The sequence below is a fragment of the Balaenoptera physalus genome (assembly GCF_965194825.1).
Source record: "Balaenoptera physalus genome assembly, chromosome: 6".
NCBI classification, from domain to species: Eukaryota; Metazoa; Chordata; class Mammalia; order Artiodactyla; family Balaenopteridae; genus Balaenoptera; species Balaenoptera physalus.
The window spans coordinates 126,871,287-127,159,644 of NC_138885.1; the positions used below are offsets into that span (position 1 = coordinate 126,871,287).

Below are 288,358 nucleotides of genomic sequence, written 5' to 3' on the forward strand. Positions count from 1 at the left end.
GTGGCATTGATGAGAATACAAGCTTTGCCATCAAGCAGTCCACGGTTGAGAGGCTGCTCCATCCCACAGTATCCCTTGACCATAGTCATGCCCCTTCTCTCTTCGCTTGCCTGTCTGGGGAATAGAGAAATGATAGATGATAGTATCTACCTCTGGGTTGCTGAAAGGATAAAATGAGATAACCGCTGTACATCCTGGTGGCTAATCTAGAATAAATGCAGAATAAATGCTGCTATTGTTTATAATAGAATCCGTGAGGTAATTACAAATTCTCCTGGCCTGTTCATTCTTGCAGGCATTTTATTGACACTTTACTTGCCATAGTTTGTTTCTGTATATGTGTAAAGGTAATAAGACAATTATGCTATAAATTGCACCATTAATTCACTCCAACTAGACTTCCCTCAAATTGATACTAATTAGTGATGTTTACTTGTAATTTCAATAGAAGTTAGAGTGATGTTTGCTTTGCAATACCACTAGCAGGGAAAAAATCAGTTTTTTGTTTTTGTTTTTTTAAAGAATAAATGGAGAAAGCTAATATAAAGTGAAGATGAAATAATGACTTCAAGCATTTATTCCATCATGTTGCATGCTGCTTCTTAACAATAAAAATTTCATTTACTATGCGTGCCAGGCAGAAGGAAGACTCCTCTGGCCTGGTGCACCAAATAAGGATAGAAAAGACAGAAAACTCAGTCTTGTTACTCTCATGGAGCGCCATGCTCGTTAAAAGTAAATAAATTTAAAAAATTAATCTTGAATCTGCTTCCAAAATGTTCAATAATTTGAGTCTACCCTAACAACATAAGACACGCCAATCATCTATTTAAATTGTTTAAGCAAGAAAGCTCAATTTGGGAGGAGTGGGGGAGTTGGCTGTTTGTATATTGGCAACATGGTTTATTATTTTCAAAAACCATTGGTGTTCTATCCATTCTAGTGGTGAAACAATCCAAAAGGCTCCCTTTGTACAGAAATCAGGATTTTCCAGACGTGCCAACCACAAGAGTCACCTGTTTAGACATACTTTCCCAGACAGCTCCAGGGAATCAGCATGTCGAGTAAGTGGCTCTAGTCATCAGACAAGTTTGGGCAACACTTCCCTGCAGCAGTTCTCAGCCCTGACCTGTACTGGAGTCTCCTGGAGAAGATAAAAAGCAGCCGCAGCAGCAACTGACGCCTAGCCCCCATCCCAGACAAAGTAAATCAGCATCTCTGGAGTTGGCCTGGCCATTGATGAAAATTTTTCAAATGCTACCCAGATGATCCTAACCATCTCAGACCCCGTCCCGAGGTCCCCTCCAAGGCAACCTGCATCAGAACAAGAGCTTCATTGAAGGTTGACAAGGCTGTTCTAGTGCCTCTCAACAGAACACATACCTTTCCACCCCAGGGAGGATAGATTTTTGCTCCCGTCTCTCTCTTCCCATCACACCACCACCAACAAAAGCAACTCACAATCTTTTCGGAGGTCTTTTCTTTATATTCTTGGCCATTGGAAGCCAAGTGAAGAGGGACAGGGTGAGGTAAACCTATCCATTCCAAAATCATTTATTAAAGTATGTTAAACAGTGTCACACTGCTCTTACCCAATCAAATGCCGCAGAAAACTTTAATTGGCAGTTTCTGTTTCATGTCCCATAATCAAAAACATGAAGGATCAGTAGCATTCACATCCGTGAATTCATTTAGACAGTTTTCTTTAATTAACGATGAAGACACTACAGTTCTAAGTACCAGACAGAATCAGGGGGGAAAAAAAAAAACTGAAAATAAGCATAACACTATAAAGAAAACTTGGAAAAAGTGAATCTAAATAAAAATATATACCTGGCCTGGTATCCATTACATATATACATAATACATATGTTATACACATATATACAATAAATGTTTTGGTAGCAATACAGACCATGCATTGGTCCTTTTGAACACAGATGAAGTAGCACCATAAGCAGCACCACCATCTTAAGATGATAAACCAAACTGCACATACATTAAATGAAAAAATATATATGTATTTAATTTGGCCCACCCTGTAGCCAAGACGTGTAAGGAAAGAACTTTGTAAGAAAAATGGTTCCGGGAACTACATTCTTAAGCCAATAACAAAGTTCTGAAAAGAAAAAAAAAAAAAAGCACTAAAGATGTCTATACAAATACAGACAAGTTTTCCTGTTTACTGAATTTGTCCTATCATGTGGCATATTGGTTAACACTGGGGAAATCAACAACAAAAACAAAGAGAGAGATTTAAATGCCAGGTGAATAGCCAAAGTCTACAATACCAGATCTCTTGGTGTATACATCGCAGATGCCATAATCAATGAACTAGGAAAGGAAGACAACTCTCCAGCTATGCCCTATGTTTTTCTAATCGTATTAGCTAATTCTAAGCTCTTGATTACTGATCAATTTCATTAAGAGTAGGGTCAAACACCTCCAACATCATTCCACCACTTCCCAGCACCTAATTTGATGCTCTGGTTACAAGTAGGGAAGGAATCCAGTATGCCATCTGACCCACACCTTCTCTATCCATCCTTAGGAGACTGATTTACAGAGCTATAGAAGGACCCTCATGATCTTCTCTGACTTGGCTTTGGAAATGACCAATGGCACCAAGTGTTTAACCCCTTGATGGTCTACTGACCACAAGGCTCTATTTGCCCTCCATGACCAAGCTCACAGAGTGGAGGTCGTTCTCTTACATCTGGCAAGGTCATATTTCCTCACATCCCTAGAAGTGTATGCTTCTTCCTTTCGAATTTCTCAGCAGCCTATATAAATGCAGCATTCATACTGCAACTAACATACATGAGGTCCTAGGAACACTTACTCCCCTGTCAAGTCCTTGCAAAGGAGCAAGTTTCTATCTGGTCTCTATCCATTCTCCTACCCATGCCTTCCAGAGTGTCCTGTCTCTCCCCAGTCAAGGTCTTAATTCCTGCAGTGTTTCTGGTTTCCGTGCCTCGTTGTGTGACGGACTGACCTACAGAGCCCTGACAAAGCAGTTGGAACATTGCACATTAATCTCATTTTTCGTGGCTCTGTTATCAGTGGACGATGAGCTCCCCTCCCCCATTTTGAAACCATCCGCGGTGAGTAAAAATGAAAGTTTTCAACTACGCGGTGTATTGCATTCAGGATGCAAGATTGAACAAAACAGGGCCTCAGTATTGTCAAATACTGTTTCCTATAGTTTAGTAAAGCTGTTTAATACTTTAAATGTCTCAGATTTAAAAGACAGCCAGGAGGCAAGCGTCAGCGAAAGAAAAGTTAAAAATCTCTACTTCTGGCTAGATGATTTTTAGAAAATCCATTTTTGCAGTCAACGTAGATTAGTCAAGAGAGTCCCTGACCTTTGAAAGTTAGCAAGAAACAGCCACAAATGTAACATCAGTACTGAATTGTCCTTATTGACTCAGGTGGTTGATCATTAATGGATTCTCTTCACTTTTAGCTGGTTCTAGGACTTTTATTTTCTTTTGCTCAGAATAAAGATATCATCAAAGTCATGGAACATATTTGTTCTTTCCACAAAGGAGAATTTTAAAACTCTGCCTAAGTCTCTAAGAAAGAACACTGTAAAAGGTTGGTCTCATGAAGAAAAGCCACTAACTTACAGGTTAACCAGAGGCCACTAGAAGTCCCATTAATGTAAGCCTTTGGCTGGCCTACAAATACTTTGAAATGGATAAAAGCCAAGTCTCCTGAATAGGAACTGAACACAAGGACTTAGCAGCTAAAGGTCAACCCCTCATGTAGACAGAGTAAGAGTTTTTGCCTTAAATACCAGCAACTTCCAGTTTTAAATGGGTGAAGTTTGATACCACCAGAAAACCCAGCTCGGGGACCACTAGAAGCAGCTTAAATAAGAATGCCTACCTTGATACTGTTTGACCCAACAAAACGTCAGTGAAACAGAAACCAAGAGATGGCTTTTTCCAGTCTGGTTCATTTCTTGTTCTCACCCAGAATATGTTGATAACCCCACATGCAGAGGTATCTTGGTAATACATAGTCAAAGTTTAGGTTCCTTTGGCAATAATAACTACCTTTACAGGAAAATGGGTGGGGCTGACTTCGTTCATTGATTTCTCTTTAATTATTTATGTCTTCAACAGAAGAGAGTGGACAGCTTGTCTCCTTCCTACACAAGCAAGAGTAAGAGTCAAAATACTTGAAAAATGAAAGTTTGACTAAGAAAGTCTTTTTTATAAAGAGTAAAAAAAAAAAAAAACTTTCATATCAAATTTTTAAAATCGGTAGTGTTCTCTCTTAATAGGAAATGATGTCATTCAGTAAGTTCCTTGAAAACAATGGATTCTTATGACTACAGACCTATTTATCTTAGAAACTGAAGAGCATGCAAACGATTAGAATCTGCAACAATGAACATTGTACAGGAGTCTGCGAGGTACATGCCGTCCGGCTGCGTTAACAGTAGCACAGGTCTCAGCAGGGTGAGGGGTTCCATTGATCTCCACTCCCTTTTGAGTAGAACAGGGGGTACCTGACCCATTGATGAGCAGCCACTGCAATGGCCCCCAACCCTGGCCCCTTCCTGGCAGCCCCTCTCCCACCCAGGGAGATCAACCCTTCAGTGAAAGAAAATGTTGCTTCTCTCAATAGCAGGGCTGGGACTTCCTGATAGAGAGTTTACATGGACTCCGGGCGAGTCTGATACTAGCTTTAATTTCACTGAACCTTTAGGAAGTTTCCTGGTCAAAGATTCAAAACCCTGTAGGCAATTGCTTGAAGTAGGTCCATTGCCGTTTCTTTTTCACAAGGAAAAATTCCAAGATGTGTGTACCTTCCGAACAAGAAAAGGATTAACATTTTCACTGCTGGCTAGATGTTTCCATAGCAGGTCATTATGCTTTGATGTGCTCTCTGTGCCCTGGGTTTTATTAACTAATCACGCATAGGCCAGTAGCCACCAGGGCAAATGGACCAAATTACATTCAGTTAAATAATGTAACACTGGACATTCTCAGAAAACATGAGATAAGAGTCTTAAGGAAAGTGACATGTAGCCCTGGTCATGATAAAAAAACACGTTCTGGAATTTTAATTTCTGGTTAGAAATGAAAGACAAGTATTCACTTGTCTTACATCTTTCTAGAGACAGTGCAGGAAATGAAAGATCCTAACGTGTGCAACAGAAAAAAAAAAATGGTGGCAATGGAACAGGAAGCTTACAGAAGTGGGGGAGGGGAGAAGAAAAGATCAACAGTCTCTAGTTTATTATGAATAGAAAGAAATTTCCAGAATTTACAAACACCCACATTGTTCATTCCAAAGAGAGCTTTTGATTCCAAGGGACCACCCATGTCGCCTCCTCTTTACAGTATATACAATGGAAGACACTGATGGCCTTTTCTTGTAATTTTGCTTCCATTCAATTGCCAATTTTAAGCTGATACTTGAAACTACCCAGTAGAATATATCCTTCTTCAGTTTAATTAACATGGCCTATTGCCTTACAGAAAAAAAAAAATACAAAATTAAGATCAATTCTTGTAAGGATCTCAGCTCAACATCAGGGCTATATTACAAGAGATAGTATCAGCAAATAGAACTATACAATTGAGAACCATCTATGGCACTATGATTCTTATTATATTACTTTTCTGAATTACAATCTTAAAACAAGGATCGTACCCTATTCTAGTCTTGTTAGCCTTGTTTTAAGCATTTGCTCCACTCTTTACAACAGAACATTGTATACCTCAGTTCCACATCCCAAAAAAAGATGTGCTGTAAGAAAAGCTACATTTTAATTAAAAAAATTACACTTATAAATCAAAAACCTATGTTAAATAATTAATACTCTCTCCACCCAAAGCAAACAGTTCCGTATGAAATAATTTACAATGATGCTCTGTCGTACACGGTTTCAGCAGCAGATGAAATGTGTCTTGTAAATGCAATGAGCGTAAACCCATTCTCTCGTGGCACGGTGGGGGGCACATCAGCTCATGTGGCCAGCTAAGTCCTTAAGGTTGAAGATGAAGTTTATGCAGACTCATTGTTCTGGTGTCACAGTGCTTTTTTCTTGGCACGGTATAGAACGTGCAGTTCAGTCAACAAACTCCTGAGGATTGTGTAAAGTAAACAAACTGAAATGGGTGCATCGTACCATCTACTGAGGAGGAAGATGTGAGGTCCTGGTTGTGAATCATGAAATATTTAGAGTCTGGGGAGCCATGAGTTAAAGGAGGATTTGCTGAGGTCATTTAGGTCTTCATTCTGAAAAGGAAAACGAAAGAATTCGTCACCATGGGCATCTCAAAATGCACGTTTGATAGCTTTTTAGGGTTCTTCTTTTAAAAGGGGCAGCACCAGATAAACTGAAGTTACAGGCACAAGCAGTACTGAGTACTTCAGTACAATCAACAAACTGTACTTAACTTCTTTCTTTCAAAATGCAAGAGTCTAAAGCAATCACAAACTCAAAATAGTCAATATTAAGTCAGTAAACCAATCGATGTGATTTGGAGGTTTCAGAAGTTTAGCAATACAAAAATGCAAAACACTTTGATGTTCTTATGATCCAAACAAAAATGTCCACTGCAGATTTTGTGTAAAACAACTACAAAATATGGTAAGCAGCTTACAGTCAGGCTAGGCTTAATCTTCTTTTGGTTAAAAGTCAACTACAGATTTTAGAATTTGAAGTTGCAGGGCTTAACATTACAAAATCTGAAATCGGTTTTTAACCTGACATTGGTTGACAGGAGAATTTTAGATGCAAAAGGAGATCCAGGCAAAAGAGACCTAGTTAATCATTAACTAAAGAAAGGGGTTCCGATTTAGGTCTAACAGAAATAAGTTATTCTGGCAGAAATACAACATTTCTTCTATGCAATTTAAAAAGTCAAACCTCAAGGGGTGTTACCCATTCCCTTCCAGAGAGGAGACACCTTTTCAACCACATAAAGCCTCTTTTGCTCTCAAGTCTTAACATTAGATAATCCTTCTGAGGTCCCTATTTTTCGTGCATCCAAAAGGTATCTATAAATATCAATATTTATAGAATGTCCTGAGCAGTAGATGGCACAGAGTAGCTAATCAATATACCTGTTGAATGAGTAAATGGTTGCATTAAGTACTATGTAGGATACAAAGGTGGATTCTGCTATAGGCTCTGCTTTCTAGAAATTCTAGCAAGGAAGGTAAGCTTCACTCACAGATAGACGGAATGCAAAGTAGAAACGGGGTGAATACCATGATAGATGCACATAAGCAAAAAGCTCTGGAGGTACGGAGGTGGGAAGAACACTTCTAGCTAGAAGAGTAAAGGAAGCACCTCGTTGACACACTTGGCTTGGTTTGGAAGAAATGGAATAGTTTGGGGATGTGGAAACAGGGATGGTGTTTCAGTGTTGCATCTCCAGAACCCAGCACAAGGGCTGGTACATAGCAGGAACTCACTAAATATGAGCAGAATGAATGAAAGGGACAAGGCACACTTCCCATCGGGGGCACAGGACAAAACGAGGCCCGGTGGGATGAGAGCCCAGCCCTGGACAGGCCAAGTGAGGGATGTGGTTTTGTCAGAGCACAAGATATCTGCAAAGGGGTAGGAGGAGTGATGTCTACAAACGCAGGTTGGGGTGGATGGTGAGGAACCTTGAAGGACAGGCCAAGACCTCTTTAAATAAGTGAAGGGACCACAAGGACGTGCTTTGTGATATGATCAACCTGCAAGCAGTAATGATCCAGGTCAGTCACAAGGACAGCGATAGACTAGAAAATCCACACAAGGTAAATGTTGACCGACGTTAACTTTTTCTTTTCTCTGTCTCTCCTCTTTGAAGGAGAGTATGGCTGGGACCAGCCAGCATTCACCATCTACAGAATGGCTTTCAGGGAAGTTGAATTTACCAGATGAGGACTCAGTTTTACCAGGAGCTTTCTGTTCATTTCACAGTCTTAACCCCGCCCCTAAATGACAGAGAAAGTCTATTTTTCTACTTACAAATAAAGCCTTGACATGGAGACACCAAGGTAAAAAAAACAAACAAAAAAAGCACTCCAGGCTTATCTCTTTAATTGCCAGAGAAACAGGATTTACTGTGAAAGCTACAAGTGAAAGAAAACCTGGCCTTTCAAAAACCCCAGAGATCTTACTTACTTTCAAGTTTCTCCTGAATTCATATTGCAACCTACCAAAATGTTCCCACCAGGATATCTACATACAGCTTAACACAGCTTCATACATCCGGGCCTAAAATTAAGTAGGAAGGCCATACTTTATTACAAAGGCTTGAGACAAACCAACAAACTGCCAATTTATGTAAATGGGGGAAAAGTTAAGGATGCACAATGTGCTTTTCATTTTACATCTGGCTCTCATCCAGAACAGCTGAATGAACAGCTTAGCACAGGAACAAACTATATCCAGTTGTGTCATCACATGTGCCAACCTGCATGGATGCAGAAGGGCAGAAATTGGGGGCCCTTCGAGGAGAGAGAAAAAAAAATATGGCTTCGCCAGATGCTGAAATCTATTGCTTTGGCCCACTCGGAAACCATCCCTGTAATTTTCCACAAGTAGTATGTTCAAAGAGCAGGAAATAAAAGGATATAACAATTCCTTCATATACCTTCCACTCCAAAATCTCGGCATGCTACTTTTCAAAGCCTTTGTCGTAAATCCTGATCAACGTATGTCTCAGCCGCTAATGCTACCTACCAGCACCATCAACTTAGGAGTCTAGAAAAAAGTTAAAGTGGGAAAGTGGTAGGCAAGGCTGACACAGAGGAAATGGGAACAGAAGCTATAAACAGACGATAGAGGCCTGGAAAAATTTAAAGAGAGAGTCTGAAGTTCACAACTGTTTATCTTTGTGCAAGGGTGTGTGTGTGTGTGTGTGTCTGTGTCGGTACATAAAGTTTAGCTACTGAGTAAACGACAAAGATTTTTAACAGACAGACATCCTCAGTGAGGACTCTTCCTTCCTGCAGCCACCTTGGGGTCTGCATACTTATTCCAGTCATGCAGCCATTGTTCGAAGCATTTTTGGAATGCCTTCTTCAAGTCCCATTTCCTTCTTGCAACTGCCTTCTCAGCCTTGGGCATATTCTTTTGAATGGTCTCTATAGCAGCCAGTTTGGCCGTGTGAGGGCACATTTGATCTCTGGAGACAGCCAAAAAGCTTTGAGAGCCAAATATGGTGAGTAAAAAGAGCTGATTAAGCTGGATAATGGTTCCCAGCGAGGTATTATCGAAAGCCAAAGAACTCCAAAAACGAAAGTTCCAAAACCATAGCTGTTTACCATTGCTGTAATGAGTTCTTGTCGGAAAGGAACTCTCCTAACATTACACACAGCCCTTAGCAGACGCCTCATGGGACTTCAGTTCATCTGTCTACATGCCTGCCTCCACACACTTGCAATCAAGAAGGGCTGCGCTTGAATAAAGCAACTTACTTGAAGAAGGGCAACCGTGTATATTTGTTTGCGTGCAATATAATCTATATTCATACATCTTTGTAACTTGGGAATATGTAAAAAAAAAAAAACAAAAAGCAATACTAGCCTCCCACAGTCGTTAAATGCAATAAACATCTGTTGAGTGACAAATTAAAAAAAATACAATGATAAAGGCTGTAACGCACGTGCTGAAAAAGAAGACATGGGTAATGTGTGTTTAATGCACTTTATATATACAACTCCAATCGACTCACAACCAACCATATCAGGCAAATATTGCTACGATGTTTTACAAAAACTCATTTGTAGCTCTCATAAACTGGAAACGGAAAAAGCAAAACATATCCTTGGAGAAGAGCTGTGCAAATATCAAATGGTGATGTTCCCGTTATACATTCTCTCTAGTTACATCACTGGGGAATAACTTCTGAACCCAGAAATACGATGCACCTGTCACAAGATTTAGTAGCAGGAAATTACATTTTGACAAAATTTCATCACCACATCAGCATCTACGGTCCGCATGTGTCTTCTCACAGGATAAAACCCACCTAATCCTGCTGCTAGTAATGAAAAATGTAATTTTTAAAGCATTATCAAATAAGTCAACACTTGGGCAATGCTACTTGAGACCTATGGATTATTGCATTATTGTATCCAGTAGGAATTTACATCTTCTGGACTCGACCCACTTAAACTATGCCGGCTAGAGCTGAAAAACAAATAAAGCTTCCGCTTCCTTTCACACTATCTCAGCCTGCTGATTAGTCTCCACTGAGTAAGCAGCTGAAAACAGCATAAGGTTATGATATAAGTACAAGAGGAGGACCCGCACCCTTTCAGCAATGCATTTTTAGTCAAACCCATTGGCTAAAAGTTTTTATCTTGTATTTAAATGCCTTGAAACTTCCTACCAATTTGTTAAGCGCAACATACTTAAAATACCTGGTTAGAGCATTACTAGCGGTTTCTGCTTTTACTAAGGAGACAGGAGTATAATATTGTAAGTTGCTTGGCTGTTGTCATGTACTAAAATGTAGCCAGAAAGAAACTCTTCCTTATCCAACTATGCTTGAAAAAAAAAGTAACTATAGTAATGACTTTTCTTCAATGGAGATCATTGTTTGAGATCTTATATTGTAGATTCAACTAGAAAAATTCATATAAAAAAATTCCTCCACTTGAAGAAATGTGTCAAAACTGCACATTTCTCTTTCCCTTAACATAAACAGCTGTGACTTAAAAAAAAAAAAAATCTTGAGCGTAATATAGAAAATTTATGAGACAGTAAATGTAAAGAAGGAATAAACATATAATTCATTATAAACATTGTAATTCCTGTCACCCAAGGAAAACCACTATTCAGCTATGGTTCTGATTTCATTATTTACTTAAAGGATTTGAACTTTTAGTATTCCATATTTAATGTCAAAAATATTTTAAGTAGCGAGGAAATAATGCTTTAATCACATTTAGATCTTTCCCATTCTGAAAAACCTGTGATGAGAAGATAAAATGTTAACCAACATTTTAAACCTTCTTGGTATTCTACCCCTTTCCCATCCTCCCAATTCATTGTGTATGGGGAGAAGTATGACAATTTGAAAGCAGAAAAAAAACCCTCTGGCTTCCTGGGTTTGGCTTCCAAAAGCCTAAGTCCTTAAGGGAACGGCACAGGCAAAGTATTCAGAAGAACCAGGAGGAGGGTGGGGGGAGACTACTCTCAGAGGAGAAAAAGGTTACCTTTGGCTGGGATCAGAGGGAGAAAAAAGGTGGAAGGGATGTGAGAGCAGAGAGGTCGGTAGGGAGCTCTGTACCTTGCAGGATGCTGAACACAGCACCTGTGACATCTTCCTATATCCTGTCTTCCCAGGTCTGTTGATTTCTTATTTCGCACAATTATATTCAACTGCGCACCACTAACCATGACCACAGTTCATTTCTTCAGCTACCTCATTGATGCTAATGTAGTTAATTCATGGTACCGCTAATTTAGAGCTGATCAAGTCTTCCAGAATGCTTACCTATAACACCTTATAACACACTGCAAAAGTACTCTGTTTTTAAGCATACCTGAAACCTGAAAAACAGGCCCAGTAATTTTTTTTTAAATCATCAGTATCGAATACATTTATAGTCCTGGTAGTGTGTAGGTGTTCCTTATTTTACCATTCACCATGCAATCTCCGATAGATAAATGAAAGCACGGATCCATCTGATGGAATGTGAAACCCCTTATGAAAGGAATTTCCTGACTTAGTGCTTGGGTTCTACCATGTGAGTTTGATGGTAGCATCTAGGGAGGAAGCAGCATTACCAGCCCAGCTCTGTTAGCTACGGTAATCACCCAAAGAAAAGAAAGTTAAATCCAGAGAGCTTGAAGTTTGGGCCAAGGGGAACATTTCTCTGCTCTTCACAAGGTACGGCTGGGAGGTATGGGGGCAAGCTGAGACTTTGGGAAAGGACAGATCTAATTAGTGAAAAAGCCTTCTGTTTTAAAGCCTTCAGACCATAATCACCAAAAAGAAAAAAGAAAAAAATCAAGCTAGGATTGAACTAAAGAAGTCAAGTTAGAGGTAAGACCCAAGATGTTTGCTACTTTATGTTGAAAGGAGAAAGCCGTTTTAGCTAAAGGAAGGAAACCAACATCTTAGGCCAGAATTGAGCTGGAAAAGACTTGGTTTCATGGTCTTAAATGGCAAAGGGTAACCAACAGGCCAAGCCAGGGCTTTTTAATGGAGCTGCTTAAATAGCAGTTTTGCCTGTTGCGAGTCACATGGGGGAGGGCTGGTGAAAATAACAAGGTTGCTGGCCAGCCCTTCCAGAGCGCAGAGTTGCCAAGGAAGGATATTCGGGGACAGTTGCCAACATGTGAGAGGCCATCTCGCTCCAGTTCCCCTTTTGTCCCAGGGAAAGACCTTCTGGCAGGGCTGGTGACTGCAGGAGACCACCAATGAAGAAAGGCACACATATTACGCAAAGGAAAGAAGAGAGGGAGGGCCCAAGGAGCCGACCGTCACGCCTGTGGGCTCCCGATGTGGTCCAGCGGGGGGAAGGCTGTCAGCGCCGTGGATTTCTCCTTCCCCGACAACAAAGGGCAGAGGGAGGAGGGTCTGGAAACTTTTCCAGAGAGTTAGGGATTTATGCAGAAGATAGATTTAAACAACAACAACATATGGTTCTCAACAATGAAAAGTATTCCGTCAACGATCTATTAAGGAAATCTGAATAAACATTCAGAAATCTTTTAAGCCAAAGAATATACACTTCAGTTATTGCCCATTCTTTTTAGTAAAGACAGAGCATGCTGATAAAGCAAAAGGTAATTAAAAGATAAAGCAAGTGGGGGTCAATACCATAACGGTCTCCCCCCAAAATGTAAATCCAAATGTCTCAGATCTCTCTTCTGCCAAAATTCTAACAAGTCCCCACATACATGATCGTCAAGGTAGAGGAACTCAGAAAAACAATCCCTCTAACATTTCACGTCAGACCACATGTGCTGGGAGACAGGAAGCTTTCATTTTAACAGAGCTCAACCAAAATAAACCTGTTGCTTGAAGACATGAAAATAACAGGACATCATCTTCCCTACCTGAGGAGGCAAGTCATAAAAGTCGCTCTTTCTCCTGCCTTCGTGGGAGCTAATTCTGCAGTTTATTCCTGCCTCCCAGGAAGTACAATCCCAGCTCTGAGGTTTATATTGTAATTTTTTTTTTTTTTTTTTGGTGATGTTCAGATATACAGGACATAGGTTTTATTTGTCTGGCTCTGATAACAAACTAGTAGACTTAAATGAAAATCACGGCTTCGTTTACAACATGGTGTTTGCAATACCGTTTCCGTAATTAGGCAAAAGGAAAAGCAAGCAGACCTAGTCCCCTTGCCTTTACTTTTTCTGTTAAATACTTCATAGAGGTCACATTCTTTGCCCACTCCCCGGAGTCATCTCATAAATTGAAGGAAGCAAGTGCCCGACTTTACCTTCGAGTAATTGTCCGGCTGCTCAATTGTTTCTCATCTACCATCATCAGCTTTTCTGTAACAGCCCAGGAACCAGAGCACAGAACAAGTGTTCTCACAGACAGCCCTACGTCTGCAGAGGGCAGAGGCAAGGATCATTAAGGCCACTGACGTCACTTTTGGCAGCCGGAGAAAAGGGAAAACCCGTGTTTAATCTATTTCCTACTTACTGCAAGTTTTACTCAGAGTCCCCGATAATACAGGTTGTGGTTGACTTTATGGAAGAACTTGGTAATGCAAGAAAAATGTACTGAACTGAACAAGCATCTTTCAAAGGAACCACGAGGTACCTCAGCCATGTGGCCCTGATCTCCTTCCTGTAGGTGTTTTGGTCATTAAACTGGCCTAACACAGGACAGGGCCATTCCCAGCTGTTCATAAGAAGGTGAAGCTCAGAAGAAAACTTTCCCTACTACATACCTCTAATTAACATCTCCTTAAACGCATCATCATAAATCACAAACAAAAAGGTTTTAGCCTTTGTCTTCCTTCTTGTTTTGAGTATACCAAGGGGGAAAGCTGGGAAGAATTTCATCTGGGATTCTTTGAAGTTAAGTGAGCTGTCCCCATTTTTTTTTCTTCTTTTTTCTTAAGCAGTCTAAATAATGAAAGAATGCTCTCTGAAACCAATTGAAACAGATCATAAATATATAAGTATATGGCAGCGTATTTCAAATGTATTCAACCTACAATTCTCATTCATTTTACCTTAAGAATTCTTGTTAAAGACATGCAAGGCATAAAGATCTCTGGGCTATGAGAGCAATAATTAAACAAAAGTCAATGTGAGGGAGGATGGAAAACTGTACCATCCACCTTAGACTACAGAAGGCCAGAGGTTCTAAAATAATTGGGTTACTTTAAAGATGAGCATCGTGTTGCTTACAATAAAGTAACAGAATAAATGTGTTTCCCTTGGGTTGCCACTACCTGAGTGTTACGTGAGTAACCTGTAAGCAATTTTGAATTCTAAAATGTAATTTAGGAAACCCCGTCCAGGCAGGTTATTTTGAGAATGAAGACAGAGCCATTACATGGCTGTTAATGCTTTTTAAAGACTGATCAATTTTAACTCAGGACTTATTTCCAAGTTAAAAATTTTTTTAACTAATTAATTAATTTATTTATATTTTTGGCTGTGTTGGGTCTTCGTTTCTGTGCGAGGACTTTCTCTAGTTGCAGCAAGCGGGGACCACTCTTCATTGCGGTGCGCGGGCCTCTCACTATCGCGGCCTCTCATTGCGGAGCACAGGCTCCAGACGCACAGGCTCAGTAGTTGTGGCTCACGGGCCTAGTTGCTCCGCGGCATGTGGGAACTTCCCAGACCTGGGCTCGAACCCGTGTCCCCTGCATTGGCAGGCAGATTCTCAACCACGGCGCCACCAGGGAAGCCCCCCAAGTTAAAATTTAAAAAAAGACTGACAATGTACATTATCTCTACTCTCGTTACCCTTCTCTCTGTAATTTTGGGAAAGTTACCAACCCTCCTGAATCGTAATATTTTCACCTGTAACATGGGGCTAACAGTGCCCATTCCATAGGGTTATCACTGAGGTTCAATGAGATAATACATGAAAAGGTCTCATCATTGTGTTTCACATATAATAAGCCCTCAATCATTAAATCTTACTGGAACCACTGTCATGAAGAACTAGAAATCCTTAGATCTCATATCCTCTCCGGATACCTGAATACACACCAGCCAAAAACGCCCTGGTGGGAAAAGCAAGCAACAATGAATCCACAGACCAGATGGCAGCCAAGGACCAAAGGTAGAGCCAAGGTTAGGATGTATCTTGGGAAGAGAGACAAAGTTATTTCAGAAAGGAGGTGGGTACGGGGGCAAGGCCAGAACAAAATGTAAAAGTAGTAAAAGTAGTAGTAGTAAAGCTAAAAATATGACCCTGTGACACGATTTTAGACAAAAGACCTGCTTACCTACAATGGGCACAGCTCCAGTTAAATATCGGGACGGAGAGCGTTAGCAGATCTTTGAGCAGTTCTTCAGTGAATGCCATCCACATAAATGTCACAGAAAGGCCACTTCTTCTGTTGCTTTCCCGGAAGAAATTAGAAGCTTGAAGTCCCCCCACCCTTTCGAAGTCGGCTAATGAAAGACTTATAATGCTACAGGAAAGAATTTACAAAGAATTCTCATGAATAGGCTTAAATGGATGTTCAATGAGGTTCTTATGCACGATTTCCAGGTGCCAAAGCATGTTTCTAATTGTCGGGGAAGGAATTGGGCGGCTTTTGTTTCCGAATTCTTTTCCCCAATCTCTCATCTGAAGGAATCGAACAGGAGAGTGGCACAGCCAGCCAATGCTGCCTGAGTAACTTGACGAAAAACTGAAATTGCTGCCAGATGCACGCATCTAATCGTTGGCAGCTGGAAAAGGAGGGGAAGAAATCGGAAAGATAATCTGAAATAATTGATAATGTATACATCGCTCGCATCTCTAAGGTCTTTGAAGCAGACAATGGTGCAGATTTCTAACTAACTGCAAACACTTCTTTTTTGTCTCAGATAAGGAGGCAAATTCTTCCAGTTGACGAAGAGGGGCCGACGTTTCACCCACTGACCCCAAGCTCCTGGTCCTTTGCTTTCACCTTTCAAGTCTCACTTCCGCTGTGCCCTGTTCCTCCCTCTTTTCTCCATTATCTGACATCTCGGTCTTGTCCTTTTTGACTTGGACAAATGGCATTTGCTAAAAAGTTCCCTACCAGCATGCTGAACTAAGCGCGTCATGTTAGTGTGGTACTGAGCTGGCTGCCTGGATGAGCCAGAAGCAGCCTGGGGACAGTTGGGCCAAAATCCTCATGAAGAGCTGGTGACAACTCCTAACTAAGGAGCCCTTATGAAGAATATTGATCAGTGACTCTGAGGGGACCACAGTCCCAAGTGAGGTAAACGGGGTCTGTGAAGGCGACCCCCAGGCCCGCTGGAGTGCCAGGCAGGAGTCATCTGGACTTCAGCTGAAATGTGCTCGTGGGGCTAAACCCACTTCTCATAAAAGAGACCCTCTGGCCTCCAAGCATTCCACAGAGTCTCTAGAGCAATAGTTCTCTGTTTGAGGGGGTGGGGATAATTCCTCCTTTCGATGGGCCCTTAGCAGTGCCTGGAAGCACTTTTGGTTGTCACACATCTGGGGTCGGGGGTAAGGTGAGAGAGATGCTGTTGGCATTCAGTAGGTAGAGGCTAGGAATGCTACCAAACGTCCCACAGTGCACACGGTGGCCGCCTACAGCAAAGAATTACCAAAAGGTCAGTAGTGCTGAGGCTGAGAAACCATGTTCCGGAGCTATTGCCTGTAGCTGAGAAAATGGAGGAAGCCATGCACACAGCTGTGTCTGGAGTTCACATCAGTTCTAGGGAAGAGTAGGAGGGAAGAAGTGCTCCTGTTCCGAGGCTTGCTTTATTGCTGAATGTCACACCATGACCTCAGAGTCCCAGTGGGTGCCTCCCAATTTACCACGGATGGAAAGTTACCTCTACTGCATCCCCCTCCCTCGTGACCTTTTTACTAGAAGATAGCTGGTTAATCTGATTAACCAGTCCTGCCCCATGTTTTCATATGTCCCTGCTCCAAAGGAAAACAGGAACCTTCTGGATGCAATGCAAAACACTGACTGAAGCGGGGAGAATATCAGGATTACTGAGGCCAAAGCAACAGAATTTGGGGAAGACTAGCAGGGTGTGATGCTTCTCCCCCTATTCTGACCACAGAAAAGAGATCAACCCCACAAGGAAATACATCTGATCACCCCCAGCTCTGTATCTCTGCCCAGCTTAGCCAGGACCTTCTGGATGGTCTTGGACCAGGCATTTGACCTCATTTTGCTTCCACAATGTAATAAAGTGAAGAAAATACCTTGCCCTCACGATCATTTGCAAAACTCAATGAGACAACAAGAGAAGGACACTGTGAACCAGAAGACACCTTCCTTATGTTACTTGTTACTATTAGTCCCGCTCATTGCCCTTCAAATGTCTGGGAGTTAAAACAAACAAACAAAAAAATTAAGGATTAGGTCCCCTCGGTTCCAGAGTTAGTTGACTTTTTAAAATAAATCCACTGACTTTGTTTTCTAAGAGGCTACTCCTAAGTCACAGAACTGTTTCCCACATTTTTTTTTTTCATTTGATGAAATAAATACCCATCTTGGAAGATGACTTATTACAAAAAAAAATAGTCAAAGTACAAGACTGAGATAGAAACAGCAACTGGAATTTCTAAATATAAGATGTGTTCCCAGGAAGACACTTTTAGGTCTGTTTTCCCTAAACTTAAACTTGAAGAAAAATAGCAGGGTCGGGGTGGGGGGTTGTGGTGCAGGGCACTGCACTTGCACCATCATCGATGAGAGGATACAGTGTTCGAAAGCCTAAAATCTAGACAATGAACAGAGAGAACAAGTTCATTTCCAGGTAGTTAGATATGAAGTTTTTCTGAATGAATCCTAAGGTAATGGTGATAAGAACAGATCCTCTTTCAATATAGGCCACAGAAGCTGCTGTGGTCCTAAGGTACACAAAGAAAACAACAGCTTCTCTTCTTTCTAGACTGTAGCCTGAGCCGCTGACAAAATGTCTTCAAAATAAAACCGAACCACACAATTTCAATATTACTACCCACCAGCGACAGGCTATAATTAACACTTAATTAACAGCTCTATGATGAGCTTTGCTTAATTCTGCTCAAAAACTGCCTTACATTTTTTTCTGTAAAACCGTGTCACCAATGGACAATGGCCGACCTGTTTGCTTGGTTTCTCCATGCTTTTTTTTCCTTAACAAGTTAAGGAAGAATGTGACTAGGTCAAGGTCCAGGCCAAGACAGAGTCTTCAGAGATGCTCCTTTCTTCCTGTCTTTCCACTCTCAGCTCTCCTCACTCCCAACCATTACAGTTCCTAACAGGGCCTCTAAACACAGCCACTGACTTACCACACAACATTTCTTCTTGGAGCCTCCCTAGAGAACTTCCAGTAGAAATAAAGGCTCTCCCAGAGTCTTTCAACAGAGGTGCAAGTCTTGAGAGCAACCAGATCCTTGCTAATTTCCCATACTAATGCACAGCTAGAGAAAGTCAATAGGAAGGTGACTTGAGAACCATTGGACATGAGTAAATAAGCTGGGACCCTTCCCCATGGTGGCCTTCTGCCCCTGCCTTTGACCATTTAGTGGTTTAGTAGCACTTCTTCCAGGGATAGAGCCAAGATATAGAAGGAAAACTCAACAAAAATTCAACTAATATGATATCACTTATATGTGGAATCTAAAGTATGATACAAATGAACTTATTTACAAAACAGAAAGAGACTCACAGACATAGAAAACAAATTTATGGTTACCAAAGGGAAAAGGGGGGATAAATTAGGAGTTTGGAATTAGCAGATACACACTACTATATATAAAATAAACAAGGTCCTACTGTATAGCACAGGGAACTATATTCAATATCCTGTAATAAACGATAATGGAAAAGAATATATATATATATATATATATGTATGTATTTGAATCACTTTACTGTATACCAGAAACTAACACAATATTGTAAATCAACTATACTTCAATTAAAAAAAAAAAAAAATCAACTTAGCAAGTTTTTCCCACCTGACAGTTCTATCAAAGTGGTAAGGAGGTTCGTACAATGACTAACCAAAATACACATCTGGATAACAATTATCCCAATTTTTGTTTTAGATGCCCCATTCCTATTTGTATAGGCAACTTCCACTCCATGACCAAGTCACTGTATAAAGGGTTCGTGGATTAATAGCAACAGAACAATCAAAGCAGTCCCAGGCCTAGTATTATCAGGACTTTCTTGATCGTGTGGTTAGAGAAGAGTTAAAATCATCATTAAATGAGTTGCCCAAGCTCATGAAACTGGTTAGTGGCAGCATGGGGGTGAGACCTGGAGTTTCCCCACCCCCAAAGTAGCATTCTTTCTAACCATGAGTCATTAAAATCTCAAGAGCCCAACTCTTTAGAAAAACAAAATGATCCCAATAGAAGAAGAAGACAGGGTGGTATTCAGTATAAGTGCAAAGCAAGATTCCTGGCAGCCAAGTCACTCAACTACAGTGAGGGGTTTCTTTAGTTGATGGATGTCAAGACACAGCAGAAAAGGACCTCCCCCAAAGTCTCTGAAGACTACACATTTATTGTAACTGAAGATTACACACCAATTTAGTTCAAAATATTTTAACATCTAGTTCAAAATATTTAAATATTTTAACAACATCAGTTCAAAATATTCACGGGAATTGAGATAGACAAACACTTGCTAAAAATATTTCCACTCTTGTAGTATTGATACCATGTCTGACTTTGGCCTCCACTGTTAAGGCGCACTAGAGAAAAGCACAGAGAAAATAATAACCAAATTACGAAGAGATAAAATAAAGTGGTGCCTGTCGCACTTTAATGTGCTTAGGGTCTCCTGAAGATTTGGTTAAAATGCAGATTTTGATTCTCTAGGTTTGGGGTGGGACCCAAGATTCTGCATTTCTAACCAGCTCCCAGGTAACACCAGGGCTGCTGATCTGAGACCACACTTTGAGTAGCAAAGGAGTAAAGAACCTAAAAGAGAAAACATACCATTTAATTGATAGAAAAGAGTAATAAGAGGGCTTAGCTGGGGAGTTATAAGGAGGACGACCCTGTAAGCCATCTCTTCTCCATCTCCATAGGGCAAATGGGCTCAAATTGCAAAAACAGCTTTGAATTGAAACACGAAGGAAAATTCCCAGGTGGAAAAGGTTCTAGAAGAGTTAACTGGAGAAGAATAAGAAAGCTCCGCCTCCAGGGCCCTGGAACAACACAGAGGATCTGGCTGATTGCAGAGAGGACACTGGGGAAGATAACAAGAGTTATTGTAGACGTCCTTAAGAGACTCCACATTGATGGGTTCGTACCCTGTCTAGTGTTCAGGCCATCGGAGACTGAGACTTTTGGATTGGGAAAAGGGGGATGGAAACTGTGACCCAATACATTCCTATCTCTTTCAAAAATGAATGCTGATTACTTTGATGTCTGGCAGTTTTGGTCAAGAGGAACTGAGGAGGGCCATGTGTATTAGCTCACAGATGACAGACCCAAAATAAACGGGCATTCCCCCAACTCAATGAAATGTATTCATCCTGCCCTCTGCCGTCTTTTACCAAATAAACCACAAGGCATAAATCAGAGGTTAATTCCCAACATTGCATCTTTATTATTTGAGTGGACCCGCAGGTGGTAAAAGCCACCAAATTGCCTACTCAGATTTTATCTCAAATAAATGAGCAGAATCAACATAACAATTCAATGACTATAACAATCTACGGCACCTTTAACTTTGAAATATCAAAAGTACTGATATCAAAATATGCTTCCCATGAGTATTAATTCATCCTCTAAACTCTTTCTTAAGAACAAGGATGATTCCACGTGCAGATATCTCACCCCAGAACCATCAATGTGTGCAGAGGAAGATCTGGAAGCAGCACATTGGGTAGTAACAGGGGAAGCAGCAGAGCCATCATGACTTAAAGGTATCAAAATTTGGAAAAGACTGAAAAATAAGCACAAAAAAGATAGTCTATGGGTGCTAATAATTTCCATTCAGGTCAACAGGCGGTAGCAAACTGGTCCCAATCTCTAAAGGAAGGCAAACAGCCCCAAGTCAAGAGCGTGCCCATCAGTCTGACTTATCAGGAAGTCAGTTTACAACATTCTATTTCCCCATCAATAAAGTTTCACAGGAGTGCAAAGGCCTTCATTATTAGATGGTAATTTCATTCACTGGGCAGGACCCTGTGCCCTGACCAGGAGGTACAAGTTTTTGGGTGTGGAACAGAAGCCCAGGCAAGACAAGCATACATTTCTAATGGCTTTAGGAAACAGCAGGAAAATGATGAGGTGGCCAGAGATACTTCCCAAAAGCTAATTCCGAAATCACCGCCTGGGCAGTGCAATTCACACGCCGTGCCGTTCACATGAGTTGTTACCCTACCCAGTTGGGACAGAGTGAGAACACATTTCACCAAGATCTCTGGGATACAACAGGAAGTGAAACTGCCTGCAGGAAACTCGCTGTTGGACCCACGTGGGCACCGCACAGTGGTAAGACCTGAGCTCCCCCAGTGCCACTTACTGGGACTCAGGCACTTGATCAACCTCAATGAGCTGCAGTTCCTGGTAAAATGGCATTAAAAGTGCCTAACTCACTGGCCTGTATCAAGGATTAAAAGAGATGGTGACTGTAAGACACATGGCACAGACCCTGACAATTGAGCCAACGTAGAGCAATTCATTCATTCTACCCAGCAGCTAGAAGCCACCAGAAACCATAACGGGAAGGGGACAGAAGAGGAATGAAAGGGGAAGGAAGGTACTTGACATTGAAGCTCTCTGCTCTCAGTCATGCCGTGGACACGTTTGCAGAGGGGAGTACCTCAAAAAATGTTGTCAAGGACCACCTAGAGTGCTGGGATAGGGAGGGTGGGAGGGAGGGAGACGCAAGAGGGAAGAGATATGGGGACATATGTATACGTATAACTGATTCACTTTGTTGTAAAGCAGAAACTAACACACCATTGTAAAGCAGTTATACTCCAATAAAGATGTTAAAAAAAAAATGTTGTCAAGGAAACACCAGCAATTACACCCATCGTATGACACCACTGGTCTCAAATAAGGAATAGTGACCGAGTTACAATTGTTTTAACATGGGGTATGAAGGCGCTTCCTATTTTGCTTTGAACTTACAATTTTAAAAGTTGATCCATTATTAAAATGGATTGTCCTTAGCAAGTATAAAGCACCCCTAACTCTTATAACCTGAAGGTTTATACTTCACTAGCTGAAAGGAAAAACTATATCTAGGCATGGTAGAATCATACCATACTCCACGTATGCCATGAAGTTTAATTTTCTGAGACTGTGAAAAGTTCCACTTCATTAATATCCTTTTCCCAATAGTTCTTGAGGTTTCTTCTCTGCAACTCTCTACTTGATTTATCAGTGTTTGGTACATAATTGGCTCTCAATAACTGTACTGTCTTAAAAAGTATCTACAGAAAATCATATGTACTCATACACATATTCTAAGGTCCGTAAGACTTAATTAAGGGTAATTTCAGCCAAAGAAAAACTGGGCTCTTAAGTTTTTGTGAGGTTTCCCTCACATTTGGCAGTGAGTAAAGCAGGGGTTTGTTAACCCTTTAAAAGTGTTATCCCCTTTTGCTAAAAAAAAAAAAAACTCAACCAATTTTTTAATGCTACAAGTTAAGTATGACTAAGAAAATACAGAAATTTTACTATTGATTATAACTGTTTTCAAACAATACAAACAATACAAACTCTTGTATTCTCCTCCCTCCCTAAATATTTCAGTAAACCATTCCTGGGGTGACGGTGTGGTGTATAAACTTACCAAACCCACTAACACATAACAGTCATTTAGCGTCTCCATCAACAACATAGCCAACATTTGTTCCATGTCAGGCACTGTATTAGGGGTTTTAATTATGCATTATTTCATTTAGTCCTCACGACCATCCTGAGATTGTATTACTATCCCTGTTTAAAAACAAAGAAATTGAGGTTCAAAAAGGACGAGCAAATTCCTCCAGATTTCAAAGCTAGTAAGTGGGGCAGTTGGGATTCAAAGCCATGCTCTTGACCACAAATGTATAGACAATGCTATACAAAGCATGGGTGGAAGTGTTGTCAAGCCTCTCATCTAAGTAGAGTCCACTGGAATATACAAAGTTGTTTTTATGAAAGGAAATGGGGGGTAACCTTCGTGTTTACAAAGGGTATTGAGAAATTACACAGTAAATGCCATTCTGATAAGTCTAAACGGAATCAGCTAAAACAACATTTCACATAATAGGCACCTGGATATCAGAAATGCATTCACTTTGGGAAAATAGTTTGCAAAAGAGATTGCCATCATAAAAGCATCTTTTTATCCTTTAATTCGCGCCCTCCTGTAAAAACACTAAATATGAAATCTCTCATTCCTTGAAGACTCTAGACAGTGGTAGACACAAGCAACTGGGTGTGACTAATAGATTCTGATAAACAACACAAACAGAGCCCTAAGGTAAAGAGCAAGGCCTGACATTTATTGTCCCTATAAAATAGAAACACTTTTTACTCTAGGACTGTAGCTCTTCTGGCCCAATGCTTGTAGCTCAAGATCTAGTAGATGCAGGGCTATTTTTATCTGACAACTTTTCCTTCAGTCCTTCCGTCCTTTATTTAGAAAGGCAAAATAAAAACCAGAAAAAGTATACTTCCAGAGCCATAAGCCATACACTAGAATAGGTAAAGAGAAGTCCTTTGACATTAGGAGCCACGAGAGAACAGAAGATTAAAAAGTAAATCATAAACAGCTGCATCTCCCCTCCCAATTGTTTACATTCTTAGACATCCACTTTTAAAAAATATTCCCTATGTAGATCAAAACAGCCTGTACTTTGAGAAGGGGCAAACAATGACGTTAGCTTTAAGATATTACACAGTTTACATATAAACAGACCTGAGTTTATGCGCATTATTCTGGTTGGAGAGAACAGATCTGAAGGGCTCACATGGAGAGCTATCATTGCGTTAATTATCTGTCTACAGAAAACTCTAAAATATATATGTGACCTTTAAAATGCTATCTAGCTTGAGTGTATGTTCCCCATTGTATGGTATAGGATACTACTGGTTTCACTAATCAAGATAATCCAAAAAGCTTTTTCAAGTTGAACTTGGATGGCGCAAGGTCTGGATGACACTGGATGCAGTTATTGGGGGCACTCTGTCCCTTCATCCTCTACACTTCCCTCCCTCCTCCTCCCAACACTTTTTTCCCCCTTTCCCCTAACACCTTCTCCCTATCACTCAGTGCCATCCATAAAGACTTGTCAGCATTGCTACTGATACTCATCGCTGTGGATACTATTGCCCCATACCAATAACCATTGTTTCAATTCTTGCCTCTGAGCATTACAACACTAATGCATCGATAAAGGAACCTTAAGAGCATGGATCTCCCCCTCCCATCATCATGTATGTACCCAGGAGAGAAGAAGGAGGAGTCGAATCTCTAAAATTCTAGTTAGTTACATTTCAAGACATCAGCAGTGGACAAAACGGCTTTACAACACCACGTCCATTCACAGACCTCATGGCATTTACTTTCAGCTGTCCGTATCAAGAGAGAGACTTCACATTCTGGTTTTAACTTAACATAAGCCCCCTTCCATCAGAAGCAGCCAATTAACATCAATGGTAAGAGAGCCAATAAACTCAGGGAGATAAAAGATTTGGCCGCCCTGAACTATCATTAAGAAATCATTTATCCTACACCCACGTGTCTGAGGTGCAAGCCAAGGTGAATCACCAGCTTCATCCTTCTGAGAAAGTGCTGATGTTAAAATCTGGCATCGATGACCTCGCTGAAATCAAAACATATGCTCCATGGAAGGTGGTGAAACAGCCCTGGATATCCCTGTCATTCACCACTGGCATCCCTGTGGTGAATCACTGTTGCCCAAAAGTTTCCAAGGACTGTTTGTAAACATTAACCCTACAAGAGGTCAATGTCTTGACATCCAAAAAGGTGGCACTGAGTGTTTCACACCCAAAGGTTTAATGATGAAACAATATATTCTACCTTTAGAATATTAATAGGAAAGGTAGTTTCGAAATCAGATGACTCACTGATCAATTATATCCTTATCAATGCATTACAATAGCAATGTGAATTCAGACTCAATGGTCCAAACCACAACTCAGATAGAATTATAGGGAAGCACTGAATTGTCTCCTTTAAGATATGATGGTTCCGAGAAGGCTTTTTATTCATCTTTGCTGCCCAGGTTCATTATTAAAAGGGTTGGTTTACGTATGTAAGTTTGCTAGGGAGGGAAGCGAAAACATCTGCAGAACCATGCAATGCCCTGGAATGAAATTCTTCTAATAAAAGATTTATCATTTAAAAAAAAAAAAAAAAGATATAATGGTTCCTCTCCTTAATAGCCTTCAGAGAAGGCAGCCCCAAGTAGCCAAAGAGAGGTCTAGATGCTTGTATGCTTGCGTTCAATGATGCAAGGCAGGTGTAAGAAGTACAAGTTTGATTATTTATAAAGTGCTGCAATTAATGGGTCATGACAATGACTCCAAGTCATATGACATTTGGGGGACCTATAATATACAGAGTAAGAAGCAGTAGTACAGGATGGCTGGAGCCACTTCTGCAGACGCAGTCCTGGGCATGCACTAAGCCCGCAGTTCCAAGATGTGTTCTACAGAACAGGAGCTCCAGGAGAAAGAAGGTTCTGTGGCCAATGACATTTAGACAATATCTCCCTCTTGACATTAGAGCCTTCACATTTTGTTTAACCATGTGTTTCCTAAACTTCTGATCAGAAAATATGTAGATTTTATTTCATACTAACGACCCTTAACATCCTGTGAAACACACTTTGGAAAAGACTGTGTTAAAAATTTTCCCCCCAAAAAGCATTTTCCCCTGAACTCTGCTATTCAAAAAGTATCTGATAAAATATTAGACAAAATAATATATAGGCATAAACAAAAGAAACATATTTTTGGATGGAAAAGTTGATCAAAATTCACTGAACACAAAAAATATACTTTGCAAATACTGTATTTGTTTTTTATTCCTAAAGTTCTAATATGATTTGCAGTCAATAATGCATCCATCCTTATAATTTGGCATACCATATGTTTAAAGTATTATTTGCTGCTTTGATTTTGAAAGAAAAAAAATATATAGAGAGAGATAAAATGAATTGAAGAGTGGAGAGAGCAAACTTCCTTCCCTAATTATTCATAGACTTGATTTGACTTCAGAAAACCATCCTTCAGTTTTCATGGCTCATGTATGAAAGGTGCTTTATATTTACCTTCACGGCATTGCTGGATGAATGTCATATAAATGAAATGGTTTATTACTGCACAAATAATTCTAAATAACATTTGAAGAAATACAGACAAAAGTAAAAATATTTTATATTGCTAGAAAAACCAATTCTACCATTAATCTACCACTATGACCAAACACACATGATGAGTACTTTCATAAAAAACATCATAAATGAAAAACACCATACTTTTTTTCAAAATACTAAACAGAATATTGTATTATTTTAGCCTAAATATTTTCTCAGTATATACAGTTGTATATATTGGAAAAATGTGAAGTTTGAATGTCTGTGAATATTTAGACTTGGGCAGAAATTATACCTTATGGGGTTAAATTTTGATTAATATAGCAATAATTACAATGAATCAGACTATTACTTTGATCCCTTTCTTGGCCTCCAAAGGGCTGTGATGATATGCATATTTTCTAAGATATTTTATGTGTACAAATTATATACTCCCAGAAATATGGAAATGAAACAGAAAGAGCATAGTGCTTTTTTGTTTTATATTTTATTTATTTATTTATTTTTCATCTTTATTGGAGTATAATTGCTTTACAATGTTGTGTCAGTTTCTGCTGTATAACAAAGTGAATCAGCTATATGTATACATTTATCCCCGTATCCCCTCCCTGTTGCATCTCCCTCCCACCCTCCCTATCCCTCCCCTCTAGGTCCTCACAGAGCATGGAGCTGATCTCCCTGTGGGGCATAGTGTTTTACAGGAGTAAAGCAAAGAGGAAATGGTGGCAGGGGAGGGAAAGTTAAATTACCATATGCAAATGGTAACAACCCCACAATTAGCCAGATAGGACACAGTCCAGTCTAAGATGCCTAAAATGTCCAAGGAAGTGGAATTTTTGAAACTCTTCAGATAGACACAGGGATTATCTTGAAGACGTTTTTGTAAATTCCTTTAGCAAAAATGCTCAGTGCATATTACAAATTATTGTACCCAATAATTGTGGAATAAGAGAGGCTGTGCAATTATATATTTGCTTCTGTTTGTGCCCAGAAGATGACTCACAGAGGCCCAATGGGGGATCATGAAAAAAATAAGCCCTAATATTCCAAAACTGCCTGCTTCATCAGGGGAAAAAAAATATCACACAACGCTCAAGGCACAAATAAAAGTCACAACTAGCAAGTAATATTCATTAGGCAACCATGTGGTTTTGAAAGCCAAATCCAAACGCTTATTCATAAACATGAGATAAATAATTGCTGTATTTTTACAATGCAATGCTGGTAAATGGAAAAGTTCTTTCCACAAAGCAAAACACCTTGTCCAGAGCAAACTTTTACGGAGGTCTGGAACAAATGAACTTCTAAACATGGTACCTGCATTTAATAAAGGGGAAAATAAGTACTGGGTTCTTGAGTCTGAAGTTACAAAGGTTTTGACATCGCCAGCAAACCATGGCAGCTGGCAAACATCCTGAACCATTAACCACCAAACAGCAGCTGAAGCAAAGTCACATTCCAAAACTCAGCAGCATTTCCTATAATGTAACAAAACGTTGATGCACAGGGAAATTTATTTCCTTCACTAAGGCTGAATGAAGATCATGTGAGCAGAGAAGAGCTCATTATGATCAAAGCAGATAGAAATTTTCAAATGTACTTAAAAAGTGAATGAAAAACAACACGGCAACTTATTATTTTCAAAATTCATGCAAAGGCAAATAAAAATCATTTTCTTAATATAATTTAAAACACGCCACTTTCTTTACGCTAGAGAAAACTCGAGAGAATCAAATGTCACGATAAAATGTAAATATGTCACAAATCAGGAAAACACATTGAAATGTTTTGTCTCCTAGAACTCTGTTAGAACATGTACACAGGCTTAGACGAGAGAAAAGTCACTTGCAGAATAAGCTCACCCTCCAAACAAAAAGTCTCTTAATTTATGTGCATAAATTAAATTCGGGGTTGGTTTTGTTTGGGTGTTTTTTTTTTTTTTTGCATTGTTTGTTTTGTTGTCTTTTGCCCTAAGACAAGATTAAAAGTTAACTTTAAAACCAAGATTTGATAAGTGGCTTTACTAAAAGGTTATCTGAAATATTAATTCAACAAAAGGTAGCATTAAGAATCTCCTCTCTATTCCTTGGAGCGAGTTGAAATACCCAGTTAGTTTATAAAATGTCAATAGAAGAGGATCTCATGAACAGTAAATCTAATGGTGTCTGGTCCACACTTCCCTACTAAGATAAGCAGTCATCCTTTTTCTTTGCCCTCTTAATCTGCTGCGGCTCCATTAGTAAGCCCCTAAAAATGTAACCTGGCATTTACACTCTTGTCCATCTGGAATGTCCCTACGTCAGAGGAAAACCCTCACCCCCCCTGAAGAAGATGAACAAGTACACAGCTGGCAGAGATCTGGGCACGTAGGAAGGAACCCACTTAAGTGCGTACATCCACATGGCTCAACAGTTAATCCCTCCTGCACCCTCTTCTTTCCACTTTTGGATGAAGCTAGCGAGGAAATGAGTGTTTTTATCACTGAATTCTGTACTATTATCAGACACCAAACAATTCCTTGTCGAAAAGGTATTGCAAGAACAAAGCTTGAAAACTCGCCATCAAAGCTGTCTGAAGTCCAAGGTGCTGTCTTTTACCGTCACTAGAAGCCTTGGAAGCAAATGCGCACAAGGCTGAGGCCAGTCTTGTGAAAGTAGCATTGTGAAATCTAACCCTGCACCTCTGCCCTCGTCCCAGCGACAGACTCACATATGTGCATTGCAGTGGAGATTCGGGAATTGCTGAGGTTTTCCATGCCACTTCCATGAAAACCAACACTTCTAGGTTTCACTGCTGGCTCGTGATGTGAAGCTAAACTTAGAAATAAAGCTGGGCTCTATATCAAGCTACATCACCTCACTAGCTGTGGGCAGGAATGTGAACATACAGACAATTCCAATCCTAAACTATTGGTTTTAATGAGCGAAGGGCAATCAAACCCAACTCTCCAGATAATTTAACTACAACAACAGCGTAATTGCTTTGGAATGCTTTTGGTATTAAATTTGGCTTTTGTTGAAACTGAGGTTTTGACATTGCAACCACGGGGGGTGCTATTTACACCATCATCTGTAGGAAACAGTCCTGAGTTGTGCTCAGGTGGTTGTGAGTTTTATTAAGTCTACCAAGAGCTATACCAGAAAGAGTTGGAAATTATCCATTTTATCTCTGATACTTCTTATATAATACACATACTTCTTATGTGACTTGCTCCATGCTGGTCAACTGTCATTCACAGTGACAAAGTTTTGCTTCTTATCGAAATTTACACTGAATAAAGAATGGTTGAGGTTTCAAAGAGCTTCCTTCTTTCCACAAAGAATCCTAAATTGCAAATGATACAGGTTCTAAAATTTGAACAGAACTAAGATTTTATAGGTACTTCAATAAATCTGAAATTCTCCAAAGCCAAGGAATCTGCCCAAGGAAGAGGTGTTTGACCTAGTGAAGCTCCAAACTGTCAGCCTCAAAACTTAAATGACTGTTTTGTTAATGTAATTTGGAAATCATGACACAGCCATAAGCATGGTCACGAATAACAGAGGTTGCCAAGTGACATTGCTTTCCTTCGTAAACTAAAGAAATATTAAAGTTTCTCATTATTTTTAGCAAACACCCCTAGTTACTGGCTTGTACAGGCACTTCATTCTGATTATCCAAAAAGCATGTAAGGCAGGGCAAAAATGACTAATCTATACAAAGGGCTGATCTGTAGCCCTACATCAATACTATATAATCCTTGCTTACTATAGAAGCACTCTCAACACAAATCAGAAGGCTCCCTAAGGCTCACTTTCTTCCAGCAACTGGCAATCATTATTTTCCAGAACACCACAGATTTGATTTTGGTTTGATTCATTAATTCAGTGAAGGTTTTAAAACCCTTGCTCTTTGTGAATATAAAAATGCACTATCACCATCTGAATGTGCCATCCTGACTCAGAATCAATGAATTCTTTGGGAAGCCGTTACATATTTCATATTGCACTAACAATTAAAGACACATAACTCATGCCTGCTGTGATATAACCATCCAAACTGCCATGAGACCATAGAAATGTGAAAAAGAGATAAGGCGCAAAAAATCACAATATAAGTTTTACCTACCATATCTACCTACAACCTCTGTTGCAAGAACTCTACTTTGCTGTTATAGCCAGAAAGCAGCCACAGATAGTACATAAGGAAATGGGTATAGCTGTGCCCCCCCCCCAAAACTACAGAAACAGGTGATGGCCAGATTTTGGCCAATAAGGCTAATTTGTTGACTCCTGATCTAGTGTAAAGTCAGCAAAACCACATATTCCACTGTAAATCAGCAATAAGAATACAGGGACCCTGGTGGTCCAGTGGTTAAGACTCCATTCTTCCACTGCAGCGGCTACGGATTTGGTCCCTGGTCAGGGAAGATCCCACATGCCGCGGGGTGTAACCAAAAAATAAAAAAATTAAAAATTAAAAAAAAATTTTTTTTAAAGTAATAAGAATACAAAGGGACTGCACATAGAAACCAAATCAGGGGTGGGGTGATGGGGGAGGGATGGATTCGGAGTTTGGGATTAGTAGATGTAAACTATTATATACAGAATGGATAAACAACAAGGTCCTGCTGTATAGCATGGGAACTATATTCAATATCCTGTGATAAACCATAATGGAAAAGAATATAAAAAAGAATGTATATATATGTATATATATACTGAATCACTTTGCTATACAGTAGAAATTAACACAGCACTGTCAATCAACTATTCTTCAATAAAATAAATTAAAAAAGAAAAACAAATCAGCTCGGAGTAACAACCTTACAAACAGAAAACAGCTTTCTAATGCAAGGAATCAGGTAAGGAAAATAGCTAAAAAGAGGCCTGCCCAAGTATAAATAGGTATTTGCTATTCTTACAAAATACTGTAATACTATTTTGATCACCCAGAAGAGAACAAGGCTACTTTCAGAACATTCTGTGCCTTAATCTTCCTTTAAATGCTTTTGTAGTAAAGAAGACACAGAAATTTTCTGAATGGAAAGATAAAAGGAGAAAAGAGACAATACTTTGAAAGGCAAGGGAAGAAGATAATTAGCATGAGGAATAAAGGACCTGCAGAGACTGCATGGCTGAGGGGCTTACACTGGAGGGTCTTGTTAGTTTTAAATTCACCATTCCCTAAACATTCCCCATACCATCCTATTTTCGGCTTCTTTTTATTCAAATTACTACATTTTTGGGGTTTTTCCTTTTATACCATATTGTGGTTTCTTCAGTCCTCAAATTATGCAAGGTTCTGTATTAAGACTCTCTGGGAAGGCTACTATGCACATTTATGACAAAAATATTACAAACAAAATCCACAAAAAGTGCCATAGATGCCACATCTCAGATCCTGGTGGTTTCCCCCCTTTGAATGCCAACAGGACAATGAAATGAGCCATTCAGAGAGCATGACTTTCAAAAGATGCCATCTGCTTTCCAAAGGCAAAACAGCAGTAGAAATAGTTCTCTCCTTCTCTAGCACCAGCAATCCAAAACATTAGATCATAGTGCATTTGATTTCCAATGGCCAAGGTATCAACATTTTTGTGGTCTTTCTTGGTTTCTATAAGTTTTATCTCATCTGGAATTATTCATTATTCTCACAATAAGTCCGAATCAACTTTAAATGCCGTTAAAAAAAAAGATCCTACACAAATCCTGCATTCACAAAAAAACTTTGACTTCTGAATTGAAGTTCTCTTTAGCAATACCCAAGCTACTCTTTTCTTCATTAGCAATACCAAAAATGAACCTCAGGGTATTAACATATCCTACTTATATCCTACTTAATATGATAATCTTTGGGCCAGTCACTTAGTAGTCAGGGCTTCAGAGCTCATTTGTATCAATGTTGTACGGTAAATGAACTCCAAATACTAATACTAAAATGAAAATCCCTAGACATAACTCTGTAGAGGGAGCATGGGTAACCTTTAACAGCACACAATCCAGTATCATTTCTACTCCATTTGAAAATGAGTTTTATGATTTCTCCCCATACCAGATTTTCTAAATAATATTTTGCTTTTGCTTTTACCGCACTAATAAAAGTGTGTGCTCCTTTAGCAATAACAAGGGATCACTAAAGCAATGTGACAAAATAATCAGATTTTAAAATACGGAGTTTTTAAATTGCTATGGAAAGTATTCCATAAACCTGACACATGAAGACCAGGAAAAAAGAGAGAGAATGAATGAGGATAATGTTATGAATCCAGAAAGATGTTGAGGCAGATCACGGTGGTGGCATCACAGCATCATCTCTGTACAAGAATGACCTACAGTCTAACTTTGGTGTTGGAGTTGTCAAGGTCTTATGCTCATCTATATGTGAGCAGATCAGAACTGGGTCAACTGCCTAACTGGTTTTCTTACAAGATTACATCCCACACGCCACGAATGAAGTGCTCCCTAAAAATCTAAAAAATACAACAAACTAGTGAATATAACAAAAACGAAGCAAACTCACAGATCTAGAGAACAAACTAGTGGTTACCAGTGGGGAGGGGGGAGGGACAATACAGGGGTAGGGGAGTAAGAGGTACAAACTATTAGGTAGAAAATAAGCTACAAGGATATATTATACCACATGGAGAATATAGCCAATATTTTATAATAACTATAAATGGAGTATAACCTTTAAAAGTTATGAGTCACGGGACTTCCCTGGTGGTCCAGCGGTTAAGAATCCGCCTTCCAATGCATAGGATGGGGGTTCGATCCCTGGTCCGGGAACTAAGATCCCACATGCCGTGGGGCAACTAAGCCCACGCACCACAACTACAGAGAAGCCCGAGCACCGCAACGAAACATCCCATATGCCGCAACTAAGACCTTGACACAGCCAAAAATAAAAAATAAGTAAATATTAAAAAAAATTTTTTTAAATGTAAAAGTTATGAGTCACTATATTGTATATCTATAACATATAATATTATATAGCAACTATACTTCAACAAAAATAATTAATTAAAAAAATAAAGACCTAACAGTGCACAATCACACTGATATCGTGGTTACAGAAATGCCATCGGTATAGTACTCAGAACTCTATTGCCCAAACTTTGTTTCTTGGTAATTCTCTTCAAAGCCAAGAACATCTGCTTCTATTTCCATTTCCTTCCTCTTGGATTATATCCCTATCTATCCCAATCTCACACTAGCACTTCATCAATTCATATTTCTTTCTTAGAAAAAAAATCTGCTCAAACTCACCTCCTTCAGGAAACACAGTGGAGCTGACATGGGAATTAGACACGAGATAATCCCCTTAAAATCTAAAATGTTATTGACTAGCAAGTAGCAAGCCCTTTATGAATAGCTATTTGTTGTCAGACAAACTTCTTTGGAGGGTCCTCTTGATGCAGTTGTCTTCAGAACTGGTCCATATCCAGTTCTAAGGGCCAGGAAGAATTTTTATGGGGGTCCTGTGAGGAATCGATATCTTATTTGTGTTTACTACAAAGTTGGCTAGCATCACTCTGTTCCAGTGAGTTCTTGAAAACAACCCATGAGCACTAATGGTCTTTCTTGGGTTCACAGGAGTGAAATATCCCTGGAGCTTTGCCACCTGCCTGTTTAACAACTGGCCTCAAAGCTCTGGAACAATGAGAAACTCCAATTTCTACTTAGCAAAATTTGGGGAGCAAAAGAAAAGGGCTTCCCGTGACTGTCTGCTGCCACATCTCTAAAAGAAATATGCAGGATGCCTTTATTGGCTGAACATAACTGGTAGCAGAAAAAGGTCATTTTAAAAAGTAAAGTCTAGGGACTTCCCTGGCAGTCCAGTGGTTAGGACTCCGCGCTTCCACTGCAGGGGGCGCAGGTTCAATCCCCGGTTGGGGAACTAAGATCCGCATGCCACACAGAGCAGCCAAAAAAAAAAGAGAAAAATACAAAAATAAAAAGTAAAGTCTATTTAACACAGGTACCTGATTTTCATAGTGAAAAAAAAGGGGGGGGGGCTTGAATGGAATTTTATACTGGAAAACTAAAATGTTGGACATATTGAAACTAAAATATATGGGGAAAAGCTCTTTCACCCTATTTTAGCAAAAAAGTCTCAGTTGCATCTACTGGCAAAGTCTCAGAATGAACAGAGTGTGATTGAGTGTTCATTTTTTGGATTATTTTTCCATCATGTTTCATCTTTGACTTCTTGTTTGGTTTTTATAGAACAATCACATAAAGGATCATTTCTATAGAAATATTCAAAGGCTTTACCAATTTCCCCAAGGGCCTCTCTTAATCCTATATTTTTACCATGTGCATTAGAAGTACTAAGAGAGTCATTATCTTTGATTTGTTTCTTCAACAGGTGACTCCTCTAATTCTGCTAGACCTTTACTTGTCATTGACTACTTGTGAATCCCAGACCTTCTTTGACATCACTTTCATTGACTTTGTGAAATCCTGCATCTTTTGCAAAATGCATATTTTCAAGGTCGAATTAAACCGATGGAGGCATAGTCCTTGGTATTAAGGATAGTATGATAATAAGCAAGGAGAGAGTTTTAAAGTGGTTCATTCATTAGTGAGTATTTTTACAGCTTCTACTTCCCAGCTAAATCCTTCTAATTGCAGGAACTCAGATCATGAAGATCACTCTCCCACCACCAGCCACCCCAGCCACCCCCCTATTTAGGGTTTCATCAACCCACTAGCATGTCCCCATGAAATCACTAGAGCTGGCTGTCCAAAACAAGAATGGTCACAGAATTAACACCTTAAAGCACATGGCATATCCAAACATCATGAAAGTTAACTCGGCCAACATTTTCCAGGAAGTAGGTAAAATCCAGTTTAAAAAAAGCAATAAAAGTCCAAGCTAACTCACTCTACCTGACTGATGCCATATGTTTCCATGATGGGTTTTAAATGTCACAGAAAGAATGCTCTGAAATGTAGGTGTTGGAGCAGACCAGCATCTAGCATACAGAAGATTAAAGGATTAAAATGAACTAATACTGTACTTCCTAAAACATACAGACTTCCACTCAGTCAACTGGCAGCCAAGTGATATCAGCAAGTCTAAATTTGGATCTCATAACCTAAAAACCAGTTAAGATACAAAGAGCGCTGAAATAAGTACAAGTAGTAATAGGGCCAATATGTGAACAGGTCATGTCAGGTAACATGGATTCCAAAACAAAAACGACCGAATCAAGGTATATAAACACAGGGTTAAATTATTTACAGTTAGTAAGCTTAAATCAATGCTCTTACCCCAGAAGGAAGGGCCTTTGCCATTCTTTACAAGAACTGGGATCTGGCTTTAAAGAAACCAGATTAGGTGTGTCTTGCAAGGAATGTGTTAACGATCACCAGGTAGGTGGCCAAGCATCCAGACAGGCCTGGAACTAGGACCAAACTGTAGTCATAATATTCACAGGGCCCAGTTTGGCCAATGGGCATCCCAGGGGCCTGAGCAGGAGGCTGCTGTGGCAAGACTAAAGAGGAAATCTCCTGAATGCACCCCTGGGTGATGCTGGGAACACATCTAGGAAAATCTAGGTCACAGGTGGCTTTAGTTCATATCTAAGAGGTCCCAGCTGATTGGCTCAATCAAAAGAAGAACTCCATACAGAAGAACTCCATGTCTCTCCAATAGGAAACTTGGTAGGCATGTTGGGTGGTCCTGGCACATATGCTAACCTTCTTCATGGGCTTCCCATCACACTTAGAATGAAGCCAAATGACTCATCATGGTCTATCAAGCCCTCCAGGACCTGGCCCTAACCTACTATTCCAGTCACATCCCCCGCCCCTCTCTCTGCTGCTACGGATGTGTGGGAACATGCTGGAATTGTTCCCAGTGTAGGACTCCATCTGCTGCTGCCTTTCCTGAGAACAGTCTTCACCAGCAAACACTTGCCATAACTTTCTCCTTCACCTTATTCGGGTGTTTGCTCAAACACTGCCTACTTTTCTGACTACCCTTATCAAAATCAGCCCACGCTACCTTTCATCTCTATCACTTTACACTACTTGATATTCTCTGTAATGCTTACTTCCTGAAATTATATTACTTTTGTTTGCTTGCTTATCAATTGTCTCTTCCACTGCAATAATATATACTCCATGAGGACAAAAACCTATTACTCTGCCTGAGTCACTAGAGAATCTCCATTTTCCAAAAACATGTCTGGGCACAGAGTAGGGACTCAACAAGTAATTGGACATATACTTGTTGCATTGATATAAATACATTTTATGAAATAATAATGAAAATAAGCAAATAATCAACCAGAGGGCAGACAGCTGAAGCAAGAAGAACTAAAATTTTGCAGCCTGTGGAAGGAAAACCACATTCACAGAAAGACAGACAAAATGAAAAGGCAGAGGACTATGTACCAGATGAAGGAACAAGATAAAACCCCAGAAAAACAACTAAAGGAAGTGGAGATAGGCAACCTTCCAGAAAAAGAATTCAAAATAATGATAGCGAAGACGATCCAGGACCTCGGAAGAAGAATGGAGGCAAAGATCGAGAAGACGCAAGAAATGTTTAACAAAGACCCAGAAGAATTAAAGAAAAAACACCTAGAAGAATTAAAGAACAAACAAACAGAGATGAACAATACAATAACTGAAATGAAAAATGCACTAGAAGGAATCAATAGCAGAGTAACTGAGGCAGAAGAACAGATAAGTGACCTGGAAGACAGAATGGTGGAATTCACTGCCGTGGAACATAATAAAGAAAAAAGAATGAAAAGAAATGAAGACAGCCTAAAAGACCTCTGGGACAACACTAACCGCAACAACATTCGCATTATAGGGGTCCCAGAAGGAGAAGAGAGAGAGAAAGGACCCAAGAAAATATTTGAAGAGATCATAGATGAAAACTTCCCTAACATGGGAAAGGAAATAGGCACCCAAGTCCAGGAAGCACAGAGAGTCCCAGGCAGGATAAACCCAAGGAGAAACACACCAAGACACATAGTAATCAAATTGACAAAAATTAAAGACAAAGAAGAATTATTGAAAGCAACAAGGGAAAAAAGACAAATAACATACAAGGATACAAGGGAACTCCCATAAGGTTAGCAGCTGATTTCTCAGCAGAAACTCTACAAGCCAGAGGGAGTGGCACAATATATTTAAACTGATGAAAGGTTAGAACCTACAACCAAGATTACTCTACCTAGCAAGGATCTCATTCAGATTCAATGGAATAATCAAAAGCTTTACAGACAAGCAAAAGCTAAGAGAATTCAGCACCACCAAACCAGCTCTACAACAAATGCTAAAGGAACTTCTCTAAGTGAGAAATACAGGAGAAGAAAAGGACCTACAGAAACAAACCCATAACAATTAAGAAAATGGTAATAGGAACATACATATCGATAAGTCCCTTAAACGTGAATGGATTAAATGTTCCAACCAAAAGACACAGGCTTGCTGAATGGATACAAAAACAAGACCCATCTATATGCTGTCTACAAGACACCCACTTCAGACCTAGGGACACATACAGACTGAAAGTGAGGGGATGGAAAAAGATAATCCATGCAATGGAAATCAAAAGAAAGCTGGAGTAGCAATACTCATAAAGATAAAATCGACTTTAAAATAAAGAATGTTATAAGAGACAAGGAAGGACACTACATAATGATCAAGGGATCAATCCAAGAAGAAGATTTAACAATTATAAATATATATGCAGCCAACAAAGGAGCACCTCAATACATAAGGCAAATGCTAACAGCTATAAAAGAGGAAATTGACAGTAACACAATAATAGTGGGGGACTTTAACACCTCACTTACACCAATGGACAGACCATCCAGACAGAAAATTAATAAGGAAACACAACCTTTAAATGACACAATAGACCAGATAGATTTAATTGATATTTATAGGACATTCCATCTGAAAACAGCAGATTACACTTTCTTCTCAAGTGCACACGGAACATTCTCCAGGATAGATCACATCTTGGGTCACAAATCAAGCCTCTGTAAATTTAAGAAAATTGAAATCATATCAAGTATCTTTTCCGACCACAAAGCTATGAGATTAGAAATGAATTACGGGGGAAAAATCGTAAAAAACACAAACACATGGAGGCTAAACAATATGTTACTAAATAACCAAGAGATCACTGAAGAAATCAAAGAGGAAATCAAAAAATACCTAGAGACAAATGACAACCAAACACCCAACGATCCAAAACCTACGGGATGCAGCAAAAGCAGTTCTAAGAGGGAAGTTTATAGCAATAAAATCCTACCTCAAGGAACAAGAAAAATCTCAAATAAAAACTCTAACCTTACACCTAAAGGAACCAGAGAAAGAAGAACAAACAAAACCTGAAGTTAGTAGAAGGAAAGAAGTCAAAAAGATCAGAGCAGAAATAAATGAAATAGAAACAAAACAATAGCAAAGATCAATAAAACTAAAAGCTGGTTCTTTGAGAAGATAAACAAAATTGATAAACCTTTAGCCAGACTCATCAAGGAAAAGAGGGAGAGGATTCATTTCAAAATTAGAAATTCAAAAGGAGAAGTTACAACAGACACTGCAGAAATACAAAGGCATCATAAGAGACTACTACAAGCAACTCTATGCCAATAAAATGGACAACCTGGAAGAAATGGACAAATTCCTGGAAAGGTATAACCTTCCAAGAGTGAACCAGGAAGAAATAGAAAATATGAACAGAGCAATCACAAGTAATGAAATTGAAACTGTGATTAAGTCTTCCAACAAACAAAAGTCCAGGACCAGATGGCTTCACAGGTGAATTCTATCAAACATTTAGAGAAGAGCTAACACCCATCCTTCTCAAACTCTTGCAAGATATTGCAGAGGAAGAAACATTCCCAAACTCCTTCTACGAGGCCACCATCACCCTGATAACAAAACCAGACAAAGATACTACAAAAGAAGAAAATTACAGACCAATATCACTGATGAACATAGATGCAAAAATCCTCAGCAAAATACTAGCAAACAGAATCCAACAACACACTAAAAGGATCATACACTGTGATCAAGTGGGATTTATCCCAGGGATGCAAGGATTCTTCAGTATACACAAATCAATCAATGTGATACATCATATTAACAAATTGAAGAATAAAAACCGTATGATCATCTCAATAGATGCAGAAAAAGCTTTTGACAAAATTCAACACCCATTTATGATAAAAACTCTCCAGAAAGTGGGCATAGAGGGAACCTACCTCAACATAATAAAGGCCGTGTACGACAAACCCACGGCAAACATCATTCTCAATGGTGAAGAACTGAAAGCATTTCCTCTAAGATCAGGAACAAAACAAGGATGTCCACTCTCACCACTATTATTCAACATAGTTTTGGAAGTCCTAGTCATAGCAGTCAGAGAAGGAAAAGAAAGAAAAGGAATACAAATTGGAAAAGAAGAAGTAAAACTGTCATGGTTTGCAGATGACATGATATTATACATAGAAAATCCTAAAGATGCCACCAGAAAACTACTAGAGCTAATCAATGAATTTGGTAAAGTTGAAGGATAACAAAATTAATGCACACAAATCTCTTGCATTCCTATACGCTAACAACGAAAGATCAGAAAGAGAAATTAAGGAAACAATCCCATTCACCATTGCAACAAAAAGAATAAAATACCTAGGAATAAACCTACCTAAGGAGGTAAAAGACCTGTACTCAGAAAACTATAAGACACTGATGAAAGAAATCAAAGATGACACAAACAGATGGAGAGATATACCATGTTTTTGGATTGGAAGAATCAATACTGTGACAATGACTATACTACCCAAAGCAATCTACAGATTCAATGCAATCCTTATCAAACTACCACTAGCATTTTTCACAGAAATAGAACAAAAAATTTCACCATTTGTATGGAAACACAAAAGACCCCAAACAGCCAAAGCAATCTTGAGAAAGAAAAACGGAGCTGGAGGAATCAGGCTCCCTGACTTCACACTATACTACAAAGCTACAGTAATCAAGACAGTATGGTACTGGCAGAAAAACAGAAATATAGATCAATGGAACAGGATAGAAAGCCCAGAGGTAAACCCACACACCTATGGTCACCTAATCTATGACAGAGGAGGCAAGAATACACAATGGAGAAAAGACAGTCTCTTCAATAAGTGGTGCTGGGAAAACTGGACAGCTATGTGTAAAAGAATGAAATTGGAACACTCCCTAACACCATACACAAAAATAAACTCAAAATGGATTAAAGACCTAAATGTAAGACTGGACACTATAAAACTCTTAGAGGATAACATAGGAAACATAGGAAGAACACTCTCTGACATAAATCACAGCAAGATCTTTTATGACCCATCCCCTAGAGTAATGGAAATAAAAATTTCCATTATATTAATAAAAATAAAAAATAAAAATTTCCAATAAAAATTGTTTATTTTTGTAAACAAATGGGACCTAATGAAACTTCAAAGCTTTTGCACAGCAAAGGAAACTACAAACAAGACGAAAAGACAACCCTCAGAATGGGAGAAAATATTTGCAAACGAATCAATGGACAAAGGATTAATCTCCAAAATATATAAACAGCTCATGCAGTTCAATATTAAAAAAACAAACAACCCAATCCAAAAATGGGCAGAAGACCTAAATAGACATCTCTCTAAAGAAGACATACAGATTGCCAAGAGGCACTTGAAAAGCTGCTCAACATCACTACTTATTAGAGAAATGCAAATCAAAACTACAATGAGGCATCACCTCACACTGGTTAGAATGGGCATCATCAGAAAATCTACAAACAACAAATGCTGAAGGGGGTGTGGAGAAAAGGAAACCCTCTTGCACTGTTGGTGGGAATGTAAACTGATACAGCCACTATGGAGAACAGTATGGAGGTTCCTTAAAAAACTAACAATAGAATTACCATATGACCCAGCAATCCCACTACTGGGCATACACCCAGAGAAAACCATAATTCAAAAAGACACATGGACCCCAATGTTCATTGCAGCACTATTTACAATAGCCAGGTCATGGAAGCAACCTAAATGCCCATCAACAGACAAATGGATAAAGAAGATGTGGTACATATATACAATGGAGTATTAGCCACAAAAAGGAACAAAATTGGGTCATTTGTAGAGATGTGGATGGACCTAGAGACTGTCATACAGTGTGAAGTAAGTCAGAAAGAGAAAAACAAATATTCTATACTAACGCATATATGTGGGATCTAGAAAAATGGTACAGGTGAGCCAATTTGCAAGGCAGAAATAGAGACACAGATGCAGAGAACAAATGAATGGACACCAAGGGGGCAAAGCCAGGGGAAGTGGTGGTGGTGGTGGTGGGATGAATTGGGAGATTGGGATTGACATACATACACTAATATGTATAAAATAGATAACTAATAAGAACCTGCTGTATAAAAAATAAATAAAATTAAATTTTTAAAAAAACTGAAGAAAAAAAAGCAAATAATCATTGATAAGATGAAAACAAACCGAACCACAGCCAAAGGGCTAATCAACGGCATAAGTGTTTGTGTACTACATAATATGCCAAGAGTTGATTGGCAAAACTGTCTTGAGCACTCTTCTGTATTTGCTGACCTTAACATCCATTGGAAACTAGACCTTGGCTATGACCAGTTTGTTTTTTTACTTATTTTTTAATTTTTTCTTTTTATTCAAGTATTGTTGATTTACAATCTTGTACCAATCTCTGCTGTGCAGCAAAGTGACTCAGTTACACACACATAGACATTCTTTTTTTTACATTCTTTTCCATTATGGTTTATCACAGGATATTGAATATAGTTCCCTGTGCTATACAGTAAGGCCTTGTTATTTGGCTATTACCATTTTGGATGCCCTCAGAAGTTCACTAAGATCTTGGTTCTTCTTGAAAGTCATCAGAGCTGCCGGAGGCAGGACAGCTGGCACCTTCTGTGACCCATTCTCCAACAGCGTTGTAATAGTTGTTTGCATAACAGGACCACTCATATTCTACGTATTTTATGAAACTCTATTCTATACATTTCAAAACTGTTTATGCAACTGAAGAGATGATCAGAACCTAGAAACTGGTACTAGAATTCTCCTAATCCAAGGCTGCCAAATCGCTCTATGACCGCAAGAATGCTCTTACAGCATTGACGACGTGCCAAAGATTGCAGTAAACTGTGTACAGAGTCAGAAAAGAGTTATGAACAAACAATGAAACTGAAGACAACTGAGGACACCAGCCCTTGCCCAGCCAAGGATGGACACTGGCAATGCAGAACATGGACCTTAAAATCAGGCCAGTTCAGGTTCATATGATCAGTGACTAACAAGGAAAAGGAAGCTCAATCAAGACTGTCCAGGGTGTCTTCAGGAAGTTCAAACATTAGACCAAAGCACTGCAGGCCTCCAGCACCCCATGGAACCACAGAGCCACTTCTGGGCCTGGCCATCCAGCCAACCAGTCAATGCACGGAAGACCTAGACACGCAGGACGTGTCATTTCAGGCTTCCTAAGAGTTTCACAGGAAGCTAGAGACTTACCTTCCATTTGAAGAGCAACAACTTATCAATCTATCATTGTAACATCAAAGTACTTTAATAAAGTGATCCTTTTATTGGAAAAGGGGGAGATAATAGGGAGGGATTCTTGGTTATTCTCTCTAGAAAACTTTGCATCTATGACTCTGGGAAAACAGGTGCATAAAAAAAGTCATAAGCCAATGAAATAGTCTTCCAACTTTTCTGAATGAACTCCGGGTTACACTGATAACAAGCATACATTTATCTTAGTTAAGACATATCATCCATTGATTGCCTTACTATTACGTAAGATATACCCCTTCAAGTTGTGTAAAATATAGCCTCACAGTTTTCACTGCTCTTCTATATGAGAAGCATAGGCACTAGGAAACATATTCCTCTCCCAGCAAGGAAACAGGAGGTTGAAAAAAAGAGCACTAATAAAATCCTAGTAGTCATAAATGCATTTTTAAAACTTTATGGTAACGGTTGACTAAATCATAGATACAGGCAGTTAATTACCAGTGTTCATAAATTATTTTCAAGCAGGGCTAATAATCAAACACTCTGCATATAAAAGAGGAAACTTCATTTAACGAGCAATCTTTTAAATCCTTTAATTATTCTCATAAATTACAATTTTTTCCCAACATATCTTTGAAACTTTGAATGCTTCCTGCCCAAAAGAATTTTTCAAAACAACCCTCAAAGATAATAAATTAAAACTAAATCTGAGTGTGGTCCACTTAGCTTCTTTGATAAATTCATGATCATATACTTCGCCCACCAACTCCTCTACTCTGCTTGGTGTTTTCCTAAGAGTACTTACCACTATTTGAAATAACTTTATCTGTTTGTCCCACTAGAATATAAACTCCATGAGGACAGAAACTAAATCTTATTCCCCAGCAATATTCCCAGAACCCAAAACAGTGCCTGGCATTAAAAATATGTGAGGAACAAATGAACGAACAATTAAATCTGTAATACACACACACACACGGAGCCTACATATAAAGGTGAATATGTAACATATGCGTAACATATTTTATATGTATGTAAATTAAAATAGACAAAGCATTATACACACGCACATCTGTATGTAGTATAGCATGGGGAAAAGCATCAAGCTGGAGAGGATACATTGGAGTTCTTGGCTGATGCTACCACAAAACAGCTGTGTCATCTTGAGCAAGTTACTCACCTTTTCTGGGCCTGAGTTTATCTATAAAATGAACATTTTCAGCTTTATCATCTTTAAGTTCACTTAACAGCCCTAATATTTTTCTTAATAAATTCTAGAGACTCACACAACAGTTTACATAATCCACTCTACATAGAAAACAAAATAGCAAAATAACTAAAATTCTAACTCCTGACCCCTGGTTAGTTATAAATCATTAACTAACTATGGCCAATGACTAGCTCCAAAAGTGTCATACAATTTTACATCTCCTCCAACTTACCCCTTTGTTCTCATTTTTTCTCTATTTACTTTTTCCTTGACCAATGGAGCCACATGCTCTGAATTTTGGACTACAAATGCGCCTACTGAGCCCCTGAAATTATCGTTCTGGATAGCTAACTAATGCTTTGCACTTGAGCATTGGAAAGGACACCCTGCTGGAAACTCCTCTACAGCTACGTGTACCCTATCGCCATTATCCCTCCACAAAACCCGTGACCTTGACAAAAGCAAGTCAGGACCGAGAATGAGCTCACACCTGAATACCCACTCTCCCCTGTGGCAGGGGTTGGGGGGAAGGGGGTACTTTCAAAATCACAACACAGCCAACACCACCAAAGCCATTTTATCCCACCAAGAGTAAAATAGCACTCTTTCAGCTATTGGAGCTTTCATTCTCCAAAGCTTCCTTTCTTTAGCACTGGTAAACTGTACCATTGAGATTCTAGGACCAACCTTCAAGAGCTAATCTAGTTCCTTCACTAAGTGGGTGAGTCATTCTTTCCTTTCCCTGTCACTTCAAGATGACAGGGAAAGGAAAGGAACAGCACAGCAAGGAACACCAGGTCTCTCTGGCAAAGGGTGCTGAGACTCCAGAGTAGAGATATTTATCAACAAGAATTTTGTGGAAGAAAACATTCATCACCACCCAGTAATACTTTTATTTTCCATATTTAGTATATAATTAAATCCACAGGAACTATAAAATGCATAAAATGCATGCACATACCTCCTTTTAAAATTTAATAAATACATTTCCGTCTTTAATCCTGATTTATACTTTCAGCTTATAAAATAATTTAGCCCACGTGTAGAACTTTATTTTTTCTATGCCCAGCTAATAAATGCAACCCAGTTTCCTAGAATTTCACTGTACAACACATTCAAGCTTCATGAAACAAATAGAACTAGAGAGTCAGAGTCGATGCATCTTTTCAGGCACTCAATCACAATATACCCGTCCAGCCAAGATGTCTAAGAAGCTCACTGAATTTGAAAAATATTCTTAATAAGGAAAGAACATAAACCAAAAGCACCCTTGTGTTCTAAGGGCGAAAGAGGAGTGGTGGGATTTAAACTCAAACCACTGCAAACCTTAGGCTCGAAAGGCAATTCATAGTTTACGACTGCACTTTTACTTGATCGAAACAAAACTGTAAGATAGATTGGGGAAATTATCACTGCATCCCATTTTATGGACCAGAAAATTAGGTCAAAGAATGCTGGATCCCAGGAAGTGGCCGAATCAGGAATAAAATTTACATCTCCTCTTTTCCTGCCCATGCTGGTTCTGTCACATCATTCAACCTTTCACGTATGATAGGCAACCTAGCCTTGCATTACAATATATACAGAAGCAATCCTATAGGCATAAACACAGTACATGAGCCAATGGGATGAGTGAACCACAGTACACGGTTTTTCTTTCAGCAGAGTAAATACCATTGAGTGGTAGGAAATGAAAGAGTCTTATCAAGACAGGAAAAATGATGCTGGTAAATTCTCTCCGGACCCCTGAACCACCCCCCCCCTCTTTAATCCTCTTATAGAAGCTGATTACAGGAAAAGAAATCAGGAAAGCAGAACTGAAACCAAAAGCTTATCAGACTGATAAGGATACTTATACAGGATGCAGTAAATTACCATTGCTTCCTGTTTTAAGTATTCTTATCTGTAGGACACTAAATTTTTTTTCACCACAGAACCTCACATTTAGGACACGTCCCAAAATAGAATCTTCTGATCTTCAGCTGTCAGCTGAAGTTGTTTCATAAATAGCCCAGCATATGTACTCTGGAGGCTTGCTAACACTCTAAATGCAAATATAGTCCAGTCACACCAATTCCTCTTAGGCTTTGGTGGCAATCGAGAACGTGCAAAATCCAGCAGCCCCAGGAATTCCATGGAGGATCCCATGAATGTCCCTAGTCAATGACCTATGGCACTCCATTTGGATATTTCTGGAAATTTTGAAACAAAAGCCATTAGCAGATATAGATCCCTATTTTTAATATATAGTTCACAAAAGAACATAAGATTTATTTCAGGTCAGTTAATTTTTAAACAGTCTTAAAAATAGCTTTTGTTCAGAGAGTCATTTTGGTGAAAAGGATGTGTTTCAAGAAACCCCTAGGTCTTTTAAACAACTCTTCCAGGGGCTTTCATAGTCAACAAGTACAGACAACAAAACTGATTATACAGGAATGTGTTTGAAAAATTACTCATGTAACCCAAGGATAAAATACATGGAGACACACACATGCACACAGGTATAAAAGACACCTAGCTATAATCTTTATGATCTAGTATGTCAGGAATTCTATTGCCAGAATCACACAACAAGCTGAGACCATTTCAGAGAAAAGAGAGAAAAAAAATCAACGTCTGTGTTTTTAAAGAAAAAAAAAAAAAAAAAGACTATGTGGAATGGGACTATGGCACAGAACATAAACGATAAACGGCCTGGGATTTTATGGTATTTGAACAAAACATCTGTGCCTTTATGGCCCTCTTATCACTCCCTCCTCTAGTTACCTGCCCCAGAGCACATCCACCCCAGCTGGGTAAGAAGGGGTTTTACGTTGGTCAATGGAAGTCACCCTAGGAGAGTAGCCTTAAGGTTGACTTCACCTTGAATTATTAGTAAATGCTCAAAAATTTTTGTTAAGTGGTGAAAGATTCTATAAATAGGCTCTTCATGCCCCTTTTAGCCAATTGCTAAGTAGCTGCCTTTTTTCACACCAGGGTGATAAGCACAGATTCTCACAGAGTGGCCCCTTTATGAGCCAGGAACAATTCTGTAGTCCAGGAAGGAAAGCCCTGTCCCCAGACTACAAGTCCAGACAGGGATGAACCTAGTGGTTGCCTTGTGTGAACCACCCAGAACCCAGATCAGACGGGAATGCCTGGCCAGTTCCAGATTCCTACTGGATGTCCAGAATCCATGATGACCAAGCTCACATGAAGTGGATTAACTTGATCCCCTGAGACCTGGGAAACAATTACTGTAAGAGAAAAATGGATTTTGTAAATATCTATAGTGAGGCAATATTATAAAATATTTTTTAAAAGACTACTAGTAGAAGGATTCATGTAATTGTTTAAAAAAATCCAACTAGCTAGGTCCTTGAAGCAAGAGAGCTTAAGAAGGTGATCACAGTGGCTCCAACGTGATACAAAAATCTAAAACGTTCTGCTGCCATTGAACAAATAAACACTGACACAAGCAGATTAAAATGGGGGAGAACTGGAGAAATCAGAAAGCAAATCTCCAACTGTAGCCTGGGTTGGTCTGAAACACTCTACTCCAGAATGTTGGCCAATTCTGCGCAGGAAAAAGATGCAGAATATTTTGCAGGTTTTGGAAAGAACCACAAAACTGACTGAAGGTTTGAGAAATCCGAACGCCAACTAAAACTTAATAATGGTGAATATGAAGGGAAAACTGAGAGATGACTTCACAAAGGTCTTCAAACACATGTAGGAAAACATCTCATAAAAGGTCAATGGTCTGGATAAACAAACTGTGGTACATCCATACAATGGAATATTATTCCCCAATAAAAAGAAATGAAACTGTCAAGCCATAAAAAAGGACATGGATGAATCTTAAGAGCATACTGCTACGTATAAGAAGCCAGTCTGGTAAATGTACGTACTGTGTGATTCCAATTATATAACATTCTGGAAGAGGCAAAACTACAGAGAATGATAAACAGATCAGTGGTTTATCCCCAGAGGCTGGGGAGAGGGAGGAGGTTTAAACAGGGAAGCACAGGTAATTTTTAGGATAGTGAAACTATTCTGCATGATACTGTAATGGTAAACACAAGACATTAAGCATTTGTCAAAACTCAGAACTTGATAGCAAAAAGAGTAAGCCTTAAGTGTATGCAAAATTTTTTTTTTTAATTTGAGAGATCAGTGATTACGGGTGGAATGTAGAATGTGACCGAAGCATCTAGATGTATTACAGATGCATGAAGCAACCTCACTGAAGCATGTGGAGATTATCAGGTGCTGACCTAGGTAACTGGAAACGAGGCAAATCTACAAAACTAAAGGCAAAAGAAACTGCACTCTAGTTGATCAAGTCATTTCCTATAGGGCATGGGTTGACAATTCTGACACTTCTTTGTACATATATGTAGCGGAATTGAACAAATAAGTAAATGGATGAAGGATGGTGACAGCCAGGTTTCTCACTTTTGGGGTGGGAGGTGCAGATAAGCAAGGAAAGGAGGCTAGAATAATCCATACAGAAATTTATTAGAGTTTATACATTAGTATGAACTCATGCTTAGCTTAGTATAGTTACAGACGGTTACATGCAGAAATTTTTATAGATGTGTGTATATATACATGGGTTAGTAATACACACGTACATTTCCTTACTCTGACAGCTGAGAGGGCAAAAAAGAAATAACATCCCAGTAGGAACAAACACATCTAGTGCCAAGATCTTGGTTTCTAATACAATTCTCCAATAAAAGGAATCAGGGCTCCTTGGAGAAACCGATGATTCTAGGACTGGGGCAGGAAACAAATAAGATGATCATGGAGTATCTTATAGTAACAGAAAGTAAGGAAATGCTTAAAAAAAATACTACTGAGTTAAAAATGAGCAATAAAACAAGTTTAGTTAGCTATAAAAATATTCATGTATTCTGCTCTCTAAATGGTTTTCAAACACCTTTAAATTTCCTGGCCACTTTAAAGAACCCCAAATTGTAAACTGTATTTGATATAATTATTGATTTTTTTATAGAAAAGTTGGATGATGCAAAATTTCTTTCAGAGGCAACTGGCTCTACAATTAAATTCCAGCAATTAAATATTGATATATATTATATTTGAAACCCAGAAAGTCATATTCAGTTTCATGAGCATTGTCCAATCACTTATGAAATATTTTATGTTTATGGCCTATTTTCTTCTATGAATTTCTGTTTAAATTCATTTCCAGTCTTACTTCCTCTTTTAGCAAACTGATTAATAACAGTACCAATGTTGTTATGATTTCTTGTTTTATCTTCTGCACGTTTAAATGTATTCATTGTTTTATCTTTAATTTGTTTTTAGAACCTTATTGTACCTTACAGAAGTTTTTTTTTACTACATAAAGTTAAATCTCCTGATAAAAATATAATTTATATAGTCAATTTACAAAAAAAAAAGGACAACGGTCATCACTTGTCACCACAACTAAAATCAGAATGAGGGAAATAATCTCAGATTTCGTCACCGTAAAAGCTGGTAACCACTAGAAAAGTCACCTCAAAATGGTGGAATTTACTCTCGTGATGTATGGATGTAACAGGAACATACCTGAAGATCCTTATTAGTAAATTACACAGTAATATCAAAATAAAAGCATTTTTTAAAGAGTAGTTTCAAGATATTGGTCTTTCCTCACATTTTGTATAAGGAATAAATGTAGAGAAAAGCAAACATATTAAATAATTGTCCAACAGAATTTTCAACCAAAACTTCAGAAAAGAATTGGTATGACAAATTACCAGTTTTGCATAATAGTCTTCAAAAGGAACCTCTTAATACGCAGTGAAAACTATCAATACTACCATCCAAAACTACGACATAAGCTGTGGTTCATGACACCAGCACACACATGTGGCCCAACACACAGTGGTGGCCACAGCTGTGGCCAGTCTTTTCCAGGGCCTCCTGGAGACATCACACACCCCGCACACCCTTCCCATGGTGTCATCTGTTCTAGATCTTGCCTTTCACATAAGACAATCTTCTCTCAAGCAGACACACACCAATTTCAAGTCTTACTTCCCTCTCTTTCAAATCCTGCCCTTTGACGTCAGGAAAATCTGACTTTGCTTCATTTGTGAGTCACAAGGCAACCTTACTCATGACTGAAAAACCACAAGGAGTACAAATGACGTACTTAGATCCAGGCAAAAGGACATGATGAGTTTTAAAGTAAAAGTACATGAACAAATCAATGTCAATCCCTCAAGTCCAGAAAAAGGCCCAGTAGTCCCTATTCCTTCTCTCAGTGGATGTTATTTGTCCCCCAAGAAGGCTGATCCTTTCTAGCCTCTCCCTCAACCAGTCCTCATGAAAAAAAGCTCTATGAGGGTCTGAATTTTCATGTGTTTTCTTTACAGTTGTAACTCAAAAACTTAGGGATACGCCTGACACTCAGTAGTATCTCACTAACTCCTTGTTGCATTAATTAACCAGAACTACAAACATTTGAGTCTTTGGCGATTCCCCACAACTATCTTCAAGACCAGTTATGATTTCTTCAAACTTCCAGGTTCAGTAATTACAACAGTTTAATTATGGAATGAATGGAAACATGTAAGACAAGAAGTACCACCAAGTGTCAGACAGTGGTAATGTAGCTAAGAAAAACTCTCTGTCCTCCTGAATAGAATAGGATTCTGCTCTCCAGATAAATGAGGTGTTGGCACCTTTCCCATACTGTGGTTTAAAAACATATGGTCCCACATTCATTCATTCAGTATCTACAACAAACAGTGTCAACCAAATGCCAGACACATTGCACTAAGCATGTAAACCCAGTTAACCACCCTGGCAGAGAGAGAAATAGCCTAGCTCAATACCCGACACATACCCGCTGGAAACACTTTCAAGTTTTAGAAAGTAGCCTGAATGCCAATGTGACTGTGCAAGATCAAGAAAACTGAAGTCCTATTTAAAATAAAATAGAACACATTTATGATACAGATCCTGGGGACTTGTGGAGTTTTATGTGAAAGGATGACAAATGTTTTGCTATATGTAAAATTGCTTGGATGCTAATTATTAGCGTAATACTTAAAATTTCAAGCAATGTTTAAGAAGAATTGTTATAATAGCTGAATAGCTAGTTTAGAACATACATTCTACTCCTTTGGTCATCAAACTAGCCCAGCCTTCATCAAGAGCTGAAACAGGGGAAAAGTCTCGTATCTTGGCAATTAGGGTCAACTGCTGAGACCAAGATAACTTTTTAGCAGAGTAGTAAGAAGTACCACACTTGCAAAATGGACTTGTTTAAATTTAATTCCTTTTCCCAGACCTTACCTATATTTTAGTAGAAGGGCTAATTAGCAACAATATACTCGAGAGGAAGAAAAAGAACGAGCATAGGGACAAATTAGAAGGCTACTCTATGAATCAAATACTTAACAACTGGCCTCTTTTTAAAAATAGAGGTAACTATGATACAATAATTATTTTTCAAATACTTTTCTCATTGCTTTTGATATCTTAAACCTCAGTGAAAATGCTATGCTCTGACCTAGATCAGTAGGCTACAATTAACATCAGAAGAACTCTATTAGCAGAATAAAAGTTGATGAACTACTGTTGGAAGCAAAGAAATAAATCTTGTCAAAACAAAGCAAAGTTTCCGTCAATCTTTAAAAGAATGGTTTGGGGGAACAGAGGAAGTTTCCAAGGATTTCAGACACAGCAATGAGGCAGCTGTAATTAATTTTCCCCAAGTTTTCATATCCGGTCATATCAGATTGCAAAGACTCCTGTAATTTTGCTTGACTATTTTTTTAAATATATTGTTAAATCTGAATATGATTTTTAAAATATTTGGCAAATGAAATGGCTTGAGGTACTCAAAATATATCCACAGTATTGTTTTTGTTTGGGATTTTTCTAAAGCCGTCTTCTCCTTCCTTCAACAACTCTCTCCAGAACTGTTTGTTGATATACAAATTTTTAAGTCGGCAAGCATTTGTGTGCGCCTCCACAGATACTGGAGTCATGAAACAATTAGTGACACTACTCTCAAACAGCTTACAATTTTTAGTAGGAAGGAGTAGCATTAAACCAGTAATTAGAGCCAGGACAGGGGTTTTCAGCATCTCTCAGGAAGGGGTAAGCTTTCTAAAAGAAAGGAAAGAGACTGGGTGCTAGGTACACTGGAACCCAGCAAATCGAATACTCTAAATGTTTTCTTTGATCCTTTAAATGTATTGATTTTACATTGCAAATGCAATTTTACAGATGGTGAAATCCATTCTGAACTCATCAGAGCTAAGAACTCTTTATTTATGTCCCTAAATACCTCCTGCCACTACTTTTTAAAATAATATTCCCCAAGCCAAAAAAAAGCCTGAAGTTTCTTTATCTCATGAGTAACCATAAATCATCTCAGTTGGGGTGGTGAGGAAGCCATAGAATGGGGTTCTATTCTTAGAGAAGAGACATTCATTTAAAATCCACCAAAAAGTAGCTAATGAATTAGATCTAATTGGGTGGCATGGGTTTTTGTTTTTGTTTTTGTTTTCACACACACACACACACACACACACACACACACACTGTATTTTATTTTTACAAGAGATAAATTAACTGACACCAAGCATTGTAAATGGATGACCACAACAAAAGCAACAATGATTGCAATTACCAAACACGAAACACACTCATACTATGTCATAATATTAACATTCAGTCCAGTATGTGGCATGGGTTTTTGTTGAGGACTTCATCCTGCAAAGATGCTTTCCAAGAGGCCAGGTGGTTGGAAAGCAGGCTGTGAAGGGACAATAACATTCCTCCAGCGAGTTTCAAGCTGGAGGCTGAAAGCACCAATCAATCATTCATTTTTCCGTCTTGAGATACATTCCTCACCCGGTTCAAAGGCCCGAGAAACAACAAGCCGCCACACTTTCTGAAGGTCGTCCCTTGCAGGGACTCGCGAGGGACCAAGGCTCAGGCTGCAAGATACTTTTAAAGACCTAGTTTTAGGAACAGAACCCTTTTTACTGGACTGTAGTTTCCATATCCTAACCCTCTGGCCCACCTCCCCACTTCCCCCCCCACACACACACATGCGCACACACACACACGCAGTAAAGTTTAGGCAAAAGGGAAAGTTTTAACTATAATCCCAATGATGTCCAGGGTACCCTACTAGTGGAGGTAAAATATTTTCAGAAATTAAGTCATTACCCATTCTTTAAAAAAGAATGTAATATTTACATTCCTTAATCTAACCAGAGGGATGGGATCAACTTTGAAAGAAAATTATTGTTTAGCTGTGGTTTAAAGCAGGCACTGGAATTGGGAAAGGGGGCAAAAACAGCAGTCAAGGGAGGAGTTGAGCGGGGTAGGTAGGAGTTGCCAAGACTAGGCTATAAATACCCTCACTCAGCCAGCCCCTCAAAACACTTTAGGGATCTCCCTCCCCTCCCTCTACCATGACATACTTTATACAGTGGCCCCATTTTGCTTTGTTCCGTAACCTCAGGAACATTTAAGACATTGGGGATTCTGGTAAAAGAAAAAAGTAAATACGGCCCAGTAGAAGATCTGGGGCAAAGAGTTAAAAGTCCTGCTTTGGCTTTGAGTGGGATGTTGCCAACCCTTTGGGTTTGCTTTCCAATAATTAGCAACTCTGCATTACCCAGATCTGGGCTTGTGCTCAGGTGGGAAAACCTCTTTCAACCCATTTAAAAGTCTTTGACTCCATTTCAGTCATTGCTCCCCATCTCTCCCCACTCAAGTTTAAGTTCTCATCCGGTCCAGCTTCCTGTGTCCATGGGAAAAGGGCAGTCCTGGTGAAGAGGCAGAGGGAGGATGGTTCAAGATGCCTCATGTCCTCGGGCTCTGGGTGCCTTTCCAGGACAACATTTCATTTCCAGTCCCGTGTGAGCCGCCTGAGGACTGTTAGAAAGTATAATTCTCTACTCTAGGAAAATAGCATGAATATTTGCACCAACCACCAATGGCATTAAGAATATAGACAACAGCCTCTGGTACTAGAAGCTCCAAGCAGTCACTTTTTATGTTTTTCTCAGAGGTGAACTTCTAGCTCTCAGTCATCCAGCAAGAGGCATTAATTCATTTGAACTCTCAAAACTATGAGACCCTAGTGTCCAGAAAGTCTTCACAAAGATCCTTAACCTTTATACTTAATCCTACTAATACAGTATATTAAGAACTAGTTATTCATTCAGTCTTGGGGTGGGGGGCTAAGGGGGTTGGGTGCCGAATGCTTGAGTAATACCATGAAAATCTGAAAATTTAGACACCTTCCCCTTCTCCATCCATCAGCACAAACACCTCAAAGTTAGAAAAGGTGACCATTTCTTAACTAATGCTTTTCCTCCTTTGTGGGTTATGTACTTCTTTTAACCTGAGTATTCAAAAGAGGCATGGAAAATAAAGAGTACTCTTCTCTTTCCCTTTAACAAAAACAAAGCAGTGAGTCTATTGTAAGAGGTATATCGTCCGCTGTGATCCTTTCGTGCAGAAATGTGGGGTCTGAGTGTGCTCTTCCATGGAAGAGCTGCTGGGCATTTACCCAACTTTCTGTTACTAAGCTTCAAATTTTATGAGCAGCTCAGCTCTGGAAAGATAAACAAAAAACGAGCATTGGTGGTGGCCTCTGAGAAGAGAAGCTGGGGAACTGGAGTCATTTTCACGCTATACCTTTAAAAAAATGTTTAAACCACTTGAAACTTACAGCACATGCATGCGTTGCCTATACCAAAATATTAAAGAAAAAAATAGTGTGAATAGATACAGCAAACTATCATAAAACTTGGTGGTCTTTAAAAAAATGCTTTTTAATGTTTCTGGAAGAAACTACCATAAGCTTAAAAACAAGTATGACTGCACACCATCAAAACAAATAGAGAGAGAGAGAGAGAGAGAGAAAGCTTAAAAAAGAGAAATGACAAAATCTCAAAGAAGATTATACTTCCCGCCAGAAGCAAGCACAGGAACCAGAGGTCAGAGGCTTAGAGGTTTTCACTACTAAAAATAAAAACCACCTACCCAAAGGGGGAGAAAAAGTCCTTGAATAATAATGCTTCTAAGACCAAAAGAAAAGATTTTACAATTTCTTTTGCAGCCCTCATCTTCACCCCATGTTTCCTAACACTGACCAACCCGTGACAAGTACTCACAAAACTCCTGCACATTTAACACCTGGACCCCTCTCCTGGCTGCTTCACTTAGACCAAAGATATCTTTTTCTTGCTTCTTGTAAATATTATGTTTGCTAGCAGAATGGACGAAAATGCACCATTCTCCCAAAGGAGAGTTTCAACAGCCTTATAAACTATTTAAGTATGCTTGTGTTATGGTGAGGCGGGAAGCCATGGTTAGATGGCTGCAAAACTTTAAGACACATGGGCACTTTAGCCCTGTAAGTATAGGAAAAATGCAGATTTTCATGGACTGCACCTTCTGAATCTCAATTTTTCCCCCAAGTAAGCTGCGCCATAAGAAACTTGGTACTTACTTGGATGAATCCTCCTCGCTCCCATTTTTGTGCCCGTTTCCATGTCTTCATCCCCATCCTCTTAACAAAATACGTGCTATTTGGAATACCACAGGTGCTCAGTGGTGTTTATTGAGGCAAAGTGGGGGAGGGGAATCATAGTTTAGGGCCTGTCTGGCCAAAGGCAGATCAGTTATTTGGGGGTTGGGAGGTGGGTGGCCTCCATTATTGTAATGGAGATGGAAAGTTCTTCTGATTATTCCCACAATCCCTAAAATTCAAGGCTAAGTATGATTATGTTTCATATCCCATAGAGCCCTTTTAATAATCTTTAAAAGAACAGGGAAATCATCATTGGAGAATATTGAATAGTAGTTAAATACATAGTAATTACTGAATATTTCAGAGACCTTCAACTGCTCTATTTTTAGCAAATGTCTTTTTTTTTTAAATTTTGCCTGTCTCATTTAGATCATAACCTTCCTAAAAGAATCACGACTTTCTGTGTAAAATATAACTTGTTTGCCACACTAGATATATATGAAGGAAAACAACAACAACCAAAAGAATGCCTCTTTGATCATTTCAACAAACATAACACAACTATCAATTTCTCAAGATTAACTGATACTGTTCAGTACCATGACCTAAATATGTCAGGGAGGATCAGAGAACTCACATCAAAGTACTTTTTGGTCAACAGAAAAAAAAGGGGGGAGGGAAGTTTATCAACGTCTTTTTTCTTTACTACAACTTGGGTTATACTGGCATCTTCTTCAGCCCGACCAATTAGCAACCAGTGTATATGGGTTTGGCTCCAACAGGGTCAGGGGTGATGATGGACAGTGTGACACAGACTGGAAAACAGCAACAACAAAAAACAAGGAATGGCAAAGGAAGACAATGAAGGTAACACAGCTTAATAAAATATTCAAGGTAGGGTAATAAAACCACAAAAATCTCCTCTCTGCTTGAAGATAAATACAATTAAAATTATAGTCTCACCCACGTATTTAATTCCACCGCTATCATTCATGAAAATGCAGAAAGGGGGTTGAAAAAGAAAAGCAGCCTTTTCAACATAAACACATCATTTGTAAAAGCTCTGTTATTCAAAGATCACTGACTCGTTGAAGAAGCACAAATAACATTTATCCAACCAAATTTGTTTTAACAAATAGATTATGGTAGAGCCTGCAGCAAGATTATTAAAATGGAAAACTTTCCTCTTCCCATAGATGACAGTACCTTATGTTTATCTGATCTATCTTCCGCCTATCCCCATAAATTAAGAATGGGAGAAAATACTACCATTTCTAAACTGGAAGATAAGAATAGAACCAAAAAGATGATATTTACTAGTCTATCATTTTAAAAAGCTTTACAACAACTTTTTTTGGCAACATTTCACAATAGTTTGAAATGAGTATACAATTATACCATACCAACATCAAAATTTAATTCTGTTAAGTTAAAATTCAATGTGATTACAACTTCTGAGCCTGTTTCAATAACATTTTTAAAAGAACTTTTAAAGTTTGCCATATAGCTATGGACTCACAAGGTAATGAAATAATAAGTCAATTACATAATTATAAATGTGGTAGAGTATCTATTATTTTAAACGCAAGAAAAGTATTAGGGGACTTCCCTGGTGGCGCAGTGGTTAAGAATCCACCTGCCAATGCAGGGGAAACAGGTTCGATCCCTAGTCCGGGAAGATCCCACATGCCGCGGAGCAGCTAAGCCTGTGCGCCACAACTACTGAGCCTGAGTTCTAGAACCCATGAGCCACAACTAGTGAAGTCCGCGTGCCTAGAGCCCGTGCTCCGCAACAAGAGAAGCCACTGCAATGAGAAGCCCGCGCACCGCAACGAAGAGTAGCCCCCGCTCATCACAACTAGAGAAAGCCCATGCACAGCAAGGAAGACCCAACGCAGCCAAAAAAAAAAAAAAAGTATTAGTATGAAAAAAAGTTACAGAATCTTTAGTGTGAAACTGACTTCAAACTAATCCACAAGAAGCTATTTTCCTTGAATACAATTTCCAGTAACTCCGTAACATGAGGAAATAATTGAGGAAATGGTTTTCTTTAAAACAAAGCAAAACAAAACCTTAAAATTGTGAAATGTTCCATTATACTAAAACTACCAACCCACCAAAATAAAAGGAACCATTCATATACTATACAGCTAAGAAATATATATGATTATAGCAGGAGGATTGGAAAAGCATTAGGTCAAAGAAGTTTTGATTGAAAGAGTCAATAAACTATTCTAATGATTTATGAAATCCACACGGAGGTGCCCAAAGGGTAGGAACCTCTGAATACATTGGCAACTGGACAGTCAGGATTACACTGGGTCAGCAAAGCACTGTACAGCTCAAACAACCAATCAAAAATCCTGAAGCACAAAGTCGGACAACACTGATTTCTGCCAGCAAGAACTTTTTCACACATCTAACAGAGAAAAATAAAACTAAACAAAAAATTGTGCACGAATTCCTATAGTTCCCAATTGCCCTCTCAGATTTCCTCTCCATTCACTCAAGTGGATACCTCACTGAAGGATTCTGATGGAACAAAAGAGAAACATTGTCCATAAACAGACCACCAGCGCAAGAAGAGGTGATTTCCAACATAATAAACAGAGTAATGTCATAGACATGGATTGGTTAAAGCCTGACCTATACTGTCAGGTGGGGAGGGATGCTTCCAACAGGTGACCTTAGGGAGGAGGGAGAGGAACCGAATCCAGTCTAGAGAAGGTTCCAAAAATTTAGACTGGTGTAGTCAGGAAGGTTTGTCTTAAGGTCTGTTAAAACCTGAAAATGCCCCCTCCAAACAAGAAAGGTTAAAAATCAGTCCTGAATCAAACCATAAAGAGAGATCCAGAAGTTAGAACAGGACAGAACAGTATATTCTAATGCACTTCATTACAACCCCATCAATAGCTTCTTCAGAAAGAATCCTCATGACAACTGACCCATTAAAGAATATCAGTCATTTTCTCCAAAATATCCCTACGTTTAGAGCTGCAAAGGAAGTTAGAATAATTTAGAACAAAATTCTCCAGTTACTGATGAGGAAATATGTACAGAGAAATTAAGTGACTTTCTCAAGGTCGCTCAGCTTAGTCAAGGGCACAGGCTGTGCTACAACCCAAGATCTCTGGCTCCCAGAAGCTGTTTTTTCCATTGTATCATTCAAGATAGCATTAAACTACTTTCCGGGAATTCTGATAAACAAACAAAAAAAAAAAAAAAAAAGGAGGGGGGAGGGAAGTATGCCCTTTTGGATTCCAAGTCTCTTACTTGTAAGACAATCTTGGAGATAGTGTGTTTATCTGGGGGGCAATCAGATAAATGACTCTAATATACGAAATTTTTTATGGATTTATTTTTAACACAAAAAGCTACCCAAACAATGGCAGAAATTAAGAAGATTGTTAGATGATCAAGGTTTTCTGGAACAGCAGAGAAGCTCACTCCCACCGGCTCAGAAGCAGTATTGGGGCATAGAATTACTCAGGGGCATAGAATTACTTCCTTACATTTTCACCTGTGATGTTTCAATCAACACCTAAGGAAAAATGCTGCCTTTGGGGCTTATGATTCAGTGATTGCAACAGGGATTGCTGGCTGGTGAGAAATGCTTATTTGAGAGGGATGGGGAGAAGAAAATACTTCCATGGTATTTCTCTTTGTTATTTCCCCTCTTTCTTGTACAAAAGACAAATCTGAACAAATTTCCGATCTCATTTGGTACTACACTTCACACAATTTGGGTTATGTGAGGAAGCACAAAACAAATCTAGCAAGCTTTCAAAATCAGTTCGCCCAGCCTGCCCTGATGAGCTGCCACTAGGGCTGTCACTGGTCAAAAGACAAATCTGTTTCTGAGAAGCAAGCAGCATTACCTCCAAGCTCAGTAAGGAGCCCTACCCAAGCCCTTGTAACGAATTTCTAGATTCTCACGATTTGCAAGCAAGCTACATCAGACGTTTTCATTTCTCAGTGAGCTCCCATGGGCCGAGGATGGTCAGTTTTTGTTGATCTTATCTAGCTTGGTGCTTTGCAAACTGCAAGCACTCAGTAAAGGGTTGACCCTAACGTAATTTCAAGCCAAATGTGTTTTCCGAGTGATCCCCACACGGTGCCAGCCACAGCACTTGTATTTCCTACTCCGTTTTTTTCTCTCCTCCCTCCCAGTAGTAAGAGAAGTAAATGTAAAAATCTTGAGCCAACCCAATCAATCCTACAACCACGTGTTGTAGAGCTCCCTCCTGCTTGCAGATTTCAAGACAGGAAGGTGAAGGAACAGGAATGTGGCGTAGTAGTAAACCGTAGTAAAGAGAGGAGGGAAACAAAATGGGGCACGTCACATGGTCACGGCCTGGATTTTTCTCAATTAAATATAAGAGGAAGCGTGTGTTTCCGGCCTCTGTCAGTGGGCTGGTTGGACTTTCTCATTCTTAGGATTCTGGTCTAGATGGACAAGAATAAGGCCGAGTGCATAACATCCTCTGGGAGGGGGGTGGAGGGGGCGTGTACTTGGCTCAGTTCTGTGGGCTCCAGAGGGAAGGGGTGGAGGGAGAAGGGTGAGCGACGGATGCCCGGCCCGCCGCCACCCCCAGACTCCGGACCAAGGCCCCCTATCAACCCTCGCCCGAGGCCCCTCCCCACCCCTGCTGCGGCTCGGCCTACGCTCGCGCTGATTGGCTCCGGCGGGGCCAATCAGAGCCCGGCCGCCCCGCCCGCTCAGGGCCAGACTCTGTACTGCCCTGCAGGGGCCGCGGCTCGCCCGCCACCGCCGTCAGCCACCGCCGCCACCTCACACCACGCCGCCACCTCACACCACGCGCCGGGGAAGGGACCCGGCCGCCCCCGCGCCCCCAGGCGATCGGAGGAGGGCCGGGCTAGAGTCTTCTTAGGGTGTCCTCAGCCTCGCTGCAGATCCCCCGACCCCAGGCCAAAGGGGGCTTGCAGGAGGCAGGGGGAGCCAAGCCCCAAATAAATAGGGAGGAATGCAGGAAGCAGAGGTGACCGAGGAAACGGGAAAGTGCCAGAGCCCAGAGGGTGTGCGCCAGACAAAAAGGCCACACAGAGAGGGGACAGGAGGGAGGGAGAGGGAAGGAGAGATGGGAGGTAGTCGTGGAGGTAGGCATCCTGGAAATCACAACTAGGAAATGCAGTGAAAGGAAGAAAAATGGCCCATTTTGTTTTTCAAGGGGATGGAACAAAATGACCAAAAAAAAAAAAGGAACCTTAAAGCAATGGCTGGAGTCTGTGCCTTTGCCAAAGCCTGCTCTATCTGCCCAGCTGCAGTTACAAAACTAACACACAAATTTGCGGTAAATGTTGGTTGAAGATAGCTGGGCTGCCATGGCCTTTCTGCCCTCTCTTTTGGACTCTCAATGTACTCTCTGCGGAGAGTAGGCCACAAGTACTGCGAAATTATGAAATGGAGCCAAAAAGAAAAAAAAAGACAATGGCAGGAACATGAAATAAGAGGTGGGAAACAAGGGGCATTAGGAGAGGGGGATAAAACAATCCAGTAGGTCAGAACCCAGAGGAGACACGGACGGACAAGAGAGAGAAGAGAAACAGAAAAGGTGGTCAGACAGAAGGTGAATCAAGGGCAACCAGCAGTCCTGGGGCACCTGCACTAAATGCCTCAGAAATGTTCCAGTGAAAAATATTCAACAAGCAGAGCTGTTTAAAATGAGGGGTTAGGAGAAAGAGCACACATCTCTGAGCCCCTCATTCCTTTCCTATTTCAGGTTTTACCTGAGAAACAGGAAAGACAGGCAAAGATAGCAATTGCTGAGGAAGTTAGGAAAACAAGGTTTTCACAAACTAACACACTCATTCCCAGGCAAAGTGGTTTGCCACAGACAGGTTTGATTTCTTTTTGTTTCAGGTGATAGTTGCCTATCGTATCACATCTTTAAACTCAACAGGGCAAAGGCAGACAAGCAGAATTCAGGATGTAAATGTGCCAAGTAGCATTTGGTACCTCAATTAAAACACACACATACACACACACACCCTCAACTCTCTCCATTTACATCTTACAAATACACATTTTAGAATTTTTATTGCATGGTGCTATCAAAGCATGGTCTATTGCTACTCCAGGATTATTAAGGATATGCTTATATGGTTGTTCCAGAATATTCTATCTTCCCTCAGAAAGCTAAGAATAGAAGATTGTTTTGTTTTGGTTGGTTCGTTTTTAGTGGATCCTCCAAATGAGGAGGATTTTATTTTAAAGCCCTTTTGAAAAACAAAAACTTTATTTGGTCATCAATTTCCTTCAGAACAAAATAGTACTTATTCTACTCTCTTGAAAAACAAAACCTGTTCAAATTAAGAAAACAGGTGAGGAAAACTTATTGTTTGTTAGCCTCATCTTTCATCTCCTTTAAAAGCAAAATCTTAGTTCTGCTGGGGTTTTTTTCCCTTCAAATTCTCATTCTTTTATAAATGAAACACTTTGCAACACAAACAGTTAAAGTGTTAGAGAGATTCACATTTCCAAAAACATCATTTGAAATAACCAAAATTTTTACTGTTGAGGTACACAATTAAATCTCTCTTCTAGAGAACGAATCATGAAAATAAATCTTGAATACTAATCAAATAAATGCTTTGTGTAATATATCAGCTAAAATCTTAGTTTGAATGTCTGTATACCTGTACCTTGTTCTACGAAACAGAAAATGATATGGGTCAAATATTAGAAACTGTTAGAATCAAGGAGACTGTGACCACATAATAAAAAAATACCTATCAATAGGAACCCAATACACACATGAATTTCTTATGAATGGACACACATTAGGAAGAAAAATGCTTTTAAAAGCTCATTCGGTGAAGCATATATAAAAAGACTATCACAAGATTATCAGTTTGTCAGAATAAAGTGTTTCCAAATGCTGGAAATTTCTACATTGCCAACTCATCTCATTATTTGCAAACTATACTCCTCTCCTCCTCCCACAATCATGACCCCCAGAAAACAGTCTCAACAGAACCAAGGGCAGGCTAATTTCCTATTACAAATGTTTTTCGTTTTCAGTACAGCCTTAGCCGCAGACCACCTGAAGCCAACTTTCAACAGTTACTGAGGCATCTACTCTAGAACTTAAAAGGCAAACAATAAATATCCTACAAACGAAGAGTACAAGGGTTAGCCCTTACATTCAGTGCAGATGAAAACCAAACTCTTCCATTTCCCTGACTTAATATTCCTTCTCTTCAGTGTAAAAATGTTAGGTAACTTTACAGAAGATGTACAGTAGCCCCAATATGATCTGTGTGGTGTCTCTGTGCGGGCCTTTGCAAGAAAAGACAATTGTAAGGCACACAAGCTGAGATGAATTTTCGTAACTCTTAACTCAGTAATGGGTCCCAGACGGACGCAGCCTTAACTGTACAAAAGCAGCCACGCCTGTGAGGTTGTGGGTCGGTGTGTGAGTAATATTTCATAAATCTTCATGCAGGAACAAAAACAAATGTCACCAATAATTACGTTCTAAAGAGAGTCATAGACAGGTATTTCTTTAAATACGTAAGCCTAAGCAAGCTCTTACTTCTGAATCTTTTTAGGGCAACAGGAATAAAAATTGATGCTTCCCACTGCTATTTATGTTGCCTTGGTATTGTGAAATCACAGAACCAAAGTACACAGAGCAACTTGATAAAATCACCCTTAAGAGCTCTGAGAAATTACCTTTACATGAAGGGCTTAGCCCCTGTAGTAATAAATATTTTTATAGAACTGTCCCTTCCAGAGACTGACCTAATTGTACAGTCAAAAGAAAACTTCGATAAAGAGATCAAGGTTCTTATATATGAACTTCACAAACCTCAGAACTGGTATTGTAGGATATATGTCTTGGAAAAACCAAAGTACTTCGCTTGGGAACCTCAAAGGAAAAAGCCCTCCTGTAGCTGCTCCTACAGATTTATCGGGCCATCAGCCAGGTGTCATCTCCTGTGCCCTGACCCCTCCCTCCTAGGAGTGCACTCCCTAAAGAAGCCGTGGGGAGGAGAGGGAAGAAGGGGCGGGGGCAGGGGAACCGAATTCGAGCACAAGGTTAAAAGTAATTTTGTCTTCTGACTTTTGTCACCATGAAACGCACCTGCTGTGATGTCCAGTTGAGCTACTGGAGGTCCTCTGGCGGCTTCTGGAAACTGATGCTGGCATAGGCGCTTAAATCCTCGCTGGAGTGGCTGGTGGAGCCGCTCTCGCTGCGTCCCAGAGACTGATGAGGGGGCGGGGAAGGAGGAGGCTGCGGCTGAGCGGGGCGCTCTTGAGGGCTCTGTTTGAAGTCCTTGACCAAATCCAGGTCTATGTAGTTAAGCCCATTCTCCAAACCCCCGGCGGCCCCGCACACTTGGGCCAGCTCCTTGGGGGCTCCCCCGAGCTCCCCAGGCCGCAGCCACACGTTCTCAAAGGAAGCAGAGCTGTGGCGTTTCACATCCTCCGTGCTGCTGCTGCCACCACCGCCGCCCCCGGCTGCAGCCCCACCTCCGAAGGGCACCGTGTTGCCTGCCCGGGTGGCACTGGGCGTCGAGGAGAAGGTCTCGGAGCTGTGCCGCCTCCTGCACCCTTGCGGGTCGGCACGGATCACTTTGGCACTCTGGTTGCGGTTGGGACTGAGGTTCACCCGTGTGAAGGCACTCGGGCCCCCTGGTCCCTGCGGGCCCCCCAGCAGGGAAGAGCGGGCCGCCAGCTCCTCTGCTCCTTGAGGCGCAGCGGGGGAAGCAGAGGCCGTCGAGGATGAGGAGGGCGTGGCCGCGGCGGCCCCAGGCAGGCTGGCCTCCTCCACGACGACGCCGGTCCGCATGTCCGCATAGCTGATGGGGGCGACCGGCGAGGTGTCCACGTAGCTCTGCCGGGGACAGCCCATCTGCATGGTCATGTAGTCACCCCGGCTGCTGGGCACTGCCCTGGTGGGCCTGCACACGCTAGCAGCTCCAGGGGGCGCCGGGCCCATGCTGCCCGGCTGGACCCCAGCGCTCTCCCGCCAGGCAGCCCTCCGGCCCGGCCCCAGGTCCATGTTCATGTACTCTTCCGCGCCCGTCTCCTCCTCTCTGGGAGCCGGCTGGAGCTGGGATGGACACCGGACAGAAGGCGAGCTGTGGGACGCCCCCGGGCCTGATAAGTAGCCCGGCTGATCGCTCCCAAATTCTATATTCACATACTCCCCTGGGCTCTTGGGCTCCGGAGGGGGCAGCAGGGGCGGCGGCGGCGGCGGCTGTGGCTGCGGCTGCTCTCGGGCCCGAGGTAAGGTGCTGGCCTTGGGATCCCCCAGGGACAGCCTCGTGGGCCGAGCCAGGCGGCTGTTGGTCTGGGCAGCTGTGTCCACCTTTCGAGGCAGATGGGGCTGCAGGACCTGATGGTGGAGATGCGGCAGGCCGGGCTCGGGCCTAGCCGCGCAGTATCCCCCGCCCAGGCTGTCGCTGCTGGTGGACGAGGAGGAATCTTCCAGGGCCGCAGCATAGAGGAGTCGACCCGAGCTGGAGGAAAGGCGGAGGTGCTGGCGCCGGGCGCCCTCCTCCAGCTCCCCCGGACGCTGGGTGTGCTTAAAGGACCTTGGCAATGAGTAGTAGGAGAGGACCGGCTTGTGCTGGAGGTCCTCGGGGCCATAGTAGCAGTCGGAAGGGCTGCTGGTGTTGGAGTCCCCCACTGGCGACATGTTCATGTAGTCACCCGTACAAGACAACAGCTTGCCGCTACTGCTCTCCACAGGGAGTTTGGGGTGTGGCAGGGCGTGAGAGTGGTGGCCCCCTACCCCATTCGTCCAGAGCTTGCCATAGCTGCTCCCAGAAGGGGCGGCACCGCTGCTGCCGCCGCTGCTGGGCCCACCTCCAATGTCAGGAGAGCAGCTGCCGCTTGGGGACATCATCATGTAGCCATTGGGGTCCACTCTCTGGGGATGGCGTCTGATGGGGTTGATGATCTGCTGAGGGGCAGACACGCTCTTCGGGCTCATGGGCATGTAGTCCCCACTGCCCTTTCGGCTCCCGGGCACTGGGGCCACCCCTGGGGACATGGGCATGTAGCCGTCATCGGTGTGGAGGTTGGAGGTGTCTGGGCGGTGGTGGCCCACACGCCGCTCCAAGGGGTGCATTTCCAGACCCTCCTCTGGGTAGGAGTGGGTGGGCACGAAGGCGGAGTGCCGGTAGCTGGGCACTCGGCCTCCACTGCCACCTCCTGGTGGGTAGGCAGGCATCATCTCGGTATATTCCTCAATGGAGGCCACAGAGGACTGGGATGGGGTCTTCTGGTGGGAAATGGTAGGCGACGTGCCAGCAGAGTGAGTCCGCTTTCGGAACCGATTATCCAGATCTGCAGCACTGGCTGCTTCATCCCCTGTCAGGGCTGGGCTCGTGCCCAAGCCAGCTGCCGGGATGTAGCGGTGACCGTTGCCACTCCGAGGCAAAATGTAGTGACCATTGGGGGCCGTGAGGGTGGAGGCCCCCTTGCCTCCCATGCAGATGTAGTTGCTCAGCTCCTCCTCACCGCGGGCCGGCGGGGTGTGGCCCAGGGAATCCGGGGTGACGCTGCGGAAGGAACTTCGGAAATCGCAGGGACTGGAGCCATACTCATCAGAGGAGATGAAACCGCCATCACTGGGGGAACCGGACACGGAAGCACTAGACCGCCGCGGGAAGAGACAGTCCGAGGTGGAGCCGTGGCCACTGGTGCTACTGGACGACAGACTGACCGGGCTGGTGGCGGAAGGCGAGCAGCGAGAAGAAGGCATGGGGATGGAGCGGCTGTGGTTGAGAGGCGGGTGCAGCCGGGAACTGCCTCGATGCCGGTGGGCATGGGTCCTATTGGTGCTGGGACTCACAGGACTGCCGTCCACAGAGGCAGGGCGAGACATGGTGCCTTCGCCATCACTAGAGGCACGGACCCGGAAGGAGCCCTGCTTCCCGCCCACCAAGCTGGCCGGGGAGGTGGCAGTGATGCTCTCTGTGCGCGAGCGGCGGGTCAGCCCCACCTGGCTGGGCGGAGGGTTGTTGAGGTGGTGCCTGCGCAGGGGGACGCTGATGGGGTTGGAGCAGTTGGAGGAGGACTGGCTCTTGCTTCGAGGCCGGAACTCATCGCTCATGGCCCGCATGGCCTCCAGGATTGTCTCGTGCATGTTCTGGGCCACCACAGAGTCATCCACCTGCATCCAGAACTCCCCGGGTCCCGTCACTGCGGAACGGCCCACTTCGATGAAGAAGAAGTTCTCTGAGTGGCCACAGCGCCTGATGTTCATCAGCTGCAGCACCACCGCGGCAGCCTCCGAGTTCAGCTTCACGAAGCTGATGGTCTTGCTGGTCAGGCAGAGGCGGTAGATGCCAATCAGGTTCTTTGTCTGACCCAGGCCCTTGGGTTTCAGGATCACCTGCCAGACTTCCTTGAAGGCGGGTCCTGGGGGCACGTCCCCGTAGCTCAAGTCCTCCCCAGCCTCGCCAAGGCCGGAGCTGCCACTGCAGCTGCCCCCGCCGCCTCCCGCCCCGGGGGCCGCGGCCCCGTCGTGGTGGCCCTTGGCACGGTTGTGCAGCTGCAGGAGGGCCTGGTACCAGCTGTCCTGCTCGGCCTCGCTGTCCGCCGCGATGGCAAAGTGCTCGTCCCGGGTATAGAGGGCCACCAGGTGCTTGTTCTTGGAGTCGGCCCGCTTGTTGATGTTGAAGCAGCTCTCGAGGGGGATCGAGCGTTTGGGGGCGCTCGACTTGTGCCGCCACTTCTTCTCGTTCTCGTAGTACTCGAGGCGCGCCGGGCCCCCAGCCTCGCTGGCCGCCCGCAGCACGAAGAATCGCTTGTGCATGCTCTTGGGCTTGCGCAGGTAGCCCACCTTGCGCACGTCGGAGAAGCCGTCCGTCTCGGGAGGGCTCGCCATGCTGCCGCCGCCGCCGCCACCGCGCGGAGGGAGGCGCCGAAAAACAACCGGGCGGGGGGCGGAGGCTCCTCGCCGCGGCCCCGCACATGCAAACAGGGCTGGAGGCGGCAGAAACCCTGACTCCGAAATCCACGCCGCCCTCCGCGCCGGGGAGGGGCAGTAGAGGAGGACGCAGCAGCTGCGCCAAGGAGATAGCCCCGACCGGAGTTTACTGGCGTTTCATGCCCTGCGGGGAGGTTGCGCGTCCGGCGCGAGTGCAGCCCGGATACCCCGAGAGCCAAGTCTCCTCTCAGCCGCCGCGGCCGGGAAGAAGCATCTCTCGCCGCCGGGGCCAGAGTCCGGCGCAGGCAGGCGGCGGCCGGGGGTCCTGGCGTTGCCCCTCCAGACGCGCGCGCCTTCCCTCTTGAGTTCCCCTCTGGAAGTAACGATTCCCGAGGCAAATTAAATATCCTTGGGCAGGGGGAGGCGAGCTGCCAAGTCCCAACGTTGCACGGGGTTCTCCCTCCTCCTCCTCCTTCGCCTCTTCCTCCGCCTCCTCCCACCCCCACCCCCCCAACCGTCCCCGCCGCCACCAGCCGCCCAAATACCAGCTCAATCGCAGAGACCGCGGCGCTGCGGCCGTTGCTGCTGCTGCTGCTGCCGCCGCCCGCGGACGCGTCCTCTGCAGCCCCCGTTCGGGCCCATCTCGGCAGGCGGAGAAAGTGGCTTTTCCACGCGAAACGCTACTAGGCAGCCTGGGGAGCTGGGGACGCGCCAGAGGGACAGGCTCATCCCTGCCCCTCGCTCCAGTCGGCAGGGGAGGAGGGGGGAGGACGAGGGCGGGAGGCGAAACGGGGGGAGGTTGGGGAAGGAGTCGGGGAAGACGTATCTTCCCCGGGAGGCGCTGCCGCTGCAGTTACTTCTCCCCTCCTCCCTCCTCCTCGGAGAGTTGCCGAGAGCCCCAACCAAAACAAGCGGCGGCGTCTGGCTCTGCGCGCCGGCCCCCTCCGACCGCGCCGCCGTCTCACTCGGAGGAGAAAAACACGTGACGGAGCCTCTGCGCTCCGCAGCCTGGCCGCCGCCGCCGCCGCCGCCGGGAGGCTCCCGCCCGGGTCTCTACATTCCCGGCCGAGCCCGCCCCGCGCCCGCCCCTCTCCGCCCCGCGGCTGTGCCGCAGCGGCGCCCGCGCCCGGCCTCTGCGCAGCGCTCGGGCAGCGCCCCTATGCGGCCGCCCGCCCTGGCGCAGAGCCTTCCTCCTCGCGCGCCACCCAGGGCGCCCCCGGCCCGCAGGAATCCCCGCCGCGGGCGCAGGCGGGGGTGTTTGGGTGGCTACCCGAAAGCACGAGGGGAGTCTGGGAAAACGCGGGGGGGCGAACTCGGGAAGACGCAGGAGCGAGGGTGGGGGACGACGGGGGGGCACTGCGGCTTCAGAGCCCAGCGTAGGAGGGCCCGGGGAGGAGGGGGCGCGAGAGCTGGGCTGGATCTTACCTAACAGGTAAGATCAGCCCCTCCGGAGGGAGGTTTCTAGTCAAGGCTTTTTCTCCCTGGAAATATAAAGGCTGGATTTCAGTTTCAGGGTGATAGGCCATGGTGAGATCTGTATTTTGTGTGAGGTTTTCTAAAGGACTTCTGGGCCAGTCTTCCACCTTGGAATCCCCGCATTTGCTGCAGTGAAGTACCACGAAAAAGCTGAGGGACGCCCAAGGGCAGTGATTGGGGGGTTTATGGTCACTCCAAAACAAGAAGAGGGATCCCTGGGAAGCGTCGTATGTCTGGCGCGGTGGGGTTAGCTGCTGAGGAACTGAGGGAGAAAATGTCAATATCACTGCTTCTTCCCCCGCCCCATCCTAGAGAGAGGGCGGGGATTCACACCTTGGGATGAAGGCTTGGGGAGAAAGTGAGACGCCCGCCCCTTATCATATTCTGAAATCTAGTTGTGATTTTAAAAAGATGTTAGGGACCTACAGAGGGTTCATAAGGCCAGAACTCTACTGTGTAAATATTGGCTGAAGTGTTTGTTTCACACACAGCTTCCACACCCATTGAACCACCCCATAAAATTTTTACCCTTGACCACAAGGATAATCGGGAGAAAACAAGGATGGTGCCAGCTCAACTGTACAGGAAAAGGCTCTACTTCATGAGTAGAACAGGTCAGCAGCTCGGGTCTACTTGCAGAGACTCTTACACTGTTAGCTTGCGGTATCAGTCTCACCACAAGCAAATGCTCCCCAAAGTTTTTGTTTGTTTGTTTGTTAAACTGACTTGTAAACAAGCAGTTTGTCCCCTGCTGGTCCAGGTGGCATTAAGGACCCTTAATAAAATGACGCTTCTCACTCTTTTTAACGCTATCTTATTTTCCCACCCCATTGCTGGCCCGTTTTGGGGTCGCCAGCTCTCAAGCACTGCAAGACGCTCGCCGGGAAACGCAGCAGCGGAGGCGCCGGGCATGCTCAGTGACGGGACCCACTGGGCAACCGAGGAGCGCGCCTGGGCCTAATACCGGGCTGAGGGGCGGGGGGAGTTTCTTGGGGAAGCCTGCTGATTGGTGGGGCTGCCTGTCTTTCAAGCCTTGCATTGCAGGAGGGAGGTGGGGAGAGAGGGTGAGGGTACCAAGGTAGGTTGCAAAGCGTAGTTAAAAAAGAAGAAGAAGAAGAACCAAAGGCGCCATTCAGCAGCGTGGGAAACGTGAAGTGGGGGAGCCGGTATCTGTAAGGCGCCTACTCCCCACCGAAGCCTGGAAGCTTCTCATTTCTTCCCTCATCTTCTTATTCCGTGCCATCGTGCAGCCTCATCTCAACCTGGTTAATCTATAATTTGTGTACGCGCTGTTGAATTGAAAGCCCGCCCTTCTCCACCTCTGACAGCTTGGTGATGTGGGCACACGTGCCCACTACAGCAAAGCTATAAATAGCAGATATGATCTGGTAACAAGGCGGCAATAACAGTGACCGGGATTCTGGGGGAAGAGCGTGCTTTACGGGGAGCAGAGGAGGGAGAAGCGAAGCAGGGAAGTCTGAAGTTAGTAGTAAAGTAATTGTGGGGTTTTACCCTTGGAGAGGAAAAAAAATAAAAGGTAAAAGTGTTGTTTCCTAGTAACAATGTAATCTAAGGCCAAAGGGCTTTTTAGAGGTTGGATGTTTAGCGCGGGGCGGGGATGGAGAATATTTCAAATTTTGTGGGAAAAACAATCCCAATCCATTTACTTTTGAAATGATTCCCCCCCCCCCAAAAGCTAAATAAAAGAAATACACCTGTATGAAAAACAAAATACTCTTTTCTAGAAGAAAGAGTCGTCTGGAAGATCAACTTAATTTGCAAATATTCTAGAATAATCTTCACAGAAAAGTTAGAATTGTGATCATATAAAACTAATTGTTATTATAAAAGCTTTAAAAAAAAAACTCAGCGGGAAAGGATTTCTGCTTTAAAAACACAACTTCAGTGGCTAATATATTCATTAGAAATCATGAAATAAGCCAGATTGCTGTGACATTTTGTTCCAAACCAATGGATTTCACGTGGTAGATAATCACTGATCATCGGATGTTCTTGTCCTTTCTTCCTACTTGCTGATGTTTTACTACCAACGTTAAAGGTGGTTAATATTTAATTATAATTATACTATAGCAATTTCATATTTTCTCTACTTTTTTATTAATGGGTTGAGATAACTCTGGAAATCTGGTTCATATACAGAATAAAAAGAGATGCTTTTGTGGAAACTAACTGAAGTAACTTTGAGCAGGTACACGTATTACCTTGCCACCGTATGCTAAATTAGTCTTGAGGTGTACTGTAATGAAATATGCTGTATGAAAAATTCACTCCCAACTGAAAATTCACAGAAACCAAAAAATCAATCTTACCAAATATATTGCTCAATGCTGCCATCTATAGGACAGTTAGAGATGATTTACGTAACAGGCTGAAGTGCGTTTTAAAACTACAAGAGCTGAAATAATGATACATCAAATCACTGGGACAGCTATGTTGATGTTGACAAATGCAGTGATGATTCCAGGAGTTAAAACTTTACATGCCATGGGTGCACTATGGGGCAATATGTCTGCAATTAGCTTTAAAACGGAAATATCCGTCTGTGTGTGACACTCTCAGGGACATCATACAAACTTTATAAATTAATACATAATTTCCCTAAAGTGATCTCTAGCTATAAATTTATTTTAGTTATGAATTAATCTGTTATAAATTAAACATTTTATATATGCTCAACATAGAGAAGTATAAGTTACTGGCATAAATAACAGAAATGAGAATTGAGTTGGCTGAAGGGACAACCAACCATTTGAAAATTAGAAAGTATTTCTTGTATCAAAGTACATGTTTTACTTAAGTTAAATAGGTCAAAACTGGAGGAGCTGTTTAAATATTGTCAACTCTAGAATTAATTTTGACAATTTAGAATGATGCTTGAAGGAAAATCAAAACTTGTAGATTTTCTAACTTTAGCGGTTTTTTAAAATTTTAAGAGAGCTCTCAATAGTAAGCAATATTTGAATGCCTATTCTGCAAGGCAGTATGAAAAGTATAAAAAGAAGCAGCTTCTTACACCTTTGGTAGGCTAATAAGAGAGAGAGAAAATAAAGATAATTGATAACTAAAGTCGTGTGTGTGTTAAATGTCAAATAAGTGGTATTTACTTAGAGCAGGTGGATGGTAGGTGAAATAACCGAAGAAATCTTCTGGAGGAAAGGAGCCTTAAGCTTGAACTTGAAGAGTGGATATAACTCGTAAGCAACTGGCAATTTTTTCCCAGCCAGGCGTTTTGGAGCACCTCCTTGCATTAGGCATTAGCCACTGAAGATATAAATATCTCAGACATTATCCTGCCCACAGGAAACTTACAGTGAAGATGAGAGACGAATACAATTACAAGGTACTGTGATCTTAGAGCACTGTGATCTACAGAGCACTGTGATCTCAGATACCATAAAAACCAACTGCCTTCTGATTTAAAAGTCATCAATCACAGACATAATTTGGGACCCTCCTGATGTCTCTCTCCTTAATAACCTTATTTTCTCTTGTAATTAAAATCTTTCATCCTTTTGGATTGAAAATGTGAAGTAGTGAAATTAAAATAGTGAGCTGAAAAGTCACATTTAGCTGGAGAGTCTGCTAGATCAATGCATCTCAAACCTAAGGATCTTGTTAAAATGCAGGTTCTGATTTAGAAGGTCTAGGGCAGGCTGAGGTCTGCATTTTTATCACGCTCCAGGGGACGCTGATTCTGCTGGGTGGGTGGGTGTGGGCACCACCCTTTCAGTAGCACAGTTGTAGGTGACTGATGATTGGTTTAAAGGCACAGTAATATGGTTCTGTGAAAGGCAAGGGGGATACTTACATTTTAAGACTGTATACATACCAAGAACTACAGCAGTAAAAACTCTACTTAACTGAGACATTATGGCATTGAGGTTTCTCTCTTTTCAATCACAAGTATTAAATTTTCTGACAAGTGTGAATGAAGAGTTATTCTCTCTCAAACATTTGTGTTAGTGTTTTCCAAAGTGTGATGAAAAATGCAGAGTTCTGGCTATATCCAAATCCTATTGAACCAGGATCTCTCAGAGAACGCTGGACCCCCCCCCCCACCAAATGCATTCTAAGAAGTATTACAGGAGAATGTTATTTATGCTAAAATTTAAGAATCACTGGTTTAGGCACACAGGAAAATTAAATACTTTCGAAACAGGATTTCAGAAAGACACTAATACTTTCAAAAGACAATTTCAAAACAGTTGTTGGTTTTGGTTAAATAAAGCATGAAATAAACAGATGGATGAGGTTGAAGGAGAGGGAGAAGGTGAAAACTCTATGCCACTATTTAATTTTTCCATTCCAGAAATTTTACTGATTGGTGATTTTTTTAGATTAGTCCCTAATAACTGACACTTATCTAAGAGACTTGCTTTTTCTTTTTAAAAATTTTCTTGATTTCTTTAATTATTCTATTTTCATTTTCTTTTGCATTCTTTGATGAGGATTGGGGGTTTGTCAGTCAAGTTAACTGAGACATTACTGCATTGAGGTTTCTCTCTTTTCAATCACAAGTGTCAAATCTTTCTGACAGGTGTGAAGAGTTATTCCCTCTCAAATATTTGTGTTAGTGTTTTCAGTGGTGATCTGCCTGCTCCCCTAGGTGACCTTGCTTATGCATGTGGACATTTGCATAGATGACAATACTTCCCACAGATTTGCTTACTCTCTTTCAGTTTGGCCAAGGTTAATTGTGGTTTCTTTGATAGTAACAAAATTGACAAAACAAAAATATCTTCTTTCTCCCTAACAGCTTCTTCAATTTCTCTACTCCCTAATTCCCCTCCTATCACATTTCAGCTGACTCTAAAAGGGAGCACTGTTCAGGACCACCAACGGGTGGTTCAGGACCACGGAGAGCGTGAGGAAGGGGCACTTCCAAAATATTCTAGTCATGCAGGTGGGAGAAAAGATGACCCTGGAATTGTTGCTGGACAACCTTCACTTAAAGAATAGCAGTGGAATTCTGATTTCTGATATTTGAGAGGAATTATTTTTCGGAACATTAAAATGTTCCATCAGTGTTTTCTCAACTTCTTTATCGAATTCTATCTAATGACAGATGAGAAGACACCAAGAGTAGGCAGAGCTAGAAGCTGCCAGTGCAAAACGTCTTTTGAAGTTTCATGTTTATGATGTGCTACCTTTTGTGTAAATTTTCACATTTTTTCAGTTCTGAGACCCACCCGTCTACCACAGAAGAGAATGGAAATCATTCAGAGATACATGAAGTTGGAAACGGATAATTAGAGGAGTGTGTGAGGGCTCCAGTCCTAGGTTTCTAGAACTGCCCTGGGAACTTGCAGCTCATCTTTCAGTTCTGTGAACTACCTAGAATCCTTTCAGTAGTTTTCCTCCCCTCTACTTTTAATTTTACTTAAGCTACTTTCATTTGAGTTCTGTTACTTGCAACTGAGTGTGTCCTACTAATGCAGATAGGTAGGATTTAGATAGACAAATGAGAAGAAAGGTAATTCTAAGCTAGCAGCAAAACAAGATCACAGACAAGGAGGCAGGAGTGTAACTTGGGGTTTTCTGGGACAGTGAGAAAATTGGCTTAAGAAAATTGGAGTGGTTTATAAGGAATATATTTAAATAACTTCTCTGTACTACAACTGAGTAGGAATATAAATTCTTTCAGCCTCTTCAGAAGGCAGTTGAACAAGAGCTATAAAAATTTCAAATGCATATGCCATTTGACCCAGCAATTCCACTTACAGAAATGAATTTTATGGAAATCATCATACAAGGATTCATTGAAATTTATTTTGTAATAGAAAATGACTGAAAGCAACATACATGTCCATCAATAGAGAACTTATTAAATAAGTTATTCCATATTTACTTGTTGAAATACTGCATGGTCATTAAAAATAACTTAGTAAACTTATTTGTGTCACTGTGGAACAATCCTTACAGGAAAAAAAAGGCAAAGTCCAAAACTGTATTAAAAGTGCTATCATTTATGTTTTTTTTTAAAAAGCACAAGTATATTTTTAAATACATAGAAAAAAATCTAGAAGGGCAAATAAGAAATCTTAGCAATGGTTTTCTCTGGGAAAGGGATTCTTTTTTCCCATATTATAGTGCTTGTTTGTTTTTTCAACTACATTCCTGTACTACTACTTGAATTAAACTACTATAATTATATATAACAAGTACAGAACAATGAAACCTTTAATGATGTGTAATAGCTATCACTTGCTTAGGAATTTCTATGTAGCCATTGTTTTAAACCCTTTTATATATTGGGTTGGCCAAAAACTTCGTTCGGTTTTAAGTAAAAATAAAAGACATTTTTCATTTTCACAAAGAACTTTACTGAACAATGTATTCACTAACCGAACCAACTTTTTGGCTAACCCAATATTTTCTCATTCAGTCCTCACAGCAGCCCTATGAAAAAGATGTTATCCTCAAATTGCACTTGAGGCTGCTGCAAATAAGGCTCGAAGAGTCAGTGTCATAATTCCCAACTCTGACTCCAAAGCTTCTGTCTTTAACCATTCCACCCTTTTGACTCCATGAGTTGCTCCTGACTTTGCTGTGATACCACCAAGGACAGATTTCTGTGGATAAAAACTAAATTTCCTTGTAGACAATCAATGACATCCAATAAGGATTCTCTTCTTCATAATGGCTAACAAAACAAAACAAACTTGCCCTTCTGTACCAGGTGCTTAGATTTGGTGCAGCGGTTTTCTTAAACTGACAGTTAAGGTACACACCACCTTGTCAATTTCATTAGCAAGCAATGAATAATAATAGTTTCTCTCTCCAGCAGTGAGAGCCATTAAATTGTTTAATCAGGATAACGACAAAGTTGGCCTTTCATGTTGGAGAAATCAGTCTTGGAGTTTTGGAGAACGGATTTAGAAGACAGAAGGTTGGAGGCAGAGAGGTAATCGACATGGAAATTCACTGGGCATCTACCCAGCACTCACCTTCTCCATCTTTTCCCCAGAGCACCCTGATACCCTGTGGATTAACTCATCAAAGGTGACTAACTTAGGCCTTAGAACTGAATCGTCTTGGTTCAATGGGCTCTGCCGCTTACCATCATTGTAAATGTTGATGACTTATCTAACCCACCTCATGTCTCAAGTATTAATAACATGGGAATAGTGATAGTATCTCACTGGATCATTGTGAGATTTTAAACAGATAGTTCTTGTGTTATCAGTGCTCAATAAATATTAGTCATCATCATTATTGTTGTTGTCTTTAACCACGTGTCTTGAATGGGATTAGTCCCACCACTCCTCATCTCTCCCACCTTCAATCCCTCACCCCAAGCAGAACAGGGCCTACGATGTAGTGGTGAGGTCACAGAAATCTTATTGTTAAAGAAGTGGCAAGAGTTTGCCAGGTTGACTCTCGCCTTAACTTACTTTATTTTTTCTTAAGTATCACCAGTTATATGTGTTAAATATATCACCAGACAAATATGTGTTAAATAAAGATGGCTGAAAGAAGCACTCCAGGTATGGGACTCTCTGAACAATGGTGGGAAAGTCGTGAAGAAAAGCAGGCATCCTGTGCGGGCTGGAAGAAAAGGAACACACGGCCTGTCTATAAATGCGATCACGCATGTAAGGGATTAAGCACCTGGTAACCATCATGGTTCCATTATAAGAAGTGGAGACTACAAACTCTTTGAGGAGTCCTCTTCATCTGAGAATCATTCATAGCAGGCACTCAATACTCCATTGTAGAATTGAAAGTTATTACATTAACCTCGAGGGTCCACACGGATGACTTTGAATGCAGATCAAAGAGCTTGGAATTATCTGGCAAATAATAAGGAGCACTTGGTATGATAAACAGGAGAAGTAACATGAGCAGATCTGAAAAATAGAATAAAATGGAAATCTTGCGCAGGGCAGGCTAGTTAGAAGCCTGTTTCAAAAGACCAAATGAGATAATGAGGGTCTGGGTTAGGTTTGTGGTGGTGGAAATGAGGAGGAAGGAACATGTGTAAGAGAAAATTCAGAGGTGGGGACGACGGGCTTTGAAAACAGATTGACTGGGACAATCATAAGAGAGAAGTCAAAGATGACTGGGATTTTAATCCTGAGCAATTGGGAGGATGGTGGGACATCTGACCACCTTTTTTTTTTTTTCAAGAAATGAAAGAGTATATTATGCACAGAAATAGTAGTCAGAAGTCAGCATGTTTGTGCCAGTTTCCAATCCCCCTAAGTCCACCACGGTGACACAGTTGGTCGATACGAATTTGCACAGAGAGTGGAGAGGAGTTCAGGACCACAGGCCTCACAAGCAGCAAACAAGCCACCCTCCAGCCTTGCCATCCCCCAGGATGTGGGCAGTTATCGGCAGTCACACCGTGTGCACCTTGACCTATTTGGTTGCCTATATGACTAGTTACAGAAACTGCTCTGCCTCAGAAGACAGATCCACCTACAGGCTGGCCACTCAGCAAGAATTTTCAAGACTGCTTTGGACCCACTGAGGTCCTTGCCCCTCCCAACACCATTTTTTTGAAGTGCACGCATATGATCAATTTTAGTTTTATCTTTTTGAATTGTATTTTATTTATTTTTTATACAGCAGGTTCTTATTAGTTATTTCATACATATTAGTGTATGTATGTCAATCCCAATCTCCCAGTTCATCACACCACCCACCCTCACCCCCAGCTTTCCCCTCTTGGTGTCCGTACGTTTTTTCTCTACATCTGTGTCTCTATTTTTGCCTTGCAAATCGGCTCATCTGTACCATTTTTCTAGATTCCACATATATGCATTAATATAGGATATTTGTTTTTCTCTTTCTGACTTACTTCAATCTGTATGACAGTCTCTAGGTCCATCCACGTCTCTACAAATGACCCAGTTTCGTTCCTTTTTATGGCTGGGTAATACTCCGTTGTATATATGTACCACTTCTTCTTTATCCATTCGTCTGTCGATAGGCATTTAGGTTGCTTCCATGACCTGGCTATTGTAAACAGTGCTGCAATGAACATTGGGGTGCATGTGTCTTTTTGAATTATGGTTTTCTCTGGGTATATGCCCAGTAGTGGGATTGCTGGGTCATATGGTAATTCTATTTTTAGTTTTTTAAGGAACCTCCATACTGTTCTCCATAGTGACTGTATCAATTTGCATTCCCACAACAGTGCAAGAGAGTTTCCTTTTCTCCACACCCTCTCCAGCATTTGTTGTTTGTACATTTTCTGATGATGCCCATTCTAACTGGTGTGAGGTGATAATTCATTGTAGTTTTGATTTGTATTTCTCTAAAAATTAATGATGTTGAGCAGCTTTTCACGTGCCTCTTGGCCATCTGTATGTCTTCTTTGGAGAAATGTCTATTTAGGTCTTCTGCCCATTTTTTTGATTGGATTGTTTGTTTTTAAATATTGAGCTTAATGAGCTGTTTATATATTTTGGAGATTAATCCTTTGTCCATTGATTCATTTGCAAATATTTTCTCCCATTCTGAGGGCCGTCTTTTCATCTTGTTTATGGTTTCCTTTGCTGTGCAAAAGATTTTAAGTTTCATTAGGTCCCAATTGTTTATTTTTGTTTTTATTTCCATTACTCTAGGAGGTAAGCCAGAAAAGATCTTGCTGTGATTTATGTCAAAGAATGTTCTTCCTGTTTTCCTCCAAGAGTTTTATAGTGTCCCGTCTTACATTTAGATCTTTAATCCATTTTCAGCTTATTTTTGTGTATAGTGTTAGGGAGTGTTCTAATTTCATTCTTTTACATGTAGTGGTCCAGTTTTGCCAGCACCACTTATTGAAGAGACTGTCTTTTCTCCATTGTATATTCTTGCCTCCTCTGTCATAGATTAGTTGACCATAGTGCGTGGGTTTATCTCTGGGCTTTCTATCCTGTTCCATTGATCTATATTTCTGTTTTTCTGCCAGTACCATATTGTCTTGATTACTGTAGCTTTGTAGTATAGTCTGAAGTCAGGGAGTCTGATTCCTCCAGTTCAGTTTTCTTCCCTCAGTACTGCTTTGGCTATTCGGGGTCTTTTGTGTCTCCATAGAAATTTGAAGATTTTTTGTTCTAGCTCTGTAAAAAATGTCACTGGTAATTTGATAGGGATTGCATTCAGTCTGTAGATTGCTTTGGGTAGTATAGTCATTTTCACAATATTGATTCTTCCAGTCCAAGAACATGGTATATCTCTCCATCTGTTTGTGTCATCTTTGATTTCTTTCATTAGTGTCTTATTATAGTTTTCTGAGTACAGGTCTTTTACCTCCTTAGGTAGGTTTATTCCTAGGTATTTTATTCTTTTTGTTGCAATGGTGAATGGGATTGTTTCCTTAATTTCTCTTTCTGATGTTTTGTTGTTAGTGTATAGGAATGCAAGAGATTTCTGTGCATTAATTTTGTATCCTGCAACTTTACCAAATTCATTGATTAGCTCTAGTAGTTTTCTGGTGGCATCTTTAGGATTTTCTGTTTATAGTATTATGTCAGCTGCAAACAGTGAAAGTTTTACTTCTTCTTTTCCAGTTTGTATTCTTTTATTTCTTTTCCTTCTCTGATTGCCGTGGCTAGGACTTCCAAAACTATGTTGAATAATAGTGGTGAGAGTGGACATCCTTGTCTTCTTCCTTATCTTAGAGGAAATGCTTTCAGTTCTTCACCATTGAGAATTATGTTTGCTGTGGGTTTGTCATACACGGCCTTTATTATGTTGAGGTAGATTCCCTCTATGCCCACTTTCTGGAGAGATTTTTTTATCATAAACGGGTGTTGAATTTTGTCAAAAGCTTTTTCTGCATCTATTGAGATGATCATATGGTTTTTCTTCTTCAATTTGTAAATATGGTGTATCACATTGATTGATTTGTGTATACTGAAGAATCCTTGCATCCCTGGGATAAATCCCACTTGATCATGGTGCATGATCCTTTTAATGTGTTGTTGGATTCCGTTTGCTAGTATATTGTTGAGGATTTTTGCATCTATATTCATCAGTAATATTGGTCTGTAATTTTCTTTTTTTGTAGTATCTTTGTCTGGTTTTGGTATCAGAGTGATGGTGGCCTCAGAGAAGGAGTTTGGAGTGTTTCTTCCTCTGCAATTTTTTGGAAGAGTTTGAGAAGCATGGGTGTTAGCTCTTCTCTAAATGTTTGATAGAATTCACCTGTGAAGCCATCTGGTCCTGGACTTTTGTTTGTTGGAAGATTTTTAATCACAGTTTCAATTTCATTACTTGTGATTGGTCTGTTCATGTTTTCTATTTCTTCCTGGTTCAGGCTTGGAAGGTTATACCTTTCTAAGAATTTGTCCATTTCTTCCAGGTTGTCCATTTTATTGGCATAGAGTTGCCTGTAGTAGTCTCTTATGATGCTTTGTATTTCTGCAGTGTCCGTTGTAACTTCTCCTTTTTCATTTCTAATTTTATTGATTTGAGTCCTCTCCCTCTTTTTTTGTGATGAGTCTGGCTAAAGGTTTATCAATTTTGCTTATCCTCTCAAAGAACCAGCTTTTAGTTTTATTGATATTTGCTATTGTTTTCTTTGTTTCTATTTCATTTATTTCTGCTCTGATTTTTATGATTTCTTTCCTTCTACTAACTTCGGGTTTTGTTTGTCCTTCTTTCTCTGGTTCTTTTAGGTGTAAGGTTAGAGTTTTTATTTGAGACTTGTTTTATTCCTTGAGGTAGGATTTTATTGCTATAAACTTCCCTCTTAGAACTGCTTTTGCTGCATCCCGTAGGTTTTGGATCGTTCGGTTTTTGGTTGTCATTTGTCTCTAGGCATTTTTTGATTTCCTCTTTGATTTCTTCAGTGATCTCTTGGTTATTTAGTAACATATGGTTTAGCCTCCATGTGTTTGTGTTTTTTTATGATTTTTTTCCCTGTAATTTATTTCTAATCTCATAGCGTTGTGGTCAGAAAAGATACTTGATATCATTTCAAATTTCTTAAATTTACCGAGGCTTGATTTGTAACCCAAGATGTGATCTATCCTGGAGAATGTTCCATGTGCACTTGAGAAGAAAGTGTAACCTGCTGCTTTCAGATGGAATGTCCTATAAATATCAATTAAATCCATCTGGTCTATTGTGTCATTTAAAGCTGTGTTTCCTTATTAATTTTCTGCCTGGATGATCTGTCCATTGGTGTAAGCGAGGTGTTAAAGTCCCCCACTATTATTGTGTTACTGTCAATTTTCTCTTTTATAGCTGTTAGCATTTGCCTTATGTATTGAGGTGCTCCTATGTTGGATGCATAAATATTTACAATTGTTGTATCTTCTTCTTGGATTGATCCCTTGATCATTATGTAGTGTCCTTCTTTGTCTCTTGTAATAGTCTTTATCTTAAAGTCTCTTTTGTCTAATATGAGAATTGCTACTCCAGCTTTCTTTTGATTTCCATTTGCATGGATTACCTTTTTCCATCCCCTCACTTTCAGTCTGTATGTGTCCCTAGGTCTGAAGAGGGTCTCTTGTAGACAGCATATAAGTGGGTCCTGTTTTTGTATCCATTCAACAAGCCTGTGTCTTTTGGCTGGAACATTTAATCCATTCACGTTTAATTATCGATAAGGTAATTATCGATATGTATGTTCCTATTACCATTTTCTTAATTGTTATGGGTTTGTTTCTGTAGGTCCTTTTCTTCTCTTGTGTTTCGCACTTAGAGATGTTCCTTTAGCATTTGTTGTAGCGCTGGTTTGGTGGTGCTGAATTCTCTTAGCTTCTGATTGTCTGCAAAGCTTTTGATTTCTCCGTTAAATCTGAATGAGATCCTTGCTGGGTAGAAAATCTTGGTTGTAGGTTCTTCCCTTTCATCACATTAAATATATCATGCCTCTCCCTTTTGGCATGTAGAATTTCTGCTGAGAAATTAGTGGTTAACCTTATGTGAGTTCCCTTGTATGTTATTTGTCATTTTTCCCTTGTTACTTTTTTTGTTTGTTTTTGTTTATTTATTTATTTATTTTTATTTATGGCTGTGTTGGGTCTTCGTTTCTGTGTGAGGGCTTTCTTTAGTTGCGGCAAGTGGGGGCCACTCTTCATCGTGGTGCGCGGGCCTCTCATTATCGCGGCCTCTCTTGTTGCGGAGCACAGGCTCCAGACGCGCAGGCTCAGTAGTTGTGGCTCACGGGCCTAGTTGCTCCGTGGCATGTGGGATCTTCCCAGATCAGGGCTCAAACCCGTGTCCCCTGCATTGGCAGGCAGATTCCCAACCACTGCGCCACCAGGGAAGCCCTCCCTTGTTACTTTTAATAATTTTTCTTAGTCTTTAATTTTTGTCAATTTGATTACTATGTGTCTCAGCGTGTTTCTCCTTGGGTTTATCCTGCCTGGGACTCTCTGAGCTTCCTGGACTAGGGTGGCTATTTCCTTTCCCATGTTAGGGAAGTTTTGGACTATAATCTCTTCAAATATTTTCTCGGGTCCTTTCTCTCTGTCTTCTCCTTTTGGGACCCTTATACTGTGAACGTTGTTGCATTTAATGTTGTCCCAGAGGTCTTTCAGGCTGTCTTCATTTCTTTTCATTCTTTTTTCTTTATTCTGTTCCATGGCAGTGAATTCCACCATTCTGTCTTCCAGGTCATTTATCCGTTCTTCTGCCTCAGTTACTCTGCTTTTGATTCCTTCTAGTGCATTTTTCATTTCAGTTATTGTATTGTTCATCTCTGCTTGTTTGTTTTTTAATTCTTCTAGGTGTTTGTTCTTTAATTTTTCTAGGTCTTTGTTAAACACTTCTTGCATTTTCTCAATCTTTGCCTCCATTCTTTTTCTGAGGTCCTGGATCATCTTCGCTATCATTACTCTGAATTCTTTTTCTGGAAGGTTGCCTACCTCCACGTCATTTAGTTGTTTTCCTGGGGTTTTATTTTTTCCTTCATGTGGTACATAATCCTCTGCCTTTTCATTTTGTCTGTCTTTCTGTGAATGTGGTTTTCCTTCCACAGGCTCCAGGATTGTAGTTCTTCTTGCTTCCTGGTAAATTTTAGGTATAACTAGCTTGAAGTTGTTTTCTTTTCTTTGCCCAAACCTAACCTTATTAAGTTTTCTTCTCTTAATCCTTATTCATTAACTCTGTTGGTAACTGACATTGATTGTCGCCATGAAATTTCCCATCAGTAATTATATAAGCTAATTTCTGCAATAAGCATAGTTGAAATTATTTTTCTAAGTTCTAAAATAATATTTCATCATAAATGATTCCTTAGAGTCTGCCTTTTGGAATCCCTCGTCTCATCTAGTTTGTAGATTCGTTTCTAAAATAGGGATCATGAGTTATTTGTAGTGAGGTGGATGGACCTAGAAACTGTCATACACAGTGAAGTCAGAAAGAGAAAAACAAATACCGTATGCTAACATGTATATATGGAATCTAAAAAAAAATGTTTCTGAAGAACCTAGGGGCAGGACAGGTATGAAGACGCAGACGTAGAGAATGGACTTGAGGACATGGGGAGGGGGAAGGGTAAGTTGGGACGAAGTGAGAGAGTGGCATGGACATATATAAACTACCAAATGTAAAATAGATAGCTAGTGGGAAGCAGCCGCATAGCACAGGGAGATCAGCTCAGTGTTTTGTGACCACCTAGAGGGGTGGGATAGGGAGGGTGCGAGGGAGACGCAAGAGGGAGGGGATATGGGGATATATGTCTATATATAGCTGATTCACTTTGTTATAAAGCAGAAACTAACACACCATTGTAAAGCAATCATATTCCAATAAAGATGTTAAAAAAATAAAAATTAAAAAAATAAAAATTAAACCATGCCCACAGTTGCTTGAGAAAAAAGATAAATAAATTAAATTAAATAGGGATCAGCACATCAGATAATACAGTTACTATACATTTCATCCAAGCTTTAAAAATGCATTGAATAGGATAGAGAAGATGTGATACATATATACAATGGAATATTACTCAGCCATAAAAAGGAACACAATTGGATCATTTGTAGAGACGTGGATGGACCTAGAGACTGTCATACGGAGTGAAGTAAGTCAGAAAGAGAAAAAGAAATATTGTATATTAACACATATATGTGGGATCTAGAAAAATGACAGATGATCTTATTTGCAAAGCAGAAATAGAGACACAAACATAGAGAACAAACATGTGGATACCACGGGGGAAAGGGGGGGTGGTGGTGGGATGAATTGGGAGATTGGGATTGACATGTATACACTATTGATACTATGTATAAAGTAGATAACTAATGAGAACCTACTGTATAGCTCAGGGAACTCTACTCAGTGCTCTGTGGTGACCTAAATGGGAAGGAAATCCAAAAAAGAGGGGATATATGTATACATATAGCTGATTCACTTTGCTGTACAGTTGAAATTAACACAACAGTGTAAAGCAACTATACTCCAATAAAAATTAATTTTAAAAAATTCATTGAATATTTTACTGCTTAAATCCTCTAGGTAATATAGAAATCTTTGGGGAATTTTTATATTGTATTAATTGAAGTATATCAAGGTCGATTGATTCTAAACACCATGAATTCTACCTACATAACAGGAGGCAAAAGTAAAAATTGGTAATTGCAATTTCTATTCCACTTCATTAATTCTAGTTTAAGCTACTTTTGGTGTGTTCTATGGAGGAAAAGGGTTATTTGAAGAGTTGTCACTATATTTGTCTCTAGCAAAACTAAAGTTTGTTCATTTGTTTTTTTTCATTCTAGTTGCTCACCAATTGGAAGACTGAGTTTTCCAGGAATTCTTCAAAGTATAATTTTCAGGACTCTGGCTACCAAAGGCTAATTCTTATCGTTCTCTAAGTTATAATACATTCATGGGTTCTTCAGACATTAAAATAAACGTCAACCCTTTAGGGTGAAGGGAGTAGAAAATAAAAGAGGCCATTTATAGCTTTAAGTTCTTTCTTTATAAAAAGAACTGCTCTGTGTGCCTGGCTTGTGAGGTGATGCTGACGGCCCATCTCTCAGCGGGCAGGTGGGGCCACCTTTGTCACCGTGTCTGGCTTCAGCTAGGACGTGGATTCAATAACATTATGCTGACTCGCAGGCTACAAAGCCTCTGACGCAGGGTCATCACATCTAAAGCTTGATTTTATGTCAGTAGCTGACCTTCTTTTCACCTTCTTCCCCATGGACTTCTTAAGTTAGTATTTCTAAAGATATTATACAGTGCCACCTTGCTGACTTAGACGAGGCAGTGACAAATTTAATGTTACTTCACCTCTGCGAGGGAGAATTTAAGACCCATCACTGTGTCCAGAACCCAAGTAGCATATTTGAATATTCTGAACTGCAAAACTGGTTGCATTAACTAGACTGGAATGGAAATGATGAAAAAAGACAAGCTGTGCAAGGAATTATCAGTTTATCTTCTGGAGAAGGTTATCTCAGAGGTCAAACATTTCTTTTGTCTAACAATGCTTGGAATAAAGAAACATCCTTACTTATAGTCAAGGCTAAGGGATGAATAATCTCTTAAACTGTGCCCCATATCCAAGATGCTGTTATTTACAGGGTGTGAGCACAAGACAGAAAACACAGGTCTAATGCCTTTTCCTGATCTCAATGTTTTTAAAAGGCAATTTGCATTTTGGTTCACTTTTCACTGAAGCAAAATGACAATTTACATTTCAATTGTGGTTTTCCCTAGGCACGGTGTAGTTCACTGAACATGTCAGTCTATCAGCATTTTCTACAGCTAATGTTTCAGTGTCTAAAATGGTGTGACGATACCACTTTCATGATACTATTTTTCTCCTGTGTAAGAGTGCATAATGAGTTATATACCCCTAATAATATGTTTGCCCCCTGAATGTAAAAGCAGGCAAGGTCAGAAGTTACATTAATCATTTGGCGATGGGCTCATTTGGTCAAATGTCATCAAATAATTTTCTGAGAGCGAAAAATTAGTCAAATTATTGGCTTAACTAAAATGCCTATTGGGTTAAAGTAAATGATTATTCAGTTCAGTTACAGACAGTTGATCTGGTAGGCCTAGTTGATGATGTTCTAATTAATGCATTATAATATCAATCAAAAATTACTTACTGGGCACCGATCAGGTACATTACACTGCTATTCAGTAGGGAGCCACGAGGAAATAACCCACTAAGACATTAGCTAAATGAAGACATATACTGAGCAACCATAAACTGCAAGCTAATGGGGTAGACATGTGTCATTATGAAGTATCAACCTGTAACTATGGGATTGAATGACCTGAAAGCACAGATGTGCTCTGGATCACCCAACCAAGCAGGGGTCCAAAGGATCCAAAACTTAACCCTCTTTAAATCACAGTTGTCTCTGCCTGGGAGAATAGAGAAGATACAGAAGTTAAGGCTGGCAGTAAAATGACCACAGAGCCTGCAAATTCTCAAAGGGAGGAACTCCATAAATAACTATTAGAATCATCTGGGGATCGGGGTGTTTGTACAAAGTCAGACTGCTAGAAGCCACCTGAGACCTAATTAATGAAAATCCAGCATGCACATTTTAAATAAGTTCTTTAGTTAATTGTAAAGTAGGTGGTGTAGAGTTCACATATTGACAAATACACTTTATGGTTTCACATAGAACCCTAGGTCTATACCATCGTTCCCGTTTGTTTTGGGAAGGTACAACTTAAGTGTATTTTTAATGTATATAAAGTCTAGTGTACGGGTATAAGAATTCAGAACCATGATAACATTTTCAGGTATTATTTCTATTACTATTTGTCTTATTTCCTTAAATCTGAATTTGTGAACTGGTAGCCTACTGGCCAGATGTGGTCCATAGGTAGTTTTTTAAATTGGCCCAAATAGCATTTTTAAAATTAATTTTCAACATTACAGATTAGAAGATGATACATCAAAATTTGAAATTCTAATTTCTCTTTAAAAATCAGACGATCTGAGAGCATTGGCCCTCGATTCCCAAATGGCCTCAGTCAGCCAAAACTGAAAAGCAGCTGCCCCTTTTGATGGCCAGTCTGCCATAATCCCATGGCTCCAGATCATCTCCCTGACACCATGGCCAAGTGTCAGGTGCCATTTGTCACCACGATATTTCAGATGCTGTCTTCCACCCCGCCCACTTGACTCATTTATATCACCTGCCTACCTCCTCAAGGCACTGGAGTTTGTGACCCTGTCTTAAGGGTACTTCAAAACCAATTGCTTTTCAACAGTATTTGATGATGAAGACAGATATTCCATGTTCAGACTTGTTCGACTGTATACCCCTGGGATGCCCGTACTATGCTCCTAGACAGAATCTGGGCTAATTCGTTTAAAGAATGCCCATTAATCAAAAGAAGGTCCAATCTAACTCAAGCCTTTCTAAGAGGCTACACAATTTGCCATGTCTAATTGATGTGCATATTTTATTTTGTGAGTTTTCTTTTTTTTTTTACAGCAAAAGGAAAGATACTGCTATACAGACTGTTGTTTTACAGAAAACACAGTTGGTTACAGTATTTTACCAAAAATAAAAATAAATAATGTTTTTTAAAAAACACTCTAAAAACTCACTTTAAATCAATCACATGTGATTAATAGCCCAAGAATATTCAATGGGCAATTCACGTCCTAAATTTCCTTCATTCCATAAAAAAATATAGTTAAAATATTTTATATTATTTCTCAGCAGGACCTTGAAAATCAAACATGTTGCCTTTTCCCAAGACCAAATATAACCTGGCAATGGAAAAATAAGCATTTTCCTTCATTATTTTTATTCCCTTGATTATGTTCACTGACAATAAATCTCAAGAAAATTCAAGGTAAAAATCTGTTAATGAAATATTGCCTGGGTTTAAGTTTGAAAACTACATGTCATGATATTATTTCTCTCCTGCAGTTCAGGTCTCCCATTTACCTAGGGCAGCAGAAGCTCTGTGGATTAATTCATGGTGATTTAGGTTTGGGTTCCAAGTCTCTCATTTTTTGTCTCTGTGAACTTAATACTAGTTATTTTGCTTCTGTAAAATGCGATAATAATCCTACTTCATAGACTCATTAGGAGGATAAATGTACTTTCATTAATAAAATACATGGCATAGGTTCAATAAGTGATAGCCTTATTTTAATCAGTGAGGGTGACTCTTTTTCTGATACTGACTAAAGAATATTTTATAGGACCTAAGAAAAACTCCTGAAAAAGTAAGTAGTAAACCCTTGTTTCAATTTTCCTTTTAAAGAGATTTGTTCACCCAACAAAAGAAAAGGCAAATGAATATGTTATTCATGACAAAGCACTGTTTAGGCTAATAGCTAGTCATCACTCCTACCTAAGACTCTTTCTCAGTCTCTCAAAATTAAAGTCTACAGAAAAGTAAATGTTTCTTTTAAAAATTAACTTTTATTTTTGAAAATAAGATCAGAAGAGCTATTAACACAGATCCAAAAGGGAGTTACCAGCAAGTCAGCTGGTCTTCCAAAGAATCGCGCTGAAGAAATGGGGCCTCTTAACTGGTCCAGGAAGGTGGGCAAGCAGCACCCCCAGAGCATCAGTCAGACCTTTTCTGCTCTTCCTCTAGATCTCTGGTACCCCCATCCTCTTTTATCCCTGCTACTCAAGCTCTTGTTTTTCCTCCTCAAACCGGAAGATCGAATATGAATGATGGAAAGGTTGATATGACAGTTAACATCTTTTTGAACCCTTACTATACGTCATTCACTAAGATACACATTTTATATGTATATATCAATCAATCCTGACAAGAAGCCACAGAGGAAGGAATTATTACTCCATTTAAGAGGTTGGCCAGATCACACAGTCTCTGGGTTGGCCTGGGACCCAAGCCTGGTATGCCTGAATTCAAGCCAGTTATAAATGCAATAATGATTAGTAGTGTTTTCTATATATTTTTTAAAAGCAGTGAATTAATATTTATATGTTTTTCTATTAAATTTAAAATAAGCAACTTATCCTTTGCTTGAGTTTGTTCCAGATTTGCTGACTTTGTTTAGTTATATTTTTTCTTTATTTTTTTCCTATGACTTACTGGCTCTCAGTAGGTAGAAAGTTTTAAACTTAAATTGTTTTTTGAGTCATGCATTATTTTATAATTTAGGAATTTTCTTTGTATAAAGCTATAATTGCCTCTCATGGACATCACAGCACAAGACATATTTATTAAGTAATTGTCAGCTATATTTAGTTTATTGACTACTTCTTGATTCTATTTTCTTCATTCCAAAATATAACAAAACTCTATATTCTCTCCATTTTTCTATACCATCAAAGTTTTACTTCAACTTAAGTGAATTTTTAAATGTTAAAAATTATGGTGATTCTTTATATCTCAAAACTTTGTCTCCCCTTTGGCTCAGCAACTCTTCTAGTCACATTTTAATATCTTATTGTCTTCAGTTTTTTTCTAATGTGCCATTTATTTTCTTCTTCTAGATCTTGGAATCTTAAAATGCTTAAGCTGAAGGAGACCTTGGAAATAATTTCATGTGATTCTCTCATCTTACATTTGAGAAAATTAAGTTTCGGAGCGTTTGAATGGCTTACTCAAGACCACATAGCTAGTGCTACAGCTGAAAATCACATTCTGTGCACTTTCCAAGTCTCCTATGCTTTCCTGCTCATTGTAAGTAAAAAACATTAGAAACGAAAACCTCTCTTAGCCTCCACAAATAGCTTGAAAGTTCTGTGTAACAATAATTTCTACCATAGTCTATTAGACCCATACTCCCATCCTGACCTTGCCTCTTCGGTATCTTCTTCTTTTATAGCTTACATTATTTTATTCAATCAATTAATTTTAAGGTTCTGGGCTATTATTTAGTCAAATGAATTTAATTTCGTTGGGATGCTTGTTCTTTGGTGCACATGAAGAGAGAAATATTTAAGAGTCATGTTAGCAGTTCAGCTCAATGGGTCATTTGCATTTTATTTTTTTAAAACAAGTTTGTGCTCTACTTAATATTTGGATGTATGCTCTTGAATAGATGTCAACATTTTCTCACAGCTGAGCCCAATGGCACTTGGATGTCAGCAACTTAAAATGGGTAGAATAGTGTACTAGATTTACCCTGGAAATTGTGAAATAAAATTCATATTTTATGGCAAGACAAAAAAACTTAAACATAAACAATTTTCTCTGCCCTTTGGCCTCCTCTCTCCCCTCTACTGTGTATCATATATCTGCATTAGGCACCAACCAAACCTCCCCTATTGGGAGAAATACCTGCTCAACCATAAAGAGCAACATTCTCCTAGCACCAAGACAACTCCTTAAAAGATAACATTCCTTCTTGACTTTGTAAGGGGTCACAATGGCCCATCACCTTGCACTTACAGATCTGGATTGTGCAAACTGTCTATGTCACTTAATGTACAGCTCTCTGTCTCAAAAACCTATGTAACTATGCTTTGATCTCTAACAGACAGAATAGTTCTTGGAGCTTTCTGAGAGGCTATTCCTGAGTTAAAATCCGCAATTTGGCATGAATACAATTTTCCATTTCTTTCTTAGATTGACTGATTAATTTTTTGTGGACAAAATTTAAGGTTAATAACCTTTTCCTTAAAAAACATTTTTTTTGTTCTTTTAGGAAATGCATACTGAAGCTCAACACCCATCAAGAGGCAACCCCAGTTTTTGGGTAACAACACCATCCTGTTACCTCACCACTGACCAGAGGAAGGTCACACACCCTACAGACCGTCCTCCCCTCCCCCTGAAATTTTGCCTATAAAAACGTTTCCCTGAAAACCATCAGGGAGTTGGAGTCTTTTGAGCATGAGCCACCTATCCTCTTTGCATGGCCCTTGCAATAAACTTTTCTCTGCTCCAGACTCTGATGTTTCGGTTTGTTTGGCCTCACTGTGCATCAGGCACACAAACTTGGGTTTGACAACAATATGATTCAGAAAAATGGTGTATGTATATATATATAATATATATCAATTAATATATTAATATTAATATAACATACATATATAGAGAAAGGGAGAGAGAAAGAGAAACAAATGTTAACATTTAGGATATTTTGTGAATATGCAGAAATTCTCTGTACTATTTTTGCAACTTTTCTATAAAGTCTACAATTATTTCAAAATAAATTAAAAACATAATTGGCAGCATGAAAACTTGTATGATATGCCATTCACTTAAGACTGGCATTCTGATAACTTAAGAAAAATAAACAGTGAACTGTAAAAAACCTCTTTCACTTATATATACTTAACATTCTCAGATAAATGGCAGCCTTTACTTATATAGTTAGCTCTTGGATAACAAATCCCCTGGGAAAGGGATGCTGTTGTTAGAAGTCAGGTGTGTTAAATTAAAACAGAAAAAGAAAAATCTAAATTATGTGAAGTGGAGCTATCTGTGATTATAGTTGATGTCAAAAATTCCCACCTCTTCTGCTCTGCCCATAGCTTCTACTTTTCCTAGTCCTATTGTAGTAAACTGGGCAAAACCTTAGCAATAATTCTGCAAATTTTTCTACTGTGTCTTTTGTCCCAGTTTCTCTCCCTCCAATCAAGATCCCTCTGCCTCTGGTTCCCTCTAGTCAGGACTGCCACATGCTGGGAGACAGGTGGATTCATTGACCTTTAATAAATTCATTCTCTCCTAAGTGTTCCCTCAACAGTCCTACATTTTAAACATGTTATGTCTAATTGTGGATGGAAGGGCATTTTTGAAGAGATTTTAACTATTAGCAAACAGTGGTGGAGATACAGCTGTGTGTATGCGTGTGTGGATATGCTCCCATGAGCCCAAAGAAGGTCTTAAAATCACCGTGGACCACCTGCAGACAGGAAAGGTAGCCAGAATGCCTGCAGCATCTACTGCTACTGTCATCGCAGCCTCATTTCCCATATTTTGATGCAAGTTCCTTTTTGATTATTTTTTCCTAGCAAGAACATCCACAGATCTTCCTTTGCTAAGCATTCATGATCTGAATTGTTTTTTCATAAAGGACACATACAGTCTTCATGATACATTCCGCCAGATGTGAGGAGATGTGGTTTAGGAAGGCTCCTATGAGGTCTCATACAGCACATAGAAAATGTGACGTGGCAGTTTGGAGTGAAATTATTCATTGTAGTCATAGAAGCATCAGAATTTTAGTTGATATGAAAACAGAAGTGGCAGTCACAGATGTAAAAGAAAAATGCTGTTAAAGGATGATTATTAAAATAAGCTGCTTATTTAGGATTTATTATTTGAAAGAAAAAGGAACTCTCACACAATATTCTACTATTATCCTGTAAACGTAAGGACAATGGGATATCTGTAAACCCAATTTAATTTTTAGATCATAATCATGATGAGTCAAAATAAGATTAAGGAAGATTTATCCAAAACACTCAATAGGAAAAAATACTTCCTAAAATAGAAAAATGTAGAAAATTGAAAGACACACAATCGTTCAAAATAATTCTGAAATGGATAGTAAGTTGTCATTTTCACTTTTTATAGTTTAATGAATGAAACAATGAAAACTTTATGTAAACATGTACGTGAATAAAAACAAAATTACCTCTTATGTGGACAGTGATGCATCCAGTGACAAGCAGTGCTAGACACTTAACATTCAGAAGCAGAAATAGTGGGGACTTCCCTGGTGGTCCAGTTGCTGAGACTCTGTGCTTCTGATGCAGGGGGGCCATCAGAAGGGGGGATTTGATCCCTGGCCAGGGAACTAGGATCCCACATGCTGTGAGGCCAAAAACAAAACAAAACAAAACTAAGAAGTAGAAATAGTGTATTAGAAAGTTTGAACCATTAATCCCTCTGTCCACTAGCTTTGTGAGCTTTGGTAAATTACTTAGACTCTCTGACCCCATTTCCTCATTTACAAAATGGAGGTGAAGTGCCTGGCACATAGTAGACACTCAACAAATGGTGGCTAATAGTAGTTATAGAAACAGTTGATTTGTACTGAGTGTTTATTGTGTGCCAGGCACTTTGATAAGAGGTCTCAATGCGTTACCTTACTTATCAAGTAGAGGTCACAGTAGTGGTAATAGTGAGATCTTACAGGATGTTAGAGGACTGAGAAAACAATTTTAAAATTTACTAAAATGATACTGAGTTGTAAGCAAATAAAATCTGTATCTGAAGGTCTTAGCAGTAGAGAGTCAAGGGTTATGTTAAAGTTCATGTAATCCTGAGATGGTCAAGCTAACACCCTTCCCTTCTATAAGAGCTTTGAGAGGTACTCAGCCTCCAGCTCTCCCACTGAAGCACCGTCATTTCTGATGCTGAGATAACTATGGCCTCACCTTCTCCAGATCCTCCCAAGAATCCAAGTCCCAAGAGAGAGCCTTTGACTGACAGCTTCCTACTTATATTTCTGCTCCATTAGATTGACTGAGAGTTGATTAGTGACAATTGATATGCAATTATAATAATGGCCATAATAATGTCAGGATAATTAACCATCACAGGTCTACTGCAAGTGCATTGCTCCTATTTGTAGTTTTAGTAATACCTTATTATTTCCAGGACTTCTATTGGCTGTAGAAGGAACTCAATCATGATAGATTCTTAATTCTATATTCTTCATTTAAACCAATGAAAAGCCACTGAAGTTCTAAAGCACACATTTCCATATAAAGACTCAAAGACAAGATCATTGGAAGAATTTCTAAAACATGTTAATTGATTGCATTTTTATTATTAATTTTTTTCATGTGGTATTTAGTATTCTCCGTATTTTACATCCATAATCTACGGCTAAGCTTACCCACTATTCTTCTAAAACTTTTTCCCATTCCTTTTCGTCCAGTATCTACATTATAATGCTCATACACCAAGAATATTGGACATAATGGCATACCCTTTTCACTCCTTATTCTTGATCAAAATAATAACTGTTCACATGCTACACAAAACATAAATCACCCTAATGATTGATTCCTCATAATACTGTTCTCACTTCACTATTTTTTTGGTTTTTGGTTTTTTTGGTCTGGAATTCTCTTCCATTCACCTCAGTAGGTCCAATCCCACTTATACCTCAAGTAAACTATTCAAATTTCAACTCCACAAAGCATTCACTCATGTCTCCAGTTCCGGTCAATATTATCTTCCTTTAAAGTCTCAAGTTCATTTAACTAAAACTCATTAGAGCAGTTAGCTCTTTCTATCTGGTTTCACTGAAATTTATGTAGATCCCTCCACTCCAATACAAGACTAGAAGTTCCTAGAGTATGGCATCCATAAACAACTTTGAGGTGGAATTTACATGCCATAAAGTTCACCCAATGTCTGTGTATACTGTGTCTTTGTGATTTTTAATAAATGTATAGAGTTGGGTAACCATCTTCACAAACCAGTTTTAAACATTTCTATCAGCCCCAAAAGTTTTCTCATGTCCATTTACAGTTAACTCGGCTTTCACCCCCAGTTCCAAGCAAACACTGATCTGTTTTCTGCCTCTATAGATCTGCGTTTCCTGGACGCTTCATATGATTGGAATTATGCAACATGAAGTCTTTTGGGTCTGGTTTCTCTCAATTAGCATACTGTTTTTGAGGTTCATCCATGTCGTAGGATTAATCAGTAGCTTGTGTCTTTCTTATTGATTTATCTATTCAACACTTGATAAGCATTTGGATTGTTTGCAGTTTGGGGCTATTATAAATAATACTGCTTTGAAATTGGCACACAAGTCTTTTATGGATATGTGTTTTATTTTTCTTGGGTAGATTCCTAAGAGTGGAATTGCTGGGTTGTATCATATGTTTAACTTTTTTAAAAAGCCACCTATTTTCCAAAGTGGCCACACCATTTTACATCTCCACCAGTAATTCCAGTTTCTCCACATTCTTGCCATTACTCAGTGTTTTTTTTTTATTATAGTCACTGGGCGGGGGAGGGGTGTTGTGTATCTCATTTTGGTTTTAATTGGCACCTTCCTAGTGACTAATGATGTTGGTGATATTTTAAATATGTTTATTAGTTATTCATGTATCTTCTTTGGTGAAGTTTCTATTCAACTCTTTTGCCCACTTTTTAATTGAATAGTTTATCTTTTTCTTGAGTTGTAAGAGTACTTTAAATATCCCAGATACAAATCCTATATCAAATATAAAATTTGCAAATATTTTCTTCCAATCTGTGGCTTGATTTTCATTTCCTTAGTGATGTTTTTAAAAAAGCAAATGTTTTTTTAATTTTGAGAAGGTCCAATTTATCATTTTTCTTTTGTGCCACAGCTAAGAAGACTTGGCCTAATCTGACAAAGATTTTCTCTTGTGTCTTCTAGAAGTTTTATAGCTTTAGCTGTTATATTTAGGCCTATGTTCCATTTGGAGTTAATTTTTGTGTATTGTGTGCAGTATGAGTCCAAATTAATAGTCTTTTTTCATATAGATGTCCAATTTTCCCAGCATTATTTGTTGAAAAGACTATCTTTTGCTTTGGCAATTTTGTTGAAAATCAACTGACCATATATAGGTTTAATTAAATTCCATTCCATTGATCTCTACGCCTACTCTCACACCAATAATTACCTGTCTTGATTTTTGTAACTTTATAGTACTTTTGAAATTGAGTAGTGTCATTCCTCCAATTTTATTCTTTTTCAAAATTGTTTTGGCTATTATAGACCTTTTATTCTAAGTTACAAAAATCAGCTTGTCAATTTCTATCAAAAAAACTCCTGCTGAGATTTTGAGAGAGACTGTGCTGAATCCATAGATCAACTTAGGAGAACTGCCGTCTTAGCAACATTGAGCCTTCCAGTCCACGAACATGGAGGGTCAGTTTCTCTCGGCCATTTTAAATAGTTTTCAGTGTATGAGTCTTGCACCTCTTTTATTACATTTATTTCCAGGCATTTCACCCTTTGTGATGCCATTTGGAATGAAAATATATTCTTAATGCTATTTTTGGAGTTTTAATTTGTAGTATATAGAGATACATTTTTAAAATTTGGATCTTGTACTCAAAGACTGTGCTACCTCATTTATTAATTCTGGTAGTGTTTGTGTGTGTGTTTTCTTCAAGATTTTTACACACAGCATCAGGTCATCTGTGAATAAAAACCATCTTACTTCTTCATATTCAATTTGATGCCTTTTATTTCTTTTGTTTCCTTTACTGCACTGGCTAAAACTTTGAGTAACATTTTTTTTTTTTTTTTTTTTGGTCTGAGTTGGGTCTTCATTGCTGTGCATGGGCTTCCTCTAGTTGTGGCAAGCGGGGGCTACTCCTCATTCCGGTGCACAGGCTTCTCATTGCCGTGGCTTCTCTTGTTGCAGAGCACGGGCTCTAGGCGTGCAGGCTTCAGCAGTCGTGGCTCACGGGCTTAGTTGCTCCACAGCATGTGGGATCTTCCCAGACCAGGGCTCGAACCCGTGTCCCCTGCATTGGCAGGCGGACTCTTAACCATGGCGCCACCAGGGAAGTCCCACTTCTATAGTTTTTAATATATTCACAGAGTTGTGCAACCATCACCACAATAAATTTTAGAATATAAGTGGTGAGGACATCCTTCTCTTGCTCTTGATCTTAAGGGGAAAGCATTCACTGTTTTACCACTAAGTATGATGTCAGCTGTAGGTTTTTTACAGATACCCTTTATTAGGAAGGAAGTTCTTTTTTTTTTTTTTTTTTATTTTTTTATTTTTGGCTGTGTTGGGTCTTCGTTTCTGTGTGAGGGCTTTCTCTAGTTGCGGCAAGCGGGGACCACTCTTCATCGCGGTGCGCGGGCCTCTCACTATCGCGGCCTCTCTTGTTGCAGAGCACAGGCTCCAGACGCGCAGGCTCAGTAGCTGTGGCTCACGGGCCTAGTTGCTCCGCGGCATGTGGGATCTTCCCAGACCAGGGCTCGAACCCGTGTGCCCTGCATTGGCAGGCAGATTCTCAACCACTGCGCCACCAGGGAAGCCCCAAGTTCTTTTTTAATCCTACTTTTTTGAGAGTTTTTAATCATAAATGTGTTTCATTTTATCAAATTCTTTTCTGTATCTACTGAGCTGATATACGGTTTTTGTCCTTTAATCCAGAGGTCCCCAACCCCCAGGCCGGTACCAGTCCGCGGCCTGTCAGGAAGCGGGCCGCACAGCAGGAGGTGAGTGGCCGGTGAGTGAGTGAAGCTTCATCTGCTGCTCCCCATCGCTTGCATTACCGCCTGAACTATCCTCACCCCCTGCCCCCCGATGCCGTCTGTGGAAAAATTTGTCTTCCACAAAACCGGTCCCTGGTGCCCAAAAGGCTGGGGATTGCTGCTCTAGTCTATTAATATGGTGTTTTACTTTTTTTTCCCCATGTTAAACCAACCTTGCATTCATGTTATATAGTCCTTCTTATGCACTGCTAGATTTGGTTTGCTAACCCTTTTTAGGAAATTTTTTTTACATTCATGATACTAATCTTTAGCTTTCTTTTCTTGTAATGTCATCTGATTTAATATCTTCAGTGAATGAGTTGAGAAGTCTTCTCTATTTTACAAAGAGTTTGAGAATGATTTTATCATTTCTCCTTTAAATATTTGATTGAATTCACCAGTGAATCCATCTGGGCCTGGGCTTTTCTTTGCGGGAATATTTGAAAGTATTAACTTAATTTCTTTACTTGTTATAGGACTGTTATGGGTTGAATAGTATCACCCAAAAAGATATGTTGAAGTCCTAACCCCCAGTACCTCAGACTGTGTTCTTTAGAAATAGGGTCATTGCAGATGTAATTAGTCTAGATGAGGTCATACTGGATTAGGCTGGGCTCTTAGTCCTCTATGACTGGTGTCCTAAGAAGAAGAGGCAGACACATGACGGGAGAAAACCATGTCATGACAAAGGCAGAGACTGAAGTTGATGCAGCTGCAAGCCAAAGAAGGATTGCTGACAAACCACCAGAAGTTAGAAAAGGTTAAGGAAGGATCCTCTAGGTCCTGCCAACACCTTGATCTTGTACTTCTAGCCTCCAGAACTGTGAGATATAAATTTCTATTGTTTTTAGCCACTCAGTTTGTGGTACTTTGTTATGGTTGCCCTAGGAAATGAACACAAACTCTTCAGATTTTCTGTTGTGTTGATTCAGTTTTGGCAATTTGTGTCTTTCTAGGAATTTGTCCAACTCATCTACATTGCCTAATCTGTTGGCATAAACTTATTCATAGCCCCTGTTAATTTTGGTAGGGTGGGTAGTGATATCCTGCTTTCCTGATTTTAGTAATTTGTGTCTTTTTTTTTGGTCAGCCTAATAAAGGCTCATCAACTTTACTGAACTTTTCAAAGAACCAACTTTTATTTTCATTGACTTTATTTTTTCTCTTATCTATTTCATTAGTTTCCAGTATGACTGCTATTTCCTCCCTTTTGCTTGCTTAGGTTTAAGTTACTCTTATTTTTCTAGTTTTTAAAAGTGGAAGCCTAGAATATTACAACCCTTTTTCTTTTCTAATGTAAGTGTTTAAAGCAGCAAATACCCTTCAGTTCACTCTTTTAGTTGCAACCTATAAATTTCAGTCTTTTCACTTTCATGCAGTTCAAAATATTTTCTGATTTCCTTTGTTACTTCCTTCAGACCATGAGTAATTTAATTTGCAAATATTTGGGTGATTTCCCAAATTTCTTTCTATTATCTATTCCTAATGTAATTCCATTGTAACCAGAGAACATAATTTGCATGGTGCCAATACTCTTAAAATTTATTGAGGCTTGTTTTATGGCCTAGCATATAAACTATCCTGGAGAATGTACTTCTTAAAAAGAATATAAATTCTGCTGTCACTAAGGACAGTGGTCTATACATATCTGTTAGGTTGATACTGTTGTTCAAGCTGTCTATAGTCTTAGCAGTTTTCTGTCTAGTTGTTCTACCCATTACTGAGAATGTGATATTAAAATATCAAATTATTGTCTATTTCTACACTCACATCTATCAACTTTTGCTTCATGTATTTAGGACTGTTTTGGGTGCACGTACATTTCTAATTATTATAGCTCCTTGATGTATTGACCTTTTTATTACAAAATGTCTGTTTCTAGAAATATGTCTTAAAGTCCGTTTTGTCTGACATCATTATTGCCACTGCAAATCTCTTACGTTTGCCATTTGCATGGTCTATCACTGTTAAGTACTATTAGTCTTTTCATCATCATAATACAAAATGCAACTTTGTACTTACTTTTATAGTCGTTCTTGTATTAATTTGCAAGTTTTTTCGTAACAATAAAGCTATAAATTCTTTGATGAGTTTCACACATCTTTCTGTACAGTGTTGGGTATAATAAATACTTGCTTCATTACAAGGAATTAGATACCAAACAAGCTCCTCTTTAAAATAATAATCCAGTTGTGTTATTTGCTCATGGTGTTGTTGACTCATGTTTTCCCACCTTCAGTCCAGGTTTTGAAAGCTGTGAATGATACTCACCTGCCTTTCTGCCAGTTCCAATCCTAGATTTATGAAATGTACAAAGGTTTTTACCACAACTCCTCTGTACTCAAGAATCACATTTTAGGAACACTCACTTAAATCAGATGGCTTAATCTCAGGTATTTTTGCTCTCCTGCGAAACTCTGATAAAAATAGAAAATTGTCCAGACCATTACACAGGTCTCAAATATCATACATCATGGGCATAATCCTGCTTTTTCTCACAATAAAGATATGAGTACTTTTGAGCTTTTAGGAATCATTATCTTACAAGATAATTTAATAATTGCATAACTTTTGTGTTAAAGGACTTCTTCAGGCATTTTTTTTTTTAGTATTTTGAAGCCTTGCCTCAGTAAAAGGATCTTGCTGATTGCCACATATGTTAATGTTTAAGATATACAATTATTATCCAAGTGATCTGTTTGTCAATTTAAATGGGGATTGAGTATGATACATGTTGATTTCAATAGGCTTAAAAAAATTCTTGTCTGATCAATGAATCATATAGGACAAAAAAGGTCATTTTTTAAAACCTAGACTTTTTCTTTCCTCTTAGATGGCTATGAAATTTTTCACTGATGTCTGAAATTGAACAAAATTGCTTAAGTATCATCTTAATCCCCATATATAGACATTTTTATGAGATTACTGTACTGAGACTTCTTGATTTGTGGCTCCCTTAAAATCACGTCTGTATTTGATATATTCATATAAGGACAAGAAAAATGATGCAGTTATAGAAAGGTGTAAATGGTGTTATAGAATGGAAGATAAAGATTAGCATTAATTAAACTGATGCGTAGTATCATGGATCAGGATAAAAGGGAATCCCTTCTTTTTGAAAAATTACTTTTATTTTTTCTAGAGAAATACACAAAATACTTCTATTGGCAATTCACCTCCACCCTTCAGCTGAATTTCTGTTTCCAGAAATGCAGTTTCTCATTGTCAGCCAAACTTTCTTATCAGCATATTGTTTTTAGAAGAAAGGGATAACTTGTAAGGCTCAAGGAACATAGTTGCAAATTGCTAAAATTCTTCTTTATCACTTGAACGTCTGTTACATACCCTGCACGTGAGCCAAATCTTCATTTAAATTCCAAACTCCAAAATAAACATTTCCATGAAGAATTCTTGCAATACACAATAACAAAAGATAGTCAAAACTCTTCTGATTTAGGCAGTTTTTGTTTAAGTAGACTATCTAAACACAGCTGCCACACTTCCAATAAATACAGAGCAGCATAAAACCACCTGCACTTGGTTTCGTCCTCGGAAAAGACGCATCTTCCCCCTAGTTATTAGAAAATTCCGTACCAAATAAGATCGTTTTCTCATATTGTATGAAATACAGCATTTAACTTAACCTGATTCCTACAACCCAACATAAAACCTGTTCCAGAGCAGAAACAGACCCATAATTAAAATTGCATCAAATGATACGTTAACAAAAAAACTTAACACCTAAAGCCTTACATGGACAAACAGACACAGAAATGCAGCCTCAGACTGAGGCTTTAGGTTGTGAAATGTACACCCACGACCTTGTTTTGCTGGTCTGCTTTGTAACCGCGGGTTCCGCCCTGAGATAGGTGATGGGCCGCTCTCCAGCCGTCTGATAACTCATGAAGATTTCTGTCTATTCCGCCATCCACTTCACAGGTAGTATGTGACTCCTCCACGCAGCAGGTCCTGAGCCTGCGGCAGGGCTGGGGCCCGGTAGGGCAGCTTCTCAGTCGCCACATCTCCATCCTGCGTCCGGTCCCTCGAATGTAGGCCAGGCCGTTCGGTTGCTTTACCCGTGGTGGGCAGCCAATAGTTACTTATGGCATAAAGAATATTATTATCTACATGTCACTTGGAGGCTGGAGGACGAGTAGAAAGTACAAGCCCTCCACACCGCGCTCGGCCACGGTCCTTTCCCCGTCGAGCCTCCTCCAAGCCACCGCCACCGCACGCGGTCCTGAGGGCCAGCCCACGGGGAAAAAAGAGCGCGGACGTGCGCAACTGAGCATGCGCCGCTGCCCGCCCGCCCCGCTTTACGGCCCTCCCCACCCCCCCACGGGGGCCGTGGGACCTGCGTCGCGAAATCAACCACGCTCTCTCCCCGCCCCTCAGGCCGCTGGGACCTGGAGCTTCCGGGAGCGGGCGCCCGTGCGTGATGACGCACGTGGTCGCGAAGACGTGGGGACGCAGGTGGGCCGTAGAGAGCGTGAGTTTCCGCGTCTGTTCGGCGCCGCTCCCGTCGTCCGTTGTGCGCCGCGTCTCTCGCCTTTTCCCAGGGCCGCGGGCGCTGGCGGCGGCGGCGGCGGCGGCGGCGGCGGCGGCGGCGGCGGCGGCGGGGGCGGGGGTGGCGGCGGGGGCTGCTGGAGGCCGTGGGCTTCCCTGGGGCCCGGCGGGGGCGGGGTTGGAGGCGCAGTCTCCGCTTCGTGGGAGCTCTCAACAGGTCCGAGAACGGGGAGGGAGTTTCCCGGAGCGAGTCTAGCGGGGGTCCCTTCATCACTCCCGTCTCTGCTGGAGGCTGATCGCACAGGGAATGACGTGCCCAGGCCCTGGGTGGATGGCGTTGGCTCTGGGGGGCGCGGGGGGTGGTTTAAAGGGACGTTGCATCAGCGACAGCTTGCAGTTTCAGTTTCTCTTGGAAGAGTAACTCTGTTCCTCAGAACAAGTGTGTGGCAAACACAATCCTAATCCTAATCCAAGTAGTGGTATTTCTCCTAATACGGGACAGGAAATACACTAAGTGTATTTAATCCTTTTCTGTCCAGGCCTTAAAAACATTTTCAAAAACGGATCACATGCTTATATGATTTTCCAAACCGAGCATAAACTCAGTGTTACTGTCAAAATAAATTATTGCATAGTCATGGTTGAGTCATCGAGGTGGGTTGGTCCCTTTGCAGTGACAGCTGGACTTTGCTCTTCTTTTTTTCTTCGGAATTGCTCCTTAAAAATCTGTCTTATGAAAAAAAAAAAATCTGTCTTATGTCTCACATTTATATGCCACTTTTTGCTGTTCTAATAACCTTTAAATCTAAAAACTTCTAATTTGCTGCTGGTGTGGCAGGGGTTGGGAAAGCAAATGATCTTAGAAGAAGGCAGTGCATTGGGTTCCCAAATTGTTCCAGGACTACCAGTATCAACGTCAGCGGGGAACTTGTTGGAAATGCAAATTTAGGAGTCTTACCCCAGATTTAGTGAATCAGAAATCTATTTTAACAAGACTTCGAATTGATCCCAAGGCACCTGTGTGCTAAAGCTTGGGAATTACTGGCCATAGTGATAAAGAACAGCCATTGTGAAGTCACAGAATGGAATTTGAATCCAGGTGAAGCCTTTCTTAGGTGTAGGACCTGGGACAAGTGAGTTAAAGGTTACTTCATAGGGCTGAAAGTATTCAGTGTAAAAATGCAGGAAAAGAGTTTAATACAGGCGGAAAACACTCAAAGATGAGATGTTATTAAGGAACTTGTTAGAACTGTCTAAAATAAGTACATAGATTGTGCTGAAAGGATTCTTCCTTGATTTAGATGTGAGTTGTGCACAAATATTGTGCCTCTTCTGCTGCTTAGAGGGCAGTTTATTTTTATGGATTCTCATTATATTGTATACGATTGAGGTTGTCGAATGTAGGATATTCAGTTAATACCAATGCTGTAGTATTTTTAAGAACCACATTAGTAATTGTGTTAAAGAGCAGTTTTTAATTCTTTGGCCTTTTGGTTTTTTCAGCTTCATTGTACCTTCTTCTGACCCAGAATTTGGTAAAGAAAGTAGAGTGGTTAACTGATCAGAGATCAGCCTTAGCCTTAGAGTTGAGAAGTATTATAGAGCAGTGAATTGGAAACGAGAGACAAGACTGAAGATGTTTCCGTCCTTTTTTCCCCATGTGTCATACAGCTCCACGATAGCAAAGAAGTTCTCATCATATCCACTTACCTCTGTTTTCTGGAAGCATCACAGTAATTAAGTTAGATGTGCCCTCCGTCTGCTGTTTTTACAGAATGTCAGCTGCAGTGTTACAGCTTTTTCCTTCCCCTTTTCAAGGGGTCAGTGTTGGGGGGATAAAGAGAAATATTCGGGATTTGAAGCAGCTGACCTAAAGCCTAGGCTCATTGTGATGTTGAGAAGAGTCTGTAGCCCCGTGGCTGAAACAGCAGGTCACTTTGATTAGAGCCCACTGCTCCTGAGGCCACACCGTGGCTTCTGGGTATTGTGGGTGAGTTTTCAGATGACTGTGAGTCAGTTTGGATATCAGCCCCTATAAATAATTTTGTTAATGCTAAATTAACACTGTCCCATCATGAAGTATTCACTTTTCAAAGGCCCCATTTTTCTTGTTCTCTGTGTCAGAGAGACTGATCTTTAGCGGTGGTTTTGGGTCAGGCAGACCCTGCTTTGAACCCCACCTCTGCTACATACTGATCGTGTCCAGTAGACAAGTTCACATCCTCCCAGCCTGAATTTCCTCTCCTATAGAGTAGGACTTATGTTGTGTGACTACCTCAGGACAGTGAATAAAATGAAATCAAGTGGAAAGCATGTCTGTTACGCCGAGAGGCTCAGTAACTGGTACATGTTGGACAGGGGAGAAAAGGTAGTTATCACCTCAAACCTAGCTTGATCTCATTTCCTCATAATATTTTTATAAATGAGGTAATTTTATTAATTACTTGACTGCGCTGCTTTTCTTTTTAAGCAAAATGCTGAAGAGCTTTCACAGTATTGTGAATGAGAGAAAGCAAACACTTCGGAGAAAGTTAAAACTCTAAACCTGGTAGCAAGACAGCATTTTCAGTTCTATCACCATAACAGAGCAACTTTCATAAATTGTTTTGAGTGTTTACTGGAAGGTCAAGGTCAGCGGGTGATTACTATTTAAGTATCTACAGTTAGTTAATGGGGACAGTCAGCCACAGAAGGGGGCACTTTGTTACAGGAGATGAGACTTCCCTGAAGACATGCACCAAAGAATAAGAAAATGCTATTATAGCTCTGAAATCATTATTTTTCAATATGGATGCTTAATGATAGGAAAGTGAAGTGTTTTATGTTGCATTTTAAAAAATGATAAAAAAATCTCATGTATTTCTGTATATAATGCATATGAATATGTGAGCATGGAAACTACTTGAAAGGTGTCATACTAGGTCATAATTTCGTTCACTTGGCAATGTATTATACTAGGTCATAATTTCGTTCACTTGGCAATGTATTATAATATGGAGGTAGGGACAAATAATCTATACATTTAAGTAAAATTAGGTAAATGCATGTGTATGTAAAAATTCTTTTAAAAAACCATTACAAAGATAGAAATGCCTTAGAAAGATAGATTGCCTTTTATGCTGTAGCTCTAGTCATCTAAGCAGGGGCCCTCAGATTTTTTAGCAGGGGACCCTCTTTAGCAGCATCTTACCTGTAAAGCTCAGGAGCTGAGAGGTTTTAAGAGAAGAGGGGTTGAAGGGCATAGGCCCCGCCTGCTGGTGCTCATCCTGGGCCTCCTGCAGTGACACTCCAAGGAGTCTGTGTGACGGGGTGTGAAACCCTTCATCTGGGGGGTAGAAATCCTCAGGAGATGAGCGGTACCGAAAAAGTCAGGGTGTTGAGAGTTCCTGAGCAGGAGCCACGAACTTGTTCTGAAGACAACTCCCAGGGTTATCAGCAATGTCAGACATATGTATGTATAGCTTCTCATGTAGAGAAGTGAGAGATTATTTAAAAAAAAAAAAATCCAACCTTCAATCCAACCCATATTATATAAAAATAGGGAGGAATCTACGCACATTTTTTGAGAAATCATCTAAGTTTTTTTTTTTTTAAATCCCTCTAAGCTGTGACAGCTGTTACCACGGTGGTTAAAACTTTAATATTTTAACTGGCTGTTGTTCAGCATTACAAATGACTCAAGGAAAAAGAAACAAGGAGTCAATGGAAATATATTACTTGTGTTTACTGTCCTTTAGTATTTTGTTGTATGAAAGCAGCTGGTTTGCATTTATATGGTAAAGGGTTTTTCTTAAAGAGTTAATTTTTAGTTAATAGTGAGCTTTCATAAGAAAAACAATTTCAAATGCTAAGTATTTGTTAGATTGTTTTTAATAGCGATAGTAGTAATATCACATTGTCCTTTTTCACACATTGAGGAGGGTTTCCTGGTGACAGCTGGAGTGTGGGGGAGGGGGAGTCACTTTCAATCAACCAGCTGCTCTGTGCAACATCATGATGGTGATATTTCAAAGCCTGTGGATAATCCTGGCTGCATTCAGAAGAGAAAATGTATCAGATTTCTGGGAAGCAATAGATAGTGTGCAAGAGCCCTTTGGGATCTAGCTGGTAGCCAACTAACAATGTGTACATTCAGGTTTGCATGTTGGTATTATTTACCATCTCGTTTCTTGGACCTTGTTACATGCGCATCATAATTATAAAGCAGTAAAGTCTGGTTCCGTGGGGGCAAAAGGCTCATTAGTTTATGGAGAGGAAGGGAGAATGGAAAACAAACTTTGGGGATGTGCTGTGTGCTTTTACATAATATGCTATTTCATTTCTTCTTCCCGATGACTCCAGGAAGTAAGTGGAGTTCTCATCATCCATGGATAAGGAAACCGAAGCTCAGCAGGATTGATTATGTGATTTGCCCAAGGCCATGTGCTAGTAAGCAATGGCATCCAGACTCGACCCCGTATCTAGCTTCAGATCCAGGAATGTTGTCATTACACCAACAGCTGTTTCTCCACAGTGTTCACTTGCTTATGCATTTTTAATCCAAAGTCACAATATCAGGATAGTATGAATGAAATTTAGATACATATTACAATGACTTCAGTTTTATATAAATAATATATAAGGGTGTGTGTGTGTGTGTGTGTGTGTGTGTGTTGGCAGCCACTTCTAATTTTGTAATTTTTTCCCTTGAGGAAAGTCCCTTGGGCAACACTGTTAAAGAAATTTTGCTATTTTTTTTATATTACAGATACCAGAAATTTTCAGGGATGTGTATTTTAATGAGTCAGTTGTGATGCTGAGTTTGAACAGATGTAGGAATAAATATTGTGCATGCTGCCCATGTAGTAGAAGTTCCTTCACACGGAAGTATTCAGGGCTTCCTCTTTCTCTTTCCAAGGAATGTTAATTTTGTATTAATAAGGGACCTTTATGCTTTCTAGATGTTCAGCCTGTGGCAGACCTTTGAGATGCTGTTTGTATACCCTCCACATTTTGGTTCTCCTATCAGCTAGAGTGTTGTATGTACTCTGAAAAATGAGAGTTGTTGATGCTTGAAATAAACTAGGATCTGCTGCCAGCCCTTGGCAAATTCCCTAGTATCTGTGTAGGGTTCTTTGACTACAAACAACAGAGATTAAGTTAACTAAGTTATCCAGATAACTTATTCAAGAACAAGAGGATTATTGGAAGTATATGGATAAGCTCAGAAAATCTACAGAAAAACCAAGCCACAGGACTGCAGCTAGATGAATTCTTGAGGCTTGGGTAGACTTTGATAGATCAGGAAAATTCTTTAAGTTAATGTTCTGAGTATCAGATCCAGATCAGATTGTTGGTCTTAGTGTCTTAGTGTCTTAGTGTCAAAAGTGTTAGGTTCCAGGAAGAGAGTTATTATTCCAGTCTTGGTCACTGTTACCCTTGAATCAGTGTAGGAAAGGCATCCTGGATTTCTGGTCCCCCCCCAGGACTACATCCAATGGGGGTGAGAGGCATCTCTTACCTGTTACTGAAAGAATGAGGTGTTAATGCTGGGCAGAGAAAAAGAAGGAAAACAAACCCGAAGCTGTCCCCACCACCTGGTAATTAGTGGACGTCCTGTGTGCTTGTGGAATGTGAACATCTCTGAAGTCTGGCATGCTTCTCCCCTCTTGGCTAGTTCTTGTGTTGTGAGGATTTCAGTTACATAAATAATTCACTAACATTTCTTACATGAGTTAATTTAAATGGGGTTATGGCTATCACTTTTTCATTGACTTTAGGTAGACAAACAAAGAAATCTGGTGTGGAGCGAACCTGAGGATAGAATTACTTAAATCCTCTTGAAGGCGGTGATGGTGGGATGCTGGCATTGCTGCTCCCTGTGTGCCTCCTGGTTTAAGGACCTACGTCTGCAGGGCTGTCAGTCGGAGAACTTTAATGAGCCCTCATTAAACTAAAACTTGTAGTCCGTGAGAGAAGGAACCAGCTTATGATTGATATTGGAAATCATAAGCGGTGATGGATCAGAATTGGAGTTGGCACTAATTCACCTCACTGTGGAGCAAAAGTCAAGATTATATACAAAATCCAGTATTTCATTTTTCACGTATAAAGATAATCTAATCATTTCTGTTAAGACTATAACCCTTTAAAAAGGAGGGAAAAATAAAAAATTTTGCCATCTGACATATAGAGTTTTTTTAATCCTAAAATGGAGGCTCATTAAATTCTCAAATGTAATGGTAATTTAAAGATAATGTTGACAAAAACTCTGGTTTGAGATTTTATTACAAAACTTATCTTAGTTAAAAAAATCGTTTCTATTTTCATGTGCCTTCCACACACCCCATCATACTGTTTTTTATTTTTTAAAAATGTATGTGTAATTGAATCACATGATGCAGTTTAAAAATGTAGGATCATAGCCCAGAAAAATGCTAATTGGTTACTAAGTTATAAAGATACTTTAAAGCTATTTAAAATTTTTAATCTTAAGCCTTATTTTAATTTATGTGTTGATGTGCATTAAAAACAGTATCATTTCCCAATTTATGATTTTATACATATAATGTCATTTAATCCTCACAACACCAAATATGGCTGCATTATCGCCTTGTACAGGTGAGGAACCAGTAGTTAAATAACTTTCCTAAGGTTACATGGCTGGCGTATTGTGGAGCTCTTACCAAAGTCCATGACCTTAACTACTGTCCTCTACCGCAAACGTTAATATTGCTACTAGCCCTGTGTATCATTTTGACAAAAAGCACTGTGATGTTTCTTTTTCCAGAATCTGTCTGTTTACCCCAAGTTCCCTGACAACTTCTTTATGTTTGGAAACTGTTCAAATGTGTTGTGTTATCCATCATCTTGTGCTTCTGTTTGCTGTGAGTATGGCAATAGCTCTTATATTGCACAGTGTGCCCTGTGAAGCCTTTTGTCCTTTATGTCTTAGAGCAGTCTGACAGCCTCTCATGTTGAATTCAGCCAGGTTGCTTTGCATTTAACAAAGCTAAGTGTTGCTTTCTAGGTGAAAAATAATTAAATGCTTTTAAAGATGTATTTGATTAACAGGAGGCTGATCTGTGTAAATTAATTATAGCTGTAATGATGTCATAGCCATGTCTTTTGTTATTAACCAGGTAATTGACGAGAAGTTTGGAAGCTTATTGTAACTGACAGCGGTTTGACCTTGTATGCTGTCTAGAAGTGAAACATGCCCAATGCATGTAAATGCAGTTGGTTCATTGAGCTTCATGTATTGTCAGAGCATGTGATCTTGGGTTCTTACTTCACTCTTCCCTTACTTCTTTGCTGAAATTGTTACTCTCGAACTGAATATTGTACTGATATCTCTTACTAAAAGCATCTGGCCAAACACAGATGTTGTCTGTGTCCTTGAATAACTATAATCAGACACGAAACCTTGGCACATTTAGGACATACAGTCAAGTAAACAAACGCCAAAATTAAATGAACCTTGGTTTTAAATTCCATGTGAAGGAAAGTAAAACAACTTTTGGTAGAGAAGACATAAAGGGAAAAATAGTGGGCCTATTTGCTAGGTTGAAAGAGAATTTTTCCCTTTTATTCTAATTTACCCAAGGAAGTTCAGAGTATGTGGTGTTCAAATACTTGAGTGATGAGAGCCTCTAACTTGGGTGATCTTGGTTAAAGGATGGGATGGTAGGAATAAAGCACAGAGTGGATGTGGGATAACAATGGCTAACGAGCAGCAGTCCCCAGGTGCAGGCTGTCCTCCCTCCCACGTGCTTTAGACTAGGGAAGCGTCAGCTCTGCCAGAAGTGACGTAGGCATTCCTAAAACCACCATACTATGCGAAATCAAGCAATAAAAGCCACAGAGCTTATGGTGCAAAGGGTGTTAGGAGCAAAACACTCAAAAATGTTGTCAGTGGCACATTACAAAAAAAACCGATAGGAACCTAATAAAATGGCAGCACGATTTTACACCTGTTAAATGATTAAGAAATGCAGAAGTACATAAGAAATATGGCACTTTACCTTCAAAAAGTCCTGAACTTTGCTTTCAGAAGCGATTGTCAAAAGGATTGCAGCTTGTGAATTATTGTCAGGTGGTGGAAGAAGGGTTATCTGGATTGGATGTCAAGTCATAATTGCAGATGTGGTTGGGTGTAACTCATAAAATACTCAGCGAACTGAGGTAGCTGGTAGATGTTTGAGGTGTGCAAATGTGTACATTTGGTGAATTTCTATGCAGCTGACTTTAGTTGGGTGCAGTTTCCTGCCTTCACCTAGGGCTTCTTGCTGATGAAATTGTGCACAATCAGATGCAAAATTTGCATTGTGCTCAAATTGTTCCTTGATATATATTGATTGCATTTGAACAGATTTGCTTGTTTCAAAACAAGAACTATAGCAGAACTGACCGGCCTAATGAACTTAAACTTCCCTAAGCATATTTCACATATTTCCTGTCTCTGTGCTAGCAGCACATGCATGCTATTTCCTCTCTTTAAAATACGTTTCCTCCTTTTATTCAAAGTCTGGTGCAGGTGAGGAAGCTTCTCTGAGGTATTCTGTGAATTGAATTAACTTAACATTTTTTATATTGGCACATATTTGTACATTATTTGCCCATTTCCAGGTAGTGTCGGTTCTAGAAATGACTTAAGACAGAAGTTAGTAGTAAAGGGGGAAAAATTAGCAACCAAGTGGCTGAGTAGCTCTCAGCAGAAGAAAGCATACGTGTTTATTAGGTGAAATTAAGTTTTTCTAGCGCTGATGGGATTTTGCACAAGGAACAGTAAGTCGGAACAGTGTTTTACAACAATATGAAAATGATTACTCTGTGGCAGTCCCTTGGGTGAGTGAGACTTATGTCAAGGCCTCAAATAATATGAAGGTGCATTTCTGCAAAAGTCATTCTTCAAAGGCAAAGTGACGTGATCTGACCGTGCAGCATTTGGAGATTTGGCAAAACGCAGGGCTAAAAGTTGGGAAAGTGTTCCTTTATACCAGTAATTCTTAAAAGGTAGAAAAGATGTTTCTGCCTCTCTGTGGCTTCCTTCTCAGATTGAACCTTACCTTGCAGGATAGGGCCTGGGGGTGAAAGCATGCCAAGCAGGGCACACTTCACATCCCCCCGCCCATCCCTTTCTTTCCAGAGTTCTTGCCAGGCAGATGCCTGATCCTGGTGGGAAAAAGTCAGAGAAGGCACAGGGGCTTTTGTTCCTCAGCTTCTCTATTTGTATAGAGTATATCCCCAAATGAGAAAAGTGACTTTGGATTATTTTTACTTTTTTTGTTTTTAATTTGATTTTAAAAACAGATTTTTGTTGTTGTTTTTTAAGCTATGACTGTGATAACAATTACCAAAAGAAGCTGGGTATTTGAACATTACTTTGTACTACTCTCTTAAATATAGATCTACAAGTTAAGTTGTATCAAGAAACAATTACATTTGGTAGAGTAAAAGTTTTATGTTCTCAGATTTTCTACATTTGAAATATTTCAAAATGCATATACATTTTGGTGTGTTTAATGGAAGTCACCAACTGCACTTTCTTAGGAAAGACAATTTTTTTTTTTTAATTTATTATTATTATTATTATTTTAAATTAATTTATTTAATTATTTTTGGCTGTGTTGGGTCTTCGTTTCTGTGCGAGGGCTTTCTCCAGTTGCGGCAAGCGGGGGCCACTCTTCATCGCGGTGCGCGGGCCTCTCACTATCGCGGCCTCTCTTGTTGTGGAGCACAGGCTCCAGACGTGCAGGCTCAGTAGTTGTGGCTCACGGGCCTAGTTGCTCTGCGGCATGTGGGATCTTCCCAGACCAGGGCTTGAACCTGTGTCCCCTGCGTTAGCAGGCAGATTCTCAACCACTGCACCACCAGGGAAGCCCCAAGACAATTCTTTATGCTCAAATAATGTCTTTCCTAATTCTTCTGGTGGTTGAAGTGTCATATCTCTTATTAAAAGACCGTAGGAGTGACTTCCTGTTTCACCTCTGACATGTAAAGAGCTTGGAGGTCATCACCCCTGTCCTCACAACAAGAAGAACCCTGAACAAACTGAAAAATCATTGACTTTTCTTAGATCCATCAGAGAGTTGAGGTCACAGGGCAAGCTGTCACGCCCAAATCTGGAGATACAGGCTCATTTTGAGAATCACAGCCCAAGATTGTGCACGCAGTTGCACACAGTGGCAGTGCCCAGTGATGAGTAACTCAAAGAGATGGTTAGAACTTGGGCTTATATAGCATCTTAACAAAAGAACAATACTTTTTTTTTTTTTTTTTTTTTTTGGCTGCGCTGGGTCTTCGTTGCTGCACACAGGCTTTCTCTAGTTGTGGTGAGCGGGGGCTGCTCTTCATTGCAGTGCGTGGGCTTCTCATTGCGGTGGCTTCTCTTGTTTTGGAGCACAGGCTCTAGGTGCATGGGCTTCAGCAGTTGTGGCACACAGGCTCAGTAGTTGTGGCTTGCAGGCTCTAGAGCATGGGCTCTAGAGTGCAGGCTCAGTAGTTGTGGCGCATGGGCTTAGCTGCTCCATGGCATGTGGGATATTCCTGGACCAGGGCTCGAACCCATGTCCCCTGCATTGGCAGGCAGATTCTTAACCACTGAGCCACCAGGGAAGCCCGAACAATACATGTTTAGAGAAGTGACAAGGCAAAGGAAAAGGACTTTGAGTTTCTAGGGCAGCAAATGGTAGGAAGGCAAATAGGTGGGGGAACTAATGGAAGATTAGGGCTAGTTAGTAAAGTTTGTTGTGTAGATTTTTTTTGGAGCCAGTTGTAAGGTTGTCTCTGGTGATTAACTTTGGTCATACCTGGTAGAGTGGGGGAGGGGGGAACACCTTCACAAATTCATGTCCTGCTTTTAAGCAGATGGGGGGAAGCAGAGAGCTTTAGTTGTATCTGCTTTTTCTTAATTGCATTCAGCTCAAGATAATCCTTATGCCAAGTGGCATATTTGGTGTTGCACATTCTGCTACCCTACAATCAGCTTAGCTGGAACTGAACCACTGACGGCAGTAACTCGTTGGAACACTTTAACAGTAGTTTTGACAAACTGTTGGAGTATGAGTGTAGGCTATCTTGAGAGTAGAAAACTCACAGCTTTTCTGCAGACAGACCTGACTCACAACTTCATTTTAAGAACAAGGACTCTGGAGCCAGATCATCTTGGTTAAAGTCCCCACTCATCTGTAAAATGAGGAAATAATACCTGCCTCATAAAGTCCAGAGGATTGAATGGGATATGCCAGATGACAAAACTAAAACGATTTAGTAATGAGTTTGATATCCTTTATTCAAAGGAAAGCAGTCCATAGATTGGGGGAGTAGAGCACCTCACAAGCAGTGGAGCATTCTTCCCAGGGGGTTCTGGGCTAGAGTGAGTTTTATAGAATGTTAGAAAAGGCAACGAAAAAAACAGGGTGTGGTTGGCTAGGGGGTCGGGGGGTTTCCTTTTGAGGCCAGCAGGTCCTGCTTTCCAGGGTAAGGCGAGCTGGCTGAAGCTGCGCTGGAGGATGGTGATTGGCGTTAGCTTTCCTGGATAGTGAGGCGGTTCCCGTAAAGGCGGGCTGACTTAGGTTTAGACTTGCGACATGGGCTGGACCACTGGGACGGCCTTCATTCTGTGGGTCCCAGTATATGCATTAACTTTGTCAGGTAATGGCACACGTGTAAAGTTTGAGAACAGTACTACCAAAGATGAACTAGTACTATATACGTGTGTAACTTTAGCCAATGATTTGACTTTTTTATTTCACCTGTATTGAGGAAAACTTTAAATCAGTAGCGAATGAGTATTTCTGTTTCATTAAAACAATAGTGAGATTTAATGTGTTTACTGTGTGCTTGGCATTATTCTAAGCACTTGGTGTTTTTTGTTTGTTTTTTTAAATTTTATTTATTTATTTTTTGGCTGTGTTGGGTCTTCGTTACTGTGTGTGGGCTTTCTCTAGTTGCAGCGAGTAGGGGCTACTCTTTGTTGTGGTGCACGGACTTCTCATTGCCGTGGCTTCTCTTGTTGCGGAGCACGGGCTCTAGGCACGCGGGCTTCAGTAGTTGTGGCTTGCAGGCTCTAGAGCACAGGCTCAGTAGTTGTGGCGCACGGGCTTAGTTGCTCCATGACGTGTGGGATCTTCCCAGACCAGGGCTCGAACCCGTGTCCCCTGCATTGGCAGGTTGATTCTTAACCACTGCGCCACCAGGGAAGCCCCTCACTTGGTGTTTTAAGTCATTTAATCCTTACAAGAATTCTAGGATCAGATTTAGCTATTATTACTATTCCATTTTCATAGCAGGAAACTGATGCTTAGGTTAAGTGACTTGCACAAGTTAACACAGCTCTTAACGCTAAAGCCAGTCATTGGGACCAGTTTAGACTCCAGAGTATGTGCTCTCAAACCCCAAGGTACCCTGAAAACACAGTTTGGTAGAGATGATAAAAGGCCTCTGGTGACATTCGGTTGGCACTGGTGGACAGTACACGTGGAAGGCACTGTGGAGGTTGGTGAGCAGTGACGTGGTCAGGGAACCCGGCATTAAGGATGCAAGTCAGGAGCTGGGCTTTGAAGGTTGGGGAGAAATTGCATGGGTTGGGAGGACTAGCAGGGAGTGTGTCTCGGGTCAGGGAGTGACGCTGGCAGTGCTGTCAGGACCCTGCCCACATCCGCACGCCCTTAGTGTACGCTGATGGGCTCCCAGCCTCCAGCCCCTGCAGTTCTTCACCTGCGTGTTTTCTCTGACCCCCTGAGGCCCACTTTTCCTGCTGTGGCAAGTCACAGGTGACAGGGAGTTAAGGCAGACCCCTAGCCCTTTGGCAGTTAATACTGAGGCATATCTAGGCTAGCTCCCAGAGTTCCCAGTGAGATTAAGCCTGTCTCCCATAGAGATAGCTCACTTGATAATGCATGCATTTTAGTGGCTCTCTTTATTGCCAAAAGCAATACCTAACTTAAAATGTGTGGCTCTACCTTATCTCTTTGGTAAGATCTTATTTTTCATAAAAGGAAGCCTTTCTAAATGAAAAGGGTTGAAATCATCACGATTTTAATCACTTTTTTTCTCATGTTATTACTTAAAATAGTTCTAATTAAATTTTACACCATATAAGTAGAAGTTGAACTAAAAATGAAACATTGTTTCAGTCTTTTTTTAGTACTAAAAAAAATTCTCTTAAACTTGAGTTTACCCACCAAGAAGCAGTTTTGTGAAAGAAAACTAGCTGACATCTTGTTTAAGGGTTTCTACTGAGTTAAAAAGGATTGGCTGTGAAGCAGAAGTTTGAACTATTTCCTGGTCTGCCTCTAGATCACAGCCTAGAATTTCAAAAGATTTTTATTTAACTCCTTATAGACAATCAAGGAATTTGTTATGTGCTGTGGAAGTGTGGACGTTCGCTTCTTGAGTGATGGGCAGGCAGGGCCATGGAGGCCTCTCAATGGTATAGACAGTAGCAGCAAGGCTTGCATTTGTGAGAGGCAGAAGGTTGAAGGGCTTGCTAGAGAAGCAGCACCGTCTGGTGGGAAGAGCTGGCTTGAGTCCTGATAGTCCAGTTTAAGAGCATTGTCATCTTGGGTTCTTTTTTAAATAAATTTATTTATTTATTTATTTATTTGTCTTTGGCTGTGTTGGGTCTTCGTTTCTATGCGAGGGCTTTCTCTAGTTGCGGCAAGCGGGGGCCACTCTTCATCGCGGTGCGCGGGCCTCTCACTATCGCGGCCTCTCTTGTTGCAGAGCACAGGCTCCAGACGCGCAGGCTCAGTAGCTGTGGCTCACGGGCCTAGTTGCTCCGCGGCATGTGGGATCTTCCCAGACCAGGGCTCGAACCCTTGTGCCCTGCATTGGCAGGCAGATTCTCAACCACTGTGCCACCAGGGAAGCCCATCTTGGGTTCTTTATATCAGAAAGAAATGGAATTTCTATCTCTCTTTGATGGTTTCACACCAAAATTGCTGAAAGGATTTCCATTAAATTGGGCGGTTATGTTTGGAATGGTCAGACTTAAAATAAAAGCTATGGGATGCATGTGAAATTCACTTTGGTGACCTCTGGTGGTGAGAGAGCCCCATGGGACTGCCCATCTGTGGAGATAGCCACACTTATTTAGCACCTTGGACAGAGAAGTTTAACATCCCCAGAAAGTCTCAGGTCTTCACTGAGCTCCTTCTTATCCGGACAGCTCTACAGAGCAGGCTTCAGAATGGCTAAAAGGACAGTAAAGTGATTTTTTTGGTAAGTGCTGGGTAGACCAGCTAGTAGGTAACATGGAACTAACTTTGTCTTCACCAGATTGTGAGAATTAAGTGAAGTGAAGCAAGTATACTTAACTACTTTGTAAACTATAAATAATTGTATAAATATTAGTTATTATTGGGAAAGGCATATAAATATTACAAGACTAAAGTATAGGCTGAAATGCTTGAAGTTGATCAGATGATGATTTTATTTCAGCTAATACCTATGAAGTCCTTATTATGTTTCAGGCATTCTTCTATGTGTTTTACATACACTATCTCATCAACAACTCTATGAGGCAGGTCTTATTATTGTTAGTGTCTGTTTTATAAGTGCGGAAACTTAGGTAAGCTTACATTGATTAAGAAATTGCCCAAGGTCATTCAGTTCCAAGCAGTTGAGCCAGGATTTGAACCCAAGCCATTAGGCTTTGAAGTCCGTTCTGTTAACTGTGATACTATTCAATCTTACAATGATGAAGTACAGAAGGCTGATCTAGGTAAGAAAGCATGGTGGATTGGGGGTGGGGATAACATGATGAGATTGGATTTTAAGCAAACCAAGTCAGGCATTATATAAGTAAGACTGGGTGAAATGTGTCAGGTGATAAGGGTCTGACCTTTGGTTAGGTCTGCCACCACATAACATATGACCTTATTGATGGCTGCTTACTTGTCTGGAACGTTCTTTAACTTCTTAGGTTGTTTTAGTGGTCTTAAATCCTAACTCCCTAGAGGTCAGGTATTTTGCCCTCCACGTGGATGGCATTGATACTTAAGACAGGCCTTGTAAAAGACAGTCGGACATTGTTCCACTAAGGTATGGGAAATTTTGTATTTGTTTTCATTTTGAGAGATGGTATATGAGGGGAAAAAAGGAAGGAGGAGCTCTTGTGTGTTAAAAGCTAGGTCTTGTGTGTTTAAGCTAGGTCTGGTAGCTTAAAATCAGAAAGATTTGGGGCTTCCCTGGTGGTGCAGTGGTTGAGAGTCTGCCTGCCAATGCAGGGGACGCGGGTTCGGGCCCTGGTCTGGGAAGATCCCACATGCCGCGGAGCAGCTGGGCCCGTGAGCCACAATTGCTGAGCCTGCGCGTCTGGAGCCTGTGCTCCGCATCAACAGAGGCCGCGATGGTGAGAGGCCTGCGCGCCGCGATGAGGAGTGGCCCCCGCTTGCCGCAGCTGGGGAAAGCCCTCGCACAGAAACGAAGACCCAACACAGCCATAAATAAATAAAATAAAATAAAATAAAAATTAAAAAAAAAATCAGAAAGATTTAGCCCATTGGTATTTGAGAGAGAATTTAATGGTTGTCTCTAGCTGGGTAAGACGATTTCTTATATGGTTATGATGATGGCGTCTATGAGGTTGGAGAACTGTCGTATAAATGGAGATCTCAGCAGCCTTCAAAAGGGGGAAGTGCTCTCAATTCCCAATTTCTTCTGGAACAGAGTCCAAGTTGTAGATATTTCCATGAATAGATACTGGAATGTAATTACTGAGTGTGACAATATTCATGAGGACTAGATTCCCATTAGCTTCTTAATATAATTTGATTCCGGTTTTCATTTTTTATTCATGAAGTCAGTTTTCATTCGATTGACCTCATTTCTTTGTATCTCTCTGCCTTTAATGTGAAATAAGAAAACAGAATCCTACGCTGATTCTCTTTGATTTTTATCATTAATGTAGCTCATGAAGCCATGTAACAGATTTCAATGGACAGAAAAAATTTGTCATTTATGTGCAACTTGTCATTAAATGATGATGGTGCTCTGACGCAGATTTCATACTGGACCCCCGGAGCTCCCCATTTACTAATCAACTGAGGTAGATGATGCATTCTGGTGAATTGAACAGAGTGCAGTGGTGTGAAGCCAGACCATCTGCTATTACATTTAATATTTAAATACTAAGTTTTAAAAGTATAATTCATGTTATTGATATAACTGTGTATTGCATTTAACAACTGTGATCACATTGAAGCTATGTAAGCTTTTTGAAATGCATTCATATATTTGAAAAGAGGAACAAATTACTTCACAAGCATTCAGTTAGTAAATTCTTGTTTTCCACTAAATGCAAATACATATTATACTGTACCATTTTCTTATTTTCAAAAATATCTTGAAAATCTGCATTTTGTAATTGGGTTTTCTTGGGGCCTAAGGAAGCTAATACCTTTTAGGAAAAATAAAATTGTGCTAAGATATGTTATTGGAAGAACAAAGGATTTTATTACTGTGCTAGACTAAAGTGTTCTCATCTATTGGCCCTATAGTAACAGGTGGTGAAAACAGTCTCTTATGTTTGGATTAGAAAAGCCATGAATGAAAAGATTCCTGAGAGAGTTATGGGAGTGAGAAGAAATGATCCAGTTCATTTCATTCCTAAAGAAGGTAGACTGTACTAAAACAGTAAGAGAGAGAAAAAAATGCATCTAGTTGTTTTGTGAATATTTTGCCCAAGTCAATGTGGTATTTATGATGCTCTAATTTGTTGCTCAGCTCTTGTAATTTAAAAAGCAGAGGAAGTTTTCATGTTTAGCATATCCAATCTGCTCTTTCCATAGCTTTTTTGCTTTGTTTGAAGCGATAAATCATATTAACCCTCTGCGTCTTTCAAAAAGATTTTACAGGGTTTAGAGTCAAATGTGTTGGCCTAAGCCCTGCCCCTGCTACTGAAGTACGTTCACACTCACTTTTAACCCATCACACTGCAGGGGGATGGTAGTGCTAAAATCCTGGCAGTTTAACCTGGGTGATCTCTTCATGGTTTCATCTTTCTTTCTGAAGCTTTCTTCTGAAGAGCTTGTTAAACTATTTCTTGGAAGGGGATGGCATGGGGGGAGGTTGGGAGAAGGGACATGTTTGTCTTTATGGTTACGTGTACCTATGAACATGCATATTTATACTTTAAGCACTGAAAATTTAAGCATTTGCTCAACATCATTAGTCACTAGGGAAATGCAAATCAGTACCGCTTCACACCCATTAAGATGTTTATAATAAAAAAGATGGATAAAAGCAAGTATTGTTGAGTTTTTATGAGTGTGGAGAAATTGAAACCCTCATACACTGCTGAAGGGAATGAAAAATGGACAAAAATTTGGAAAACAGTTTAGTAGTTCCTCACAAAGTTAAGCATAGAGTTACCGTATGACCCAGCAGTTCTATTCCTAGGTATATGTCCAAGAGAACTGAAAACATATGCTTCTACAAAGAAATTGTACGTGAATGTTCATAGCAGCATTATTCATTATAGCCAAAAAAGTGGGAACAACCCAAGTGTCCATCAACTGATAAATGTATAAAAACAGTGTGGTGTATCTATATAATAAAATATTATTGGACCATAAAAAGGAACTAAGTATGGATACTACCTACGATGTGGATGAACCTTGAAAAACAATATTAAGTGAATGAAGCCAGACACAAAAAGCCACATGTTGTATGATTCCATTTAGATGAAATGTTCAGAATAGGCAAATTCGTTGAGATGAAAAGTAGATTGGTGGTTGCCAGGCATTGGGTGGGATGGGGAGATAAGTGGGGAGAGTTTCATTTGGGGGTAATGAAAATGTTCTGGAATTAGATGGTGGTGCTGATTGTGCAGCCTTGTGAATATACAAAAACCACCGAATTGTGGAGTTTAAGACAGTGAGTTTTATGGTGTGTGAATTATATCTCAATTTTAAAAAATCAATGCTTAAGCATCTGGAAAGTCAGGCATTAGCAAAACATTCAACCTGAGTGATAGCAGGCCTCTGATAAATACTTGCCAGGTGACTTGAACAAACCTACATTCTCCTCTATGATTCTTTTTTTTAAGAGAATATGCTTAAAATATATGGAACCTAAATGAAATTTTCCAAAGGCATGAAAATAGTAATAATGACATATCATTAATCTACCTCATATAAGTATTGATAAACCTTTTCTTGATTCTTAACTAAAAATCTCACACAATTTTAAAAGATCTCAATGAATAATTTTAAGATTTGTTGCACTTTTAGTGACCTGGAAGGCTGTTTTCAGAAAAGCGTTCGATTACTCCTATTAAGACTGTAGTTTCTTTCTTTCATGTGAAATTAATTTGGTTACTGTCAGATGCCGGACTGGGAATATAATTTATAACTGGTACATATTCTTGCAGTTTAATGGCCTGAGTTCTTCTTGAACATTTAAACTGAAAATTGATATATAATGTCACCATGGTAAATGATAATGATGAAATATTTCCTGCTTTGTAAGTAGAACTGAGAATCATCATAGTAAGTTTCTTTTCCCTTTTGGTAAAATTCCTTTCTTTACCCCATGAGACATGTTGGTTTCCCAAGTTATGAATTCAGTTTCTTTTGTTTGTTCTAGCCACTTAGTTTTTCTTATTACAACCTGTTTAATTTTTAATTTCTCATTAAAAGTAAATATGGCTAATTTTCCTATCCATATTTCAAGAGGTCTTCCATTTCTCTCTGTCACAACCTTGATATAGCACTGTCTGGTGTGTATTACTACATAATTAAAATGCCATGTTGTTTTTGTTTTGTTTTGGTTTTTTTCCTCATAAACAGAGCACTTCCAGGACAAGGTAACTGTTTAACAAACCACTACAGTACGAATTTAAAGAAGTTTGGTTTCTTGCTTTTTCTCATCACCCTGCCCCTCCCTCTGTTTTACTTGCTCTCTCCACGTTTTCAGAAGAGCAGTCTTTGGTAAAGATTTTAACCGACAGCAGATCTTCTAGGTAGTTCTAATCCTTGTGGCTCGCACTGGAGGTAGCACTGAAACTTGTAAATTGTCTTGAACCTTGTAATGTTCATGGAACCTACTGACACCAGAGTGACAACGCCGTGGAAGCTCTTATCAACAGAGCCCTTGCGGAAGTAGAAGTCAAAACAGCTGTCCGGTCAGGGTTAAAATGCCATGTTTTTTTAATCAAATAGTTCTGGCAAAGCCACCTATTAATACGTTTTAAATGGATCAGAGGTTTATTCCTGTAAAGTTGAGATAAATGTCACAACACTCTTCTGGAACTAACTGATAAGTGGTATAATATGTACAGTGCTATGGGGAAGGTTGCTGCAATTGTAGGAAAAATGCTTAGGGATGAATGTATCATAGACCTTTTCAGTCAGTCTTGTTTATTTTATAATGTAGATACATTTAACATGCTCATCTTGAGTCATTGGACAAACACTTATTAAGCACTGACTGTATATGAGTCACTGTGCTAGGCTCTGGGTATTCAGTGGTGATCAAAGTAGATAGTTCTGCCCTCAGCACTTATGCTGTAATCGTGGAGCTCCCGGTGTGGGAGCACCGGGGTGGTTGGCTCATAGTGACCAAGGCAGAGACCAGTGTGAGGTGAGTCCAGAGGGGTAGGCAGGACAGTGGTAATCACGAGTGTGTAGTTACGGCCAAGAGTTTGGACTTCATTCCAACTGTAACGATAAGCCATTGAAGGCTTACTGCAGGGGAATCCAACTTTAGTTTTATAAAAATTACCCGGAACAGTAGTGAATAATGGTTGTTGGGTACAAGAGGAGAAGCAGAGTTTGTTGTAATCCAGGCAAGTTACAATGGTGGCTTAGACTAGAGTAGTGGCTCTAGAGCTAGAAAGAGGTAGATGATACAGATAGTTTGGAAGAGTTCGCAAAGTGTGGTGGATGGGATTTGGGGGAAGCAGAGTGAAGAGGGAGAAGGTCGTGTCGAGGATGTTGTCTGTATCTCCAACCTGAACAACTGGGTAGCTGGAGATTCTGTGTCCTGAGATCTGGCACATGGGAGGAGGGGTGGACTTGGAAGGGACTGTCCAGTGTTCAGTTTGGGGCATGTTGAGTGTGAGGGGGAGGATATGTGTATAAGGCGGGGGGGTGGGGGTGGAGTGCAAGGACCAGCCTGCCCTTCCTTGCGCCGGTGTAACTGGTTATGGGCTGAGTACAGGTTAGAATAAACAAGTCACTTTCAAAACCAAACACATTGCACTGGTTTCCAGCTTATGAATCATGCCTCTATGTTCTCTGCTACAGCTCAGCTCTCTAAAAATATCTATGTAATTATGGGCAGGATGAAACAATATTCATCTTACAGTAAGATGTGTGCCTGCCTGGCCCACAAAGTCAGGTTACAGATTTGATCTCCACATGAACCAGTTAGATTTTCTGTTATCTTGTTACAAACAGGCTACATCCCTCACCTTGGATGGCTGACTTGATTACTTATTAGGAAGGAAACTGGGCCATAGAGCTGGTTTGAAATAGTGTCGATTTATCTTCGCTACTTAAAACTGCGGTCTAGTGGCCTTTTGGAAAACAGAGCCCAACATATATTATGCACTTCTCACGTTGGTTATGGCTCTATCTGCCTTTACATTAAGCATACCACATCATTGTATTCATCTTGTGATTTTCTGCAGCCAGTATTTTTATTTCCTTCAACAAATAGAAATGATAGAAATGGGCCATTTAGGGGCCGGGATTGCAAGTGTTTGGGTCTTTGCTGTACCTCTAATGCCTGGCACAGGGACTGGCATGCATTTGGCACTTGATATTTATTTTAAAAACTGAGTGATTGAGGAATGGCTGCATAGTCATTCTGTAAGAAGGAGGGCTAATTCAGTTTTGGGAAATCAAGAGATCAGGTGGACTCTATTCTTCCTACAAGGTTATGTCCCTGAAATCTGAGAAGTCAAAGCTGTAAAATATAAATTTGGGAACCATCCTGATAAAAAGAATTATAGAGAAACCATGAGAGTGGAATTCCATAAGTGTATGCAAAATAGTGTAGAATAAGAATAGAGCGAAACTGAAAAGCAGAGGAAGGGGAGTTGGGAGGAGGCAGGAACCTGCGGGAGAGCACAGCGTCCCAGGGAAGAAGGAGCAGTCAGCAGTGGGGAGATAGAGCCCAGAGGTGAGAAGGGATGCGAACGAAAAGGGGCCTTTGGGTTTGGGCAGAAGTCAAGCAAGTTAATGTGAGCCTGGGTGCACAGTGTGAGACAAGCTTGGGGAAATTCCACTATCCTTTTGTTTATACTCTCCACCACTAATGATTCCAATCAAGAGGGGACTTTTTCTTAAGCAAAGACATAATTATTTTTGATTTTCTGCTGTGCGTAGCCTGGCATCATAGGACACTGTACTGATATTGAAGGGTTTATTTTGTGATTTCTTATAAGCTGGTTACTTAATGATCAGGACCATATTTTTCCATTGCTCCTGTTACAGGTAATGATGTTTGATATATATAATTATTTAGGGGAATTGAAAACATGTCACCGTAGTTGAAGACTTGAAAATCAACCTGAACATCAATGTGAAAAATATAGACTATTTCTCCAAAATTATCTGGGAGCTTTTCAGTTGAAATTTTATTAAATTCTCTAGTTCATGAGAATGCTACAAAGTTATAATAATAAGCCCTGGCAATAAAGAAACTTGGGGTTGTGCTAATAATGGGGGTATACCCATAACACATACGTATATATAATTTTTTCTTGGGCATTTCTTTTGGGTGTGAAGTTGGTAAGAATCCCTGTGTGGAGAGGGATGGGGAGTACATTTGAGTCTCATTATTAGGATGCTACCGTTGCAAAGACTTTTTCTCCTAAGTGAGATTACTTTATAGTAATGAAAAAAGTAGCTACCATTTATTCAGTACCTACTTTGTTCCAGACATGTAACAGTAATCCTGAGAAGGAGGTATTATTTCTAATTTAAAGTGAAGAAATTGAAGTTTAAGAAATTTACCATAGATCTCAGGGCTAGTAAGTAGGAATCTAGCCGTTTTTTACTCTAAAGCCCATGCACTTTCCAATGTGCTGTCTGAATGAGAACCTTTAGGGTATCAGAGTGCGTTAAATATTTGATTGGAGCCAAGATAGCTCCACAGGGAAATCAGAAAACCATTAGATAAGAACTTTTTCAGCATCCTGTCCCCTCATCTGCCTATTTACCCATATCTGCACCTGAAATTCTTCTTCTTCCTTCCTGTTATGATGGACAAGGCTATTCCCTCTAAGGACTTGATTCTTTTTATCTTTTTCATCTTTAGTCTGTGTCTCTTTCTTTACTAGCTTCTTCCCATAAGCATAACCTAGACCTTTTCTGAAGCAAATACCTTCTGTAGTGGTTCGTAATTGCTGTATAACAAACCACTCCAAAATTTGGTGAAGTTCATTTAAAATATCATTTATTTAGCTCACTGTTCTGTGGGTCAACAAATCAGTCTGGGCTCAGCTGGATTTACTTACGCAGCTGTGGTCAGCTGCTGGTCAGCTAGACCGCTTTGCTTCTGAGGCGTTAGCTGGTCAGTGGCCAGGGCCATCTGGGTGACTAGAGCATGTGTCTTCCATCACCCAGTAGGCCAGCCCGCACTTGTCCACATGGTTGCCTGGGAGGGTTTCAAGAGAGAGCAGAAGCCCGCAAATCATCTTGAGGCCTAGATTCGGAACTAGTGTCGCGTGCTTTTCATTCTGTCAACCAAAGCAGGTCACAAGGCCAGCGCAAGGCATGGAGAAGTAGACCCGTGAACATGGCACTCTTCCTCGTGGGTAAATCCAGTCTACCCTTCAAGACCACCTCAGCCTGAGTTGTGTGCCTTGGGTCTGGGCTTCCTCTGTCCCTGCATTTAGAACATTGTGTGGCAGTTGTTGGTTTACTTCTTAGTAGAAAATGAGCTCCTTAAAGACAGCGACTGTGTTTTAATCCAGGATTTGGCTCATAGTAGGTAACTTTTAAAAGTGGAAATTTTTCTGAAAATAAAGCAGTCTAGCAGTTGACATCTGGCAATATGGAACAGAAGATAATATATGCTTGCATTTTAAGACTTGCTTGCTAATGTTGAAGAACTTTGGAGCAGACTCTATCTAATATATCAAAATCAAAAATTTTTTTAATTAATTAATTTATTTAATTTATTTATTTTTGGCTGCATTGGGTCTTCGTTGCTGTGCGCAGGCTTTCTCTAGTTGCAGCGAGCGGGGGCTACTCTTCGTTGTGGTGCGCGGGCTTCTCATTGCGGTGGCTTCTCTTGTTGTGGAGCACGGGCTCTTGGCACGCGGTCTCAGTAGTTGTGGCGCACGGGCTTAGTTGCTCCGTGGCATGTGGGATCTTCCCACGCCAGGGATCGAACCCGTGTCCCCTGCATTGGCAGGCGGATTCTTAACCACTGCGCCACCAGGGAAGCCCAAATATTTCTTTAAAAAAGTGAAGGGGGTGAAGAATTCTCTCCAGCATTCTGAGAAGGAATAATTATTAAATATTTGTGCACTGTCTTTGTATGTTTTTTTGTTAGGTTATAAGTTTGTTTATAAGGAAGACAAGTTACATTTTCCTGGCATATTTGTCAGAAAAAGCATACCCATCCATTAAGTGGTCCACTGGGATCTGGGATGACGTTTCTCATTTAGGATGTAAAATGAGGAGGGACATTAGCCAGTGTCCTGGGCGTTACTCTGGAAGACAGAAAATAATGCTTCTGTTAGATGGGAGGTGAGATATACATAATGTAAGCCCATCTTTAAGTGAGGACGTCTTGTCACTGTCCTAATTCTTAATTGATGGATTTTCATGTACATTTTATTTTACATCTTAGGCTCAGCTGCCTCTGTATCTTCCCAGATTCCTCGCGTCTGACCACATTTTCCCGTTACAGGCTTGATATCTAACCATGCAGCGGAGGTCAAGAGGAATTAATATTGGGCTGCTTCTGCTCCTTTCTCAAATCTTCCACGTTGGGATCAGCAATATTCCACCTGTCACCCTAGCAACTTTGGCTCTCAACATCTGGTTCTTCTTGAATCCTCTGAAGCCGCTGCTTAGCTCCTGCCTTAGCGTGGAGAAGTGTTACCAGCAAAAAGACTGGCAGCGCTTACTGCTTTCCCCTCTTCACCATGTGGATGATTGGCACTTGTATTTCAATATGGCATCCATGCTCTGGAAAGGAATTCATCTGGAAGGAAGACTAGGAAGTAGATGGTTTGCCTACGTCATCACCACGTTCTCCCTACTCACTGGGGTGGTGTACCTCTTCTTGGAATTTGCTCTGGCAGAACTTATGGATGAACCTGACTTCAGAAGGAACTGTGCTGTAGGTTTCTCAGGTAAGGCAGATGCATTTCTAAGGTAGCCTGCATGAAAACAGTAAGGGAGGTGCAGCTGTTGTCATTTTTTGAAGCAGGGGTCCCAGTTGGTGAGGGAACTGAATTCTGAGTGGCTAAGCGCTGCTGGGGCTCGGATTTTGGTGAATAGGCTGATTGGAGCACAGGAGAGACATAGATTTTGCTATTTCCCATTATGCCACATCATTCACTCTCGGACAATTGAGACTAGGGTCTGCCCAAAGGTAGTTTTGTAGGAGATGTGGTCCTGGAAATATGCACTGGCTCCATTATGGTGGGACGAGGGAGAGAGGCATTGGTGTACTTGTGGGAGTTCCCTAAAAAGATGGGTATGCATCTCAATAACGCCATTAAAATAAATGCACCACACCCTACAATGGCATGCTCACTGTGTTTTCAGAGCCATGATAGTCTTTATACATAATTCATGCTGTTTAATTAATGTAACAGGTCCTTAGGGAGGTGGCCTTGTCTTGATTCTGTAGATGAGGAAGCTAAGGCCCAGAGAAGTCAGGTAACTTGCTCAAGGTTACACACCTCATGAGTGATGGAGCTGGGATTTGAACCCAGACTTCATGACTTTAAACACGTATTACGTTGCCTCTCACTGTCCCCCTCACTAGTTCTTTTTTTACATTTTTCTCATAGGACTAAATTGCCATCAGGACTTAAAATAGGTATTCTAAAAATTATCATGTGAAGGGTAGGAGGGAAATAGTCCTGAAACCGAAGGAGATCAAACCCTTGCCTCTATTTTCCCTGCCATCCTTACCCCTTCCCTCTAAGATGCATCCTCATGCATCTGATTGTGTGAGAAGAAAGGAAATAAGCCCTGCCTTCAATATGTCTTTCCATAGGAGTTAGAAAAATGCACATTAATAATATTTTTTTAATTGAGTTAAAAATCACATAAAATGAACGATTTTGAAGTTTACAGTTCAGTGGCATTTAGTATTGCACCATTGCAGGTGTCTTATTCCCATTTTATGTGTTATATATTTAGTAGCATACTCAAAGTCAGTATGAACTTCCGTGTTAAGAAACATCAAAGGAATGATTGCCTTGAAGACTGTCTTTCTACCAAATGCTGGGTTGACTTGTTGTAAGGAATAGAGTATGTTTCGAAGCAAAAAGTTGGATGTAATGGAATAATAATTTTCACTTTCAGTTAGTTTTCTTTGTAAATGTTGATCATCTCCACATTTGGATTGTTGATATTTGTATGCTCTTTATCCTCTTTTAGGAGTTTTGTTTGCTTTGAAAGTTCTTAACAACCATTATTGCCCTGGAGGCTTTGTCAACGTTTTGGGCTTTCCTGTACCCAACAAATTTGCTTGTTGGGCAGAACTTTTGGCTATTCATTTCATCTCGCCAGGGTAAGTGTTTGCTCTTAGAGAATACAAATGAAGAACCTGATATTCCATAGAGAAAGAATTATAGTCATAATGAGGTAATCAATTGTCTTTTACAGTGAAATTTGTTCTTTAACTGTAAGGACAGAATCCAGCTTAATGGTTTTAATGTCAGATATTCCTGTGTTTGAATCTCGTCAGCTACTGAGCTGAGTGATTTTGATGTATTTGTCTTATCTGAGTTTCCATTTCCTCACCTTTTAAGTTGAACCTGATACACAGATTTGGGGATTTATATTAACCAGCCTGTCAATTAATTAATTCTAATAACAATAATCCAAAGAGGCACACAGAAACCACATAATCAGAAAGATACAAAATCAAAAGGTATGTTGGTCCAACGCTTTTAAGCCATTTTAGTTGTGAATTTTCTTGGTGGTAGACTCTTTAAACAAAAGACTTTCCTCACAATTTTGATATAGAAAATGGATCAACTCTGAACTGTTTTGGGTGGAGAGGAAGCATAGGGCTCCACTCCCTTTGCCTTACCCCTGTGTCACTGGCTGCCTTAGAGGCACCTCCGCAGAACCCTAGAGCTCCAGGGAACACAGTTTGGGAATCACTGATGTCTGCGAATTTCCTTTACAGACGAGGACAAGGAAATTCAGAAGGTTTAGGGACTCATCAAGCAGTGTCGTGGTAGACACTAGACTAGTTAGGATTCAGGCCTCTGGACTCCTGGCCTGGGTGTTCTCGGGGGGGATGGGGGTGAGATGGGGCATGCTTTTCCACTTTGGTTCTTTTCTCTACTTTCTGTTCAGAAAAAAAGAGAGTGAATTGTGTTATTTTCCCACCTCTTCCACCAGCTGCACTTCTCTTAATCTGTATAATGCACCTGGAAGCCCATGGTTTGCTCATTTATTTTTACTTCGGGGACCTGGACGCTGTTTGGAGAAGGGGGAGATTCAGGAAGATTCAGAAAGAAGTAAGGAGGGTATTTTTTTGCTGCTGTTCTTTTCAGACAGGAGCTTTTTTTCTCAGCTTTCGATTTGTGTGACCGCGTTGGGTGTCGTACTTTATTTGAGAGTATTCTCCTTGGGCTGCGTGTCAGCCCAGTAACCTTGAGTCCTTCTTTAATGCTAATTTCCCATCGTGGGCAGCCATTGCCAGCTGGTCTGTAAAAGGCAGTGATGTGGCCACTGAACGCCACTCATTTGCAACTGTATTGTTATCTTGTGACAGTTCCACGAAGAAAGCCTAACAAAATCTTCAAAGTTTTCTTTGAAAAAAGGGTCCAGTAATGTCTGTCCCTTATCTGAACAGCCCTCTCTATACCTTGTCACTCACAGCTCCCTGACTTGCTTGATGTGACTTGGTTTTCTGTGTAGACCAGAGACTCTTGTGTGTGAGGGCAACACCCAACATTCATATGAAAATCACTCTCTCTGGTACTTGAACTTTTATTCTATAATGAATCCATTGAACAGCAGTGCCTTTAATAGTCTCATGCAACTATTTCTGAAGACTCCATCGTGCATTTTATTTTTTTAGGGCCCCGCCCCTTTACATAGAAAAAGGATGGTTGCATTTTTATGTAATATGCTTATTCTGCGTGGAGGGACCTGATATTCTGAGCTTGGGAATTAAATGGAATTTCCTTTGAAGTTTGAAAGACTAAATCTTTTGGTTTTTAAGATTTGACTACTTTGAATGATAAACTTCTGATATCCAGGCATCTACTTATGCATGTGTCCGTTAAAGACGGAGCTGAACACTGGTCCAGGAAACCTAAGAGGGGCGTGCTTTTTGAGATGGATCTTGGAAGAACGGGGGGAACCAGAGCTCTCTCCGCTCTGCATTGTTATCCTCCTGGTGGTTGTCAATTAGAGTTTTCATTGGGAAAACACTGTAAATCTTTACAACAAAGCCTGCTTTATCGACGGACTTAATGAGCTGCCCTTTGGGAGAAAAAAAAACCTGCCAAGCAAACATTTGGTGGACCTCTGTGTTTTATGAAAGCCACAGAATTAGTAATTTCCCCAGTTAGGGAGTTTTATGGAGGGAAGCCACTCCAAACAGCCAGCCGTTCGTTCAGCCAGCACTGTGAGAGGTATGGACTTGACCAGCAGAGTGAAGTAATCGCACTCCTTTGCTGGGGCTTTTGCTTTCACAGTTCTCGTGTGTCCCTTGTTTCAGTGACGTCTTTGCCTCACATGGCCTTTTACTTTCCCTGCATGTCGTGGGGCCCTGGTAGGTGGTTGTGTTTAAAGAAGTGACCCTGCTCCCGAGGTGGCACAGTGGGGAGGTGATTCCGAAATTCTCACTTTCACCTTAAAGCTCAAATTTTATCGTTGACAATAAATATCACTAGGTGTTTTTTTTTGAAGGCTCGCATTGTTCATTTTTGAGAAAACGTGTGCCGTTTTCCGTTTATTTAACCATGGTCTGTCAGTTTTTCTTTCAAGCAGGCATGGCGGGGGAGGGTCCACGAAAAGTGGCCAGTTCATCTCACAGCTCAAACAAGCACACTAGCGCTTCGGCTGGAGACGAGCATCTCACTTGGATATGGAGTTGAGGTGCTTTATGCAAATTTCCCGTTTTGTATACAGCATATGAAAAAGATGTATACTACTATTGATATTTTAAACATTAAAATTTTACTGTTTATCAAGATATTCTTAAGTAGAACTTTCTTTTTTCTTTTTAAATGTGAATGTGTGGCTGTGAAAAATACAGCGACTACTGGTACTGTTTGGAGTCACCGCCTTGATTCATTTGAGTCGAGCAGCCAAGGCACAAGCAGTTGGACCCACCGTTGCTTTTATACCACTGGTGCAATCGTCAACACGTGGAAAAGGGCACATGATACCTCAGTATTATTATGAAAATAGTTCTGACTTCGTGAACTGCTGGAAGGGCCTCTGGGACCTCCAGTGGCCCATGGAGCACACTTTGAGAATCGCTGCTCCCAGCTCTCATGCTGCCTCTCTAGCACTACTCTTGACCGTTTCTTAGCTTGTATGAAAGGAAAGATGGGGAGCTTCATGCAGTCAGGGATGGCAGAGAAAGGGAAGCAGTGAAGTATGTGAGAACATATATTGTATAACCACTGAAATTGCTAATTAACAGTTGCTAATTAGCATGAACTGTTAACACTTTGTCTGAAGGAGAATGGCCACTTGTCACTCTCATTACAGGGACTGACTATAAGATCTGCCTGTGTTCCACGCAGGACAGAATTCCTTAGATGCAGGGAACTCCCGTCCTACTTTCAGTTCTCTCCTTGCGTCTGCTTACATTTTGTGCTAAGGTGCTTCTGGCATATTCATCTAAAATGCAACATACAGTTCTTTCTTCCCCAGTAGTACTGAGATAGGGAATATAAAAGGAAAGTGCATTCGGCTGGCATACACTGTGTTTGAGTGTCAGTTGACACCCCTATGGATCTAGCTACGTAGTAGTCTATTGGATTTTTGCCTTGGGAATTAGAACTGAGGTTGGGGAATAACAATTTGGAAGATGACGGTAACACCATCTCCTGTTCCACATGTTCTTTTAGAACTTTGCCACTCTACCTAGAGGTGGGGTCCGGTGCATCTCCCCCTGAATTGGGTGGATTTGTGACTCAGTGTAATCAGTAGATGGCAGCAAAAGTGCCATGTTAATTCTGAGGCAAGAAGTTTCTTGCCTTGTGAGCTGAAACACTTGCCCGTGGAGCCCATGTTCCCTGATTCCACCATGCTACGAGGAAGTGGCGCGTGACAGGTGAGTGAGTGGCCATTAGATACAGCCATGAGTCCCCTCAGCCTCAACATTGTGGAGCAGAGACCCGTCACCCCCTGTGCTTTCTGAATTCCTGACCCACAGAATCTGTGAGTGGAAGAAAACAAGTGTTGTTTTATGTCACTACGTTCATTTGGGGAGATTTGTTCTACGTAATGTCAACGAGTTGAATGAAGATAAAGGGAGGGAAACTAGAATGAAAAGCAGAGGAGTACAAAGGGCAGTGTTTGTGCAGTGGGGGGAGAGCGGAGGGAAAGCGGAAGGGAGCCGAGGATGGAGGCCTGGGGAGGAATCCATGCTGAGATGCTGTGGTACCGCGAGTCATAACACCACCACCCATCGAGTAGCAGGGCTTTAAAGCAGTGGTTGGCAACTGTGGGTTCTAATCCTTTAAAACGTTCTGAAATCAATGTAGTGGGTCACAACCAGCGTTTGAAAGAAAGAGAAAGAGGGAGGGAGGGACGGGTGGAGGGAGGAAGGAAGGAAGGAAGGAAGGAAGAGAGGGGAGTGGGAGGGAGGGAAGGAAAGAGAAAGATGGATTAGTGTTGAATGTGGTAAGGGTATTATTTCAAGGAACTTTTGTTTTAGCTATATGTGTGTGTGTGCTATATTTCTAAAAATGTATTTTTATTGTGGGACACAGTACAAAAATTTTGGGAGGTGCTGCTTTAAAGCAGCTACTAGTTGCTTAAACTAGAGTTAAATACATTTATGGGATCAGAGACATTTATTGCCTTCAGCGAAAGAGGGTTAGATTGCCAGGTCTTTGGTGGCAATGAGACGAACAGGCTGTGACTCCAGATTTCTACTAATTCATTGTCTTTCATTAGAATAAGTGTTAGTTTACAAGGCTTATCAATGACCGAGTGAGCTCTCAAGATAGCTGTCTGTATATTGGAGATGTATGCTAACAGATTTAGACTTCACCTAAACCAGAAATGCTAGTAACGGTTGTTCAGTTATAAACAAAGTTATTCGTAAAAATCCTTTGAGAATTCAAGAGCAAGGGGTTATCTAGAGCAAAGGAGACAATGAAGTGTAAAAGTTAACACATTTTCGCAAAAAGTATAATATTCCTCTCCAAGCCTTTTAAATGTAGACGTATTCAATAACTTAGAAAATAAAACAAAACCTGAATGGATATAGGGTTAAAATATACATTGGCAGTTTGTGTAAGCAAGCAAGTGGCAAATAGATAAATCCAATGATACTTAATTGTGCTTTGGAGAGAATGATCCTTTGACAAAAATGGCCTGATGGATGAGAGCTAAGCAGGAACTGTGGTCTTCTCAGGGCTGGGGCCGTGTTATGGCAGCCCATGGAGAGGAGAGAGGGCTGCTGTCTGAGATTCCTGTATTCAAGGCCAGGTTAAGTTGTTTTTCAAGAAGTTATATTACACAATTACATCTTTTGTTTTGTACCTACTGGGACAGTTGCATTTTTCTACTAAACTTGGATGACAAATGTTGCATATATAGAATTGATACTCACCTCTGTTTTCTTTCACGGAAACATGTTTTCACAGCCTGTTAAAGACTTCAGTTTGAATCAACATCCCAGGACTCTCTTGAGCAGATTTTTCTTCTGCATTCCTTGGATGTCCATTGATATATTTCCTCCCTTTTCCCTTTACAGACTCCTGTAAAGAAAGGTTATATGAGTTATATAAAAGAGTTAGTTAATTTGTCTGTCTCCAGGAGGGCTTCCAGTTGAACAGAACTCAAGGTGAGAGCAGTACTTAACCAAAGCAATGATTCCCTTGAGTTAGGTTTTACGAGATGAGAATGAGAAATTCCGAGGCAGAGAACTTTCCCTCCCACTAGAATTGGAACTCTTCGAGGGAAAGGGAGTGTGTAAATCATCTCTCTAGCTCTGGAGTCCAAGTTTGTGGCAAGAGAGAAGACCCAGCCTTGTCCTAAGCAGCTGGCCCATCCCTGACCACCGTAGGAAGAGCTTCAAGCTAAATAGGAGGTGCATTAAGAACAGAAAAGAATTGTACCTGACTACTAAGTTTTCTTCTTTCTTTTATAAGAGGTTTAGTGTAACAGTTTCTTTTAACAACTGGTTTTATGACGTAAAGAATTAAACTGAAAAGAAAGCAGTAGCTAAATGAGAGTGTAACCTAATTTCTCAGCTCCTAATTGAGAGAACAATATATTCATTGTAGAAAAGTTGAAAATATATAAAGTATGATAAGGAAAACAAATTGACCATCTTCTCCTTCCCAGAGAAAACTACTTTTAGCATTCTGCCATCACACACCCCTTCCCTTATACGCAATTATATTTCCTATTTTCTCATTTAATGTGTTATAAGCAACGGCTCTTCCAAAGCCTCAGTTTTAACGGCTGTAAAATGATTCCTGTTGCGGTTCCTTTATTTTCCTATTCACTAATTTTACATGCTAATGTTATTACCTAATCGTCCAAATTATAAGTGAGGATGTCTCTCAAAGCATTATTTGCTAGTCTTGGCTCCCAGATCTGACTATGTCCTCAGAGTAGATTTCCAGAATTAGAATAATGGATTTGAACTATTTTCATGGCACTTTTATACATTTTACCAACTTGCTTTCTATAAGTTTGTTCTAGTTTATAGCCTACCAGCAGCATATGAAAGTGTCTGCTTCCCCACTTTCTTGGCCAGCCTGAATATTTGCTGTAAGGTTTTTGGAAATATGATATGTAACAAAAATTATTCTCTTGCTGTTATTTACACATCTTTTGTTAGTGAAATGGGACAACTTTTTATTTCCTTTTTAGTAAGTTATATTTCCTTGTCTGTGATTTGTCTTTGTGTCCTCTGCATATTTTCAGGATGCTGTAATTGTTCATTGTTAGAGTGATGATACTGAATTTCAAGGGGTTCTTATTAGAGTACATATACTAAGAAACCTTAAGTACACAGTACAATTTTAAGTTCTATAAATAATAACTTAGACAATGTCTATGGGGTTTTTTTTGGCTGATATGAATGGATAAAGATTTATTCTAAACTATAGGTAAGAACAGAAACTCTTTTACACTGAAAATAAAGAAATGATCTGATAGGTTGTTTTGGGAGTAGATTGAAGACAGGTTTTATTTATTTATATGTTTTAAATAAATTTTATTTTTTAGAATGGCTTTAGATTTACAGAAAAATTATTGAAGAGGTACAGAAAGCTCCCACATAACCTGCACCCAGTTTCACCTAATTTTGACATCTTAACATTAGTATGGTATATTTGTTACAGTTGATAAGCCAATATGACACATTATTGTTAACTAAACTCCATACTTTATTCAGATTTCCCTAGTTTTTATGTGATGTCCTTTTTCTGTTCTAGGTTCTTATCTGGAATACCACATGACATTTCATGTATCCTTAGGCTCCTGTGTTAGTCAGCTTGGGCTGCCATAACAAAATACCATAGATTGGGTGGCTGAAACAACAGAATTTTATTTTCTCACAGTTCTAGAGGCTAGAAGTCCAAGATTAAGGTGCCAACATGGTTGGAGTCTGGCAAGGACTCTCTTCCTGGCTTGTAGATGGATGCCTTCTTACTGTGTCTTCACATGACAGGGGGAGAGACAGAGAGAGACAGAGAGAGAGAGACAGAGAGAGAGAGAGAGAGTGCATGAGAGCATGCCATCATAAGAATCCCACCCTCATGACCTCATCTAAACCTGATTATCTCCCAAAGGCCCCATCTCCAAATATCATCACGTTGGGAGTTAGGGCTTCAACATATGAATTTGGGTGGAGACAAAATTCAATCCATAGCAGCTCCTCTTGGTGGTGACAATTGGTTTTATTTTTAATGAAGAGTTATAAGATATCACTCCTGAATGTCCATGTGTATAAGCATTAACTTCCTTTTATTTGCCCTCTTGTAACCCAGAAGCAGTGTTCAGTTAGCCATGTAGCATGGTTTCTAAGCAAGTTTTAATTTAGGTGTATGAACACATCTTGTCTTCTCTTAAATGGAACTGCTGTGGCTCCACTGTAAAATGTGCACGTCATACACAGAGGTAGATATAAGAAATTTCCATCCCAACTAGAGCACACCAGCATGGAGGACTCCTGCTGTCTGTAAATTACTCAGACCTTGTTTCAGGCCTGCTTCACCCAATTGGCTGGCTCAGAACAGCAGAGAAGAACAGTAGGTAGAAATAAGGAAGCAGCTGTTTTTCCAGTTGAACACAGAGTTGTCTGGAATAAGGTTCACTACTCAGGTTGAAACTAATTGGCCATCATGCTGTGATGTAATTGTGGGTGTGTGGATGATAGCACTTAGCCAATCTGTACTTAACTAACTAGGCTTGTTAATGATCAATTCTGGTGACTTAGTGACAGGTGCAAGACTTGGATTTACTGTACTGGATGTCTCAGGTAATGACGACTGGAGGTTATTTTTAAAAGATAGAATTTTTTAAAAATAAAAAAAAAAGTCATATGCTCTAAGTTAAAAGGTGATATCAGTAAGTACATCTTATTAAATTAAAGAGCTCTGTATAATGTGTGTTACAGGAAAAGGGTGTTTTTTAATCTGAGAAGTTAATTACCAATTGTAGCGATTATTTTGAGTTGACTTTTTTTCTTACTAATATTTTTTTTAATTAAAGAAAAAGAACCCTGTGAAGCACATTTATTTCCCTTTGGAGTATTTAGAATATGCACTTTGGTCTGTTTGGAATTTTTTTTTTCCAGGAGACACTATTGGAGATAAATGTTACACTACTTTCACTCTCAATAAGATGATAAATCACATCTCTGGAACTTTCTGATGTATATTCTTAATTCTTCCCATTTCAGTGTAAGGAGGAATGCTTTTAAATAGAAAGTTCTTTATATTTGCTAATTTCCCCCTTCCTCTTCTGCAGTATTAAGTGATTTTTAGTTAAAAGTCTTGGGAGTTAAATAGTCAAGAGGACTGTTTTCCATTTACATTCAGGTTTGGTTCAAATTATACAAAATGAAGACAGTCGGTGCTATGAATTGAAATCATTAGTACATCAATTATCCTGTGATAACCAGCTGAGAACAGGCTGTAGACTACTTGAATGCTCCTTCCATTTAAAGTTGGCTTCTCATTAGCTTATATGAGAGATGAAATAATTTGATTCTAATTTATCTCTCTTTAAATGAACATTGTTCCCCTCTGAATTCAAGAGGAGAACATTTTAATTTTGTAGTCATTTATAACACACAGGTCAAATAAATAACAAGTTTTATTTCTAGCAATATATCTCTTCTATTATTTATATTACTACAGTTCCTTGATTCTAAGACACACTTTTTTCCCCTACATCTTTTTAGGGCAAAATAGGCCACAAACATAATAAAGATAACATCATAAATCAGTGGGGGAAAATAAGGGTTATTTAGCAAATGGTACTTGAAGAATAGTTTAACCATTTGGAAGAAATTAAACTTATAGATTTAACTCACTGTACTCCAAAACAAATTTCGTATAGATTATGTTTAGAAGATTTAAAAAACAGCATCTGAAAAATGTCTAGGAGTGTGTGAGGGTAATTTTTCAGTTCTTGAGTTGGGAGGACATTTCTAAACCTAAAAACAATGAATATAACCTCAAATGAAGTCAAAAGCAACACCTTTTTTCCAGGTCCAAATACATTATACATTAAAATGAAAGGCAAAAAAGTTAGCAATATATGTGGAAAAAGAGGATCATATCTTTGTGATGAACAGTACTAACTGCAAGAAAGAAGTCCGTCAATAGACAATGTACAGAAAAAAATTAATCGGTGACTAATAAATGTAAAACATAAAAATTCATTGTTGACCAAATACAGAAAATTAAAATAGTAAGCTATTTTACTTATTAAACCAACAAGATTAGAAAATTATTACTGTTGTTAAGAGTTTGGTGAAATGGGAGTTTACATAAACTTCTGATGGGACTGTATCTTGGTACAGACTTTCTGAAAAGTAATTTGATGATCTGTATGAAGAGCTGTAAAAAGTTTATACCCTTTAGTTTGGTAATTACCTTTCTAGGAAATTGTCCAAATTATAACTGTAAATACAAAAAAAAATTTTTTTGACGCAAGTATATTTATTGTCATGAAGTATTGGAAAATTGGAAAATTGGAAACCACTTAAATATCTAGTAGTAGGTAAGTGGTTTAATAAATCATGTTGTAATAGAATATTATATAGCCATTAAAATGCTATTTTCAGAGATTATTTTAATGGAATTGGAAGATCATCAAGATAAGGATAGAGGGAGTTCCCTGGCAGTCCAGTGGTTAGGACTCCATGCTTTCACTGCCGTGGGCCTGAGTTCAATCCCTGGTCAAGGAATTAAGATCCTGCAAGCTGAGCACAGCAAGCCAAAAAACAAAAAAAACAAAAAAAGCAAAAGATAAGGGTAGAAAGTAGAATACAGAGTATTACATATGATGTGGTTTCAGTTTTTTTCCAAAGTAAGAATAGTCACCAAAAGGACTAAGAAAAGCACATAAAAATATTATTAGTTGTTAACGTTATGGAATTATTTATTGTTTTTATTTAACTTTTTTTGGCCAAATCCTCTATGGTGAGCATGCATTATTTACAGTGGAAAAATTGAGTTATTAAAATATTAACAGTAGCATATTTTCATGAGTCTTAACTTACCTGTACCTCCCAAGTTCCAGGAGGGCAGAGCTATAGTCTCTTCTGTTTGCTGTGTATTCCCAGTGTCTAAAACTGTGCTTGGCCCATCACACTTACTCAAAAGTGTATGTTTGTTGAATAAAGACAGTTTGGGGTGGCTGGCCCAACTAAAGATGATAGGCAAAGTGTAAATTGTTGAGTTACTGACCCGAGTTAAGAAGTCTAGAGAGGAAAGAAGTCAGATGCAAAACCTGAGTGCTGAGTTAGAAGGCAAAGTCAAATGGGTAAAAAAGAAAACAACATTCAGGAGGCCTGAGAGGCAGCTCAACAAGGGGGCTAGAATGGTTGAAGTGCCCCTCGGTGCCCATCAGTGCCTGGCCCCGTCGGCCCAGCCTCATCCTACACAGAGACCACACATTCCTACATGAGGTAATATAAACAGGGACTGTATACCAGGCTACAAAGGCAGCTTCAATCACCTCTAAAAATAGAGATTTTATAGGCCATATTCTCTGATCACAAAGTAATAATAAAGACTTTAAAAACTGAATATGAGTAAAAGGAAAAAAAAAACCAATTCCAATAATCATTCATAATCACTTGGAAATTTAAATAACTCCATGATTAAGAGGGAATAAAAAAAAAAACCTTTAGAAATGAACAATGAGAGCACTCCATGTCAAACTCTTCAGTGCTTTTTATAATATAACAAGGAATTTAAAAAGTAAATAGATGAAGTCCTCAATTTAAGAAGCTAGAAAAGGAATAAATACAAGATTAGAGGATGAAGAGATTGATAATGATAAAAGCAAAATTTAATAAAAAGGAAAAAAATGATAGAAAATTGGAGGGCCATATCTTTAAAAAGACAAATCAAATGGGCAAGTCTATGGCAGGTTTAATTAAGAAAACTAGAAGGAAAACTTGAAACAGTAGATATGAAAAAGCAGATGTAAGTAGGTATGGAGGAAGCTAAATCAACTTCTAAAAGGATATATATTTTCATAAAGAATTTTTTTCTGGGGCTTCCCTGGTGGCACAGTGATTAAGAATCCACCTGCCAATGCAGGGGACACGGGTTCGAGCCCTGGTCCGGGAAGATCCCACATGCCGCGGAGCAACTAAGCCCGTGCGCCACAACTACTGAGACTGCGCTCTAGTGCCCGCGAGCCACAACTACTGAGCCCGCGCGCCACAACTACTGAAGCCCGTGCGCCGCAACAAGAGAAGCCACTGCAATGAGAAGTTTGTGCCCCGCAGCAGAGTAGCCCCCGCTCGCCGCAACTAGAGAAACCCCGCGCACAGCAACAAAGACCCAACGCAGCCAAAAGTAAATAAATAAATTTATTAAAATAAATTTTTTTTCTGTTTTAAGAGATCACTCTTTTTTTTATAATTAAAGTTTTGGACTAATATTGTTAAACCCAAAAATTCTTTTTAAAAGAAAACATTATAGAAATTTTATGATCCAAACAATATTGATATATAATCTTTAAAAGGTCTTTGAGTTGCTAAGGTGTATTCCAACATCAGTATTGCATCCAAAGTTGTAGAATTTATTTGATGAGATCTTACTGAGTCAGTTTGTGAGGGCTTAGATCCTGTAACTTTTGAGGGAAGATGTCCCAGTGTAACTGACATTGTGCAGATTTTGATGAAGCAGTTAATTTTACTTTGAGGGTGATATAAATTAATTGTATTATATAAACCAAGTAACTTGAACTCTGAACAAAGGCTCACATTACTTCCTATTCCTCTGAAGTGATTTTGTGAAGTGTGATGCACCAGTGGGTAAAAATACTTCAGGACTTGCTAATGAAAGACAGAGTGTACAGAATCTGCTTTTCTAGCACATATTTTTATAGATGTTGAAAACGGTGTTGTCAAATGATATTTTAAAAACTGTCAGGTGTGTGTGTTTTTCAAATGAGTTTTAAATAATTCAGTACCATGCAGGCGGCAGAAAAATGGCCTTATAAACTTGCAATGCTCTTTTGTACTGAATATACAAGTAGAGTCTATGAATTAGAAATGAACACTATCCGATACATCTTTTTACTAATAACCAGTATGGTGTTGATGGAAATTTTCTGTTACTAATGTTTCTTTTTTTGTTTGTTTTTTTGCATTTTCCCATTAGAGAATTGCCTTAAAGTCATTTCAACACAGGTACCACATGTGTACTTATGGTAGGTTTCTAATAGGAGCCGTGTCTGGTTTATCTAACCTGATGACTGACTTATGGCAGCCTCCTCCCCTTTTCTTCCCTCTTGTGTGCTGCTGAGTGAGGGATGAGGGGAGAGTCCACGTGGAAGACAGTTCACTTTGAATAAGTGTGAGGTTCCTAAGAGCTTGCCTACCTGGATAGGTGGTGGCCAAGTGACCTTGTGGAATATTAAGTCTCCTCCTTAATTCAGGAGTCTAATTGGGAGTGAAAAAGTAAGGATCATAGGTTATTATGAATCTTCGCCACGTTTCTCATTGACTCATTGCTCCTCTTGTATTTCTCCTGATCTTATCCAGGAAAACTTATTTATGGGGAAAAGCTAAGTGGCATGTGTGGTCCTCTGTACAGTTCTTCCTCCTGCCAATAAAGAATTGTGGTTTTTCTGAAAGCGGAAGAATTTTTTCCTTCATCATGGTCATTATTATGGTTCGTATTTGGTTTTGTTTTCCCCAGGTATTTTACACTAATAACAGCAGTCTTAGTCATGTTCTGGAGTTATCAGATCTCTAATCTGAGAATCTCAGAGTTAGGCATTAAATGGCTTTCATGGCAAAAGATTTAAGGTGTGTTTGCAGGGATTGAGAAATGGCTCAAGTCACAACCACAGTGATTGGAGGGTTATAGCTAGACACAGGAAGGTTGAAAACACCTGTCTTTAAGCTTTTTGCATTGTAGCAGTAATTTTAAAGATCTGCCCTAAGAAATAGGAAAAGTTCATTTAAAATTCATAAATTCCACTCCCGTGTCTCTCTGAGTACACCACATATGATTGCTATCAGTGTCTTGAGCATACTGATTATACACTATTTAACGCACATTGTTTGTAACGATGTTTCAAATGATACAGGATTGACTCATTCTGAGTACCGTAGGCCCCCCTTCTCCTCCGAGGATATGTTCCAAGACCCCCAGTGGATGCCTGAAGTCATGGATAGTGCTGAACCCTATATATATGTTTTTCCTCTACATACATACCTATGATAAAGCTTAATTTATAAATTAGGTACAGAAAAAATGAACAACAACAATCATAAGATAGAACAATTATAACAATATACTATAATAAAAGTTATGTGAATGTGGTCTCTCTCTCAAAATATCTTATTGTACAAATTTAATACCTTTTTCATCTTAACTAAGCGCTTATCATACGTTATGATAGCCGAACTTTTGCAGTTTGAGGTGTGACAGCAATACTAGCACAAATTTCTTTTTCCTTCTTCACAATTTCATGGATAGAAGATTCATTCTTATCGTAGATTTTAGCAACCTCATTGTACAGTTTTTCCTCTTTATTAAGTTGAGAACTGTCACCTTTTCACTTAAAGGAAGCACTTAATGGCTTCCCTTTGGCAGATCCAAATTGCCAGCATCACTACCCTTGCGCTTTGGGGCCATTGTTAAGTAAAATAAGGGTGACTTGAACACAAGCCCTGTGATACCGTGACAGTCGATCTGAACCCAGATGGCTACTCAGTGTCTAACAGGCATATATGCTGGACAAAGGGATGATTCACACCCCGGGCATGACAGAACAGGACAGTGACAGGTTTCATCATGCTACTCAGAACAGCACACAATTTAAAACTTATGAATTGTTTATTTCTGGAATTTTCCATTTAACAATTTTGGACCACGGTTGACCTTGGGTAACTGAAACCTTGGAATGCAAAATCATGGACCAGGGGGCACTGCTGTATTCAGTCTGAAAAGACTTATGACAGCTGTTGTTCCCTGTCCGGTAGAGGTGGACTGCCCAACTAATGAGAGAGGTGTTCTTCCTGTGGTCCATGTTATTCTAAGATCCTCCTCAGAGGTCTTCGTTTTTAATGATGGCTTGAGGTCCCCTTTTGATCTGGGTTTCATAGATTTTTGCATGTCAGTTTCAGTTGAGTTTTCTTAAGGTTCAGTGCAGAATCGACAATAAAAAAAAAAAAAGATTGGATGGGGAACAGGCGGCAGAAGTTCTTAGAAAATAGTAAAGAAGATTAAAACCACCTGGTGGAACAAATCTTTCAGTAGATTTGAAAAAGGCACACATTGTTTCTTGAAAATGTTTGTTGAGAGGTGCAAATTAGAAATCAGAGTAGATTAATTCATTTTTTGGAAGTGTTTTGTGGGTAAAACATGATCCATTATATTGTTAGACTTGTGTTACGTGAACAATTATATGGCTCCTGGTTATATATGTGGAGTCTTGTTCTCATGTTCCTCATTGCAGATTATACATCCTACTTATGCTCTCCTAGACGCACAGAAGCTGAGCAAAGGCAGGCAGAAGGTGTATCCATCAGTGAGGGGGTACTGGGGATGGATCCATTACTCAATTCTCCTTTCAACACACACTTATTGAGTGCCAATTCTACTGTTCCTCATCAGTTAAGTGGGGCCAGTAATAGTACCCGTCTCATGGGTTTGTTGGGAGGACTAAAATTACAACACAGGAAGGTCCTGAAATCAGTGTCTGGCTCCTTGGAAGAGCTGCCACCACTTCAGTGCCCCTGAGCTGTCTTCTGTGGGTACGAGAAGAAGGGTTGATGAAGCTCACACAAGTCTGAGCGCATCAGAGTCCCTGAGAATAACACCTTACTGGATAAAAGTATCTATGGATTTCAAAGAGCTCTTGAGTAGAGACAGTAAATGAGTAATTACAAATAGTGTTTTTCAGTTTAAAAAAGTGAGGTGGGTGATTTTGACTCACAATTTTGTTTAATACCTACAATGTATTAGACATTATATGGGACACTTTTATCTGTATTTTCTCCTTTAATTCTTGCAATATTATTTTTATTTCTCCCACACATGACGAATGGAGCTGTATCTAGTTCAAGGGTGTAGGTTCTGGAAATTCATAGTGACTTGAACATCTGGGTTAATATTTCTTTAGTGTGGTAACATCCTTTCTGACAGTTTTATTAGAATATTCAAGCCCTCCATTCCACCTGGAGTCTTGGCCAGCATGGGAACTGAAATAGTGTAGAGCAGAATTCTCTTTGAGACTTTGAGATCTGTTGGTTCTACATTGCCTCTGTCATCTTTGGACACCTTAATCGAGGTTCTTTTAGTTACAGTTTAAAGAAACCCAGCTCAAACTAACTTGATCAAAGAAAAGGACCTCTATTGGCTTACATAGTTAAAATTTCCAATGGTGCATTTTAGGGTTTCAGAGACATCAGATGTGCTGGGATTCAGCTCAAGCAATGTCGTCAGGATTCTATCTCTATCTTCTGGCTCTGTTTTTTGTTTTTTCCTGTGTTGGCTTCTGTATTAGTTATCTATTGCCATGTAACAAGTTATAGTAAACGTAGTGGCTTAAAACACACATTTATTATCTCATGGTGTGTGTGGGTCAGGAGGCTGGGCATGGCTTATCTGGGTCTTTCGCTCCAGGTTTTCTCACGAGACTGCAACAGAGGTGTCAGTCAGCACTGAGGTCTCATCTGAAGGCTTGACTGAGGAAGGATCTGCTTCCAAGCTTATGTAGATTTTGAAAGAACTCAGTTCCTTGTGGGTTGTTGGACTGAGAGGCTTGCTGTCTGCTGTCAGCCAGAGTCTCAGTTCCTTGACACTTGAATCTCTCCATAGGGCAGCTTCCTTCATCAAAGCCAGCAAGGAAGAGTCTGCTAGCAAGGCAGAAATTACAGTCTTATGTAACATAATCATGGAAGTGGCATGCTCTGTTCTATTGGTTAGAAACAAGTTGTAGTCCCATCCATGCTCAGGGAGAAAGGATTTATGAAGGGCAAGAATACTAGGAATCAGGGATCACCAGGCCCATCTTAGAATTTGTACACCACAGCTTCATTCTCAGGAAAGCTCTCTCCACATGGTGACGGAGTTGACCAACAGCTCCAGTCTTACATCAACGTAAGGCTAGCAGTTCTGGAGAAGATAGAGCCACATATCTCCTCGGCATCCATATATGTACCTGTTCCTTACCAGTCAGGATTCTTGATTGAAAACAGAAATTAACTTGCATATTTAACCACAAAAGGACTTATTAGAAGGATACCAAGCAAATTCTAGAGTTGTTGAGAATTCTGAAGTTTTGGGCTGGAAAAAAACCTGTGAGAACTGGATGGACACTTGTGCCATTGCCACTGCTTCCTTGGACTCTCATCACCGTATTCTCAAGATTAGGAATGAGGTGTATCTCACTGGCCAAGTATCAGTCCCACGGTTGTGCTCTAGCTGACAGGAAAGGAGATGAGGGAACACCTGCCCTGCTTGGGCCTCCATCAGAGGTGGAACTGTGTATCTTTAACTGTGACAGTGTTCCTCAGATGAGCCCATATGGGTCTTGTGGCTTCACCGGGGTTACTTTGTCTATAGATGTTCAGCATAGCATGTTGTCTTGCATAAACAAATTCTACTCTGGTACGGGTGGTTTTCAGAACTTTGCAGCTGGTGGTTCTGTGCTCTTGTTCAACATTAACTGTGCCTTACAGGCATACCAATAAAGCTGCTACAGGAGCAGTATGTGATATGCATGGCATGCCCAGGTCTCTTGAGTCATATAATAGGTGGGGCATTCATAGTTAGAATTTTGATTCAGACCAGATTTAACCACAAGTAGTATTTACCTTTTCTGAAATTGTAGGCTAGCTTTATGATCCAGTTTTGTTTCCCAGTCTTTCTGTTGGATTTAGGGATTGAGGGGTTACCTTAGCTCTTTACTGTCTTCATCTTTGACTGTGTGTATATGACTGTCTTGAATATGTGGGTACATTAGCTAAATTATCATGTTTTTATAAGAACAAAGAACTTGTAAATCCTTTGAAATAAGTTCATATGTTTCCTTGCATGCATTTTCAAAGCTATACCTACTTCTCTTGCAGCATTTCAGAATATATTAAGACCAACTTCCCAAGGAGGGAAACAGATGTCACTTCTGTGGGGTACTTTGTAGGGTGAAGAGTCTTGCCAATACTCAAAATGTTTTTCTTATTGGCCTACTATGCCAGCCGAAATCTCATTAGAATTTGAATTTTGGCTTAAGATCAATGGTCCTCAACCTCAACACATGAAAATCACCTGGGGAATTAAAAACAGCATAATCAAAAAGTAACCCAACCAACACAACAGTGTCAGGGTCCCACTCGAGAGCAGTTCTGCAGAACTTCTGGGAGTGGAGTCCAAGGAGCTGTAACTTGGAGCATCTCTTGAAGAGATTCTGTTGTGTAGCCAGGACTGAGAGCCAGTGGATTAAGATCACCGCCTGCAAGGGCATCCCTTCCATTTGTGTTCTGGTGTGTACTAGCACAGTGTAGTAGTTACTGCCACAGCTCACAGTCAAGACTGTTCCTTGCCATCCTCTCTTCCTTGTGTACCCCATGATGAACTCGCATTAATCGGGGTCACCTGAGCCAGTCTCTTCCTGCAACCTCAAAGAGCCCAGCTACCATAGGGCCATAGGATTTCCAGTTATGACACGGCTTCTGAAAATACCTCCAAAAGGCCGATTTGTGTCATAACAGTAGCATATGTTAAAATCAGGCTATAAACAATCCAACTTCTCTTTCATTTTACATTTACTTTCTGGAGGTGATGTGCACATAATCATTCATGTGGTATCCAGAAATATTTTCATCTGTAGTAATAGCAGATGGCAGAGTGGTTTCACGTGCCAAGCTGCATTTATTCTGCCACAGCGCAGTGTGGAAGTGATCACGGCCTCTTCCAAACAGTCTCACTCCCCACGTGCGTGTCAGTTGTGGTGGGAAGTTTTCTTGCGTATCAGTTCAATATGTTGTAAATTTACTTGGAATCCTTGGAATTTGTGCATGATGTGGTCACATGAGACGTACTTCGAAAAGAAATATTTTTGGGGCCTAATGATTAAAGGTCATCAATTCCACAAACATTTAATAAGCATTTGCTGTGTGCTAAGCTAGTGGTTTTCCACTGGGATAGGTCATATTGTCCCCAGGAAGGATCTTGGACATTTACAGGGCTGTTTGTAGGTGTCACGATGATTAGTGGAGGTGCTACTGGCACTTGGTGTGTGAGGACCAGAGGTTCTAGCTGCCCTGCAGCACGCAGGACCATCCCCTTCAACAACAATGTCCTGCACACCGCACACCCCAGTCTGTTGAAAGGACTTTTCTGTAGGTAAAAAACCTGTTCATGATTATCTGAGCCTAAAACCTGATTGTGTTTTTCATATAAACACAAAGATTTTTTTTCTTTGGCATAGATTTAATATACCGTGACTTTTCCAGGAAAATTGTAAATTGAATTGTAAATGTAACTGAAGGGAAAATTGTGTTATACTTTGCTTTATTTGGAGTCAAAAGTTAGTTACCCTCACGTAAGATCACGTGACCAGTGGAACCCTGCCTGTGGTGTTTGAGTCACAGAAAGCCCATCTGTACCTCCCTGCATTTCTTAACCTCACCTTCGTGCAGATTCCGTACATAGGGGCAAGCAAAGGACGACTTTATATGTCTTCTGATGGTGTTCTGCCTCAACGTTTATAAATCATAGTATTTTACTATGTGAATTAAAATTTTCTTTCTTAATTTTTACAACTGGGGCATTGTGTTGAGTTGAGATTGCATGTGTTTGTTTTGTCTGTGTTTTTAAAAGTATGTGTGTAGGTAAGTTATTTATAAATTCCATTACAAGAAAATAGAAAGAGCATTAAAGAATATTTGGGTTTAAGGGGACATTGGGTGTGATAGGGTTGGTAGCCAGTAGCTTAAGCAGCAGGGCAACGGCAGAAAAATCAGCAGACAGGGAAGGTCCTTAAATGCTAGAGGAACTCAGACTATACTGCAGGAGCCCAGAAGCAGCCCCTGCCTTGTCCTGAGGGAAGGCGGACCAGGAAGGCTGTTTTGCTAGGGCTTAGCTGGGCAAAGGGAATAGTGCATACAAAGTTTCGAAGAGTGGAAGCATGGCTTTTGCAAATGGCTCAAGCTTGTGGTGGGGCAGGACTGGGCGGGGGGCGGTGCAGAGCAGATGGGGAGATTTTGGGCAATTGGAATCTACTCAGCAGTGATATGGAAGATACAGGAAAGGGGACTCTAGGAGGTGTCTAGTTATGGGAAGAGTTTGGTGAGGAAAAGAACACCGGCCTCACGTACGGAATTACACTGACTCTTTAACGTCTGTCCTCCAATTAAGTGTACTGGGTTATTCCTTTATTTTGCATGTAATTTCACTTACTTGTTTCTTTCATTTAATTGGGCACAACTTCTCATTTTGCTTTGAAGGAGATTGGAATAACAACACAGTTTCTAAAGAAACTTATTAATACCACAAAGCTAGTGATCATGATTTTCATCTGGAGTTCGGTTTAAAAGCACTAGCACGTGCCACATGGGGGAGAGCTTTCTTGACGATTTACCCCAACAGCAACGAAAATGTTTAGATTTATCCGCCACAACGATGAGAGAAATATTGTCTTTCAAATGGGAGCCTTGCTCAGTTACTGTTCCCTTTATATTTCAAAAAAAAAAAATAATGAAATCACTAAAGCACTATTACAAGAAATTAGGAACAAAAAAAGGGGGATGTATTTTCCCCATATTATCTGTTGCTGTTTTTATGTATTTCCTTTAAATCTTGTTTTTAGATATTATACATATAATTGCGTGTGTATAATGCATTATATGTCATATACTTAAAGATACAATATCATGGTCCTATTGTATACAAATGGTCTAGGAGTCAAATAAAATGAAATATGTGAGCAATATTTTGAATCATTCTTCCTCTCAGTTTCCAACTTGGTATCCAGCTACCTACTGAACACTCCCCTAGATATTGCCATTTAATTGTCCTGCAGGCATCTCGGAGTAAACACAACAAAACTGAGCACTTGGGCTCTCCCCGCACCCTCCCCCTTTTCTCCCATCTTCCCCATCTCAGTAAGTGGTTCCCTCGTGCATCTCCTTGCACAAGCCAAAAGCCTAGCTTTCTCCCTTTCCCTCAACCCAACACTGAATCCGTCAACAAGTTCTTTTATCTCTGCCACCAAAACAGACCCCAAGCCATTCACTGCTCCCCACTCTTACTGCTGCCACCCTCTCCCAAGCGCCACCGTTTCTCACCTGAGCTACACCAGCCTCCTTACTGATCTGCTTACACTGGCCATTCTTGCCTCTCTAGAGTCTGCTCTCTCAGCAGACAGGATAGATCACTCTTAAGAATTCTCCTGTTTTAAGCTTCTCCAGTGGCCTCCCAATGTGCTTATCAAACCACCCAAATTCCTCCGCATGGCACATAAGGCCTATAGGACCTGACTTTTCCCTGTTTTTCTAAATTCATCGCATGCTGTACCCCATGTCCTTACACCGCCTCGCTATATTCAGCCGCCTCATAGCCATCTCAGTGTTTTCAAAACACCAACTTCTTCCCTGCCTCACAGCTCTTCCATATGTGCTTTTCCCTGCCAGAAGCACCCATCCTCACCTTGTGACCTGCCAGCTCCAAATCCTGTGGGTGTCACTTTAAATGCCACTTACGGAGCCATCCCAGACCACTCTAGGGAAAGTAGACTCACTTTCCTACACTTCCCACAATTTTCAGTTATTGTGTGTGTGTCTGTCTGTGTCTGTTACTCCCGCAAATCGTTAAGATCTGTGAGGCAGTGACTGTGTTTGTCTTATTTATGTAGTAGTCAGTCAATAAATATTGGATGGATGGATGGATGAATGAATGAATGAATGCTACTTCCTTGAACCAGCTCATGGAATTCTCTTCCTGCCCGGCTGAGAGACATGGGCTTGAGAGCCAAGGAATTGCTGGGCATCATCTATTATACTGGAAGCTCTTTGGTAAAAGAGGCTTCTCCCACCTTTGTAATGCTTGTTTTTGTCCAGGTCATGTTTGTCTGGGACTGAAGTAAATGTCAGCAGTCAGCTCCCAGCCCTATGTCTGAGGTTGGAGCCATGTTTATTAAACCAGCAAGAGTAGTAGAGGTTGCATTGCCTTTGGGAGGATGTAATATTGGAAGGTGACTAGTTTTTACTTCTGAAGCCAAAGGTGGCTGGGTGGGGCGGGACGGGGGCGGAATGAGGGAGGTATGGTAAGAGAAACAAAGAGGACATACAGACCAAGTCTCTCCCAGATTGCCGTTGCCAAAGACACAGGCTGGTGTGGTTGAAGACAGCATCACGGATAGAAACAGATGGCTTAAGAATAGTTTATCTTGGGAAGAAACAATACGATCAAGATTTTTTGTAGTGGCATTCATTAAACCTGAAAAAATTCTTGCTACATCTTGTTGCTCTAATGCCAATCTGGGACCTTTTATTAAGATCCCCAAACCCCAGAGCTTCTGATCAGCTCAGTCCCTATCTGGTAATAGTAACTGCTTTTACAGGAGGAAATTCTGGAACGTACAGTACAAGAGGCCACTTCTAGCTGACTGCCTTTTACCTTGCCTTACTATCTTACCTCGTCCAACCCTGTGTCTCCATGAAGTTACGTCCTCAGTGAGGTCATTTGCTCTGCATACACGGGAGATTATGTCTTAGAGTAATTCATTTTCTGCTTTCTGAGCTGTGCCTGAGAGGGCAGCCTCTTCAACTGTGGGAAGAAGTTGCCATTTAACAGAGGACCTGTATAGCTTATCCCAGATTTCAATCATAGCTTTAGTTTTTGAGTCTTCAGCAGTGCACATGACAGCAGGAACATTTGCATAAGCACATAAGGTAGCTCAGCCTTACAAATAGCCTGTTTAAGGAGTGAGGATCGGCCAATGCTGGCATCGTAGGAAAGAACACTGTGTGCTGTTGTTAATAATATCCGCATATAGTTTGTGTAACTAAAATCCACAATAATATCTTTTTTTCAGCTTTATTGAGATATAACTGACATGTAATCCACAAGAGTATCTTAATCTTACTTTTGCTCCCAAATTATCTTTCCACCGTCACTGTCCCTTATAAGTAATATGTAGCAACATTGATTTGATATTTGCTTTTTTTTTTTTTTTTTTTTTAAAGATTACTGGTGACCTTTTTTGGTGTTTTGTTTTTTTTTTTTAGTTTTATTTATTTATTTATTTATGGCTGTGTTGAGTCTTCATTTCTGTGCGAGGGCTTTCTCTAGTTGTGGCAAGCGGGGGCCACTCTTCATCACGGTGCGCGGGCCTCACTATCGCGGCCTCTCTTGTTGCGGAGCACAGGCTCCAGACGCGCAGGCTCAGTAATTGTGGCTCACGGGCCCAGCTGCTCTGCGGCACGTGGGATCTTCCCAGACCAGGGCTCGAACCCGTGTCCCCTGCATTGGCAGGCAGATTCTTAACCACTGTGCCACCAGGGAAGCCCCCTGATATTTGCTTTTCATCTTTTTTTTCTTTTATCTTTTTTTTTTTATAGTTTTTTCTATAAACATGTATTGAGCTCCCACTCTGAGTCAGGAAATACACAAGTGCTGCATATCTAGAGGTCCATAGGACAAAAAACAATGGCTGAAGATTTTTCAGAATTACAGAAAGACACGAGACCTCAGATTGAAAAAACACAGCAAATCTCAAGGAGGGTAAATTAAACAAATCTACACCTGGAATGATTGTTCTATAATGATAGTAAATCCAACACAAAGGGAAAACCTCAAAGGCTGAGAGAAAAGACATTACCTGCAGAAGAATGACTGTCCAACTGACAGTGCATTTCATAGCAGCAGTAGTAGATCACTACACGTATCAACAAAAAAGGATGCAGAAATACGGACCTTCTCGAACATACAAAGACTAGCAGAATTTTTTAGTCTCAGACTTTAACCGAAAGAATTACTGAAAGTTGGATTTTAGAAAGAAATAAATTGAACCCAGATGTAGGTTCCACCATTAGAGAGCAATGGGCCAATAAAGAAATTGGACATGTTCATAAACTTAAGTAATCTAAGTAAATGGCTGCCTCTGTGTTAGGATTTGAGTATAAACAAAATGTTTTTCCAATTGAGTATATAACTGCTTAGACTTGGTGCTGATGTTCGAAATTCTTCTGTTTGTGATGAAATGTTTTTAGGCAAGGATTTTTAGTGAGAGGTCCTGGATAGGACGCAAGCTATCTATGAACTTCTTAAAATTATAAGTGACATATTTTGTGTATGTTTAGTCTTTCTGCAGACAGGATTCATGGCTTTTATCAGCTATTTAAAGGGGTTTAGAACCTGGACAAGTTTAAGAACTACTGGATTATGGTATTGTCCCCTATTAAGGTGAAATTATATCAGTACTTAACTTGCTCTGACGTTGAGATAGAATGATATGAATTTGAATACTGGATCTGTCTGTTACTTTGTGGAACTGTTGAGACCCTGGACAGATGATTTGCCTTCTCACAGTAGTGTGTGCAGTGTACGACCTGTGTAACCACACACAGAAGCAGTGTATCTGGCTCTTGTGACCTCTTCGCACCATCACAATCAGTGTTTGATTATAGCTGTTATGATTTTCTAAAGAGAGTCACTACTGAGCTATCAGAAGAAGTAAAGCTTCTAAGGGATCAATTTTAAGCTATAATAATAGGCTTAGTGCTGTTGTTCTGTTAATTGAGCACATGTTTTGTGTAATACCTTGTCCAAGTGTGCACAGGGGAGGGAGGGGAGGGTGTGCTGTGTTCAATCGTTAGTTCTCCCAGTGAAATTTGATACAAAAACAGCTATTAACTGGTGACCGGTGTGACTTGTGTTTTTAGAATACAGTTGTAATATACGTTAATATGTGCGTTTTATGTGTTATTTTAATTCCACTTCTCCACTCATTCAGTAGTTGTTTACTGAGTGTTAGTGTCAGGCCATTTACTGTACCAGGTGTGATCATGGATGTAGCATTGAATATGGTGGTTCTGTTTCTGAGGAATTACCTTAAATTAGGATGTGGGGAGGCAGGTCATCACCAAATCCTCAGTCCCAGCCTAAGACCTGCTTAGGTCAAGAATAAGCTGTTCCTAAGAGCAGGGTTTTCCCAGCCTGCCCCTTGGGGTGTCAGCCTGAAGGTATAACTAAGAACAGAGGAGAGTGCGTGCCTTCCAGGAGGGCTTCTGTGGAGCCACGGGTATGCTCAGACACCACAAATGTTGAACCGTGTTTAGCATGTATAACTATGATCATAATAACACAGTGTGTTTCTAAAGCTGTTACATTTGAAGGTAGTTCCCAGCCACTGATCAGCACCCAGATGTGTCTTCTTTCCCCGAAGCCCAGGGCCTCCTTGTGGCTTCACAGCACCCCCCAGGGGTGGGGATAAAGCGCCCTAATCCTAGGACTGGGGTGCCCCATCCTGCTGGGGAGAAGGTAGTTCCCAGCTCCATCTCCTGTCTGCAGGTCTGTTTCCTCTCTCAGGACATGGGTATCTCTTAGAGGGCCAAGAGAGGTAGTTGGTCGCATGGTTACCTACGGCGTGGAGCAAGTTAACATACCTCTTGAAACAAGCATGTGATTCCTTTTTTCATTGATGGTATCCTCCTCTTTGTTTGTGTAATGTTGAGAGGTTCTCAGTTTTGACTGAATAAGATCATTATCTCTTCTCGTTTTTTATTTTAAAAGAAGCACACTAATACAGAGCTTGAAGAAAATGATAAGGACAGCAAGAGCGTCGAGTTGGGACTTTTGTGGAAAATGCTGAATGTTGGCAGATAATGCTGTGTGGTCTCTGGTCTGCCAGCCTCCCTTTCCTAGTTATTTGCAGTTAGATTATAACTCAGACTTCTACAAACCCATTTAGAGAGAGAAAAAATTCATTTAACTATACTAGACTCTAACTTGTAAATGAGATTCAAGGTTGATTGTTTAATAGGTTGGGATTTAAAATTGAAAATTTTCTTCCTTGTCATTTTATATCTATATGATTCACCATAAAGATTGGCTTAATAAGTTTCAAAAATATTGATGTATTTTATTCTTTTCAGTTAAATTGAGGTTACTGTTTTTAAAAAACTGATTCTGGCCTCTTCTTTGTTTCCCTCAAACTACCACTTTCTTTGCCATTCCTAGAACTAGTTGGAGAGTTTATTTAGCCTAAAAATAGAATAAAATAAGTACAATTTTGGTTTTTTTTTGGAAAAGCTAAAGGAAAGCACAGTTGATACTATTCTTCCCTGAAAATGGGAAAACTGAGTATCTGATCCCATGTTTTTATTATCAGGTTAAACATACTGTGAGGTAGATACATTTGATGAAAATAATAGCTGTCCTGAAGGGATAATTGTGTGTGTGTGTGCACGCACGCACAAATGGTGTGACTTTCGGTGTGTGTAGATGTACGCAGGACCTTATTTGGGCAATAGTGTGATCGACTTGGCTGTTGGGAACAAGAGGCAGTGCCGTCCTGTCTACAGAAAGCTTCCTTTAGTCTTTTTCTCTGAAGTGTTCCCTTGCCTCTTCCTTTCCTGAGAACCAGCAAGTCTTTCCCTGGCTCTGAGATAATGACAGTCACTTGTGGCTGCCTTGCTTGTGGCATTTAGGGCCTCTTTCCCCTGTCCCCTGTGGCCGTGGTCACAAGGTGTATTGCATTTGATTCTAGGTTTTGCGTGGGTGACAACGTCAGCGCCACGGTTCGGTCACTGCCATGGCACAGCCAGCACTCTGAGGTTCAAGATGCAGTGGTTTTAACTTGCCTCCTGGTGCTCTTGGTGAAACCATCCTGGGACACTGGAATCATGCATTCAACACATATTTGAGTGTCTGTCCTGTGCCAGGCACAGTCCTCGGTATATGAAATACATATGTGAAAACCACAGAAGTCACTGTTCTCTTGGAGTTCACATCCGGCTCCTTGGTAACTTTCAGTTGCCAGGCAGCAGAAGGAAAGAGCAACTCTTCAACCGGGATGTGATTTTTTACCAGAGGGGTGCTGTTCCTCCTAGCCTTGTGGTCACCAGTGAGCACGTGGGGGGCTCTGGCAGTGGGCTGTGGGGATGGGTTTAGCAGGAGGTGAGGGTGGAAGGAGGAGTTGGGCAAGGCCAGGTGTTGGGAGGCCTTGACTGCAGGCTAGAGCGTTCTGTCAACGGAGAAGACGGTGATCCCCACAGGATGGCAGTGACATACACGACCTCACCTCTGTTCTGGGAGAATAACTGATGGGAGGGTGTGGGCTGCATTGAGAGGAAGAGCTGGGGGGCGGCAGAGAGCCCTGTTGGATGATCTTCTTTCATTTACTCTTTTACTCATTCAGCATATACTTAGCTGAGGCTTGCCTTGTATTTGTATTTAGAAGTGATTGCCAATCTTAGATGCTATTTTAAGAAGAGTGGAACCAACTTAATGCTCTATCTCATCTTTCAAGCTTGAAGTTTACATTTTTGGGTTTTCTTGGCTGAGCGACTGAAAGATGCATATTTGTAGTGGGGCTAGGGGGGCCCAGTGTGGACATCTCTTCTGCCGAGTTTCTCTTGCTCTCCGCCTCACTAGTCAGGGGTGGGTAAAAACGTAGCGGTCTGCTCTGCGGTGAACACAGATAGCTCCCGTCCCTCACAGTGGCTAGCTAATTCAAGATTTAATTCAGAGAAAATACGTTTCGTTTATGTTTTGTGATAAGAGCTACAGAGAAAAAACTGGAAGAAGTGTAATGGGTTGTCTTAACAAAACGCCTCTGCTACTCTGAAGGAGCCAGCCCACTTTTCTTGGTCAAGGAGGGATATTGCCTTTTAAACATGTCACGGTTGTTATTCACTGTACGTTTTTTTTGGTAAGATAGGAAATGTTGTTCTTGGGACTAAGTTAAATGCTGCTCAGCGTGAAACACGTGATGTATAAGAGAGCCTGCAGACTGTGACTAATTGACGCGCCCCGGGCTGATGAGAAGACGGTCTCTAGTACGCAGCAGAGCAAACACTCACGAAGGCTTTCCTTCTCCCCTAGGACTTCCTTCGCCGGGCATCTGGCCGGGATCCTTGTTGGACTAATGTACGTCTGCGGACCTCTGAGGAAGATCATGGAAACGTGCTCAGGTACAGGACAGAACATTTTTGGCCTGACAGGTTGGAAGTTCATTTTAACGGGAACAGAAGCATCTTCGTTTTAACGGGAATCTTCATTTAACGGGAACAGTTCCCTGTGGTTCAACTTAGGAACTTCCTAAAAGGCTCTTTCTAAGCCAAGAGGTGAACCAGCTGGTGCTGGTCCTCACACTGCTCCGAGGAAGAGGCTGCAAACCCCAATTTTAAACCTGAGGCTTTCTTAGGGGACAAATAGCGGTGCACACGTATACCCACAGCATTATTGCTACTCACCAAAAACCATGATTTCCTTGAAATTTGGAGACTTAAAGCAGGCTTAAAATATGCTTTCTTCTGTAATACTCCATGAATTCAAAGTACAAGGAAAAGTTAAAAAAAGAAAGACAAATCTGTACTGAAGTGCAAGGCCAGTATTTTAAAGAATTCAGAATGACCACTAGATCCTTGGCGGGTGAGACATATATTCATGTATGGCCAAACCAAGTCTGTTATTGCTTGAAGCGTGGCTCCTGCTTTTTAATTAAAAGATTTTTTTTTTCATCTAATTGATGCTCAATGAAAATACTTTATTTTATTTAGAAACCTATGAATGTTTTGGATCTCTTAATTGAAAATGCTATACTGGTCTTGACTTAGAAGGAAACTATTGATATTTTGCAAACACTTGTTCTATAGACCATATGAATTTCAACTTTTTTTTTTTAATAAATAAATTTATTTATTTATTTATTTTTTGCTGTGTTGGCTCTTCGTTGCTGCGTGCAGGCTTACTCTAGTTGCAGAGAGCAGGGGCTACTCTTCGTTGTGGTGCGCGGGCTTCTCATTGCGGTGGCTTCTCTTGTTTTGGAGCACAGGCTCTAGGCGCACGGGCTCTGTAGTTGTGGCTTGCGGGCTCAGTAGTTGTGGCACGTGGACTCTAGAGTGCAGGCTCAGTAGTTGTGGCACGTGGGCTTCAGTAGTTGTGGCACAGAGGCTCAGTAGTTGTGGCTCACAGGCTCTAGAGTGCAGGCTCAGTAGTTGTGGCAAACAGGCTTAGTTGCTTCGCAACATGTGGGATCTTCCCGGACCAGGGCTCGAACCTGTGTCCCCTGCATTGGCAGGCAGATCCTTAACCACTGCGCCAGCAGGGAAGTCCCCAGTATTTCATCTTTTATTCATGGGAAATCTTCTGAGACTATTTTACCTTTTCTTGAGCCATAAATAATTTGTTTTCACAGTTTGTGCCAGTGACTGGTATTCTTGAGAACCATATGATATTCATGATATTAGAAAGCTTTCCAAGCATTGTGCTGTTGCCTTTATTAGCTGGTTTTATTCACTTTCTGGTGATTTTTACAGATTGTGTTGCATCTATGCAGATTTTTATTTTCCTATGTTTGCCTATTACTGTGTTTCTAGTGTGTGTGCTTGGAAGAGGCAGCAGGAGCTTCCTTTATTGAAAATGTCCAGTTTTATTATATTTTTGATACAACTTAATTATGGAAATCTAGTAATGAGCTTTGTTGCCCAAATGCTCTCAGTGCTGACAAAGGAAAAGAAATGATTCTCAGGAGTCTAATGTTTTGTTTCCTTTTTCTTTGTGTGTCTGAGGATTAAGTGGTTAGTAAAGCTTTCTACAGACATATTATGAAATTTAGGCAAGTATTTTGGTTTTAAAGAGGATTTTCCCCCACAGTTATAACATTTAAACTCTTAGTTTCCTTCTTAAAGCCTTGTCTATTTTCTAAGGAGACTTACTTTTATATCATTCTATTTTCAGTGTAATACAGTAGAAAATTAAATGCTAAAAGTTGAAACATTCAGTGCTATTTACAAATGGCCTGCAATCTCTCTGCCGTTATTTCTGGTGAAGCCGGAGAAAGATCTAGAGTGATCTGAGAATTGAGGTGACACGGGAGCCCTGTGGAAAATAATCAAGTACGTGAAGGCTGCTGTCTGATAACTCCTGGGAGAGGAGCATCACACTGAAGGTGTCCCCTGTTACTCCTCCCTCTCTCCTTTCCTTCAGCAGTACTGAGTCGTCTGTCCTACTGCTTTCTTAGGGATAAGAAACGGGAAAGTCCCTTAGGAGGGGTAAGAACGTGGCTCACCTAGCACCTTTGTTGTGAAGCAGCTTCTCTCAATAGCCAGAACATCTCTACTTGTACAGAGGCCTCAAAGACCAAGCCTGGTCCCTTGGAAGGCAAAGACCATCTTTTGTCGTCAGGAACCTTAAGGAACTTCAGAGAGTATAAGTTAGGGTTTCACTGTCCCCACCACATTCTGTTCCCTGTAGGGCTAACCCCAACCAAAAGAGAGCTTATTTTAACAATTGTTTAGAAATCATTTATAATGGCTTTGAGCTTTGCTACAAAGAATCTCTTAATTGTTGGAAAGGTTAGTAGTTACAGCCTTATGGCTGTTGTGTTCTATCAGATGTGTCTGTTTTTATGCTACTACCATACTGTTTTGTTTACTATAGCTTTATAATATAGATGGCAATCAGGAGATGTTAAGATGGCTATTATCAAAAAGACAAGAGATAACAAGTATTGGTGAGGATGTTGGTGGGAATGTAAATTGGTGCAGCCACTATGGAAAACAGCATGGAAGTTCCTCAAAAAATAAAAAATAGAACTACCATATGATCCAGCAATCCCACTTCTGTGTGTATATCCAAAGAAAATAAAATCAGTATCTCGAAGAGATATCTGCACCCCCATGTTCATTACAGCATTATTCACAATAGCCAAGATAGGGAAACAACCCAATGGATGAAGAAAATGTGGTATTTATATGTATATAATGGAATATTATCAGCCATAAAAAAGAAAGAAATCCTGTTATTTTTGACAAAATGGGTGAACCTGAAGGACATTATGCTAAGTGAAATAAGCCAGAGAAAGGTAAATACTGTATGATCTCACTTATTTGTGAAATCTAAAAAAGTTAAACTCATAGAACCAGAGAGTAGAACAGTGGTTTCCAGGGGTTGGCGGGTGGGGTAAATGCAGAGATGTTGGTAAAAGGGTACAAACTTTAAGTTGTAAGATGAGTAAGTTCTGGGGATGTAATATGCAGCATGGTGACTATTGTTAATAATACTGTAGTATATACTTGAAATTTACTAAGAGAATAGATCTTACGTGTTCTCACGTATATACCCACACAATGGTAAGTATATAATGTGATGGGTGTGTTAATGAACTTGAGTCTGGAAATCATTTCATAACATATATGTATATTAAATCATCACATTGTACACCTTTTAAAAAATCACGTTGCCCAACTTAAACATGTACAATTTTTATTTGTCAGTCACACCTCAGTAAAGCTGGCAGGGGTGGTGGGGGAAGCCTACCCCCGCAATTAAAATGTTTGTTTCCTTCATATTTAGGCATTTTTCCCTCCAATATTGATTACCCAGGACAGCAGTACTACTTTAATAGTTTAGGTGAGTACTTTGTTTCATTTAATACATTTAAACTTATTTTTTTAAATGATAGTGTTTGCTACTGTAGAGCTACTTTAAGATAATACTTTATGCTTTTGGAGAGTACTTCACACATTATATACTTGTGCCTCTAACATGCATGGAAGCTAGATGGAAGGGTCACCCGGGGAGCATATGTGGGCATGTTGTTAGGGAAGGCTAGGGAAGGAGGGAACTCTGGTGTGAAAATACTGTATGATTGGCTTGAGGTCTCTCAGACATGGTTAGAGTCATACTAGACCCAGGTCCCTTGATTCTCAGCCTAAGAGACCATTCTGCTGGCTAAGTGTTAGAAGTTAGTTTCAGATATACAGTTCTCCATGGTCCACGCCACCTACATATTCAGAAAGAATCATGCTTGCACTAAGAGGCTAATATAGGCATTCCTCTAATAGTTAATACCACGTGACTTAAAGAGGAGAATGTATTTTTTCTAGATATCTTTGTAAATAGGTAGAAAGGACTTCCTGTTGAAGCATATGACCTGTTTTAGGCTAAAGTTCTTACATTCCAGCCTGGGGAAGCTGCACTGCAATATCCTGGATCAATACCAGCAGATAGGTGTCAAAGAAGCCATAGGCTCTGGAAGCAGTGGGTGGCTTTATTGTCCTGCCCATCGAGAACTGCTGCAGCTTAAATCTGGGGTCAGCAATCTTTCCTGTAAAGGGCCAGATAGCTACTGTTTGAGATTCTAAAGGCTTTGTTGACCATATGGTCTCTGTTGCAACTAGTCAACCTGTGTTGTAGCATGAAAGCCACCATAGACTATTCATAAGCAAATGTGCATATTTGTGTTCCAGTAAGACCTTATTTACAAAAACAGGCAGTGGGTTGTATTTGGACTATAAGTTGTGGCTTTTTGACCCCTGGCTTAAATCATATAAGTACAAAGAATTATATAATTATATATATATATACGGTGCTTTTGCTTTATTTTTCCGTACAGGTTCTTAGCCTCAGTCTGGTTTACGCAGTAGCACTTTGTAAGTGGTCCGTTGTGCACGTGTCAGACTAACCACTGTGGGAGAGAAAGAAAGAGATATAGTCCCTGTCTCAGTATTTAACCAGGAGTGAGAATGTAGGTGCCATACATTTAAAAAGGTGAAACTGTAGAAATGAAAAGGACTAACTAAGGTATAGAAAGTAGAATGGTGAACTGTGGAGTGGGGTGGTACACAATAAGGCGATGATAGCTAATAATGACATTTGTTGAGTTTTTACTAAAATGTCTCCTTCCAGTGACTACCCCCTGCACTGTTCTGGTTTCATTTCTGTCACCATAGATTAATTTGCCTGAGCCTGAACTTCATATAAATCTACTCGTTTGCTAAGTACTTGTACTCTTTTGTATCTGGCTTTTGTTATTCAACCTCATTTTTTATGATCCATATATGTTGTTGTATGTATCAGTAGTTATTCTTTTTTACTGCTGAATGGTATTTTATTGTTTCAATATGCCACAGATTTTCTGGATACCATTTTGTTAATAATTTCTAATTTATTTCTATTGTTAGGGAACACACTCAGTGTAGTTTAATCCTTTTAATTTAATGAGACTTTCTTTTGGCCCTGTGTGTGGTCTATCCTGGTGAATGTACCATGTGCCCTTGAAAAGAATGTGTGTTCTGCCATTGTTGAAAGTAGTACTCTACACATATCAATTAAGTTGAGGTGGTTTACAGTCTTGTTTATATCTTCTGGGTCTTTACTGGATTTTGTATCTAATTTTTTATCATGTACTTTGTCTTTCACTAAATTTGGAAGGGTTTCAGATACAATTTCTATAAGTATTTTTTTCTCCACCAATCTGCTTCTCCTCTCAAGATTTTAATGACATGAATTTTAGACATTTTAATAATGTCCCTCAAGCTCCTCAGGCTCTTATTTATTTCTTTCGATCTTTTTCCCTCTATGTTCCTCATACTGGATAGCTTTTATTGATTTATCTTCAGGTTCACTGACTCCTTTCTCTGTCATCTCCATTCTGCTGTTGAACCTAGCGAACCTATCCAGTGAATTTTTTTTTAATAATGTAATTTTAGTTCTAAAATTTCCATTTGGTTCTTTTTTTAGTTTCTGTGTCTCTGATGAAAACTCTGTCTCTCCATTTCAGGAGTGCACCTTTATCTCACAGAGCACAGTTATTGTATATCTTTCAAATCTGTCTAATAATTCCAACATCTGAGTCCTATTTTGTGGCTGGCACCTGCTGATTGTCTTTTTCTCCTGAGAATTGGTCACATTCTTCTGTTTTGTTCTGGTTTTGTATGTCTGGTAATTTTCTCTTATATCTGAACGTTTTGACCTTTATTGTGAGATTTTAGATTCTGTTCAAATCCTCTGCAGAATGTTGATTTTTGTTTGTTTGACCAAGCAGTCAACCTGGTTAGGTTTAGAGCACAAATTCTGTTTTTCTTTCTGTGGGTGGTGGGTTCCAATGTCAGTTCAGTTTTCAAATCCTTTACTGTAATATTTGGGCCTATCCCACCCATTCATGTACCACTCATGAGATGATCTGATACTTGTGTAGTAAGTTATGTGGTAGTTCAGTTTTCCAAGTCTTTGCTTCTTTTATTCCCTTGTGTCTGTTCACTGCATGCATAGCTCAGGGATGGGCCCAGGGCTTATGTCAGTTGATCTGCAGAAATAGAAGGTTCTTCTGTGCAGATCCAAATTTCCAGGTAGTATCATTTTTCTCCTGCCTCAAGAACTATCTTAACCATTTCCTCTAGTGCAGGTCTCTTGGTAATTAATTCTTCTAGCTTTTGTCTTACTAAAGAACTAAAGAATATCCTCTCCCTTCTGATTTTCACTTACACCAATGTTAGACTACTTCCTGTTGTCCCACAAGTCTCTGAGGCTCTGTTTATGTTATTTGGTGTGTGTGGGCTTCAGTTTGGATAGTGTCTGTGGCTGCGTGTTCAAGCTCTATGATCTTTCTTCCACAATGTCGAATTTGCTCTCAGTCCCATCTAGTGAATTTTTCCTCTCAGATACTCTCTTTTTTAGCTCTGGAAGTTCCATTTAGTTCCCTTTTATATCCTCCATTTCTCTTCTCATTAAATTTATGTTTTTATTTATATAAATCATGGGCATAGTTATAATGGCTATCCTAAAGTCCTTGACTGCTAATTCTGTCTTATCTATATATTTTTTGCATCTGCTTCATTAGACTGATTTTTTTCCCTGGTCACAATTTTTTTTTTTTATCTTGTGAGTTTTGATTGGATGCTAGACATTGTGTATTTTGTGGTATTGAGTGCTAGAGTCTCTTTTCTTTTAAAGGAAACTGGACTTTGTTCTGGCACACAGTTAAGTTTCCTGATGATTAGTTTGATCCTTCTGGGGCTTATTTTTTAATTCTTGAGGGTGGGTCTAGAGTAACTTTTATTCTAGGGTTAATCCTGTGCTGTGGCAGAGATGTTACTTTTTGGGATCTCTCCTGAATGCCCTTTGTTCAGCAGGGACTCTCTACTCTGGCTGGTTGGAATGCAAAGGTCTCCCAGCCCTGCCTGAGCTCTGGGAATTGTTCAGTTTATAGCTCTCAGGCATCCTTTGCCTGGTCTCATGGAATTTCACGGACATACCCATGGCTTAATATTCAACAACATCTCCAGGCGACCCCATGAAGATTCCTGGAGGTTTTGCTATACACGTCGTTTTCTCCTTCGCTGTACTCTGCCCTGCACGTTCCAGCTCAGCTCAGGGAGCCTGCTGCATCAGATCGTGTTCCCCCTCCCTGCACCACAGTCTGGAAAGTGCCTTCAGGCTCATTTCCTTTATTTCCTTTCTCTCAAGATTCAAAATCTTGTACTGCCAATTGTACAACGTCTAGAAACATTTGTTTCATATATTTTCTCCAGTCTTCTACTTAAGATTAAGTAGAAGGGCTAGTCCAGTCCCAGTTACTCCTTCCTGGCAGAGGTAGAAGTTCACTTCAGCGATATTAATGTAGTGCAGTCGGTGTTGAGCCTGGAAGGGAGGAGCAGGGTTGTAGTTACTGGCGGTTACCCAGAAGAAGTGGAGTGCTGTGTCTTGATGAGTAAGTCGAAGTTAAGGAAAGCCATGAAGGGAAAGGGCTCTTCAGTCCTTTATGAAAAAGCCTGTCTGGGATTATCCAGAAGGTACTGGAGTGCCACTGAACAATTTATTCAGTAGAGTGACACAGTGGGAGTTATAGTGAAGATATGTTTTTGCTCTAGTTCTAAAGGCTCGGAGCATGATTATCCATCCTGGCTGTTTGTATGAATCACCTGAGGAACTTTTACAACATGCCCATGCCTTGAATTCAACCCGCACCAATTAAGTTAGAATAGGGATAGAGACAGGGACTTGGACTTTTTTTTTTTTTTTTTCCAAGCTTCCCAGGTGATTCTAATGGGTTCAGGAACGAAAATCATAGGCTTAGGTGATTGGCTTGGGGACCACCGAGATGAATACTGTTGCTGCCCAAAGAAGAGGCTTTACTCTGAGGCTTTCACCACTGATGATCTGGATGCTTAAAAATCCTAGAAACGTGGTCTTGGTGTAGGAGAGGAACGGTTGCTGGACAATGCAGGCTCACCTGCTTCTATCTGTGGACTCACCTGAGGAGAGGAGGTGTGATGATTAGTTGTCAACAAAGCTGATGTAGTCATTTGGAAGAGCATTGAGTTCTTTTGGTTGTTTGTTATGGAGGCCAGTTTACACTGACTTAAGTATAAGAAGAGGTTTCTCAGCCTATGTGACTAGGAAGAGGTGAATTGTACAGGAGGACCATTTTGGTTCTGTCTCCCATTGTGATTTCTCTCCTCCTGTTGACCTTATTCTCTCCAGTAGGCAGAGGACATGGCTCCTAATACCTCAGAGTTGCTAAAGGAAAAGGAGCTTGCCTCCTGGTTCATTTTTTAAATCTCCAAAAGAAACAGGAATGTTCCTCTGGATGAAAAGAATAATAATAACATACTTGTGCACAGACATGACTTGAACTATCATAGATTACCTAGTCCTAATATCTTGTGTGACAGCTGGGAATTGAGGTTTAGAAATGTTAAGTAATTTGGCTAAAGTCATACAGGTAGTTAGTTATAGAACTAGGTCTAAAAATGCAAGTCACTGATTTCTAGCCGCTGCTTTTTCTATTGTACAGGGATAAGAGATGGGCATTCTACTGATTTAACCTTACAAATTAGGGAAGTTTCCTGTATTGACTTTTCTTTCATCTTTTTTGAACTTATTAAAAAAAAGGAAAACGGGAAACCTGCAAAAAGCCTCCTTCATATGAAAGAGGCATAAGCACAGCAGACACACAGGCCAGAGAATTAAAGGCAAAAATAAAAGCCCCTTTCACCTTTCTTTCTTATCCCCTGTAAGATTACCATATTTATATTTCTTCCGCTGAAGTGATTGGATTTCTTCAAAGGCAGAGCTACATAAGGCCCGGTGGCCATGCTAATGGTCATCTAGGGAACTTTTATGAGAGCATATGTATCTCTTACAAGTAATGATTTATTCTTAATATGGCCATCCTTAGCTGGAAAAGTCTTTATAGGTCAGAGAACCTCATGAATGTTTAAAAAGCTGTTACCAATTTTTCTGATCTCGGTGGTGTTTCTTGATCTCTTTTGCTGTGAAATTCTGGTATGTGTATAAGGAACAGATGGAGTAGTTTATAGAATAATGATAACCAGAATTTCTTTTATTACAGAGCCAAAGTATATAACTACAAAAAAATATTAAACTAGTATTCATCGCAGGATATAATTTAAACTTTTTTATCTTAAGTGTTTGATTGTTAGGTTTTTCCAGCCATGTTTATTATGAAGATTTAAAAATATCTGATTGGGCCAATGGAACAGCTGTAGAAAATTTTTGGTCCTAGGAGACCTGTTCTCATTATAATAGATATTGATGGGATTTTCGGTCCTGTTGATGATTTATGACTGATGATATAGAACCTTTAACCACACTAGTCTTTTTGACTTAAGGCATTAAAACTTTCCCTTTCTCTCTCCCCATGTTTTGTCTGACAAGTACCAAATTAGATTTTATAATATTCAGATGTTTAGAGTTGTAGGCTTTATTTTGTTAAGGCACTGCTCGGTTGTATTTTAAAAGAAATACACGAAGAAAGATGTTTTTCTCTATCAAGAAAATGTTGCCTCAAATCGTAGCAAATTTACCTGTCAATTGAAACTCTATAGACGTATGTCATATTTCTGGTATCTGCATAGATAGCAATTCAGAGCTTTGGGGTTATTTTGGATTTTGAATGAGCTGAATATTTTTGAGGGTAGAAAGGTAGAAATGCTGCTTAGACCTTCTGTAACAAAATGACTTTCCACAGGGATTTGAAAGTGGTAATGAGCCATATGGGAAAGTGCCCAATGTGCTTTTTGTGTTGCAATAAAATAATTGGCACTCTTAGGGAATTGGGCAGTCTCTCTATTCAGGAATTGCTGAAGCATCCCGTGGTATTCAGCGACTTATCCATAAATATTCTATTATGTTCTGGAATGGTTGCCCCTTTCTTTTATTCTTTGTGAAGTAGATACATTTATTGTGTTTTGACCATTTGCCCTTATAGAAAAGTTTTGGGGGGGGGTTATTTTTTATTTGTTTTTTGGCTTTTTTGGTGAGAAGCATAGAAAGCAAGATTTGTAGCAGTGCCACAGTCTCCTTTATCTCAGCATATGAACCTTGCTGGTGGGTGTTCCCCAACACAGTAGTGGGAGCTGAATTTTTCTGATTGTTCTATTGCGTAGAGACCAATTGGAGGAGGAGTGTTCTTATTAAAAATTGTGTCCAGATCCCATTTCGGTCCCAAATCATTCAATGTACTTATATCCTTATCCTGATTCAAATATCATAATGTTTATATTCTGACATGGGAAACATGTGAGAGAGAATATGGAAGTTGCGTTATAGGAGGTATTTAGTAAATGCCCACTAATTTTTACTACATTAGAAGAAAGGGTTAGCCCCCGAAATCCTGAACAATTTTATTTAATGTTTGTTTAAATCATTCATGTCTGTGACTTTCAAGGACATTAAATAAAATAGTACCAACATAGAAGATTTTGTAATAGATGATAGAAGAGTATTGTAATAATCAGTAAGAGTGAGCAAAGGCTCTGAATAGACTGTTCTCCAAAGCAGATATACAAATGGTTAATAAGCACATGAAGAGATGCTCAACATCATTAGTCATCAAAAACCACAGTGAAATACCACTTCACACCCATTAGGATGGCTATAATTAAAAAGACAGATAATAACAAGTGTTGGTGACGATGTGGAGAAATATGAACCCATATATGTTGCTTGTGTGAATATAAAATTGTGTAACTGCTTTGGAAAACATTCTGGTGGTTCCAAATGGTTAAATATAGAATTAGCATATGACCCAACAATTCCACTCTTAGGTATGTACCCAAGAGAAATGAAAACATATGTCCAAATAACAACTTGTATGCAGATGTTTATAGCAGCATTATTCACAATAGTCAAAAGGCAGAAATAACTCAAATGTCATCAGTTGATGAGCGAATAAACAAAATGTGATATATTTCTACAATGGAATATTACTTGGCCATGAAAAAGACTGAAATACTGATTCGTGCTGCAACATGGATGAACCATGAGAACATTATCCTGAATGAAATAAGCCATACACAAAACACCACATATTATATGATTCTGTTTATAAAATTGTCCAGAATGGGCATAGCTACAGAGACAGAAAGTAGATTAGTGGTCATTTAGGGCTAGGAAGGTAAGAGGGTGGTAGCTAAAAGGGTACAGATTTCTTTTGGGGGTGATAGATATGTTCTAAAATTGATTATGGTATTGATGACACAACTCTTATGAATATATTAAAAACCATTGAGTTATATGCTTTAAATTGATGAATTATATAGTATGTCAGTTATATCTCATGAAAGTTGTAAAAACATACCAATAGACACAAATACTTTATATGACAAATATTTATGTAAACACATATAATTATATTATCAGCTGAAACTAGTGTGTTTTATTGTCATTTCACTTTTTATTTGAAAATAAAGACTTTTAGAGTGCCTGAAAGGTTTTTATGGGAAATTAACTGTTTTCATTTTAATCTCATATATTAGGAAAGCATTTTTTCCATAACCAACACAAAAGTAAATTTTAAAATAGCCTCAAGACCAATTATCAAAAATTCTGAATATGAAATTTCAATTAACCAGGTTCTACCCTACAGTGTTCCCCTTGTTGGCTTGATTGTTTTTTCCTTTAGTCTTATTAAAACAATAAGAAGCTTAAACTCAGGCATGTGCTATGGTGGGTGATATGGAGACATATGACACAAGACATATGAAGGGTGGGAATTTTCATCAACAATAAGAAGCACATTAATTAAACATTTGAAACATCATCTTCAAAGGGTGTGATAATGGAAGGAGAGAAGGGAAAAAAATCAAACATACTTCTCTCTCATTATACCAGAATTAGATTGGTGATCGTCTGTGGGCAAAAATAATCTCTTCCAAACACATTCCATGAAAGTGATGATTAAAGAAAAATGTAAGGAGTAAACTCAAACGGACTTGAAAAGGTTGATAGAAGTACCTTGCAAAAGTCAACTTTGCCCTTTATTAATGGTATGTCGAAGTTTGATTCTTAAAGCATTATTTAATGACCAGGTTGTCTCTTCTCTCATTTAATCTTGCAACCAGTTTCTCGGAAGTGCCAGTCATAGAAACTATGATCTCTGACATAGAATTCTAATTAGAGAGACATTGGCGTGTATTTCTCAGTGTAGTTTTCAGCATCCGAAGTATCACACCTAGCACAGAAGCCCTGCAGGATGTGTGTTAAATATTGGTCTGCCTCTCGTTGTTGTCAGCCACCAGACGGTAAGGCTTTATCAGCTGTCATTTCAACCATTCCCTTGACTCCAGCCAGGACTTCACTGAAAATACTCCAAGTATTAAGTAGCTCTAAACTGAAAGAATCCACTCCATATGTCAATAGCCCATTCCAGTCCCCTCTCCAGGACTGCTCATGTCTTCAAAATATCTTCTTATATAAAATAGGTAACTAATAAGAACCTACTGTACAGCACAGGGAACTCTACTCAGTACTCTGTAATAACCTAATGGAAAAAGAATCTAAAAAAGAGTGGGTATGTGTATATGTATAACTGATTCACTTTGCTGTGCACCTGAAACTAACACAACATTGTAAATCAACTGTACTCCAATAAAAATTAATTAAAAAAAATAAACATCTTCTTCGTCTCCAGCACATAAGGACTCGTTCACATCCAGTCCCGTGTTCGGCCTTGTGGATACAACAGTGACAGGGCAGTCATCGCCCACCTTCATGCAGGCATTCTCCATCCATCGGTCATCTTTTCTTATTTTGAGAATTACCACTGTAATCAAAAGAATGACATAAATTATTTTACTGTCTTTGCTAACAAAATAGGAAGTATGAAAAGAATAGTCCATGGCAACATTCCATAACTTTTTCATTGCGCCTGTAGGCTACTTTGGATATCAGGATTATTACCCACGTGGCAGGCCAGGTTACTATGAAGAAGTACCCAGGAACTATGACGCGTATACAGCGGGACTGAGTGAAGAGGAACAGCTGGAGAGAGCGTTGAGAGCCAGCCTCCGGGACCAAGGTAGGAGTTTTGCGCCCTTCACTTTATTTTAAAGTACATACCTCACGTGGTGAGATGTCTGATAAAGGACTATTTGCAGCAAATTAAACTTTAAATAGTTTATAAAAAGGATATGTAGATGAAAACATGTGTGCAAATTGTGATTACAAAGAATGGGGTGTGATGCCATATTCCTAGCAACCTAAGCTAATAAGGTGCCAGACTATGTATGTATTGTTAAAGTGGTTCTTTTTATAGGTCTGCTGCACTCAGTGCTTTGTCATTAAAGTCAAGGAACTTAAAAAAACATTCTTAGGCGCATGAAAGAAGGGGTTTACTTTGAAATTCATATCTGTAAAGTAGGCTACATATCGCTGTGTATCAAACTGTTGGCCACAAGCCTTCCTCAAAATCACATGAATAGCTTGATAAGAATTCAAACTCAGGGTTCCACTGCAGGCCTGCTGAACCAGTCTTCCTGTGGGCAGAGCCTAGGAATTTGTATTTTTAACCAACTTTCCAGAAGATTCTTTTACAAACTGATATATGAAAACCGCTGTATTTATTTTGCCATCTTTGTTCTGGGGTTTGGCTTATGAGTTTGGGTGTTACCGTTTTAAAAAAGCAGTAAAAATCATCTATTCATTCAATAAACATTTATTAAGGTCTTACTGTGTTTCGTGTACTGTGATAAAGAATACAGAAAGGTTAAAAAATGGAATCTCCCCCCGCCACCCAAAGTTCACAATCTCTGGTAGGGGAAATGCATGCCAGATGCCGTAAGTAACCGTAATGTCAGGTACCTAGGAGAGGCTTAGGCCAATTGCTAGAGGCAGTGAGAAGGGGTGAGCTTTTCCTTAGCTAGATCTATCAGAATTTCACAGAAGAGGCGGCATTCCAGTTGGACCTTCAAGAATGTGTAGAGTTTGCAGAGGTGTGGAAGGTCTTTCCAGGCAGGAATCAGTATCTGCTCGGACACAAGCAAGCGGTGTGGTCATCCCACCTTCACTTTCGAGTGGAGCATTAAGAGAAGGAGGGGAAGAAGAGTGGGCAGCTAGGCTGGGGCCTGATCACAGAGGTCCTAGAATTAAATAGGCCATGTGGAAAATGGCTCTGGTATATGATGTAAATGCCAGTAAGAGTTCTGCACAGGGGAGTGATGCGATCAGACCCGTGTATGTGAATCCGGCAGCAGTCATTTCACGAACAAGGACTGAGCACCTCCGGCGGGGGGGTACCAGGCATCACACCAGATGACGGGAATACATAAATTGTGACTACTTGGTTTCTGAATTGAGGGAATACGGTCTTAGCAGCAGCAGTGTGCGTGGAGGGGGTGACGTAGGAAATGGGGAGGAAGAGATAAATCAGTACTTCTCAGGTGAAGAGTATCAGAACTGTGGTCTATCAGTCGTCTGTTACTGGTTAAAATCACCCTGCCACACATGGCTTAAAGCAATACACACTTCTTCTTGCTCCTGTGTGTACGGGTCCACCGGGCCAGGCTTCCCTGACCTCGGCTGGTGTGCTGAGGTGTCTGCAGTGGTCATCTGGGGCTGGCTGCTCTAGGGTGACCGCCTTCACATGCCCGACTGACTGTTGTCCGATGCGATGGTGGAGACTGGGCCGTACGTGACTCGTCATCCAGCAGGCCAGCCCAGGCTCGTTCACAAGGCCTCAGCACGAGGGTTCCGAGGGAGAGTGTGGAAACAAGTGAGACTTTTGCTGGTGCGTTGTCAGTTCTGCAGTATTTTGTTACTGAAGCACGTCGTGAGACCAGACAAGATTCAGGGGATAGGGAAATAGACTCCACCTCTTCCTGGGAGGAGCTGCAGAGTCACATTGCAAAGGGGATGCACAGAAGGAGAGGTGGATAATTGGGGCCATTCTTGTAATCACTAGATTCAGTGGACGACTGGTATCGCAATCACTGAAAGCATGCCTTAGCCTTGGAATCCTAACCTCTGGGGGCAGGGCCCCGGAGGCTGTATTTTAACAAATTCTCAAGGTTAGTCCTGTGCCCACAGCTGCTTAATCACTCCCAGGTGAGACATGAAATATTCCTGGAGGTAAGGATATTATGTATTTAATTTAATTTGGAACAAGCCATGATCTTAACAGAACTGTGGTCTGATTTGTTATCTTGGACTGTCCATTGCATGTGAATACGATATGCTCTCTTGGATGTAAATCTTAGAAATACAGTAGGAATGTTATCATTGATAAAAATATTAATCCCAGTCTACCACACACACAAAAAAAAGTTAAGTAAGTCAGGGCAAACCTACTAAGCATGGACTTTGTACAAAACTTTATTTAGTACCACAAAGGGACAATAGGAGGGAATTTTTTGGAGTGATGGAATTATTCTGTATCTTGGTTGTTGTGATGGATACACAACTCTTTGCGTTTGTCAAAACTCACCTAACTATATCCCACAAAGAGTACATTTTCCTAAAAAGGAATTTTAAAAGAAGTAAATAAAAATTAACAAGAAACCAATGAAATAACTGGTAGCCTTGTAAAGATCATCAAGCACTATAAACCATTAGTTAAAAGGTTGTTTAGAAACCCGACATTGTATAACTGATTCACTTTGCTGTACACCTGAAGCTAACACAACATTGTAAATCAACTCTACTCCAATAAAAATGAAAAAAAGAAATGGGACATTCACATGGTGATGAAGTATCACCTCATAGAGGACATGCTAATAGGAGCGGGAAACAGAGATTTGACAATCACCGCCTGAATCCAGCGATCAAACGTGGCGGCATTGTTGGTGGGAGGGCCTGATATTGTGTGTCTCCTGATACGATGCCATATGAGGAACACAGCACCGTCTATGACATATTCTTACTAAAAATGTTTAGCCTGACTCCAATTAAGTCTTCCAATGTAAGGGGTCCATATACAGGAAATACATGGAATAGAGGAATAAGTTGAGAAATCAGATAAAACGTGAGGTTTCTACAATTCAGTGAGACTGGTCTCCTGGGGAAGAAAAACCAACCAAACAGTATCATAAAAAAAGCAAGATGTGATTTTCTATTAAAAGGAAATAACAAGCAAATATAACATGAGAACCTTGAAAAACTGGTTCTTATAAAAGAAAAATTTTGAGGAAACAGGAGAATTTTGTATTTGGACTAGATATTAGATGTTATTTGGGAAATTAACCTTCTTTGGTATTATGGATAAGTAACAGAAGGTCCCTGGTTCTTGGGAGATACCCACTGAAGTATTTAGAAGCAAAATAATACGTCTGCAACTTACTTTCAATTTTTAGCCGAAACAACTCTCTCTGCTCTCTCCTTTCCTGTCTCTCTCATTCTTTCACTCACTCACTCCCCCCCTTCATAAGTTCTACATTCAAATAAGTTTGGGAAACTGCAAACTGTACCCCCTTGAAGATCCAGAATGGCACTGTCATACTGACGATTCTAATTAGTTCTACAATTAAGAAACCAATTTATTAAATGTAATGTTTTCCAAACTTATTTGACCACAGAATTTCATTTTCAGTGGATGTTTTAAGAGCATATGGAACTAGTTCCAATGAAACTGATCTGAAGAGACTCCTTGAAGTGCATTATATACTAACGGGTGACAGCAAAGGAAATAGCTTTGCAAATTGTTTATATTAATTTCAATTTTATTTTCCTTAAAACACTTCATGACTGTCTTATTAAGAGTGAGAAACCGAGGAGACATTTTTTAAAATGGGCTTTATTACTTTTTAGCCTTTTCTTCCGGTGGAAAAATATTTGGTTTGAGTTTATTTTATAAAAGTTGACCATATGGTATGTACTATTTTGAACCTTACTTTTTTTCATTCAGTATTAGGTTGTAATCATTTTTTCACACCACTAAAATTTTTTGAACATACAGTTCCTTCATATATTTATATATTTTCTTAAACTTATACCTAAGTCAGTCTTTCTTTCTTTCTTTTTCTTTCTTTCTTTCTTTCTTTCTTTCTTTCTTTCTTTCTTTCTTTCTTTCTTTCTGCAGGGGGAGGTATGCTATTAAAAATAGTATTTTTTATTCTATATTTGTAGAGATTATTATATACTTTTTCTTCTTTGGTCTATTGACATACTAAATTATTTTGATTTTCAAACTTGAAGCAGGTTTGTATTCTCAGGATAAATCTCACCTGGTTGTGATATTTTATGGACCATCCTGGTGAAAATGCCATGTGCACCTGAAAAGAATGTGTGTCCTGCTCTAGTTGGGTGGAGTGTTTTACAAATGTTAGTCAGATTAATCGAGTTGATAGTGTTGCGTAGATCTTCTAATCCCTATGGATTATCTGTCTACTTGTTCTATTGAGCACTGTGAGTATTTAGAATTATGTAGAATTACTGTGAGTAATACTGAGTGTGTACTGTATGGTCCCCTCAGCGCATCAAAGACTTCGAATTCCTCTAATGTTACCTTGTTTTTAGGGTGGGGGCTGATTTGCCAGAGCGCCTCTCAATGTCTGCTTGAACTTCAGTTGTAAGTCTTTGTGCTGTAACTGGGACAGGTACTCCATCCCCTCCACTGCCCCTCCCCCGGTGGCACACTGCTATTGCGTGTTAGTCTGTGCTTTTTAGTTTGGTGGTGGAGACCAGGGCCGGGGGTGCTCTGATTAAGCCTTAGTCCATGTGGTCACTGTGTCCCTCGGTTTGGAGGTGTGGCCTTCTCAGTATCCCTGCCCCTCTCCCCAGTTTAGAGGGTGTTTTTTTTTTTTCTCCTCTTCCCTTCTCTAAACTGCAGGAGGTTTTCACCATTTCCTTAAGGGAAACTTGGCTTTTGCCTTTCTCCCAGGTATTTAAGTCTTTTGTTCCTTAGGGACGCTAGGGAAGAAGGATCTAGGCAGCCTTTCATGCAGACCTTTCCTGCAGTGGCTGCTCTTCTTTCCCTCAGGACTGTGCCAGGAATGACAGAGGACAAAGGACACTTTCTCTGGGCTCACATAGGTCTTTTGCAAGGGCCACATGAGGTCCTGAGAAGAGCCTGAAAGTGGGTGGGAATTCCTTTGTACTGCAGCCCCCAATATGTTCCGTGTTATATATTCTATGAATAGCATCTTGCTAGCTCGCACTCAGCCTTTAGCAGTTGAACAGTTTTGGCTGAATTCTTTTTATTAGTGTCCAGTAGAGTCTGTCCTAGGTAAGCAAGTGTTCCTATGCTGTTTTAGACTTCTGTCTAGTTGGCTGCCCTACTGCCTCAGCTTTCTGTTGGGTTCAGGAAAAGGTATTGATTTGCTGATTGTCCAGCATTCATGTTTATTATAAGGATAGTAGTGATGCTTTTTCCAGTTTTCTACATTTCCAGTTTGAATCTGTCATTTACTAGACATAATCTGTCTAGTAATTTATTTATTGGCTTTTTTTTAAAAATGTGATCATTCCCTCATGAAGTAGGTAGAATCTATAGTCCTTTTTTAAAAGGCTAGGTAAATGCTTAATTCTTTCTCTTTGATTCCCAGTTTTCAGAGTAAGAAGTTAGTGTAACAGTCATCAATAATACTGAGATTTGAAAGGGCCAACTAATAGAAATTCATTTGGTAGAATGCCAGTCCAGCAAGAGACATCCAGCACCAATTAGTTTCTTTAGTTCAATATATTGGAAGAGTAAATTAAAGAATCAAGGTAACAACTTTTTTAACCTCAGAATTTGCTGTTGTCATATTTCTTAATAGTACCTGGCCATAATTATAAGTCCTAAAGCTCATGCCAGGAATAATAATACCAAAGTAGCCTCTGTAGAAGAAATATCGGAATCCCTATTATTTCAAGAAGCCTGCACATTTACTACCATTAACAGAAATCTTGTCTTGTTCTGTTGGCAGTTTCAGTTCTTATAAAAGAATCCAAGAGGCAGCTGATACCACAATAATAGAAAAATTTTGGACGAGAGCCATCTCCTTTCTTTGAGTCAAAAGGCAGATGCCAACTAGGAACATTAGCTCGTTGCATTTTCCTCGCCCCTCTCCCCCACGTCCTTCCATGTATAATTTGTGCCCTTTTTTTTTTTTTTTAAATAGCCTGCCACCAAGTTCAGCGGGTGGCTGGGTACAAAGCTGTGTCCTTTTCAACTTCTATCTGCCAGTCTGGAGCATGTGTACTGGTTAAAACTGGAAATCCTCATGACATGTGGAGTAACGTGTGCTTCTTTTCTTAGACTCTTCTGAAAGGCAAATGGCCACAATCACACTTTGGCTCTCTTGTGAAAATCAAGCAGAGTTGTCACCCACTCCCCACATTGTACAGTTGGGGTTGCTGGCTAGCCATATGCGAAGCTGTGGTGGGACATACGACAAAGGTCTTGGCTTCAGAATGAAACTGGTTGTTCCTTTGTCTCTAAGTCCTTACATGTAAAATTACCAGGGGAGCCATATTGGAAAAGAGTATCTGGGTTCCGCATTAATATCTAGGGCTTTTGTTATGAAAAGATCACTTGACAATATCTTTGAATCCTGTTTATAGGCATATATGTTCATAGGGACCAATTCAGATACATTTTAAATAAAAAAAACAAAAAGAGAATTTATTTTAACTGCGTTGTATATTTTGCTTTTTATTGAGGCTACACCAAGGTAAATAAAAATGGCATCTGTCTTGTTTCTTTATTGCTGTATGAAAAATTTTGAAAAAAATGGAATAAATTATGTACATGTTCTTTTAATCTTTCATCGTGTGGTACAAAGAGAAAAGGATGGGAATTCAGTGGTCTGAGCTTCAGTCCTGGAATATCAGTGAACTAACTTTACGTGAGGTGTGAGTCACTGAATCTGATCAGACCTTTGTTTTATTATTATTTTTTATAATAAGAGAGTTGAACTGGGTCCTCTTCAAAGTTTCTTCCTTTTCCATTCTGTGGTAATGGACTGAGCAGGACGGGCGTAGCTAGAAAGAGATGCGGATATTGAGAAATGTCAGGAATATTGGCGAGTGTTTGTCATATAGGTCTCAGGGCTGACGGATGAAAGATCATTTCTGGAAGATAAATTCACACAGCTGTCTAAGGCAGATCTAAATTGATAAATACATGCATTTGATGGTGGTATCTGCTTCAGTTGCATGATTATTTGAGCCTTCACTGGCCCAGTGCAGGCATAATGCAGTTGGCGATTTTTAACATATGCAAATGATCATGGCTGGCCTGCTTGGCTTTGCAGGCGTGTTGCAGGCCAGGACAGAGATGTACAGCTCATTCCGTGTGACCACTTCTTTTTTTTAAGTAATTTGGTGTGTTTTCCCCCAGGAAAACTTTCTCTGTAATGAAAAAGCTCCATCTGCCAGATTTCCTAAAAGCAGTTTCATTGCAGAACACTTCCTTTGGATTATAGGTTCTTACTCCCTTCGCTCTACTTCGGAGATATTCATTTCAGTGAGTAAAGTTTGATATTTAAGACTGTATCTAGATGTGAAATTGGGCATATAAAGAAATGTAAATACATGATGTTTCAAACCTGCAAAATAACATGTGAATATATCCCTGTCAGGAAAAGAAATAATAAAATACGTGGACCAGAGTTCTGTTTAGGTCCCTATTGGGAAGGAGCAGGCTTCTGTTGAGGTTTTATACTTAAAAAGATTAACTGTAGCTCAGCCGTTGCTAAAATAATAAAGATAGTGATACATGAAACTGAAACATATTTGAGAAATTAACATTAATAGTTCTATGTGAACTCATAATTTTTCCTCCGCTACCTAACCCCACAATCACCATTTATTGAAAGGGATCATTCAGATGCTAATGAGTAGGTTTAGCAATAAAAGTATAAACAAACCTCTAATGAATTAATTCCACCCACCCATGTCCCCTTCGTCTTCCCCCACACTTGGACCCTGTTTTGTGGGCTACCGAGTCTTGATGGTTTCGGAAATGTTACCTTGCACACTCGTCACGTTGCTCTGGATCATTATTCATTCTGTTCCTCAGCAAATTCCAGTTGGACCCCCTTGTTTGTGTGTGGTACTGTGAAGCACTGCAGGGTACGGAAATGAGTAAATCCTGTTCTTTGCTGTCAAACCAAAAACACTGTTCTTTCTGCCGAATGACAGGAGATTTTAGTGACTGACTTCACTTCAGCTACCCAATATATTAGATTTAGGAAAGAGATACAGTAACTTTTGAAATGAGCTGATCACTTTACTTACCCATCTATGAAGTTCTCTGCTTCAGCAACTATGATTCCCTAAGTTATGTAAGAATTCTAGAGAATATCAAATTTACTAATATGATGATTTGGATACTCAAGTTATCTATACAGTTTTTAATCTCGAAGTTATTGAGGTGAATATTCACTGTTTTATAAGATCAAACTTAATTGGAGAAAACTAGGTGTGATTAAGAAACTCATCATTTCATAAAATGTTTTAATTAGGAAGAGAGATGTCAAATAGTGCTTTAAAATTATAGTGGATTTTACATTCTTATTAATCAAACAATTGAGGGTGTGAAGAAGTTTCTAATTCTCTGTGTCTGTACTAAAATATGAAACCAAACCAAACATTATCTATTTTTTTTTTGAGCTGAAGGCCCAGACTTTGAGACTTTATTTCATAGACTCAGTAGTTGATATTTTCAGTGAATAAAATTTTATTCTTTTTTATTTGAACCTTTCTAATTCCTTTCTAAGCATTGTAAGTACAGATAACATACACCACCTAAGTTTAGCATATAATTTTAAGCACATAACTGCAGTCTTGGGGAGGGACCTATTGTTTCGATCCTTTGCTTAATTTACTTAAATTACTTTTTAAAGTAGATAATGGAGAATGAGACAAGGCTGAACCATTTTCAAACATAACTGGCACTAAGAGTGACCTCAGAGGTCAGCATATCTGACACCTGATCTTACTCAATGAGGAAACAGACTCGGAGAAGTCAAGAGGCTTAATATCCCATCATTTATATCTCTGGCCCAGTTACTGTGGACGGTGTCCTGCCCTGGGGATGCTGTTGTGTTGTAGGTTGGGTTCCCCAGGCATGAAGAGCCTGGGGGTCAGGACCTTCCTGGAAGGTGCTAGATTGGATCCACATTTCCTTGGGCTCCTGTGTGTCCACCCTAGAGCAGAGCTGAACCCCTGAATTAGCTTCCGCGTCCGCCTTCCAGGCTGGCTGCAGATGGACTCTCAGCTTCTCCAACCGCAGGGACAGAGTCCTTCTGGCCTTCAGAAGGAAGGGAGGCAGGTGATGACGTGTGTGAGACCGCTCTGATGTGTGTGTGCTAACACCTGCTAGATATGCGCTGTGATTGCCGTGCGGTTCTGCTTTTGTTTTGCCATGGGAAGAGGCAGCACTCAGCTCCTTTTCTGGAAGTCCTCCCTGAATTCCAGATGTCCCAGGGTGGACGGTGCTGAGGGCCCGAGACAGGTGATGATGGGTCCCTGAACTCAGTTATTATGGTCTTTTAGAATTTGGATAAGCATTTGTCCTGCTGGTTATAAAAGCAGAACATATTCACGCTGGAAAATGATCAATACAAATCACCAAAAAGAAGACAAAAAGCGATCCATAACCCCACCACCCAGAGAAAAACCACATCACATTTGAGGTGTATCCTTGCAGCTACTCATAATACAGGCACCCAGAAGAAACCACTGTAAATGTTTTGGTGAATTCTTTCCAGGTCAACAAGCAGTACCTCTTCCCTCGTGGTTACTGTGCTAGGAAGGTTCACATCCCCACACAGAACCCTACGAAATACGCATTTGTAATTATAGCCATTGTTTTAGATTGGGAAATAGAAGCACAGAGAAATTAAATGGCTGGCCCAGGGTCACATTCTGAGTGGTAAACACCAGGCAAGAAGGCCAGACTTCTCTATTCCCAGTCGGGGCCTCTTCAGAAAAAGCGCTTGTAGGCTGTCGTGAATTGTCAGTGATGGAAGAGACCAGCACGATTCTGTCTGTAGCCCTCCACATAGTCAGCCCGCATGGCCAAGCTGGAGTTATGTTTGTGTTTCGGGAGGCGGATTGGCCATTGTGATCATCCTGAAATCAGAACACTGAAAACCCTTTGGTAGGTGTGGTCACTATAGAACAGTCTTAGCTACATTTAAAAAGACAGTATTACTTGTAGAATGACAATGACATTTCTCTTACTGTTGTCCTCACATGATTGGCTAAGTTCTTTTGTTTGGTTGGGTTGTCTTTTTTTTTAAGCAAAAATTCCTGACATTAATTAAAAATTGTGAAATAAATAGTTTGTTTAGGGAAAGAATGCCCTTCTTACACAAGAAACTTGCATCTCAGGTACCTAATAGAACACACACCAAAAAAATGCTTTCTATAGACAATCATAAATAATCTGCTGGGCAGTGATTTGCTTCTACCAAAAATCATAGCATATGAGTTTGAAAATACTGTTTTTACTATGGACAATTAGTGACATTTGAATTAAGGGTATTTGCATTGTTCATTTAAATAGGACTCAATTTTTCTTCAGTGGCTTTCTTTTTAGAAAAGAAAAGATTCATAACAAAAAAGAATAAATGTGCTTGCATTAAGTGTACTTTAAGACAGAATTTTATGTTGAGCCACGTATCAATATTACACGTGAATCATTCACGTGAGAATTTTCACTGTCGTCTACTCAGCCTCTTGAATGTCACTCAGAGGTGCACGTGTTCATCCGTTTTGTTGTGTTGTTTTGCTAGTGAGAAAAATCAAGTCATATGTTGTTTTCCATTTATTATAGAATCACAAATAGCTTTCAAAGTCGTCTAGTTTCATCACATGGCAGTTCTCCAAGGATTCAAAACTATTTATAATTCTGTTGAACTTCGTTATGGAGAGCCAGATGTGCGAGTCATGCATAATATATATTTATATATCTTCAAGCATCTCAATTAGGGACCAGCAATCTTCCTGTGTCACATCTGTGTTTTTTAAATCTACTTTTGTTGTAAGACAGGACCAAAATTGCACAGCGTTATTAAGATTACTATAAATATTAAGCTGATTAAAATTACATTGTAATCATCTGCTTTGGAAAACTCGCAAATGGCCTAATCATGCCCCAATAGGAAATAGGTGAAATAAATCATGATCTAGAATAATACTTAGCCACTAAAAATAGAAGCAGGTTCACAGTGAGTCAAATGAGCAGGACATAGCAGTAGTCTTAGTCTTAACTCACTTATTTTTGTAAGACCTAGTAAATGTACTATAAAAAAGATTGGAATAATATTTAGCAAAATGCCACTCATCCTTATTTCTCAGAAATAAGATTATGGTGACTTACTTTCTTGTTTTGGCTCGACTCCATTTTCTAAAATGTCTGCAAAATCACGGAGAACCTTTATTAAGAAAAAATATGAAAACCTATGCATTGCTAAAAATATTCAATATTGACCTTCCTCTTCTTCGATATTCTCCACAGTGCCATCCCATTAAAGGCATCAGGTCATTTTTTGTAGAGAAATGCAGAGAAAACTACACCTCACACCTTCACCTCCAGCTTCTGCGGGCTACTTATGGTCTGTGAGAGTGTTGAGGGAGATTGCGCAGAGGGGAACATCCAGACCAGGATCTCTACATCCTGTCTCCACTTTTCCTTTTTGCTCATTTCCTTCTTTCCCTTCTCATCTCTACTCCAACCTTCCAGGCTAAAGGTATCCACACACTTTGGGCAAGAAGACCAGTGGTTCCTGTTACTGGTAGCTAGCTCTCCCCTGGCTGCTACAATGATTTCTTTCTTAAGGGTTCCAGAACACACTGCATCCTGTCTTAGTTTGAGGCTGCTTTAGTGCCATGGCACTAGGCATTTCCATTTGACTTTACAGTTTACAAAAGTGAAAGCAGCATACATTTTATCGAGTGCAGTCCTTTCAGATCTGTTCTGCTTCATCTCACTGGAAGGTGTGAGGTGGTTGGCACTCAGAGGTTTGGGTCGCCAAGGAAAGGGGGAGTCTGGCATACTTTCTGGGGAGTCTGGCATTGCTTTCATTGTTACCAGAAAGCAATGGGAGTTGACTCTAGAATCACCGCGTTCAGGATTCCCTGCAAATCAACCAAAACAACCCAAAACCGAGTCGTTTTTAATTTTCAGCTCAGTGAGACTGAAGGGAAACAGTTTGCTTTTGGCTCGGGTGATGCTGAAATAAAATGCAGCTTAGCCCGCCGAGATTAAGGGAGAATAAAGTGTTTAATAGGTGTCTTCTAAAAGAAGAGACATCTGTATGGAACACCTGCTGTCTTCATTATAACTTTAAATAAGCTGCGTCTCTGGGGGTTAGCAGGGCCCTTCTTTTGGCACACTGTGCTGTGACAAAGATAAACTTTAAGCCCCAAGTACTTTACCATTGTGTAGAGGATGCTTTTTGGCGAGACACATGGGGGTGAGGAGGGAAATGAGCCCCTGGCTTAGATAACTCAGGGCCAGCGAGGCCCATTTTGAGCAGAGCTTTGACACTGTGACACTTGTCAGGTTATGACAGTGTTTCCTTACCCCTTGGCAGCCCTAATTATTTGCTAATTATTATCATCTTAATGTTTTGTATATCAGGGAAGCATGGAGACAGTGCTTCTTGGTAAGTGGGTATAGCTGTTTCCTGGAATTCTGGGTTTCTTTGTATGCTTTGAGGAAGGGATCTGAATAGTCACTGCGCAGGCCTGTGTTGATGGCTTGTTTCTCTTATGCTTTTGCTTATTATCACAGGACCAGATGGCCTTGCATGTAGGGACAAGGGTGGGTAGAGGAAAAGAGCACCAAGGAATGCCTTTCTCGGAGAGCCTTTCAAACCAGTTGCCATTTTGGCAGTTTACAATCCAACCAAGAATGATTTCCATAAGCGGTAGCCATGAAAAAAACCTTGTGGCCCCAGAAAATAATATTTAATCAGCGATGTGGTTCATCTTATTAGCCTGAGGGGAAAATAACTCACCACCAAATTCTGCCATATTATAGACGGGATTGTTTGAAACCCATATCAGAACATCTGCTGTTTTTTAACTGTGCAAACCTAATGCTTTGTCCCCCTAAAGCAGCAGCAGTTGTACAGCTGCTGTGTACCCTGTATCTCTTAGACCTTGACACCAGACAAGGGGACATCTTCAGAGTTAATGAGCAATTAGGATGTTCTTTCCTGTCAATTAACTGGCAGAATAATGAGATCAAATGAGCACTGTCCTTAAAAACACCCAGACTTGTGTTTTCTAAAAAGGGTGTCTTTCTCTGCTGTTTTAGTTACATGAATAGACAAACAACTATTTAACATGGAAATAAATTAAATATTGCACCTACAGCAAACAGAAGAGAGAGGTATACAGACAGGATACTATTTATTCTAAACTCAGAATTCACAGGTTTTCCTCTTGAGTGGCTGTAATGACGTCATAACATCTGTTATCACCTTAATTATCTTAAAGATTGGCAGGCAAATATTTAGGGAGTGAGCATCCTTTCTCATATGAATGAATGTATCATATCTAAGTTTGAGACAATCGAGGTATTGATCCTAAATTTGTATTAGTGGGCTCCAGACCATGTGCCATCTAAGGATTTTGGTTTTTCCCTGAATGTGATGAGAAGTTAGTGAAGGGTGTGAACAAAGGGGCAAGGGAAGCAGAGAAAATGGGTAAAGGCCCTGAGATGAGAGGGTGGCCCATTGTAGGTACTGCGATGGTTGTGGCTGCAATATATTTTTCGTTGTCGGACCAGAGTGGCAAGATGGGTGGGAATCAGGTTGTGAAAGGCCTGGTATGTTGTGTTTAAGGGTTTTGTACTTGACCCTGGAAACAGGGGAAACCATTGAGACTTTTAAGTACGGAGGGCAGTAAGATGAAATCTGGATTTTAAGCTCACTCTGCTATGTGTGGGGATTGGGTTGCAGGGAGAGAGATGGAATTTGAGTGAGTTCCAGCACACCAGGCACCATTATAAGTGACATGTATGCATGTTTAGTGTGTGTGCATGTGTATGCACATGAGTGTGTATGTGCGTGTGTGTTCACTCAATCCAGCAACCACCAATGCAGTGTTACTGTTTACCCATTTCAGAGAAGAGACTAAACCGAAGGAAGGCAAACTGAGGTCCCTTAGCTAATAAGTGACAGAGCTGAGATTTGAGTGCAAGCCATCTTGGTTCCAGAGTCTATGTACTTACTCATGACATCATTTTGCCTTTCATATTGTATTGGTATGGTCATCATCATAATAATTTAATTAATAATTAATATAATTAATAATCTAAATGCTACTCGTATTTTACTAGCTTAGTGAACTTTTTTGTGTATTCATACTCATTCCTATTGGAATGAAATTAGAAATTTTAGTGAGTTAGTTTTCTGTAAAATATTCATCAAAAAGTTTCAAATTAAGTTTTTCAAATAGAGGTTATTAATGTCTTCTTGGTCAACTTTAAACTTCCTATGGGAATTTCTACTGCAGATTTCATGGTTGAGTGTTTTCAGGGCCTTCAGTGGAGACCTGTGAAAGTCTAGGGAACATGAAATCCCCAACTGTTTTCCAACCCACAGGTAACACTCAGCTAACTATAGATAGAATATTCCAATTCAATGGAAAGTTAGAAAAGACCATATTAAATGAAGGAGAGTGGACTTTTATGAAAGCTACAGCTCACTGACATCAAGGAGAATTAAGTTTATTCTAGCAGTGACCTCACTTGATTTCTGAAAAAAGAATAACCATTGATGTGCAATGTGTTTCAGTAAATGAATCGTGGGTGCCTCCAAGGCCTGTAAGACAATGAAAGGCCAAGCATATAGTTAACTGGCATTTGTTAAGTAACTAGAGGAGGGGTTTCAGAGATTTTGGTAGTTCTCAGTCCTGGCTTCCTGTTACAATCACCTGGGGAGCTTTTAAAAATTATCAGTGCCGCTTTTTCCCCTCCGAGAAGGCGGCGGAGGCTGACCCTACAGTCATGGCCAAGATGAAGGCTCGAGACCTTCGCGGCGAGAAGTAGGAGGAGCTGCTGAAACCGCTGGAGGACCTGAAAGTGGAGCTGGCCCAGCTACGCGTGGCTAAAGTAACAGGCGGCGCGGCGTCCAAACTCTCCAAGATCCGAGTTGTTCGCAAAGCCATCGCCCGTGTACTCACCGTCATTAACCAGACTCAGAAAGAGAACCTCAGGAAATTCTATAAGGGCAGGAAGTACAAGCCCCTGGATCTGCGGCCCAAGAAAACGCGTGCCATGTGCCGCCGGCTCAACAAACGCGAAGAGAACCTGAAGCCCGAGAAGCAGCAGCGGAAGCAGCGGCTGTACCCGCTCCGGGAGTAGGCGGTCAAAGCCCGAGCATCCAGGTGTCAATAAAACAAACAAACTGGCAAAAAAAAAAAAAAAAAAAAATCAGTGCCTTGGCCCCCAAATAAATCAGAATATACAGCTGGTGGGGCAGGGGTGAGGGCAGGTGCACAAAGACAGCAGCGCGGGCCCAGGTCCTGGGATTGCTTTATAAGTTCCCCTGGTGATTCTCGCAGGTCTTTAGGTCTTTAGGTGAGGAGTTCCTTGAGGGCCACGGAGAGAGGTTCCCATTTCTCTCTGTCGCCCTTAAGAAGCTCTAGCAGGAGACAATGGGTACTTTTTTTTTTTTTTAATTGAAGGTACAGATAGTACCATCCATTTTAGTAGTTACCTAGATTTCTAAATTCTTTCTATGTAATTTTTAGAATATTTGGAAAACCCATATTGTGCCACGTATGAGCAAGGTAGCCATCTCTCTTCCTCCAAAATGAAGATAAACAAAAACCAAATTCTCTGCCTTCAGGGAACTTAGTCAAGTGGAAGAGAGAGGGAGGAAGGGTAGAGGGAGGGAACTAGGAAGGCATCAACAAAAATAGCTATTATCTGGGTGAAACTGTTGCTAATCAAAGAGAAGGGTGACTGATGGTTGGGAATATTTAGGAATGGGATGGGTGGATGGAAAGAAGGAAGGAAAGGTTGTGGATGGTTTCCTAATATGTTTCGATGACAAGAAAAGAAACAATTAAGACCGACTTATTTCACATACGAATTCTTATTGGAAATCATGCAATTAAGAAATTGTAAAATAGGATGTTTGTTTTTTGTCTATTCTGTTCTCTAGACTTGTTTTTACTGATGAGGAATGTTAACATAAACATAAAGCAGTGAGTTTTAATGATTATTGCTCGTAGTGTGCTTTCTTTTTTAATTATTTTGCCTTTTAACATGTTTCTGATTACAGAGGAAAGAGATTCTTTTTCAGGCCTTCTAGTGGTTAGGAAATTTGCAATTCACGAAAGCACCAATTAGAGACGATTATAACCTGACGGCACAACTGCCATTTGAGGAGAGCTCAGCTGACGCTTTCAGCAACTGTGCAAAAAACCTTAGCCTAAGAGCCCTGTGGCAGCGGTTTGGCCTTATAAGAATTACAGAGTTCTTGTTAATATAGTTATTCTTAGATTATAACTCTGTAAGAGCCTTAGAAACGGCCTGGTCCTAACCACCTTGGCACACTGCACCCTAGAAAGAGAGGGTGTTGGCTAGAGCCACACGGCTTAACCGTCCCTGAGCTACTCCTGGAATCGGCATCATCGTACTCCCCATTCAGAGCTGTTTTTACCATATCCCCCAAGTTCATTTTTAAGCATAATATGCAATCAAAAAAATAAACGGGGTTATTCGAAGAGTAATAATGCACATTCTGACCATTCCTACTACATATCCCCCACTACCTGTCAGTAAGATCCTTTGATACCTGCATTTACTTCGAGAACTATCTAGTGAGCAACTAGAGTAGAGGGGGGAAGATCTATCCTTTAAAGTAAGTTTTAACGGGTTCCAGGGAGCAGCTTGGAGCAGCTTGCTTTCTAACATGACATTGGGAACTCCAGCAGATTTTCTGGCATCTTGCATTTAACCGAGCTTTCTTGTGAATGGATCCAGAACATCCTACAACTAGATTTTCTTTTTATGCACTGATTATTTTGATGCAATGGAGTTTTGGCCAGATTGATCTTTAAGGTATCGCATAATTTTTAAGACAAAATTAGGAGTCACCAACTTACATTTTATTAGTCTAGTTTTATAACATTTGTACAGAAATGGATTTTTAATTGAAATCAACTTTAGCATCGACATCTTGCTGCATGCAGAAACATTAGCTTTTTGAATTGGGAGGGACCCTCGGAGATGCTTCTCATTCATTCCCTAAAAGCTCCCTGCAGCCTCTATGAGTCGGGCCATCTTCACACTGTCAGAAATGTGTGTCTCTGGAAGACCTTTTAAAACAAAGCATAAAACGAGAATAATTCTCTGTTTTGTGGACCGTTGCCAAGTTGGTACTTAACAGGATTAAAGAATTGATTAACCGGCCTTAATTTAAAATTGTCTTACGGTAGTTATTTTATGGTAGTTATCAGGTAAAGTTTAGCCAGCCAGAACAAGCTTTGCCTATCAAGAATTTGATGACTGTGTTTTTAAATATATGTAAAGGTGGGGGGAAGGAAAAAAGTAGGAAGAGCTTAGAGTCTGATCCCCCCGCGGTTTGTGATGAAGCCCTTTGCAGCCTGGCTTTCACGCCCTGACACAGTGTGGGCTTCGCAGCCATTCGGGCCCCAGTTGGAATCCCAGCTGTCTTTCCTTCACCAGTGAACAAGGTAATTAGGGGATTTATGGGGATTCTGTGGCTGGGGAGTTAAACCCTCCTCTTGGGGCTGTGGTGACGGCCGCTTGAGGCAGGGGGTGAGGGCACCCTTCCCAGAGAAGGCCCTCGATAGATCCTCTTCATTTCCCTTTCTCCTCTTTCACATGTGCTCTCTCCACTTATCTTAGATCACTTACTAAAATTTTTCTTTTGGCATTTATTTCAGTGTCTTAAGATTTCTCCAAAAAGATAATAATGGTAATGAATGCTTAAGCACTAATATTTAGCAAGCCTCTTTTATGTACCAGGCACAGCAAGTACCTTTCATGCATTTTTTTAAATTTACTTTTTACAAGGACTCATGAGGTAGGGCACAGTTGAAGCTTAAAAATTAAATGTAATGGGCCTGGATTCATACCTCGACTCTATCTGACTCCAAAGCACTGCGTCCTGCTGCAAGGATCTCGTTCTTGGAGCTCAAAATTCTGTTTCTACTGCCATCCCAGGTGATGATTATGAAAACAGTGACAGCCAGCACGTAGCTTGTGCTGGGCACTGCTCTAAGCCCTTTGTATATATTGACATTTAAGACTCACCACAGCCCTCTACAAGTTCTATAGCTGTCCCCATTTTTCAGATGAGCAAACCAAGGCACAGAGAGGCTTAGTAACTTGTCCACTTACCCAAGGTCACATAGAGTTAAAACTGGGTCTCAAACTCTAGTTCTTAATCCCCCAGCTGTCCTTCCCGTTTCACTTAAGCAGTTCTTAAAACTTGTTTTACACTAGATCTCAGACTAATCAAAGACGGGACAGGAACTCTCTCTTGCTCACCTTAACCATCCTTGCTACTCTCCTTTTCCAGTAACTTGCAGAATTTTTTCCTTATTCTTGCTACAGTCCTCCTAAAGTAGTGATATATTGAATATTTTGTCCAAACGCTAAACCAAGACTAATGCCTAAGCAAGGAAGAACAAATTCATTAACGAGGAATCCATTTACAGTCAATCCCCAAGGCTCATTGTGCAGTCAGTGCTTCTGCATCATTTAGAGTTGCTAATAAATGAAAGTCTTTGCCTCTTTCCAAGTGTCTTCATATTTACCAGTCTCGTATTTTACCATAGGAAGCGGCTTCAACAAGCATATTCATGTGTTGACAGTTCTAATTAATACAAGTAATTAGTCCTGACAGTAGAACTGTGAAAAGAAGACCCATTCATAAATTTGCTAATTATGTCACTCTGCTCAGAATTTAATCGCAGTCTAGTCTTTAATCATTTCTGTATATGGGCAAAAGGCCAGCTAACTAAATTCTTCAGACTTTCACATTTACTTCTGATAAAGGAATTTTGTCAAAATTAATTTATCATTGGAACTTAATATTCCACTATGCAGGAATTGGTGAAGAACAGAGCACCTTCTGGAGAGAAATAAACAGGAGAATGGGAAAAACCAGGCAAGGAAGGAAGGAGGTAGGAAGAAGTCATCAAGGGCATCCATATGCTTTCTTACATATCTAAGTCTACAAGGTTTTGTGTACTAATATATTGATGTTTTTCTAAAAACTAAGGTAATTTTATTTAGGCTGTTGGTATATTTATGGTACAGAAAATTTGAAGACAGTTTGTTACTTGGATCCCAAGTTGAGCCCTCCTCTCTCTGATGTAAATAGCGTACATTTGCAAGCATGTTTGTTCTGGAGCAGGGTTTTTCAGCCTGAGCACTATTGACATTTGGGGCTGAATAACTCCTTGTTGGGGTGGAGCCGTCCTGTGCATTGTGGGATGTTGAATAGCATCCGGCCTCTACCCACCAGGTGCTCGTGCACCCTTCCTCCCAGTTGTGACGGCCAGAAATATCTCCAGACATTGCCAGTTCTCCCTGAGGGGGCAAAATTTGTTGAGAGCCACTGCACCAGAGGGTAAGTTTAGATGATAAAGAATCAGGTAAACTTGTGTATAGGACACTTACATAGAATCAGTTATAGCAAAATCAGTAAAATAAAGCACATCACTTGGAAGTGATTTCGTGGTATGAAATCCAGATTTGGAATGATATTCCTTGAATTTCAGTACCTCCTTCTTACCTTTTCAATGTAAAGGTCCCTCTGGTTCTCTTTGATAGGAAGTAGGGTGGCACTTGGTACCTTGGTAGTAGAGTGGCTGTATCTAAAACTCCTTTGCTTCTTGTGGTAAATACACTGGGCTCTTAGCTTTCACAGACTTAGTATGTAGTGTTTTGACCACTTTTAGGTGACCTGAACGTTCTGGGTACTCAGCTGCAGGTGCTCTTTGTTCCCCTTTCCAGTTCATTAATTCCTTCCCTTCTTGTCTTGCTTGCCTCCATCCGGTGCTTGGATGTCCAGTCTTTTGTTTCAGTTACTCTCTTACACATACCTCCCATACCCCTGATGCTCAGTCCTCTGTCCACCTATATGGAAAAAACCCACAGACTTAGATGAGCCCAGACACTAGGCTTCTCGGACCCTGCACCTGGCAGCTGAGCCCAACTGGAGAATGTGCCCCAACAGAGCAAACTGAGTCTATTATAAATGATATCAACATCTCACCTGTCCTCGACTTCCCCCCAAAAATGGAATCCACCTGTAGGTAATGCCCTCAGCGTCCCATGATGAAAACTACAAACTTACCTGTATCCACCCCCATACTTCACTTGTCCCTCCTGACAGCTGGGCAGGGAAGTCTCTTTCCTCTTACCGAAAGCTAATCCTTTACCTGTCCTAACTTCTCAGGAAAAGCTGTTGTTACTGATTATCCCCCTTTCCCTCTGTCTTCAGCTTTTGAGTCTTTACCAGATCCTTCCTGTCAATATAGAAACCTACTGGAGTCTCTTTCCACACTCATCCCCAAAGAGAGAGAGACCAACAGCACAACTGCCTTTCATTGACCACCTTTCCTCTCCACTTACCGTCTGCAGAGTCTACACTTCTTCAGTCGTGCTGCTGCCCCCCTTTACTCTCATGAAACAGTTCTAGCCAAGTTCCCCAGCGGCCTCAATGTTGCTAAGGCCCGGAGACACTTCTCTTCCCCAGATGTACTTAACATAACTATCCACTCCTTGCAACCCTCCTTTTTCCCTCCCTCTTCCCCCCTGATGCCTACCCTCCTGGATTTCCCACTACTGCTCTGACCTCTTTCCTTGGTCTCCTTTGCAGGCTCACCCCCCTCTACTCACTCTACCTTGGAATATCAGTTTTCCTAATGACTTCATTCTTGGACCTCTTTTCTTCTCTTAAGGCTTTAGTTACGATTTATACTTCAAATTTATCTTCTCAGCCCCAGATCTCTTTCTGAAATTATATCAATATATAAATGAACTCAAGGACATCTCAAATGCAGCATGTACATACCTTTTCCACCTCCCCAACTTGTTCCTCATCAGGTGTCACCTCCTGGGTGTTGTCAGTAACCAGGTGATCTTGATGCTAAGTCAAAACATGTCTCAAATCCACATCCCCTAGTCTGGGCCACTGTTATGACTGGACAGTAGGAGGTGAGGATGGAGAGGTATAAGAGCCAGATCACATAGGGCCTTTTAGGCCAGCGGAAGGACTTTGGTTTTTCTCTAAGTGAGATGGGAGCCATTAGAGGGTTTTGAGCACAGAGTATCATAATTTAACTTAATTTCTTAAAGGCTCACTGGGGCTACTGTGTTGAGAATAGTCTGTGGGGCAGCATAGTGGGGTGAATGCTGACCCCCAAAAGAGCTGTGCCCCCAGAGCCTTAGAATGCAACTGTATTTGGAGTAAGAGTCTTTGCAGATGTAATGAAAGTAACACTGGCAAGGTGAGATCATCCTGATGAGGGTAGGCCCTAGACCCAATGATAGGTGTGCTGATAAGAGAGAGAAAAGGAGAAGATAGACACAGAGGGATAGGCCATGTGAAGACAGAGGCAGAGGGTAGCAGCAGGAAGACCAGTTAGGAGGCTGTTGCAGTAACCCGGGCAAGGGAGGACCACAGCTCCCACTCGGATGGCAGCCGTGGAGGAGATGCATAGCGGTTAGCTTCTGGATACATTTCACAGGTAGAGCAGGAGGATTCTTTGACAGAATGGTGGTGATTGTGAGAGAAAGAGAAGTGAAGGGGGAATAAAGTGTGGGGCTGAGGGCACTGGAAAGTTGGAATTTCCATTAACCTGAACATGCAGATAGAGCAGGTTTGCAGGGAAAAAATGGAGTTCAGTCTTGGACCTGGAGAGGGTGACAAGTTTATGAGTTCCACGTGGGGATGGAGTAGGTAGTTCCGTATGAGAGCAGATGACAGGTATGGTCTGGAAATAAAAATTTGGTAGTCATCGGCATGATATAAATGGTATTTAAATTCACGAAAGTGGGTGGAATCGCCAAGGGAGTGAGTAAAAATGGAGAAGAGGATCAAAGCCTGAGCACTGGGGTCTCCAACATAAAGAGGTCAGAGAGAAAAAGAGGTGCCAGCAAAGGAGAGGGAGAAGAAGGAACCAGTGAAGCAGGGTGGGAAAACTGAGACAAAGAGAGCAGTTGGTCCTAGAAGACAAGAATCTTTTTCTAGGAGGAAGGAGAATCCATCTGTGCCAAATGCCCCAGTGGTCCCAGGCAGATGAGGACTTGAGAAAGGATCTGTGGATTTAGCAACACGGAGGTTAGCAATAGCCTTGCCAGGAGCTGTTTCGGGAAGTGAACAGTTGATGGTGCAATATAGACCCTACTTTTGTCCTTTGTTCCACCAGAGTTAAAACAGAGGCCCTGAGCTTCTAAAGGCTTTGAGCGTCTTAATCCCCACCCCCACCCCTGTGAAAGAATAAAAAGAAGGATTCTGATGACTCACGTAGCCTGCGCTACTGCTGCTGGGTTCCCCAGCCTTAACCAGTGTTAAGTAAATAAATCCCTGATACTACTCATCCTAAGCTACAGAGAATCGCCCACATGAGAAGCGGCCTCATCACAGAGGAACATTTGCCTTTGATTCGGACCATCTGGCCTTGTGCTTTTTCAGTGTCAGGCTAGTAATGGAAATTACTGTTTTCCCTGCCTATAGTACCTGACGTGTGTTTGGAGGGGTTTCTCCTAGGGGTCCCTCTCAGTGGCTCTAGAGCAGCACTGTCCTGTAGAACTTTCTGCAGTGATGGACATGGTCTTTATCTTCAGTGTCCAACATGGTAGCCACTAGCCACATGTGCTAAGCACTTGGAATGTGGTTAGTACAACGGAGGCACTGCTTTTTTAGTTTTATTTAATTTTAATTCCTTTAAATGTAAATAGCCATGTGTCCTGGGTGAGACCCAACAGTCTTTAGTTCAACGAGCTCTGCAGGGGATTCTCTTATACACTAAACAGAATGGTTTCCTGTGTTTAGAGCTGGGCCCCACCCCCAGAGTTCCTGGCTTAATGGGTTTGGGGATGGGGTGTGAGAACTTGACTGGTTAACAGGTCCCCAGGTGACGCTCTGATGCTGGTCTGGGAATCACTTTGAGAACCTGATGTAGAAAATGGACCACCTCTTTGTGAGGTGACCCCAGATCCCCAAGAGTGAATTCCGTAAATGCCACATAACAAATATTTTAAGTCAGGATATTCCCAAATGTACCCTGTGAACTTCATGAAAATCTTGCTGTTTTCTCATGATCCAGTAACAAGCAGTGCCTGACTCATTGAGGAGCTCACAATTGTGGGAGCTGAACCAGCAAGTCTGAAGTCTGTAGGGCAGGCCTTCGGGAAGGGTGGGCTGGAACTCTGGGACATGTGCTGAAGTTGCAGTTCATCAGTGGAATTTCTTCTTTGTTGAGGAAGCTTCAGCTTTGCTCTTAGGGGGATTTCAGCTAATTAAATCAGGCCTACCTAGATTAACTAGGATAATCTCCCTTGAAGTCAACTGATTAGAGACTTAATCACATCTACCACATACTTTCAGAGCAACACCCCAATTGGTGTTTGATTGAATAATTGGTAACTGTAGCCTAGCCCAGTTGATACATTAAAAGATCATCCTGGAGATGATGATCTTTTAATGTATCATCATTAGTGTGATGTTGGAGATTTAGTGTTCAAGGATCACATCTTGAAAGGTGGGGTATTTGTGCTGATCCTTGAAGAATGGGAGATTCTAGTCAGTGGGGATAGAGGGAATAGGTATTCTAGAGAACATGGCTATTAAAAATTATCAGAATAAACAGTAAAAGATGCCAAGACAGGAAAGCACAGTTGGTGTTTGCAGAATGGCTAGTTGTTGCTATGTGACCTTTCTCCAAACCTCAGTTTCCTCGTCTAAAAATGGGTCAAATACTTGTCATGACTGTCCCCCAGAATGCAATGAGGTGATGTTTGAGGGTGCATTTTGGAAACAGTAAACACTGTGAATGCTAAGGTTATTTTATAGCAGCGTTGGTGGTGGTAGTATTCGTGTGTGAACTTTGTGGGCTCTGTCTAAAATGTGTGTCTTTAATTTGGGGGGAAAAAGTATTTAGTTCCAAATGGATTAATAGGAAATAAAAACCTCCCTATATATGCAGTCATACCTGATTGCCGCAAAGATGCGGCAGCCATTTGCTCTCTGCCTAAGATGGCTCAACATTTTTTACAGAAGTGGACCTTAGACCTTGATTTTTGATGCTTGAGATAGTCGAGGTGAGGGAGAGTCATTTAGTATAAAGTTATTGAATACTTTGCCTAAACAGGGAAAGAGAGTTAAACGATTTCCAAGAAAGTTGTTCCTAGGCAATGGCCACTGTAGCCAGTTGACTTGGTCATCAAAGAAAGCACCAGAGAAGGGATGCCAAAGCGAGTGCCGTCTGACAAACTTCTTTTCTTTTCTTCCCCAGAGCTCTGCTCTACAAACGAAGCTAATTTTGCCAAGCAAGTTTCTGCTTGATTTTTAAAGCCCTATGCATTCTGAAGGAAATTTAATCCATATGTTCCTGAGTCACTTATGCCCAAGTCATGAAAATGTTATTTGTAAATGTGATTTCATGTTTGAAGCCATTGTAAAGTATTTTTAGTAGATTTTCATTCTTCATCATGCAGAGTTTTTCTTGGTTTGTTTTCTTGTTTTATTTAAACACGTTGTATGTCATCCTAACACACATCCCGTGGTGAGACACAAAGGAAATCTTGAAGCCAGAAGGAGGGTCTAAGACCGTCGGACACATTTGAAGCGGCCAGGTTCTATTTGCAGAAGCTTATAACTGCTATCCCTCTTCCGTTTATGATGTTGTGTCCTGGGCTGCTTTTAACCTGGTCATACCCTGCCCCAGCCCCATCCCAGCCCGCTCCCTAAAAGGGAGCCCATGAAGAAGAATAGGAAAAAGGAGAAAAGGACAAATAATAGAACCAGACTGCCTCCTAGGAGATATTTCTGTGTTATACCACATGATCCTTTCTTTCCAAAACTGAGTTCATTTTCCTCTTTTACCTACTAATGTTGCCAGCTGGGAAGATTAAGGTATTTCATGAAATGTCTACAAAAGAGAGAAGTAAAATTGACTTTAGGAGCAGTCCACAGCTTTTCATTCTTAGGGCAAAATAGATGGTGGTGTCTGCTTAGGGCTGAGCTAATTGAAAAATGGTTTCATTTTTACCAGTGTAAGTGGGGTTTTTTTTTTTTTTTTGATTTTTTGTTTTTTGGTTTTCTTGTTTTTCTTTTTTTTTTAACCTCTGTCTCTTTGGAATCTCATGATACAGACCAAGTTTTATCTTTACATGAAGTGTCCTGGTTTACGTGTGTCTGTCCATCAGAGACATCTGTGGGCTGCAGAAGGGCACCAGAGCAGCCTTATGTTTAGGGTATGCTAGAGATTTGTCTCTGGTTGAGCACCAGTTCCCAGGTAGGCAGCAGGTGTAGCATCCGACATAGAGACATTTACCACCAGGAGGAGCAAAGACCAAAGGGGTTAAAATTTTACTTCTCATTACTCATTACAGTATGAAATACTTTCCCATCTTTTTTTTTTTTTTTTAACTTGGACCTCAAAACTTCCCCAAAGGCCATGGTTTCTGGTTTTCAGTAGGTTATTTTTTCATGAAGAAAATGAGGCTCAGAGGGGTAACTTTCTTAGATACTTCACAAGGTGATTGTGGCTACGGGCGTGTGCCTCTGTCTCCACTGCACTGTGAACTCCAGGAGAGCACAGATGTCCTGTCCATCCTGTGTGCACTTTTGAGGACTTCTGTGGGCTTTTATTTTCAGAAACCCTGCCCTCACCCTGTGTCATTTCACATGTTGAAACCTGTGACAGCCCATCCGTAGTATATAAATATATATTTAAGTAAACGACTATAAATACATATATTTATGAGTTGAGATATAAATGATTGATATATGATACATTTCATAGGCATTTAATCAAATACTTATCACTTTTCAGTTTTATAGATTTTTTTTTTTTTTTCACTGAGGGAGCCAGTTAATTACTTTGAGATCTCAGACATTTTCACAGGCTTAGTCCCTGAGCACTGTTTCTCCAGTGGATAAAGCCATCCCCCTGCTCTTATTCACTTCTGTGCACCCCACACCTATCACAGACCCCCCTGGGAAAGTGCTTAATAAATGTTTGTTGGATGAATGATCACCTAGTAAAAGAAAGAGTGAAAGAATGAACAAACGAATGAATAGAAAGTGGTAAAGTCTGGTATTATGTTAAAGCCCACGTCAGCCCTGGATAGCTTATTTCTTTTACACGGCCGTCATGGTGGACGTCCCCCAAACTGTGCATTCAAAACATAGTCCTTGTCTTTCTCTCGTTGTTCTTTTCCAAGCCAGTTTTCTCCTCTATTACAGCTAAGGCACAAGAAAGAACAGGCTACAGGTTATTTGCATTTTGGTAGCTCTTATGACGGAGTAGCCACTTTAGGGTGATAATTCTTTTCTCTGTTTAATTGCTATAGTTTATTTGCTTTGCCTTACAAGTATGGGATAAATGTGGATATTATTAATATTCAAATACTCAAATAAGTTTCTTGACAAAACCAAAGAAGTGTTTTTTGCCTGTCTTTCTTGTTTTGTTTTGTTTTGAATTCTAAGTGTTTTCTCTCAGGTATTTCTCATTGTGATATCTGTGTTTTCACGAGATGTGACTTTTTTTTAATCCAAGGGTGAATCTTCATGGTCTGTCTTCGGAGTTCTCGGATTTGGTAGCTATTGAACATGTTGGAAAGCTAGAGAGCCCCCCTTCTTATGAAAGAAAGAAATACAAAGGGACTGCATGAGAGGGGAGAGAGAGATGAAGATTGTGTAAGAGCCATCCTTTTCTTCCTCAGCCCTGATTTCACCCCTAGAAAAGTGGATCCTCATTTTTCTGATGTAAATGGGCACCAGGAGCAATTTCTCCTGTCAGCTCATGTGGATCCCCAGGGTCTCTAGATGGATCTCACTGGATGGCTCGAGGGCAGACTAGGGCTAAACCGAAAACCTGCAGCGCCCCTGGATGGCTGAGTTTGTGGGTCAAGGCAGGAGCTGGAAATGGTGGAACTTAACCCTCCATCCATGAAAATTCTTTGGGATTCAGTCATTCAACAAATTCTGATTGGCCACCTGCCTTGGGAATACCACCATGACCAGGCAGACTTGTCTCTGGAGTCCAGACACTCGATCAAGCTCTCGCTTGAGGTATATTTGAAATGGCTTTGGTTTTTATTTCTCATTTTTTGGTTGGATTTGGTTGTATGTGCACAAGTGTCCTTGTGTATTCAAAAGACTGAAGCCTTCAGTTTATAAACTGAAGTTAGAGGCGGGGAAGGAAGCCTATAACATAAAAATTGGAGATGTAAAACTTCAGTTTCTCCACTGCTATATTCTTTTTATGTATTTCTTTTAAGATCTCTTGATGGACCTGGACTTCAAAACAGAGGGATGCAGAACCCTTCTTGAGTTTGTGTTGTCTCCCTGGCACTATCCTTCCTCATGGGGTTCCTACCTGGACTTCCAACCTAGGCACTCTCGTTCACGTTTGGTATTTTCTTTTTCCAGTGTGTGTGTATGTGTGTGTGTATATGTGTGTGTGTGTGTGTGTGTGTGTGTGTATAATTTTTTTGATTGTCCTTAAATGATCTTTCTCTAAACTCATCTAGACCATTTAATTTGTGGCAGGAATCCCGAAGTATATTCTCCCCAGAGAAAGAACAAGATTTTCCTGGCATCAGCTTAGGGAAATAATTACTCAAGAAAATTGTGTGAGATGTTTTCTTGCACTGGAGACGCTCGTGACTACGAAGTGGTTGCCTGACGGGGGGGGGACCTCAGGCCTAGATTTGTCTAAAGAAGTTGGGAAAGTGGTGTTTTCTTTTTTTTAAAATTGAAGTATAGTTGATTTACAATGTTGTGTTAATTACTGCTGTACAGCAAAGTGATTCAGTTATACATATATATATATATATATATATATATATATATATATACATTTTTAATATTCTTTCCCATTGTGGTTTATCATAGGGTACTGAATATAGTTCTCTGTGCTATACAGTAGGACCTTGTTGTTTACCCATCCTATATATAATAGCTTACATCTGCTGACACCCGCCTCCCACTCCATCCCTCCCCCGACCTCCTCCCCCTTGGCAACCACCAGTCTGTTCTCTGTGTCCGTGATTCTGTTTCAAAGATAGGTTCATTTGTGTCATATTTTAGATGCCACGTATAAGTGATATCATATGGTATTTGTTGGGAAGGTAGTATTTTCATATTCCCTTTGCCACTCAGCTTCCTCATGCTTTGCCATTTACCCAAAACTAAGCCCCTTTGAAGACTGGTATTTCTTTATTTAGAGCAAAGTCCATTGCCTTGGGAGTGTTTCCAAAAACAATTCCTAGATATGGTCTCTCACTTCCCCTGCCCAGTCCCCCCTTTTTTTTTTTTTTCGGCCGCACTGCGTGGCTTGTGGGATCTTAGTTCCTCGACCAGGGATCGAACCCAGGCCCTCAGCAGTGAGAGTGCAGAATCCTAACCACTGGACCGCCAGGGAATTCCCTATTACTGTCTCTTAAGGAGTGATAACCAGAGAAGAACCTTGATGTGCTTCATTCACTGACAAAATCACAGCTGATCGTATCTTCCTGGTAACATGTCTGTGAGCCCTAGCACAACTCTAGGGCCAATAAGTAAGAGTGTTCTGTCCTAAAACTGTAGTCCTGACTGTTGCCCTCCTAGCTGCCCACTCCTGAGCGTCCCCTTTTGTTCGCGTGAACTAGCTGGTAGCAGAATGGCTACCTCGCCCACAGTAGACGTGAGGGTTTGCGGGAGGAGGCCCACACTGCCTCACAGGCTTTCCACAATCTTGACAGATGGCCGGCCGGTGTGTTTCTCATCCAGGATGCCTTTTATGCAGCCCTGGGTGTCATAATTTAAGTAAATACTTAGAATTCTGACCCTCCTATGCCAAACACTCAAAGTTCTAAGCATACTTTGTTGTCAAATTTAAGTCTTAAATTCGGTTTGCAATTAACTGGGCCATTTGCTTGCTGTTGAACCAGGTGGGAGGAGAAGTCAGTCGAGGGACACAGAATTCTTTGGCGGGAGGTTAACAGCCTACCAACAGCACGTTGGATTGTCTGTGGCCTGACTTCAGAGAGAAGCCACGGTCCTAACACAGTCCAGTTATGTGTTACCTGGGTGGCCGGCTGAGCTGCCAGGTGACCCCTTGTGCTTGGAATCTTGCTGGAGCACCTCTGGCTCCTCTAGGACATTCATTTCCCTGAGAGGAAGTGGAAAGAAACCAGTCTGAATTCATATATCAGGTTGCTGTCCTGGGGCAGGGAGCGAGGAGAAGGGAGGGTTAAGAGGGCACGCCCTGGTGCCTTGGTGTTGCTTCCAAATCTGCAGCAAGTCCTGTGACCAGCCTGCTGTGGGCATCTAGAGGGATCACTGTACTGTTCTTGTGATTTTTTTCTTTGCACTTGATGGTATTGCATATACAAAGCTTGTGCTTTATTTATTCTGCCCCTTGCCCTTTAAAGAGGCGTCGTCTTTTTCTAAGAGGCCCCAAACCAACAGGGCAGTGGTAAGAAGCTGTGTGTTTGGTACAAGACACAGGTTTCTAGTGCTGACAAATCAGACTTGGAAAACAAGTCACTGCCCCCCTGAGGCTCCTATCTTCATGGAAAAGGGACCTTTGTGGTCATTTTGTTCTGTGCCTTTGTTTTCAAAACGAGGAACTTGAGGCCCAGGGAGACGAAGGGCCATCACTAGACCTCGCCTCTTTGATTTCCCAGTTTGGACTTTTGTCTGCCCTTCAGCTCCTACTCCGTTTTGTTTTGCATTCCCTATGGCCTTGCCTTCGTGACTGCCTCCTCTTTCTCTCTGTAAACATTCATGTGAAGTATATTTGATTTGCTTTTCAGCCTTGCCCGCCCCGTGTGTGTCCAAAATAGCCACCGGAATTCATGAGAACGTTATGTCTTCAGATGTTTATAATCCAAAAGAATCCCTTACGGTTTTTTATAATAAAACTACTTGGATGTCGGTATTTTATGTTGGGAAAGCGAGCCAAGCTCACAATGCAGCAATTACAACGCAATGCATTATGTATAATTTGTCGTGCGCCCCAGGAGCAATGGTAAACCGTGCAGTGCCGTCCCGGCTCCGCGGCACAATTAGCAGGATCAAACGCTGCCCAGAGAGGAGCACAATAGTTGTCATCCGAGGTCAATAAAAGTAAGGAAAAGTTCCGATAAAAGCGGTACACCCCAAATTGTATAAAAAGCAGCCCCTATACCAGGCTGCAAATATGTCAGAACCTTCATTGCTAATTGAGGAAACCTTTGGAGGTTTAACAGCTCATAAATTTGCGCTGGGAATGCCCCACTGTTCTGAGGTTATAAGTCTTGTCTTTGAAATTCAGCAGTTGTACTTTTATATTATTCCTCCAAGAGTACCATTGTAAACATGCAGGGTTTGCATTTTAACATAAATTTGAACAATGTGGTTTGACAAGAGCTCGCCACATCAAAGGGAGACTGTTTGGGCATGTTTCATAAATTCTTTTTTCTATAGTATTTAAAGCTACAAATGACTCATGGAAGTGTGTTCCATTTAGATCAGTCATACTGGTGTAGCAACCTCGCTGGGGCTTTTACCGCCCTTGTTTTTCCTTCCCTAAGAGTACCTGTGTCGGAAAACAGGTCTAAGCCTTTGTCCAAGTCACTTGCCCTTAATCTAGAATCTTCAGATCCATAGAGACAGTTCTGGAAATGTTGTTCCATTTGGTCTAAATAGCAACAAATCTTGTAGCTTTGGATGGTCTTTTTTTTTTTTTTTTAAACTCAAAATCTCCCCGTTATTAACTTGCAATTTCTTCTTTTTCCCATGTGACAATTATAGTCCCCGCCCCCCATGCCCTCAGAGCCTCCTATTTTTTTTTTTTTTTTTTAAAGAACCCACTGATTTTTTGCTGAGCCCCTGGCTAATGTGAAGAAAGGTTGGATGGTAAAGGAGACACGTGGGGGCTGGTTTCTGAAGCAGCGTGGTGGGTGGTGTGTGCGGACCACTACGCTTCCATCCAGTTCCTGGGGGTCCCGACCTCGGGAAGCCACACGCCTTCCTCGAGCCTCAGTCTGGCCATCTGTAAAATGAGGGCAGTAGTTACTCCTCCACGTGCCCCTCCCTCCCATTCCTGCTGGTTTGTTTATTTATTCGTCCCTGGGGAGACGGTGAACACAAACCCTCCGTGTTCTCACCCCACAGAGCTCGCCACCTAACAAGGGTGCACTTGACTGGGCTCATCAGAGTCCCACGGAACTACTAACTGTGGCGTCATGTGCTTTGGAGAAAGGGGACATGATCCTTGGAGAACTTAGGGCAAAGGGGGACGCGGCCACTTTCCTGAGAGCTTGGGGAGGCAGGGAAGAATCCCTGGGAGTTGGAGCTGAGGGAGGGCAGGCTTACTGGGCTGCAGTACGAAGTTTGATATTTGTTCTTGAATGAAAGGAAACTCCTGGAGGGCTTTAGGCAGAGGATAAAGTGGACGAGATGCGCATTCTGGCAAAGCTCTCCAGCTCCCCTGTGGAGGATGGCTGGCTGGAAGACCAGAGCAAGGGCAGGACATCATCTAGGGGCTCAGGCGCCAGTGTAGGCTCACGAAGCAGGTGGCTCAGGCAGGGCTGGTGACGTGGCAGGTGCAGGGAAGGGGGGACGAGTTAGGGGAAGGTTCAGGTTACAATGGCAGGATTTGGTGATGGGTTGAAGGGGGCACATGAGGAAGGGGAAGCTGTCTAGGATGGCTGGGGTCTGGGTGTGTGTGACTAACTGGATGGATGGTGGGGACATTCCCGGGGTGGGGCAGCCTGGAAGGGGTTATTAGCATAATAGCAGGAACCACTGGCCCTCGATTGCTTTGAGCCAGGTGCTGGCATCCTTTAGTTCCTTCCATTCAGAGCAATCCAGGGGTAGGTTCCTGCATCACACAGATAAGAAAAGTGAGGGTCGGTGAGGAAAGTGACTTGTCCAGGAGCACAGTGGAGGGGGCAGAGCCTGTATTCAAGCGCAGCTCTGTCTGGCACCAGAGCCCGTTCCCTTCCCGTGCTGCCCACAGAGCCGGGTCGCAGAAGGCACTTTTATAAAACACCGATGTCCACTCCGGACTTGAAAGGGAGGTTTGGATTCTTCAGGATGAAATGGCTAAAAGGGAAAACAATGAAGTCTGGTGACATGACCAGAGCACTGAGAGACCTGGGTTCTGATTCTGCCCCCATTAGCTGTGCAAAACAGGAGACCCGTTTACCCTCTCTGGGCTTCCGTTTCTGGGCTCTGAAATGAGCAGATTGGATTCCATCATCCCAAGTCCTCCCCCACCCTGCTCTGAAAATCCATGATTTTTTTTTTTTGGCTGCACCGTGAGGCATGTGGAACTTCCCTGATCAGGGATCGAACCCGCGCCCCCTGCAGTGGAAGCGCAGCATCTTAACCACTGGACCGCCAGGGAAGTCCTGAAAATCCATGATTTCAAGGTGCGCTGGATGCATCTGACACAGGATCTCCTTTCCGCGCTTGACACAGTCTTTAGAGCGTCTTTCTTAAAACTATAGGTGGGCCTAGGATGGACATATATACACCACCACGCATCAAATATATAGCTAGTGGGAACATGCTGTATAAAGCACAGGAAGCTCAGCTCAGTGCTCTGTGATGACCTAGATGGGTGGGATGGGGGGTTGTGAGGGAGGTCCGAGAGGGAGGGCGTATAGGTATACGTATAGCTGATTCGCTTCATTGTACGGCAGAAACTAACACAACATTGTAAAGCAATTATACTCCAAAAAAAAAAAACAACTGTAGGTAGGCCTTGTAGTACTCGCTTTTTCTCTGGCCACAGCAAACACTTAGATGCAACATCTGTTTCCAAAGATGCTCAGAGAACAACAAATCCCTCCCCACTTATCTAAATCATCAGTTATCCAAGGTAAGCCTCGCTCTAGATTCCTAACTTGGAATTTAAAGTTCAAAAAATTTCATTCTGTGATCTCCCCTTCTGTTCATAAAATAAGTTTTGTTTTACTAGAAATTATTTAACAGACATGTAAGATTAAGCCATTTTTGTTAACTGAGTCTCTCTCCCTAGCACAGCCCACTTTAGAGTCATTTCTGAGCCGTTCTAGGTTAGTTAGAGGCAGGCTGTTTCAAGACTGTGTGCCAGCAGTCTGAGAAAGCCCCCGGCTCTTCCTGAGGCTGGGAGGGCTTGTTTGTGGGAGAAGTTTCAGTCACAAGGCGTGTCCGTAACACACATACTCGAGCCCACACACAAGGATGCGTGTACACACACAGACACACATACTGTCTCTCACTAGTGGGTCAGAACTTGGCGTGGGTGGGAGTGGGTTAATCAGACCTAAAAGAACAAAAAGTCGCAGTTCAGCTCAGGGTTAGGTTACATACCATCAGAGCAATATTTTTTTGCGTTTTTTTTTTTTTTTGGTTTAGTTTAGTTTTGTTTTCTCGGCCGCTCCACAGGGCTTGTGGGATCTTAGTTCCCTGACCAGGGATCGAACCCAGGCCCTTGGCAGTGAAAGCGTGGAGTCCTAACCGCTGGACCGCCAGGGAACTGGTTAAATACCACCAAATACAAAAACAAGCGTGTTTTTAAGATGACCGTCCTACTTCCGGGATAGTTTATCGCATCCCAGAACTTCACAGCCATCCCACTTCTAGGCCAACTCTGACCCACAGGAAGCATTTCTCAGCTTCTGGTGCAGAAAGCAAGGCTCCTGCCTGTTGGCGTTTCTGCAGATGCCCTCACCCTGCCACTTATCTCATTCAGAGCTGCTCCGCTCTGAAGGGATACACTTGTGTCGTCCTTCCCTCCCAGCTTATCTAGGCCTTGGCCGAGGAGCCCACCCTGGTTTTCTAAAACACCAACCATTCAAAATTCGTGGGGCTCGGACCGCTGGCAAGGATGTCATTCTTCTCCCCGTTACTTGCCCTCTTGGCTCTCCCGCCCCCTCCCTCTCCTGCCTGTTTTTTTTTTTTAACCCAGCAAGTGCATCTGCCGAGGCCCTTGCGTTGCTGTTTCCTCGTGGGGTTGGGCTGGTGGTTCTCGGAGTGCCCGCCCCACCTTCACCCTGACATTCATGCACCTTTGAGACCAGCTGTGACGCACTCTCATTGCAGGCTTTTCCCAGAATAGTTTGTCTTCCTCTGTTTCCACCTGCCAGAGGAGCATGCCGGCAGCTCCCAGCTTTTGTGAACGCTTCGAACCATGATGTTCTCCTTGGCTTCTCAACATCTCAGGGACAGTGTCCTAGGTCAGGGATTGTTTTCATAATTATGCGTTGATATCGGTATCTCTTGATGTGTACTTATGCACCAGTCAGGCTTATGATATCTGAAAAATAGAAATAATTTGAATTTTTACAGCATTCAACATAGATGTACATAGTACATCTCATATCTTGGCCTGTTTCTGGATACTGAAGTTCTCTAATGTAACGGAACCCCAGAGCCCAGATCAACTTCATGCATTTGTTAGAGGAAACAAATAGACTGAATTGTACTCTGAAGCCTCCTGTCACCTGTTCTCACCCACTTATGTCTCAGGGTTTGAAAGCTGGTTGTTGGCTGAGGCCAGAAACCAAGACTGTTGGGCCTTGAAATTCCCTACCTGCCACCATTTACCCACATCTCTCTCACGGTGCTCTAGCCCCGTTGGCCTGGCCTGGGCCCCTGGTTCCTGGCCCCCTCTCTGCTCAGCCCTGATAGCATATTAGTTGGTTTTTTGTTCATTCACCAAACATTTGTGACGTGCCCACCAGGTCCTGGGCACCTGGGATCCAGAGGCGAGTGGCTTTGCTCCTAGGACTGGGTGAGTGGCCAGTTTCGTCCACTCTCATGTTATAACTAATAGAATCTTCAGGAGAGCTGGGTTGTGTTGGTGTCTTACTTCTAAAATTCACATCGTCCAGGATCGAGCACAGCACAACCTGGGAAACCACCAGAGCTTCTGGCTCGTGTGTACAAAACCAAATGCCGTGCTGGTGCTGATCGTTACAACCAAACAAAACCCCAGAATGTAGTACGGCATCCCTCGGATCCCAGTTTCTCAAGGTGGGGCTGGTAGCATCAGACTCACTCGAGGTGCTTCTGAAAAATGCAGATTCCTGGGTCTCACCACAGCCGTTGATCTGGGATCTCCCAAGTTAGAACGTAGAATCTGCCTCTTACCGTGCTCACCCACATGGAAGTTTGGAAATTACTCTTCCAGATCCAGTATCTAGTCTCTAGAGCTTTGACGTGCTGCGTGTTTTGCAGCGCTGTGACATGCAAGCAGTGGGTAGGTGTAGGGCCTGTCACGTGGCTCATTTTATTTGCCGCCAGTCAGTCTGGCCACCAAGCCTAGGGTCGGCTGTCCCAAACCCCTTCCCTCCCAGGCTCCACATCCTTGTTTCTCCTGACGAACAGTCACTGGCAACAGTTGTCCAGTGTGACCTGGACGTGACCCCTCAGGGGTGGGTCTCGGCAGAAGTTTCTGATCTAAGTTTCTTTGTCCCTTTCCAGAGTTCTCCTCCTGACTCTCCATCTTTTTTCTTTCTTTTTCTTTGATTTCTTGGGATGATATTTACTTATATTTTTCTATGCCCAAAGGTTAAAAGGTATTTTCAGAAGATTGAGGTTTCCATGGGAAATAGGGGCTAATTCCAAATGGGCTATGATTTTAAAAGTCAATGAAAACATTACCTTGGGCTGTTGCTTAAAAAGCTGCCATTGGGCTGTCTCTGATTTGAAACTCAAGTTGAAGGGAGTGAGAAAAAAATGAAACAGCTCTAAATGTCATCAACAATGCTTTTCTCTGCCTCGGTCTGAGAATCTGGGCAAAGAGCAAGCATGTTGGGGATTTTGTTGTTTCTGAGCGGGGGACCTGCCCCTGTTGGTGAAAGAGGGGGCACCATCAACTGGCGTTTTATCCCTTGGAGGGAGGGAGCCGCTGTCCCAGGCAGTTACGAACCCACTGCTTACAGCAGGGCCTCATCCACCAGGAAGCACGTCTGTGCGCCCCTCAGGTGACTGAGGGTCTGTCCAGCACGGAGACAGCCAGAACCTGCTGAACCACCGGTTACCAAGCTGCCAACCTCAAAGACGCCTTCACGGCCTCTCTGATCCTGGGCTGACCAGCACAGCAGCAGCTGAGTGCCTGGGCTCACAGGCTAAGGAATTGAAAACATTCTCTACGGAGGAACCGTTGGTGCTTGGAGGCCACTGCAGATTTCCAGGACTCATAGAATACTCCATTTGTAAGTCCTGGTCTGGCACACTGTGAACCAGTGCATCAGGCTCAGTCAAGATGAGTGCTAGATGGCCTTTCTTGCCCTTGCTTCCTCCCTGCTAACGTCAGCTGGGGTAGCACGAGAAGAGGGGCAGAAGGAAAGAGGATTGGGGCAAGTGTAAGTGGGCGTGTGGGTAAAAATGTAAATCAGGAAACAGAACCACTTTGATTAGGTTTAAAGTAAAGCAGTTTTAGAATTATTGCATCTGGGATTCCTTGTCTTATCATCACAGATTGTATCTATTTGGATATGTATGTATCCAAATGTATCTATTGTATCTACTCTTCTGATTTGGACTTAGAGCGATCCTGATGGTTCCAGGAAGAGGCACTCAGCTATGCAAGGCAGTATGCACCGTAGCAGGAGTAAATTCTGAGTTCAGAGCTGGTTAAAATATCTGTATCCACATCCATATCCATAACCACATCGGTCTCCCAGGGTCTTGTCAGTCTCCTCTGCTCTGGAAGAAACCTGATATGACACAGAAACTGCTAGATGCTGGCAAATAATCCCCGGGTTTCAGACCATCTAGACAATAAACAACTCCACAGTATTCAGTGCAGCGGCTTCTGTAGAGCATCTGTTTCAAAGTAACCCTAATTCTGCTTACAGTGCGGAATGCTTTGTTGACTGGAATTTGTCCTAGTTTTCTTCAGCAGATTGAGTCGTGAGCCTCTGGCTCCACCTGCCGGCAAGTGTAAATACTGGCGTGAAACCCAGGCTGGATATTTTCAGTTGGAAAAAAAAAATCTGAGCTGATTCTAAAAAGCTAGTGTAGTAGCTCCGAATCACCTGGGAACTCATTAAAATACGGTAGCCTGGGCTCCATGCCAAGCCTGCCAAGTCGGAAACTCTCAAAGAGCTCTCCTGGTGATTCATACACTCACATCTGTGTTAGAGAACCCGCATTCAGTGAAGGTCAGGGATGACCCCACGGTACCCTGCTCATCCTCAAGCGGGGAAAGTGACAAAGGCTGCTTGAGGTACCCACTTCTACCTATTCCAGTTTATCCTGGTAACTCTTGGTGATGAGAGTTAAAGCTTTATTGCCTTGGAGCTCATCAAAAAAATTTAAAAGTGGAAGAACCTGGCAAACACTCCTTAACCCAGCGCTCAAGTTTACATCACCAGGGATAAATCATATGATCGGATGGGAAGGGCACTTCTCCTCTGTGCTCTTCTTCCCAAAACCTTAACCCCAGAATAATGATGACGAGAAGCATCAGACAAACCAAACTGAGGGACATTCTACAGGCTGGTGCTCCTCAAGATTGTCAAGGTCACAGGAGATAAGAAAAGACTGAGAGAGTACCACAGACCTGAAGAAACTAAGGAGACCTGACAACTAAATGGACTGTTGGCTTTAGTTGGGAAATTAGTGGAAAAACTGGTGAAACAGAGACGGGAACAGAGAAGGGAAATCAGTGGAAAAACTGGTGAAATCCAAGTGGAGTCTGGAATTTCATTACTAGTAACGTACCCATCCCTGTAAGTGGTTGATTTTGACAACTAGACCATGATAATGTAAGACGTCTGCCTGTATTACCTTTGTAACTGTCTTTAAATCTAAAATTATTCCAAACTAAAAAGGTTATTAAAAATGAAAACGCTGGGGCGTGGGGAGGGACGCTGAATTAGACCAGATTAGTCGGAGGAAGTTGCCAAGGAGCATGGCCAGTTCTCGGCCCCGCTGTCAGAAGTCACGGCCAGGCTGGCTGACAGGGCAGGCAGAGTAGCAGCCCAGACTGCAGGCGGTGGAGGACGCAGGTTGCTGCTGTGGCCCATCTGCACCCTGCCTTCTTAGGCCAGCCAACCCTGATGGCTCACTGAGAACCAAACAGCCGTGGGATCTTGCACCTCTGTGCGGAGGTCTAAAATGTCTAGTCCAGCCCCCCTCATTGCACAGACGAGGAGCCCGAGGCCCAGGGAGAAGTGCCTTGTCCAAGGTCCTCGTGGAGCCAGATGCACACCCACATCCAGCGAAGTGCGTTCTTTTTCCCCAGTGATTCTCAGTGATGTGATACATTGTCTGCAGCAGAAACGCCGCCAGGTGGGTTTTCATTAAAATGCAGCTTCCTGCTCTCCAACCAGTTGATGCATAAGAGTCTCTGGCTGTAGGATCTAGTAAATCTGCGTTTTTAACAAGTTCTCCATTATTGTGCACATGAAAGTTTAGGAATCACTGCAGCAAACCAGACAGCTGTCCCGTTCATAGAGTCTCCAAGGCTGCCTGGCTTTGCCCACACCTCTTGCATTTGAGCTACTGAAAGCTGGGAGCCTAGCTCTGACTCCTGCCTTCACTGGCCAGTTGGTTACTGTTCTGTGGAAACTGTGCTCATGGGACGGGGCTGCTAAAGGCCAGCAAGGGGAGAATTCAGCCGCAGCCACTCTTTTACGATGATGCCGTAGCAAGTGGCAAGTAGCAAGGGCTGGACCCAGTGGGTCTTGGGAAGAGGCAATTTTACATCTCTTTGAGCTCAATTTATTATAGTTTAAATAATCTCTTACCCACTTCCCTCTCCTAAAAAAAATTAAATTAAAACTTACTCAAAGATAATTAAATTTTAAAAATACTTAAATGAAAATTTACTCAAAGATAACCCCATGATCAAGAAGCAAGAGGAGGAGTGGTATCCCGGCTCTGAGGAGACCACTAGAAGTTCCATCCTGCTTGTCCTTCCCCTGTCCCCGCCACCATGGCCCCATCTTAACATCATCAGGAAGTCCGGCCATAAAAAGGCAGTGGAAGGCCTCCTCTGTCTAAGAGATGACGATCAGAGGGTCAGAGCTGATAGAGGGCCAGGAGCCGGAGGGGTCAGAGATTTGAGCAGGTAGCCATTTGGACCTCGGGAATCCTTTAAGGTGGGAGGGTCCAAGTCCAACAAAGATGCAGGCCAGGCAGGAGGTACAGGGCAGCGGCCCTCTCTGGGGGACGTCCTGCTAGGGCCCTGTTTGCGGGCAGGTATGGGATCTCTATCAGAAACATCAGGAGAGGCCCCAGGCCGCAGCTGCCCGTCCTGGGCAAGTCAGGCACATTGGCCCTGGAGCTTCAGAGAGGAGTGTGGGATTTGAATAGTCCAAAGGGTCTTCATCTTTTTTCTAGCATTGTCCGTACTCCTCGTGTGTGTGTGTGTGTGTGTGTGTGTGTGTGTGTGTGTGTGTGTGTGTGTATTTTTTTTTTTTCAGCAGAACTCCCTGCCCACAAAAGACTTCCTCATTCTACTTTCAGTTTTCTTTTTTCTGTTGTAAAATATGTTCTCAAATCTCTCCCTCCAGGCAGGGCCCTTGTCTGGTTTCTCTCTGCTGTCCGAGCCAGGCACATAGGCCCTCGTGGGTACTAGGCAATGAGAATATGGAAGCAAAGGGAGCCCCGCGTCTAGTTTTCCAAGAATTTTCTTATATCTGTCCAGTGGATATCCGTAGGTGATTTTGAATTAAAAAAAAAAAAAAAAAGATACAGTCCCAAATTATATGGAACTGGGAAGGCTGTTCCTCCAGAGGAGATAGTCAGCCTCTTCTCAGTTTCCAGAATCAGCTGATGTGATTGGGTAAACTCCATCTGAGGCACCTTCAGATTGCTGGCCAAAAGGCATGCTGTTTTAGATCAAAGAAAATTTGAAACATCCTAAAGCCATTAAATATATATAAAAGGTGCTTGAAAATCATTCCTAATCTCATTTAAATCCCTTTTGATAAAGTGTTAAGGTGGTGACAGAATTGTGAAAGGATTTAAGACAGATGATTTTTTAAAATGGAAAATCCCTTTAGTATTAAAATTTGCATCCAGACTTCCCTGGTGGCGCAGTGGTTAAGAATCCGCCTGCCAATGCAGGGGACACGGGTTCGACCCCTGCTCCGGGAAGATCCCACATGCCATGGAGCAACTAAACCCGTGCACCACAACTACTGAGCCCGCGTGCAGCCCACGCAGCAACAAAGACCCAACACAGCCATAGATAGATAGATAGATAGATAAAGTCTGCATCCATTTGTTTAAAGAAACATGTGCTTCATGTTACAGTGGTTCCTAATGGGAGACCCTCTACTCCTCAGCCTCTCTTTTTGCTGCTCCTCCAGCCCATCGAGAGTTATTTCTGTAAGAATTTATAAGCTGTTCTCTGTTTAGAAAATACATGATATAGTTAATTAACAAGGCTGACTTTTGCAACTGGGCCTCTTGCTAAAACCTTGTCGAGGGAGATCCTAATTCTAGATACTTTGTTATCCAGAAAATCTTACTGTTTGCAGTGAACCTTATCTAAAGCAGAAGGTAAAATTTCCTGCTGCTTTTTAAACAGATCCTGCTTCCAAATCAAGTTTAAAGGAATAGTATTGTTCGGGTTTACAGATTTTGGTTTCGGGGTTAAGGAAGACAACTAACACACCGCATGTCTGGAGCAGAGTAGAAAGGGATCTAGGTGTGACTCTTGCCTCAGTCCCTGACCAGCTGTGTGGCCTTGGCAAGTTCCTTGAAATCTTTAAGCCTCAATTCTTCTTTCTAGAAAACAGACGAGGAAATTCTACTCAGAAGGATAAGTAGAATAGAAACCACATACAGCAATATGGTGAGTCTCACAAACATAATGTAAAATGAAGCAACTCACAAAAGGTACATATTATATGAATCCATTTATGGACAAAAATAGACAAAATGAATCTCTGCTGTAAGAAGTCAGTGGACCACTTCTGGAAGGGAGCCCACGGAGGCTTGTGAGTGCTGGAAACACTGTATTTTGGTCTGGATGTTGGTCCCATATGTTCAGTACATGGAAATTAATGAAGTTGTACCCTTTTTAAAAGGAAGGGAGAGTAAAGTAGGGTGAGCATGTAGCAATTGCCCAGCAAACATTTATTATCTCCCCCGGACTTTCTCTTTTTGTTCTAGAGGTCACACCATGTGTTCTCTATATTGCAAAAAAAACCTCTAGATCTGACAGAGTGGACCCAATATTTTAGGTTACTTGAATTGCTAACTGGATTATTAAGTTGATTATAATTATCAACTTAACTTGATTATGAAGCCTGTTGATTTGAAGTCAGTTGTGTCCATTAAAGGTCCCCCAAATTAACCAACTAGAACAGAGAGAAAAGTACAACAGGGAAAGTAGCAACTGAGTTGATTTCCATTCAGAGCTTCTCATTTTGGGATTCCAGATACTGTTTCGGAACTAAGAAATCCCACTGCTGTTGACTTGATTGGTTGAGGAGTGGAAATGTGAATTTTTCTCTCTCAAATCACATCTAAATGTTACCTTTATTGTAAACCATAATGAAACTTCCATCTGTATGAAAGTTTTGAGATTTTCAGGTGAATTTCAAACTCTTTTTAAAGAGATGAACGGATGGATAGATAGATCATTATAATTAGTGACTCAAAAAGGAAAGTGCTCTTATTGTCCTTGGGCACCTACTTTAAAAGAATATCTTGCTAATTGTTGGACTTGGGGTTCCTTCCAGGCCTTTTTGGTCATAGTAAATGACTTAGCAACTGTCCTGTCAAAAGACATTTTGGAAGCTTTAGAATTCATGGAATTCTAATAAAGTAACATTTTTGAAAGAGAGAATATGGGTCCCATGCTGTTGCCCTCATTTGACAAAAGCAATCCCAGAGAATACAGGAATATTTAGAGGTTTCTTGGTTTAAAAAAAATTTTTTTTAAGTGATTGCCTCCATAGGTCCCTAATTTAAGGGAAAGATAAGCCATCTTGAGACTTCACTTTAGTATAATTTCACTGAATGGCATAGAGGGCTCGTCAGATCATGGGCAGGATCTATGAATACAGCAAATTAAACATCTCTATTTACAGGGAAGGCGAACAGTAGGGAAAATGGCCATCAACTCATGGTATTCTTTTTAGCAATTCTTATGTGGATGAAATTGCTTCTCCGCCCTTAGATGTAAAATGCAGAGGTTACTGCATTATGCATAAGGGTAGAGAACTGAAAATTTTTCCATCAAGAACCACAAATCAATAAATCTTATGATCTCACTACTGGTGCTATAATTGAGCTAAATCTTCTTAAACTGGGCACTGCTCCTGAGGTTCTTTGAAGCATGCTTACTGTTTCTTTGAGTAAAATTGAGGGCTGACCTCCATTTACAGGACCATAGAAGCAAGGCTCATAAATACTAATGTTCTGTACCAAGTTCATCAGAGCAAGGCTGTTTCACCCGGACCTGTAAATGTTCAATGCATGATTTAACTCAGTGGAGAAAAGAGGTCTCAGCTGGGCTCTCCAGTTTTCCCCGTGCCCGAAAGTCACAAAAGTGTGCTGGCACGTGGAGGTTGTGAATTACCTTTTTCGTATCTGTCTCTTAGAGGACAAGTATTTAGTAAGTAGTGACTCCACACTTTGTACAAAACACTGCCAATTGGTCCTCAAACAGAATTGGGCTCTATCTTTTAAGAAGTCTTTGGTCATTTTATTTGGTATCTGTCTTAGCCAGTGGTATTAACAGGTAGACATTTAACCCACATGATTCTCAGCGATGTTAGAGGTTAGAAGTCCGAACATCCAATGCTCATCAGGCATTAACTGCACTCCTGGCACTCAGCTAAGCATTTTATGTGCATCCTCTCTTATTCTCTCAACAGTCCAGCAAAGGAGCTACTGTTACTCTTTGCATTTTATAGATAAGGAAACTAAGGCCGCGTGAAGGTAACCTACTTGCTCAAGGATATGTAGCTGTAAGTGGAAGAGCCAGGATTTTATCCCAGTCATCAGACTCCAGAGTCACGGCAAGGACCCTGGCAGCCACCTTGTTCCGCACCCTCTCCCCTGACAAGTGAACCAACCAGAACCTGCCGGAATGAAGACTTGCCTGGGGTGTCCTCTCTAGTTCCAGGCAGGGCCGGAAGCATCTCCCATTTTCCTACCAACACTTTTTCCAATATACCCAGAAGAAGGGGACCTCTCCTCCTTTTACCGTCTAGCTGAGGCCCATCCAGATCCTTTGCTGTGTGCTGAATCTAGGTAGACATTGAAAGCGCATTTCTTAGACCCTTTGAGAAATGCCTGCAGAGGCTCCTGGAGGCTAAGGAGAGAAATAATTGGTCATGTGACACAAGCGGAAAATATAGAAACGGTTTAAAAATAAATGACAAGGTGGAGAATTGGAAGACAGAGCTTAGCTGAGACGGAGTAGAGCAGCTGGAGGCCTGGTCCCCAGCGTGGCACTGACCCAGAGCACAGATGTGACGAACGGGGTTGGGGGGTTGGCGGACTGACATCAAATACATAACTGCCTTCAACATATCACAGATTAATTTAGTCTTGAAAACTCTCCAAGAAAACTAACTACCAGCAAGAAGAATGCAGTTCAAAGCCTGGAATGAAGCAGTTCAGTCATTCTGCAGACAGTCGGGTGGCTTGATTGAACAGAAACACTGAGTTTGAAGGATTTAAAATACCCATAAAGCATCCACATCAGGCACTGTCATTATTGTTGCTTTGTTGCTATACACAAGGCCTTCCCAGGGGTCCTGAACACCCAAACCACTCTAGTAGTCAGTAGAATTTAAGGGGACCCAGTGCGGGAACTTTGTAGTCACACCTGGGGTGACAGCACAGCCCCATCGACTGGAGAGCTTCGATGAGAGCTTAGGCTGGATCTTCTTTTTCTGTTTTCAGGTAACAGTGAGCTACCTGCATATCCATGAAGGAAAGGCACTCTGGGGTTGGCAGGAGGATAGGGCATAGCGAAGGGATGTGATGACACACTCGGAGTGTTAGTAGGAATGGCAGCGTGGGGCTGTGGAAGAGGCGGAGGAGAACTAGAACTGCAGTCAGAAGACCGAGGTTCAAGTGTTTGCTTCCCTTCACGCTAGCTTTGTGACCTTAGGTGTGTCCCTAACACTCCCCGAGCCTCAGTTTTTTTCATCTGTAAAATTGGCGTCATGAAATTGGGAGTAAAAGCTAATTCAGGGCTTCCCTGGTGGCGCAGTGGTTGGGAATCTGCCTGCCAATGCAGGGGACACGGGTTCGAGCCCTGGTCTGGGAAGATCCCACATGCCGCGGAGCAACTGGGCCCGTGAGCCACAACTACTGAGCCTGTGCGTCTGGAGCCTGTGCTCCACAACAAGAGAGGCCGTAATAGTGAGAGGCCCGCGCACCGCGATGAAGAGTGGCCCCCGCTTGCCGCAACTAGAGAAAGCCCTCGCACAGAAACGAAGACCCAACACAGCCAAAAATAAATAATAAATAAATAATAAATTAATTTTAAAAAAAAAAGCTAATTCAAATTGGATACCTTAAAAGGCTCTTGTGAAAGAGTGATTATTGTGAGTTTTCTACTTCAGCCCGTGGCATTTCTTCTGTTGGCTCAGCCGTGGTTCTCCTTAAATGCCCCGAGCACGGGTCCGAGAGCATTTGTGCGGGCCAGCCATTTTGAGAGCTGAACCCCCAGAACCTTCACAGTCTGCCCTCTCTGATTCCTCCCTGCATTTCCCTTCATGGGACAGGCTTTCCCTCTTGGACACTGTGATTCCCTTTGGGAGTCTGAGCGTCTTTCATTATCTGTGGGCTTGTGCCCTGTGGCCTGGAGTCAAGATGCCACGTTGAGCTTGCTTCTAACTCTGCCCACAGCCAGGCCTCCCGGTTCCCTGCCCAGCTGGAATGGGCTGTCACACCCTGGCCCGCGCTCATAAGTGCAATTAAGAATGGACTTGTTAAAAACAACCGTTAAAAGGAAAGCAGGAGTTGGATCTCATTGTATAAAGCACTTTTAAGCAATAAACTAACGGTAATTGGAATCATGAGTTTCTCTGTAATTTCAAAGTGTTTACCACTTTGAACAGAGAGAAATTCCTTTACCAATGTATGTGGTGAAAACCATATCCAGTAAAACTTTTAATCTTATAGTATTCATAAAATCTTTATGGTAGAAGTCTTACACGTTTGAACAGCATCTTTAGTGAAAGTTGGTAAAACGACATATACTTCACTTATCAAAAAACCTCGAAGTGGAGTTTACCCAGCGGGAGTGAGTGGCGGGCCTGGCCCACCTGGATCACGTTTGGGTGGGCAGGTCAGGAAGCGTGACAAGGGGTCCAGCAGGGGTAGTTCCCTCACGTCTCGAAAGGAGAATCAGGCATGCGTAAGTGTTGGGCTCTCTATCACAGTGGGGAAAAAAAATGTAAAAAAAGGGGTTCCTTTTGACTGCCTTTTTAGAAATTTCTCATTGTCTGACAACTGAAATTCTAGTGGTGGCTTAGCAAACTGACTCTTAGTTTCACACTGCTTTCTCTAACATCTTTTCATCGTTGTCTTAACAACCACCGTGTCGACATATTACCTGTCAACGTCTCCGACAAGGTACCACCCTTGGAGCGAGAGCGGGAGGGATCAACCGTTCACTTGTTTTCCCTCCTGGCTCCGACCTCTTGCCCATCCACCCTTCCCAGCTAGGCCAGGGCTTCCAGAGTCAGTTGTGTCAGAACCTCAGAGGGCAACGTTGAATGTGGTGGTCTGGCCGTAACATATACCTTTGGACGTCATAGGCATGTGCCGCTGAGTCAGGCCCATATGTTTCTTGAACAGCTTCTGTGTGTGCGGGGCTGTATCAGGCACTGGGGAACAGAGAGAAGCGTCAGAAATGTTCCCCGCCATTTAAGAGCTTATGATTCCAGTAGGAGAGAGCAGCGCTATGCACAGTGGCTGCCCTGTGTGGTGGGATGTAGTGACCGTTGCATGAGGACCACTGAGAGGAAGGTGCTGGAAGCTGAGGAACTTGAATTGGGAGAGAGCTCTTCCATTGGGGGTGGCCAGAGGGCAGTGCGATTTGGATGGGCATTGGAAAACGAGTAGGACTTTTGATGGAGGGAGGTGATGGGAGTGGGCCTTTCAGAGTGAGTTTACAAGGTTAGCAGAGGCTCAGAGGGGAAAGGTGCAATCTTTCTGGTCCGCATGCTTAGACGTGAACCTACTGTTTGTGTGTATCCATCAGTGACGCCCTGCATGGCTGCCTCATGGAGGATATTGAAGCTCTTTCATTAGATTTCGGTTTCTGGGTCCTTGAGGTCAAGGACTGTCTATTGTTATTCCTTTATTATCCCCCTACGGTGCCTGGAAGAGTGCTTTTTTTATGCAGTGATTGAAATGCTTATATCACTGCAAATTATATGTTCTGTTTGTAGCCCCAAGAAACCCTTTTCAGTAATGATTTCCATGGTCCTTCATATGATCTTCAAATATTATGCCTGCATTTTTGTCTGCCTGCCCAGATATTGGTCATTATGGTAACACAGCCCCTGCTTTATGGGCCATGATGCCCTGTGGATGCTTGTGAGTTTCAGGCAGGCGTGATTCCCACCAGCTGGGGAAGTACAGGAGGCAGCAGGTTAGAGGCAGGAAAAGGGCCCAACAGGAGAAACCTACGAGCACACTGGGTGAGGATGTTACGGACAGTGACGGTTATTTCTGGGCATTAAAAAAAATAAAGTAAGCGAGCTCACTGGGTGAGGATGTTACGGCCAGTGACAGTTATTTCTGGGCATTAAAAAAAATAAAGTAAGCCCTTGAGACATTTTGGAAATTAAATGATGCAAATTGTGGAACATGATGGAAAAGAACATAGAAATGAGAGGATTGTCAAGAAGTTTCAAAATGAGTCAAATTAGTTTCATGGATTGGACCTCGACAAAAATGTTCACTTTATGTTGAAATGTAGGATTGACATCTGAAATTGAAATATGTTTGTTACATTTCTGTTTCATGCTAATATAAAGATGACACCCAAGCCATCTTTTTTTCCCCCCTGGGAATCCTAGGATGCAGTGCCCTGTAAATCTCAGAACGATGGATGGGCAGCGCTTGATTCTCCCTTGTGCTTTCGCTCTGCAGGAAATCGTAGAAATAGCCCCGCGGCCTATGGGTTCCATCTCACACCAGAAGAAGAAATGAGGAGAAAGCGGCTTCACAGATTTGACGGCCAGCGAGGTGACCCAGCCATGTGAACAAATGTGATCCAGCTGTGTTATCATCGCCCCCAAGCCCCCACTTAGTTTTAAACAAAAGCAGAGGGCACTGTGACCGTCCCAATTGCTCACATCTGCCGTGGCCCTTCATCCTATGGCCTCTGTGAGTCTAATTTGCAAGCAGATTGACATCTTGAGACCAGGCTTGTTGGATGCAGCTCACAGCTCTCTGGGAGTGGCCCACCTCCTGGCCTTGTCTTCTTGCAGACAGAAAGTAAGCGTCTCCACATAGGGACCAGTTTCCACACTCATTTCTCTCACTGCTGACTCAGCCTTGTTTTGTCTTTGAAGACCGTGACCTTCGCCAGGAGTTTTGTGTTCACCAGCCCAGAAGATCAGGCCCTCATTCTGCTCAGTGCTCGACTTGGCAGGAAGCAGGGAGCCATCCCTCATCCTCCTGGCGTGTTGCCATGGTGACTTTCCAGGAACAGGACGTGGCTACCATCGCAGGCTGTCGTCCCGGTCTGCCGTGCCCAAGCACCTCGGCTCCTTGGGCCCCCATATCTGGATGGTGGTTGCAGTGAACCTGCTTTGCTATGCTATCACTCTGCCTTCACAGGATGTGTAACTGGAAAAGCTTAAGTAAGACCTCAGATGGGAAACCACTTACACACTCCATGACACAGCAGGCGGCATCCACAGTTGGGCTCCCAGCAGCCTCTCCAGTGGCGACGTACCATCCCGGAGATGCAACTTGTATTGAACTAACCAGCAAAGCAGCAGCAGGCGCTGCGTGCAGAGTAGTGACCAGTGGGTTGGTCACTGAGAAATCCCTCGTGACGAAGTATTTTTTTCTCATAAAAGTGCCTTTTAATTGACCACTGTAACAGCCGCTTGTCCTACTCACCCGTCCAAGACACTCCCCAAACCCACAGACTGCAAGTCACTCCTGGTGCTTGTTTTTCATGAATAAAAGGAAAAAGTCAAATATCACTGATGTCTTATTTCATTGAGATATTTATGTTTAAAGGGACTTAGAAGCAGAAAAGGATCTTCCTATTTTGCTTTATCTAGCACTTATATAGTTTTCTGATTTTGAAAGTAATATATATACCTTGTATATGCATAAAGCAAACATCTGGCAGGAAATGTACCCACATGTTAACAGAGGTTATTTTGGAAGGTGGAGTGCATAGGAGTTTGCTTTCTGTTTTTTACGATTTTGTATTGCTGTCTTTTAAAAATGTGTGTATACATGTGTTATGTGTACTGCTTTTGCAGTAGGAAAACTGATTTATATGATAATAATCAAGAAATATATAATCAGGAAAATGGACTCAATAATAAGTATTGTGTATCTGTTGATAAAATTTACAATATAAACAGAAATACAGAAAAATACATGTGCGATTTAAAAAAATCACCTGTATCCCCACCACTCAGAGGTACCCAGGGCTAACATTTTGGGGATATTGCTTTCTCAGTCTTTGTATACATTTGACAAATTTGGAGCATACCCACTACGCAGTTTTGTATCCGGTTCCTCATCTGAATTGACCCAGGAGAGGCTTTGCCACCTGCATGTACATGAGCTAAGCAAATCACCACGTGAGACCTGGGAGCACTTTGACCTGCCAGCTGGCACGGTGTTACCTGAGCTCCTTCGGTTAATTTATGATTGATAGAAAGCTACACACAGCATGTTTATAGTATGAATTGTATCTCTGAGTCTTGTAGCTTCAAACATTTTAAAATTTGAATGTTCAAGCTAAACGTCATTCCTCTTTTCTCCCAAACTCTTCGAATTTGTTTCCCATGACCTCTGTCGGGAGTAAGCTCATTCTTAACGTGCCATCTTCTCATAGCGCATTGTAAAGGTAATTCTGTTACAACACTTACATCTTGCCCTATGACTTTTTGTGCACAACTGTAGAAAGACGTGCCTTCTGCATGAGAGCACGGATTATGAACGGCTCTGGGATGAAGCCTGTGTCTTGTTAACGCTACACTTCCGCCTCAACCCCGCCACCCAGAGGCTGGCCCCTGGCTCCCAGTAGGGGCTTACTAAATGTTAGCTTCCCCAGAGTGTTTTTTCAATGCATTAAAAGTCCAACCACTATATATGGAAGTTTTTTTTTTTTTTTTTTTTACTGCTGTTGAGTCCAATAATAGTAGCTCCTTGCTCTGTTTCACTTGTCAGATATAAAGACACCAGAACTGAATTTCAGAGTGTAACTGTAATATGCATGCCTTCTTTATTTATGGAGCGGAACATCACTAAACTTTACAGATGTGGGAAAGGTCATTTTAGTTACACATATAAACCGGTTATCTTAGCACAACAGTAAAGGTGTTTTGGAAATTAATTATTTTGTTCAGTTAATAGGCTTGCTTGTAACCAGTGCTTATTATTTTTAATATCCATCTTATTTTTTTTCCTACAAGAAGGAATCTCCAAAGTTATGCCAAAAAACTGGAATTGGATTGAGAAAGACAAAAGCCAGTGCGTTTGACTATCTCTAATAGGAAATAAGCATTTAGAGCTGTTTTTAAATTTGGTTTCTTTGCTTTAATAGTAATTTCCTGATTGTCTGTTAAACATCCCCACACTTTGGTTGTGGTTAGTCAACTTATGAGACCTCTGAATTCAGAATCTTTCCTTGGTTCTCAGGATGAGAGGGCAGTTAAATTGCTTCCTCTTCGTGACCTTGGAAGTATTTAGTGCCCGTGATTCCAAAGTTGTACATGATTGTTCAAGGCTCCTCTATCCTTTTAAGCTGTCTGTTGTTGAGGCCCAGACAGTAAATGGCTGGTTTTTCTAGAATCGGGGCCAGTCTACATATTTGTCACACATTCTGCTGCTTGGGGAGTAAGTTAAAGGGCTGAGACCCAGCACCAAACAAGGACAGTAAAACAGAGAGGGTGTGGCCGACTTGGCCACCGACTTCCCAGTCCTAGCTCATCTCGGGAGATTCAATCGAATAGTCATTAAAACAAAACAAAACAAACCTCTCATCTCTTCCTTTCCCTTCCCATGGATCATTGCAGTCATTTCCTTTGTTTTTTTTTGCCCCTAGTCTTTCATTTTAGAGTCACAGGTTCCCTGCTTAGAAGGACCTTAAAATCTCTCAGTACATTTGCTCAATACTTAAAATACCTCTTCACTCAGTTCTACACAGCGCTGCCAGTTATCTTCCACAGTCTACATTTGTGATGCCACTCACCATCTCAGTGCCTTCTATTGTCTCTCTGTTGCCAAAGGATAAAGGTCAAACTCAATTGCCTCAACCGTGGGGCTCCAGCCAGCCCTTCAGCCTCATCCCCCCTTATCCATAACAGAGTCTGTGCTGCTCACTGGTCTCGCCGTCCAAGCTGGGAGCTTTCCTGACCCTGTGACTTAAATGAAGCAACCTTTTCCTCTCCCTCTGCCCATCCAGATTCTCCCCGTCCTGCCACCAGACACCACAACCCAGAATGATCTGCTCTTACAGAGCATTCATCACAGTTACCACAGACCACTTAGAATTGCTAGTTATCCTTCAGTGAGAGGACTGTCTCTCTCTCTAGATTGTAAACTTCACAGGGGCAGGAACCCTGAATGTGTTACCCGTGTATCTCTTCACAGTACCTGAAACAATGCTTTGTCTGGAATGTCAAAACCAATAAACGTTTGTGGATGGAAACAAGCTCATTTATACCATCGCCGGTGGCACACGTGAAAAGAGGTGCTTGTTGCTGCTTGATATTGTTGAGGGGGTGTGTGTGTGTGTGTTTTCTTGAATCACAGGAAAGAATCACTTGAAAGAAAGCTTTTGTCCATAGAAATAGAAAAATCCAGGCCTTTCCCAACACTTCATAAGACAGCATGCTCACCAGATGGTGGGGAGAGGTCTCCATCCTCCTGTGTCAGTCTGAGGCATGCCCCACATCACGAATGCTGCGACCTAGTGCACAAAACTCAAGACTCCAGGACATTCAAAGAGTATCGCCAGGGAGCCCCGATGGGTACCGCCAAATCTGGCCACTGTACTTTTGCAGGTGTGTTTGATGTGTCTGTGCTAACATTTTTTTTTTCTTTCTCCTGTAATATTTAGGGGCAAGGAGAGAGTGATCTTGACATCTCGTTTAGATCTTCAGATGAACCGGCAGATTGGAACATACGATTTATACTTTATCAAGGAAAACTGAAACATTGCTAGTAGAAATCATTGAATTTGGCGGTAATACATATTGCTGCTTGGGAAGAGAATTATGTAATGAAATCAATAGTATGGGAGGCGATGGTGAGGGTAAAATACAATCTTTAGCGACTGATGGACCAGGGTTCAAGCTCTACTGGGTGCTGACTGTGTGACCCTGAGCAAGCTATTCATTCTCTCCAAACCTCAGTTTCCTCATCTGTTAAATAGGATAGTTGAGAGGTTGAGGGGAGCGCCTATAACAGGGTTCATACAGTTTCTGTCACATAGTAGGTGCTCAAGAAATGTTAATTAAACATCATTATTGTTCTATTGAGAAGTTGAACCAAATACCACTGAAGTTCCCTCCTACTTAAAAAGAGTTACTTCATGAAACAGGTGAGTATTACCTGTGAATATCGGCACTGCAGCCATCCCTGTGCTCAGCAGTGTGTGGGCTATAAAAATATAATCATCACGAACCCCTAACTTCCAGTTACTCTGGTCATCAGTAACAGTACCTTACGTTTCGTATCTCTTCGTAGTTATATCTCTTACTCTTAACCCTTACAGCAACCTTGTGAAGCAGGTGGTTCAACTAATGGGACAACTGAGACCCGCGGGGTCTCTGCCCCATGCTGGAGGGTGCATGCAACTCAGCAGAGGTTGCTGCAGGACCCCCCGGGCCCTGAGGCCTGGTTTCATGTCTGCCCCACCCCATCACTGTGTACAGGACAGTGCTTCCGGGAGCTTCAGAATCCCACTCTTTCCCAAGCCAAGGGGGTCACTTTCCACACCCTGCTCAGGCTCTTCCCATCTGCAGATCGCACTTCTACCAAGTAACCTTTCCTGTTTTCCCTACTGAGCCAGACTCAAGGTAGGCTGTATGACAAGGTAGGTTAAGTAGTAAACTCACTTTGGCTTGAAAGAAAATTAATGCACCAGATAAAACACAGTTGTTTTTTGGAGGTCATCACAGAATTTTTATACATGATAAGTGATATTATAAATTGTAATACAAGATTTCAATGTCAATAGCAGGTCAGGCATCTTGCAAAGTTTACATGTTGAAAGTCTTTAACTTTACAACCCTAGGTTAGAGAAAGGGATGCAATTTATCAGACACATTTCACATTTTTTCCTATGAATCATTAAATATTTAAGCACCATAAAATTCAAGCATTTCACACAGATGTGGCAGCCAGCCTTGGTGGTCGAAAACGCATTATGCAGAGTCTCTGGCAGATGATAACAGTGACAATTGCAGAGTACTGATATTTAATGTCAATTGTTTTGTTCCCTGCAGAACTTCCTGATAATGACCCTGCAGGAAATTCTGAGTTTTGTGTGTGTGGTACAGTAACTTTGAGAATTGAAATAAAATAGCATTCCCAAAGACATTAAGAATTGGCCAGGTATAAATAATTCTAATCAGTAATTTATATGCCCTGTGAGAATCCTTACGTTAATTCTACTATGTAAAGAATCCCAAGAAATATTTTTCATATTAAATGGCTTGTTTTAAATAGAAGATGTGACCATAATAAATATACAAGGTCTGCTATGTGCTGGACATAGAATCTAACTTAATTTTCAATGCAAGAGTAGGTGTTATGTCCCACTTTGTAAATGTGGAAAATGAGGCTCAGAGAGTTGCTGTGACTCACCCAGGGTAGCACCTCTGGAGAGTGACAGAGCTGGACTGAAACTTGGGTTCAACCACCTCTAAAGCCACATCTTTCCACTATTCTTGCAGCCACACCAAATAAAAGTAACAATTATCATATTAGTCTGGTGAGCTGATAGAAGCACAAATCTAATGTAATTTCCTGGAAAACAGAGAATGATTTGCTTTATTATAATCTCTAAGAGGCTCAAACTAAAATCCTTGATAAAATCCAGTTTTAGTGGACCATCCTGTTCCTCTTTTCCCAAGCACCAATAACATGTACACAAACTCTGTAGAGGTGATTTTGTACTAGGACGCTTTGACAATCATGAGGGAATACAGATTACAGCATGAGTTAAGTCATATCACAGTTCCATGAAGAGTCTTCTCTCATTGTCACATCTCTCAAATCTTATTTCTGAAATTTCAGTTTATGGAAAAGTAAGCTATTTTTCAGGAGGGGGCGATGGTTAAAGTTTATCAGTCGGCTTTCCGTCAATAATCGTAAGAGGAGATTGTGGGTGTGCAGATAGGCTGTCACACTAAAATATTTTGAAATAAGAAATGGTTTATACTTGTAACCATTTTGTCGATGAGAAGCCTATACCCAGAGCTGAACATCTAATGCCTAATGCTGCAATTGTCAGTGAAAAAAGAATTAAGTGTCAATAACATGTTCGGCTCTGTGTAGGCCCAGGGCATACAATGATGAGTAAAGCATACTGCCTGCCCTGTGGGCTTACATTTTAGCAAGAGAATGAAGGCAGCAGGGTGAGACATCACAGGAGCAGCGGGGAAAGCAGGAGAGAGTGAGCAGACCCGCGAATTGTACTGGGAGCAGCAGAAAGGAGGCCAAGTCATCCTGGGGAAATCCACACCCTCCTCCCCACCAGCTAATTCAGTCTAAAGATAAGTAGTCGTCTGCCAGGTAAACTCATCTGCGGGGGACATCACTGGTGGAAAGTGCAGGAGTAAAGTCACAGAGATAGGCGCGTGCGTGCCTCTGTGACGAGCAGAGAGGTAAGCTGCGGACGGTTCCTGCAGGCCCCTTCACCTCACAGGAACTCATCTGGACTTGGCAGGCAGTGGGCTCATTGAAGGATTTTAAGCCAAGGAATAACAAAATCAAATTTGCAACTTAGAGAAATGATGATGGGAATTTGAAATGGGAGGCAGCAGCTGGGAGATGTCTACTACAAGAGTAGAGGTGAAAGACAAAGGCTATGTTTAGACAGGTGCAGAGAGGCCGGTGAGCAAGGCAGCAATCCGCGGGAAGTGGTGACTGAAGTTGAGGTCTGGGGACTCTGAGAAGGGAGGGAATATGGGGAATACGAATGGCCCCCCCCCTCCCGCTGGCAGCGTGGATGGGGCTCCACTCACTGAGGATAAGAACCCGGAAGGAAACATCTAGTCCCTCAGCTCACGACCCAGAGCAACCCTCTTTGGGCCTTCCAACCAACCTGCTGGGGGAGGGGGTTCTGGGGAAGGAGATATTGATAAGGATAATCACCAGTAATGGATTAGGAGAACAACTTCAAAGCTTTCTTCATCCTTCAGAGAGAAAGGATATTCCAAAGTACATTGATATGTAACCAGGTAAAGAAAATGATGGCTTAAAATAACATGATCTTCTAATCCAAGATAGTATTTTTTCCATTGTTTTGCTTTTTCAACCATTTAAAATAATTTTTCGAAAGCAGCAGGTGGCGTTTGTGCTGTGTTTACAGAGGGCTCTTGTGGTATCAGTTATTTTGAAATCAGTCTCCTACATTATCCCGGACTCACTGTGGAGGAACGTGCCCGCTTAATTCAGGCTGTTTTTTCAAAATTTATTTGACCAGCTTATTAAGATAATTCTAATACCAAAGTTAAGGTGTTTAAAATAGCAAGCAAGATATGTTTCCTATGGTCCATCGATCACCCTTACCTCTTCCCAGAGAATGTTCTCGGACCAATTTCATGAATGAGCATGATGAATTTTTAGAAGGCTTGAATTTTGGTAATATATGATAAAACTTTTGGAAACAAAATTGTAATTATAAACAAGGTTGAAATTGGGTTCAATATCAAATATTTAGCATGCCATAGGAGAGTTTCAAAAAATTAATAAATGGGTCAAATGAACTAGGAAATATTCTGGTACATCAAGACAATTATTTCCTCTTAAAATGTACATTTTTTCTTTTTACCAGGAAGTAGCCTTAAAATAAATTGCCATCCGGGGGACACCCCAGAGCAAAATTCATTTGAAATATATTCTGCATGTAAGTGCACACTCCCAATCAACGTTTGCCAAGAAAAGTATTTCTTATAAACAAAGTTTTAATTGAGTTTTTCTTAATTATTAAGTGCATTGAAAATGAGCACTGAAGTGAATGTCACTTTCTCATGAGAAATTTCTTTAGCTTTCTCTAGAATAACATTTCTTTAAATAAGGAAGGCAAGTTTCCTAAAAATCTTTTCCAATAAGCCTTCTGATTTTTAGGATTAGACCACTCAATTCCCAGCAAAATAGAAAACCTATCCTTTGCCCTACAGAAAATTACTCACTATAAAGTGACATATCTTCTAAGCTTTTACAGAAAATATTAATGCCAAATATCAAACTGCTGCCTTGCTCTAATACTGATATAAAATATAAGAATGTTTTTAAGATTAGAAAAGCAGGATGCTCCTGTAAAAACCAATAACAGGAACATAAAATTCAAGTTGTAGGTTGTCTTTGTTTCATTTAAAAGAGTGCCAGGTCTTTTGGGGGCATGGGGTGATGATGACTTAAATGAATCTTCTTACCTAAGTTTAATTAAGTCGGCCCTTAATTTTCTCCCAAGTGCATAATGATAGCTCTGTCACTTCCCCGTATGAGATGCCATTATGCGGATGGAGGGAAAGTGTCCGTTGCGGGCACTCTCTGTGAGGCAGCTCTGCAGGCGCCCCCGGGGAGGGGGGCAGGATGCTTTATGTGAACATGGCCCCATGTGGCTGCAGTCCCATTAGCACGCACACTGGAAGACAAGCCAGACGCCGACTGGGCAAAAGCGGCCTGTTTGGAAGTTCACGGCAGTGGGGAGTCAATTCTTGTGAATCGCTGCCTTAATATTCATTAATAGCTTTTCGGCTCTTAATCCCTTACTGAACATATTTTTTTTCCATAATTGCTACTTTTCCAAAGGGTTGCCAAAGCAGGCATTTCTGTTCTCTGAAAAATGCAGAAGAGAACATAATGTTTTATGTTCATCTGTGATGTGTTTTATGCTAATGTCGCCATCTCTGGAATACAGCGACCGTGGTCCTTCCTGGCATAATGATTCATTCTGCTTTGAAATGAACTGTTCAGGCTGGCTGTGTGGATTTTTTTTTTTAATCTCCATGGGTCATAGTTTTACAATTAAAGTGCATGGAAAAACAGATTACAGAGGAAATCATTTTGAAATGTAGGAAATCTCTACTTTCTAGTTTCATTTGTTGGCCTATTTATTTTTTCCCGTAAAATCCATCCAGAAGCCCACTGTAGTATAGAGTAACTGACTTCAATTGTTTGAGTTGCTATTAACCAATGAATGACGTTTTCAGTAATGTAATTTGTAATCTGGCCTTTATCATCTATTTGCCTTCCCCTGAATTAGCATACTTTTAAATAAAGCCAGCTAAGAATATCTGGGTTTCATCTAGGTTGGTAGGTCCAAACAAATCCATACGTGTAGCGTTTGCTTAATCTGTCCCAAACAGAGCAAGGGATTGCAGTACTGTGGGAGTAACCACATCGAAACAGAAGGAACTGCTAAACCAGGAGTGCAAGATGAGCACCACTGAATCTCTCAGCACAGGCTAGGATGCCTTAGTCTCCTAGCAAGTTTCTCTTGGTGGCCTGATGACAAGCGGTGGGTTCTCTAGCTATGCTTCACACAGACCTGGCACCTGCTGATTTTCTGGCGCTGGGCTTGGCTTTCTTTCAAGGTGTCCGGTGAGGGTGCGGAGGAAAACTGCACGTCAGGTCTCACAGTTGTCAGCCAGAAGCTATACTCATTTGCAAAAAAGTGGCAAGTTCCCTGCCGTCCTTGGCATTCAAGGAACGGTGCAGCTCTGAAATCCTCCAGGCAGCTGCCGGGTGACATGAGGGCCTGGCCGCCTCCTTGGTCCCCAGCGCCTGTGTGCTACCCGGACAACAAGAGAGAATTAGGGCTCAGACATCTGCAGACAACCCCTTACCCATCCAGTGACACACCGAGGTCTGGGCCTGATTTACATTTTCCCTGAAAATCATCCCAGGAGGAGGAAACTACAATCTGCTGAGGAAAGGAGGCGTGGGAGACGGGATGGGTGTGCACACAACATGAAACCACTTTGGCTGAGGGCTGATGCAAACCCATCTTCCAAATTCTACCAAAGTAATCCAAAAAAAAAAAATCATGGACAATAAGAAGACAGAGTGGCCCTGCATCTCCACAGGCTATAGTCTGTGGTGGCCTTCGCGACCCCGTGTCCTACTGCCGTCCGGTCTGCACAGGATTCTCAGAATTACGGGCCAGTCCGGACGGCAGGGCAGAGGAGGGGGCTTAGGGACGGCGGGCGCGCAGGCGCTCACCATCAGGAAAGAGTACCCAATCCAGAGGCTCCGCCAGGCCCGCGGACACGGCGGGATGGACTGGTCCTGACTGTGCACGGCCACGGCTTGTGCGGGGGCCTCGCACACGGCGCAGCGGCTGATGTACGGGCGGATCTCCTCCTCCGAGAGCGGCGTCATGGGCAACGGCGCGGTGCTCGCCAGCCAATAGGACCTGTCGTTCCTCCGGGCGTACTGGCACACTTGGTGGACGTTGCAGTGGGCGAAGGGCAGCGTGCTGAACATGGGGAGGCAGGAGCCCGCCAGACCTTGGGAGGGAAGGCAACAGCGTGGTGCGCGGGGCGTAGGAGCGGCCTCCCCGACATGGACCACCTGTGCGCACACGGTCTGGCGTCGGGAGGCTCCGGCCAAAGCCTGCTGCTACGGCGGCGAAAGCAAGGTGTGCCCCTGACCACGTCGGCCACCTCCCCGGTCTCAGGGGCCAGCCCTCATTCCCTCGGCCACGCGTCGCTCTCTCAGGAGCCAAGCATTAGGCCCTGCTGGAGGGAGAGGTGAGCGCAGCTCTTCCCCGAGAGCTTCAAGAAGCTCCCAGCCCGGCCTGATGGGGGAGCTGGAGGAGCAGACGGGCCCTGAGAAGTGGAGCCACTGGGGCTTACCAGAAGGACGGCTGGAAGAAGTGACTCTATGCTAGGGCCTGAATTATGAAAAAGATCTGGCCAGGTTTGGAGATGGTGGTGCCCATTCAAAGAAAAGGCCTATTTATACAGCAGTGAAGAGGGCCGGGAGTAGTAAGGGAGCATGGAGCTCAAAGAACTCAAAGAAGTTCATTGGGGGGAAGGTGGGGAGAGCAGGTCTGGGTCTGTCTCAAGGGCGTCCCAAGGTAAATCAGACCAGAGGATGCGGGCTCTGTCCATCTTGTTAAGGAGTTTGGATTTTATTCCCAAAGCTCTGCAGAGCGAGGCCACGGTGGCTCTGGCTAGACCAGGGCAGGGGAGGTGACCCGTGGGACACATGTAAGTAGCTGCCCCTCTAGGCCTGCACCCTTTCACCACCCTTACGGACGGGGTGGGGGTCACAGCCCAATGAGAGCCGTGACAAGACTCACCTCAACACCAGCTGTCCCTGTGGGCACAGCCCTCCCGCACCCACCACTCCAGCCACCACTGTCTCAGGGAGACCACGAGTGCCAGCACCCAGGGGGCGGGGGGACTCAACCCTCGGCTTAAAACTCAGTTCCTGCGGCTCACAAATCCACTATTGAAAACTGACAAGTAGTGCCAAGGATAACTCCCTGAATAAAGTTCTGATGTTGCTTAAGGGTACAAATTTGCCACTAGTAGATAAGTAAGTCCTAGTGATCCAATGCACAGTGGAATGAATATAGACAACAATATTGTATCCTAATCATCAAATTTACTAAGGATTAGATCTTAATTATTCCCACCACAAAAAAGAAATGATAGTTATGTGATAGGAGGGAGGTGCCAACTATCGATACAATGGAATCATATTATGATATATCGGATCAACACTTTTGTACACCTTAAACTTACATCATGTTATATGTCAAATGTATTTCAATTTTAAAAATTGGAGTAGGTTGAGGAGTTGATGCTGGCTAATGGCACACCATATAATCACCAGGATACCATTTTACATTTAACACAGGAACCAACCATATCCTGATTAAATCATTCACACTGAGAAATAAAAATTGCATTTTATATCAGAGTCACCCTTAACTTATGGAGGAAGAATTATTTTTTTAACTAATAATAAGTAGTCAGATAATAATAACTATAGCCAGAATGAGCTTCTTTGGCACCTCTCAGGATCATAGGTTTAACAGAATTAGTTGAGAATTAGCATGGTAGTTGAAAAAGAAAAAAAATCCCATAGATGAGTGATCATTTAAGATGTTGATGAATCCATAAAACTAACCCAAAAGTTTTGCTCTTAAGCAATGAACCTGGGTGACCACGTGCCATCTACGTACCAAGGTCTTGATTGTGAGCTTTCTCCTGTCCTTCCAGGTATAACAGACTATACCCGGTCCAGAGCCTGGGCATGCCCGCGGGGCAGGTGGGTTCTCCATCTGTCTGACTGTGGAGAACCAGGAGGAAGCCACTGAGGTATCCAGGGCCAAACCCTTTGGGCCCAGGATCCCCCACGGGCCCAGGAGGGCCTGGAGGAATAAAGAAACACAAATAAATAAAGGCCATTTAGTGAATTCAGTTTAACAAGCATTCTTAGCACCCGTCTGCTGCTGTGCTAAGTACTCAGGGAGCAGAGAGGAATGTCCCCCTCACACAACTGCAATGTACACCAACAACTCATTCAGCAAGGACCTGTTCCACGCAACTTCTAGCTGCTTGTCTTACATTAGCATAAAATCAGATGAAAATCCCTGGCCTCCTAGAGCTTACGTTTTACTCAAAGAAGAGAAATGACAATAAGCATAATCGAAAGGTAAATTGTGAAATACTTAATAAATGGTAAGCGCTGAGAAGAAAAGAACTAGGAGGACACACCCCATGTAGGATCTCCCAGACCCCTCCGACTAGACTGGGAGCCTGCTCTCTGAAAAGGTGAATCTCAAAGTTAGTCTTTCTTACACCTCCCAGACCTGTCCCATTGTTCTGCCATATCATCAGTTCCATTCTAAGAAGGACAAGGGCTTGGAATCCATATGTTTGGCTTTGTAGCTCTTCTTTTATAAGGGAGGGAGGTGGAAGGAAGGCCGAATCCTAGAACTCTAAGTGGCTGGTGGGAAATGAACGGTTGTACAGAATGCGAGCAGTGGCATCTCCGCTGGCATCTCTCAAGGGCTGACCCACAGAAGAAGGCCAGTGGCTACTGCTAATTGCCAAAAGCAAAAGGTGAAGTTAGACTTTGAAATCAAAAGGTGTTTTAAAAAAGTGTTGTTCCTGGAAGACTGGCAGCTCTTCTCATCTATAAACTGGAAGTTACAAAGTGGTAGCTTGTGGACTGCATCCTGCTCATGTGTTTTGTTTGACTTACCAAGATGTGATGAGTTAAGATTTCCGGCTAGAAAAGCAGAGTGTAGGGAACGTTGAGCCCGCATTTCTACATGGCAACAGTTTCTACAGAGCAGAAGCTGAGCTGCTGCTTTTGAGCTGCAGCTTCCATTTTCTTGCAGTGCCCCATCCTCAGCCCCTCTCCCACCCCTTCACCTGCTTCTCATTAGTAACCCGGTACTGCCAGATGGATACTCTCCAAAGATGAGAGGGTATCTGGGAGTCTTTGGGCCCTAACATATTGCCTAGTGTGTTATAGTTCAAATTTATATTCTGTAGAGTCTTATCTCTTCTCATCCAAGGCCCACTCTCAAGTATTTTTCTTAAGGAACAGCCTTGTATTCTATATAAGTTGACTGATGGCTGTATGCTAAGATGAGTGAACTCAGAAAACCAGAGGCCAAGTGATTCAGTCAGTTGTAGATGTGAGACCACCCCCGCTGTCCCTAAGATCTTCAGCACAGCTTCTCAGTGGCAGTCACACAGCCAATGCCAGGCTTACCTCGGGAGAGTGAACAGCGGAAATGGCAGAGCCTTTTAGGTTAATGTACAGTGTTTTGGGAAAATAATGGACATGGCGCCTTGACCTGTTTTTATGATGGTCGAGTATCAGCTACAATGTGGAGGACACATCCTGTTCTGTTCTTGTTGCTTTGTCCCCCTAAAGCCTGGTGAGTGGATATCTAAGGCAAACGCTTAAGAGGCCAGGGATCTTGTCAACAGTCTCAGATCCACTGTGCCAGGGAAAAGAAGAGAAACCGGAACTCCTTACCTGGTACCCCTGGGCAGCCCGCTTCTCCCATGTCACCTTGGCGTCCCGGAGGCCCAGGGGACCCTGCAAGGCCATCCTCGCCTCTCCTGCCATCCAGCCCGGGCTCTCCTTTGCACCCTGCAGGAAAGGTCACAGTGGTGGTGTTGACAACAACGTGACACCCACTAGGTAGCATTTACTGCGTGAATTCCTCAGGTCAGCCCCGGGCCTCCTGTTTGCACCAACCTGCATTGGCTCATTTCAGCCCTGCAGCTACGTGAAGTTGGGGTTATACCATCTCCACTTGGCAGTGGGGGTCACTGAGGCTCTAAGAGATCAAGTAACTTGATCAATTAAGGCCAATGAATCATTAATGGGCAGAGTCAGGATCTGAAGCCAGAGCAGCGAGGTGTTGAGTGAGACATTTTCACATTTTCTTCATCGTCTTGTATATTTGACCTGGTTGGGTTTTTTGTTTGTTTGTTTGTTTTTTGTCATTGTTGTTTTTAACATTGAACATATCTGGCTTTTGTAATTAAATATTTTCCTTAAGAATAATTTTTTGGAAGCCTGAATGGAGGAATGAATAAAACTTAATAGCATTTAGTTGAGAGTCAGGTTAAATTTACAGCAAGGGCAGCAATTTTTAAAAACAGCTCTTTGTCGAGGGTTACAAGGTGCTAGGGAGCAGACTAATCCCTTTATGTGAATTATCCAGTTCAGTCTTCACAGCAGCCACATGACGAGATGCTCCCACGCGCCAGGCTACCAGTGGGGAGACGGAGGCTAAGAAAGGCCACGGCGCTGACCATGTGTGGTGAGGAAACAGGCCTGGCAGGCCGAGGGCAGAGGCTGCGCCATCCATCTCCAGACCCTGCTTGGTGACCAGGGCTCAGGCGTGTTCCCTGGGGCCTCGGCAGCCAGCCGTCACACTGAGACTTGAGCGGTTCTTTAAGTGTTTGGTTCCTTTTGGCCCAAGACACAAGTTCATTAGCCACGATCTCCTTTGGTCTGGGTAGAAGATTTGGTGCCTGCCTGTGGGGGACTTTGCAGCCCTTCCCCTAATTACCTGAATCACTAGTCCCTCAAGGCTTCCGTTCTCTACCTCTACTGTCTCTCCCTCTCTCCCCTTCTGGATCATTCTTCTCTGTCCAATCCCTCTCTCTGCCACAAATTAGCCTAAAACCAACCATTAAGTCCAAGAGGGCTCACTTCAGTAGCTGCCCCTCTTTTCCACGCTGGGACGTGTTCTTCAAGGCATCGGGGGCCGCCTGAGGATGTGGAGCAGGGGCTGCCGTATTCAGGGGACCAGACATCTCACTCGACTCCGCTCTCACACAGGCACCCTTAAAGCCATCTGAAGTGCACGCCCCCCAAACGTCACTGCCTTTACATTTTGTCCTGACATCGCCTGCCCGAGCGGCCCCCACAAACCTCCGCTTTTCATCCCACGTCCAGCAGCCATCGCCCGATGCTGGTCACACTACGTTCAGTGTGGGCGTCGGGGGCGCTCCTGGCTTTCGGGGTGCTGTGACGTCACTCTGTCTCCTCTTGGATCATAAACAAATTCTCTTGGAACGTCCTGCAGTGCCTGGACTACGTTCTTACATGGTCACCGTTCAGTAAGTGAGAAAGGAAACCTCTCCTCCTCCCCATGGAGGGGAGGGACGCCCTCCCCTGTCTAACTGGGCAGAAGCCTCTTCCTGGATGGCGCTGCCGTATGCGAGTTGGTGCATCTCTTTCCACCAGCTTCGAAGAGAATGTCCGTTATCTTGGAAGGAACCTAGGGCCGCACGGTGAGCTCAGAGCACTCTTTTCTCTCCCACCCAACGAGATGATTCCAACACGTGGCCACTGTGCGATCCTGGAAAGGGCTGCCCAGGGCTAATGAGACAGCGAACCAATGGGCGTATCACAGACAAGGCAGCAGACATTCCTTCCCAAGTATCGACATGTGACGAGCTCACCGCCCCGTCTGGGAAAGAGTTCCCTGCCAGCTGTTACAATAGAGGCTTTGCTCCCTTTAGGGGAAGACAAAGGGAAATTGTCAGCAGATGACGTTTCTGAGAGCCAGGAAGGAAGGCTTTTGTTAACTCGGGTTGTGTGCCCAGAGCTTTCTACTTGGAACTTGTTTTACAGAACAGACCTACGTCTAAAAGCACAGCAGTGTCGGATGGAGTCCCTCCTCTGAGAGGGTCACGTGTTGACTAGAAGATAAATGCTCCCAACAGGATGTGGGGACGTCCATTAGGCAGTGACAGTTCAAACCAGAATGGAAACCACTTTTGCGTTCATCACAGGAAGTCTCAGCCTTTGAGGGCCACCCGGGAAGGAAAAGTTGTAGATCAAACACATGTGTGAGTAGAAAAGCATTAGACCTTCTGTGATCGAGAGCTCTTAACAGACTCAAGTTTTACTTAGTGTGGCCATTACCCACTCATACTGGGTAGGAAAGAGTCAGAACTTCGTTTTTTCCTATGTAGATTTCAGCGGCAGCCCTTGGATACAAAATCAGCTTAGCAATGAAAGAGGTTTTGAGGGAAAACAGGAAGAAAACCACAATGTCATTTTAAGTGGAGGTGGTACTTCTCAGGGGCAGCTGATCCTTCACAACCAACCTTGGGGTGGTCTTTACAGCCCCACACACCCTGCTGAAAGAATCGCCTTCAGAAAAGGACAGGTGACGCAAGTCCATCACAGCTGGGCCACTTTAGACTCTTAGAATATACCTACCACTTTTCAGTAACTGGATAGCATGGCCAATGCATCTAGGGTGGCCAGTGGGAGCAGACAGGGAGAGGGGACCAAGGAATACATTGCTGGCAAAGAGGGTTCTTTACAACAGGAGCCGGGTTGGGGGGCTGTATCAGAGAAGAGGGGGCCCCATAGAAAGCAGTGGGCTGGGAGCAGGTGCACAGCAGGGCCAAAAGGAGCTCCGGGGAAGCTGGACCACAGAGCAGTACAGCCCACACTGTTAGACGGTTGGGGAAAGCGGGTAATGCTTCCCGGGAAGGACTGTGCACTTTTTATTTTAGCATAACAATCACATTCTGTGGCACAATGGTGGCCTCGGGGTGTCCCCACTGCTAGCAGGCAGGGTCAGTGACATCAGTAAGGAGAGGGCACGGGAAGCCAGAGACGGTCGTTCTGTGGCCACCTGCGGCTGGATAAGCCCATCCGACCCCAAGTCAGGAGGAATTCGAGATGACAGGTGATCACACCTGGACCACAGAGACAGTCAGCCCTCTTTCAAAAGCTCACAGTCTATGCAGAGAGAATCTTGTATGTGCCCAAGATAACTACTAAGTTAAAGTGTGCAGAATTTGCCCATTTGATTCTTTTCTTTGTCACTTTCTTTGGTTATTTTTCAAAGCCACCACAGTGGGTGAACCCAACCACCTATCTGGTCTCGACTGATATTGGGGTGAAGCAATGGGTCTCAGCCCTGGCTGCCTGCTACAGTCATCCGGGCAGCTTTCTCAAAACACTGATGCTCGGGCCCTGTCTCCCTCTGAGTTTTGCTGGTCTGGGATGAGGCCTGGACATCAATATTTCTTCAAGCCCCTCCAGGTGACTTTAACCTAGAGCTAGGTTTGAGTCATTCAAGAAGGCATCACTCTTAGCTGACTCTTTTAAGGACAGCATTCATATAATACAGTTAGGGTTTCTCAAACTTGAATGTATATACAAACATTCTGGGGATCTTGTTAAAATGCAGATTCTAATCAGGTCGGTCTGGGCGTGGCCTCAGTTGCTACTGGTCCTCAGACCACACTTTGAGCAGCAAAGATGTAGCAGGTTCTCAGTTTCTGGATTATTAGGCCAACCTGCCCCAACTATGCTCCTGCCATCTCCCTGTTGGACAATTCTGGTTCCTCAAAGTCCAATCTCTCCTTACAAGCTCTGCTCAAATGCCAGCTCTTGCTGGGGTCTTAGGAGTCCCGCAATCCTCCAGGCTGGAAGTACCTCTCCCCATCCCATTTTCCTAATGCCTTTTGCTTGAAACTCCTTCAAAACACGAATTATAATTTCCCACTATTTAGAATTACTTATGATCTGCCAGCTATGTCTACCATGAGGCTGTGAGACCCACATCTCATTCACATCTGTATTGCCCACAACACCTAGTACTGCATTTTATAAGGAGTAGAGGGGGACTTCCCTGGTGGCACAGTGGTTAAGAATCCGCCTGCCAGTGCAGGGGGACATGGTTCGAGCCCTGGTCCGGGAAGATCCCACATCCCACGGAGCAACTAAGCCCGTGCGCCACAACTACTGAGCCTGCACTCTAAAGCCCGCGAGCCACAAATACTGAGCCCATGTGCCACAACTACTGAAGCCCACGCGGCTAAAGCCCGTGCTCCACAACAAGAGGAGCCATCGCAATGTGAAGCCCACGCACTACAATGAAGAGTAGCCCCCGCGCTCTGCAACTAGAGAAAGCCCGCATGCAGCAACGAAGACCCAACGCAGCCAAAAATAATTTAATAAATTAAAAAAAAAAAAAGAGTAGAGGGGGTCTGGAAGTATTCTCTGAAATGAATTTGCAGAAACCCATTACAGGCCACATCTTCTACTTGAAAGTTAATTTTTTAAAGGGGGGATGGGACCAGCCCTCAATATTGCAGATATATACACAACAAGGCAGCTTGGTTTTAAAATAAGGTTGAGTGACGAGTTTATTGACTGACTAAGGGTTTATTCATGCAAAGAGTGCCAAAAAAAAAAAAAAGTTAAGTAACTACTCTCAATTCCCAGCGCCCATGGGCTGTTAAAGGAAGTTGCTCCCATCGACACTCAATTAACTGACTGCACAAATGCAGATGCAATGCAGCAACTACAAACGACAGAACCCCATACTAACATAAACAAGGCTCCAGAGCTGTTCTGGATGCTATCCAAGAACTACACAGACTCCAGCGGACTGGGACATCTCTTGGGTCCTTAGCTACTTGGGTTTGGGGAAACACAAGGAAAACAGGTGGTGCAAAATTCGGTTTTACTTCCAATTTCTTTGGCCCTGAACCAAAAGGAGCCAAAGCCACAGCTGGGCGGTGGGAAAGCCAGGAAGAGGAATGGTTTCATGCCTCTTAGGCTAATTTGCACATTTGTTTCTAGAATTTGGTATCTAGAATCACAGGCACTGCCACTGGTCTAAAAAGATCAGTTATCTCTAGATGACCAGCCTGAACTCTCTGATCTCTTTGTAAATTACCCAATGAGATGGGGATATATGAAGAGAAAATAAACCATTTGGAGGGCACCTTTTAAAGGAATGGTTTGGTTTAAATACTTAAATAAGAATCCTGCCACCCTGACAATGACTGAGCAATGCTCAGATCCATTCGATGAACAACGCCATCTTTGCCATAATTTAGCGTGACCCTCCCCCTCTTCCCTTTTCCTCTTCCACGTGATACGCCTCCTTCTCCCTTCTTGTAGGCTGTTCTGCTCCACTGAGTCCCAATTCAGTTGTTTTTAATTCAAGGTCAAATCCACACCTAATAATGACTATTCATAGAGCATCTACTCTGTGGTGCTAAGAGGTTTCAAAATCTCATGCCCAAAAGCTGCCCAAGAGTAAAAGATTCAAGTAGGCGTTCCCCATACAAATAGAAGGGATGTGTCGATCCTGTTACTACATGATTAAACCTTTGGACAGATGTAGAGAAAATGTTTAAGGGGAAGGAGGTTTCCACTGCTTCCTCCCCACTAGTTGTTTAGGCTCCATACCAAAAAACTACTTAGCAAACACCCAGATTTTCATTTCAGCAATCTATGCTGCCAGTAATGAACAATCAGTGTGAGGCTCATACCTGGTCCTGGGGGGCCTCTCATTCCAGGAAGCCCCATGGCTCCTTCTGGTCCTCTTGGGCCTGGTACCCCAGGAAGCCCCGGGATTCGGGGGCAAGCATCCAAATCTGCAGGGGGCCCAGGTTCACCTGAAATGAGAACCACCACCTGTGTGAGGGGTTCCAATGCTTATGAACCAGGTCCTTCTACCATCTCGAGCTGGATGGGCTTCTGACACTACGCTGAAATGTTATCGAGCATGTTCAAGCAGCCAAGGTCAGCTCCGTGAAGATGGGACTCTGTCTTGTTCACTGTGAAAACTTCTAGAATGCTTTTTGTTAATGACTGAATGACTGAATGAGTGAGTGAATGGGATCTCAGAGGAAGCAAAAGAAGTATGAAATAGTGAAAATGGGCCGTGACAGCGATCATTTGGTGACCTTCACAGGATTTGCAATCTTTGGGCCATTTCTTACTAGCAGCTGGCCGCAGGTGGCATGGGGAGAGGTCCTGGTGTGTTCCTCACACTCAGCTTAACATCACTCTAATTTATCAGTCTACACTGCAGCCAGCTGGGTTTCCAGAGTGTCTGCTACTCAAGGGGACAATTTCAGGATTGCTAGAGGCACTGAGGCAGTGACTTTCAACCTTGAGTGCACGTTGGAATTATCCAGGCGAGTTATAAAAATACTGATTTCTGAGTCCCACTCTAGAAATACTGGTTTCATTGGTATAGGATGTGGCCTGGGCAGTGCCCTCAAGCTTGATTTTACGATAAGCCCATCTGCAGAGCTTTTCAAAGATACCGCTGCCAGCACCCCATCTAGATAATTAAAAAGGAATCTCTGGGGGTGGAACCCGGGCATTACTAATTTTTTAAGCTCTCCAGATGATTCCAATATTAGCCAGGGCTAAGAAGCACCTCTGGAAAGCTGCAGTTCTGACGTTAGCACATCACAATCATCTGCCAGGCTTGTTAGAGCCCAGAGTTTCTGAGTCAGTAGGTCTGGGGGTGTGGGGCAACATTTTACATATCTAACATGTGCCCAGGTAAAGCTGATGGTGCTGACGTGGGGAATCTCACTTTGAGAACCACTGCCCTAAAGGTTTAGTATTTTTTTTCTTCTTGGGCACATTCACAGCTCTAAACACCATTTTTTTTTTTTGCTAAATCTTCATTCAGTCACCCTGCAAACATTCCACAAGGAAAAAGAAATAATAACACTAAGCCAAAATGATAACAGCTAACACTTACTGGATGCTTTATCATGCATCAGACCTCGTGCTAAGTGCTTTATGATTGAATGTTCCCACCCAGCCTGTGTGTGTGTACTGCTGTCATTAGAAAGTTACAGGGAAGAAAACTCAGGCTCAGGTAAATAAGCAACATACCTAAGGTCACGAAGCTACTACGTGGCACAGTCTAGATAAAAATCCAAGACATCCTGGCTCCAAAACTGCGCTCTTCACCCGCACCCCATAATGCCTTCCCTAAGAACTCTGAACACCTACGTGGTGAATTCTAAGAAATGCAACACATTGTAAAACACATCATTTATTAGTTACGGTTTTCTTAATATTCATACAAATGTGCAAAATAATTTTAAGAACAATGATAAAGCAGTGAGAAAATCCTAGAAAACGTGGCCACAATGACAACGTAGTCTACACGGTAGTTACTGGGCCCGTGGAAAAATGAACTTGAACCCTATAAGCTGTTTGGAATTTAACCTCCTGGAAAATATTGTATGAAACCACAAGTGACACCAAGTGAGAGACCTTTTTACAGTACATACAGTTTAATGTAAAACTTGGCTTTTTCACTCTGAGTGACTTGAGAGACATGCATGTAGGTATTTCCTACCTTCCCTGGATAATCTAGTGCATTATGGTGGGAATTCACCAGTGAGGGTAGAGGGGAGGAAGCAAGTAAGTGGAGGAGGGGCGGGCATTTGGCTGGTACTTCACATTTAGGATGCTGATGTTATATTCCAGTGAGTTTATATATATAGTCAGAGAGACACTAAAAGTACTGAAGTGAAATTCATTAAATATACAATAGTAATTTTAAAATATAAACATTTAAAATAGCAGGATTTCTTAAAATTCTGATTTTGCATTTCTTTACTTTTTGACAAACCATAAGCTGAAAGAAAGGGTCCTAGGTATCTCTTGTAAGGGCCCTAAAAATAATAAATGGTGTCTGTATTCAGGGCAACGTTCCTTAGGGTTAATAACAGAGGCCTGGAAAGAACAAATGCACACTTTCACGATTTTTCTTTTCTTCTTTTGAGAAACTCTTTTTACTCTCTTTAAAAATGCCAGACACAAAATCATATGTTGCTTTCGCATTGTGGAGGATTGAGTGAACACTTAGTTGAAAAGAATAATGGCATTTTCATTTTCACACACAAAGAAACTTGCTCCTTGACAGTGGACTTTGGGTGTGATGGGAAAGGCTCGTCACAGCCCCTTACTGGGTAGTAAGGACCCAGCTTTTCATGTTGTTGATACTACTTATTTTAGGGATGTTCTCTGTATTTATACTGTAGAATTTAGAAAGGAAACCTGCGTTGGTATGTACTGTAGCACTTCACAGAGAAAGCACTCATACTCTGTGCCTGAATTGAAATTCTACAAGCTGAGTCTCTACGCCACCTTGACAACCTATAATGAGGCTCAGCATTGGGGCACTCTAATATGGGGTTACCATATCTGTAACGAGGAAGCAAAGGCATTAAAACCTAATATAATTACAGCACCCCATCTAAAAAATGTAACAAAGTTGCACTCACACATACAGTGAAAAAGGCAAGTACGGAAATGACTGCAAATGAGATTTAGAGGAAATTACTCATCTTATAGCAATGCTTACCTCTGGAACCTGGAGAGATCCAAAGCCCAGAAAATGAGGCCACACAACGATTTTCATACGGCAGAAAGAGATTATAAATGTGTGAATTAGGACAAATGTGAAATGACAAGTAGAATGACAGCATCTTATTTACATAAAAAGTCCACATCAGTGTTACTGACAAGAACATCTATGATTAATGGAGTTTTCATATCTAGAAAGACCTGAAGTGAAACTCCCTTGCACAATATAAAATTCGAGTTGATTTCTTACGGCAAATATGCCCCAATTTAATGTACGTAGAAATTCCGTCCATTCGAAGGCTTCTGAAAATTCCGTATTAATTTGTCAAGTTTTGTAGATTATGCACAGAAAGTAAATAAGAGATGAATCATAGTATAAGTTCTTTGTCATGTTGTTCTGTGATCCACCATAAAGCAGTGCAGTTTACTTATTCTTTGGACTAGAGTGCTAATTTACGAGATTGCAAAATATTCTGAACTGACACCATACTGCCATAGTATTGATTTAGGATCTTCAAAGATATTACTTCTGCCAGTCTCAAATACACATCTGTTTGCCCTTCCAACCCTTCCTTTGCTTATTTTGACTCTCTGATGAAAACCTGTTGTCTACAGAGCTTAAATCGAATAGCCTTTCATCTTCATAGGAACTAATGTACTTTACAGGAAAAGTTTAATAAAACATCTAGGAGAATCGATAGGAGGGAATTTGGGGGCAGGAATTGAATATACAGTCTTCACATACAATAATCAAATCAGTCTTTGCCTCTTGTGTGAGGGAACACAGATTTATGGATATTTACCTTAGAAATAGTACATGTAAAATCAACTCCTAACTTTCAAACTTACTTGCTCTGATAATAAATAAGTTTAACAAACCTGAGACTTTGTAGTGCAGCCTGAGATAAACATAATCTTTATCAGAACGAGCTTAACTTATTAGAATTTGCTGGTAATTTCAGAATAATTACTTTCTGAAAGATGACCCTCATCGTAAATATTTAAACAAAACACTGTACGTAGGCTGCTGAGTAGAGATGACTAGGCATTAGAAACTTACCTGGAGGACCCGAGGGCCCCTGTCTGCCTGGAGGTCCAGGTAAACCCTTCTCTCCAGGTGGCCCAGGAGTTCCAGGTGGCCCCTGCAGCCCCGGGAATCCCATTGGTCCTAAAAGAAACATATGAAAAGGAGGGCACTAGAAGGAAGCAATATAAAGATAATGAGAGCTCAATGGACTGAATTCAGAGGTTCACTCCAGCAAAATGCAGGGCAAAGCCAGCCTTAGAGTGCAGAATAGACCCCAACTTTCTTCTGCAAGGTCAACTTCAGCTGCTTTCTTCTGCAAGACCCCAACTTCAGCTGCCTCTGTCTGAAGGAAACACAACTATCCATCAACCGGACTAAGGAAAATTGTTCCATGACCAAGACAAAACTAAATTAGAATGAAAAGCCCAGTCATCTTGAACTTTCTCTGGAGACAGTCAAAGAACCGCAACGGAAAGGAAAAATAAGGAAAGATGCTCCACTGTCTGGAGGCCACCCGGCCCTGAGTTCCCACCCCCTCTTCCTCACTCTCTCAGTTTCAGCCACACCAGCCACTCGGTGCCTCGCACATACTGTTCCTTCTCTCCTCCCCGTCCAGCAAGTGCTCCTCACTCTGTAGTGTGCAGATCACGCCAGGGAAGCCCTCCCTGGAATCCCAACCCAAGTCCAGTTGCTTTTTGATAAGCACTCGGAGAAGTGTGCTCCACCACTCAGAGCATTTACCTCTGAGTTAATACAGATGGATCCTTAAATGTGAACGTCTGTCTTCCCCGGTGAAACCCTATGTTTACTTTAATTAGTGGGGACTCTATTTTAATTCGTTCACTACTGTATTTCTATAGATTCTTAATAATTTATGGAATAGATCAAATATTTCTCACTGTGTACGTCTAGCAAGGTAAACTGAGGAAATTCCCTCATCCTTTTAACAGTTAAGCACTCTTTGACCCTTATGCCCACTGGAATGGGAGTTAAGAAGCATGATTAGTAGCTCCACCAATATTTCTAACTCTTTGTATATCCTTTTGTATGTTGCTGTTATTTATAAGGCTTGCTATTTCCCTAATGCTGAAGTATATTTCCAGGTGAAGGTCCATTCTCTAGGGTAGCCACTGGGGAGGAGGAGTATCTTATTAGGAAGAGGAACAAGGTTGTATAGCCAAACCCCCTCCTCCTTCCTCTTGGTGAACAGAGTGCTAGACGTGTCTGTCCAATTCTGGGGTTTCATAATTGGAAGCCCAAATACCTGCAGATATACTCCACAATTTCTAAAACTGATTTTATTGCTAATAAAAGTGAAGAGGATTGCTGTGTACTATTGTACAGGTTGTGCACTGCACAATCTCAGGGATGCCATTTGCATTCTAGTCATGGTGGCCTCATGGTGATTTTGACCTCCCCTCTGCCCTAATTGTTTGCCTTATTTCCCATTTGGTTCCAAAGTCAGTCAGGGTGCTAGTTACTGGGATCCTGCAAAGCTCAACATTTGCTTCTCTGGTATCAAGCTTCCTTATTTATGACGTAAGGGAGGTCAAATGGATAAGCTTTATTGGTCTCTTCTCAACAAAATGTCCTATGAACCTCATAATTCTCTAAAATTCTCGTAACCAAAAACTAAGGTCCCCAAATATTAGCAGTTAGGTAAAAATTAGTTAAAATAAATATTTTAGCCTTAAATAGTGGGGGAATTCAGTAATGGAGACTCTTTTGTGATTATAAAAAGGCAAAGTCAGCAGTCTAAAGCCGAACTGTCCAATACAGGAGCCACTAACCACATGTGACTATTGAACACTTGAAATTGGCAAGTCCAAGCTGTGCTGTGCCATAAGTGTAAAATACACACCAGATTTCAACAGCAGAAAGGAGTGTCTTATTTGGGAGAAGAACTAGGTTTGTACAACCAGACCTAATTATCCCTTTGATAACTCATCGATTTTATGTTAAAATAATATTTGAATATATTATGTTAAATAAAATAAAGTATGAAAATTTATTTTGTTTCTTTTTACTTTGAAAATGTGGCTACTATATCTTTTAATTACATATGTGGCTTGCATTAAATTTCTATTGTTTAGTTCTTGTCTAGAAGATTATCAAGTATGTTATTAGGGGCTAAAGATGAACTTGTGTTTCTTCTTCTTACTTGTCCAACTATTACCCAAATTTTAGGACTCTGGGAAAGTCAGGACATTTTGGAAATGTAGGCACTATTTCCATAGGAAATGAGAAATACCTCATAGTGGTGCATACCCCAGACCCTTAAGGGCTAGATAATGAAAGTCATCCAGTACTACTTAAAGAACTACTTGCATTCATACCTTTCTGGCCATCTTTTCCATCACATCCTGGGAAGCCTTTGCGTCCTGGAGGGCCTGGTGGGCCTGGGGGACCTGGAGGCCCCGGCAGACCACAGTCACCTGGTTCACCTTTCAGAAGGTCAACAATCCCAGGGAGCCCTGGAGGCCCGGGTATTCCTGACCACAGGGAGTAGGCAAAAAGATTCTTTCAGTCAAATGTGCATGCTGGCTGCCTGAGAGCTTCTTAAGGAAAGGAATTTAATGGCTTACAAGCAAGGGATGCAAGGAATTAGAATAAGCAAGTCAGCAGTATCAGAGGTGAAACAGTATGTCTAATGGAGCCCAAGTTGAGAAATGGTGTGAATAGTCTGTTAGTAACTGTTAAACAAAATGAGCTAAGCAAAGCCTTCCTTCCTTTCAGAGCCACTCCTTTTGGCAGTAGCAGTTTATGATTTTGTTTTGCATTGCCATCCTGCTGCTTTCACACGATGGATGGATGGATGATGGATGGATGGATGATGGATGGATGGATGGATGGATGGATGGATGGATGGATGGATGGGTAAATGGATAGATGGGTAGATGAATGTATGGGTAGATGGATGGGTGGACAGAGAGAGAGAGATAATAGGCTTTTAAGAAAATCTGGCTGATGAAAAAGGAATATCTGCTCAATTAAATTTAAAATCCTATTTGAAAACCAGAGTCTACACATTGGAATTGAGCCCAAATTCAATTCCTACTTAGCTTCTAAACTTCTTAGCACATTTTTGAGCATTTTTATTTTTCTTCAGTGTAAAATAGAACTATATATTTTATCCTACCCTTACTAAAATTCTGAAGATTTAAAGGTTTCTGTCTCTCTGGAAGAGTTCTATGAGCTAGTAGGAATGTGATTGCCTGCATCTGGCAAAAAATTGCGCTGAGCCACACTCTTTTTCCAACTCCCTGACCATCTCTGGTCCAGTCTTACTTTGTTAAATATTGACTGGCTAGAGTTTGTTCCAGTGAAGTGATGAGAGGAACAAAATGTAATGTTAGCAGCACATGAGGAGACTCTGTTTCTGTGTGTGAGTCAGGCCTGGGTCCTGTCACTCTGGGCCAGAAGCAGGGCTTTCTGTGCAGACGCTGAGACCAACACAGAGGATGAGATTGCCTCCCGCGAGTCACTTCTGCACCCTCATGCTCAGCACCAAGCCGACAACGGGAAAGGCTTGCTCTGAGTCAGAGGTGGTCTGATGGAGTTGAAACAGAAGAGTGAGGGGCCTAAGCACCGGTCCTGGGTATGGTCCTGAGAGCCCACCACTGCCCACACGCCCCCTGTTTCCATCTGCCAAATCGATGGGGCTGCTAAGGTATTTCTACTCGGCCATTCTCTGCTCCTCCATCCCTCCAGAGCTGGCAGCATCTAAGGAAAGGGGCATCACCATCCTCTGCCATGATTCTTCTCATACCTCTTGGACCATCGGGGCCAGGAGGTCCCTGATCTCCAGGCAGACCCGGGTCCGGAACGTCACCCTTAAGAGCTCTTCCTGGGGCACCTGCAGGACCAGGCGGTCCAGGTCTCCCTGAGAAGGGACATGTTCAGTCGTTAGTCTCATTACATTTGGAAGGCTTGGATTTAGTTATTGAGAAAAGGGCAAAGCATGCTGCTTCTTACCTGGGGGACCTGGGGGGCCTTTGTCTCCGAAAAGTCCTGGAGGAGAAATTCCTGGGCTCCCGGGGTCTCCTGTCTCGCCTTTTGGCCCGGGCATTCCAACTGGACCAGGTGGGCCCGTTTCATGGGAACCTTAATGAGGAAAACAGCATTAGCACTGCATCTTCTCCTGGTGTGTCCCTGCTGTGGGGCCTGGAAAGGAACTGCTTCCAAATAGACATGTGATGTTGCCGGTCCAGCTGAGGCTCAACACTGGCTGTAACGGCGACCCAGACGGCTGCACACTCTTCCTGGGTCGCCGTCTCCTGTCTCATGACCCGTCACACTTGTCCAGCATAGCTTTGATTTATTTTATGGTTATTTCCCAGATTTAAGAACACAACAGCTTAGTGACAATACTGACCCTTCAACCTCTACAATGGAAAGAGTGAAACGAATGAGATCCGACGATAAGTGATTGTGAATAAACTGGTTTGAAATTTAAGGTGGAAACCAGCAAATAAATAGAAGGAATGTGCAGTTTCACGACGAAAAGGCAGAACTTCACTGGTTTCTTGGAGGGGGCACACATTTTACCAGACTATTTGGAAGAGCCGCTAACTGAATCCTAAGTGAGGTAAATTACTTCTTGACCTTCCAAACCGTATCAAGGTTTTGTCCCTCCTCAACAACAGATTCAAACCACGCAGCACAGCAATCCAGTCCTTTTCCAACAGTCCCCCAAATCCGCATGTCTGATTCCAGCTACGTTGTCTGATTGCAAGCTCTTTTCCTGAGAAACTAATGCAACCAATGTGCGTTCTATCCAAATAATGGAACAAGCTTAGATGTTGATGATTAGCCTATTTGTGGTATCAAAAATAACAGCAATTTGTTCAGGTAATTTGTTTTAGCAGCAGGCTATTGAAGGATGCTAGAGGTACTAATTAGACCCACGTGGTTGTACTTGGCATGACTATACATAAAACAAAACAGTACCCCCAAATCCTGACTATTTATTGGTTCTTCGTAACATTTTGGAAGCTAGCTCCACCTAAGCGATTATTCAGAGTATTTTTAATAGACAGTCACAAGCAGTATCAACAAAAGGCACTGTTAACCAACCATTCCTGCTTAAATTGGGTTTTCTCAAGTGTCTTTTTTATATGTCATCATCAGCACTAAAAACAGTTCCAACATTGTGAATCTAAGCTAAACCACTGTCCGAGTTTTGTGAAGGGAGGAAATACCAGCGGACTCTCATGGTCCCCTGCCTGCTGTTCAGCCTCTTGCAAAGGGTTTTCTCTTACCTGAAGTGCCTCTGCTGCCTTTCTGACCCTTTAAACCGTGCAAGCCGTTCAGGCCGGGCGACCCGGAGGGACCTGAAACACATCACAGGTCTGTGACACAAAGTACACAAAGTACATCCTCTGGCTGTACTTTGCAGGCACAGTCCAGGGGAGGGTTAGCTGACGGGGACCCACAGATTCTCCAGGCAGGAACCATGAGACCTCACCTTCTGGACATCACTGTCAAAGCAGAATCCATGCCAGTGGTCATCACTAAATACGTTCATTTGATGGATGTTTTCTGTTAAGACGGCTTAACACATACTTTTCTTTTTTTATACGTATACATATATATTCTTTTTTTATATTCTTTTCCATTCTGGTTTATCAGAGGATGTTGAGTATAGTTCCCTGTGCTCTACAGTAGGACCTTGTGGTTTATCCATTCTCTATATAATAGCTTACATCTGCTCACCCCAAACTCCCACGCCATCCCTCAGCCGGGCATATATCCTATCACATAACTTGCTTTGGTTTTAACACAGTGCTGTTGGCTTATGACCATATCATGAACCTCTCTCTCTCTCTCTCTTTCTAATCAGATATAGTCTAGAATGACTGAATCTTGGTATAGGAAATGACCTCCAATTTTACAACAATAAAACCATCCTAGACAAGGAAAGGGATTGGCTGGGAGCAAACGCCCTCTTCCTTCCTCCCAGGCCCGGGATCTTCCCGCTCCACCACGGTCTGCAGATCCTAGTTTCTTCAGAATCTATCTGGATAAAGGCAGTAAGACAGTTAAGGACAGGTGGGGACGGTGGCACACTGGGGAATACACACCCTACTGATTTTTTTGCACACTGTGTTACTCAGAAAGAACAGGCCTGCAGGTCACGTGTGGCTGCAGTTGTTCCTTTGCCACCCCTTCTTTCAAAGAGAACCACTCTGATGCCCCTTGGCAACTAGTACATTTATTTTATGATGATCATGAAAACTCCATTCTCTGTAATTAGACAGGATCTCGCTGATGCCTGCATCTTCTTTCAGAACCTTCTGTCAGATGTCAATATAGTTCTCTAAGGAGCCATCTACTAATCTGACTTTACATAAGTTGTCACTGAAAGCCGAACACCTATAGATTGATAAATATATAGATATTTATATCTATATTTATATTTATATGATAATACACATAGCATATATATAATACGTTATATATATTTGCCATATATAAATATATAGATTTGTAGGAAGCGAGTAAAGGGAAGGGGGGGGGGAGAGGCAGATAACTAACAGATATAGAACATCTCCTGGCTGCTGAGCTTCTGCCAAGTGCTCCACCCACGTCCCACTGATTGATGGGGGAGAAAGAATCGTCTCCTCAGCCCCTGGCCAAGCCTCGTAACCTTCCTATATCATTAATGGAGCTTCCATCCAGAAACTGTTCTTTCTCCTCTGAGGCTAAAAGCCCCTCAGAACACAGCCAGCCATTCATTCAGTTAAGGGTCACAGCCCTCGAATCTGTGATCATCACACCCTCAGCTTATGACGAACACAGAGAAGTACCCCTCATCTATCTACCCCCATGACACCTATGTAGAGCTCCCTCAATGCCCTTCTGCCAGGCCCATCCTACTCTGTACAACAATCCTGTCTGTGGTGGCTGGTTTACTTTGGATGAATTAACTGAGTGTGAGATCAGGTCTTATTAGTTGTTCTATCCCGCCACTTAGCATATCTCCTGACACACAGTAGGTGCTCAATAAATGTTTGTTGAATGAATGAGTGAATGAATCAATCAGTGAATGACCAAGTGTGGAACAGGGAGGGTGAGGGATTGAACAGGTGGAGAGAAAGCTATAAAGAAGGGTGGATTCCAATCTCTATTTGCATGTCACATCTTTCATTGACAGATTTATCGGATGAGTAAGATTTGGGGAAGTTAGTGCTATCCATTTGCATATAAAGAATTCAAGTGCTAATTATTATCTCTTCATTAAAGCAAGTCCTCTGTAGACTTCCTACTGGACGATGGAACAGTTAGTTGGTTCCATTTTATTTTTTATCAGTACTAGAAACAGAGTTATTCTGTTTTTAAAATCTAAACGTTAGATTGGTGGGAATAAGCCATATTGTCTTGCACCAAAAAAAAAGGGGGGGGGGGGAAATGCACCCTTTTTTTCCCTAAAGCTTCTATTTCCTAACCACTTTTATCAGTTCTGGCTGAGCTTATTTCCAATTCTCTTTCCTATTTATGAGCAAATGTTTCAAGTTTGCACCGAAAGAACACGCAGACCTTCTTCATCTGCCACATCTGGGTATTTATTGCCATCTATCTGAAATGATAAGACAGTTTTTGAGACTACTCTGCTATTTCAATGTGTTTTGATCTCCAGCTTAAGCCACCAAGATTGATGGCTTGGGGACCTGGCTGGGGGTGGGATGTCTCAGCTCCTGCCAACTCTCCATTGTCACATCAACACATCCAGGTCCTGCACTGTCACAGCCTCAGCCTCTCGCCATTGTTGAACTGGCTGACCCTTATCTGACCCAATGTTATCTTTCTAAATTGAATGCAGCTACATCTGGGTAGGGTTTTAAGGGCAATTTTTCCTTTTTACTGAAAGCTTTTTTATCCATCCCATCTCTAACTCAAAAAGTTGTTCATGCATAAAATATATACCAGGCAGAGGAGAGGCAATTAGTCTCACAAAGCACATTCCTTGGTAATGAGCATTCTCTATTCACCTCTCTGGTCGTCCTCGGGCTTAACAACCATCATTTAAGGCCGCATCTTGCTGCACTCACAGGCCAGGGTGCCCTCCCTCTAGTCGGAGAATCTACTCTCCCACCCCAGCCATAATCATAACAGCAGCTTCTATCTATGTGAGCCAGTTGACTCTTCGTGACCGTATTCCCTCTCTGAGGTTTTCTTTTGTTCTAAAGCCTGAAAATGCTACTCTATCCCCAGGGACCTTTAACAGGTGTATAATTTTACGAGGGTGACCAACTCGTCCCTGTCTGCCGGCGACTTTCTTATAGTTCTAGCACTGGAAGTTGTGTGTCCTGAGCACCGCCTCCATCCCAGGCAAAACGGGACAGCTGGTCACCTTAACTTGAAAGCCGATGGGAAAGAGAGACCTTTCTTTGTGACTACAGGTAAAAGTTGAACAAAGTGGAAAACGTATCAAAACAGATTCTGAAATAAGATTGAATTCTTTTTTAATTCAGAAAATACACGAGTGCCTACCAAGGGGACACACAAGAGCTTAAGACATGGTCCCCTAACGGCGAAGTTTCAGTCCCCAAATGCACTCAGTGACAGGAGCTGACCAGACAATGGGAGCAAGAGAGAAACAATCCCTGACTTGACAGAACAAACAGGCAATTACCTCAAGAGTGGTAAGTGCCGTGGAGGCGGGGGAGGGAGGACACTAGCAGAAAAGGAGGGAGGATATTTCTGTGGTTTTCACAGCTGTAAGGTGCCCGGCATTTCTATGCTGATAAAAGGCATTTCTAGGTGCTTTTTTCTTATGAAATAGTTTACCTGCCACCCACCAAAATAACCCAGTCCACATTCTTTACACATTCTCATGCTAAAGTTTATCACTCTAGGTTTCCATTATTACATTCTTTTTTTTAATAAATTTATTTATTTTATTTATTTATTTTTGGCTGCGTTGGGTCTTTGTTGCTGCACGCAGGCTTTCTCTAGTTGTGGTGAGCGGGGGCTACTCTTCATTGTGGTGCGCTGGCTTCTCACTGAGGTGGCTTCTCTTGTTGCGGAGCACGGGCTCTAGGTGCACAGGTTTCAGTAGTTGTGGCACGTGGGCTCAGTAGTTGTGGCTTGCGGGTTCTGGAGCACAGGCTCGGTAGTTGAGGCACATGGGCTTAGTTGCTCCGCGGCATGTGGGATCTTCCTGGACCAGGGCTCGAACCCATGTCCCCCGCATTGGCAGGCAGATTCTTAACCACTGCGCCACCAGGAAAGCCCTCCATTGTTACATTCTTATATGAATGCCTAACTAGGAAATCGAGCATCTTCCTTTTAGAGGCATAGGTACTGGAAAATTTAAGTCTAGGCATCAAGCCATTTTTACATATGTTGAAGTTAAAGTTTAAATCTGATTGAACACAAGCAAGACTCAAGAGTCCATATGGCTTGTTCCAGTGGAGCAAACAACTTTGAGTTCAGCAGCTGGTTTGTTCAAACAAGATAATCAGTCCCTTTGACTTATTTAGAACATACTTCAAATATTTAGTTTCTCAGTTCAAAGCGTTTCTGCCCGAGTGTGGTTCATTTTTCTATCAGCATGATAAACTGCAACAATGGATTTATATTGGAGACGTTTTCATTCTTAGGAATGTATTTCACTGTTTCGTGGGGTTTTTTTTAAAGACTGTGCTGTTCACTGGGCTGTTTGCAGGGAAACAGTGTCCCTGCATGGTCAGGAAGCATCATTGCAGCATCCGTCTGTGCGCTGGTATGAATATTTGGGTTGATATATTCATTTTCTCACCTTCTCTTCTTAACAAACTTATTATTTCATAGCACTGAATTATGATGTAATTGGAGATAATTTTGTTGTTCGGTCAAATTCATTAGCTATTAGTTTTTTAATAACACATCATACTGAAGTTATGTGATAAATGCGAACTAATTCAAGGGAAGGAAGAATCAACAACAGTAACATGAGCCTTGTCACTTTAGTCAAACTGAGTGCATAAAATGGCACCAGGACACTTGAAAATGCTTGCCATTTCACTAAACTAGGAGGGTAGGAAGAAGTGGAGACGCAGTAGAAGTAAAGTAATGGAAAACATTTTCTTTTGGTTCTTTATCAATTTTGTGCTCCAGACACTCAAAAGAGCATCAAAGAATATCCCGCCAGGGCTATAGGGATTGCCAGAGACAGGAAACAGCCACGATAACCAATGAAACTCTTAAAAATACAAAATTATTTTGTTTGGAACCCTAAATTTATCACCAATCACTATACTTCACATTACTAAAAATGCCAGTGAAGAGGAAGAGGAACAGTACAAAGATATCTTGTGGTGGGAGCTTTTCCCGTCTAGTTATTTGGCTGCATAGAAATTCGTAAGTGTACCAACCCTTCAAACTAAATGGTTTCCCTCTCTACAGAGGCACCAGGTAATACTTACCACCACACTACTACTTGCTGGAAAACTGGAGTTATTTGAAATCTATCTGATGAGTGAAGAGGTGAGAGTATGGAGAAACATTACTTGGATTTTCAAAACAATAGACTGACTAAGCCCAAAAGAAGGGATTTCCAATTCTTCTGAGAGGAAGTACTTTTTATTTTACCCAAATTTAGTGTATGTATGGGCCAACAAGCAGAAGGTAAGTGGGAGGAAAAAGCAGGAGGGAGATAGAGGGGTCTCAGTTATAGAAATCTACCAAGTAAGGCCGGACCCTTCAACTATTGATCGAAGTGAGGACAGACTCTCAACCTCATAGCTACTTGTTCAGTTGTTCATTCTCTATTTTTCCATTAATTAATTAATTGTATTTATTTATAAAAATAAATTTATAAAATTATAAAATTTTTTAAATTTATAAATATATTTAAATTTTTATTTATTTCTATAAATAAATAAATACTTACAATAACCAACCAACAGACTTACTAGGAATATACTGGTACCAAGGATACAAAAAATAGTTCTTAAAACTAAAAATAAGGCTTCCCTGGAGGCGCAGTGGTTGAGAATCTGCCCGCCAATGCAGGGGACACGGGTTCGAGCCCTGGTCTGGGAAGATCCCACATGCCGCGGAGCAACTGGGCTCGTGAGCCACAGCTACTGAGCCTGCACGTCTGGAGCCTGTGCTCCGCAACAAGAGAGGCCGCGATAGTGAGAGGCCCGCACACCGCGATGAAGAGTGGCCCCCGCTTGCCGCAACTAGAGAAAGCCCTCGTACAGAAACAAAGACCCAACACAGCCAAAAATAAAATAAATTAATTAAAAAAAAAAAAACTAAAAATAGAGCTACCATATGATCCTGTAATCCCACTCCTGGGCATATACCCAGAGAAAACCATAATTTGAAAAAGATACATGCACCCCAACATTCATTGCAGCACTATTTACAATAGCCAAGACATGGAAGCAACCTAAATGTCCATTGACAGATGAATGGATAAAGAAGATGTGGTAACATATACACAGTGGAATATTACTCAGCCATAAAAAAGAATGAAATAATGCCATTTGCAGCAACAAGGATGGACCTAGAGATTATCATACTAAGTGAAGTAAGACAGACAATGAAAGACAAATATGATATGCTGTTGCTTATATGTGGAATCTAAAAAAAAAAAAAAAGATACAAATGAACTTATATTCAAAATAGACAGACACACAGACATAGAAAAGGGGAAAGGGGTGGAGGGATACATTAGGAGTTTGGGATTAACATATACACACTACTACACATAAAATAGATAACCAACAAGGACCTGCTATATAGAACAGGGAACTAAAATCAATATTTTTAAATAACCCATATGGGAAAAGAATCTGAAAAAAACAGATATATATGTATGTATAACTGAATCACTTTGCTGTACACCTGAAACTAACACAACATTGTAAATCAACTATACTTCAATTTTAAAAAATGATTCTTGCTTTTTAAAAAAGACCTCTAAACAAACAAATATGATACAACGTAAGTGTTATGCTAGAGGTATACACAAGGTACCCATGGGAAAAAAAAATTTCTAAAATGAAAGAAATGGACTGAAAAGGCATAAGTACCAGGGCTGTATGGAGGGGCATGAATATTTGTTAATAACAAATTATTCTATTCTATTCTATTCTATTCTATCCCACCAGACCTATATTATTACCAGTCTACTATACTCTTAAAGGGAAAAAACTTAACCAGGAAAAAAATGTTTCTCTATCAAGCAAAGATAATAAATATTAATTCCTCTTTCTCCATAGCATCTTATCCTTTTCCTTTTCCTTTTCACAACTGACAAAAATACATTTAATATCTGTCTCCCCTACTAAACTGTGAGCTCTGTGAAGGCAAGAACCATGTCTATTTTCTTCAAAATTGTGTGCCTAGTATCACACAATTAATTGTGTCCTAGAATCTAGGACACAACAGGAGCTTGACTATCTGGGAGAAGAATAAATGAAAAGGCCGGAACATCATGGAAAACAATAGGCAAAATGCAGCTGCATAGCACAGGGAGATCAGCTTGGTGCTTTGTGACCACCTGGAGGGGTGGGATAGGGAGGGTGTGAGGGAGACGCAAGAGGGAGGGGATATGGGAATATATGTATATGTATAGCTGATTCACTTTGTTTTATATAGCAGAAACTAACACAACATTGTAAAGCAATTATACTCCAATAAAGATGTTAAAAAAAAAATGAGGGGGCAGCGGCATTTTGGTAGAGCGGGTCAAGAGACCAGGCAAGTGCTGCCCGAGTAAGAAAGAACAGGAGGCGGCAATGGGCATCCTTGGAAAGAGCCAGGCCCCAGGGTATGTCACTGGGGTGCTAGAAAGGCACTGTGAACTTGTGGGAGCATCACTGGAGCTTTCTGATGGGTCGGGCCTCCTTTTGACTTACCTTTTATTCCCGGAAGACCTGGTGCTCCTGGATCCCCCACGAGGCCTCTTGGCCCAGGATCCCCCATTTCTCCTGGATGTCCCTGCAGCCCAGGCAGCCCTGGATTACCTGAGGACGACAGGGAGGTTTTGCAGACACCCAGATGATATGAGTTTCGTTAAATGGGAAGGTCATCTATATTCTTGATCTATGGGTAACTGGGATACTGTTTTATTACTTTTTCTTTCTAGACCCCCTAACTGCATCTCAAGAGGAGAAAATACACTTGGGTGATTAAAGTTGCCAATTATGATTTGAACTTCTCACTTGATTCTGAATTGGCAAGAGGAGGAGCCGTGAAAATGTTGTGCTGAATGTGTGCTGTTTGGCTTAAGTCTAAAGGAGAAAAGGAAACCAGCCTCCTGAATGGTAGATGCATTAGGGAAGGTTGGAAAGGAGCTTTCCTCTGTCAGACCATCACTTTGTGCCTGGTATCTTCCTAGGTGCGTGACAGGTGCTGTCTTCATTTACGCCCAGACCAACTCAGTGATATTGGTCTATCTCCAATTTACAGGCGAGGAATAGTACATTTAAGTGACTTGTCCAAAGTCACAGGTCTGGGAAATGGCAGAGCCAGCTTCTTCCCGTACACCAAGAGATAGATGAGTGCCCGGGAACTCTCCAGGCTCCTTTTGAGGTACCTGGACACCCCGCTGGTCCAGAGGAGCCAGGCGGTCCTGGCCTTCCCGGTGGTCCTCCAGGTCCTTGAACACCGGGCAAGCCCTGCTCTCCAGGTGCTCCCAAATGTCCTAAAGAAAGAAGAACCAAACATCTGAGTAGCTGTAGTTGCTCTTCAAGATGGTGAATCTATAACACCTCCAACTTCAGCTCTTTCTTTTATATTCTTACTTTTTTACATATACAATTTTTCTATTGAAAAGATAACATGAAGGAAAAATGGAAAACAAAACACCTATAATCCCACCAATTTAACACAGTGTTTCATATGTATAACAAATGTGCAAATAAGGCCTACAATTTTATATTCTGATTTTTTAATTAGCTAGCATTGTATCATAAGTAATTTTCCAAGTTTGATATCATTTTCCTAATTATTGTTTTTAAACAACTGGCTGATAGCTTATTGAGTTAACCCTAATTAAATTAATTAATCTAATTTTCTCTACTGTTGGCCATCCATGTTATTCCTAACTCTTGCTGTTATGCATAATGATCTTTATACATCTTTAATCAATTTTTTCTCCTATTAAATTATTTCCTTAGGAAAAATTCCTAAGAGTAGAATTTTTAGGTAACACAGTCTGATATTTTGGTTCTTTTTAATGCATTTTTAAATGCTCAAAGATTTTAAAGTAAATCACAGACATCGTGGAATTTCATCCCTAAATATTTCAGGAGGTAAGTCTGAAAAATAAGAACATTTTCCTATGTGGCCAAAGTAACATTATCACAGCCAAGAAAATTAATGATCCTTAATATCATCTAATCCTCCTTCCATATTTGAGTTTTCTCAATCATCCCCTTAATGCCCTTCACAGCTGGTTAGTCCACAGCAGGTCCCATTCCAGAACCACACATTACATCTGGTGGATACATCTATTAGGTTAAAAGAAATCCACTACAGTCCCCTTCTCAGGACAGTGACGTGCTGAAGAGAAAGGCCCAACTGTTCTTAGTCTTCTAGAACAGACCATTCAGCATCTGGTTCTTGACAGAGGTTGCCAAATGGTTTGGATAAATGCCCCACCAGCTCACAGCCCGACGTGTCACCCCCACACAGCCCCAAGACCATAATTCCACATGCTCACTGAGGACTTTTTAATTTGTTGATTTGTTTTCTTGCTAATTTAGTAAGGATGAAATGATATTTCAGGCTTACTTTAAATTACATTTCTTTGATTACTAGAGAAGATGACTTCCCCATGTGTTTATTTATAATGTATGACTTCAATATCAATACCATTTATATTTGTAGGATAAACCAATAGTCTGTGCTGAAAATGACCAGTTGAATCTGCAAATAAAATATATGGTTCTATATTTACAAACCCATGGGGGTCATAGTCACTATTTATTATAACACACAAGAGAAACAAGCCTATGTTAGTCTATACTTGTTCCCAATCAAATTTAAGATCTATGAGCTTCACTGTGTATTGTTTTCTTCATCCTGAAAATATTCCTGCGGTAAAGGTAAGGCAGCCTTTCCCCACCTCCAAATGAAAAAACTGAAATATTAAAGGCTTGCCTCTCCAATCACAGTTATATTAAGAACAGAACCTGTGAGTTAATCTGTACTGTATCTTCTCTCTGAAATAGAGAAAGGGGAGGTAGAACTGAACCCAATGCAATCATATAAAATCCCCTGAGACAGGCTGCAGATCTACACCTTCTTGTTAGGCTTGTTCAAATTCAATGCAGCTTTTTTCAAGCCAATGGAAATTGCATGTTTAGGTAAACTCTGTGCTGGTGAATAACATATGATGTAATTTTAAAATTTCAAGCAAAAGCTATGGCATTTGAGAAAGGGAACCATTTAAACGGTGACAACCACAGGAGACCAGAGAAATTACACCAAGGCAAATTTTCTTGAAAAAGTTAGCCTACATATAAAATAACTTAGTTCTATGATTTTTAACTTACAATATTAGGTAATATCAAAGGCTTCCATTTTGGACTCCTTTTAGCTTATAAAATCTTACTATCTTAAAGGTTTACATAAAAATACCAGTAAGTATGGAAAAATCTCTTCATGTTTTGTTGACTGATGATGACGATGAATTACACTTTACATTTGTGTAGCAATTTTTAGTTTATAAATTGCTTTCAAGGAAGCTCATTTGATCCTCAGAACAACCTGTAATATGCATAGGGCCAGTTTACAGGTGAGGAAATAGCTCAGAGATGATGAGCAACTTGCCCAAGACCATATGCTCAGTGGTAAAGGAGGTTGATTTCAACCAGTGATGTTCCTTTCTGAGACCTCCCTCTGGTACTTTTCATGAGCCTCCACAATGCTAACCTCAAAGCTATTTTCCCCTCCAAATGTACACGTAAGCTGTACATTTCAGTTAAAATATTGTATTACCTAAATCTATTTGACCATGCCAGAGGTAAAAGACCTGTATGAAAGGGAGTGGGAAAGGAATTTTTTGCCAGTGCAATAGCTTGTTTTTCTGTTAGACTTCCATTTTAGCAATCTTATGGTATAAAAACAAAGATTAATTCATTCTCATTTTAAATGTGCCTTCCCAGTGTCCATAATTTACTGAATTGTGGATATTTATAGAGTGTAAAGACAACTCAAACTCTATAAAATTTCTGAAGTTAAAAATAATAAAAATTTTGATTTATTCTTTAAAGTAAATAAATAAACAAATTAAATAAAAACAAAGAAAGAAAATTTCCCATAATAGCTCTGCTCAGATATTCTTTCTGTTGTATGGAATGAAACATGGCCACTGCCGAAGAGAATTTTAAGGTAATACACAAAACTATTAATATGAGATATTTTAATTTACAGTGGACCCATCTAATACAAGCCTGGCTTCTAACCTGTCCACTATCAGCTGAATGACACTGGGCACCACTTACTGAACCAATCACCTGTGGAGAAACAAATTCTTTCCAGGCAGTGGATATCCCTGTGCACAGAGCTTTGTACATTTGTCTGATTATTGACTTAAGATATATTCCTACACGTGGAATTACTAAGTAAAAGCATGTGTATGTTTTGTCAGCTGTGGGTCGTCTACTGTAACCAGCCACAGCCTCTACCGGAGACCAAGAACTCACTGGAACATCACAATCTGTTCTGAGGGATTACACATCTATTGTTGCTGATAAATGAAGTGCTGTTTTGAAAGACTTGATTTTAGTAAATTAGATACTTAGTAAATGAGGTATTCAATCATATCTCAGCAACTGCACTCCTCAGGGCATTCACCTATGCTTTTCTTTTTTGTTTTGGCCACACCGTGAGGCTTGTGGGATCTTAGTTCCTTGACCAGGGATCGAACCCGTGCGCCCTGCAGTGGAAGTGCAGAGTCCTAACCACTGGACACCCAGGGAAGTCCCTCGCCTATGCTTTTCTGAGTAGGAAAGAAAGGGCTGGAATGACAACCTGCAGCTGTAGTCAGCTGAGTGGTTATTGTTAATGTATCACTTTTAGTTATAGATTTGCAAAACAGTCCAAATTTTAATTGCTTGCAATAATCATTTTTGACCCTGCCAAAATCTGGACATGCCTAGGGAAGTGTGTTGTTCACATCCTAGGTCATGGGAGCCATGGTGGAGAAAAGATGGTGAGTTGCTGGTGTACAATCCTGGTGTCCTCCTAGGCCAGTGCTTATACATAATCCTTCTGATAGGTATCTTAATGAGTGAAGGGAGAATATAATAAATACTGATACAACCATTGCCAGCTAGGAAGATAAAGTAATTGTACTATTTTTCAAACCAAACTTACTCTTTTTTGTTTTAATAAGAAAAGTACACAGCTATACCTGGATATCCAGGGCTCCCTGGCTCACCCTTTGGACCAGGTAGGCCAAACTGACTTGCAGGTTCCCCTTTGTACCCTGTAAGTGATAAAATGCACACAACATTATTTAAGAGAGTTTAATTTTGTTCATACAAGTGACTTAATAACTTTCATGATACTTTCCTTTATAGTCTATCCTCAATGTTCCAGGAGAGGATTTTTGAAACAATGCTTTTTTTTTTTTCTTACATAAGAACAAATAGAAACATAGATGCAAGCTGTGATTTAAACACACACACACACACACACACACACACACACACACACTATTTTATAGTTCATAACAGTATTAAGAAACTATAGATCTTAATAAGTTTAAATTTTTAAATTTTCTAAAATAATTTCAAATTTAGGTACCTATTTAAGAAATTACTTGGCATTGAGTATCCTTATATTGTTTTTTTAGAAACAGAAAGCAGAAACTGTCACTGCTTCAGCTGCTGCAATCACATTTCAAGCTCTCTTCAAGGAAGCTCAACTCAGTGTCCTTGTAAAAAAACGAAATCACAAAAGTCATCTTATTGATGACTTCACAAGAGATGGCACTTTGTAGGTCATTGTAGGCAGTTGTAGGCCATGGTAGGCAGTGACACCTACTGTCCCACAGAGCTGTTCCACACTGCTGCTGCATCATTCCAGACACAAGGACTTACATTATAGCTGGGAGCCAATTACAAATGGAGGACTCAAAATGGTATGGTAGGGAAGGGCAAGAAATTGATGGGATTACAAGAGAAGAAGAGAGCTAATTAGGCATGTTGTAAAGCACCTACACACGAACACCCTTTTTAAGGGGTCCCACCCACACCTATGGTAGCTTCTCTTCCACCTGACCCTACTCATAATTGTGGTTAATTGTTTGAAGGGTATGAATCTGGTCTATCCCAGGTCAGCCAGTCTTTCCTTTAGGAATTGTAATAAAAAGTAAGAATTTGAGGCCCTTGCCTATTGAGGCAGAAATCAAAAGCATTTTCACGATGTCCTAATATACAGCATGATCAAGTGCAATCCAAACATATCCAGAAAGGATACTGAATAGAGAGTGATAAACCCAATTGGTAGGCAGGTAAGTAAAAAACAGACCATGGAGAAAAGTCTCAAGAGAAAAAACCATGGATTGCCCAAGGGCTAGGTTACTTCAGACTATGGTCCTACAGAACTGTCTTATCTGCGGGCTCCACCGAGACAGCTTTTACTCCAAGTACCTTCATTGCATTTCGTTTCCTTGCAAACACGGCCAAATACAAGTAGGAAGGAAACAAGAAGAAATAGGTTTGTTCTTTGAGAGAGGCAAAGGGTCTATAATAAATGGATAGATGAGTAGAAGAGGACTGAGTTCTGAACACTGAAGCTATAAAATGTCAAAATAAAATATGAAAACTTCCCTATTTGTAACTATTTCTGAAGAGAAGATCTACGTTATTCTTTCTGAATAAATACATGTTCACAGTTCATTTTTTTCTTACAGCAGTTATCATGTTATTTATGGAGTGTCTCTCAAAGTGTAAAGCATGTTTCATTGGTAGTAAAGGGACATTTTTAGGTGGTTCACTAATTACTGTTTCTTACTTTAAAGTTATTTATTTTAATCTGTTTTAAAATAAAATATAACTGTACCACAAGCCTGTGAATTCACAGATAGTGAGGTTAAGGCTAAGGTTAAAAAGATGAATCATTTTAAAGTCGATTTAAAGAAAAATATTAACCCAATGGTACACAAAAATAGTAAAAATATTAAAGCTTTTGTGTAAACGCTGCAATTTAAGATACCCTGAATTTGTTTGTTTTGTTTGTCTGGATAAAGGGTTAACGAAACCTCTCTTTCTCTGAGGACATTTTTTACCTTGGGTTAACTTCCCTGTTCCTATTTCTCTGGAAACCTGATAAAGGTAGAATGCAAGTTGTGTTACAAGGCAATACTGTCTTTGGCACAAATTAAACTAAGGCCTGTGAGGCCAAATCCAGCCTGCAGCCTGTTGCAAAGAAAGTTTTATTGGAACACAGCTACACCCCTTTGTTTGCATATTGTCTACGGCTGCTTTCATGCTGTGTGTGCTTTCATGCTGTGTGTGCTTTCATGCACAGCTGTTATAGCAGAGACCACTCAGCTGAAATATTTATGATCTGGCCCTTTGAGAAAAACACATTTGCTGACCCTTGGCTTATGGTAAAAATAACTCAATTGTAAATTATGTGTGGCCCAGGAATTCTTAAGTGAACTCTTAGCACTTGGTGGGAAGTCATGGCTTTGGCCTTCTCTGTGTACCGTGACTCTTGTAACTGGGTCCCCAAAAGCTGTACCTATGGAGTCCTTAGAAGAGATGCTGGCTCCTGTGGGGCAGGGGGACATGGACCACCAATGCGGATCTGTCTCCTGGCACCTGAGCTGTCACTTATAGAGCTGCAGTCACTAGAAGGACAGCTGAGAGTACTCCCACCAAGGAGGAAATTGTGCTATGCCTGCAGGCATGCTGTTTTCTATATGGTACCCTTGGATCTGAATGACAAATATAGATGATTTAGGTCTTGTTTGACTATCTAGTAGAGTCTAAAAAGAACTCTTTGAATGTTGCAGTTTGTTTGATATACTTTACTTTTCATGCCAGAGGTACTTGCTCACAATGCTACAAATACCCAGGACTACGAGCTTGATGGATGGCTGCTGTATCTCCAAACCATACCTTTAGGTCCTCTTGTACCATCAATTCCTGAAAGTCCATGGGGCCCTGGAGAACCTGGCTCACCCTAATAGTTTAATGAAACAGAAATAAGATTGTAATTTAATTTCAAATACAAATGACACACGCTTGACATGATCCAGTTATAATTTTCTAGAACTAACTTGGTTTTTATAATTTGCAGTGGTAAAGAAAATGGGAAATGCATTGCAAGCATACTACTACATGCATCTAGGTTTTACAAGTTGACAAAACTCTTCCAGAATTAGCGATACCAACAGGGGGCATCCAAATCTCAATACTTGATTGCAAAACAGTAATTGCATCACATCACTTGAACTTTAAGTTTTGAATGAACAAATTGATACGAAATAAACTGTTATAACTTATACCCAAAACTTTAAAAATCTATTTTATTCCAAAAGATGGGTAGCAAAGTATATTATACATTTTCCAGAAGTTATGATGTAGGCTACTACATTTGTACTATCTGGGTTCTCAAGGGGTATTTTGTTCATGATTGTAAAGATAAAGTATATTTACAGCAAAATCTATGATGTCTGCAATTGGATAGGAAGGCTTAGTAACCAGAATTTGGGTCATTTTTCAGATGACTCTTTGTTCTGGTAAACCAGCAGTCCTCAGGCAAGTCTCTATGGAGCTGTTCAAACAAGGCTGGGGTAGAACGTGGAGTAAGTGACTTGATCATTTATGTCACTGGAACCAGGCGTAAGCACTGGCCAGAATTACAGTTACATCATGGCCTTCTAGAAGTTTCCATTCTTCCCTTGACCAACTCCTTACATTCTAAAAGCCAGTGAAAGGACTGTGATGTACACTGGCAAAGTAAGATGCCTTACGGGCATCCCGAGAGCAGAAAGGTTTTATTATTTCTTTCCTTCCAAAACAGCAGTTGCTTACCTGGTCACCTGGAAATCCCGGAAAGCCAATGAGCCCTCTCAGCCCAGGTGAGCCTGGAGAGCCTGGGGGTCCAGGAAGGCCTGGCAGCCCATTCCTCCCGGGCTCCCCTCTGTGAAATCCAGGTGGTCCACAGCTTCCCGGCTCTCCTTTCTTGCCTTGTATCCCAGGATGGCCTTTATCACCTGATGGGGTTGGAAGTGTTACAGACCTCTTGGAGGAAATCTCTTGAACTTTAAGGGACAGTTAAACTATCGTGCCAGGCGATAGTTAGGCTGTGGGTCTTGGTCCTACTTGCAGGAGACGAAGCCATCTCCCAGGAACTGGGAGTCCTAATTCCTGCCCTAAGCTGCATCACAACGGTTTCTGGCTTCCGTGACCTCACTGGAAAAGGAGCTGCCCATGAAGAGACTCAAGGCTATCCCGGGGGGAATGAGCAGCGTCACTCGCTTTATTTTAACATGATCATTTTACAAATGAGGAAGGACTTACCCAGAGAACTTAAAACATGTGTTCCCTAACAACTAGTTAAGGAGAGGGCCAACAAAAGAAGCCAGGTCCCATGCAAATTAAGTCTAAACTGGGAAAAGAGAACACAAACGTGGTTGTCAAAATCCTTGCTCTGGGGTGTTTCTGAGGCCCAGCAGCACAGGCATCGAGGAGCTTGTCAGAAAGTCAGAGGCAGACCGGCCCCAGATCTGCTGATTTAGTATCTGCATTTTAACAAGGGCCCCGAGGGATGCACACTGAAGGCTGAGTAGCACCCACTGAAATGATCTGGGCAGTCATTGTGCTACTCATTTTCAGATCAGCCAGCAAACCCAGGAATACTTTCAACCTGGTACCAGTATTTCATGTATCTGTCTGGACTGATCCTAGTTTGGAATATCCAAATCTCTAAACACATATGAACTACAGCTAAGTTCTAGCATGGAAAGAAAAGTACCATGAGGTTCTTTAGTGTATATTTTTATTTTTATCTAAAGAATGACATTTCCTAATCTCTGAATTACAGTTTTCTTGGAAAAGTTGTCTAATATACATGCTTGTTTGAATGACCTGCAAAGAAATCGACTTATTTGATATGGTTAAAAAAACATAAGAATTTACCTTCTTCTCCTGGGAATCCACCATCTCCAGGAGGTCCAGGTTCCCCGGTTTCCCCCTTTTTAGAAATAATATCCATTTCTCCTTCATATCCTGGGGGTCCTCTTGCTCCTTTAGATATTAATCATATAAGAGCAAAACAAAAGGAAGCACCACACACGTGATTATTCTGTTACAGCTCCTCACGTCCAGTTTGCAAATCCCCATTTAACCTACTAAAGTGTATTTATATTCATAGATTGCATGGTACCAGCATTGTTGATTGACTTCCTAAAGGAAGGGCCATGCCTTTTACATTCCTTTCCCAACTTGTCCAGCAAAGGGGACTGGTGTACACTGAGGGCTCAGTGAATGTTTGCTAAATTCAACCAAACTCGCCTCAGAGTCTTCAGTAAAAAGAGACAGGCTTGAAAAGTTCCAGGTCTAAAATACATCTCTTTGTGGTATATATATAAAATGGAATATTACTCAGCCATTAAAAAGAATGAAATAAAGCCATTTTGCAGCAATATGGATGGACCTAGAGATCATATGAAGCAAGGTAAGTCAGAAAGAGAAAGAAAAATACCATATGATAATCACTTATATGTGGAATCTAAAATACAACACAAATGAACGTATCTATGAAATAGAAACAGACTCACAAACATAGGGAACAGACTTGCAGTTGCCAAGGGGAAGGAGGAGTGGGGGAGGGAAGGACTGGGAGTTTGAGATTAGCGGATGCAAACTGATATATATAGAATGGATAAACAGCGAGGTCCTACCATATAGCACAGGGAACTATATTCAATATCCTGTGATAAAGCATAATGGAAAAGAATATGAAAAAGAATATATATATATGTATAACTGAGTCACTTTGCTGTACAGCAGAAATGAACACATTATAAATCAACTATACTTCAATAAAATTTTTAAAAAATACATCTCTTTATCCTGTAAATTTTGAATTGTCCATCTCATATTTTCCAGTTCCTTATCTTCCCCTTCCTAACCAGCCTCCAATATTTTCCTTACATTAAAAGAACAGACACTTAACTTTTGTCTCTATGTGTTCTCCACACAGAGAATTCTAAGAGGTAGGAAGGGTACACAGTAGTTCTCCTGATTTTTGCAAACACTATCCAGTTGTAGATGTGGGCTGGAGTGGGCTCATCCCAGCTTGATGAGAGCCACTTACTAACAAGTCAAGAATTTTGTAAACTAGTTGTTAAACCATCGGTAGTTTTACATCAGTCATGTTGAGCGTATTTATGGTGGGAGTATTTACACCCTGGCAATCAGCAAACTGTAGTGTAGTAATCAGGGCATTTTTTAAAAACTTTATTTTAGAGAGCCAGCTTACCAGAACATCACTGGCATTAACCCAATTTTAAATATTTTTAGTGGGATAATTATATAGAAGCACAATAGCACAGCAAACATCACTTATCTAAGCTAACAGAGAATGACTCTGATTCCTTGATTCTACATAAATAATTTACAGGCTAGTAAAACAAAAAATAATAGTAGAATCAATCAACTGAAAGTAATTTGAATTAAATATGAGGTTATTTTCCCAAAGGGCTTTAAAGACAAAAACGTTGTTTCTAGAAATTGTCAAGCATTCATTCTTAACACTGGAAATGAAATCTTACCTTCACTCACCATAGTCTCATGGCTAAGACATCAAAGTAAATATTTAACAGGGATGGGCACAGAACATTGACACCAGTGGTCTTGAAACTTTTTTTAAAATTGTAACAGAAACTTTTCTTTAAATGAAGCTTGGGAGAGATGCAATTCATGGCCCAGATGAAAGCGGACTCATCTAGTTCAGTGGTCAGCAGACTACAGCCCACGGGCCAAATCCCACCTGCGTCCAGTTTTTATGCAATCCATGAGCTGTGAATGATTTTCACACTTTTAAATCATTGGGGGAGGGGACTCAAAATAAGAATAATACTTTCTGACATGTGAAATTAAGTGAAGTTCAAGTTTCAGTGTCCATAAATAAAATTTTACCAGATCACAGCTATGTTTGTTTGTTTACATGTGGTCTCAGGCTGTTTTTGTGCTACAAATGCTGTGTTGTGTAATTTCGACAGAGACCATGTGGCCTTAACAAAAAAACTGCTTTTTTCATTTAAAAAAATTGAAGGAGGGTTTGGGGAGTCCTGCCTGCACCCCCTTCCCAAAAGGTGAGAAGGTTTTCTGAAACCCAAAAGCTATAAATCAAAGCCCTTGTTAATTTTTTTCTATTAACATAGCAATTCATTTGCCATAGTTATATGGGATAAGATTGGGAGGAAAGGAAACTACATTTTGCTTAAAATCCTAAAACAAACACCATAGATTCAAAAGGCAGCAAAATCCAAGCCGCAGGATAGTTCCATTTTATTTTTTCAGGGATCATACTTACAGGTTCTGGTCAAACACTAAAAACCATCTATGCTGCATCGCTGTACTATTAGCTGCGTTTACCTTTGTCACCTTTCGCTCCTCGGTCTCCCAGGGAGCCAGGCCAACCCTTTTCTCCGGGTTCTCCCTTTCTGCCAGGGTGTCCGTCTGGGCCAGGTTTTCCTCTCTCTCCTGGAAAACCCAGGAAGCCGGGCAGCCCCTGGGGTCCTGAGGAGTAACATGAATTTTTAGGGAAAAGTTTTATAGGCTAGTATGGTTCCTAGATCTGCGTTCCTTGCCGTCCGCGTGGAGAGGCGAACTCCCCCTAACTCTGAGCTTGTGCTGAAGGGAACAACCACTACCAGCCTCTCGCCTGTAAGAGACATTCTGTCCCAACCAAGCCTCAGTTTTCCCCGCCACAGATCTGAACTGCAGGCCTTTACGCTTCTGAGTCCGGATCCCACAAAGCTTTAAGAGAACTGGGCTTCCCTGGTGATGCAGTGGTTAAGAGCCCGCCTGCCAATGCAGGGGACACGGGTTCGAGCCCTGGTCAGGGAGGATCCCACATGCTGCGGAGCGGCTAGGCCCGTGTGCCACAACTACTGAGCCTGCGCTCTGGAGCCCATGAGCCACAACTACTGAGCCCATGTGCCACAGCTGCTGAGCCTGCGCTCTGGAGCCTGTGCTCCGCAGCGGGAAGCCACCGCAATGAGAAGCCGGCGCACCGCAATGAAGAGCAGCCCCCACTCGCCGCGACTAGAGAGGGCCCATGTGCAGCAACAGGGACCCAATGCAGCCAAAAATAAATAAATTAATTAAATAAATTTAAAAGAGAAAGAAGCATAAGTTCAAAGATGTTGGTCTGGGCCTTGGCACACAGGTAGTGCCTAAAAAAAAAAAGAGAACTGGGTGTTGGGGAGGGAGGGGGAGAGGGAGGGGGGGAGGGAGGGGGAGAGGGAGGGGGAGAGGGAGGGGGGAGGGAGGGGGAGAGGGAGGGGGGGAGGGAGGGGGAGGGAGGAGCCCATCCAAAGTGGAAGCACATCAGCCCTGACACCCCCTGCTCCATCAGTACCACCCAGTCCTTCGGGCAGAAGTGTGTGCGGGTTCTGTGGACCTAACCCCTCCTCCCAACACTCCCGTTTACCTAAACCAAAACACTCTGCCCCTGGAAATTACAATACAGAAGACAAGAAGAAGGGAGAGGTCACACGGGAAAGGACCAAGTCAGGCTAATATACCAGTAAACTCTACAGTATGGTCACATGTAATTGTCTTCACTTGGCAGTGGATTTCAAGTTTATAAAATGGTGGGTTGGGGGGGGAATAATGGAAAAGCAATACCCACCCTTTGGGCCTGGAAGACCAGGTAGCGCATCATCCCCAACGGGGCCTGGGACTCCCGGGGGCCCTGGGGGTCCATCTGCCCCTGGCCATCCTGGGACTCCGGGGAGGCCCTTCATTCCAGCGGGTCCAGGAGGCCCCATGTCCCCTTGTTGTCCTTTCCAACCTGGGGCACCTGTGACAAATCGCAGTGACAACAATGTAGGAAGACTGAGAACTGGCTTCACACACGGGCAGGAAAAAAATCCATGGTAGCTTAAATTGTGTATCTGTGGCCAAGTAAACGATATTTATCAGCTAAAATCACAGTAGCGACTCTCCATCAGTCTAAGTATATATTTTTCTGGCTGCTATAAAAAGAAAGGCAGATTACTTGAATAAATATTTCCCAGTTGAGATGCATTATAAAGTCTTTAAAATGGAAAATGGATAAGGGTAAAGAATTTATATTTACTCTTGGGTGGGGAGAGGGTGGGAACTAATAGAAGAAAACATTCCAGGTGCTTCTTAAAGCTACAGCCAAGTGAATTTTGGTCAAGCTGTTCACTGTGTAATGAGAGAATTATAGGAATCAGCAACGTCATCTAGAAGTATTGGTGATTAAAAACAAAGCTGTAGTGGCAGGGTTTGCTCCAATCTCATTTTGATCCTTTGAGAGGGTGTATTCTTGGATTTGGATAAACACAGTAGAATTTAAATAACAGGTGACAATCTGGATGGTGAAATAAAGATCATATTGGAAATAGCCCCCCAGCACTTGTGTTGAGAGACACTTTCTCATGGGTCTCTTTGATGTCTTGCTGTGTATTCCAAGAACAGAGGGTCCTGACCCATCCTCACTCGGGCTATTTCTCAAGGTTGTGTTGGCAGCGAGCAGCCTGACAGATGTAGTGCCTCTCCCAGTAAGAAAAGCAAGCTGTCTTGCAGGTTAATGTACAGCTGTTGTATCCCAGGCTCAGAAACTTCAACCCACCATGTGTGCGGCATCCACTAGCCCCTCTTATATCACCCCCGAGACACTTGGGTGACACAAGGAAACGACGCAAACCAACATGAAACTCATGCTACTTGCGGCGCCATAAATAATCAAATCCTTTGTTTCTGACCCAAGAATCTTGCTTCTGCCAGCATCCGTAAAAGAGCAACAGGTGAGCTTATTCCTCTGTAAGTAGGGTAAACCCCACACCTGTCACAGTTCTTGACACCTGCCGACACTTACCTGGACTTCCTGGAGCTCCAGGGAGCCCTGGTGGCCCTGGTCTCCCTGGAGCACCTCTTTCACAGGAATGGCCGGGTGGACCTGGGATCCCTGGAAACCCGGCACTTCCCTCTCTCCCTTTGGGACCTTTGAGACCTGGGAATCCAGGCATTCCAGCTGGCCCTGAAATGATACAGTTCATCTGTGACACTGAGGGCATAACACTACATAGACGGCCTACAGTGGTATTCATGTGTATCAATACTGGAGGTAAACATTTTGATCCCGGCTCTGGGCTCCAATGAGTTAAGCCTCTGAATGGATTTTCTTATCATAGATCGTAGTGAGCTCCAAGTGCACGGTAAAGCCATGCATTGCTAAGAGAACTACTTGATAAGGTTATGTAGACAATATAGAAGTTGCTCATGCAAATTAAAAATCCATGCAGTTCTTCCTGATTTTCATTAACCTCTAACATTGGGGCAGGCTTTACACCAAACCACCACAATGCTTCCCGCCCAGTTTGTACTGTCTGAATTTGCATTCTGTAAACGATTTCATCACTCCAACTCTCAAAATTTGTATTTATTGGAAAGATAGCATCATGATCTTCAGGGGGAAAAACGTCTTCCATAATTCTACACCCTAACCTAAAAATCTACTTTATTGTTTAATGTTTTCATTGTATTTTGGTTCATATGTTTGCATTTTTAAAATAGTAATCCCAGTGTACTTTCAATTGTTGGGTTATTTCATATTGCATGTTAATATGCAAATGTTTTCCATTTTACTGTAATCTTTGCAAATATAATTTTAATTGTTAATAGCTGAATAGTATTCCTTTGAGTGTGGTGTGTGAGCGTGTGTATGTACGTATTACTTAACTCTCTTTACTGTTTTCAATTGTTCCTCTACTGTGAATAATACTACAACAGTATTTTCGTACTAACCATCTCCTGTTGAATTCTTCCCTTAAATACATTTCACAAGTGAGATAGCGGGATTACTGGGACAAAATTACTTTCATTGACTCACATAATGTATTATCTTGTTACGTTCCAATTAAATGGGTTTTTGTATATGAATGCTTCTGACTTACAAACTATTGGCTAAGCTCTCTGAGGACGAAGAATGTGGCTTATTTCCCTGCCTTCCATTTTCCCTGTACTATTGTACTATCATGGGTACCTAATGAACACTGGCCCATCCATCATTAGAAAAGAACCAGAACAGTGTTTGTAAAAGTCTGATCTGGGGTCCACTTTGGGTCACCATCCCCCAGGGGTTAAAGTTCAGACTGGAATGCTGGGCTCCACCCAGTTCTGATGTAATGAATCACAATTTCCGAGATTGGGGCCCAGAAGATGGTGATGTTAATGACCCCCACCTCTACCCCTGTTTTTTTTTGGGGGGGAGGTGGTAATTTTAAGTACATTAAAATCTGAAAACCTCTGCTGGGGATCCTGAAGGATCCACAGCGATTTCAGAAAAGAACGTGAATCAGTGCCAGGGCCATCTCGCCATCTTAAGTTTCACTGCCCTGCCTGCTATCCCTGCTGGAATGAAAGTCCCTCTGTCCTGTCACCTGTCCAAAGGACACAGCGTCTGCCAGGACTCAGCCCGTGCCTAGCTCTCCCCCAGGGCTTTCCTTTGAATGCCAGCCCCCCCTGCTTTGCCCCAGGGAGATGCTCTTCTCTGACAGCCTGTCGTGCCCTCCTTCAGCCTGGCAGTGGCAGTGGGCGGGTCACCCAGTCTCTGCTCCTCAGCGTTAACATACTGGCCTGGAGTCCAAAGCAGGCAGATGTCTGGTAGCTGCTGAATCAGACTGAACAGACTGAGCCACAGTGAGCTGGGTTTGAAAACAACCAATAAAATGCAAAGGCAACAACTGCGGATGTAGGTTATTAGAAATGTAACCACTGCCCATGTACGAAGGAAGATGCCTGACTGAAAATTTTACATTCTAGATTTTTAAGGCTAGATAGTCTAGACACTCTTCAGGGACCTGTTCCAGAACCGAGCTGGCTTTATGGACCACAGGAAGAGCACAGCCCTCATACCTGCAGCCCCCCGTCGTCCGGGATCACCTCTGAGTCCTTTTGACCCTGGTACTCCTAAAAGACCCCTCTTTCCTGGGGGTCCTGGGTAGCCAATAGCAGAGTCTCCCGGAGGTCCTTTCTGACCATTCACTCCAGGTGAACCTGGAGAGCCTGGGGGCCCGACAAGGGAGGACCCCTTTTCACCTCCAAAACCTGGATCTCCCATATCACCATGAAAACCTATTGAACAAAAAATTGTTTAAATTGTTACATGTACAGATATAGAACCAATACACATATAAGACTACTACTTTGATAAAAACACATTGTTTTAAAATACAGGGATACCTACTAAAATTAAGAGTAACTTAATAGGCAATACTGTTTTTTGCCACCTTCTGTCAGAAAATGAATTGTAACTCCGTGTTTCCTATAAGCCAATGACGTTTCCCTAATTGCTTTCATTTACCGGCAAACAGTCTGTCTAGACTGAGCAGTTCCTACAACATAATGTAATATGATAATAATATAATATAATAGCCTATAACTCATGCTCCAGGTTTAAGGAGCCCTGAGACATCACAAAAGTATCATAACCTAGAAGTTATTGAAACATAGCTAAGAGCTTACTATATCAAGAAAAACCATTCCCCCACCATCTAGGGATCCCTGGGCCATTTGCTGACTAAGATCATGAGACATGCCTAAATGAAAAGCACTTATTTACCAGGTGGACCAGGGATTTCTGAGATTCCTGGTTTGCCACGTTGACCCTTTTCCCCATCCAAACACCTCAACCCAGGAGCTCCCTGACGACCTGGAAATCCCTTCGGACCTAAACAAAAACAACAAAACACAGACACAATAAAACGTAAATCAAATGAGGACAAAATAAGATGATTTTTTAAATAAAATCTATGTTAAGTCTTTCTTAGGGTATTTCTACTTTATGGAAGTATAGGTGGTGCCTAGCCTGGTGTTTATAAGTCTTGTGCTCCAAATAAGCTTTTCATAGAGATTGTGTTAAGGTACTTTCTCAGAAGTCATACTGTAAAGAATTCTTTCTGAAAGCCTTTGGGACGTATACCACCATTCAGATGAATCTTTTGATACTTTCCCATGCTGAGTCTCAAACACAAATATGTGAGGATAGCCTTCCTTGTAAGAGGACAGAGGTGGTTCCCAGTGTGTGTCTTGATGAGAAAGCACCGGAATAAAGACCAAATCTATTTCCCTGCATCTTACTGCATTTGCCCTTAAATGAAGTACAGGCAAAAAGCACCTGCAAAAGGAATTGAGATTTTCTTAAAACCTTCTGTGTTTTCCTACAAGGAGTTATCTAAGCTAAAATAACTTATAAATCATGAACTTCAAAGGAGATGCAACTGCTAGCTGAAACTTTGAGTGTTCACTTCCCTTGAGGCTGAAGCTGCTGAAAGTGATCATACGTGTTTTTTATCCATCCATGTCAAGGTACCAGCAAATGTGAAGATGAACGTACCATCAGTCAACCAACCATTCTTCACTCCACTGATATAGAATTATATTTCCACACCCTTGCCACTGCCTTGTGGTGGGTGGCCCGTATTTCCCACACTTTGATCCGGGGCTTGGCCATGTGACTTGCTTTGGCCAATAGGATAGTAACACCATGAAGTAATGAGAGGTGTGAACAGTGCCAGTGAAACTGGGCCCCACCCTCTGGCATTTCTGCAGCCACAGGAGCAGAGCACACCCTGGCCTCACAATGAGATAGATGCCTGCTGCAGACCTGACCTGACCCAGAGCCAGGCACGAAGCCGATAGAGAGCATCTTAGATCAGCTGAACCCCAGCCAACGACAGACCCACAGACAGAAAATAAATACTATTTGTTAAAGCCCACTGCAATTTGGAGGTTGTTACACAACACTATTGTGAAAGCTAGTGGTTATAGAGGGCAGTAGAGAGTCATTCATCATTCAACACTTAAACACTTTTTGTATTGATAGTTACGTAGAACAAGAAAGGTGACCTTTAGTGGCCATGCTAGTACTTAACAGGTCAATTTAAGTGAACTCTAAATAAATAAAAAAGAATTAGACAAAATCCCTTATATAGATCTAGGTTTAATTCAGCTATAAATAGGTGATTGAGTCAAGTGCAGTGGTTGTATGAAAGTGTAATCAGGGGTGTAGATGCATGGGCATTTTTCAGAATGTTTCTGGTCAGATATTTGGGTCTCTTGGAAAGCAGAATAGAGTAAAACTTATAATCAGTAATCAAATGGTCAATTTTCACTCTCGGGGCACAAGTAAAGAAAGAAGATACAGTTTTAAAATGCTCAAAGGGTAATCATTTTTGCCGATATGTGATCAAATCAAGGTAAACTCTGTTGCACAGAAATATTATTCAGAGTGTGTTTGGTGGACGGCGGACCCAAGGGGAATGGCTACAAATGCTGTTTCCCCATAGTCCCTCAAAACTTTATAATCAGGGTAGAAATATCCTAAATAGTTCCCTGAGGATTTGCTATTGGTTTATCTGTCTTGCCAGTTCTTTTAGTTGGGAATGTGTATGACAGTAACTTCTCCTTGATCGTACCTGGAGGTCCATCAAAACCTGGCGGGCCTGGCCTCCCAGGGTAGGTTACGTTACAAGGAATTGTATCACCTGGAATGAAAAAAAAAAAGTGGCATTCACATAATTGATAGTCCAATGCAACGTGAATCTCAATGACAACTCGATCAAGATACTTCTTCATACAGTATATGTGGAATTCAAAGGAAAAGAAGACTCTCGAGTCTCATTAGGTCACTTGAACTATGTTTATTTTGAATTTCTAGAAGATCTGTCCTGAAACCTGAACTTCAACTGTCAGACAGTAATAGACAGAAGGGGAATAAGAAAAATATTGATTCCAAGAAATATCAGTTTAATAACCTACAAAAAATAATGGATGTCTAATACAATGGAATCAGAAGCTTTGATAAATCATGAAATAGCAGCAAGCATGCAACACTGAGTTCCCAAGATTTGACTCCTAGCTTGGATGTGGGGGAATTGTGCAAATGAAGAGACTGGGAGAGATACTAATAACAGCTTCCATTTACTGAGGGTCTGCCATGGGTCAGGTGCTTCAAATATATTGTCTCTGGGGGCTTCCCTGGTGGCTCAGTGGTTGGGTATCCATCTGCCAATGCAGGGGACACGGGTCTGAGCCCTGGTCGGGGAAGATCCCATATGCCGTGGAACAACTAAGCCCGTGTGCCACAACTACTGAGCCTGTGCTCTAGAGCCCGCAAGCCACAACTACTGAGCCCGTGTGCCACAACTACAGAAGCCTGCGCGCCTAGAGCCCGTGCTCCGCAACAAGAGAAGCTACCGCAAGGAGAAGCCCGCGCACCGCAACGAAGAGTAGGCCCAGTTCACTGCAACTAGAGAAAGCCCGCATGTAGTGATGAAGACAAAATGCAGCCAAAAATAAAATAAAGAAATTTATTAAAAAATATATAAATACTGGCTCTTGTTTTTCTAATGACTTTGCAATGTGGTTTTTGTCATCCTTCATTTCACTTGGTAAAGAAAATAAAATTTCAAAGTTGTGCTCTTGAGTTTTCTTCTCCTTTAAAATGGAATGTTTCCCTTTTATAACAGAAATTACATCTCATAATGTATTACACCATAAGCTCTTAAATAAAAAATGTACCATATGAATAAAAATAATGTTATATTGTGATGGTTCCAGACCATGATCTTAAACCATATCAAATTCCAAGGCATTTGTGTTTCTATGTTGTCAAAGCAAGAACCAAACATATTATTATATTATAAAATTTCACAAGTAACTATGTAACTCAAGTCATATGCACATATTACAAAAGAGAAAATCTTAAATCAATCTTTTTCCAACCTTTTTAAAAGTTTTGAGCTATAAAACTACAAGTCACTTTATTGTTTGAAATCCAAATAACTGTCAAATATATTTAAAATCCCTCCTTTTTTTCTCCCTAGAATGCCTACAAATGGGTTTTCATGGACAATGTTGTATTTTTAAAATGAAATGTTAGTATTTCTATTCAAATAAAATGCATAATCTCAAAAGAGAGTAAAAGAAGAGAGATTTTGAATATATACATGTATGTAATTTTAAGAGTCAGATTGTCCACATTGATACTGAGAAATGAATGAAAGGCAATTTGCCAAACCAATAAATCAGCAAAGACATCTTAGCATTTTAAAGATTTGTTTTAAGTATTGATTGTGCTGTAATGTTTTTACTTGTTTGACAACATTCAAGGTTTGAACAGTGAATTGTGGGAATTTTATTTTAGAGGTTCTACCATAACTGTAATAACTTTGCCCAGAAGAGAGGCTTACTTTAGTTTCCATGATTTCACTTGACATTCTGCCACAAAAACATTCAAAATTACCTTTCTGACCCTTCCAGCCATCAGGGCCCCTCTTGCCTGGGCAGCCTGGAGCTCCTGGTTGCCCCCTCTCTCCTGGTGGACCAGGAAATCCCAGTCCTGGAGGCCCCCTAGGTCCTGCTCTGCCCGGGGGCCCTGGTGGTCCAGGAGGCCCTTTATCACCTGGGGCTGCATCTTCTTGATCTCCCTGAGAACATTTGCATCAAGAGTCAGAGTCAATTACCAACCTTTGAAAGGCCATGAACTCAAAGCAATCATTGTCACTGTAGGCTACAAAAATGCATGCAGAAAGCCAGTTAATTCTAGAAGTTACTTAATAGCAAATGTAATTTTAAATGATTAAGATTCTTCTTAATGTTTTACATACATATTTACAGTCATATATATATGCTCTTGATGTGTGTTTTATGACTCAAAAACAGAAAATTATATGTTATGTCTTAAATACAGAATAAGAAATTTTATTTAGAACCACTCTGTGACAGCAAATACAATAAAATATAGAAATGCATAAATTAAGGGAAGTAGTGGGCTTACAAACTAAATAAATTCTTATGTATTAGAAACGTTATTTTCTGCATGATTGTAAGACACAGGGATGGACTTTATCGCCCTCCACCTCTGTGGGCCAAGGGCTGACAAATCCTTTCTCCTCCTGCGTAAGAATTTGACTTTGGTTAATGGTCTAGCTCTGCTCTTCAGGAATCTGCATAAAAATGGATGTCCACTGCATTACTAGACCACCTTGCTTATGGTAAACTTAATCCCTGGCTGCAAAACTTGCATCTGGTCTGGAAGAACTATAAAGACCTGTGTGGAGCCTTTGTCAGGGCTTCCTGAAGAGGCGGCTCCTGTAACTGGCAAGTTCCTGTGGGGTCCCTGCAAGCTAGCTGTGCGGTGCAGATAACAATCCCGTGGAGAAGGAGGCTTTCAAGCCCAGGCTGCTCACACTTCTGTATATGGGGATCTCACTGCCTTCACCCCAACTGAATGAAAAGCTGCAAGGACTCTTGTGCATGAGGAATGCCTGACACTGCCCCGCAGGCAAGTTGAGGGTCACGCCTTCTAGCCTCCTGAGCGGCCTGGTCCCAAATGTGGTCTATGAGTCTGAATTGTTTCAGACTCAGTCTGAAACTCTAGAGAGATTTCCCCATCCCTAGTGGGTGTTATAGAAATTCCTCTTCCAATTTGATCTGTAAAAACACTTCGGTTTTTCACAGTTAGGTTAGTACATGATGACAATTATCACTCAGTGACGTTGGTTTCTAAATACAGCAGTCCCCTGCTTATTCACGGTTTCACTTTCCAAGATTTCAGTTACCCACGGTCTGAAAATATTAAATGGAAAATTCCAGACGTAAACGATTCACAAGTTTTAAACTGTGCTCCGTTCTGAGTAGCATGATGAAGCCGTCTTGCTCCATCTCACTAGGGACGTGAATCAACCCTTTCTCCAGGATATCCTTCAGTTAGTCACTTAGTAGCGTCTGGTTATCAGATTGATTGCAGTGGTATCACAGTGCTTGTGTGCAAGTCACCCTTATTTTACTTAATAACAGCCCCAAAGCACAAGAGTAGTGATGCTGATAATTCAGCTATGCCCCAGAGAAGTTGTAAAGTGCTTCCTTTAAGTGAAGAGGTGCAAGTTCTCAATTCAATAAGGAAAGAAAAAAGAAGCGTATGCTGAGGTTGCTAAGATCTATGGTAAGAATGACTTTTATATCCATGAAATTGTGAAGAAGGAAAATGAAATTTGTGCTAGTTTTGCTGTCACACAGCAACCTGCAGAAGTCATGGCATAGTGCTTGCTAATTGCTTAGTTAAGATGGAAAGGCATTAAATGTGTACCATAAGATATTTTGAGAGAGAGAGACACTACATTCACATAAATTTTATTACAGTATATTGTTATAATTGTTTTATTTTATTATTAGTTGTTAATCTCTTACAGTGCCTAATTTATAAATTAAACTCTATCATAGGTATGTATCATAGGTATGTATGGGGTCGGGTACTATCCACGGTTTCAGGCATCCACTTGCGGTCTTGCACCATATCTCCTGTGGATAAGGGGGGGACCACTGTAGTTTCTTAAGAGGAAGAATGAATGAAACAGGGATTACCAAATCTAAAGCAGAGAAGATTATTTATATACTCAATATCCGCTGAAAGACCAGAAAGCTATAAATACCATCTAACCCAACTTCCAAACTTCCGTCTCTTATTCACATGTATTTTATCAGATAGGATTCCTATAAAATCAGAACATGGTCCTTCCTTTTTTACAGCACTTTCAATGGCAGGCTGCATGATCTGGTGGAAATAGCATGTACTTGAAATAAGAAAGACTGGGTTTCCCTTCCTGTTTAGCCTACTTGATAGATAGTTGACCTTGAGTAACATACCCTAGGCCTCCATCTCCTTACTGTAAACTCTCAAAGATAATTATTCCTCAGAAGACAACAGTTACGAGTAAAACATCTAGCTCAGTTTGTGTGGCATTGCAAGCATTCAAAAATACCTCATATGCCAAGATATTTTAAGTTCCTGATTATGTCTCATAGTCTTTTCTTATGAACTTCATCAGCTACATGTGGTCTCCACCCAAAACATGTCTGAAAAATGCAGAATTATCATTTATCAGTGGGACCTTCCAACAGCCAATACGTCTATCCAGTGGATCTGCACTAGTTCATCCTTTCTCGCTTGCCACTTCCCCTCATGTGCTTCTTCATCAGAGAACAGAACTGAAGGTAATTATCAGGACCTGTGTGCTAGCCTCCACCCTACAGAGTCAAGTGAACACACCTGAAACCAGTGGGGGCTTTGTAGAGACAAGGGCCCCAGAAGGAAATAAGCACCACGAGAATAATATAAAGACTAGGGACAGAAAGTCTGGCTATGATGAACTGCCACTCAGGATTTTAGACCATCTGCAAAAAGCCATACCTTTTATAACAGCCATCTTTTTGTGGTAGTGAATCAAAGGTGACTCTGATTTACAGCACGTTGACACTTTACTGTTCAGCTTTTTTAAACTGAGAAGGGGAAAACAGATGCTTTGTGACCATGTAAGAGAGTGAAACTCTATAGCAGGAGAAGAATGATACACACCAGCGGTCCTGGGTCCCCTTTTTCTCCAGCATATCCATCTTGACCGTGTTGTCCCTGCTGCCCTGGAAATCCTGGGGGCCCATCAGGACCTCTTTCTCCTTTGTGCCCTGGTAACAAAGGTCGAAAGAGTCAAGCCCTTCTCAGCAATGGATGAAGTAGAAGGAAACAAAGGACTAAAGATAAAGGCAATGCCCATGACTCTGGGCTGGTAGAGGTTCCTCTGAGTGTCTCAGTTGACTAAAGTCACACGAAGACAATCATGCAAAAGTCAAAGGGGAGATTGACAATTGCCAAACCCAATGAATCTCTTATTTGGGAAATGTTTCTTTTCCTGTTCTGACAAGGAGGTTGTGTGTGGAGGTGCCAATCCCCACAGCATCTTCCTCTGCTTGTGTGACACCAAACACGGTATGCCATCCCCTGGCCATAGTGAGTGGGGGAATGGTCCATGGTTGGGCCCATGCCCCAGGCTAATCCAGTCCTTCCTGGACCTTGTTTTTCAAACTGGAGCAGAAAGAGGTAGAGCTCTCTTTCACCTCTGGCTGTAAGAACTTGGAGCTACCTGGGGGCACGTACCCATAGCCCAGAGAAAACCAGACGGGAGAAAATGCAGACAGTGCAAAGAAAGATGCGAAATGCCGAGACAGCCTTCTCATGCAGTCGTCCCAGTGCAAACCATACACCTAACCTTTCAAATTTTGTTTAAGTCAATAAATTACTTCTCTAAAAACACTACTTCAAGCTGGGTTTTTGTCGCTTACAACCAAAATATTCTTGATTAATACAGGATACTATAATGCAGTGAATAAATGCTAGGCAAATCAAAGGAGATCTTGTTTCAAACCCAATTCACAACAATGAGGATTTGAGCACAGGATTTAGGCTCAACATTCACACGACTCCGAAGGGCAGGGAGTATTTTTTTTAAGCAATCTCAACAATCCCAAATCTTATTATAGAATTGATCTGCGGTCACAGGAGAAATTAATGCAAGAGAATGGTTCATACATCATTCATAAAATGGCAGGGAGCTAAGTGATTGATTATGCTCACCTTTCACTCTTGATACAACCAGGTCACCTTTTTCTCCTTTGCTGCCAGGTGGTCCTGAGGTACCAGGTTTTCCCTTGGTAAAAAATACGAGGAAAAAATCAGTTTAACTGTGATGGGTCAAAAGTTATTTGTATACATCTAACCTCTCTCTTCTTTCCTTCTAAATCACCTGCTCTAGATCCTAGTTTGGTACTGTTGATGTCATTCTCTTCCCCACCTTCCAAGGGGGGTCCTGCCTTACAAAACTGAGGTTCTTGAGCTGCACGTGAAAGCTGGTGGAATCTGAATAACGTCTGTGCCTGAGTCAACAGAAATGTATCACTGTCAGTTTCTTGGTTTTGGCAATGTACTACGGTTCTGTAAGATATTCATTGGGGGAAGCCGGGTGAAGTGTACATGGGACCTCTGGGTATGATTGTGCAACTTCTTGTGAGTCATAACATAAAAATTTATCTCAAAATAATTTATAATTAAAAAATTTAACTATCTTGAGTGTTGTAATGTAGAATTGGGAGGAAAGGAGGGGAGAGTTTAACCACAACAGCTGGCACTAGAGCAGAACACAGAGGTTTAGGAATGAATGTGATGAAAAACACTGCGATATTGTAGGACACTGATGAGCAAGAGGAGGCAATCTTTCTGTAATCCATGTATTTCCTCTGTATGGCAAGTAAACAACTAATTTTGGCCAATGGGCTCATCATCTTTTAACTTCAACACTTGCCCTGAGACTGGACTATTTCAGTCATGGTTTTGTGTTACACATTATTAAATAGTAAGCCATATCAAAAATCTGTAATCCTACCTTTGGTATATTAGAATGACCAAGCATTACGGTAAACACAGTTATAGAAGCACTGTACATAGCTTAAGGTCACTTATCTGGTGACCTCAATGATCAAGAAACATAGACAAGAATTTGGAAGGAGGTAAAAATGACTGAGCAGACCACTTGCTTTGCTTGCATAGATGCCACTTTGTCTTTTTTTCATACAATCTTAACAGCATGGTCAAGCAAGCATAATTATCTTTTTAACTGGCCTCTATTAGTTCATGAGCAGTGAACTACAAAGGGGGGTAGAGGTACAAGTAGAGAAAGGACGATGGCAGCATCAAACAATAAGAGCAAAGAAAAAGCCTAAAATGTATACAACAGGTATCAAAACTAAAGTGGACAAAATGTTTGGGAGCCATTTAATGTAGAGAAAATACAGCTCCACACACTACTCAATACTCCCATTCAGAGCACCACCTAAATGAGCTCCAGAGACGGGTGCGAACCTCGGTTATCAGCGCGGACACCAGAGACGGGTATGAGATGCTAAGGCTGCTGCTGCAGCCACCAAGAAGCCTGTGTGCGAGCACAGGTCACTCTCCACACCGCCCCTCCCGGGAGCCGGTGCAGCCCGCCACTGCCAGGCTCCCGTGATCCGGGGACAACTTCCCCGGGAGAACACACGGCGCGCCTCGGGCTGCTGCAACGTCACGCCAGCCTCTGCTGCCGCAGGCTCGCCCCGCATCCGTACCCCTCCCTCTCCCTGACCTGAGTGAGCCAGAGCCCCCAAATCAGCTGCTCCTTTAACCCCCTCATGTCTGAGCGGGGAACAGATGCCAGAGGGCAACCTACACGCAGAGGACGGGCAAAATCCAAAGTTGAACCCCAGGAGCTGTGCAAACAAAGAAGAGAAGGGGAAATCTCTCCCAGCAGCCTCAGGAGCAGCAGATTAAATCTCCACAATCATCTCTGGAATACCAGAATAGACAACGAATCAACCCAAAATTGAGGCAGTGGACTTTGGGAGCAAGTGTAGACTTGGGGTTTGTTTTCTGCATCTAATTTGTTTCTGGTTTTATGTTTATCTTAGTTTAGTATTTAGAGCTTATTATCATTGCTGGATTTGTTTATTGATTTGTTTGCTCTCTTCCTTTTTTTAATTTATATATATATATATATATTTTTTCCTTTCTCTCTTTTTGTGAGGGTGTAAGTGTATGCTTCTTTGTGTGATTTTGTCTGTATAGCTTTGCTTTTACCATTTGTCCTAGGGTTCTGTCCGTCCGTTTTTTTTTCTTAGTATAGTTTTGAGTGCTTGTTATCATTGGTGGATTTGTTTCTTAGTTTGGTTGCTCTCTTCTTTCTTTCTTTCTTTTTTTATTACTTTTTAATTTTTTTATTTTTAATAATTTTTTAATTTAATAACTTTATTTATTTATTTATTTATTTTATTTATTTTTTTCTCACTTTTCTTCTGAGCCAAGTGGCTGACAGGGTCTTGGTGCTCCAGCCAGGTGTCAGGCTTGAGCCTCTGAGGTGGGAGAGCTGAGTTCAGGACATTGGTCCACCAGAGACCTTCCAGCCCTACATAATATCAAATGGCAAAAGCTCTCCCAGAGATCTCCATCCCAACACTAAGACCCAACTCCACTGGACAACCAGAAAGTTACAGAGCTATGCCAAACAACTAGCAAGATAGGAACACAACACCACCTATTAGCAGAGAGGATGCCTAAAATCATAATAAGTTCACAGACACCCCAAAACACACCACCAGATGCTGTCCGGCCCACCAGAAAGACAAGATCCAGCCTCATCCACCAGAACACAGGCACCAGTCCCCTCCACCAGGAAGCCTACACAACCCACTGAACCAACCTTAGCCACTGGAGGCAGACACCAAAAACAACGGGAACTACAAACTTGCAGCCTGCGCAAAGGAGAACCCAAACACAGTAAGTTAAGCAAAATTCAAAGACAGAGAAACACACAGCAGATGAAGGAGCAAGGTAAAAACCCACTAGACCAAACAAATGAAGAGGAAATAGGCAGTCTACCTGAAAAAGAATTCAGAGTAATGATAGTAAAGATATCCAAATTCTTGGAAATAGAATGGAGAAAATACAAGAAACGTTTAACAAGGACACAGAAGAACTAAAGAGCAAACAAACAATGATGAACAGCACAATAAATGAAATTAAAAATTCTCTAGAAGGAATCAATAGCAGAATAAGTGAGGCAGAAGAATGGATAAGTGACCTGGAAGATAAAATAGTGGAAATAACTACTGTAGAGTAGAATAAAGAAAAAAGAATGAAAAGAATTGAGGACAGTCACAGAGACCTCTGGGACAACATTAAACACACCAACATTCGAATTATAGGGGTCCCAGAAGAAGAAGGGAAAAAAAGGGACTGAGAAAATATTTGAAGAGATGATAGCTGAAAACTTCCCTAATATGGGAAAGGAAAGAGTCAATCAAGTCCAGGAAGCGCAGAGAGTCCCATACAGGATAAATCCAAGGAGAAACACGCCAAGATATATATTAACCAAACTATCAAAAATTAAATACAATGAAAAAATATTAAAAGCAGCAAGGGAAAAGCAACAAATAACATACAAGGGAACCCCCATAAGGTTAACAGCTGATTTTTCAGCAGAAGCTCTGAAAGCCAGAAGGGAGTGGCAGGACATATTTAAAGTGATGAAAGGGGAAAACCTACAACCAAGATTACTCTACCCAGCAAGGTTCTCATTCACATTCGATGGAGAAATTAAAAGCTTTACAGACAAGCAAAAGCTAAGAGAATTCAGCACTACCAAACCAGCTTTACAACAAATGCTAAAGGAACTTCTCTAGGCAGGAAACACAAGAGAAGGAAAAGACCTACAATAACAAACCCAAAACAATTAAGGAACATACATATCGATAATTACCTTAAATGTAAATGGATTAAATGCTCCACCAAAAGACAAAGACTGGCTGAATGGATACAAAAACAAGACCCGTATATATGCTGTCTACAAGAGACCCACTTCAGACCTAGCAACACATACAGACTGAAAGTGAGGGGATGGAAAAAGATATTCCATGCAAATGGAAATCAAAAGAAAGCTGGAGTAGCAATTCTCATATCAGACAAAATAGACTTTAAAATAAAGACTATTACAAGAGACAAAGAAGGACACTACATAATGATCAAGGGATCAATCCAAGAAGAAGATATAACAACTGTAAATATTTATGCAACGAACATAGGAGCACCTTAATACATAAGGCACATGCTAACAGCCATAAAAGGGGAAATCAACAGTAACACAATCATTGTAGGGGACTTTAACACCCCACTTTCACCAATGAACAGATTATCCAAAATGAAAATAAATAAGGAAACACAAGCTTTAAATGATACATTAAAAAAGTGGACTTAATTGATATTTATAGGACGTCCCATCCAAAAACAACAGAATACACTTTCTTCTCAAGTGCGCATGGAACATTCTCCAGGATAGATCATATCTTGGGTAACAAATCAAGCTTTGGTAAATTTAAGAAAATTGAAATCATATCAAGTATCATTTCCAACCACAACATTATGAGACTAGATATCGATTACAGGAAAGAAATCCGTAAAAAAATACAAACACATGGAGGCTAAACAATACACTACTAAATAACCAAGAGATCACTGAAGAAATCAAAGAAGAAATTAAAAAATACTTAGAAACAAATGACAATGAAAACACGATGAATGAAAACCTATGGGATGCAGCAAAAGCAGTTCTAAGAGGGAAGCTTATAGCAATAGAATGGTACCTCAAGAAACAAGAAATATCTCAAATAAACAAAATAACCTTACACCTAAAGCAATTAGAGAAAGAAGAACAAAATATCCCCAAAGTAAGCAGAAGGAAAGAAATCATAAAGATCACATCAGAAATAAATGAAAAAGAAGTGAAGGAAACAACAGGAAAGATCAATAAAGCTAAAAGCTGGTTCTTTGAGAAGATAAAATTGATAAACCATTAGCCAGACTCATCAAGAAAAAAAGGGAGAAGACTCAAATCAGTAAAATTAGAAAGGAAAAAGGAGAAGTAACAACTGACAATGCAGAAATACAAAGGATCATGAGATATTACTACAAGCAACAATATGCCAATAAAATGGACAACCTGGAAGAAATGGACAAATTCTTAGAAAAGCACAACCTTCTGAGACTGAACCAGGAAGAAACAGAAAATATAAACAGACCAATCACAAGCACTGAAATTGAAACTGTGATTACAAATCTTCCAACAAACAAAAGGCCAGGACCAGATGGTTTCACAGGTGAATTCTATCAAATATTTAGAGAAGAGCTAACACCTGTCCTTGTCAAACTCTTCCAAAATATAGCAGAGGGAGGAACACTCTCCAACTCATTCTACAAGGCCACCATCACCCTGATAACAAAACCAGAAAAAGATGTCACAAAAAAAGAAAACTGCAGGCCAATATTACTGATGAACATAGATGCAAAAATCCTCAACAAAATGCTAGCAAACAGAATCCAACAGCACATTAAAAGGATCATACACCATGATCAAGTGGGGTTTATCCCAAGAATGCAAGGATTCTTCAATATACGCAAGTCAATCAATGTGACACACCATATTAACAAATTGAAGGAGAAAAGCCATATGATCATCTCAATAGATTCAGAAAAAACTTTTGACAAAATTCAACACCCATTCATGATAAAAACCTTCCAGAATATAGACAAAGAAGGAACTTACCTCAACATAATAAAGGCCATATATGACAAACCCACAGCCAGCATCTTTCTCAGTGGTGAAAAACTGAAACCATTTCCTCTAAAATCAGGAACTAGACACGGTTACTATTATTCAACATAGTTTTGGAAGTTTTAGCCACAGCAATCAGAGAAGAAAAAGAAATAAAAGGAATCCAAATCAGAAAAGAAGTAAAACTGTCACTGTTTGCAGATGACATGATACTATACATAGAGAATCCTAAAGATGCTACCAGAAAACTACTAGAGCTAATCAATGAATTTGCTAAAGTAGCAGGATACAAAATTATGCACAGAAATCTCCTGCATTCCTATACACTAATGATGAAAAATCTGAAAGAGAAATTAAGGAAACACTCCCATTTACCATTGCAACTAAAAGAATAAAATATCTAGGAATAAACCTACCTAAGAAGACAAAAGGCCTTTATGCAGAAAACTACAAGACACTGATGAAAGAAATTAAAGATGATACAAACAGATGGAGAGATATACCATGTTCTTGGACTGGAAGAATCAACATTGTGAAAATGACTATACTACCCAAAGCAATCTACAGATTCAATGCAATCCCTATCAAACTACCAATGGCATTTTTCACAGAACTAGAACAAAAATTTTACAATTTGTATGGAAACACAAAAGACCCTGAATAGCCAAAGCAATCTTGAGAAAGAAAAACGGAGCTGGAGGAATCAGGCTCCCTGACTTCAGGTGATACTACAAAGCTACAGTAATCAAGACAGTATGGTACTGGCACAAAAACAGAAATATAGATCAATGGAACAGGATAGAAATCCCAGAGATAAACCCACGCACATATGGTCACCCTATCTTTGAAGGAGGCAAGAATATACAATAGAGAAAAGACAGCCTCTTCAATAAGTGGTGTTGGGAAAACTGGACAGCTACATGTAAAAGAATGAAATTAGAACACTCCCTAACACCATGCACAAAAATAAACTCAAATTGGATTAAAGACCTAAATGTAAGACCAGACACTATAAAACTCTTAGAGGAAAACATAAGCAAAACACTCTATGACATAAATCACAGCAAAATCCTTTTTGCCCCACCTCCTAGAGAAATGGAAATAAAAACAAAAATAAACAAATGGGACCTAATGAAACTTAAAAGATTTTGCACAGCAAAGGAAAACATAAACAAGACAAAAAGACAACCCTCAGAATGGGAAAAAATATTTGCAAACCAAGCAATTGACAAAGGATTAATCTCCAAAATATACAAGCACCTCATGCAGCTCAATATCAAAAAAACAAACAACCCAATCTAAAAATGGGCAGAAGACCTAAACAGACATTTCTCCAAAGAAGATATACAGATTGCCAACAAACACATGAAAGGATGCTCAACATCACTAATCATTAGAGAAAGGCAAATCAAAACTACAATGAGGTATCACCTCACACCATTCAGAATGGCCATTATCAAAAAATCTACAAACATTAAATGCTGGAGAGAGTGTGGAGAAAAGGGAACCCTCTTGCACTGTTGGTGGGCATGTAAATTGATACAGCCACTATGGAGAACAGTATGGAGTTTCCTTAAAAAACTAAATATAGAACTACCATATGACCCAGCAATCCCACTACTGGGCATACACCCTGAGAAAACCATAATTCAAAAAGAGTCATGTACCACAATGTTCATTGCAGTTCTATTTACAATAGCCAAGACATGGAAGGAATCTAAGTGTCCATCAACAGATGAATGGATAAAGAAGATGTGGCACATATATACGATGGAATATTACTCATCCATAAAAAAAAATCAAATTGAGTTATTTGTAGTGACGTGGATGGACCTAGAGACTATCATACAGAGTGAAGTAAGTCAGAAAGAGAAAAACAAATACCGTATGCTAACACATATATATGGAATCTAAGAAAAAAAAAAGTTTCTGAAGAACCTAGGGGCAGGACAGGAATAAAGAGGCAGATGTAGAGAATGGACCTGAGGACACGGGGAGGGGGAAGGGTAAGCTGGGACGAAGTAAGCGAGTGGCATGGACATATATGTACACTACCAAATGTGAAATAGATAGCTAGTGGGAAGCAGCCACATAGCACAGGGAGATCAGCTCAGTGCTTTGTGTCCAGCTAGAGGGGTGGGATAAGGAGGGTGGGAGGGAGACGCAAGAGGGAGGGGATATGGGGATATATGTATACGTATAGCTGATTCACTTTGTTATACAGCAGAAACTAACACACCATTGTAAAGCAATTATACTCCAATAAAGAGGTTAAAAAAAAATACACAACAACAAAATCTCAGCAGCCACAAGAAGTCTTCTCTGCCGGGCATGTACTAGTTATTTTATACACAGTCTAGATCAGGGACTTCAACCGTAGATGCCTACTGGGGGGCCATGCTCTTCCAAAAAGCAGGCGAGAGGGCATGGTGGAGACTCGAGCCCCCAGACCTCCTCAGCTTCCGGCAGTGGTGGGGATCCATTGACCTGTGCTAATGAGCTTCCAATTTCTCAAGGTGAGCCGTAAACATATTAATAATACAAAAACAAACACTGTGAGGACAAAATGAAACACGCTGGAGGTTCAGATTTAGTCCATGGCAGTTTGTGACCTTTGGTTTGCGCTGCAACTCCTCAGGGGCAGTGACCCTGGCCATCTGGTTCACTGGTGTGTACTTTGTAGCTCTCAGAATATACTGTTGAATTGAATTCTTACCAACAAACTTGTAGAACAGGTGTTGCTATATCCATCTTACAGGAACACCACAGAGCTCACAAATGTCAGAGTTGGGATTTGAAGCTTGGTCCGTGTGCTCCTAAGCCCTACGCCTTGCAGTAGAGCATCGTGGTGGCAAACCCCCATCCTGGGAACTGCTCTCAGGCTAAGGCAATGAATACAAGGCTTTGGTCCAACCACAGGAAAAATTGCAAAGAACTTAAACCTACTTTTCTGTTTTCTACTTTCCCACATATCTGTGGCTTCTGGGGCCAGGGACCAGCAGAGAGAGATGTACGGCGGAGTGAGAGCAGCCAAGAATGCTTGTCTGTGGGTCCTTCAAGCTCTCTCTTTCTGTCCATCCCTCCCTCCCTCCTTTCCTTTCCTGTGCCCCATGGTATGAACTTGGTCCCTAACTATGATCACAGTGAGATGAATTTAGTACAGAGAAGTCATATGGACAGAATCATACACAGAACAGAGACATCAGAAATACGGCCAGTTTAATGCAACATTGTAAATCAACTATACTTTAATTTAAGATAAAAATTTTTTTAAATTAAGAGGTAAGCCCTGGAGCAACTGAATTACATAAACCTCCGCCAGGATAACCCTGGCTGAACTAGTAATCCACACTCCAAGATGTTAGCTCTGAGAAGCAACTCAATGTGAAGGAAGAAAAATATTTTAGAGCCAATAAAACCTTCATTATGAAGATTAAGTAACAACATAAAAAAATAACTATGGGACTTCCCTGGTGGCGCAGTGGTTAACAATCCACCTGCCAGTGTAGGGGACACAGGTTCCAGCCCTGGTCTGGGAAGATCCCACATGCCGCGGAGCAACTAAGCCCGTGCGCCACAACGACTGAGCCTGAGCTCTAGAGCCCGCGAGCCACAACTACTGAGCCTGCGTGCTGCAACTACTGAAGCCCACGTGCTTAGAGCCCATGCTCCACAACAAGAGATGCCGCCACAATGAGAAGCCCGTGCACCGCAACGAAGAGTACCCCCGCTCGCGGCAACTAGAGAAAGCCCATTCACAGCAACGAAGACCCAACGCAGCCAAAAATAAGTTTAAAAAAAGATTGTTTCAAAAAATAAAAAATTTAAAAATGACTATAAAAAGTTGAATTAAAGAAGCAGACAATAAAATGCAGCCTATTTAATATTGATAATTACAATTATGTTTATTCAACATACGCATATTAAGGACCTAACTTCTGGTTGAGTTGACAAGCTTGGTGCAGGAAGAGCTTAACCATCACCCTCACTTAAGGCTCTGAGACTGGAACCTTATTTTCATGAGATTTCCTGGGGACAATGGAAAAGAGTGCACAGGGGCTGATGGTTAGGCTCCTGGCCACCCCAGGATTAAGCCCCGGTAATAAGGGCTGTCTCCAGCCTCCAGGGGACTGCCCCCGGGGGCAGTGATTTTATTCTGAGGGACCGCTCTGCCTCAGCCCGAGTCACTTGGAATGGTCCCTTGGAATGGTCAGCAAGTAGAAGTCACCGCGAGATCTCATGCATCCTCTGGCACGAAATATCACGTAAACTCTGACGAAGCCAATACCTACAGCTCCACCCGATCTCTCATCTGGATCCTTCACTTGAATATCATCCCACAGCCTACTTGAGACCTCCACCTGCTTGTCTAATCGGCACCCCAAACTTAAAATGTGCCCGACAGCACTGCTTCCTTTCCTACCCCCCACGCCTGCTCCTCACACTGTCTGCCCATCTTGGCTCCATCCTTTACTTCTCTGCTTTTCATATCCCACATCCAGCCTCACAGCCAGTCTGCTGGCCCTATGGTCAAAATATACCCAGAATCTGACCACTTCCCGTCACACCCAACAGTAATAGGTACACTTGTCCGCCATCATATTTCACCAGGATTACTGCAGCAATAGCCCAGTTAAATCTCCCTACTTCTTCCCTTGTCTCCTCTGGTCTGTTCGTAACAAAGCTACCTGAGTGATCCAATTAAAACTACTGTCAGACTCCTCTCTCCTTAAAACTCTCCACTGGCTGCTCCAGGTCATCCAGAATACAAGCTCGAAGCCAACCCACCTACAACGCTCCATGCTCTGCAACCCCTCCTAACCTCCAGCCATTTGACTTCATGTCTGCCCTGTCCCTCACTCTCTCCACGCAAGCCACACCAGATGGTGACGGCCTTTATTGCCATTGGCCATCCTCTATATTCACCCGTCTATCTGTTATATGGTGTATGTCCTCCCAACAGAGTAGAGGCCCCAGGAGGGCAGAGATAGTGTTCTGGTCCCTGCTGTATCCCCAGCACCTGGAATAGTACCTGGAACATAGTAGGTGCTCAATAAATATTAGTTGACTGAACAAATGAATGAATGATGAATGAATGAATGAATGAATGAATAAATGAAAGGATAGAGATGATTTTTTGTCATGAATATACTTATAGATTCAAGACATACAATATATATATCACTATAAATTGGAGAGAGGTACAATTGAATTCTATCTCTATCAGTCTCTTTTAACTAGAAAGATTGATACTGGGGAGAGTTACTTACTGGTGGCCCTGGAGATCCTCTGGCACCAGGAAGGCCTGGGTAACCTTTTTCTCCAAGCCGCCCAGGGAGTCCCAAGTCTCCTTTACTCCCTTGCCTCCCAGGAAGTCCTGGAGGGCCAGGTGGGCCTGAGGGACAAGGCTGGCAGGCACAGAGCCCTGTGCTTCCTAGACAGAGGATAAAAGGCAGCTTTGTCAAATTTCCTGAATGAAATCCCAATAAAGTCTTTACTATACAAAACCAATAGTGCGAATAAGAACAAAAAGTGTCTGATGTGCACAATTCTTATCACAGACAACTGATAACATGTGATGTGGAGAGCACAGGGCATGACCTGGGGGTAGCTATGGTCTATGTGGGTGGACATATCATTTCCAGAAAAATGGGGTGTTCTGTGTCTTAATAAACTCAAACTGACAAAATCTAGGGGAAAAGCCGATGTCTGATTCTACGGAAGAAACTTTGAAAATAAGAAAGTTTCTAATTTTTAAAAGTTTAGAAGTCTCTTATTTGGTTCCTACTAAAAAAAAAAGGCTCTTAATTTGGTTCCTGCTGAAAAAACAACAACAACAACAAAATTGGTTAGAGCATAAACTCTGGGCATTTAAAGAATCCAAACAATATGTTAAGAGGGATTATTGATTGTATTGCATGTTACAGCTACTAATTCACTACAATGCATTTTCTAATCATCAGGACCTTTAGTTTAAAAAAATGCCTTTAGGATAGTCAAACTCCTCAGCTCTCATACCCACCTGACTCAGTTGGTCAAAAAGGCACCAAACAATTTAGGGTGTAGAAACATAGAGCTATAGGGATTTGATGAG

General features: G+C 41.3%; 4 protein-coding genes, 3 long non-coding RNA genes and 1 pseudogene across 21 annotated transcripts in view; 3 read left to right on the top strand and 5 right to left on the bottom strand.

Annotated features, from left to right (window-relative positions):
• Nucleotides 1–1,686: 1,686 nt before the first annotated feature.
• On the bottom strand, nucleotides 1,687–68,096 carry IRS1 (insulin receptor substrate 1). 2 transcript variants are annotated; one of them, XM_082464611.1, is made up of 2 exons: nucleotides 63,799–68,094; nucleotides 1,687–6,258 (listed from the first exon to the last, which is right to left on the bottom strand). In XM_082464611.1, exon 1 carries the CDS (start codon nucleotides 67,555–67,557, stop codon nucleotides 63,820–63,822), a length of 3,738 nt encoding a protein of 1,245 aa, XP_082320737.1. In that variant the 5' UTR covers nucleotides 67,558–68,094; the 3' UTR covers nucleotides 1,687–6,258; nucleotides 63,799–63,819. The 2 variants fall into 2 exon arrangements, with proteins under 2 accessions (XP_082320737.1, XP_082320738.1); XM_082464612.1 differs by lacking the exon at nucleotides 1,687–6,258 and adding an exon at nucleotides 38,311–38,426 and having other exon boundaries at nucleotides 63,799–68,096.
• A 5,050-nt stretch (nucleotides 68,097–73,146) lies between these two features.
• LOC309662208 (uncharacterized protein) lies at nucleotides 73,147–101,054 on the bottom strand (the record flags this gene model as incomplete). 2 transcript variants are annotated; one of them, XM_082464695.1, is made up of 4 exons in its annotated part: nucleotides 73,147–76,946; nucleotides 92,552–92,728; nucleotides 99,401–99,423; nucleotides 100,951–101,033. In XM_082464695.1, 4 exons carry the CDS (start codon nucleotides 101,031–101,033, stop codon nucleotides 76,798–76,800), a joined length of 432 nt encoding a protein of 143 aa, XP_082320821.1. In that variant the 3' UTR covers nucleotides 73,147–76,797. The 2 variants fall into 2 exon arrangements, 1 of the variants encoding a protein (XP_082320821.1); XR_014264585.1 differs by lacking the exons at nucleotides 73,147–76,946; nucleotides 99,401–99,423 and having other exon boundaries at nucleotides 90,586–92,728; nucleotides 100,951–101,054.
• LOC309662231 lies at nucleotides 81,784–90,669 on the top strand. Its single transcript, XR_014264606.1, has 3 exons — nucleotides 81,784–81,985; nucleotides 82,304–89,643; nucleotides 90,611–90,669. It is a non-coding gene; the product is annotated as an uncharacterized lncRNA (long non-coding RNA).
• On the top strand, nucleotides 99,448–216,505 carry RHBDD1 (rhomboid domain containing 1). Of its 7 annotated transcripts, none has more exons than XM_082464684.1 (8): nucleotides 99,448–101,618; nucleotides 125,432–125,939; nucleotides 127,201–127,333; nucleotides 154,740–154,828; nucleotides 158,214–158,270; nucleotides 167,821–167,964; nucleotides 186,910–186,986; nucleotides 192,330–193,489. In XM_082464684.1, exons 2-8 carry the CDS (start codon nucleotides 125,507–125,509, stop codon nucleotides 192,384–192,386), a joined length of 990 nt encoding a protein of 329 aa, XP_082320810.1. In that variant the 5' UTR covers nucleotides 99,448–101,618; nucleotides 125,432–125,506; the 3' UTR covers nucleotides 192,387–193,489. The 7 variants fall into 7 exon arrangements, with proteins under 7 accessions (XP_082320810.1, XP_082320811.1, XP_082320815.1 ...); XM_082464685.1 differs by having other exon boundaries at nucleotides 125,492–125,939; XM_082464686.1 differs by lacking the exon at nucleotides 99,448–101,618 and adding an exon at nucleotides 101,721–101,852 and having other exon boundaries at nucleotides 125,492–125,939.
• Nucleotides 182,815–183,260, top strand: LOC309662210 (large ribosomal subunit protein uL29 pseudogene; annotated as a pseudogene). The gene has a single exon. The product of its transcript is annotated as a large ribosomal subunit protein uL29 pseudogene (transcript).
• Nucleotides 185,133–191,495, bottom strand: LOC309662220. The gene is made up of 3 exons (XR_014264594.1): nucleotides 188,715–191,495; nucleotides 187,601–187,944; nucleotides 185,133–185,150 (listed from the first exon to the last, which is right to left on the bottom strand). It is a non-coding gene; the product is annotated as an uncharacterized lncRNA (long non-coding RNA).
• Nucleotides 216,506–224,594: 8,089 nt separating the features above from the next.
• COL4A4 (collagen type IV alpha 4 chain) overlaps nucleotides 224,595–288,358 on the bottom strand; it is a 135,501-nt gene continuing 71,737 nt past the window's right edge. For 3 of the 6 annotated variants that reach the window (XM_082464605.1, XM_082464606.1, XM_082464604.1), the window contains exons 22-48: nucleotides 287,535–287,698; nucleotides 276,705–276,777; nucleotides 275,652–275,758; nucleotides 272,541–272,724; nucleotides 270,712–270,780; nucleotides 268,857–268,964; nucleotides 268,151–268,369; nucleotides 266,112–266,273; nucleotides 264,897–265,067; nucleotides 263,636–263,779; nucleotides 261,173–261,280; nucleotides 260,066–260,247; nucleotides 259,148–259,211; nucleotides 256,429–256,503; nucleotides 252,604–252,711; nucleotides 251,924–252,031; nucleotides 244,328–244,399; nucleotides 243,042–243,170; nucleotides 242,836–242,949; nucleotides 241,403–241,558; nucleotides 239,100–239,207; nucleotides 238,038–238,046; nucleotides 235,186–235,311; nucleotides 229,391–229,507; nucleotides 227,577–227,765; nucleotides 225,602–225,888; nucleotides 224,595–225,170 (exon numbers count right to left, since the gene is read on the bottom strand). In XM_082464605.1, coding sequence (XP_082320731.1) covers nucleotides 224,907–225,170; nucleotides 225,602–225,888; nucleotides 227,577–227,765; nucleotides 229,391–229,507; nucleotides 235,186–235,311; nucleotides 238,038–238,046; nucleotides 239,100–239,207; nucleotides 241,403–241,558; nucleotides 242,836–242,949; nucleotides 243,042–243,170; nucleotides 244,328–244,399; nucleotides 251,924–252,031; nucleotides 252,604–252,711; nucleotides 256,429–256,503; nucleotides 259,148–259,211; nucleotides 260,066–260,247; nucleotides 261,173–261,280; nucleotides 263,636–263,779; nucleotides 264,897–265,067; nucleotides 266,112–266,273; nucleotides 268,151–268,369; nucleotides 268,857–268,964; nucleotides 270,712–270,780; nucleotides 272,541–272,724; nucleotides 275,652–275,758; nucleotides 276,705–276,777; nucleotides 287,535–287,698 — 3,617 coding nt within the window. In that variant the 3' untranslated portion in view covers nucleotides 224,595–224,906. Of the gene's footprint in view, nucleotides 225,171–225,601; nucleotides 225,889–227,576; nucleotides 227,766–229,390; nucleotides 229,508–235,185; nucleotides 235,312–238,037; nucleotides 238,047–239,099; nucleotides 239,208–241,402; nucleotides 241,559–242,835; nucleotides 242,950–243,041; nucleotides 243,171–244,327; nucleotides 244,400–251,923; nucleotides 252,032–252,603; nucleotides 252,712–256,428; nucleotides 256,504–259,147; nucleotides 259,212–260,065; nucleotides 260,248–261,172; nucleotides 261,281–263,635; nucleotides 263,780–264,896; nucleotides 265,068–266,111; nucleotides 266,274–268,150; nucleotides 268,370–268,856; nucleotides 268,965–270,711; nucleotides 270,781–272,540; nucleotides 272,725–275,651; nucleotides 275,759–276,704; nucleotides 276,778–287,534; nucleotides 287,699–288,358 lie in introns of those variants that run through there. The other 3 variants (XM_082464607.1, XM_082464608.1, XM_082464609.1) reach the window with 3 other exon arrangements.
• LOC309662230 lies at nucleotides 233,013–235,172 on the bottom strand. Its single transcript, XR_014264605.1, has 2 exons — nucleotides 234,285–235,172; nucleotides 233,013–234,243 (listed from the first exon to the last, which is right to left on the bottom strand). It is a non-coding gene; the product is annotated as an uncharacterized lncRNA (long non-coding RNA).

Bases quoted from the DNA above. Each gene is read 5' to 3' on its own strand.
- RHBDD1 (XM_082464684.1), top strand. From the start codon at position 125,507: ATGCAGCGGAGGTCAAGAGGAATTAATATTGGGCTGCTTCTGCTCCTT. The intron at 154,829-158,213 runs GTACAGGACAGA...CTTCATATTTAG, and splicing joins GATCATGGAAACGTGCTCAG to GCATTTTTCCCTCCAATATT. The intron at 158,271-167,820 runs GTGAGTACTTTG...TTGCGCCTGTAG, and splicing joins GTACTACTTTAATAGTTTAG to GCTACTTTGGATATCAGGAT.
- IRS1 (XM_082464611.1), bottom strand. From the start codon at position 67,557: ATGGCGAGCCCTCCCGAGACGGACGGCTTCTCCGACGTGCGCAAGGTG.